Source organism: Pongo pygmaeus, chromosome 1 (assembly GCF_028885625.2).
Source record: "Pongo pygmaeus isolate AG05252 chromosome 1, NHGRI_mPonPyg2-v2.0_pri, whole genome shotgun sequence".
Classification (NCBI taxonomy): Eukaryota; Metazoa; Chordata; class Mammalia; order Primates; family Hominidae; genus Pongo; species Pongo pygmaeus.
Window position 1 is genome coordinate 4440629 of NC_072373.2, and position 251323 is coordinate 4691951.

Here is a 251323-nt window from a genome sequence, read left to right on the forward strand (position 1 = left end):
GTAGAGATGACTGAGTCTGTGTTTTATTTATTGTTCTGTTCCAAATTACCCCAAAACGTAGCAGCTTAAAACATAGTTTCTGAAGGTCAGGAAGCCGAGGACGGTTAAGGTGGGTGTTTCTGGCTCTGAGTCTCTGGTGGAGCTGCAGTCATCTGATGGCTTGACTGGGGCCTGAGGATCTGCTTCCAAGCTCACTGACATAGCAGCTGGCAGGAGGCTTTAGTTTATCACCACATGGGCCTGTCTATAAGGCTACATATGACATGGTAGCTGTTCTTCCCAGAGCAATTGATCCAAAACCAGAATGGGAGAGTGATCAACAAGAAAGCTGCAGTGTTTTATAACCTGGTCTCAGAAGTGACCTACCATTACTTTTGCTATATTCTGTTGATCATACTGACCAACTCTGGAGCAATATGAGGTGATACTACACAAGGGTGTGAATACAGGGATCACTGGAGCCCATCCTGGAAGCTGGCTACCACAGATGGCTATATAAAACTCTGTCAACTCCACTGAGGTGGTAGCCAGAGTGAAGAATGGCTTATGTGTTCCGGACCCCTGCTGGTTTCCTCTCTGCTCCACCATGAGAAATATTTGAGAGGTCATTCTCAGCTCCCTTCACCCTGCTCCCCATGCCCCATCCTCTGTTAGATCAGTTGTTATTGGTTGACTACACTTACTGCAAGATTTGGATATACAGTCCAGTGCTAGAAGATGGGCATATGAATTCTCCAGTAGATCTTGAAACTGTTTATTTTCCACTTCAAAATGACCAGGTCCCTGAGAAGGTAGCCTAGTTAGACAATTCAGGGGACAATGGTGCTCTTTGTCTTAGATGTCCTTAGTTATGAAGTTATGCATAATTGGAATTGATATACTTGACTTTTGAAGCCATTGGTAATTGTACCAGGTTGTTCAAATGAAAGTGAAATGTGATTGGCTAGGTTTTTGATAATGCTTTGCTAGTCTATATCTGGAGGTTATATTTCAGGCAAGGCAAATAACTTTCCCTAGATAGGTGGTAAGGGTTCAACATAGCTCACTTCTCAATTCTGTGCCTCCCTTGTCTCCAAGAACATGATCCCCTATTGGTGAGAAGATGGAGGTCATCCTTGTTGAAACTTGGGCAGTCAGCTTCCCTAGTGCCTTTTCCATTCTTAATGGGTACAACATAACCTGGGGCCCACAACAACATGGCACCCAGGCATCTAGTCTACCATGGCATCTGTTCTATCTACCATGATCGGACCAGACATGAACTTGTTTTGCTAGTTTGTTATCTAAATGAGGATATCTACTTAGAAATTCCATAGAATAGGTAGACCACTGAATATTGTTGTTGATGTGAACTGTTTCTCGTCCTCTTTTCTCACTGGGATGGAAAAGAACAGATTTGCAGAGTCAATAGTTGCATGCTGTATACCCAAGGTCTGATGAATCTGCCCTAGCAGTGACACCATATCTGGCACACCAGCTGCAACTGGTGCTACTACCTGGTTGAGTCTGTGGGAGTCAATAGTCATTCTCCAGGATCCATCTGTTTTCTGCAGACTGGCGATTAAACAAAGATACAACAGGGACCACCAACCCTGCATCTTTTAGGTCTTTAATGATGGTAACAATATCTGCCTCTCCCTGCAACCCCCCCAGAATAACAGTTTTCTCACTTTGCCGGGATTCGTGTAGGGTCCAGTTTCAGAGGTTTCTGTTTGGCCTTTCCCACTCTGATTGCTCCTGCTTCACAAACCAAGGGCCTGGATGTGGGTGTTACTCCCATGGCCGAGTATATAATATAATTCTAAGGATGTACTTTGGAGACTGGGAAAGGCCCCTGGGTGGGTGGAGCCACTGTGGCTCTCATAGGCCCTCACTCTAAAGGGGAGGCTTGATGACACTTTGGGTCTCTGGGTATTAATGTCAACTGAGACCTGTGTGTAATAGTCCTCAAAATGTCTGCTTATTCCTCTTTCCCCAGGAAAGTCACCTGAGTAAGCAGCCACAGGTCTCTGGGGGAATTGTCACAGTATATATAATACTTGCCACAGTGTTGCAGGATCCTTCTTCCTGGGAACCTGGCCGCCTCTGCAGTCAATGGGTTCTGGGTCTGAAAGTGTACTCTGGGTCTCGGGACTGAGCAAGGGACCATGACTTTTTATTGGGGCAATGTCCCTCAGCCTCTTCTTTCATTCTTGTTTGTTACTATTGTAGATATTAACCAACAGCCTTGTAGGCGGGGGGCACCTGTTGCCCTGTGAGGCCGAGGCTTCTGCAGCATCTTGTAGCACAGCAGAAGGGCTAACCCTTGATAGGGAGCAGTGGGCCATCTCTGCATGCCCAGAGGTGGGTGGGAGGGGTGGAGGTTGTAGAGCTCAACACCTTCAGAGGCGTCCATCCAGATTTTCCTGTCCTAGTGTTTAGGATCAAAAGTTTTCTCTACCAGGGCCTCAACCGCCCAGTAACAGACCTAAAGTAGCTGTGTGCAAACATTTCTGGAGCCCTGTGACTCCCAGGTCTTCAGCTTAGTGTTCAATTGTGTCTGCCTTTTTACTATTGGTGACGATGACCTCTTTATAAGGGACACTGCTTTTTATTCTTATCCCCAGTAGCTGCTATGGCTCTCGGTCTCCACTTTCTGGAGTCATTAGTCATTAGTATGACTCAATCACTGTCTTTGTGATCCCCATGTTTTTCAAATCCCTTTACCATTGCACCTGCCATAGCTTTCCCCTCCACCAGGACGTTTTCTCAGGTCACTATCAATGAAAACATTAAAAATTGAACCACCACCTAGAGCCAAGGACTACCACTGACCACATATCCCTTAGGATGGCTTCCTCTCTGCCTTCTGGGTGCTGGGTGAGCCAGTCCCAAATTACCATCTGACTGCCTGATTTCTCAGACCGCTCACTTATGACTTGTGCTAATCCAGGTCCTCTGAGAAACAGTTACTAATGTGGGATTCAATGTGCAAGGATTTCATTAAGGGAAATACTTGTGTGAAAGGAAATAGGGAGCTGTGGAAGTTGACTTCCCAGACAGAGAGAGCGCGCGGGAGAGAGATGGTGCAGATTGAGATTGGATAGAGTTGCCTAAACTGCTGTGCAATCTAAGGAAGGTTTGGTAACGCCTTCGGGAGTCCTTGAGCCGGGCTGATAAGAGTCCTATGTCTACCAGCACTGGGTCTTCCTTAGTTTCCTCACTGTACTCCGTCACAGGTGGGGAGCAGCCTGAGGGGCCGTGGGCTTGGTGCAAATGTGGTGATGAGTTTCAGAGGGCAGCAGCTGATGCTCTGGGTCAATTACACTCCTGCAGTGGGAGACTTGAGGGACAATCTCATGGCCTCCAGGGACCACTGATTTTCCTGCGAGCCTGCCTACCACTGTGAGAGGAGGGAAGCCAGAGCTCGTGAGTAATGAACTTTCACGAAATATTCAATTCTTAGTTTTCAGCACAAGTTCTAATTCTCTCTTGCTGACTCGAGGATTTTGATCCAGCGATTACCTCTTTCCTCCTGTATCATCAGCTTCTCCTAGCTACTTGATTATTTCCACCCATATTCAGTAACATCTTCCTGACCTCCTTGTGTGCAGGTGCCTGCCATTTCTTTGCTCCTTATCAAAAAAAAAAAAAAAAAAAAAAAAGTGAGGTGGGGGAACTTCTTGAAAGAGTTGTCTGTACTTGCCTCCACTTCTTCATTTCCCAGCTCTTTGCTCACAGTAAGAGCAGCTTTACTTTTTATGATTAATTAAAACATTTAAGTACAACGTGGTGGGAAGTAGGAAGAAAGCAAATAGCATCTAAAATTACATCATTTTGTTAGGGGGAGGGGAAGCACAGGGAGAGATTTGTTAAAGCAGCGGTCCCCAACCTTTTTGGCACCAGTGACTGGTTTTGTGGAAGACAAGTTTTCCATGGACGGGGCGTGGGGAAGGTGGGGAGCGGGAATGGTTTCAGGATGAAACTGTTCCTTCACAGATCATCAGGCATCAGATTCTCATGTGGAGTTTGGAACCTCCATCCCTTGCACGTGCCGTTCACAATAGGGTTCACACTCCTACGAGAATCTAATGCCACTGATCCGACAGGAGTTGGAGCTCAGGTGGTAATGCTCTGGTGGGGGTTGGGGACCCCTGTGTTAAAGGATACAAATTACAGCTACATAAAAGGAAGAAGTTCTCTTATTCTATAGCACTGTAGGATGACCATTAGTTAATAATGATACAGAGTTTCAAATAGGTAGAAGGAGGATATTGAACGTTCCCAACACAAAGAAAGGACAAACGTTTGAGATAATGGATGTGCGAATTACCTGATCTGGTCCCTATACTTTGTATGTATAAAACCAGCACTATGTACCCCATAAATATGGACAATTATTATGTCAATTAAAAAATATTTTCCTCAAACAATTACATCATTTGAAGTTTGGTGACTTCATTTGTCTTTATGTGCATACATATTGGTTTACATAGAAATAACATTTTCCAGGCTGCTTGTCTATTGTTCCCCTTCACCCCAGTTTGGAGGGCCTTGTTTCTCTCTCTGTCTCTTGATACAGCCCCACGCCCCCTGTCGTGTACACACACGTGCATGCCTGCACACACAATGTAAACAAAGTCGTATGTATACTGCTGAAATGGGGAAGGTTCCCTTATCCCCCTCACAGGGCATGCGATGGGCGTGTGGCTTGCTTCTTTGGTTCTCTGCTGCTCACACCTCTGGGGGAGCATGCAGACGGGCAGGTTGTGGGGCTCCGACCCCCGGCAGTGTCTAAGGGCGAATGTTTACAGCCGAAGCCCCAGTGGGTGTGTGTTACAGGGTGTTCGTTCAGTTTAGCTGTCCATGATCAGCTCAATGAGGCCCCTGCCTTATTGCAAGGACAGAAGCTTTCTGTATCCTGGGTTTCTTGCCTTGGTGTACCTGAAGAATCAGATCACACGTGGGCTTGATTGAAGAATGAATGTAAGGTTTTATTGAGTGGAAATAGCTCTCAGCAGATGGGGGAGCCAGAAGGGAGATGTTTTCCCCTGGAGTCGGGCACTTGGCAGCCAGGCTGTCCTCCCACCGTCCCCGCCAAACTCCCAAACTCCACGTGGTTCCGCTGGTCAGTGGCCTGCCGGCTGTGCTCTCCAGCCCATGTGCTTCTCTCGATGTCCAGCCGCCTGTGTGTTCTTTCGCTGATGTGTGTTCCTCTCGACGTCCAGCTGCTTGTTGTCTCTGCCCACTAGGGTCTTGGGGTTTTTACAGGCACAGGATGGGGTCGTGGCAGGCCAGGGTGTTCTTGGGAAATGCAACACTTGGGTGTGAAGGCAGGAGTGCCTATCCTCACCTAGGTCCGTGGGCACAGGCCAGGCCCGAGGGTGGATCCCTAGCCAGGGACCCGCCTTTCTCTACCCAGCACTTCTCTGCCCCGCTTCCATATCAATGCCATGCTTTCCTCCATGTTCTCAATCACACAACATTTATTTTGTTTGCATAAAAATAGGCTCAGACTATAATGCTTCCCTGTATCTTGCTTTTCTCATTTAACAAAACCTTGTTAAAAACCTTCTAAGTCACTTAGCACAGACTATGTGGTCAACGTACAACCAAACATTTATTCAACCACTCCCTGTTCACCTGTTGGTAGGTGTTAATTCTCTTTCTAGAGTTTTGCCACAGTAACTAATGATGCCATCTCTCTATATATCTGTATCTATCTATATGTATAGCATCTCTATCTATTCATCCATCCATCTACACCCACACATATACACATATCCTGATATATTGGTCCTCCCCATCCCACTGTGTGGAACGATTCCTAACAGTGGGGTTGCTGGGTCCAAGAGAGTCTGTATTTTTAATTTTAACAGATTTTGCCAGATTGCTTAAAAAAAACTACAGCGATTTACATTTCCTTCAGAACTGCAAGATAATTTCCTTCCCATCCCTGACCCCCATTCCTTCTCAAGTATTATCACCCTTTGGAGTTTTTGCCATCAGGTGAAAAATGCTGCCACACCGTGACTTTGGTTTGTATCTTTCCGACTGCCAGCCAAGGTGGAGCTTCCTTAGCGGATAATTACCTGATTTTGAAGCCAGTCTGCCTGAGTTTGAATTCCAGTTTCATCACTTACCAATGATATGAGCTTAGTAGATTTATTTACCCTCTATGTGCCAGTTTCCTCATCATCTCTATAATGGGATAATAATAGTTCTTGTTTCATAGGGTTATTGAGGAGGTTTGGTTATTAGAAAAGTTGCTGGCATATAATAAACACTAAAAAAATAGTTGTTTTAAATATGTTTATTGGCTGTTTGGATATGCTGTTTTGTGAGATGACTGCAACTTTGCTCATTTTCTATTGGGTAGTTTGTCTTTTCTCCCCCTATCTAGTTTCAGATCTTGTTTCACCTCTTTCATTAAATATTTTAAAGTTTTCTTCATATAGGTCATGTTCTTCTCATATTAAATTTATATAATTTGTCACTGCAATGAATAATTTCTATTGCTAACAGATTGTAACTGTTATAGAGAAAGTATTGATTTGTAAATATTTGTCTAGTATAGAGCCATCAAATTCTCTTATTCTGGTAAAACTTGTTGTGAATTTTGGACTTTCTTAGCACATAATATTATTTAAAGAGAGGATTTTGTCTCTTTTTTCCCAGCATTTGTACTGTTTATTTTATTTTTCTCCTGTGATGTCAGAACTTTCAAAACAGCGATGAACAGCAGGTATCTCTGTCATATTCTTGATTTTGGTAAAATGAGAAATTCTTTGTGGACAACAGCTTTGATCAATGCCCGTGGAATTTCATCTTGCTTGTGATCTTCCATTCTTGATTGCCTGCACTGTGGATTTCAGACTTGTTTAGCCAGCCTCCACAATCACACAATCCAATTCTTTTAAAACAAATCTCTTTAGAGGAGAGTAAGCGCACGCACGCGCACACAACACACACATGCACCCACGCACACTCACCCACCCACCCCTCCCTCTGGTTCTGCTTCTCTGGTTGAACCCGGACTGATACATCCAAATACTAATTATTTAGAAGGCTGTGGTAATATTTGGACAAATTAAGAAGCTTATTTTGAGCATCAAAGTCAAAATTTAAAACTTAGAATTAAAATTTAGGGGCAGCTCCAAATTTTACAGGCTCATGCCTGTAATCTCATGAAAGGCTGGAGGATCACTTGAGCCCAGGAGTTCAAGACCAGCCTGGGCAACACAGCAAGACCCTGTCTCAAATAAAATAAAATAAAATGAAATAAAATTTAGAACATCAGCTGCTCATTTTTAATATATTTTACATTTCATCTGTGAATTTACCAGTAGAAAAAATCTGTTTAGGGCAGGTTATTTAAATCCACACACCTTTATTAAATCCTTTATATATAAATTAACTACAGTCATATAAGGTTTCATGTGAAAAGTTTCATGCAAAATGATACTTGACACATAGATATATTTTCAAAAATTCACTTTCATTCTTACCAAGGATTGTAACAGTCAAATTTAGTTCATTTTTTCATGCCATGTGGGAGTCACAGAGTACCTTTAAAATGAAAGCAAACACATAAAGGATTAATTTAATAACAATATATATGAAAACATTTCTATTTTGGAGATAGTTCAAGAATATTTTTCAGATCTTGAATTTGGTGATGCCTACTATGAGCTTATATTTAGTATTTCTTGGTCAAACACACACTCTCAATATAACGATATAACACACTGTTTCTCTATAAGCATATATCCGTAATAAACAAAATTTCAGTTTTCCTAATTCTTCTTATGCTTTCTTTGAGGTTTGTGAAGTGGTTCATAAATATATCGTCTGTAAATCCTCATGTACCGGAAGTAGCTCAAAACAAGAATAGTGAAGAAGAGCAGCATCAGGACGAAGAGGAAAGAAGCTACCAGGTAGACACTTGGACTGAAATCAGAAAAAAAAAAAAAAAGGCATTAGAAGTCATTGTTCACACTTTGGCTGTTAATTTATTTAAACAATTTTTGAATAGCTAGCTACTATGCCATTGACTGAGAGCAAAGGTGAATAAGACACATTGTCTACCCTCACAATGTTTACCTTTTAGTGTCTGAGGCTGACCAGGGAGAAAAATAGACAAGGTGATCAATGCAATGATGCAATGGGAGGAGGAAATGAAGTTGGTTTTTTTTTTTTTTGAGATGGAGTCTCGCTCTGTCACCCAGCCTGGAGTGCAATGGCTCACTGGAAGCCCTGGCTCCTGGGTTCAAACCATTCTCCTGCTTCAGCCTCCCAAGCAGCTGGGATTACAGGAGGGCACCACCACACCCAGCTAATTTTTGTATTTTTAGTAGAGACGGGGTTTCACCATGTTGGCCAGACTGGTCTCGAACTCCTGACCTCAAGTGATTTGCCTGCCTTGGCCTCCCAAAGTGCCAAAAGGGGTTACAGACATGAGCCACTGCGCCTGGCTGAAAATGAAGTTTTGTGGGAGCCGCACATCATGGAAGGCCTTCCAGTGGAGGGGATATCTGAACTGAGCCTGGGCAGGAGTTAGCTTGCTATGAGTATGACTGGGAGTAGGAGTTAGCTAGATAAAAATGCCTAAGAGTGGAGGAATAGACCAAGGTGGGAACAGTGTTTCAGACAAAGGGAGAAGGGTATGAGAAGGCATGGAAACACGGTAACACCTCAGGACCACTCCTAGACATTCTGGAACTGCAGCTCCTTCAGTATGACAGCACCTCAGGTGCCAGGGGGAGTGGCTGGAGATGAGGATTGACAGGTGGGCAGGGCCAGATGAGAAAAACTGCTTAAGTCAAACTAGAGAGTGGATTTTAGCCTAAGGCAGGAGAGAGCTTCAGAGGGATGATATAGGATTGACATTTTACAGGGATGATTCTGGAGTGTGAAGAATGGATGAAAACAAAGCATGAGTGTGAAGGTAGAAAAAGCAGTTATGAAGTATTTGAATAATCCAGGTAAGCTATAATGAGAGTCTTAACATAATTAATGGCCGAAGAAATGGAGAGAAGTGGATATATCTAATATACACTTAGAAGTTAGATTAGATCAGTCTTGGTGATTATTAAGATGTGGGGTTTGAGAAATATGAAGGAATAAAGGTTATCTTCCTTCCATATGGCTATATGTAATTGCCCTAATGGATCAGTTTTAAGGTAGATTAAATAATGGGATAGGGGAGCGTGTGATAAGATCATGAGTTCACTTTTGGACATGTCTAGTTTGACTAGTCTTTGAGACATCTAAGAGAAGAAGTTAAGTAGACCGTAGGATGTATGGCTCTGGACTGTTCTAGAGATATTATTTGGGAGTCATGTGTATATAGATGCTAACTCAAGTCATGATTGTGGATGAGCTTGCCAGAGTGAGAAGCTCAGGACAGGATTGAGCCTCATGGGAGGCCAACATTTAAAGGCTGCTAAAGGAGGGTGAGGATTTCTTTACTAGGGAGAGAGAGGCAGTGGCTACAGAAGTTTGGGAAAACCCACAGTGTGATACAACAGCCAAAGGTAGAGTCAACACTGAAGAAAGATCTAATAAGATGAGGACTGAAAAATATCTGTTAGCTCCATGAAGGCCAAAGCTATTGTAATGAGAACTAATCGGCAGAGTGAAGAGATAGAAACCTGACTGGATGGATTGGAGAAAGAGGGCTGGACACAGGGAAATGGAGACTGTGAGTGTAGACAATACTTTTGAGAAGTTGTGTCCTGCAATGGAGAAACTTGAGGGTTACTAAAAACCTATTAGAAGGATCTAGTTGAGAGGGAAAGTTGAATATACAGAAGAGAGAAGGAATAATTGACTTGAAAGTTTCCTCAGTAAGTGGAGAGGAACAGAGAGTGTGCAAAGCATAGGTGGAAGAATTATATTTAAAAAGGAGGAATAATATTTCCTTTGTTGTAACAGGATGGAAAGAGGAGAGGTTGGTTATAGAAGTTACTAGGTTTTTATGTTTGCAATCTGGAATAGAGGGTGTTCCTGTCTGATGGTTTCTAATTTCTTTGTGAGGGTGGAAACAAGCTCATCTGATGATGATTAAGGAAAGCAGGTTTGAGGAGGAAACTAATTAGATACAATCTGAAATCGCTGTTATAGAGAATGCTGCTCAGGTGTAGTCACAGAAAAAGTAGGTAGTTGGGGATTTGCCAGAGGGAGGAACAAATCCCAGAGGGGTGAGGGTGTACTGGTAAGTGTTGTTGAAATAATAGACTTTGAAATGTAAGGAAATGCAAAGTAAAAAAAGAGAGATTGAAAGTAGAGGTGGAGGTTCCAGTAAGGGTGAAGGGGGGTTGCGGTGGGTGTCGTGGAATTAACAAGCTGGAAGGACAGGAGGTCGTGATCAGAGAATGGGATGTCTGGATTGATGCTTTAGGAAGCAGAGAAGTTACAAGTAATGACTGTGGAAGGTGTAACCATGGGAGTGGACGGCTGAAGTACAGTAGAGGGAGGTCACCAAGGATGTGGTAAGGCCACGATTTTGGATGCTGGATGTGAACACTGATGGTGGGGCTTGACGTGGAGAGGAAAACAGTGTGACGGGGCCAAAGTTGAGAATGAATGCAGCAGACTGTGGGGAAGACATGGTGATGAGGACAGACAGCTGGGGCTGCAGCAGACGCCATGAGCCTCAAAGGATCGGGTATGTTTTGTGTTGATTTTTTTGGGTTTGTTACAAGAACGAGGATAAATAATATCTGGAATTGGTAATAGGGCCCCCTGAGGTACATGGGAGGTGAAAGAAAAGAGCACCACTTGAGCGGCCAGAAGGTGGAACAGTGTCCTCGGGGGAGAGCCTGGTTTCCCCGAAGGAGAGAGAGGGAGGGCTCAGAAGATGGTTGAAGATCTGGGTGAGTCTGCTGGTTAAAGGATGGCAATTCCAGAGAGCAGAATGGAGACACTGGGAAAGTGGTGGGGTTGAGTGCTGGGCTAGGAGCAAGGAAGTGCCGAGCTCTCTGCCTTCTACAAACTCATCTCCAGTCGCTGCTCAAGAAAAGGGCTCCATTATTAAGAAAATATCAACCACTAGCCAGCCCTTGTCTGCCTCTGCTACCCTTCAGGGCTCAGGTGTTAACGGAGGCTAACCTACAGTCACTAACCAAATAGACTATCCTGTATGCTGTGCTCATATGCCCTGGCTGCTGGACTGTAGCTGCTGGCAGGTGAGAGCGGGGCAGGTGGGTGAGATCCTCCTCCTTTGCTCTTTCTCCCGGCTAACTCACTTGACTCCTTCTTTGGTTGGTGGGTACTTGGGTGGGTATATACCTTAATATTCACCTAAATCAAACATACCAACCCAATGACCTTACTATTCACCTAAATCAAACATACCAACCCCATGAGGAAGAAAAGTCACTAGGAAAAGTTTGTGTATTTTTCCCAAAGTTATGTAGAAACAACTCTTGACTTCATTTGCAGATTATTCACACTATTAACATTACATTAATACAAAAACTCCAGGAGTCAGTCATATTTACAGTAGGGCCATGAGTAACTTAATTGTTTTTTTATGCCCTTATTTAACATTCCCCTCCCCCCCACCAAAAAAAAAACAAACCATAAAACAAAACCCAAACAGCCAAATTCCAAACACCAGGCCCAAAACGGAGTAGCAAAGTCATTTGGGGTCCTAACTTTAGTATTAGGACTTTTCATTCTGCCCTCCAAGGGAACTGGAGCTGAGTCCAGGGAAATCCCTTTACTGTTTCCTAAATGCATCAGAATGAGGGTCTGTGGTTGAAAGCTGACCCAGGCTTAGAGCAGAGGGCACAGCCACTGTCACCTCCCAATGCCTACCACTGCATTCTGGCATCTGCCAAGTAGGAGGAGCTGAGACATGTTTGATAGGAAGACAGTGGCTGTTGAGTGGGATGGCACGAAAAGGGACCTTTGCTGCAGTAACAGTTCTCAGGAATTCCTTCCTGCTGTGCCCCTGTATACACACTATACACACATAACAATTTTTAGGATGTCATATAGGGGGCAGAAGTACCAGGGCTTCAGGGAAACAGCAAGTTTCTATCATTTGGGAAGACAGATTTCATAGATAACCCCCCAAAAATCTAAATATAGACTTATTAAAACCATTGACTTTGCAGTGAACACTTCATACAAGTTTTTTTTTTTGTTTTTTTTTTTTAAGGATTCGTTTGCATTATATACTGTATAATAATACTTTTCATAATAAGATTTAAGCTGGGGACCCTGAAAAGTGAGTGCACAGGCAGCTTCTGGGAGACACGGGGGAGAGGTGCTTTTCCTTCTTAGCTGCCACCTGTGTCTTAGAAATTCCCTAATTAAAGTCCAGTTAGGCCCTGCTCCTTACCTGGGAATCAGTCCAAATGTCTCTATTGCAAACATAGCTGTTAGGTTACAGAAACTGCAAAGCAGAAAAATAATATTAAAGATTAAATTAAGTACAATATATTTTAAAACGCTCTCCATGTCCCTATGGTAACAATCAAACCGTATATAATCCTAGTTAAGGTGTCATTTTCTTGACAAAGGACCGAATGGATACATTTATAGAACAGCTGTGATTATTTTTCCGTATGTACATCTCAGGCTTCTCTGAGATTCCTCAAGAGCTCTCCATCCTAACAGCCTGACATAATTTTGATAGTGGTTCCCAAGGCAAAAGTAATAATGATATTAATAATAAGTATTGGCAGAAATAAAAAAAGCTAACTTTTATGAGCATTAATACTTACTTAAAATGAATACTGGCAGGCGCAGTGGCTCACATCTGTAATCCCAGCCTTTGGGAGGCCAAGGCGGGCAGATCACCTGAGGTCAGGAGTTTGAAACTGACCTGGCCAACATGGTGAAACCCCTTCTCTACTAAAAATGCAAAAATTAGCCAAGCATGGTGGTGGGCACCTGTAGTCACACCTACTTGGAAGGCTGAGGCAGGAGAATCTCTTGAACCTGGGAGGCGGAGGTTGCAGTGAGCTGAGATTGCGCCACTGCACTCCAGCCTAGGTGACAGAGTGAGAGACTCCATCTCAAAAAAAAAAAAAAAAAAGAAAATGAATACTAATTGAGCATTGCTATGTACTAGGCAGCATGCCAAATGCTTACATGCATTATCTTAGTTGATCTTCACAGGAACCCTTCCTTTCAGATGAGGAGACTCAGATGAGGAAGCTCAGATAGGTTAAGCAACTTGAGAAAGTTTACACAGCTGTCAGTAGCAGAGCTGGGATTTGAATTCAGGTTTTTCTGACCCTGCTGCCCATCACGTTCACCTGATGTAGGCTAACTCCTTCAGGAAGCTGAGTATTAGGGGCTCAATATATAAAACTATTATCATTTCTAATATTACGGAATGTCTCTCATTATTAAGTATATTGCTTGGAATGAGGCAGGATATAGCTAAGCAAACATTTATGACATGATTTCACCTACCTACATGTGGGAGAACACAGAAGAAAGGAACTTATTTTTATTGAGTATTTGTTATGTGCTTGGCAAAGTTAGAGATTTTTACCCAGATGCTTCATTTACTCCTCAGAATACTGTAAGACAGGTATTATCGACCCATTCCACAGATACAGAACGGCTCAAAAAGAGTAAGCAATTTTCTTTAGACTGAATAGCTAGTAGTGGCAAAACTGGGGTTCAAACCAAAGTAGACTCTACCATTATATCAACTTGTGGAACTGGCATGGAAATACAACCCACAAACAACAATACAAGATACTGTGTTATAAAATCTACGCTGGGCAAGGTGGCTCGCACCTGTAATCCCATCACTTTGGGAGGCCAAGGCGGGAGGATTGCCTGAGCTCAGGAGTTGGAGACCAGCCTGGGCAACATGGTGAAACCCCATCTCTACTAAAATACAAAAAATTAGCCAGGTGTGGGGGTCTGCGCCTATAATCCCAGCTACTCAGGAGGTTGAGGCAGGAGAATTGCTTGAACTGGGAGGCGTAGGTTGCAGTGAGCAGAGATCGCACCACTGCACTCCAGCCTGGGCAACAGAGTGAGACTCCGTCTCAAAAAAAAAAAAAAAAAAGTGAGTGATGTAGACACCTGTCACAGGAATTTTCACAGCACGGCAAAGAGGCTTGTGTTGAGTCCTAAAGGTTGGAGTTTAAATAAGGATGACAGGCTAGGGCATTCCAGGTATAGGGAGAGATGAGCAAAGGTTTGGAAATGGGAATGAATTTGTGAGGTTTAAGGGATAATGAGGAAATATCTTGGTGCATGTAGAGGAAAGTAGTGGGGGTTGTGTGTGTGTGCGTGTGTGTGTGCATGTGTGTGCTCATGCCTGCACATGGGCCCTCCAGAGGGCTTTAATGAAAGGCTTAGGAATTTTGACTTTACCCTTTTTGTATAAAGGAGTCATGACTGGTCTTGAATTCAATTCAATAGCAGTTTGTAAAGTGATTTGGAATAGATTAGATGTAAGTGGGCCATATGGAAAAACTATACATAGTAGTAAACAACCCAGCTGTGTGACAATGAGGTCTAGACTTGGGTAGAGGCAATTGTGATTGAAAAGAGGGCCAAGTTGACCTTTGATAGAATGAAATTGTGATGGAATCAGCATGGAGTAAGTGCAATTGGAACTTTATGGTTTAAAAGTTGTTAGATGTAGTGTTGTCAAATGGATTGAGTTGGTTGATAGCATAGTTTAGGTATTCTGTATCCTTACTGATTTTCTCTCTACTTGTCCTATCAATTTCTGAGAAAGGACTGTTGAAGTCTCCAACTGTAATTAGGGGTTTGTCTGTTTCTCTGTTTAGTTCTATCCGTTTTTGTTTCATGTATTTTGAAGCTGTTTTAAAGGTAAATCCACATTTAGGATTATTACACCTTCTTTATCATTATGTAATGTGTCTCTTTATAGGCTTCCTTGTTCTGAATTCCTCTTTATCTGCTATTGATATGGCCAATCTGACTTTCTTTTGACTACTATTAGCATGGTTTATCTTTTTTTATCCTTTTACTTTTAATCAATCTGTGTCTTCATATTTAATATGGGTTACTGGTAGACAGTCTGTAGTTAGATCTTATATTTTTATCCAATATGACAATCTCTGTTCTTTAATTGGGATATTTAGACCATTTGTATTTAATGTAATTGTTGATAGAGTTAAATCTACAGTCTTGCTATTTGCTATCATTTTGTTGTTCCTTTCTCCTTTTCTTCTGTCCTTTTTTTGTATTAATAAAGTATTTTTTAAATGATTCCACATTATCTCCCCTATTGGCTTTTATAGGTTTGTATCTTTTTAAATGTGGTTTGTATACAATATCAATCATTAATTTATCACATTTTTCTGGCAAATAATATACATTTAATGGTATACTATTTGTATATATACCGTTCTTAAGTATAATAATTTTAAAACACTATGCTTCTAATCCTTACTCCCATCCTTTATGCCATTGTTTTCATCCATTTTACTTTTATTACATGTTATAAACCCCACAGTATTTTCTTTTTTCTTTTTCTTTTTTTTTTTTTTCTGAGTTGGAGTCTCACTCTATTGCCCAGGCTGGAGTGCAATGGCATGATCTCAGCTCACTGCAACCTCCGCCTCCCAGGTTCAAGTGATTCTCCTGTCTCAGCCTCCCAAGTAGCTGGCATTATAGGCACGCATCACCATGCCCAGCTAATTTTTTTAGTAGAGAAGGGGTTTCACTATGTTGGCCAGGATGGTCTCAAACTCCTGACCTCATGATCTGCCCACTTCAGCCTCCCAAAGTGCTGGGATTACAGGCGTGAGCCACCACACCCGGCCACAGTATTTTCTTTATTTTTGCTTTTTGTTTGTTTTTTAACCTTTTGAGACAGGTTCTCACTCTGTCACCCAGGCTAGAGTGCAGTGGCACCATCACAGCTCACTGCAGTTTCAACTTCCCAGGCTCAACCAATCCTCCCACCTCAGCCTCATTTGGGTGAATACCAATGAGTACCACTGCTGGGTTGTACAGTAAGAGTATGTTTCGTTTTGTAAGAAACTGTCAAACAACTGTCTTCCCAAGTGGCCGCACCATTTGGATTTCTATCAGCAATGAATAAGAGTTCCTGATGTTCCATATCCTTGTCAGATTTGATATTGTCAGTGTTCTGGATTTTGACCATTCTAGTAAGTGTGTAGTAGTATCTTACTGTTTTAATTTGCATTTTCTAATGACATATGATGTTGAACATGTTTTTCGTATGCTTTTTTCTCATCCATTTATCTTCTCGGGAAAGGTGTCCGTTCAGATCTTTTGCCCATTTTTAAATCTGATTATTTTCTTATTGTTGAGTTCTAAGTGTTCTTTATATATTCTGGATAACAATCATTTATTGGATCTATCTTTTGTAAATATTTTCTCCCAGTGTGTGGCTTCTCTTCTCATTCTCTGGACATTGTCTTTCACAGAGCAGAAGTTTTTAATTTTAATGAAGTCCAACTTTTCAATGATTTATTTCATGGATCATACCACCGGTGTTTATCCAAAAAGTCATAGCCATATGTAAGGTTAATTAGGTTTTTTCCTATGTTAATTATCTTCTACGAGTTTTATAGTTTTGCATTTTACATTTAGGTCTATGATTTCTATATTCTCTTTTTTTTATTTTAGAGATGGGATCTTGCTATGTTGAGCTCGAAGTGCTGGGCTCAAATGATCCTCCCCATCAGCCTCCTGAGTAGCTGGTACTACAGGCATGCAACACCATGCCCAGCTATATTACTTTTACTGAGGTGTTTACGTTGCAAGCATAAACCAGTTCTTATCATGCTTCATCTCAACAAACACATTGTTTCTAGACAGATTTAGATCCTACCAAGTTCTAGAGAGCAATATGAAAGTCAAACTCAGGAGAGGAAGGGTTACACAGAAAAATAACTGCAGAATTTTGCTAACTTATATAAGCAATACCCTAAGAATATGTATAGAAAAAATGAATTCTGAGAATGTTAGACCAAGGAAGTGTAAGCATAACTCTAGGTCATATTCAATTATTGACATGAATGCATTAAATGAAGTTGAGATGCAAGAAATCCTTTATCATAATGTATAGAAATAAATCTAAAGACTTAGAGAAAGGGGAATACTGGAGTTAATTGATCAGATGTGAACCACTCATTCTCCCTGAGATAGGACCCATAAGATACTCCATTCACCATGGCATTGAGAACTACATCAGTGACAGAAACACCACAGCTGTTGATCCCAGAACACTTCCCAGTAAACTTCCTGCATGCTAACCTTCATCTCAAAGTTTCCTTTCCAGGGAACCTGCAACACCTAGAATAACTCAATTTAAGTTATTTGGTTGAACTGTTCAGAAGACTGATGAGTTTTGGGGACTGATAGAATATTATGAGATTAATCAATAGTTGCTATCTCCCCCTGCAATGTAGTCTCATCAAAGAAGCAAATCCATACCGCCCCCAGCATCTGATAAGCAGCCATTCATTAGCAAATTATTCCCTCCTCCCCATACCACTAACATGTAAACCTTTAACAAACTGCTATTCCAACCTGAATGAGTTTTGAATTCCAGACACTTAAATATATTACGCTGTACAGAAAACAGCACAACTCAAAAGGTACACATGATGTGGGAGGTTTCACCACCATCCCTCAACACTCTGATATCTGCAGAGCAAAGAACATGAGCTTTGCTATCAGACTGACTGAGGCTCAAGTCTTGTTTCACTACATTCTCTGTGGCCCTGGGCAAGAAACTCAACAGGCAGAAAGGATCAGAGGCCGTTTGCTTTCACCTGGGGAATACTGTAGTGCACCTCCCTTCTTGCTTCAGGACCACATCCACTCTATGATCCTGCTGTCATGGAGTTTGTTTTAATCATCATCTCATAGAACATCATGCTGGTCCACTATATTGATGATACATGACCTGGAGGGCAGGAGGTAGCCAATACTGCAGATATATTAGTAAGATAAAGGAGACAAGTCCAAGCGTCGTGGCTCACACCTGTAATCCCAGCAGTTTGGGAGGGTGAGGCAGGTGGATTGCTTGAGGTCAGGAGTTTGAGGCCAGCCTGGCCAACATGGCAAAATCCCGTCTCTACTAAAAATACAAAAATTAGCCAGGCATGGTGGTACACGCCTGTAATCCCAGCAACTCAGGAGGCTGAGGCACAAGAATTGCTTGAGCTTGGGAGGCAGGGGTTGCATTGAGCTGAGATCACGCCACTGTACTCCAGCCTGGACCACAGACCAAGACTCTATCTCAAAAACAAAAGATAAAGGCGACAAGTCCAAGCCTGCTGGCTCACACCTGTAATCCCCACACTTTGGGAGGATTGATTGAGGCAAGGAGTTCAAGACCAGGCTGGGCAACATAGCAAGACCTTGTCCCTACCAAAAAAAAAAAGAAAAGAAAAAAGGTAAGAGAGACAAGTCCCATAAACAAGTCCCATGAGTTGTGGGGTACATGATATACTGTTGAGAGTAAAAGACAAGTTCCTGCTTTTTATACTTCCTTCCACAAGAAAGGGATATGCCTTTTCATGACACACTTTGGATTTTGGAAACATGTACCACAAATAATTTGGATGTGCTTCTCCAAATATGCAGAGGGACCTCAAAGTCAGCCAGAATGAAGTCCAGGGTGAAGAACCCATCTAGATGGTCCAGGTGATGCAAACAGGGCTGAGATCTGGCTCTTATGGCCTAACAGATCTAAAGGTGCTTGATATGTCTGTGGCAGATGAGGAAGCTCTGTGACTGGAAATTCTGATGGGGAATATCAGCAGATGCCTCTACAGTTTTGAAGCAAATGCAAGTACTCTTGGGCAAGTAACAGTTCTCTTGAGAAACAGCTCATGGCTTAGGTATTGGCAGAAATTGAACTTCTGACCCCCAAACACCAAGTAACCATGAAACCTGGGTTGCCTTTTATAACTGAGTGTTAGTCTTATCTCTAACACCAGGAAGTTGGAAGTGCTCAAATGAACTCTGTCATGAAGTGTAAGTACAGAACTGGTCTTGGGATGCCGAAATGCACAAATAAGCACGTGAATAGCTGACTCAGCTCCCGTTTGCCTAGATGTGGGGAGTTCCTCACTGACTAAAAAGAAAAAAACATGAGAAAGATTTATAGATTGCTCTGAATCCAGATGTGGACAGCTGTGGCACTACAGCTCCATGCAGATGTAGTCTTGAGGAACAGTGGAGAAGAAAAGGCCTCCGAGCATAAAAATCTTCAAGTACAATAATTTTCCCACTTTTCCTAATAGGAGAGATGGCCTGAGGCATAATCACGGGCAGGGGTAAATATGTGGCGACATGGCCAGGACTTGGAAAAAACAAGAGTTGATGAGAAGAAATATTAGGGAAAAGCATGTAGATGAAATTCTTAGAATGAGACTAGTATATCTGAAATTTGGGGTTTTATGTGAATGTTTATCAAAACACTTTCACTAGAGATGAAGCTCTTACTTTATCACCTGAGCACCATAGGGTTAGCCTCTTTCCCCAGCTACTCGAATGCTTGCTCAATGGGCTCATCAACAATGGGGCTGTGGTGCCTAGGATGGCCTATAAGCATGGATTTCCCTTACCAAGGATGACCTGGATACCACCACTACAAAATACCATACACTAGTCCCCTTTATCCACAGAGAATAGTTCCAAGACCCCCACTATATGCCTGAAACCATGGATAGTACCAGACCCTACATATAACGATGTTTTTCCTATACATACAAACCTATGATAACATTGAATTTGTAAATGAGGCACAGTAAGAGCTGAACAATAACTAGTAATAAAATAGAACAAGTATAACAACATGACAGCATCACTACTTTTGCACTTTGTGGCCATTACAAAGTACAGTAAGGGTTACGGGAACACAACAGTATTGCTTTAACGCTACAATGGATCTGATAGCCAGGATGGCTATGAAGTGACTATCAGGCAGGTTATGCACATAGCACTGATACACCAGACAAAGAGATCATTCACATCCCAGGCTGGACGAGGTGGGACAGTGCTACATTTCATCATGTTGCTCAGAATGGCATGCAATTTAAAATCTATGAATTGTTTACTTCTGGAATTTTCCATCTCATATTTTTGGACCACTGTTGATTTTAAGTAAGTGAAATCATAGAAAGCGAAACTGTGGATAAGGAGAAATAGCATGCAGGTATACCTTGTTTTATTGAGTTTCACTTTATTGTGCTTCGCAGATACTAAGAATGGCACCAATAGGCTTGCTCAACACAGGATTAACACAAACCTTCGATTTTTATAAACATCATGTGCTTGCTTTGTGTCTGTCACATTTTGGTAATTCTCACAGTATTTCAATTTTTTTTTTCTTAACAGGGTCTTGCTCTGTCGTCCAGGCTAGAGTGCAGTGGCACAGTCACAGCTCACTGCAGCCTTGACCTTCTGGGCTCAAGTGATCCTCCCTCTCAGCCTTCTGAGTAGCTAGGACTACCGACACATGCCACCATGCCCGGATAATATTTTTTTAAAAATTGTTGTAGTGATGGGATCTCACTATGTTGCCCAGGCGGGTCTTGAACTCCTGGCCTCAAGCTATCCTCTCACTTTGGCCTCCCAAAGTGCCAGCCTTTTTCATTATTATTATATCTGTTATAAGATCTGTGGTCAGTGATCTCTGATGTTACTATTGAAAGTGTCCTGGTGCACCATGAACTGCGACCATATAAGATAGTGGACTTAATCAATGTTATGTATGCTCTGACTGCTCACTGACCTCCATCCCCCATCTCTCCCCTCAGCCTCCCTACTTCCTGAGACACAGCAATATTGAAATTAGGCCAATTAATAACCTTAAAATAGCCTCTACGTGTTCAAGTAATGGAAGAGGCACATGTCTCTCACTCTAAATCAAAAGCTAGAAATGATTAAGCTTAGTGAGGAAGGCATGTTGAAACATGAGACAGGCTGAAAGCTAGGCTTGCACCAACAGTTAGCCACATTGTGAATGCAAAGTTTTTGAAGGAAAATTAAACGTGCTACTCTAGTGAACACATGAATGGTAACAAAGTGAAACAGACTTATTACTGATTAGAGAAAGTTTGAATGGTCCGGACAGATAATCAAACCACCCACAACATTGCTTAAACCAAAGCCTAATTTAGAGCAAGGTCCCAGCTCTCTTCAATTCTAGGAAGGCTGAGGGAGGTGAAGAAGCTGCAGAAGGAAGGTTTGAAGCTAGGAGAGGTTGGTTTATGAGGTTTAAGGAAAGAAGCCATCTGCATAACATAAAATTACAAGGCGAAGCAGCAAGTGCTGATGGAGAAGCTGCAGCCACTGATCCAGAAGATCTAGCTAAGATGATTGATGAAGGTGGCAATGCTATACAACAGATTTTCAGTGTGGATGAATCAGCCTTCTGTTGGAAGAAGATGCCATCTAGGACTTTTTTTGTTTTTTGTTTTTTGTTTCTGAGACGGAATTTTGCTCTTGTTGCCCAGACTGGAGTGCAATGGTGTGATCTTGGCTCACTGCAACCTCCACCTCCTGGGTTCAAGCGAGTCTCTTGCTTCAGCCTCCCAGGTAGCTGGGATTACAGGTGCCTGCCACCACACCTGGCTAGTCTTGTACTTTTAGTAGAGATAGGGTTTCACAATGTTGGTCACGCTGGTCTCAAACTCCTGACCTCAGGCGACCACCCACCTTGGCCTCCCAAAGTGCTGGGATTACAGGCATGAGTTGCCATGCCCAGCCTCACCTAGAACTTTCATAGCTAGAGAAGAGAAATCAGTACCTGGCTTCAAAGCTTCAAAGGATAGGCTGACTTTCTTGTTAGAGGCTAATGTAGCTGATGATTTTAAGTTAAAGGCAGCAATCATTTACCATTCCAAAAATTCTAGGGCCCTTCAGAATTATGGTAAGTCTACTCTGCCTGTGCTCTATAAGTGGAATAACAAAGCTTGGATGACAGCATATCTGTTTACAGAATGCTTTACTCACTATTTTAAACCCACTGTTGAGACCTACTTCTCAGAAAAAAAAAAGATTCCTTTCAAAATATTACTACTTGGCCGGGCATGGTGGCTCACACCTGTAATCCCAGCACTTTGGGAGGCCGAGGCAAGAGGATTGCTTGAAGCCAGGAGTTTGAAACCAGATTGAGCAACAGAACCAGACCCTCTCTCTTATTTTAAAAAGTAAAATAAATAAATAAATAAAAGAATAAAAATAGGCCAGGCGCAGTGGCTCACGCCTGTAATCCCAGCACTTTGGAAGGCCAAGGTGGGCGGATCACGAGGTCAAGAGATCGAGACCATCCTGGCCAACATGGTGAAACCCCGTCTCTACTAAAAATACAAAAATTAGCCGGGCATGATGGAACATGCCTGTAGTCCCAGCTACTCGGGAGGCTGAGGCAGGAGAATTGCTTGAACCCTGGAGGTGGAGGCTGCAGTGAGCCAAGATCGCGCCACTGCACTCCAGCCTGGAGACAGAGCGAGACTCCGTCTCAAAAAATATATATAATAATAATAAAAATAAAAAAAGTAAAAAAATAAACCCCCCAAAAAACAAAGTATTACTACTCATTGACAATGCACCTGGTCACCCAAGAGCTCAGATGGAGGTGTTCAAGGAGATCAATGTTGTTTTCATGCCTGTCATGCCTACTAACACAATATTCATTCTTCAGCCCATGATCAGTGAGTAAGTTTGACTTCCAAGTCTTACTATTTAAGAATTACATCTCATAAGGCTATAGCTGCCATGGATAGTAAATCCTTTGATGTATCTGGACAAAATAAATTGAAAACCTGGAAAGTATTCACCATTCTAGATGCCATTAAGAACACTCATGATCATGGGAGAAGGTAAAATATCAACATTAGCAGGAGTTTGGAAGAAGTTGATTCTAACCCTCATGAATGGCTTTGAGGGATTCAAGACTTCAGTGGAGGAAATCACTGCAGATGTGGCAGAAATAGCAAGAGAAGTAGAATTAGAAGTGGAGCCTGAAGATGGAACTGAATTGCCGCAATGTCATGATAAAACTTGAATGGATGATAGCACTTTGCTTCTCATAAATGAGCAAAGAAAGTGTTTTTTTTTTTTTTTTTTTTTTTGAGATGGAGTCTCGCTCTGTCACTCAGGCTGGAGTGCCGTGGTGCGATCTTGGCTCACTGCAACCTCTGCCTCCCAGGTGCAAGCAATTCTCCTGCCTCAGCCTCCCAAGTAGCTGGGACTACAGGCGCCCACCATCACGCCCGGCTAACTTTTTGTATTTTTAGCAGAGATGGGGTTTCTCCATGTTGGCCAGGCTGGTCTTGAACTCCTGACCACAAGTGATCCACCCGCCTGTGCCTCCCAAAGTGCTAGGATTACAGGCATGAGCCACCACGCCCAGCGTTGCTTTCTTGAGATGAGATCTAATCCTGGTGAAGTTGCTGTAAATACTGTTGAAATAACACAGTGTTTATCATATTACATAAATGTAGTTGATAAAGCAGTGGTAAACTTTGAGAGGATTGACTCCAATTTTGAAAGTTCTACTGTGGGTAAAATGCTGCCAAACAGCATTGCATGCTACATTGAAATCTTTCATGAAAGGAATAGTTTCAGCAAGCTTCACTGTTGTCTTATTTTAAGAAACTGCCGGCCAGGCGCGGTGGCTTACGCCTGTAATCCCAGTACTTTGGGAGGCCGAGGCAGGCGGATCATGAGGTCAGGAGATCGAGACCATCCTGGCTAACAAGGTGAAACTCCGTCTCTACTAAAAATACAAAAAAAAAAAAAAAAAAGAAAAAAAAAAAATTAGCTGGGCGTGGTGGCAGACGCCTGTAGTTCCAGCTACTCGGGAGGCTGAGGCAGGAGAATGGTGTGAACCCAGGAGGCGGAGCTTGCAGTGAGCCGAGATTGCGCCACTGCACTCCAGCCTGGGCGACAGAGCGAGACTCTGTCTCAAAAAAAAAAAAAAAGAAACTGCCACAGCCACCCCAGCCATCAGCAACCACCACCCCAGTTAGTCAGCATCCATCAACACTGAGGCAAGACCCTCCATCAACAAAAAGATTATGACTTGCTAAAAGTGCAGATGATTGTTGGCATTTTTTAGCAATAAAGTATTTTTTAAATTAAGCTAGTTATATATTTTTTAGACAATGTGCAATGCTGTTGCACACTTAATAGGCTACAGTATAGTGTAAACATAAGTTTTGTATGCATTGGGAAACCAAAAAATTCACATGACTCGCTTTACTGCAGGGCTCTGGAACTAAACCTACAGTATCTCTGGGGTGTGCCTGTATTTGGTAGTGGCAGCAACCAACCAAAGCCTTCTCTGTGTATATGAATCCAGAGGCATCAGACAGCCATCTGGTGACAGGTTGATTACGTCAGGGAGGGGACAGTGATTTATTCTTTCTGTGACATGTTTGGGATTTGAATTTGCCTTTTCTTCAAAGCCTCTGCCTGCAACACCACACATGGATATAACGAGTGTCATATGTATTTTCATGTTATCCCCACAAGATTGCTTCTAGCCAAGGAACTCATTTTATAGCAAAAGAAGGTAACGAGGTGGTGGCTCACACCTGTAATCCTTAGCACTTTGGGAGGCCAAGGTGGGCAGATCACCTGAGGTCAGGAGTTCGAGACCAGCCTGGCCAACATGGCAAAACCCCATCTATACTAAAAATACAAAAATTAGCCAGGTGTGGTGGCGGGTGCCTGTAGTCTCAGCTACTTGGGAGGCTGAGGCATGAGAATCGCTTGAACCCAGGAGGTGGAGGTTGCAGTGAACTGAAATCATGCCACTGCACTGTACTTCAGCCTGGGTGACAGAGCAAGACTCAGTCTCAAAAAAAAAAAATAAATAAATAAAATAAAAGTAAGACAAATGGCTGATATACATGTAATTCACTGGCCTCATAGAATAGTAGCATGGACTTTTAAGGCTGCTATTTATTATGAGGGTAATCATAATTACTGGCTGCCTAGGACACTTTTGGTATATGCCTGCTGCTTGGGTGTAAATGTTAATAAAGCTTTATTTTACTCGCAGAAGTGCTCTGGTGTGGATGATTATATTATAAAGCTGTAAAGCTAGCAGGAAAGGTTATCTGTGAGGTTGGGGAATTCTCTTTGGATGAAGTAAATACTCTTGTTGGTGAGTAAGATTTGGAGGTGTTTCTCCCACAGCCAGAATATGGGAATCTAAGAACCGAAGTGATGGAACTGGGAGTGGAATTTCACAATTTCACTTATGGCCCCAGGAATGTACAGACAGAGATTGCTAAGAGCTCAGATTCCTTAGAAATGAAAATTGACAGCCTGGCCAACATGGCGAAACTCTGTCTCTACTAAAAACACAAAAATTAGCCGGGCGTGGTGGCACATGTCTGTAAATCCCAGCTACTCGGGAGGCTGAGGCAGGAGAATCTCTTGAAGCCGGGAGGTGGAGATTGCAGTGAGCTGAGATCACACCACTGCACTCCAGCCTGCGTGACAGAGTGAGACTCTGTCTCAAAAAAAAAAAAAAAAAAAAAAAAGAGAATTAAGGTTATTCTGCTAGGAAATAAACCTGAAATGCTGGCTAAAGACGTAGTGAACACAGGTTAGAAAATGGAGAAAACAAAAAATACTAACTGTAGCTTCATGACCACATATAGATACTAGGAATATAGTATCTGTACTTATTTTCCACCTAGCTGTCATCTATTTGAACTGATCTTTCTTTCTCCCATTTCCCTACTCTTTTATGTAAGGTGTGTTGGTAGTGGTAAACTCTGCCACCATAAACGCCACAGGGTACAGAATAGGAAGGCAGGACCATGACAGAATTAGAGGAGGCCTGGGTATCATTCAGACTTTGGACTTGGAGATAGATGCGATAAACTGTGAGACTTCAGTTTGTTTTCTTTTGGGGGCTAATAAGTACATTTGTGATTATTTACGGTTAATGACACTGTGGTAGGTGGAGGTATTTGGAAGTTGAACTTTTTGGAGAAGTAAATGATGATGTGGACTGTAGTGGACATTTGTTCTTTCAGTTGACTAATTTTCTTTTCGTGAATGTAGTCTCTTGTTTAATCTGTGTATTGAGTTTTTAGTTAAGCTGATTATATTTTTCGTTTTTAGAAATTTTCTCTGTTTCTTTCCAGGTCTTCTGGTCAGCTTGGATAGTTTCTTGTTCTTTCATCATACTTTCAGAGCTCTCTTATAAATAAATTTCAGCATTTAAGCTAAGATATTTTGTATTCTGTATCTAATAAACCCAATATTGGAAGCCTTTATAGGTTGGTTTTGTGGATTGTTGTTTCTCTTCACCCTTGTTCATGGTTTCTTCTTTTCTTATGTTTTGTTGGTTGGCGCTTTTCCTTTGGGAATTTTCTGAGGCTTGAGCTTAAAGCACAATCCTCCAGAGGGGATATACATTTGCTTCTGCTGAGCATATTGGAGGCACTCATAAGCTGGGGCCACTTTAAATTTTTGGCTAGATTATTATTCTTTCTGGACAGTCAGCTAATATGAAATCCAGGCTTAAATCTATTGAGTGTAGATGTGTAGTTAAAACTCTTAGGGAATATATATATATATTTTAATCTGGAGTCAAGATTGATTCAGGCATGTATCCTTGACATCTTCCCTAAGGATTTGCCCTTCAAAGCCTTAGGTTCTCTGATCTAATCTCTATCTCTGCTAGGGCCTCACATTTGTCCTCCTTTCTCCTACATGTTGCCTTGTGATCCAGGTCACCAGGGATACGCAGATAACCCTAGGGGGATAGAGTGTCTTTAGAGAACTCCAATAGGATCTAATGAATTTGCACTTTTTCGGAATTCCTGGTCTATAAATAATTCCCTTAGTTTCCCATCAGTGTGGCCATGCATTTAAAAGGTGTATGTGTGTTAAATGTACTGCACAGGAAAGGTTTTCCCTGAACACTAAATCTGTCATATTGTAAGAAATAGAATGCTATTTATATTTTTTAGTTTCTAGCCTGAATTGTAGCCTATAAAATGATGTTCTTTCACTTGTTAAAATTTTATTTTTGGTTCACCATAAGATTATTGTAACTTACAGTGTTTCCCTAGGCACTGGAAGAGAATGTGTGTGCTCTGTAGGTATTGTAAGATACAGCAGATTCTCCCCAATACCCACTCAGTGTGCTTCTATTCTGAAGTGAATGAGAGATGGGAAACTGCAATCTTCCTTTTTCATAGTTGTTCTTAGTTCTCCTGAGCCTTTCACATGTGCACATCTTACGCAACAAATATAATTCTAGTGTTAAAAGAGAAACAGCACCCATTTTTTCTACCACATGGCTTAAAATGTGGATCAAGTATTTGAACTGGGACAAAATGAAAGAAACAGCGATCTGTTGAAATGTTGGTGGAACTACTGGCTCTACTGGACTCACTGAGAGATGTTATTTCAATTTCTAGCATGACACCTTTTATGAGAAATCAAAAGGAATTTTGGCCACATACAATATTATCCTTACAAACTGACTTTAGGTCCTAATTCCTAGATAAGCCAAGACTCCACTTTACTTATCTCTTGACTTAGGTTAATTAATAATTTTATTCACATTCTCCACTTGCTTATCTATTTTATGACTACTTGATCTATCAGATTCTGAGAAAGATTTATTAAAGTCTCCTAATAAAATTGTGTTTTTGTCATATTCTTACCCTGTTTCTAATAGTTTTAGTCTCATGTGTTGTCTGGCTTTTTGTTGGGTGCATAAAATTCATGAATATTTTATCTTCCTTATGGATTATACCTCATATCACTATAAAATATCATTTTTTTAGTCCCATTTAATGTCTCCTATTGTCAGTGCACCTGTAGGCATCCTCTTACCTTCAGACTTTCTAGATGAGAATTAGGCATAATACTTCTTCCCCCATCCCCAAACCAGGAGGCCCATGTTAGTTTCCCTGAGAGGTTTTCTGAAGCCCCCTCTTACTCGTGGGGAAGGATTCTTGTCCCCATGGCATTCGGAAAAGTCTCTTGGAAGAAATCCTCTCCATTAGCCTTTCTTATGAACTCCCAGCCTTCTTTCAAAGCTGTCTTTGAATAGCTTAGAGGCTAATAGTGGAAATAACCAGTTTTGAAACACCCTCTTTTCAAATCCTGCATTGATAATCACGATTTTAGAACATGTTTGGGACCTCTCTGTTAGTGACAGTCACCTTTAAATATCCTGTTTTACCGCGTTTTTAAAAATTAACTTTCCATTTTTGTCTTTATTTTTCTTTGATTTGAAGAACTCACTGCTCTGTCCCTTCCTCATCACCCTGAATTCCTTAACAGCAGGTGTCCCCCAAAGCCCTTCCATTCTCTATTTATAATCAGTCAGCTAACATATGTATGCTCCTGGAATCCCCATAGAAGGTACCCACATTCGTATTGTTAACTTTTTATCATCAGCTCTTCCTTTCCACTCCAGGCCCAGATTAGAATTCTTAACAGTTTATAGGACATCTTCGCTTAGATATCTCATTGTCCCCTCAAATTCAAAGTCAGAACTCTTATCTCAATACCTCACCCACAGAAAAACCACCCCATTACCTATTGTGGTCAAAGGAAATACCATTATTTTAATCACCTGGCCTAGAAAACATGAAACTATATCGATTCCTTCTTTACTTGCCACATTAGATCAATATAATCTCTCATCATTAGACTCTTTTTTCCCTTCTTTCCATTCTTACTGCCACTAGGCCTTCCTTTGACCTCTTTCCTTGTTAACATCACTCTTCTCCATTATCCATGTAGAGTTTATTTTTATTTTATTTTTTTTGAGACGGAGTTTCGCTCTTGTTGCCCAGCCTGGAGTGCAATGGCACAATCTCAGCTCATCGCAACCTCTGGCTCCCGGGCTCAAGCAATTCTCCTGCCTCAGCCTTCCGAGTAGCTGGGATTACAGGCATGCACCACCACACCCGGCTATTTTTGTATTTTAGTAGAGACAGGGTTTCTCCATGTTGGTCAAGCTGGTCTCGAACTCCCAACCTCAGGTGATCCTCCCGCCTTGGCCTCTCAAAGTGCTGGGATTACAGACGTGAGCCACCATGCCTGGCCTATTTTTCTTCTGTACCATTCTTTATGCTGTTCTCAGGCTAATTTCCCTAGAACTATGCTTTCATCACACTGCTTTCCTAGTGAAGACACTAATGAAGATCTCTAGGACATAGGCTGAAATTTACTTAAACATTATGAATTGCTGTAAGTTTGTCTCCCTCCTTTGTTTTCTACCTTCCTCATTCAGGGCACTTTCTGCCTTCCTTTGCAACTCCACAAGCCATAGACAATATGCTAACCTTTTGCTAACATTTAGCTCCATTCCGTTATTAGTGTGATTTCTTTCACTGGAAGTGTCTGTCCCTGTCTTCTAGCAATGTAAATTCTACTGATGTTCTGTGTTCTCCAGAAAGTTTTCTTTTACTGCTCAAAGTAGCATTAATCTTTCCCATCTGTGAATTACTATTGTGCCTGTCAATAATGCAAATAATTATATTTGAAAACTATCTCCTGTATTTTGCTCTGATTTAACTTTTCTTGGCTTTTATGTGCATCCCTCCCCCCCACTCCTCCTTCTCCAGGCAGCTTAATTGTAAATACCTTGAAGGATGAGACTGTGCTTATATTTGGATCTTTTATGGCAGCTGAACCCAGGAAAGTCCTCAGAATGTAACTGTAAATTGATTAATTTACTTAACACTTAACATAAAATCTTCTACCCATATAGAATGTTTCATGTGATTGCTACAAAATGAAAAAGCAAATATGTAAATAACAAGAATAACAATGATTGAATGTATAGGATGCATCAAATTAAAAAAATAAAGATTTCATTTTGAAGAACTAATGCTAACACTATTACAGTAACATATATATTCACCTATAGTTTGGATCCAGGATCTTCACACGAAATACATACATTCCAGAATGGCCCATGGGCCAAAATATATGGTTACCATTAGAACTGTTGATAATCTCGTATGGTTGATTTAAGTCTCCTGGTTTTCCAATAGCATAAGAAAAACAGTGTTTATAGTTCTGAACAAGAAACAAAGACAAAAATTTTAAGGTCATTTTATGACTTTGATAAGCAAAATTATAGTCTCATTTATCTTGAAAAATTATTTAGAGATGTAATGGTTATTCCCTTCTATTTTACCACTGCAGTGCTCTATATAGCACTTTAAGGGCGATACTGGGTTAAACTTTGATAAAAAGTGAAGCTTAGTGAAAGCAAATGTTGTATTTATAAACAATTAAATTAGAGTGTTGAGAATATGTAAGCATATTATTTTCCTAAATCAACAAAATACAAAATGTTCCAAAGATGCTTAACTGGGGACAGAAACAGTTTTGATCATAAGGTACAGACACAACAGTCAAGATGGTACATCCTTGGGTTTTTATCTTCCCCCAGGATCTTCATTTAGCCCCATTACCATTACCTTGTCTTTTTGTGGGTCTCAAGATACAAACTATCTCTTGCCTGCCTTTTTAAAAACACAGATGATACAAGCCTGTATTTTTAAAAGTTACTCTGTTAAAACAAATACAATGAAAGAAAATGATTATTAAAACTTGCAGATACCTGATCCTACTATTACATGGCATTGGTTCTGGGTCCTTTTAGATCCTGCATGTTTTCACACCCTACTTAAAGGACTCTTTCCTTCTCATTTGAAGGAAACAGGAAGCCTTGTAAGGCAATTACTTTGGATGTGTCTGAGCTTTTGTCTGTCAACATCCTTCAAGGTTCCTATGGTTTGAATGCATCCCTCAAAGTTCATGTGTTGGTAACTTGGTCCCAAAAGTTGAGATGGGAAGTGAGGTCTAATTGGTCCCACCAGGGGTTTGGATCACAGGGGCACTACCTTCATCAATGAGATAATGCTGTTATCATGGAGTGGGTTCCTTATAAAAGGATGAGTTCAGCCCCCCTTGCCTGCCCTCTCACTTGCCCTCATCCTCTCTCTCCTTTTGCCTTCTGCCATCTGATGATGCCGCAGGAAGGCCCTCGCCAGATGCCAGCTCCTTGATCTTGGACTTCCCACCCTCCAGAATCATGAACCAATAAATTCCTGTTTATTATAGATTACCCAGCCTCTGGCATTCTGTTATAGCAGCACAAAATGTACTCAGACAATGGTATTTTCCTTTTTTCTACGTATTTTGAAATATTCCTCCTTCATGAACAACTTCCCAGTCAATAGAGCTTTGCAATCAATCAGCTCTTGCACAGTCTCAAAGAGACCTCCTCATGGCAACTCTATGGACAAAAATGTTATCATGATTAGACGGCAATAATGATAAGCTCTAGAGGGAAGCTTATTGCTTACTGCTGTATCCTCAGTCTGGCACACAGTAGTCAAGATACATTTGTTGAATTAATGTGTGTTTTGTTTTGTTTTGTTTTTAGGGATGGAGTCTCGCTCTGGCACTCCGGCTGGAGTTCAGTGGCATGATCACAGCTCACTGAAGCTTCGATCTCCCAGGCTCAAGCAATCTTCCTGCCTCAGCCTCCCTAGAAGCTGGGACTACAGGCATGTGCCACCATGCCTGGCTAATTTTTTACTTTTTTTTTTTTTTTTTTTTTTAGGAGATGGGGGTCTCACTATGTTCCCCAGATTTCTCTCAAACTTCTGGACTTCAGCAGTCCTCCCACCTCAGCCTCCCAAAGTGCTGGGATTACAGGTATGAGCCACCACACTTGGCCTGAAATTCTTGAAAACTGTTTTATTCAGATGCGAGGTACAGTTCTGATTATGCCTGCCGTTACTTACCTGGATATCATGAAATGTGAGGATACAGACATATCCTACATACTATTACTTCCATTCCAACAATCAATTACAGTCATGTACTGCATAGCAATGTTTTGGTCATCACTGACAGAACACATATACAATAGTGGTCCTGTAAGATTACAATGGAGCTGAAAAATTCCCATTGCACAAATACTTACCATTTCCTTACGTTATTCACTATAGTAACATGCTGTGCGTGTTTGTGACCTGGGAGCAATAGGCTCTATCATATCGCCTAGTTATCTAGTAGGCTACACCGCCTATGTTTGTGTAAGTACACTCTATGATGTTTGCATAATGACAAAATTGCCTAACAAAGCATTTCTCAGAACATATTCCCATTGTTAAGTGATGTATGACTGTATTCTTCATTTATTCTAGGAGATGAAATAGTCATCAAGGTCTGCAGCTAATTTAACAGTATAACTTTAAAGAATTCCAGTAGCACCTGTTCCTGAGAGCAATGCTTGTGGATATTTGTCTTTTGTTTTTTTTTTTGGTCTGCCCAGAGTCCATTGTCATTTTTAATAGAATGCTGATCCCTCTTGGATATCATCAGAGTGGGGGTAATTCCAAGTCCCCACCTTTCATTCCAGAAGCTGACAGGCACAGATTCTTTTGCTCCCAACCGCAGGACATAGCTGGGGTGGTGGCAGGGCAGCTCTACCAATCTCCCAGGAATATGAATTAACAATGAGGGCTGCAACAATGAGAGGAATGTTTAGAGGTTGTTCATCAGAGTGCCAGTGCCCCAGCCAGGTTGAAGGACAATTGTTTGGAGTAATAAAATTTTAGGCTAAAATGTGTTCCAGATAAAAATGTAGCATGTTACATAACTGAGTTCAGAGTAATACGTGTAGGCCATCAAGACGAGGAAGAGTTTTACATGCATATATTACATGGTAAAAATGAAAATTAAAAAATTAATTTTAAAAATAAGAAAAAAGATTAGGAGGAAAAGGTTGCTTACCATTTATATTCTGGTAACCACAAGTATGAGTGGAGCTTTTCAAAAACCCAGTCTGACTAAATGGAGCAGAAGGCCCACTTGATACTGAGCTGTGTGTACGCCCCTGGCTGGTTGCCTTGGCTGTGGGTTCCCTCCTCATGTTAATGATGCTGTGATGTGAAAGCGCAGAGGAAGTAAATAGTAACCAGGGACAGAGAACACATGTGTTCCCGCTCGACTTTGACAGACCTCTGGGAAAAGTCTGGAAGATATTTGTATAAAAAGCAAAGGAGGAGATCACAAGATGGACAGAGTTTTGTTGTGCGTAGAGTTGTGTGGACCTGTACTGTCAAGGAATTTTCGGAGAAAACAGGCTTGTCATAGATCCTTTGGCTTCAGTTAGAGTCACTGTAAAGAATCTAAATGTGTTGTGTGCCCATGTTGCCATACCTGCCCTGTCCGTGGCAGTCTTTCCAGGAAGGAAACCCCAAGGAGGCAGGGGAGAGACGCAACAGCTTGACTCACGTGCAGGGTGGTGCCAGCTGCAGAAGCTCTAGGAGCACAGCTTGAGCGACGTGTGCTGAGCTGGGGAGGCTTTCACTGTGTGTTAGTTTGTTTTCTGTTGCTTGTAACAGAACACCTGAAGTGGAGTAATTTATAAGGAAAAGGAATTCATTCCTTTCCAAGGAGGCTGAGAAGTCCAAGGTTGAAGGGTTGCATCTGGTGAGGGCCATCTTCCTGGTGGGGACTCTGCAGAGTCCCAAAGTGTCACAGGACATCACATGGCAAGGGGGCAGAGCACGATAGCTCAGGTCTCTCTTCCTGTTGTGATAAAGCTGCTGGTCCCACTCCCATGAAACCCACGAATCCATTATCCTGTTAATCCATTAATCTATGATAGATTAATCCACGTATGGGGGCTCTGTCTTCATGATCCAATCACCTGTTAAAGGCTCCCCCTCTCAATGCTGCCGTATTGGAGTTGGAATTTTAACATGAGTTTTGGAAGGGACAGAAATTCAAAACATACTACCAGAACTGACTAATCATCCAGGGAAGGATTTTTGAAGGATTCTTGTATACAGGCCACTGCATCCTTAGTTTGATAAAAGGCCAGGTTCACGAGTAGGAACTTAGGAACAGAAGCCTCAATGGACACAGATCAGGACTAGTTATTTTAAGGGGAGGGATAACGGCTGAATATTGCCTTCTCACTGAAAATTCCTCTATTTCCCTTCTTAGCAGGTCATTTTATTTTATGTAGGTGAATTATTCTATAATTACATTTTAATCATAAGTGGCATCCCTAAAACTCTTGATTATATTTAATTTAAAAATATTACTATACGTCTTGATGAACTCTGACGTTGTTTTTCAAAAAATCTGTTTCTTCCAGCATTTCTTGCCGTTGTCTACCTTTCTGCCGTTGTAGTCTGTAGCACTTTTATAAAACAATATGTTGGGTTAATGAAAAATAAGTAAAAGACTCATTTTTTGGAGGTATCCCCACTTGAAAATACAAAATATCTTATATTTTTTGGTGAAGGGTTCTTCCAGGTCAAAAATAAACTGTGAAACTTGTCCTACCAAGTTACTTAATGCATGGGTCCATGAACTTAATTGGAAAAGTATGTGGTATATTCTAAATATGTTCGGAAGCTGTGCATATATCATACAACAAGGTATTGCTAGTAAAGACTTAATAGCCTTGTATCATTATGTATTTTTGTATATAGACATGCATGAATATTTATATTGTTTCCTATTTTGTTATTTCCTAATGTGAGTGATGATACCTGCTGACTCTTGCTCCTTTTTCTGTGTCACTGCCAGAAAGGTATCACTGCCTGATATTCCCTGTTATATTATTAAAACTCCCCCCTCTCCCGCCATTACTGTTTCTTCCCCCATCTTTTTTCATGCGAAAGCCCACTTGATCAAATCACCCAGTCTCTTAGAAAACAAATCTCCTGGCCGGGCGTGGTGGTGCGCCTGTAATCCAGCTACTTGGGAGGCTGAGGCAGAAGAATTGCTTGAACCCGGGAGGTGGAGGTTGCAGTGAGCTGAGATTGCACCACTGCACTCCAGCCTGGGCAACAAGAGTGAAACTTCATCTCTAAATAAATAAATAAACAAATAAATAAATAAATCTCCCCTACCCTCATGCATTGTACTCAATTTTTAGCCAAAGACTTTCCAGTCTAGTATTTTCAGCCACATCGAGAAACTCAAATCCGATTCTGTATCGTGTGGATGTAGACAAGCACTCAGCACCCATATTCTCCCTTTCCTTCTCAACCTCCAACCTTACCAGGAGAACCTGTGAAAATGCCACTCTTGCTTATGAGTCCTTCAGTGTTTTCCCTAAGAATTTACAGTCCCCAGAGCTACTTCCCTGATTTTTTTTAAATGTAGGTGTCATTGAGCCTTCTAGAATGAGAAGGACTATGTAGCAATCAGTGTAGCTCCAAGAACTGGAAGGCTTTCTATTTCATTTCAGGTATATGTTTCAGGAAGAAAGCCCTGTTGAGTTAAGATACAACGTAATAATGACACCCTTCAGTAAAAGTAGCCTTACTCACGAGGACATAACTAGTCTTTGCAGGTACCTGCTTTCTATTGTATTCAGACTTCAGACTGAATTCACCCTTTCAGTGGTGAGCTTTAAGTTTTTCATGCAGTAGAATGGAACACGCAGGGCCTGGCGTGGGCACTCCGGAGTCTTTCTAGACTGTACGCTACTATTTCAATTGTTCTGAAATGCAGTCCCCAGATCAGCATATCAGTATCATCGAGGTGCAAATTTTTGGGCCCCATCCAAGACCTGCTGAATTAGAAACTCTGGGAGTGGGACCCAGCCATCTATTTCAACAAGGTCTCTTGGAGATTCTGATGTATGCTAATGTTTGAGAACCATTGTACCATATCATACCGATTGAGGCAAGCTTCATGATCGTTAATTACCCAGTGAGCTCACTGCTTCTTTGGAGTATGTTATTTCGGCAGAATCTTAGAATATTTAGGTGCCTTTTGTAAGATTTGGGGATATCATCCTCACCTATCATTTATACCTATCCCTAACTCCAGACCCTTGGATGTCCTTCAATGAAAAATCAGGAGGGTAAGTTTCGTTTTAACTGATTTAATTACCAGTTTAATTCCTTATGATTTCTATTTTTTAATTTGTTTTTTTTTTTCTTTTTTGAGACAAGGTGTCACTGTGTCACCCTGGCTGGAATGCAGAGGTGTGATCATGGCTCACTGCAACCTCAGCTATCGGGGCTCAAGTGATCCCCCCACCTCAGCTTCCTGAGTAGCTGGGACTACAGGCATGCACCACCAGGCCCAGCTGATTTTTTTTTTTAAATTTTTGTAGAGATGGGGTCTTACCATGTTGCCCAGGCTGGTCTTGAACTCCTGGGCTCAAGTGATCCATGCGCCTCGGCCTCAGAAAGTGTTAGGATTATAGATGTGAGCCACCATGCCTGGCCCCCTTATGATTTTTAAATAGTAGAAAAGTACTCCTTATAATAGGTATATGATCTATAATTAATTAATTTGGTCCACAAATATTTAATGAGCACCTATAATGCATTAGATGCAGTGAACAAAACAAAATTTCCCTCATGGAGCTTACATTCTAGTAAGGGAGCTAGAAAATAAATAAGATTTTGAAAGTAGGCTATGTAATGTGTCATAGTTATAAATGCTAATGATATTAAATAAAATAGGGGAGGGAGGCTGGGTGCGGTGACTCACACCTGTAATCCCAGCACTTTGGGAGGCTGAAGCAGGTGGATCACTTGAGATCAGGAGTCAAAACAAGCCTGGCCAACGTGGTGAAACGCCGTCTCTACTAAAAACACAAAAATTAGCTAGGCGTGGTGGCACATGCCTGTAGTCCCAGCTACTCAGGAGGCTGAGGCAGGAGAATCACTTGAACCTGGGAGGTGGAGGTTGCAGTGAGCTGAGACTGTGCCACTGCTCTCAGCTTAGCAGCCTAGGCAACAGAGAGAGACTCTGTCTCAAAAAAAAAAAAAAGGAAAGAAAATAGGGAGAAATATGCGCTTTCATGAAAGTGATAGTTAAGTTTTTCCATACGGTGGCCAGGGAAATCTTCACTGACAACTTGATTTTTCAGTAAAGACCTGAGGAAGTAAGGGAGCTAGGTAGTCTTTAAAAAGACTCACTCTTGATGCTTTCACATGTTTAACAGATATTTAATAATCTGCAAACACATATTTACAGCAGTGAAAATTAAAATAGTAACACAGAACCAACAAAAGATCAAACAAATTAGGATGAAGCATTTTAAAAATACCATGATACAATTTAATATAAAAATAGGATTTGATCTGCCAAAACAAATTTAATCCAAAATGTTTCCATCAAGTTTTTGTTAATAGCAAAATGCCAGATTAGTTATTCCAAATAAACAATTTGGAAGGTAATGTTTCTCTTACCTCAGGTCCCCAGACTTCTTCTAGTGGGAGGTGCTTGTTAAGTTCAATCATTGACTTCCATGTCTGTGCTTCATGTAAACAACCACTCTGTCAAAAGATTGCATATATATGTGGGTAGGTAGAAGTTTTCATATCAGCTTATTCCTAAGTATTTAATGTTTTGTTGCTATTGAAAATTTTGTATTTTTAAAACTTTCATTATTTAAATGTTGGCTGCTATACAGAGGAATAATTGACAGTTGATTTTTGTATATTGATCTTGTGTTGAGAGAATTTTTTTTTGAGACAGAGTCTCACTCTGTTGTACAGGCTGCAGTGCAGGGAAGATCATAGCTCACTGCAGCCTCGAGCTCCTGGGCTCAAGTGATCCTCCTGCCTCAGCCTCTCGAGTACCTACGACTACAAGTGTGTGCCAGCATGCCTGGCTAACTTTTAGTTTTTTAATTTTTGTAGAGATGGAGCCTCGCTTTGTTGCCAAGGCTGGCCTCGAACTCTTGGCCTCAAGCCATCTTCCTGCCTCAGCCTCCCAAAGTGTTGGGATTACAGGCATGTGCTTGGCTGAGAGAATTTCTAAACTCACTTATTAATTCTAATTGTTTCACATGAACAGTTGTGTCATCTGCGAATATGACAGTGTTATGTTTTTGTTTCCCATCCTTATACCTTTTATTTGTTTTTATTATTTTTTTCTTATTACAAAGATCTTCAGGAATAGTGTTGCATAGAAATAGTGACAACACCAGAGGTCAGGAGTTTGAGACCAGCCTGGCCAACACAGTGAAACCCTGTCTCTGCTAAAAATATAAAAATTAGCTGGGTGTGGTGGCATGCGCCTGTAACCCTGGCTACTCGGGAGGCTGAGGCAGGAGAATCGCTTGATCCTGGGAGGCAGAGGTTGCAGTGAGCCAAGATCACGCCACTGCACTCCAGCCTGGGCGACAGAGTAAGACTCTGTCTCTAAAAAAAAAAAAAAAAAAAAAAAAAAAAAGAAGTGATAAGGGCCACCCTTGTTTTGTTCCTGATTTCAAAGTGAAAGTTTTCAAATTTTTACCATTAAATATAATGTTTGCTATAATTTTTTGTATCTACATTTCATTAGGTGAAGGATGTTTCTATCTATTCATAATTTTCTAAGATTTATTTATTTATTTGTTTGTTTAGAGACGGAATCTTGCTCTGTTGCCCAGGCTGGAGTGCAGTGGTACAATCTCGGCTGATTGCAACCTCCACTTCCCGGGTTCAAGCGATTCTCCTGCCTCAGCCTCCCGAGTAGCTAGGACTACAGGTGTGTGCTACCACACCCGGCTAATTTTTGTATTTTTAGTAGAGACGGGGTTTCACCATGTTGGCCAGGCTGGTCTTGGAGCTGACCTCAAGTGATCACCTGCCTCAGCCTCCCAAAGTGCTGTAAGTTTTTTCTGAAAGTGATCAGCTCCAAGATAGGAATTGAGCAACTCAGATACAGGCATTGATAAAGCAGAAAGATGGGTGTTTAAAGTTGCCCTAACAGCAAGCAGAAATAATACTGGGAAAAATGAGATACAGAGAAATCGATATTGGCAAGATGGTGCTGGAGAATTGAACTATGGAGCTCATGCTGGATAGGAAGGGAAGGGAGGAAACATGAGAGAGAGAGAGAAGGAGAAAGCAGAGGGTTCAGTACAGCAGATGGCCAGGTTGTGTGAGACAAAGTAGGAGACTGGAGTAGTGTGAATAACAGTGAGAGAGCTAAAGGATTGGGGGCTGAGGTCAGAGGGTAAACTGAACTGAAATGCAATTTTTTTTTTTTTTTTTTTTTTGAGATAGGATCTTGCCCTGTCACCCAGGATGGAATGCAGTGGCATGATCACAGCTGACTGCAGCCTTGACCTCCTGGGCTCAAGCAATCCTTCCGCCTCAGCCTCCTGAGTAGCTGGGACTAGAGGTGTGCATCACCACACCTGGCTAGTTGAAAAATTTTTGTGTGTGGAGAAGGGGTTCCACTTTGTTGCCCGGGCTGGTCTCAAACTCCTAGGCTCAAGCGATCATCCCGCTTCAACTTCCCAAAGTGCTGGGATTATAGGTGTCAGCCACCATGCCCCATCCTTAAATGTAGTTTTAATGGGGGCTGCTATATTAGTTATTAGTCAAGATAGTCTCTATGTGCTGCAATAATAAACCCCAACTCTCAGGGGATTTACAGAATACAAATTTAATTCTTTTTTAAAAAAATCATTTTTTTTTAGACGGAGTCTCACTCTGTCACCCAGGCTGGAGTGCAGTGGCGTGATCTCAGCTCACTGCAACCTCCGCCTCCTGGGTTCAAGCGATTCTCCTGTCTCAGCCTCCTGAGTAGCTGGGATTACAGGTGTGTGCCACCATGCCTGGCTAATTTTTGTATTTTTAGTAGAGACGGGGTTTCACCATGTTGGTCAGGCTGATCTCGAACTCCTGACCTTGTGATCGGCCTGCCTTGGCCTCCCAAAGTGCTGGGATTATAGGCGTGAGCCACCACGCCCGGCCAACAAGTTTAATTCTTGATCACATATAGCCAAGTGCAGATGTCCCTGGTTAGATGGTTCTGACGGTGCCTCTCCTCAAAGCTGTGAATTAGGAACCAAGGCTTTTAAAAATGTCTAGTGGCTCCTTGCATTCCAGCTCTCATCTACTGCAGCCTTACTTGTTGCTATGAATACACTGATATGAGGTATGATGGAAAGCATGAAGGTTCACGTGATTCCTTCTTAAGCACTTCATCTGGAAGTGACACCTGTGACTTCTGCTCATATTCCAGCCATAACAACCAGTCATATGGCCCCACCTAGATGCAAATGCATCTCGGAAATGTAGTCCCTGTTTAGAAACTTTCCCAGCAATACCCCCATAGGATGGATGGCAGAATTCAGGAGTCCACGGTGATTGTTTTCGGGGCAGGAGAAAAGTGATCCAGTTCTGAGTATATGGTACCAGTAAGTAGGGATGGCACAGATGTCGAATGAATGGCAGGAGCCTCAAATAAATGGAGTTTTACTTAGACTGAAGAGAGAATGACCTGGAAATGATACTGTATCTCTTTGTGGCCTTTTGGCTAAGATCAAGTGCAGGAATGATACTACGGATGAGGGAGAACATCAACCCCAAATCTCACCCTTAAGTATATGGGGTGAGAGAAAGAGTACTCTTGGTTCGATAGAACTGGAGGGAAAGGGTTATCCTCTGAAGCACTTTTATTGAAGAAGGATCTAGAGCATTTAACCTTGAGGCATAATGGAAAGGTTTGAGAAGGAAGAGAGTGATGGGAGTCTGGACCAAGGGAGAAGATGGATACAATAGTATAGGGATGAGACTGTGCAAAGGAAGCAGACCAGGAGAAGTTACATGTTAGGTGCTGAACAAGCATAGGTGGAATGTGTGGTGGATGGATGTATTTGGTTACATAATTGAAAGACAATTGCCAGGCACGGTGGCTCACGCCTGTAACCCCAGTACTTTGGGAGGCCGAGGCGGGTGGATCAATTGAGGTCAAGAGTTCGAAACCAGCCTGGGCAACATAGTAGAACCCTATCTCCACTAAAAATACAAAAATTAGCCAAGCGTAGTGGCATGTGCCTGTAGTCCCAGCTACTCAGGAGGCTGAGGCAGGAGAATTGCTTGAGCCCAGGAGGCGGGGGTTGCAGTGAGCTGAGATTGCACCACTGCACTCCAGCCTGGGCAACAGAGCGAGACTCTTAAAAAAAAAAAGCAAAAGAAAGAATTTTTGCAATACTCTGGGGGGTGGCAGGTGGAACTCAGTTCTCTTGGCTGCCATCTAGATGGGTTATACTTCTGGATAATTAAGGTGTCTGGTAGATAAGAACATTACTTTGGAAAGAGCCATCCCGGGTTTTTTTTTTTTTTTTTTTTTTTTTGGCGAGTGAAATCTGTGGGGATTAGAAATCAGTGCTGGTAACTTCTAGAGAGGATCCATCATGACAGGAGGCCCTCAGGGCAGAAAGGCCCACACAGGGAGGGGAAATGTGTTGATTGGGAGTGGTAAGACCACTCTGCTGCAGCCTGCAAAGTGAAAGGATAGAATAAGGGAGATTCACCAAGGAGGCCAAGAGCAACCAGTCCTGGAGGGTGGAAGGAAACTGGGAGAGTGTAGGGACATTGAAGCCAAAGTCAGCGGGGTCAAATGATGCGGAGAAGTCAAGTGAGACGCAGCCCAGAGTGTCTGTTTGACTTAGTGCAAAAGTGATAAATGTCCTAAAGCCAAAGGCAGACCCATAAATAATCAAACACTGAATACAGTTTGGAGAGAAAAGAAGACTCATAGAGTTGCATCATCCTACTATAAATGTTATTTTATTTTTTTCTGACCCCTTTATGTCTGTCTTATGTGACAACAACTTCTATTTTTCATAAATGAATTTTAGTAGCCATATAATTTAATCTAGAGGTGATTTTTTTCCTACCCACTGCTGCCTTATTCTATTTTCCTTAGATCGCTTATTTATAAATTTAAAACAGACATTGTCTAGTTGGCATGCTAAATTCTGGTTAAATCCAAAGATGCCATACCTGTGCCATAGTATTATTAAAGCTATAGTCATCCCTGCCGTGTATTTCCCACGCTATGAAATTTGCTTCAATGTCTTTAACATAGCCATTATCATCAAATCTGAAAGAAACAACAAACAGAAAGATACTAGTTTAATATAAAATAGAGGGGTTAAGCGTTCCAGCTTCTGAGTCAGAAGTGCTTAGGTTTAAATCCTGTCTTTATCACTTCATAAAGTGATAAAGTAATTCTGGGGGAGTTACTTAAACTCTTGAAGCCTTGATTTTTTTTTTTTCTGTAAAATAATAACAGTACCTATTGTTTAGGTGTCTTTTGACAGCTGGATGAAATAAACAGATGTTTTTTTCATTCAGCTCTCAAAATAAAACCTGCTAGTAATGAAGGAGAAATGTTTTACTTTTTGACCATGTGGAACTCTAAGTTCTCTTCACTGGACAGGGTCCATGTGTTGATCAGGCGAGGGTAGCTTAGGCACTGCTGTCATGGGTGTTAGCAGGGAGAAAGACGGAAGGATGTGATGGATGGAGAAAGGGCAGAGCAAGGGCATAGAGGATGCCCTGTTGTCTTTTAGCTCATATATTCATTGGCTGCCTATTATGTACTAGATGTACTAGACAATGAAACCATAGAATTACCATGATGAGAGCGGAGATGCTGCAGATCCCCCTCGGAGGAACCAGCTGGAAGGTGTGGCTGAGTCTGGAAGGATCAGTGGTGTCGGTAAGTCGAGGTGGGGCTGAGAAGCAGACGTAGCCTGTACGCTCCCTGGATCTATAGTCATGCCTAGCCCATGCTCAGAGAATGGAAGACGACTTCTACCAACAGCAGACACCAGCAAGGGGAGTCCAAGATGGACCGGCTACCCCTGCCTTGATGCTACAGCTGGAGACACAGGTCCCACTGGGCTTATTTACTGCAAACTCAGTGAGTGTTCAAAAGAGCTGTAGTGCTTCATATTAATATTTTTCTCCCTGCTACCAAGTGAACATAGAGGCTTGAGATCAGAGCTAAAAGTTCAATTCTTGATAAAGTCGTGCCTTTGCACACCAGAACTTGTGACCATAAGAATGGTTACATGTTTTCCTTCTCCGTCAGTTACTCCCATATTTCTGAATGAAATTGTCCCCCATGCCTGTTGGGTAGAATTTCACTTAGGACCTTAGTGTCAGGCACTTGCTTCGAGGCTGCTGGCTCTGGGACTGTCGCCCCACCTTCTCCTTCTGATAGAACTTCTTGCTGCACTCACTGCTCTGTGTCTATCATACAAAATAAGAGGTCCTTGACAGTGTCTCCTGACTCACTGCCCCATCTCTGCTTCACCTCGCATTGGTATCTGGCCTTCTAGGTCTGCTACAACTTGCTAACACCCAACCCTTGTTATTAAAAGCATTTATTGTTCCATTCTCACAAACTGGGGACAAAAATGTTAAATGTCCAAAAGTGGTACCTGAGAAGTTATTTTCTTTCCATCCTATTTAGTTTTGGGAAGTCATAAAGAGATGAACTCAGAAGGTTAGCTCTCAAACAGGCATGGCTAGCTAGGGATTGGGAGATTGGTGTTTGGCTTCTTTTCTGCCGGGGAGGAAGGCCACAGAGAATTCAAAAACTACTGAGAGCTCTGGACCCTTTCGCAACAGACAAATGCACACATGTGCAGGCATACACGTATTTTTGTATAGTTTCAGAGATTTGGGTCAGGCTTTAGCAAAGCTCTAATTCTAGGAGCTTTGGAAAGAACAGAATGTTTGCATCTTCCAAAAGTAATCAGACTATTGAATTATTACCATTTATTGGTATTTTAGAGATGGGGTCTTGCTCTGTTGCAGAGGCTGGAGTGCAGTGGCACAATCATAGCTCACTATAACCTCTAATTCTTGGGCTCAAGGGATCCTCCTAACTTTAGGACTGCAGGTATGTGCCACCACACCCAGTAAATTTTAAAATCTTTTGTAGAGATGGGGAGTCTCACTATGTTGTCCAGGCTCATCTTGAACACCTGGCCTCAAACCATCCTCCCGCCTCTGATTCCCAAAGCACTGGGATTACAGGTGTGAGCCACCATGCCTGGCCAGATTCTTACATTATTAAGAACTAGTTGCAAGCCATATGTTTTATTAAAAAAAAAAATCTTAATTGAACTGAGCTGGCTCTTTTGCAAGAGCAATATGCTACAGTGCCATCTAGTGGCAATAAGTGTAAATTACATGACCCATAATTTCTGGGTTTGTAAAGATCCTTTACAATGATGTTTAATTTATATCATTGAATATATTTGAAAAAATACTTGTCTATATAAGCATGGCTTATTTTCATGAATGTTCTTTAATGTAGGGTATAATACTAATTAAGCCTAAGAAATGCAGAAAGGTTACTAGTTGGCAGCTCTTCCTTGCAATTTGTAACCTCTCCACAATGGTAGTTCCATTTTGGGAATTGGGAAAGAGACCTCTCTGTGGACCTGCAAACCTATTAGACAAAGCCTTGTGGCTATCCCATTGTATTAACCATGACTTTAACTTTCTGTATTCTGATGCCATAACTTCTGGGGACTTGCTGACTCTAGGGTGTCTGCGGAAGGTTAGCCAATTCTTAGAGATAGTAATCAACTCTTCCAGGAGCCCCTGCCTATGAAAGGGGGTTCTTTATTAGTAGCCCTGGGCTACTATCCTCCTACCCTCATCACCTCAGAGGCAGACACCCTACAACCAGGGATAGTCCCTAGTCCCCAGAGCCCCATTGAAATTATTCAAAGTAGCCAATTTCAAATGTGTTTACCCTGCCTCTCCTATTCCTTCCCACAGAAACTGCAATAAGGCTCTGCCCACACTTCCCCCTCACTCCCCCTGCCTCCTGACTGACCCTGATGTTTCCATGTGTGGCCCCGTGGGGCGTGCCTTGCCCCCAGTTTCTAGGGATCTGTATGTGTAATGCACTTCCTTCCTGATGGTCATTTCCACGTCTGTATATCTTACCATACCTGACTAAAGCGAATCCTCAGGACCCTTAAAACACCCAGAATATCTGTTCCTGAACTCCCTGCAGGGCAACAAAGAAATCCTGCCCCATTGTTTCCTCTAGGGTTGCTTCTGTGGCACTAAATTCTAGTTTGGGATTGGAGAGTGATAGACTCATCATCAAATGCTAGTAAGCGTGAGACAAGTCCTGGGACTCTGAATCCAGCTGTGATGACTTCGGTTCCCAGCTAGGTCACACTCCCAGGACTGGCTTCCTTCTTATGAGTGTTGGACAGTCAATCTATTGTCCTTTTATCGGTCAAACTCTGCCGAGCCTTGTACCTGAGCCACTCCCTATAACGTTAAGGCATTTATTGTAATCCAGAGACCTAGACTATGGGCTAATTTCCCAGTGGCCACCCCTGCCGCTGATTCTCAAAGCTTGATTGATTCAAGTCTGCCAGAGTCTCAAAGTGAGCAGCTAAATTCACCTCTGATGAATACCTGATCGGATACCTGGTTTTCAACTATGTATACTATAATTCAGTGGAACTGGACAATGGACCTTACCCATCTGTCCCTCTGTTGGCGTCTAGTATTCAGTTCATTATCTTAGGAGAACTGGAAGTAAAAGGTTTTATCAAGTGATTCCTAGTAGCAGACAGATAAGTTATTTCTAGAAACAAGTGCTGCCACAAAAATCCCAAATAGTGCTGTTCCGGTAGACTACTCTCCCACCTCACCCTCTCCCATCCCCCACTTGTCCTCTCATCTGCCCCTTGACCTCATAGAGATTTCCAGTTCCCCAATTCCTCCTTCCTTCCCCTTCCCCTTCTTCTCCTTCCCCTTCTCCCCTTCTCCTCCTTCTCTCTCCTTCCTTCCTTCCTCCCTTCCTTCCTTCCGTTTCGCTGTGTTGCCCAGGATAGGGTGCAGTGGTGCGATCTTGGCACACTGCAACCTCTGCCTCCTGGGTTCAAGCGATTCTCCTGCTTCAGGCTCCCGAGTAGCTGGGATTACAGGCGCCCACCACCACGCCCGGCTAATTTCTGTGTTTTTAGTAGAGACGGGGTTTCACCATGTTGGCCAGGCTGGTTTTGAACTCCTGACCTCAAGTGATCCGCCCACCTTGGCCTCCCGAAGTGCTGGGATTACAGGTGGAGCCACCGCACCCGGCCCTCCCTGCTTTCTCACACAGCATTTCTCTCCTGCATTCTCTTCGTTCCCTACTCAGCCCAGTCTCATGGCTAATCATCTGACCCCCAGTTATATTTATCCTATTTTTTGCTGGTGAGAAATCTGTCAGTCTAGGTGACATTCCATTGTAGGTAATCTTATTTATATGACAGCGTATGTGGTTTTCCCTTTTTCTTTGCTGCTTTATGGCTTCATTGTGAGGTATCTGAGACTTCATGCCAATCCTCAACCTTATGACTTGGGCCTTAAATTCTGAAAAGTTTTCATATTTTATTTCTTTTCATTGAATGTTGCCTCTCTTTTCAACGCATTTTCTGTAATTTCCCCTTCTGGAAAAAATTATTAAGCACATGTTGAAATTTGTCATTCTGCTGAAATTGTTTCTTATCCTCTTTTTTATTTCTTTATCTGTTTACCTATTTGTATTGCATCCTGGTTAATTTCCACATCTCTCTTTTTTCAGTAATTCTCTCTTCACCTATATCTAATCTGGTTTGTAATTATGTCTAAAATTTTGAATTTAATGACTACATTTTCACATCTAGAATTTCAAATTTTTAAAAATATGCCTACTTTCTTTTCATAGTCATATTATTTCCTTATGATTTCTATTTTATTTTTCCTCTTTATTCATTTTGAACACATTTTCTATATTATTCAGATTGTTCTGTTATTTTTAAGCATTTGTTTTGTGTGCTCATTTTTCAACTTATTTTATCTGCTGACTCGCCCTCATGGGGGTCCATTTCCTTAAATGTTTGTAAATTTAGATGATTGATTCTTTGATGGTGGTGACTTTTCCAGTGAGAATCCTCTGTCTTTGGATTTGCTTTTCCAGTTACCTTTGTTTCAAGGGGTTTGCTTACGGGTTTCAAGGCTACTTGATAGTTTTTAGCTTCATTTTTCATATGACACTTTCTGTGACTAAACTCTATGCCTATTAGGTGTAAGTTCAGATCCATAGGAGGCCTGAGGTGAACATTTTGGTGGACATCTCCCATTCTTATAGGAGGTATGTTTTTGCCTACAAATTCATGTAGGTTACAACCTTCCTCGTGACTGACCTGGGCATTAAGCAGAGTTTTCTAGTCTCTCTCTCTCACTCTTTTTTTTTTTTTTTTTTTTGGACTAGGTAGCTCTTAATATATCCTGAATTTGTGAAAGAGCCTCTTGGCCTCACAGGGGCTTGAAAACCCAGCTTCCAATTTCTAGTTCCATTATCCTGGGCCAGTACCCCTGCACAGCATAGGTAGGCTGAAGAGCGTTGCTCTTTCAGTTCTCTCTTCGCTTCTGAGAGTGCGCCTTCTTTCTTTCAAGCTTAGTTATGTACAAAGTATTTTTGTTATGTTTTATCCAGGATGACGTGTCTATCACGGGTAGGGAGTGACTCAACTTAGCTCAGTCTGCTATATTACTATAATCAGAATGACTCATTTCTAACCTTCCTTTCTTTATCCTCAAACTGTAAACATGCTCATCTGTCTTCCTCTTCAATAAAATCCAGGTCATATTTTGTGTTTTTCTCTATAGGTAAATTCCTGTCTCTTTCTTCTATTTTCCAGCCCAAAGCTGAAAAAGCGTAGACTACATTTTGCCTCTATTTGTAAACTCCTCATTGATTTTGCAAACGCCCTGCAGTCTGGCTTCTCTTCTCACCATTGTGCAGAAACTACTCTTACTTGAGGAACAGTAAGGAAGCCACTTGCTGCATCTGAGTGAGTGCGGTGAAGTTTAATGGGAGAAAGGTAACAGAGGCAGAAAATCAAATAGAACCTTGGAAGTCATTGTAAGGGCTTGGCTTTTACTCCATGATAAGGATTTCGAGCTTCGGAGCAATGTGCTTTGACTTTGTTTTCAAGGTTTTACTCTTGCTGCTATATGGAGGCAAGAGTGGAAGCACAGAGAGCAACAAAAAGCCTATTGTAATAATCCGGGTCAGTGATGATGGCTTGGGTCAGTGTAACAGCAGGCATTGACAAATAGATAGACCCAATAGGCTTTGTTAATGGATTTGATGTAGGGTATATGAGAGAGGGAGGAGTCAGGGAGATTCCAAAGTTTTGGCCAGATCAACGAGAAGGATGGAGTTGCTATCACTTAAAATGGGGAAGGCTACTGGTGGAGCAGGTTTTGAGGGGACGATCAGGAGTTCAGTTTTGGACAGGTTACGTTTGATATATCTATTGATATCTAAGTGCAAAAGTGATATATGTATTTAGCATCTCAGTGGATGTGTGAGTCTGGGGTTCAGGAACTGTACCTGATTACATTTTATACACCACCTTGCAGTTAGATTTGAGACATGGCAATAGGTTCTGGATAATGGGATGTGGGTGGAAACCACCTCTAGTTCTGAGCCTTTAAAACATCCCATACAATCCTCCAGTCTTTTTCCCAGACATGGCGGCAAACTAGGAGAGACCATGTCCAGATGATGTAGTTCTATATATCAGACTATGACATGGAGAGTTAGGCACTGGGATTTTAGGGTTTATTTGTTACTGCAGCATAGCCTAAGCATACTTGACAGATACAAGGGGAGATGGTCAGGCTGTAGATGCAGTGTTGGGATATATCAATATATTGAGACATCTTGGCCCGTGTGACTGGATGATGACATTCGAAGAGAAAGTTGAGATGGGGAAAAGAAAAGAAATCCCTGAGCTTCCGGGCATTCCAACACTAAGAGGTCAGGGAGAGAGAGAGCCGGGTGTCAAGCTTCTGAGCAGGAACCTTTGTAGTGTGAGCGACAAAAGAGAGAATTAAATATGGGTGATGTTGAAAAAAGCCAAAATATTTTTGTTTAGAAGTGTGTCCAGTGCCACACCGTGGAAAAGGGAGGCAAGCACAAGACTGGGCCCAATGTCCATGGTCTCTGTGGGTGCAAGACAGGTGAGGTGGCTGGATTCTTATACACAGACACCAAGAAGAACAAACGCATCATCTACAGAAGGAGCAATTGGAGAATCCCAAGAAGTACATCCCTGGAACAAAAATGATCTCCACTGGTGTTAAAAGGAAGGCAGAAAGAATTGGTCACTGCCTTATCTACTTAGAAACCAGAATTGTCTCATGATTTTATGTGTATTGTGGTGTAATTGATCTAATATACCAGAGTTCAGGTCATGTATGACTGGCAGAATATTTTTGTTGGACAGCCCTGATAAGTAAGACTGGCTTCTGGTTAAATGAATATGATCAGTTTTTTTGAATTTTGACAGTAATTCGGACTCGGTAAATGCTATCCCTGTTTCCCCTTCTAAAGATATGATTGGACTTGATGAGTAACGTTCAACTTTTCACAAAGACGAGAGTGCCATCCCCAAACCTATTGGAGGCTGGTTTTTAATTTAGATGTGTATAACTAGTTATATGAATATATTTTAATACTGGAAAAATTCTTGCATTGTCTCAGAACTGAGCAAGACTCACCTGTTTTTTAAATTTGTGTTCATTTGCCTGTGAAAGGGCAAGGGCTGAAGATAAGCACGCAATGTTTATGTTTTTGGTCTTAACTCTGCACATCTAATTAGAATTCCTTGTATCTAAAATGCTGCCTTTTACTTATTGAAGGGCATTTTAATGGTTTATGTGTAATATCAAATAAAAACACTTCTCACACTTATAGATGACACTTGTCACCTTTTAAAAGTCAGTGTGACAAGAAATAGTAGCAAGTTAAACTTTACTTTCAGACTCTTGACTAAGTCGGACTAAGTTTTAACTTAGGATTGTCATTAAACAGCTATTCAAAAACACAAAACTGTAGAATTACTGTGTATGTGTGATTGGCAATGGTGCTTTGCCAACTTGTTAAAAGGATTAAAGTAGAGGAGCTATATACAAAATTATAAATTATAGGTGATCCTAAGACTTAAGAAAATTAAAAACAAAATCCCAGATCATGAAAAAAAAAAAAAAAAAAAGAAATCAGGGAGGAACTAAGTAATTAAGGGGGTGCTACCAGCAAGGAAGCAGGAAAAATGGGAGAATGAGCTCTCCTGGAAGCCAAATGAAGAACATATTTCAAGTAGGAGTAAATGATTAACCGTGTCAATTCTTGTTAATGAGATCAGGGAAGGTGGGACCTGAGCATTGACCATCCATTTAGCCAAATGGAGGACACTGATCATGTTGGCTGCCAGTGCCAATAGAGTGGTGGGTACAAAAACCAGGCTGAGGGCGATTTGGGAGAGAATGGGAGAAGAGTTGATGAGAGTGACCATAGAAGCTGAAGGGCTAGTAGGGTCAAGAGAGGGTTTTTTTGTGATTGTGTTTGTTGATTTTGTTTTGCTTTGTTTTTTGGTGGGAGAAAGACCTGTATATTTGTAGGATGAGTCAGTAGAGAGGGAAAAGTTGATGATGCAGGAGAAAGAGGAGGACAATTTCAGGAGCAATGTTCTTGATTAGGAAAACTGGTGGGGATCTAGCTTACAAATGGAGGGACAGGCCTTAGACAGATACACAGACGGTTCATCTATAGTGACAGGAAGGCAGACAGAGTTCCTGGTACAGTTGCTTGAGGATGGACAGATATGGTGGTAGAAGTTTGTGGAGGATCCCTTCTAACTAATGTCACCTTTGAGTCATTCATGTTCCTCATTCTCTTTCCCTTACCACTCACATCTATCAATTATCTAGCCCTGCCTATTACAATCACTCATTTTCTTTTTTTTTTTTTTAATTTTACTTTAGGTTCTGGGATACATGTACTGAACGTGCACGTTTGTTACATAGGTATACATGTGCCATGGTGGTTTGCTGCACCCATCAAGCCATCATCTAGGTTTTAAGCCCCGCATGCATTAGGTATTTGTCCTAATCCTCTCCCTCCCCTTTCCCCCCACCCCCCGACAGGCCCCAGTGTGTATAATCACTAATTTTCTTATACAGGATTCTTTTTCTTTATCCTTGTTGCTATTTCAGTCATCTGTTTTTCTCTTCCTAGTGATGCAGGTGAACCCCACACTTGGGGCTCAGCTTGGGAGGTTTTTTGGCTTCACTCAGGAAAGAGTTCAAGATTGAGCTGACAGTGAAAGAAAGCAAGTTTATTAGAGTGAAGCGTACAGCAGAATGGCTGCTCTGTAGATGGGGCAGGGCTATCCCATAGGCAGAGTAGCACTCATGGATTGCTGGCTAGCTATATTTATACCTATTCATAAATATATGCTAAATAAGGGGAGGGCTATTCAAGAATTTTCTAGAAGGGGGGAAGGGACTTTCTGGAACCATATAAGAAAACTTCTGACTTATTGCCATGGCATTTGTACTGTCATGGTGCCGGTGGGAATGTCTTATGCAAATGTATTATAATTCCAAGTGCTAGCTGGTTTTGGCCAGTTTCTTGGCTACATCCTGTTTTGATTGGCAGGGTTGTGCAAACAAGTCCTGCTGATCTCCTACCTCACCAGGACTACCAATACAGTTGACTAGCTGGTCTCCCTACTTAGATTTGTTTCTCTGAAATTCATCCTCTACCCCTCTCCCAGAGAGAACTAGCTAAAGCAAATTTTTTTTTCTTTTTTGAGACCGAGTCTGGCTCTGTCGCCCAGGCTGGAGTGCAGTGGCGCCATCTCGGCTCACTGCAAGCTCCGCCTCCCGGGTTCACGCCATTCTCCTGCCTCAGCCTCCCCAGTAGCTGGGACTACAGGTGCCCGCCACCACACCTGGCTAATTTTTTGTATTTTTAGTAGAGACTGTGTTAGCCAGGATGGTCTTGATCTCCTGACCTCGTGATCTGCCCGCCTCGGCCTCCCAAAGTGCTGGGATTACAGGCGTGAGCCACCGTGCCCAGCCTAAAGCAAATATTTGATCATGCCACTCTACTGTAAGACTTGATAGAAGGCTTTCCGTGGTGTGGAATCCACCTAGGTAGCTTCCCGGCCTCTTCTCCTGAGACTTCATGACTAATTTTTGCCTCAACAATATCACACCATTTGAACTATAAATTTTCTTCCTCCAACTGTGTGTTTTACTTGAAAGACTTACCCAGCAGAATTCAACATTACTCTCCCCACTTCTCTCCTTCCCTCCTCTGCCTCTAGCAAAATACTCATTATCCATAAGACTCAGTGACTCAGCTCAAATGCAGGTCTTCTGGAACATTTCCCAGAGCCTCGCTCTCTTTATAGCTGGTTTGGAATCTTTTGAGTTTCAATACTATCCACCCACACTGCTCCATTCTGTCATTACACTCAGCATATCTGTGCATATGTTTATCTGCTCTATCAGACTCTTCTGCTTTTGAGGGTAGAAATCCTGTCACTTATCTTTCCATTTCCAGTGCCTAGCACCGTTCTTGGTGTAAAGTAGGTGTTTAGCAATGATGAACTGAAGAGTGCACTTCTCTGAGAGAGATTAAGATTTTTTAACCTTGGCAGGTTAAGCATTACATAAACAAACACGAAAACACAAACACACTAGGCCTCTGGTAGGGAAAGCAGTGCTTCAGGTGCCCAGGAAAATCAGTGACATGATTGGGTGTCTAGAAGAAGATCAAAACTAAGAAAGCAAGCAGATTAGCCGGATAGCATGGAGAGCTCTGAGAGACGGACTGCTGGAGTATGATTTAAGTGGAAAGGGCACATGGTAGAGTCTTAGAAGTGCCATGGGTGAGGGTTAGGGGCCAGACCATGCTGGCAGAGGCCTGCAGGATCCCAGTGGGAAAAGTTCTGGTAGCAAAACTAAACTGGAGCGTCTGATTCATTACTTCTATACCTACCCACCCTGAGAGATCTCAGAAGCTGTCTGCAACCTAGGAGGTCCCCAAAAGCTGAAAGCCTTGACTAAGAACATTCTGTTGATGTTTTAGACATAGGAATTTTACTTCCAGCAATCTACCCTAACAGCATACCTGGACTCGTGACCAAACATGTACATGAATGGATATTCACTATTATTTATTTACAATAGCAAAAAATTTAGAAGTGTGAGTCGTTTACCTCATATTTTTTGTATATTTTAAATTTTGTAACAAGCTGTATAACTTTTATAATAATAAGCCAAGAATAAAAGAATAAAGTCAGAGATGAAAGCAAACAAATACAAAATCACTTGGAAAAGTCTTCCTAATAGCATTTCATTCATATTTTTATTATGAAATATTATTCGTTTTTGTTTTTTGAGACAAGGTCTCACTCTGCTGCCCAGGCTGGAGTGCAATGGTGCAATCTTGGCTCACTGCATCCTCTACCTCCTGGGCTCAAGTGATCCTCCCCTCTCAGCTTCCTGAGTAGCTGGGACCACAGGCACACACCACCACACCTGGCTAATTATTTTAATTTTTGTAGCAACAGGGTCTTGCTATGTTGCCTATGCTGATCTCGATCTCCTGGGCTCAGGCCATCCTCTGCCTCAGCCTCCCAAAGCACTGGGATTACAGGTGTGAGCCACCATACCTGGCTGAAATATTGTCTATAAGAATTGATTTAGGGATAATATTTTTGAAATGCCCTCAGTATACTTGTCGGCAATCTAGTTTCTTTCCTTATAAGCTTTCATTTATTATTGGCTTGTGGAAACAGAAGTTATATCACCTGGGGAAGGTAGTTCCTACCAAATAGGCAGGGGTGCTGGTAGGAGCCTGGGGAGAGATTCAGAGGGGATAAAGCAAGGGCTTCCCTGAGAGGCAGGCTCTCAGCTCTCTTACCCATTGAAATTTCAGCTGCCAAACAGTAATGTCCCTCAACATGCAGGGACCATCACGGCCCAGCTTTGTATAACTAGTACTGAAAACTAAGTCTCGCATATATTGAGTAGAGTCAAAAATACGTGTTGTTAGATGCATGATCAATTAGTCTTGTTTTCATACTTTGAGTTTGAAACTTTCAATATAAGTTAAAATGTTGATGAGAATATACTTACAGTTGAACCACAGGTTGAAACTTTTCTGTGAAGTCAAGCCTCAGAGGGCAGCCATATTCTCCCCAAATATACCTTACTCTCTAGAAAAGGAAAAATATTTTAGTGATTTTATATATTTGGTCCATTGGCAAAATTTTATAGTTTTCTTACCAAGTTTTTAGATGGTCGATGCCTCAGATATGACCTGTAAAAAAGATATTCCTCATTATTTCTCTTTCCTCTTTTCAAACTTAAAAACTAAACCCATGACTTTGTTTAGGTAAGGAGGTATCACAAAGGTCAAACAGATAAATATAATTATGAAATATTGAGTGCTTACTATGTTTCAGGCACTTTCTACATGTATATCCACACATATTAACATGTTCTTACAACAACTAAGGTGTGAATTACTGTCCTCTCTTTGTAGATCTGGTACTATTCTCAGAAATTGTGTGAAACTCGTTCAAGGCTACAGACCTTGCTTTACTACTGAGCAGGATGTGTGACAATAAAGCCCATGTTTGTTGTGCTATTCCAATGCAGTTCTTCCCAGAATATTAAGAGATGAAAGAATAAGATACTTCAGAATCAGTAACAATAGATGTGTATTTTAAAACTTTAGATGTTTCCTAATTTAGATTTCTCACGAGAGTGGAATGCTTCACGTTCATGAACTCAAGGACTTATTCCTTCAAAATCACCTCCCCCACATTCCCTGTCTTCTCAGTCCTCACACTTGAATCACTGTTTCCAGCCACATGTTCCATATATGTTACCACGTTGCAGGGGACAGACTCAGGAAACCCCCATCATAGTGACAGAGTCTATTTCATATTCTTGCCTTTCAGGCGCAGCTGCCACCTAGACACTAAAAGGTGGTATCCTCATCAACTATTAAACATTTTCTTCTCATCCTTGTATTTCACCAACAGCTTTCACTAAGCATTGCAACCTGGAGCATCTAGGCTGGGCCACTCTCCACCCTGTCTTAATTAATGAAATCACTTAAAGAATATGCCTACTGGTTAAACATTCTTTCATTTATTTTAATTAATAAATTAGACTACTTATTATTTTAAATAATAATTTCTAATTAGAATTAGAAAATTTTACAGCTTTTCAAAGATGCTTGTAAATATTTCAGAGGCTATGGACTTCTATATTTTGAGTCTAATAAATATTTAACATTTTAAAATGAAGATCTTTATCTTACAAAGGTAAAAGTCAAATTTTACTTAGTTATATCTTTAATACATCACATTATTAAAAATAAATATGCATACAATTAAATATAAAATCTAGAAAAAATTCAGTTAGTAGAATATTTGATGTCAGGACTTTCCGGGTAAATATATTACTTCTAACTAGCTGAACTACAGTCTTGTAGAATTTAAGCCACCATGCCCGGCTAGTTTTTTGTATTTTTAGTAGAAATGGGGTTTCGTCACGTTGGCCAGGCTGGTCTTGAACTCTTGGCCTCAGGTGATCCACCTGCCTCAGCCTCCCAAAGTGCTGAGATTATAGGCGTGAGCCACCACACCTGGCTTCAGTCATGTAGAACTTGAGAAAAATTATGTAAGGAAAAAAAATTCTTGTATGTCTTCCTTAAATTACAGGGAGCAATATGAGATTTGAGACTACATATATGTAAATGAGGCTTGCTTTGCTTATCCAATTAAATTGAAGGGGGAAGACTGACTCTTGTATGTTTCAGGAAAATTAATTATACCATCTACACATTATGCTTAATGCTAAAACCGACTGCACAGTGTCAAGCCCAACACATGGATGCTAATAATAATCCACTGAATAAGTACTGATTGTAAAGTACCGGTACTACGTTAATATAAAACTCAGTGGTTATGTTAAAAAATTTCTTACTTTTCAATCACGTATGAAAAATCATGGTGATGACATCCTCTTTTACTAAATCTACAAAAGACAAAACATAATGAAGTTGTAATATCATTTCTTAAATATTTGTACAAACATTTAATCATTTAACTCAGTGATTCTCAAACTGGAGAGTGTCAGAGAATCATCATTTACTGAATTAGAATCTCTGGTTAGTGTGTAGCCTTAGCATTTCTGTTTTTAAAACATCAGTTTCATAAATGTTTCAGGAGATACCAGAATTTGAAATCTACTTATTTATCTCTTATATTTGATACATGCTTATTAAAAATTTATAGCAGATGCAGGGCTTGGGGAGAGGTTGCTCAAAAGACAGACAATTTCAATTAGATAGGAGGAGTAAGTTCCAGAGGTCTATTGTACAACATGGTGACTTTAGTTCATGATATATTGTATTCTTGAAAAACGCAAAGAGAGTACATGTGAAGTGTTTTCTTACCACCAAAATGATAACTATGTGAGGTAAGACATATGTTAACTAGCTAGATTCAGTCATTCCACAATATATTTTAAAACATCATGTGGTACACACTAAATACATACAATTTTATCTGTCAAATCAGAACAAAAACCAAAAACTCCCCAACACAGAAAGAAACAAGAGTTAGCAAGGAAGCAGAGAAATTGGGACCCATATATATTGCTGGTGATAATGTAAAACAGTGCAGCTGCTATGGAAAACAGCTTGGAGGTTCCCTAACAAGTTAAACATAGGATTACCGTACAACCTAGCAATTCTACTCCTAGGTAGATACCCACAATAATTCAAAACAGGTGTTCAAACAAACACTTGGACACAAATATTCATAGCTGCACTATTCACAAAAGCCAGAAGGTAGAAACATCCCAAATATCCATGAACTGCTGGATGGATAAACAAAATGTGGTATATCCATTCAATGGAATATTACTCAGCCGTAAAAGAGAAGGAAGCACTAATACATGCCTGTTGAACCTCAAAAGCAGACTAAGTGAATGCAGCTGGACACAAAAGGTCATATGTTGTAGGATTCCATTATGTGAAATATTCAGAGCAGGCAAATCCATAGAGATTATGGTTTTGAGACAGCAGATTATGGTTGCCAGGGGCTGGGGGAAAGGGAGAATGGGAAATGACTGCTAACTGGGTAAAGAGTTTCCTTTTGGGGTGACAAAAATATTGTGGAACTAGATAGTGGTGCTAGCTGTACAACATCGTGAAGGTACTTAATTCCATTGAATTGTATACTTTAGAATGGTAAATTTATATTATGTGAATTTCATCACACTTTTTAAAAAGCTGCCATGGTAAAACACACATGCACACACAAAAATAAAAACTCATAGAAAATTTATCAAAATGAAAACAAATTTCTTTGGACTGTTTTATTAGATGTAAAGTTCTTTTAAACACAAGATTTCTAGTTGCTACTATTGTGCAGGTAAGGAGTTATTTTAAGGATTAACATAATTTCTAGTTAGGGTTCATCAGACAGAAGGCTATAATGATCGTTGTAATTATAGGAGTTTTTAGTTAGGTAAATTATTCATCTGACCATTTTAGGTGGCTGCTTCCAGTGGAACTTAGAACCCTTGTCACCACCATTTTTAGATAGATATTGGAAGTCTAGACCATCCCTCACCCTGAACACAAATTGGACCCCAAGAGTTGACAACTCTCCTTCATTGACAAGTCCCTGGCTCTCCAAAAGTATCTTGGACCCCATGCTATTCCAGGTCTCCCTTGATGACTGTAAAATCCATAGGCCCACTGTAACCTGAACCCAAGATATTAGAGTTTTTAGGGTTCCAGGGAAGTGGGTCATTGACTAAGAGGCCCAGAGTAAGGTCCTAAAATCCGTGTTTTCAAAACATGTTCTCCAAGTGATTCTGATGAGTAACTGAGCTTGATAGTTATTATTTGGACTCTTCTAGAAACAGACTGCTTCAAGCTGCTTTCCATCTCACTTTAGAAGGAAATCGGGCCTGAGAAGGAATTCTGCATGCAGTGGTACTGGGAATTGATTTTGGTAACATGTTTACACCAGTTATTCTCAAACGTTAGTGCTCTTTGTAATCTCTTGGAAATTTTGTTAAAATGCAGATTTTGATTCAGCAGGTGTGGGATGAGGCCTGAGAATCTACATTTCTAACAAGTTCTCAGGTGATGCCAGTGTTGGTCCATAGGCCATACTCTAAGGTGCAAAGATGTAAATCATCCATGAAATAGGATGATACTGGCTATATAAATCAACTAGCCTTTTTGCATTTCCTGGGAAAGGAATTATGGGTGCAAAGATGTTAGGAAATGCAAATTTAGGAAATGTTGAATGAGATGCAAATGCTTAATTATCAATCCAGCAACTGATTATTACAACTCAGTAATAATTAAAAGATTATTAGAATGACAGAGGAGTAGACATTTGTTTTGGATGTGAGCAAGTAATTTCATAAATACTCAGATAAGAGTCAATGTTCCCCCACTCTCACTCCCACTCCTAACTGAAGGAAAGGCATCACAATAAATTTCTGTCTGTGTTATACATTTAGCCTCAGCTAAACAGATTTGTGTATGCTGCCTTTGATTTTCTCCCATGTAGAAGAAAAAGAGCTATGGTGAATGGAAGACACAGAGTCCAACGTGCTTCACCATGAGCCATAGTAGAACCGACAAAATTCACACGTTGGGATTCTCTGGGGCAATCACTGTGGTTCTGCTAGGCTTGTTCTAAGAAATTTCCCATAGAAAATGGTGCAGAAAACTGAGGCTTCTCTGATATGGGTGTAAGCAGTTCTCTGATGGAAATGAAATTATAACTGGTTTGAGAAGGACGGAAAACAGGTAAGTGTTTCTCCCTCCTGTTTTTCTGGGAATGAGCCGTAGACTGAAGAGTTGAGAGAGGCAACTGTGAAGGATAGAAACTGGCTTATTAAAAGGGAAGGTAGAGAAAAAATGCTAGTAATAGAGAAAGAGGCTAATTCTTTTTATTTTTAGTATGATTCAAATGTAGTATTTAACTTGGCAAAAGTTTAAACCAATTGAATCTAGGCATGAACGTCAATTCAGTTTTGGATTTCATTGTGGATGTGTCAGTCATTAGGCTATTATCACTAGTAGTTATCACTTAGTTTACCATTTGTTTTAAAACTTAAAGAGTAACACAGGTCAAATGGAAATATACTTACCCTTTAATTGCAATGAATTTTTTATCATCACAGCCAACAGCTATTTGGAACACCTAAAATGAAGTAACTTAGGTAGTGAGTTCAGCAGTTCTGATTCATATGATCTAAAATATTACAGCTAAAACCAATTGCATTTTAGATTTAAAATAATAACTTGTAAAATGTAGGGGTCTCTTATACTACTGCTCTGCACTGTTTTCTTCCTCTTTCCTTGATCACTTTTTTTTTTCTTTCCTTCCTTTTGTCTTTACTGCTCATGAGGCCCAAAAGTTGGGTCTCTCCTTTCTTACATTTGTGTCTCAGGGAATTGATCCAAATTCATCTTTTTGTTTGTTTGTTTGTTTTTTGTTTTTTTTTTGAGATGAAGTCTTGTTCTGTTGCTCAGGCTGGAGTGCGGTGGTGCGATCTCAACTCACTGCAACCTACGCCACCCGAGTTCAAGCGATTTTTCTGCCTCAGCCTCCCAAGTAGCTGGGATTATAGGCATGCATCACCACGCCCAGCTAATTTTGTATTTTTAGTAGAGACAGGGTTTCACCATGTTGGTCAGGCTGGTCTCAAATTCCTGACCTCCTGTGATCCACCTGCCTCTGCCTCCCAAAGTGCTGGGATTACAGGTGGGAGCCACCACACCTGGCTCAAACTCATCTTTTACCTGTTTCTCTACAACCATGACTGTCAAATCTCTACTTCCAGTTTGCACCTCTGACTCAGCTGGCAGGTTTCTATAATCTGTCCAGCTACTAATCTGACTTGCTGTTTTCGCTTTTGTAGACCAGTAATTTCTCAGGGTACTGAGCATCATGTGAAATAGCATCTTACTGTTGTTATTCCTCCTTTAAGCAGCAATACTCTATTCAAAGGAGCACTGGCCACAGGCTAATTATTAACTATTAAACCACTGTCCTCATTTTATGGTATTTATTCTAAACATTACTCATAATTGCTTTTTTAAAGAAATGCACATACGTGCTTTGTTTGAAAACAAATGACCTGTGGATCCTATAGCTTTGTTAACACAGCACATGCTTCTCTGTAAGTCAACTTTGGGATACAGTGGAGAAAGGCAAGTGTAAAATCAAACAATGGCATCATATAGACAAGCTGTTCCATGATGCCTTGTTTCATGGGCTGGAAATGCCCAAGAAGGGCATTTGATATGGAAAAGGCTAACTCTCAACCAAATAAAATCCCATTAGAATCTGATGCAATAAGTATATTGCATCTATCCCCAAATGCACCTCTACCGTTAGTAGCAATTTTTACTTTCTCTTTTTCACAGATTCAATACTTTTGCAGTAAGAACGGGGTAGAATGAACATTACACACAAAAAATAGAATTTCATGGAACTTTGCTAAGAAGATAGGTTATATCTGGTAGCTGGAATGCGTTATATCTAAAGATCAGACTATTGGCTTCATTAAATCTCAGTTATTAGGAAAATGAACTGTTGCAAAATATCTTACCCTGCTTGTAATGCTTAGATACATGTTGCTTAAAAATAATAAACAGGGTTCCATGGAACTAAAATACAATTAATTACTATACAGATATTAAAGGAAGGCTTACAGAGATAGTGAAAGTTAAACATAAAGTGGATGAATGCTTTAGCTTTATTTATAAGAACTGTCAATTTTCCAGGCAGAGAGTCATGGCTGCTTGTAACCAGGGTCCTGGTTCTCCCTCCGCTGGGATACCCACTTCCATTTCCACCTGGGTTCCAAGACCCCTGCCCTTCCAGCAGCTGTCTCAGCAGGGTCTACACACTTGCGTTCTACCTTACGCGTGTTGTTGGATGTTGCACATTTCCACAAAGCAAATCTGGAAAAACGCTAATACTCCCTACCCTATAAGAAGGACTTGGGGGTCAGGAAGGTCGAGATAGAAGAACGATGTCCAGCCAAGTTTGGTGGCCTTAAAGAGTTGACCCTGCTAAACCAAGACCTTTTAGTCTTCACTTCAAAGGCATGCTTCACAGTGGGAGTTCATATTTTATTATTTTTTTATGGTCCATATTTTATTATGGTCCATATCTGGACCACTTGATTTCATGCACAGGGCCTGATTTGTTCTCCCAACCACTCTACCCACAGTCCTCACCAGCCACCATCATTAAATCTTTGCTTTCCTGATCAGAATCATTGGCCTGCCCTTTATCTTTACTAAATTATCTATATAAGGGTTGACAAAGTTCTCAAATCTATTATAGTCAGGACCCACCATCACTTAATGATCTCATTTGCAATGTTTCTTCTCTTCCTTGTCCTAGTTGAAAAAAATCACCCCAAGCCTCAGGATCAACAACCATGGCTAGGATTAAAAATGTGAGTTAACCTGTAGGTGGATATTGAAAGGAGTTGCAGGTATAGTGTGGGGAGCACAAATAATCCTGTTTCCTAGAGTACCCACTGCTGCAGGGCTGACATATTCCCCAGAACTGGACACCTAATTAGAGAGATTCTGACATATGGCCTAAATGACAACATTTCTCCTCAGTGCAGAGACGGAGCCGGACAGCTCCTGCCTTAACCAAGAGTCAGACACAGCATATTTCTTCTAACCAGACAGATTAACTGACCTGAGACAGGGATTCTAAAGGCCCTCAACACAAATGCTGTTAGATAATGCACTGCACAAAGCTGTAGTCACCCCTCCCAGGGAAAATTCATCTTGGAAGGATTTACTAAGGCCCTCTGGGGGCTGGCCTACATTTCTGCATTTCCAGTTCTTGGTTAAAAAGTGAGATGCAGCCTTGTTGGAGATGCCAGTTCTATTTGCTGCTCTGCTGCAGGCTCTGAACACTAAACGACAAAGACAACAGGCTCCTATTCAAATAGTGCAGTCCATGTCCCTTCGGTCCAGCAGGTTTAGCAAGGGCCTAACTTCACCCAGTGGGATAAGTCTGTAGGCCATGGTTCTGTGTATACACAGAGCTGGGTCCTATGTCTCTACAATATTTATCTGGGAGGCTGATGGCTTGCTAAGCCATGAGTGTGCATGGGAGCACAAGGAAGGGACCTTGTGGTTGAAGGCGTACTTCGCAGTTGTGTACATGTTTTGATTTCCTTGGCTGAGTAGACGACCTGCCTCTACAAGGCCACATTTCCTGTTGTCTGAAAAAGCTACTGCATCTTTCCTCATTCTATTTCAGTGGGTAGGTCAGGACAAACTACCTGCAGTGGGCACAGAGGATGGCTAGATTTGTCCTGTCCTTGTCTGCAGGGCACCAAAGAGAAAACAGAAGGAAGAAACCAGTATATTAGATAATTACTATGTAATAGGCATTGTTTTGGGTACTTTACATGAATAATCTCATTTAATACTCTCAACAACCCCATAAGATAGATGGTACATTTTCCCTTTTACAAATGAGGCAGCTGAGGCTCAGAGTAAGTAGCCTACCCAAGCCAGTGGATGGTAGAGTGTGGATCTGAACTCAGGTTAGATGAACCTGATGTTGTAATGCCTTGGCTGTGCAGGATAGAATGAATAGGGATCCCTAAAAAATTCTATAGATTAGAGAGGGCTGGAGGAAACCACGCTGCTTCGGGAAGGCATCCATAAAGGAAGAGGGTAAAAGCAGTTAAAGATAGAAACTGCAGACCTAGGCTAGGGCAGGACCTTGCTAGGTTGTGGTTTCTTACTTCGTACATGGATTAAGCTGGCATGTGGTAGGCAGACAGAGGAGTCGTTGGTGTGCACCTGCAGGCAATTTCCTGGGGAAGCAGTGTGTGTCCGCAGTGCTCAAGGATGGATCACGTCTGCCTCAGTTCAAGGCTCCCTCTAAAATGTATGGAAACTTGCCCTGGTAGGAACGCAGGTTCCTCATGCTTGGGTTCTGAGTGGGAGGGGCCGGGTCCTATTTCGCTTTGTATTCCCCATATATAACACAATGCCTGGTATATAGTAGGTGCTCCATATATATTTACTGAATGTTAGGCTGAGAAGTAATACAGAGAGGAGACAAGAGTGAAATATAGACTCAAAGGAGGCGGGGTTGTTAAGAATTTATGTTGAATTTCACCATAATATGATATAATAATATATAATATAGTAATAATAATGTTCAGTTACCTGAACACCCTGATACGATTTCATCCCTCCGTGCCTTTTCCTGGAATGTTTTTGCACCTGCCTGCTGAACTTCTACTCATTCATCACTGGTCATTTTGTGTATCCCTTTCTTTTCACCTTTCCCCTCCCAGTCTCAGTAAACTTCCTTAGTTTACTTTCCTCTGGGCTGTTTGAGAACTGTGTATACCATTTTCCATAATCAAATGTTGCAAAATTAAGCTAGTTTATGTTTACCTCTAGGGAAGGTACTCTGTCTTTTTATTGTTGCAACTCCCATTACCGAGCACATAGACTGACACACAGAAACAGAGTAGGCATACAATAAACTTTTTAAAATGAATAAATGATTTTTTCTTTTTTTATTAAATTATGAATAAATGATTTTTTTGAAGAAATAAGTGCAGAATAAATATGGAACTTGCTAAGTAACAGGAGGGTGGTACTGTATGGAGGTATTGTATGCATTATTTGGTTGACCACCTATACATTCTTGAAGTAAAATATTTGGGTCTTCAACCCATGTTGCTTACCTTTTGGGCCATTGGACATGTTTTTGAATATTCACTAGGTCGAAATTGAACCACCACAAGCCCCGTGTGGTTGTCCCTAGGAGAAACAATCCGTACAGGTCATTGTATCATGTGAGAGACAGGTATGACACTGTCTTTCTGTAGAGCAAGTGCAAAGTCCCATGTGCACGGTGTGATTGACCTCCCACGCGAATTTCTAGAGGCCTGGAGGATGGTGCTGCTGGTAACAGCTCTCTGCTTCTGCTAAGACAGCTCTGCATGCTGGTCCTATTGTAAAGTTGCTCCCACCTCATCGTATCCTGTGTTTTGGCCACCATAGGGTTAATGCGATGGGAAACAGAAATGAGCATCCTACCAGCATTTCAACCACCCTATTTCATTAACACAGTCCCTGGGCAATGGGGCTCTGCTGCTGACATCTCGACCTGCCTGAAGGTGGCAGCCACTGTGTGGGTTCCTCCTCTGGCTCCTACCCGTTTTCCCCTCGTATTGATAGCACCTTTGGAGCAATAAAGAGTGAGTTGTAAAATTAGTTTTCTGAGCCACATTCAACTGTGTAATATGATCTGACTGGGATTGAAAGCTAGGTCAGATAGAATGCCTTTCTCCACTATGAAGTGCACAAGAATCATTTTGTGTTCAGGCAAAACGTGAGGGCTAAAAATTAACAGAAGAAGAAAACGTGAAAGTTTGATTTATACCTACACCTGCTAAGGTTTTTCTTGTCAAAAAAAAAAATGAGGACAAACAAACATAAAAAGTATCCTTGGCAATTTTACATGTATTCTATAGCAATGTAAATCTTAGTAAATATCCACAAAACCAAAAATATCCAAAGGAACCTAGACCATTAGGAGCATAAAGAGATAAGTTGGTGGGTGAAAGGGAAAGGAAGGAATTCAGCCTCTCCTGGCTATGGAGTCGAAAGCAGCATTTCTCCCTACTCTTCCTGATCAGTCTCTGTCACTGATTTTTATATATATATATATAAAATTCTGTTTGCTTCATAGCACTTACCAGTATTTGAAATTACTTATTTGATGATTGGCTGTTTTCTCACTGGAGAATGGGTTCCATGACACTAGAACTTCATCTTTCTCATTTACCCTGTATTTTAAATACCTAGAAAGTGCTTGGCATAGAGCAGGTAGTCAAACTCACTTGGAGTAGCACCAGACTAAAGAAAAATGCATTCTTCCTGTGGGCGCGGTGGCTCATGCCTGGAATCCCAGCACTCTGGGGAGCCGAGGTGGGCAGATCACCTGAGGTCGGGAGTTCAAGACCAGCCTGACCAACATGGAGAAACTATGTCTCTACTGAAAATACAAAATTAGCCGGGTGTGGTGGCGCATGCCTGTAATCCCAGCTACTTGGGAGGCTGAGGCAGGAGAATCACTTGAACCTGTGAGGTGGAGGTTGCAGTGAGCTGAGATCATGCCATTACACTCCAGCCTGGGTGACAGAGTGAGACTCCATCTCAAAAAAAAAAAAAAAAAAAAAAGGAGAAAAAAGAAAAATTGATTTTTCCTAGGGAAAATATGCTATTTTTCCAAGAAAATACTTCCAGGCTGTAATGATAGCCATAGGAATGCCTTTACACAGAATTCCATGTTGGTTGTCTTCCTCCAGGTAGCCTAGCTGCTACCTTACTCAAGGAGTCAAAGACAGCATTTTATCTGGCTCTATGCATAAAGAGTTTCTGTGATATCAGAGTTCTTGTTTATGCTAATGATGGTATGTAGAAACTTTGAGATGGGAACTAGTGATAAAACATGCTTGAAAATTATTCAACTAACAAATAGCCCTTTTTTTGCATCTTCATTTGGATGAATGAGAAATTCAGATAGGTCATGTTTCTTATTAAACTACAAGGAGTATTTTACATTTTATACAGTTAAATATTAATTTTACAGCTATCCAGACATTGAAAGGAATCTGAAATTTGAATATTTAAAAGAATATGAGGCCATTTAAATAAAAGAACACCCACAAATCAATAACCTGAGTAGCATATTTGATACTGAGAAAGTTCTTTTAAAAGTTATACTTACTGCGTCTCAAAGTAATCAGATATTCTCTCATAATCTACAGTCTGATAAAATGTTAGTGTCTGAAAAAAGAAAATTTAAAATTTATATAAAGCAGGGAAATTGGGGGTGGTGATCCCACTTTAGTAGCATATGGCTTTCCACATCTAGGCACATAAAATGCCTTCATTAGGGTATGTAATGATGTTGATCACTTGTAAGTAATCAACAAGATTGACTGGTGGATAGACAGGTGCATAGATATGTAATAAAGCAAGTATGCAAATATAATAAAATATTAATGTACATAGTGGGTATAGATATAGAGCTGTTAAATGTAAAATTCTTTCAACTTTTCTGTATGTTTGACATTTTCCATAATAAAATGTTGCAAAATTATAATATAAATTGAATTCATAGCCTCACCAAGAATCTCACATAAAAGTAATTCTACCTGATAGAAATGTTTATATGTGCTTTTCAGGAGGTATATACTAAAATATTCATTGTAACATTATTCAGAATAGCCCCCAAATAGAAACAGACCAATGTTCATCAACAGTAAAATGCCTAAGGATATCTTGTAGTACATTCATACAGAATGACACAATAGATCAGTGAGTATGAATGAATGACAGCTACAGAAAACAACATGGACTTTCATAAGCATCATATTCAAAGACAAAAGCAAGATAAAAATACAATATATGTAGATATTTATGGATGGATGTGTGTATATAATATATATGCAATGATTCCCTTCATATGAAGTTCAAAAATAGACAAAGCTTAGCTATATTATTTAGTGATGCATATGTAGGTTGTGAAACCTACATGCATTAAGAAAAGTGAGGAAATTATTATTATTTTTTGAGATGGAGTTTCACTCTTGTTGCCCAGGCTGGAGTGCAATGGTGCAATCTCGGCCCACTACAACCTCCACCTCCCAGGTTCAAGTGATTCTCCTGTCTCAGCCTCCCGAGTAGCTGGGATTACAGGTACCTGCCACCACATCCAGCCAATTTTTGTATTTTTAGTAGAGACGGTGTTTCACCACGTTGGTCAGGCTGGTCTTGAACTCCTGACCTCAGGCGATCCGCCCGCTTCGGCCTCCCAAAGTGCTGGGATTCAGGCGTGAGCCACTATGCCTGGCCGAAAAGTAAGGAAATTATTACCACAAAAGTCAGACTAATGTTTGACTTGGAAAAGGAGACAATTCTGATCAGGGAAAACACAGGAGGGCTTTGGGTACTTCTGATATTATATTTTTTTGACTTGAATGGTGATTACATGGGTGTTTGGTTTACAATAATTTGCTAAATTATGCATAAATGTTTTATTTACTTTTGTATGTGGGTGTTATATTCATTTTTAAAAAACAAATGATTGGCTATGATGCTTATCATCATACTAGCCAATAATTAGTCTGTGAAGTTACAGTGACCCAGCCTGCATTATATAAGCAAGGTGCTTTCGTAATATACTATTGTACTTCATTGAGCCTCAATTGCTATAGGATGTAAGACTCATCCTGATTTCAGAGATGTTAAATGTTAAGAAAAAAGTGCCCTATCGAAGAGATCACTTGAGGTTAGGAGTTCAAGACCAGCTTGGCCAACAAGGTGAAACCCTGTCTCTACAAAAAAAAAAAAAATTCAAAAATTAGCCAGGCATGGTGGCATGCACCTGTAAGCCCAATTACTTGGGAGGCTGAGACACAAGAATTGCTTGAACCCGGGGAGCAGAGGTTGCAGTGAACCAACATTGTGCCACTGCACTCCAGCCTGGATGACAGAGTGAGACCCTGTCTCAAAAAAAGAAAGTGCCTTTGAATTGATAAAATATGGTAGTTGTAGTGATGGTAGCAGTAGGAGTAGTGGTAGTGTTTGTAGTAATGCATACATACAGTACTTACTATGTGCCAGGTGCGTTCCTAAGCCCTTAATGTGTACTAACTCATTTAATCCTCATAAGAACCTTATGTGTCAAGTTGAAAGAAGAAAAAAATTAGAATAAAAGAACCTTATGAGGTAGTTACTTTCATTACTATTATTATCCCCAATTTACTGATGAGAGAATTACAGAGATTTAAAAACTTGTTCAGTGTCATTTGGTAGTAAATGATAGAGCCAGTATTTAATTAGAAATGCAAATTTTGTATTTTTGCAAAATGCAATGTTTCACTGCCATTGGTCATTTGTATATTTTTTATGAATAACTAGTAGTTTGAAGGTCTGAGTTGCAAATACACAAATATACCGTAGACCCTTGAACAACACAGGTTTGAACTGTGCAAGTACACTTATACATGGGATTTTTTTTTCAGTTAGTATACTGGAAAGTGTTTTGGAGATTTGTGGCAATTTGAAAAAACTTACAGTTGAACCATGTAGCCTAAAATACTGAAAAAATTAAGAAAAAGGTATTTCATGAGTACATAAAATATATGTGGATACTAGTCTATTTTATCATTTGCTCCCATAAAATATATACAGATCTACTGTAAAGTTAAAAGTTATCAAAACTTACACAAACATTTACAGACCACACATGGTGCCATTTGCAGTTGAGAGAAATATAAACAAATGTAAAGGTGCAGTAATAAACCATAACTGCATGAAATTAACTACAGTACACGCTGTACTATGTGATCATTTCACAGCCACCTCCAATTGCTATTGCTGTGAGCTCAAGTGTTGTGAGTATCTGCTTAAGACGCTGTGTGACACTAGTCACCCTGTGGGCAGTTCGTCCTTCCAGTAAATTGCATATCACAGCAAAAACTGATCTCTCGTGGTTCTTGCATATTTTTATCATGTTTAGTGCAATACTGTAAACCTTGAATAACACCATGGGCCCATACAAAGTGCCACTAGTGATGCTGTGGAAGGTGCTTCCAAGCAAAGAAAAGTCATGACATTACAAGAAAATGTTGAACGAGAGAGAAAATTGAAAAACAGAACAAAACAAAAAAAGAGAAATGAAAAAAAAATGTTGAATTGATTGATATGTATCTGTGTGTGTGTATATATATATGTATATGCACCTATATATATAACCTGTATACATATATATGTACCTGTATAGATATGTACCCATATATCTATATATCTGAATATATATATGTGTGTATATATATATATACCTGTATATATAGAGAGAGAGAAGAGAGAGAGAGAGAGACTGAGAGAGAGAGAGAAAGCTGTATATATATAGCTGTAGACTGAGGTCTACAGCTAGGTTGCCCATCATTTCAGATGATTTATCTTGTAAACAGATAATGTAAACTTACGGTATTGATAAATACAGTACAGTATCGTAAATGCATTTTCTCTTCCTTATGATTTTCTTAATTGCATTTCTTTTCTCTAGCTTACTTTATTGTAAGAATACAGCTTATAATACATATGAAATATATGTTAATAGGCTGTTTAGGTTAGGCTTCCAGTGAACAGTAGGCTGTTAGTAGTTAAGCATTTGGGGAGTCAAAAGTTATACCACGGCCGGGTGTGGTGACTCACACCTGTAATCCCAGCACTTTGGGAGGCTGAGGCAGGTGGATCACAAGGTCAGGAATTTGAGACCAGCCTGGCCAACATGGTGAAACCCTGTATCTACTGAAAATACAAAAATTAGCTGGGCGTGGTGGTGCACACCCATAGTCTCAGCTACTAGGGAGGCTGAGGCAGGAAGATCAATTGAACCCAGGAGGTGGAGGTTGCGGTAAGCCAAGATCACACCGCTGCACTCCAGCCTGGGCAAGAAGAGTGAAACTCCGTCTTAAAACAAACAAACAAAAAAACCAGTAAAAGTTATACCAGATTTTCAACTGGGCAGGGGTTGGTGCCCCAATCCCCACATTGTTCAAGAATCAACTGTATATTATAATCAAATTCTTGGAAAGAAAACCAAGAGTTAAATATATCCTTTTATTTTGGTACATTATCAATCCAGTCCTATTTTATGTATCATACTTTATTTTTTCCCTGTATCATCTTCCCCAATAGTAGGCAGCAATATATCATATATCAAACAACTATGTTTGTATCCTTGAAAATATACCTTTGGTATCTTTGTATCCTTGAAATATGTATAATGCCTTTTTGTTTGTTATTTATGTGTATGTTTTGTAATATTCATAAATGTTATTACACTGATAGTGCTATGGTCTGAATGTGTTCCTCTAAAACTTCGGTGTTAAAACCTAATCACCAATATGATAGTATTGGAGGTGGAGCCCTTTCGGAGGTGATTAGGTCATGAGGGCAGAGCCTCCTGAATGGGATTAGTACTCTTATAAAAGAGGCCTCTGAGAGTGGCCTTGCCCCTTCTGCCATGTGAGGACACAGTGAAAAGACGCTGTCTGTGAGGAACGGTCCCTCACCGGAGACCAAGTCTGCTGGCATCTTGATCTTGGGCTTCCCAGACTCCAGAACTATGAGAAAGTAAATTTCTGTTGTTATAAGCCACCTGGTTTGAGTTATTTTTGTTATGTAGCCCAAATGGACTAAGATAGATTTCAAATAGTTTCTTATAATTTTCATTCAACTCTGTGTTTGACGATCTATCCATGAAACTGCGTGTAAATCTAAATCCATGTTGTTTCCAAATCTGTTGATGCCAGATTATATGATTATTTAAAATAAGTAATTATATATAATATTATAGATTGATAAAATAAGTATCAAATGAAAGTGGAGTTACTGTTTCCCTGAGAACTAAGTTGATTTTTTTGGAAAATTTTGATAAAGCAAGTCACTGAAGAAATTGCTGAATTAGTAGGTATGAGCAAGGTAATACTAAAAAACTGAAAAAAAATATAAAATTCTAGAGTTTCAGTTGCTTTTCCAGTGCCTTCAAGTATTTTTTTTCTTTATCTTAAAGAAACTGAAATAGGAACTCAGAAATGATGCATTATGAGCAAGGTTATACAAGAAAGGAGATGAGGAACTATAATAAATGGGCCTATTTTAAAGAAAAGGCTTTGGTCCTTATATGAAAAGTACATTCATTTATTTAAGTTAAAGTAAAATGTTTCACATATATTTAAGTTAAAGTAAAATGTTTCACATATATTGGTTTCACTTTTTATGATTCTCTGCTTTCACTGACTTTGGAATTAACTGAGCACTTCCATTCCATTGTATCAGATAGCAGGCTCACTATTATATGTGCTTAAGGAAGCTGAGCCTAGAAATGGAAGGTGGGGAACAGAAACTGCCACTTGAGTTACACAGTTTTCAAGAAGAAATTGAAGTTAACATGTAAAATGCTCACATTATGATATTAATTTGAAATGCACTATACAAAATAATATACACAGTATATTTATACCTATTGTTATAAGTAAAATGTTTATTCAGAAACAGAATGCTTGTTTCTCAGTACTGCAAGGAAAAATTAGCATTCAGATAAAAAGTTTTCTCAGCAAGGCAATTGTACTTTCTGCAGAAAAGATGCTCCTCACAGATGGAACAATGGCGAGAGCACCCTTTCTGCAGAAAGTAAAATTGCCTTGCTGAGAAAAGTTTTTATCTGAATGCTAATTTTTCCTTGCAGTACCGAGAAACAAGCATTCTGCTTCTGGATAAACATTTTACTTATAACAAAATGGTGACCCATACAGGGATACACTTTCCTCTGGGGGCAGTCTCTAGTCCTCTCTGATGAGGAGGTGCCCCACTGCCTCACTGCGGTGGCCTCAGGGGTAAGGAATTGAGACCCACTCAGTGTGATTAATAAATCTGGACTCTCAGCAATACGGAAAGAAACTGGCTGGCAACCTGGAGTAAAGGATCCTCACATACCACGTGGACCAGGTAACCTCATGCACGAGCCAAGGAAGCAAACACCGGAGGAGCCAGTAAAGTGTTTCCTTGGTGGTCAGGACTAAGGAAGGAAGGCCGCGGGGCGGTAAAACATTCCTTGGACAGGATATACCAAGGAAAGAGACACCGCAGAGGCAGTAGAGCATCCCTTAATCAAGACTAAGGAAAGGAAAGCCATGGGAAGTGGTGAAGTATTTCTCAGTCAGGGTGTCTTAGAGGTTAAAAAGAGGTGAAAAATCCCCATTAGGGAGAGACTGAACCTCACACAAACCTCCAGCAACAGGAAAAATATTCAAAACTTCCCTTTCCTCTCTTCTCGGCGGAAGAAAGAGGCTAAGCTCCACTCCCACCAGCCGCTCCCTAGGGGAAAGGGAAGGAGAGGGGAGAATAGCAGCGTAGGCGGCTGGCAGAGGCAAGGGAAAGACCAGCAGAGGGGAAAGAGAAACTAGGAGAGAAAGTCAGAGAGAAAGAGCAACAGCAGCAAGCGCAGCTCCACATTGTTGTAGATCACTAGCACCTGGCAGAGCGGCAGTGGCTAGGACGCTCTCCTTGCACCCAGCCATGCAGCTAGAGCCATCCAGGCCACCAGCTGTCGAGCCCCAAACCTTCTGTGCTGCTCAGGTACGTCCTGCCACCATCGGAGGACAGCTGGCCATGGACGCCTGCAAGTTAGAGCTGAGCAGGAAAGTGTGAGTGTGCCGGGGCCAGGATACCATGCCGTGCAGCCCGGCAGCCAAGAGGTAGGTTCCTCTCCCCAGCTTGGCTCTGCATGGAAGAAGAGGTCAAGGACTGGTGCCAGGGGGAAAGCAGAGGAGGTGAAAGAGCATGATCGTACAACTTGCAGCAGGCATCTGCCAAGCCTCTGGGCCAGCGACAGCCCGGGGCCTGGGCTGTGGCCATGAGGATCCCACCCAGCCCAAGAAACTAAGTGTAAGAGAGGAAGGGAGAAAGTAAAAAGGAAAATCAGGAAGAAACAGGAGAGACAGATGGTGGCACATGCTCTGGGGCAGGGCCCATGCCATTGCCCGGCCCTGCCAGCTGTAAGAGTGGGAGAACTCAGGAGGGAGACAGCGCAAATGAGAGAGAGAGATAGAGGGAGAGAATAAATGAGAGAGAGACTGAAAGAGACAGAGATCAGAGAAAGACACAGAAGGTAAGACTAGGAAGAAAAAGTGTAAAAAGAAGTCAGAAAGTTAAGGCATGTCAAAGATTGTCTGTGAAAGTCATAAAAAAAGTTATAAAAGGGAATTTATGCAAGAAATATTGTATAATTTAAAAGTAATTAGGCCTCCTGAATATAAAACTATTAAAGTTTGTCAAGTTTCTTAGAAACTTAACAGGATGCAGTGAAGTCAGACACTTCCCAGAGCTGACCCATCAGTCCGCCCTTATTCATCCCTAAGCGAATGTATAATAGTATTATAGAGGACCTTTACTGAACACTCTGCCAAATAATTAGAGCAGTATTTGTGCTCTAGTTCAATTGGCTATCCATTTTACCCTAGCATTTCATCAACCAGAAAAACTTTTTCTTTTAAAAACTCAAGCAAAACAGCTAAGCCAAACATGTTAAAAAAGTTTGAAGAGAAAAAAACTATAAAATCAAGAGGAAGGAATTGTAAAAGTAGAGTTTCCTCTTCAAAGTTTCCCTTCTTGTTAAAGAATAAATCATAAGTGTTAGAAATAATAGTTTCTTTTAAAGACTAACTTCCTTCAAGCCTTCAAGCCTCCTTACTTTGTGCTAATAACTCTTTGCTAAGCCCTATCCTATGTAGCTGTTAGACATGCTCACAGGCATGTAGTACATCCTGTGTCCTTGTACTTTAACCAAGATATCTGTGCTGGACATGCTCACAGGCATGTTCCAGCTCACAGCCTATGCCCCTTTATTATTTAGGAATGTTATTATTTTTCTAAGTCTTTTTGTAAGCAACCTCCTTTTTTCCTTTGTTCCCTATTGCCTTTACCTATTTAGGAAAGTTTTAAATTATTAGCCTGTCAGGTTCAACTTAGATTGTGAGGTCTAGCTTCAGCCAATGGAGACAAGACACAGTAGCAAGGACAAGCCCTGTAAAGGATAAAAATTGCTTCCCTCCTTTATTCAGGTGCACTCTTGCCATTGTTCCATCTGTGAGGAGCACCCTTTCTGCAGAAAGTAAAATTGCCTTGCTAAGAAAATTTTTTTGTCTAAATGCTGATTTTTTTCCTTGTAGTACCAAAGAACAAGCATTCTCTTTCTAAGTAAACATTTTACTTATAACACCTATTATGACACTGTTTGCAAAGATGGCTGCAAGAATTTTTCTCATTCCCATATGCATGTCCCATATGCAGTGTAACTTGTTATTTCTCCATAAGAGGTAGAGTTTCTGTCACCATCCTATGAGTTAGGGATATGTGGCCAAACCTAGGCTTCTGCTCTCACCGTCTTGGAACACTGCCCTGAGACTGCCACAGAAGAAGCCAGGTCTAGTCTGGAGGATAACACTAGACCTGGCTTATCCAGCAGAGACAAGTGTTCCAGCTGAGGCCCCTTAGATTAATGAGGCCATCTTAGGTCATGTAGTTGCAGATGAATTAGCAGATGCCCACACCACATCCATGAACCTAGATGAAACCAGCAGAACTGCCCGGCTACTCACAGCCCAAACTATTGACGGAGAGAATTGTTTTTTTTTTTTTGTTTTGTGTTGTTTTGTTTTGTTTTTTGAGAGGCAGTCTCGCTCTGTCGCCCAGGCTGGAGTGCAGTGGTGCGATCTCGGCTCACTGCAACCTCTACCTCCTGGGTTCACACCATTCTCCTGCCTCAGCTTCCCAAGTATCTGGGACTACAGGCACCTGCCATGACGCCTGGCTAATTTTTCGTATTTTTAGCAGAGACGGGGTTTCACTGTGTTAGCCAGGATGGTCTCGATCTCCTGACCTCGTGATCCACCTGCCTTGGCCTCCCAAAGTGCTGGGATTACAGGTGTGAGCCACCGCGCCTGGCCTAGAATTGGTTGTTGTTCTAAGCAATTAGGTTTTGAGTGGTTTGTTATACTACAATAGACAACAGGAGTCTACAGGAAAGCCATGCATTAAAAAAAAAAAAAAAAAAGAAGTGAACAATACGATTGACAATGAGTTTTGAAGGAATGCGTTATTAGGTGGCAAAGAGGGCTTGGATATGGAAAGCAAAAATAATGGCTTGGGAATGAATGGCTTATCATGTTATTATTTATTAAAAACTCAGACATTCCTCAACATTTTCCCAGCTGAGCCTAGAAGGGAAATCCATTTATAAAAATGTTAATATTATACTTTTATACTTATTAAAATCAAATGAAGAAATTTAAAATATTAGCTTACCAGAGTTTTGGTGCAGTATCCAAAGGCAGCTTCAAAGGAAATGTCATGACTCTCTTGTAATATTTTTGGGCCATAAGATTCCACAATAACATACAGACCAGTGTTTTCTGGATAGACAATTTGAGTCCAAACTGTCAGAGCCTCTCCCTTGTCCAAAAAGTAAAAAACACGAGCAACATTATTATGAAATGCCACGTATGGGCATTTGTCTTTTGTCTTGAAAGCTATACTTTTTGCTTCCAGATGTAAGGGATAGTCCTGTACTTGTATTGTGCCATCGTCCAAAGCATACAAGAAATATGTTTGACCAGATGTATTTAAGAAAATGAATGCTTTTGTTGTGTAATTTGTCCATAAATGCAGCTTTACTGCATCTCTAGTATTAATCTTGGAATAAAATATTACATTATTTTCCATTTTTACCAAAATATCTCCATAATAATCTGGAAAAAAGAGAAAAGTTTGTGTTAGTCTAAGTAACCATAAATCGTGCTGTTTTAGTTAAGTGTACTTTTAACGAAAATAATTTCTTTGATAATGACCGAGTATTTTCATACTTTGAGAAAGTTAGAATGTGCAGATATGAACCTATAACTTTACACTATATTGGGGACCTTCTTTGCCACTTCATTGTATTAGTTTTCTTCTTGAATACTATATCACTTAGATATATAACATCATTTTACATAAAAAAAGAGCTGGAATTCATGTATTCAGTAATAACAAGGATGAGCATGGCAGGAATAGAGCTATTAGGAATTCTGCATTGTGTTGTGGATTGAATTGTGTCCCCCCAAATTCTTGTGTTGAAGCCCTAACCTCCAATGAGACTGTATTTGGAGACAAGGCCTTTAGGAGGTAATTAAGGTAAAATGGGCTAAGAAGCAGGGAGTCCTAGTCCAACAGAACTGGCGCCCTTATAAGAAAAGGAAGAGACACCAGGGATCTCTCTGGACACACAGAGAAAAAAGGCCACATGAGGACACAGCAAGATGGCAACTGTCTACAAGCCAGGAACTGAGGCCTCATCAGAAACCAATCCTGACAGTACCTTGATCTTGGACTTCTAGCCTCTAGAAATATGAGAAAATCTAAATTTCTGTTGTTTAAGCTGCGCAGTCTGTGGGATTTTGTTATGGCAACCCTAGCAGGCTAATATAGCTGGAATGAAGACATGGAGGTGAGTGGGGGTGAGAGTGGTATAAAGCATAGCCTACCTCTGCAGGTTCACTCATAGCAGATAATCAGCTTTCTCCACTTAATATTCTGCCTAAGTCACAGTGGGTCATAGTGGGTAACTATCTTAACTTCTTTAGTTCTGTTGCTATGTCTGTAAAATGAACAGTCGGGCTAGATGATTTCATAGCTTTCTTTCAAGATATGACATTCTCTGTGTACAGCCTCTAGGAATATACTTTAATTGTCAAAAGACAACACTTGGAGGGGACTGGCTGGAACGAAGAGGGGAATTCATCGAGTCAGGGAGGTTCAGGCTGTGTTGTGTTTATGCATCTTACATTTGAAATCAGAATACGTCAGTAACATTTTTACAAATTACTATAAATTGTATTCTACTTAAACTCACCTAATCAGAAATATATGCAGTAGACCACAAGGTGGAAGGGGAGAAATGTGAATGGATGACATAATAAATAATTCTATGCTGAATGAAAAAGTAATTGCAGGATGCATGCAGTATAATGATATATAAAATTTAAAACCTCAGGAAACAAAACAATACATTGTTTTTGGATTATATATAATGTCCAGATTGCTTCATGATATGGCCTGTCTGTTCTTTGGCCAGGTTTGTCTCTTGCCATTTTTTGCCTTACACTGTGTTATCTAGTCAGACTGACCTAATTTCAGTTCCCCAAACTTGCCATGTTCTTTCCTATCTCCACATCTTTGCACATGCTGTATTCTCAGCTTGGAATGCTACCTCAATCCCCCAACCTAACCAGTGAAATCATTTTCTAATATATATACTCTCTCCCTAGTTTTCAGTTTAGAAGTCGTTTCCTCCACACCTAGTTTTCTGATCCCATACATCTGGATTGATGTTCCCAATATTTGCTTTCATAGCACCTTCTCTTTTGCTGATCACACTGCTGACTACAAACATTATAAATCATCCTTGCTTTAAATATGAAGTTAAAATGAGAATTAAGAAAGATTTAAAAGATAATGTGGCTAAAGCCACACAGAGAAAAATTCAGTCTTTTGCTTGTGTGTAGCTTTAAATGCTTAGAAAATAAGAAAGACTAAAAATAAATGAAATAACCATTTAACTTAATAAGCAGGCAAGAGATGACTAAAGTTACAAAAAGAAAGCAGAAGTGAAGAATCAATAATGACAAAAGCAGAAATTAAATTAAAAAGAAAGTAGATAAAATTAAGAATTCTTTTTAAAAGGAAAAGAAAACAAAAACAACCTAAAAAAACACAATCTCTTGCAAGCCAAACTAACAAGGGAGTTAGGCACAAGCAATATTATCAATGAGGAAGATAATTATAGGTACATAAGAAATTTAAAAGTTAAAATAGCTCACTTTTACCAATAAATTAGAAAATCTACATAAAATGAATTATTTCCTAGAAAGACACGAACTTCTGAAATTGACTCAAGAAGGGATAAAATATTAGAATAGATCAATTAGAGAAAATAAAAATAATGAAAAGATACAACATTCCTGGTTGGGAAGACAAATATTGCAAACATCTATTCAACAAATGTATTGAATGCCTACTATGGGGCTATACTGTTCTAGGTACTTGGGAGGAATATATTCATGAAAAAACAGAAAATTCCTTCTATTGTGTAGCTTACATTCCAGCAGAGAAGACTGCCAATAAACATGAAAATAAATTATTTAGTGTGTTAGGTGATTAAGGATATAGTAATCAAAAAAGTATAGCACTAGGACAAATAGATTAGTGGAACAGAATAGCCTAGAAACAATCCGGTTAATGTGAGGAATGAATACATAATACAAGTAGCATTTCAGATCAGTGGGAGAGGTTTGCTTAATAGAAGAATGGTTTAAGGCAATATCAGCTTTCAATGGGAAAAATACAATTAGATTCCTAACTCTTGCGAAATATCAAAACATAAAAATCAGAATTATAAGAATAATGAAAATATATAATATCTTTATAATTGAAATGACCTGTCATATTATGGCATATCAGAAGTTACGAATAAAAATATTCATAAATTTGACCATTTAAAAATACAAATTCTAAATACCAAACTCCCTTCAAAAAGGTACAGGAAGTTACACACTAGAGAAAATATTTGCAATACATGAGATAAAGAACATATCAGTATAGATAAACCCAATGCAAAAATGTCCAAACAGTATGAATACAAAATTCACAGAAAAGGGGAAGTTGTGGGCAAGATGGGAGAATAGGAACAGCTCCAGTCTGCAGCTCCCAGCGAGATCAACGCAGAAGGCAGGTGATTTCTGCATTTCCAACTGAGGTTTAGCTCATTGGGACTGGTTAGACAGTGGGTGCAGCCCACGGAGGACGAGCTGAAGCAGAGTGGGGCGTCGTCTCACTGGGGAAGTGCAAGGGGTCAGGGAACTCCCTCCCCTAGCCAGGGGAAGCCACGAGGGACTGTGCCATGAGGAACAGTCTGGTTCCTCCATGAGGAACCCACGGTCTTTGCAACCCACAGACCAGGAGACTCCCTCAGGTTACTACACCACCAGGGCGCTGGGTTTCAAGCACAAAACTAGGCAGCTGTTTGGGCAGACACCAAGCTAACTGCAGGAGTTTTTTGTTCTTTGTTTTTCATACCCCAGTGGTGCCTGGAACACCAGTGAGACAGAACGATTCACTCCGCTGGAAAGGGGGCTGAAGCCAGGGAGCCAAGTGGTCTAGCTCAGTGGATCCCACCCCCGTGGAGTCCAGCAAGCTAAGATCCACTGGCTTGAAATTCTCACTGCCAGCACAGCAGTCTGAAGTGACCTGGGACACCCGAACTTGGTGGGGGTAGGAGCGTCTGCCATTACTGAGGTTTGAGTAGGCGGTTTTCCCCTCACAGTGGAAATAAAGCTGCCAGGAAGTTCTAACTGGGCGGAGCCCACCACAGCTCGGCAAAGCTGCTGTAGCCAGACTGCCTCTCTAGATTCCTCCTCTCTGGGCAGAAAGAAAGGCAGCAGCCCCACTCAGGGGCTTATAAATAAAACCCCCACCTCCCTGGGACAGAGCACCTGGGGAAAGGGGCGACCATGGGCGCAGCTTCAGCAGACTTAAACGTTCCTGTGAGCCAGCTCTGAAGAAGCAGTGGATCTCCCAGCATAGCCCTCAAGCTCTGCTAAGGGACAGACTGCTTCCTCAAGTGGGTCCCTGGCCCCTGCGTCTCCTGACTGGAAGACACCTCCTAGCAGGGGTCGACAGACACCTCATACAGGAGAGCTCTGGCTGGCATCTGGCGGGTGCCCCTCTGGGACAAAGCTTCCAGAGGAAGGAACAGGCAGCAATCTTTGCTGTTCTGCAGTCTCTGCTGGTGATACCCAGGCAAACAGGGTCTGGAGTGGACCTCCAGCAAACTCCAGCAGACCTGCAGGAGAGGGGCCTGACTGTTAGAAGGAAAAGTAACAAACAGAAAGGAATAGCCTCAACATCAACAAAAAGGACATCCACACAAAAACCCCATATAAAGGTCACCAACATCAAAGACCAAAGGTAGATAAATCCACAAAGATGAAGAAAAACCAGCACAAAAAGACTGAAATTCCAAAAACCAGAATGCCTCTTCCCCTCCGAAGGATCACAACTCCTCATGAGCAAGGGAACAAAACTGGACAGAGAATGAGTTTGATGAATTGACATAAGTAGGCTTCAGAGGGGAGTAATAACAAACTCCTGTGAGCTAAAGGAGCATGTTCTAACCCAATGCAAGGAAACGAAGAACCTTGAAAAAAGGTTAGATGAATTGCTAACTAGAATAACCAATGTAGAGAAGGACATAAATGACCTGATGGAGCTTCACAGCACGAGAACTTTGTGAAGCATACACAAGTGTCAATAGCCAAATCGATCAAGCAGAAGAAAGGATATCAGAGATTAAAGATCAACGTAATGAAATAAGCATAAAGAAAAGATTAGAGAAAAAAGAATGAAAATGAATGAACAAATCCTCCAAGAAATATGGAATATGTGAAAAGACCAAACCTATATTTGATTGGTGTACCTGAAAGTGATGGAGAGAATGGAACCAAGGCGGAAAACACTCTTCAGGATACTATCCAGGAGAACTTCCCCAGCCTAACAAGACAGGCCAACATTCAAATTCAGGAAATACAGAGAACACCACAAAGATACTCCTCGCGAAGAGCAACCACAAGACACACAATCATCAGATTCACCAAGGTTGAAATGAAGGAAAAAATGTTAAGGGCAGCTAGAGAGAAAGGTTGGGTTACCCACAAAAAGAAGCCCATCAGACTCACAGCAGATCTCTCTGCAGAAACCCTACAAGCCAGAAGAGAGTGGGGGACAATATTCAACATTCTTAAAGAAAAGAATTTTCAACGCAGAATTTCATATTCAGCCAAACTAAGCTTCATAAGCAAAGGAGAAATAAAATCCTTTACAGACAAGCAAATGCTGAGAGATTTTGTCACCACCAGGCCTGCCTTACAAGAACTCCTGAAGGAAGCACTAAATATGCAAAGGAAAAACCAGTACCAGCCACTGCAAAAACATGCCAAATTGTAAAGGCCATCAACACTATGAAGAAACTGCATCAAATAATGAGCAAAATAACCAGCTAGCATCATAATGAAAAGATCAAATTCACACAAAACGTATTAACCTTAAATGTAAATGGGCTAAATGCCCCAATTAAGAGACACAGAATGGCAAATTGGATCAAGAGTCAAGACCCATTGGCGTGCTGTATGCAGGACACCCATTTCACGTGCAAAGACACACATAGGCTCAAAGGGATGAAGGAATATTTACCAAGCAAATGGAAAGCAAAAAAAAAAAAAAAAAAAAAAAAAAAAAAAAAAAAAAAGCAGGGGTTGCAATCCTAGTCTCTGATAAAACAGACTTTAAACCAGCAAAGATCAAAAAAGACAAAGAAGGGCATTACATAATGGTAAAGGAATCAATGCAACAAGAAGAGCTAACTATCCTAAATATATATGCACCCAATAAAGGAGCACCCAGATTCACAAAGCAAGTTCTTAGAGACCTACAAAGAGACTTAGACTCCCACACAATAATAGTGGGAGACTTAAACACCCCACTGTCAATATCAGACAGATCGACGAGAGAGAAAATTAACAAGGATATCCAGGACTTGAACTCAGCTCTGGACCAAGCGGACCTAATAGACATCTACAGAACTCTCCACCCCAAATTGACAGAATATACATTCTTCTCAGCACCACATCACACTTATTTTAAAATCGACCACATAATTAATTAGAAGTAAAACACTCCTTAGCAAATGCAAAAGAATGGAAATCATAACAAACAGTCTCTCGGATCACAGTGCAATCAAATTAGAACTCAGGATTAAGAAACTTACTCAAAACTACACAACTACATGGAATCTGAATAACCTGCTCCTGAATGACTACTGGGTAAATAAATTAAGGCAGAAATAAATAAGTTCTTTGAAACCAATGAGAACAAAGACACAACGTACCAGAATCTCTGGGACAGAGCTAAAGCAGTATTTAGAGGGAAATTTATAGCACTAAATCCCCACAGGAGAAAGCAGGAAAGGTCTAAAATTGACACCCTAACATCACAATTAAAAGAACTAGAGAAGCAAGAGCAAACACATTCAAAAGCTAGCAGAAGACAAGAAATAGCTAAGATTGGAGCAGAACTGAAGGAGATACAGACACGAAAAACCCTTCAAAAAATCAATGAATCCAGGAGCTGGTTTTTTGAAAAGATCAACAAAATAGACCACTAGTCAGCCTAATAAAGAAGCAAGGAGAGAAGAACCAAATAAACACAATAAAAAAAGATAAAGGGGATATCACCACTGATCCCACAGAAATACAAACTACCATCAGAGAATAAACACCTCCATGCAAACAAACTAGAAAATCTAGAAGAAATGGATAAATTCCTGGACACACACACCCTCCCAAGACGAAACCAGGAAGAAGTTGAATCCTTGAATAGACCAATAACAAGTTCTGAAACTGAGGCAGTAATGAATAGCCTACTAACCAAAAAAAGCCAAGGACCAGACAGATTCACAGCCAAATTCTACTGCAGGTACAAAGAGGAGCTGGTACCATTCCTTCTGAAACTATTCCAAACAACAGAAAAAGGGGGACTCCTCACTAATTCGTCTTATGAGGCCAGCATCATCCTGACACCAAAACCTGGCAGAGACACAACAAAAAAAGAAAATTTCAGGCCAATATCCCTGATGAACATCGTTGCAAAAATCCTCAATAAAATACTGACAAACAAAATCCAGCAGCACATCAAAAAGCTTATCCACTACGATCAAGTCGGCTTCATCTCTGGGATGCAAGGCTGGTTCAATATATGCAAATCAATAAACGTAATCCATCTCATAAACGGAACCAATGACAAAAACCACATGTTTGTCTCAATAGATGCAGAAAAGACCTTCAATAACATTCAACACCCCTTCATGCTAAAAACTCTCAATAAACTAGGTATTGATGGAATGTGTCTCAAAATAATAAAAGCTATTTATGACAAACCACAGCCAATATCATATTGAATAGGCAAAAGCTGGAAGCATTCCCTCTGAAAACCGGCACAAGACAAGGATGCCTTCTCTCACCACTCCTATTCAACATAGTATTGGAAGTTCTGGCTAGGGCAATCAGGCAAGAGAAAGAAATAAAGGGTATTCAAATAGGACGAGAGGAAGTCAAATTGCCTCTGTTTGGAGATGACATGATTGTATATTTAGAAAACCCCATTGTCTGAACCCAAAATCTCCTTAAGCTGGTAAGGAACTTCAGCAAAGTCTCAAGACACAAAATCAATGTGCAAAAATCACAAGCATTCCTATACACCAACAACAGACAGACAGCCAAATCATGAGTGAACTGCCATTCACAGTTGCTACAAAGAGAATAAAATACCTAGGAATACAACCTACAAGGGATGTGAAGGACCTTTTCAAGGAGAACTACAAACCACTGCTCAAGGAAATAAGAGAGGACACAAACAAAACGAAAAACATTCCAGGCTCATGGACAGGAAGAATCAATATTGTGAAAATGGCCATACTGCCCAAAGTAATTTATAGATTCAATGCTATCCCCATCAGACTACATTAACTTTCTTCACAGAATTAGAGAAAACTACTTTAAATTTCATATGGAACCAAAAAAGAGCCTGTATAGCCAAGACAATCCTAAATAAAAAGAACAAAGTTAGAGGCATCATGCTACCTGACTTGAAACTATACTACAAGGCTACAGTAACCAAAACAGCATGGTACTGGTACCAAAACAGATATATAGACCAATGGAACAGAACAGAGGCCTCAGAAATAACGCCACACATTTACAACCATCTGATCTTCGACAAACCTGACAAAAACAAGCAATGGGGAAAGGATTCCCTGTTTAATAAATGGTGTTGGGAAAACTGGCTAGCCATATGCAGAAAGCTGAAACTGGATCCCTTCCTTACACCTTATACAAAAATTAAGATGGATTAGAGACTTAAACTTAAGACCTAACACCACAAAAACCCTAGAAAAAAACCTAGGCAATACCATTCAGGACATAGGTAGGCATGGGCAAAGACTTCATGACTAAAACACCAAAATCAATGGCAACAATAGCCAAAATTGACAAATGGGATCTAATTAAACTAAAGAGCTTTTGCACAGCAAAAGAAACTATCATCAGAGTGAAAAAGCAACCTACTGAATGGGAGAAAATTTTTGCAGTCTATCCATCTGACAAAGGGCTAATATCCAGAATCTACAAAAACTTAAACAAATTTACAAGAAAAAATAACCCCATCAAAAAGTAGGTGAAGGATATGAACAGACACTTCTCAAAAGAAGACATTTATGCAGCCAACAAACATATGGAAAAAAGCTCATCATCACTGGTCATTAGAGAAATGCAAATCAAAACCACAATGACATACCGTCTCACGTCGGTTAGAATGGCGATCTTTAAAAAGTCAGGAAACAACAGATGCTGGAGAGGACGTGGAGAAATAGGAACGCTTTTACACTGTTGGTGGCAGTGTAAATTAGTCCACCCATTGTGGAAGACACTGTGGCAACTGCTCAAGGATCTAGAACTAGAAATACCATTTGACTAAGCAATCCCATTACTGGGTGTATACTCAAAGGATTATAAATCATTCTACTATAAAGACACATGCACACCTATGTTTATTGCAGCACTGTTCACAATAGCAAATACTTGGAACCCAAATGCCCATCAATGATAGACTGGATAAAGAAAATGTGGCACATATACACCATGGAATACTATGCAGCCACGAAAAAGGATGAATTCATGTCCTTTGCAGGGACGTGGATAAAGCTGGAAACCATCATTCTCAGCAAACTAACACTGGAACAGAAAACCAAATACCGCATGTTCTCACTCATAAGTGGGAGTTGAACAATGAGAACACATCAATACAGGGAGGGGAACATCACACACCAAGGCCTGTCAGGGGTTGGGAGGGTAGGGGAGGGATAACATTAGGAGAAATACCTAATGTAGATGACAGGTTGATGGGTGCAGTCAACCACCATGGCACATGTATACCTATGTAACAAACCTGCACGTTCTGCACATGTATCCCAGAACTTAAAGTATAATAAACAAATAAAAAAATAAAACAGAAATAAGGAAATGACAAGAAAAAAAGGAAATTCACAGAAGAATATGCCCAATAAATTTATGAAACTAGATAAAACATTTAATTATAAAAGATATGTGCAATAAAATAACATTTTTCTTCTATATAACCAGTAACTGTTAAACAGATTATATGAAAATGATACATTTTCAATACTTTTGGGGGAGTTTAGACTGTGACAAACTTTGCTGGTGGGTAAGTGAGAAGGATTTATCAACTTTTTAAATATTTGTAATCTCTGATTCAGGTTCTATATCCAGTAATTTATATTACAGAAACACTTGTATCAGTGTGTGTACATATGCATATTTTCTGCAGCATTATTTGTAACAGAAAAAGAACTGAAGGCTAATATCTATCTAAATATCTGTCTACACCCCTATTAATTAGACAGTAGTGTGCATAGACAGTGGAACAATACACAGCAGTTAAAATGGCATTCGTTTTATATCTATTATATGTATTGTTTTGAAAACATGCCCATTATATTTTGAAAATATGCCCATTATATTTAGTATTTGCTTGTTTGAAAGTCTGGACAAACTCACAGGAGCTTTTTTTTTTTTTTTTTTTTTTTTTGACAGGATCTCACTCTGTTGTCCAGGCTGGGGAGTTCAGTGAGGTGAACATGGCTCACTGCAGCCTTGACCTCCCGGGCTCAAGTGATCCTCCTGCCTCAGTCTTCTGAGTAGCTGGGACCACAGGCACGTACCACCATGCCCAGCTAATTTTTAAGTTTTTAGTAGGGATGAGGTCTCACCATGTTGCACAGGCTGGACTCGAACTCCTGGGGTCAAGTGATCCTCCCACCTTGGCCTTCCAAAGTGCTGGCATTAGAAGCGGGAGCCACCACGCCTGGCCTCACAGGAGTTTCTTAATAGTTGGTTATTTGGGAAATGAGAATGGTGAGAGATGAAGGCCTTTAACTTCATACTTCATACACTTATGAATTGTTTGAGGGTGTTATATTTCATTGTTTCTGAATGACCTTCAGTATAACATTCAAACTGGGTATCTGACCTCCTCTAAAATCTATCCCCAATGTATCATTCTAGCCTTGTCTTCTTATCATGTGGCTCATGGTTGTTTAAAAAACACATGTGATCTTGTTTCATGTGTGCTTTATAACACAAAACCTCCCTCTACAGGTTTCAGAGGGAATATGGCCCTATCAACACCTTGATATTCCACTTCTAGCCTCCAGAACTGTGAAGTAATACATTTATGTTGTTTTAAGTCATCCAGTTTGTGGTACTTTGTTATGGGAGCCCCAGGAAACGTAACACAATATCACAGCACCTCCTACACCCTACGATGTATATATAAATTGCTTAGTTAGAATCTACTGATTGACCAAAATGAAACTACCCTCTCCCCCACAAAAAGAAATTGAGTTTGCCCTTTTGCTATGTGAGATCATAGTTAACATTACTGGAATTTAAAGTCAATTCATTTGTAGGTGATAAGAAGTGCACTCTGGCTGTCAAAAACACCACACATTGGTACATTAAAAAGTGTTACATCATTATAAGGAAGATGTCTATAGTGAAATCTAGAATAATGTTAGTAGACTGAGAATGCCTTACCTATTAAAACTTCATGAATAATGCTGTTATTTGATAGCATTGATAGATTTCCATGTCCTGCAGGTGTCTGTAAAATCCCAGTAAAGGTGAAATTATGGTAACAATAGTAGATACTATGCTTGTTCCACAGCAGTAATCCTGGCAGTGCTGAAAATGTAAAATGTGGCATGATAACACTGTCAATAGGGGCATCTAATGTAAAGTCTTGGGAAACCCACTGTTTTGTATCTTCATTATATATCACTAAGAAAATCTTTTTGGTGATGGTACATACAGTGCAATAATTTAAAAACACAGCAATCTCCAGAGGGTGTCCTGTGTACTCAACCCTGTCTATAGTCAGAGTAGCAGTTACTGATAGATTTAGGATGTTTTTCAGTTCTGCGGTAGTTAGTAATCTGGTAAATTTAAGAAGAATGTATCCGAGGTAAATTTCATTTTCTGTCCAGATTGCAAAGGTGCTTCTTCTTCCTTTAGCCTGTGACAAAATGAAAAATGATGAGAAAAATCTTCGATTTTAGAGATGGGCCTAACAATTTCTCTTTTTTAAATTTAAATTTTATTTTTTATTTTTTTAAATTTTATTTCAATAGGTTTTTGGGGAACAGGTGGTGTTATATGAGTAAGTTCTTCAGTGGTGATTTCTGAGATTCTGGTGCACCCATCACCTGAGCAGTGTACACTGTACCCCATGTATAGTCTTTTATCCCTCACCCCGCTCCCATCCTGCCCCCGACCCCCGCCCAAGTCTCCAAAGTCCATTGTATCATTCTTACGCCTTTGTGTCCTCATAGCTTAGCTACCAAGGTCTAACAACTTCCATCTTCTAATTTGCTACATTTAAAATATAGAGACCAGGTGTGGTGGTTTCATGCCTATAATCCCTGCACTTTGGGAGGCTGAGGCAGGAGAATCACTTGAAGTCAGAGGTTTGAGACCAGCCTGGGCAACAAAATGAGACCCCATTTCTACAAAAGTTAAAAACTAGTTGGGGGTGGTGGCGTGTGTCTGTAGTCTCAGATGTTTGGGAAGCTGAGGTGGAAGGATCACTTGAGCCCAGGAGTTCAAGGATGCAGTGAGCCATGATCATGCCACTGCACTCCAGCCTGAGTGACAGAGCGAGACCCTGTCTCTAAATAAATAAATAAATAAAAATTAAAGGTAGTAAATACTAAGGTTTGATTTGTTTCAATATATTTTTGAATAATACTTCAGGCATAGAAATATATTAAATAGAAATTGATCATATTACATATAACCATAAAAATAAATTATCCCAATTATTTGTTTATAAATTGTTTCTATCGGTAGGACTAATAAATTTTAATTCCTTTTAAATCTTTTAAGCACATCAGCCTTCTCTTTGTGTATTTATCACTCTGGCCTGGAGTGCGCCTTTGACCTTGATGTTTACTAAGGTCAATATATAAAGTCTCTTCAAATATTAACTCATTTTTGGAATTCTAGATTCCTTGGTTACCAGATAAAGAGAAGAGAAACTTAAAACCTTAGACATGGATATAGGCTGCTAGATGGGAATGGTATTCAGAAACTGCTGGGCCTAATTTCATCAAGGAGTCCAAGGCCTCCCTTCTCCTCTGCCTCCTCTCCCCACTGTTTCTAATTTTTTGGGATTTTTACTTGAAATGTAATTTCTATGACAATCAAAAGGAATCTTTTGAAAACATCTTGTCCTCATTTTACTTAATGTACAAATATTTAGTGTATACTGAAACAGGAGGTAGGCAGATATCAAACTGGTAACCAAAGAAAGACACAATTTGGGATAAAAGGTCATTTTGCTAAATGTGGATTCACATTAAAGTATAGAACTTATGTTGCTGGAAACAATTCTTAAAGAAGAAATAGATTAGAAACAAAATGGTGAGCTATAGAAGAAACCCACAGCCATTCTCATTCTTGTCAGAGAGATGGGAAGAGGAACATGTCATAAACACGACAGATGAGAATTCCAAGGATTCCCAGCCAAGAAGTGAGTTTTCACGCTCACTCACAAACCCTTTCCCATGTAACTCCACTCAATGCTTTGGCATAATCATGCAGGTGAGGTGAGAGATCCTTTTGAAGCATTCAAGGTCTCTTCAAAATGTAAGGTATTAAGTCTTTGAAGGCAGGAAAGGGGCATCAAGCTGGACAAGTTGAGAGAAACCCATCCACACTCTGGATTCTCAGCTCCGTGACTAGGAGTGGGGTAAGGGAGTGGAGAGGAACTCTCCTTGAGCCATGCGTGGCCTCTACCCAGAGTGTAAAGCAGCCTCCCTGACAGAATTGGGACAGAGAAATAGGAGACAGAAGGAGAGGGAGAGGGAGAAGGAGAGGGGAGTGCGGAGTGGGCAGGAGGAGAAGGAGAGGAAGAGAGGAAAACGCATCAAAATTCAGAGTCAGATGACAAAGTAAAGTTAATTACCCAATGATCAAAAAGCTGGAAGCTAAGTTGTAAAGCAGAGATAGTTCTCCCAAGGATTTCGAAGGTTGGTGGCACCACTGTGAAGTATTAAGAAGTCTCTGGAATGTTGTCAGTGATAAGGTGCCCAGAATGTCTAAAGAGAAAATAACTATAATAAAAATGCTGAAGGTTCTAGTGGAAAAGATGGGCAACATAGTGAAGAGATGAGGAATTTCAGCCAAGATACAGAAATGATAAAAAAGGAACAAAATGGAAATGCTAGAAATAAAACAAAAATCAAGAATAAAGAAATAACTGGAGGAGTTTGAGACTAACCTGGCCAACATGGCAAAACCCCGTCTCTACTAAAAATACAAAAATTCGCCATTAGCCGGGCATGGTGGCACGTGCCTGTAGTCCCAGCTACTCGTGAGGCTGAGGCAGGAGAATCACTTGAATCTGGGAGGCGGAGGTTGCAGTGAGCTGAGATCACGCCACTGCACTTCTAGCCTGGGCAACAAGAGTAAAACTCTGTCTCAAAAAAAAAAAAAAGAGAGAGAGAAATAACTGGGCCTGGGCGTGGCGGCTCATGCCTGCAATCTCAGCACTTCGGGAAGCCAAGGCCTGGGCACGGGGGCTCACGCCTGTAATCTCAGCACTTCGGGAAGCCAAGGCCTGGGCACGGGGGCTCACGCCTGTAATCTCAGCACTTCGGGAAGCCAAGGCCTGGGCGTGGCACCTCATGCCTGTAATCTCAGCACTTTGGGAAGCCAAGGTGGGAGGACTGCTTGAGGCCAACAGTTTGAGGCAGCAGTGAGTTTTGATTGTGGCATTGCACTCCAGCCTGGGTGGCAGAGTGAGACCCTGTGCACTTACCAAGAAGCTGGAAAAAGCAGACGAAAAAAGCAGTGAACATACACGTGTATACAAGCTGAAATACAAAGGAAAAAACAGTGAAAAAATAATGAACAGGTCATCTGAGATCTATGAGACAATATTAAATGGTCTCATACACGTGTTTTTGGAATCCTAGTAGGCAAGGAAAAAGAGAATGAGGTTGAAGAAACATTTGAAGAGATAATAGCCATGGACATTCCAAGATTAATGAAAGACATAAACCCAGAAATCCAAGAAACTCAATTGAACCTCAAGTAGGATAAATACAAAGGAAATAACATCTAGGCACATAGTAAAACTGCTGAAAACCAGAAAGAAATTTTCCAAGAACCTGAGAGATTTCATATATATATATATATGACTATTTCAAATAAAATTATAAATACATATATATAAATAAATATATAAAAGAATAAAATACTTAGGAATAAATTTGACCAAGAAGGTAAAAAATCTGTACACTGGAAACTATAAGATATTAATGAAGGAAACTGAAGAAACACATATAAATGGAAAGATATCTCATATTCTTAAATTGGAATAATTACTATTGTTAAAATGTCCATAATAATACCACCTTCTATAGACTCTGATTAACAGAGTCAATGTAATCTCTATCAAAATTCCAAGGGCATTTTTCACAGAAATAGAAAAAACAATCCTAAAATTCATATGGAACCATGAAAGACCCTGAGGAGCCAAAGCAATCTTGAAGAAGAACAAAGTTTAAAGCATCATAGTTCCTCATTTCAAACTACATTACAAAGCTATAGCAATCAAAACAGTGTAGTACTTGCTGAAAAATAGACATATAAGCCAAGAGAACAGAGAACCCAGAAGTAAACCCATGCATATATGGCCAACTAATCTTTCTTAATAATGCAAAGAACACAATCCAGATAGAAGAGTCTCTTCAATAAGTGGTGTGGAGAAAAACAGGATATCCACATGCAAAAAAAAAAATTCTTTTATGCTGTAATTAATAAAATTGCTTTCTTACTTTCTCTTTTGTATAGCTTGTTGTTAGTGTATAGAAATGCAACTGATTTTTGTATGTTGATTTTGTAACCTGCAACTTTACTAAATTTATTTGTTCTAACAGTTTGGGGAAAAAAAGAGAAAGAAAAGGAAAAAAGAAGGTATAAAAATTGAAATTGTACTAGTTATTAAAATTAACTCAAAATGGATTAAAAACTTAATGTAATATCTGAAACTCTCAAATTCCTAGAAGAAAACACAATAAACCACCTTGACATTGGTTGATATGGTCTGGATCTGTTTCCCCTCCCAAATTTCATGTTGCATGTTATAACTTCTTCCAGTGTTTTACTTTTAGTCCACCTATCCCCTTATATTTAAAGTGAGCTTCTAAATAAAAATGTATAATTTGGTCTTTAAAAAAAAAAATCCAACCTGACAATCTCTGCCTTTTAATTAGTGGTTTTAGACCATTTAGATTTAATGTAATTATTGTTGTGTTTAGACTGAGTTATACATTTTATTTTCTGTTGTATCCTCAGGGTTTTGTTCCTCTATTTCCCTTTTCTGCCTTCTTTTGGATTTTATAATTTTTTTTCATATTTCATTTTAGTTCATTGAATTTTTTACTCTATCTTGTATAAATTTTTTTAGTGGTTGCTATCAGGGTTACAATACATCCACTTAAATTTATATATATATACTTTTTAGAGAAAGTGTCTCATTCTGTCACCCAACCTAGAGTGTCATGGTGTGATCACAGCTCACTGCAGCCTTGAACTCCTAGGCTCAAGCAACCTTCCCACTTCAGCATTCCAAGTAGCTGGGACTACAGGTGTAGGCCACCTCACCTGATTAACTTTTTAAATTTTTTATTTGTAGAGAACAGGATTTTGCTTTGTTGCCCAGGCTGGTCTCAAACTCCTGGCTTTTAGCAATCCTCCTGCCTTGGCCTCCCAAACTGCTGAGATTACAGGTGTGAACTATTCTACTCAGCCTTATCAGTGCTTTGTAGTCTTCCTTGCAGAGATCTTTCACATCCTTGGTTAAATTTATTCCCAGTTTTTTTGGTAGGTATTGTAAATAGGATTGCCTTCTTGATTTATTTTCCAGCTATTTCATTATTAGTGTATAGAAATGCTGCTGATTTTTGTATGCTGATTTTATATCCTTCAACTTACTGAATTTATCATTTCCAAGAAATTTTTTGTGGAGTCTTTAGGTTTTTCTAAATATAAGATCATATTATCTGCAAAAAGGGACAGTTTGAATTCCTCTTTTCCAATTTAAATGCCTTTTATTTCTTTCTCTTTACTGGTTGCTCTGGCTAGGACCTCCAGTACTAAGCTGAATATGAGTGGTGAGGGTGGGAATCCTTTTCTTGTTTCAGTTCTTACAGGAAAGGCTTTAAACTTTAAACTTATATACTCAGTATGATGTTTAGCTGTGGGTTTATTATATATGGCTTTTATAATTTTGAGGTGTGTTCCTTCTATGCCTAGTTTGATTTTTTTTTTTTTTTTGGGATGGAGTCTCGCTACATCACCAGGCTGGAGTCAGTGGTACAATCTTGGCTCACTATAACCTCCGCCTCCCGGGTTCAAGCAATTCTCCTGCCTCAGCCTCCCAAGTAGCTAGGACTACAGGCGTCCGCCACCACACCCAGCTGATTTTTGTATTTTTAGTAGAGATGGGGTTACACCATATTGGCCAGGCTGGTCTCGAACTCCTGACCTCATGATCTGCCCTCCTCGGCCTCCCAAAGTGCTGGGATTACAGGTGTGAGCCACTGTGCCTGGCCAGTTTGTTGAATTTTTATCATGAAGGGATGTTGAATTTATCACATGCTTTTTCTGTATCTATTGAGAGGATCATATGGTGTTTGTCCTTCATTCTGTGGATGTGATGTAACACACTTATTGATTTGTGTGTGTCAAATTATCCTTACATTGCTGGTGTAAATCCCATGGTGTGTTCTGGTTTTGATGTGCTATTTGATTCAGTTTGCTAGAATTTTTTTTGAGGGTTTTTGTGTTTTATGTGCATCAGGAATATTGGCCTGTAAGTTTTCTTTTTTTGTGTTGTGTTCTTCTCTGGTTTTGGTATCAGGGTAAGGGTGGTCTTGTAGAATGAGTTAGGGATAATTCCCTCCTCTTCAATTTTACAACTTACTAGTTAAAAAAAAAATCCCATTTAAAAATGGGCAAAGGTCATGAATAGATATTTCCCAAAAGATATACAAATGGCCAACAGCTATGTGAAAAAACAGTTAACATCACTAACCATCAGGGAAATGTAAATCAAAACCACAATGAGATATCATTTTACCCTGTTAAATGGCTATTATTGTTATTTTTTATTTTCTAAATTTTGTTTTATTTTTAGAGATGGGGTCTCACCATGTTGGCCAGGCTGGTCTCTAATGCCTAGGCTCAAGTGATCATCCCACCTTGACCTCCCGAAGTGCTGCAACCACAGGTGTGAGCCATCCTGCCCAGCCTGGCAATTGTTAAAATGACAAAAAAATAAAATAAAATAACAGATGCCGGCAAGGAGGCAGAGAAAAGGAAGCTCATATACCCTGTTGGTGGGAATGTAAATTAGTACGACCGCTATGAAAAACAGTATGGAGGTTTCTCAAAAAACTAAATATATAACTACCATACAATCCAGCATTCCCACTACTGGGTATTTATCAAAAGGAAAAGAAATCAGTATATCAAAGGGACACCTGTACTTGCAGGTTTATTGCAACAGTATTCACAATAGCAAAGACATGGAATCAACATAAGTGTACATCAATGGATGAATGGATAAAGAAAATGGGGTATATATACCCAATGGAATACCATCTGGCCATAAAAATAACAAAATCGTGTTGTTTGCAGCAATATGGATGGAACTGGAGGTCATTATTGTAAAGTGAAATAAGCCAGGCACAGAAAGACAAATACTACACGTTCTCACTCATATGTGGAAGGTAAAAACCATGATCTCATGAAAACAGAATGGAATGATAGATATTAGAGTCTGGGAAGGAGAGGGGTGCGTGGGAGGGAGTATAAAGAGAGGCTGGTTAATGGGTACAAATATACAGTTAAATAGAAGAATAAGTTCTAATGTTTTATATCTGACATACAGTTCGATAGAAGAAATAAGTTCTAGTGTTTCTAGTCTGTCTATAGTCAGACCAGGGTATCTACACTTAGCAACTATATATATATATATGTGTGTGTGTGTGTGTGTATGTGTGTGTGTGTGTGTGTGTGTGTGTATATATATATATTTTTTTTTTTTTTTGAGACGGGGTCTCCCTCTGTCGCCCAGGCTGGAGTGCAGTGGCACGATCTCGGCTCACTGCAAGCTCCACCTCCCAGGTTCACATCATTCTCCTGCCTCAGCCTCCCGAGTAGCTGGGACTACAGGCACCCACCACTGCGCCCAGCTAATTTTTTGTATTTTTAGTAGAGACGGGGTTTCACCATGGTCTCCATCTCCTGACGTTGTGATCCGCCCGCCTCGGCCTCCCAAAGTGCTGGGATTACAGGTATGAGCCACCGCACCCGGCCAGCAACAATATTTTTAACATTTCAGAGTAACTAGGAGAGAGGAAATGATACCAACACATAGACACAGTAAACACTGAAGGAGATGGATACCCCGAAGACCCTGACTTGATCATTACACTTTCTGTGCATGTAACAAAAACTCATTATTCATTTTGGGCAGCTCATATAATCTTTGTTTGGGGAAAATAATTTTTGGGTCTTTTGCCCATATCAAGGTAAAACACAGCTCTCATGACTGAACTACATAATAACATACAAGATTAATTTTATTTTTAGTTGTTGGGGGTGTATCTCTACTGTAAAGAGGTCTCTGAGAAGTTGAGTTAGAGTTGTTTACAGCCTTAGGTAAAACAACTGGGCAAAAAGCTGCATAGTAAGTCTGTTTATCACTGAGTAAATGGTATGGTAAATACATTTGTAAAATATAAATATATTTATAAAATATAAAATATCTTTTACTGACCTTGAATAAATAATTGACCCAACACCATTTTCTTGATGAAATGCCAGTAATTCCACCATCAGGAAGATTTACAGTTCCTCCCAGTCTTATAAATCCATGAAAACTGTTTATGTAAAGAACACCATTTATAAGAAAAACGGTTCCATCCCGCGATAAGATCACATCAGCCACACTCCGTCTTTCATCATTACTCAGAATGTCTGGAGGCACTTGGATTCTGGTCCAGGATTTGAATGAATCAGTTGTTTGAAAGGTCTCCATATCAGTTACCAAAACAACAGATGCAAATACACAAGCATCCCAGGATGCCATTAATTGACTACCACGTGGTGAGGAGATTGGTAAATAACCAGGAATTTCAGGTATGGTCGACAAAGGAAAAGTCAACAGAATAAGAAAATCTGCAATAAAGCAATCTTGAAAAGTAACTTGGTTTCCTCTAATCTCCTTTAGTGCATCATCTTTTGTCATTGGTACTACAATACGCCAGGTCCTAAGAAGAGAAAGAAAAAAGAGAATAAAATGATCTCTTCCTCATCTGATCCATCTTGTACAGTTTATATCTATCATCTTTAAAACATTTTTAATTTTTATCATACAAATCTGGATAAGACAAATAATATTAAAATGCAACTACTGCCACATTGTTTTTGTCATTCTTCACTCTGGTCTCAAAGGAAAACAATCTTGACTCTTGCAGCTGTTTCTGTCTCTGTATTCTCAAGTAAAGATTTTTTTTTTTTTTTTGGAGACGGAGTGTCTCTCTGTCACCCAGGCTGGAGTGCAGTGGTGCGATCTGGGCTCACTGCAAGCTCTACCTCTTGGGTTCATGCCATTCTCCTGCCTCAACCTCCCGAGTAGCTGGGATTACAGGCACCCACCACCACGCCTGGCTAATTCTTTGTATTTTTAGTAGAGATGGGGTTTCACTGTGTTAGCCAGGATGGTCTCAATCTCCTGACCTTGTGATCCGCCCGCCTCGGCCTCCCAAAGTGCTGGGATTACAGGCGTGAGCCACCGTGCCCGGCCTCAAGTAAAGATTCTTATATGCTCTTTCTTAATACATAATTTTTATACGTTATCTATTACCTTCTTTTTTCTCTTTTATTACTGCTGCTTGTGGAGCAGGGCTAACTCCTAGGCAGTGTACCCAGAGCCAGCCCTATTGCCTTCTTATATGGCAGGTGAAGATGTATCTCTCATGTACCATGCCTACTTATACATCTTCTCTCCATCTCTCAAATTAGTTATATTAACTTTTTAAATGAATAGAGTGTTTATATTGTTTAGATTTACTGTGTAAATATTGCTTACTATTGAACCAGTTCTACTATGAGTATGTTTTCTTCTCTCTACATACATACATATACATAAATTTTCCTGGAGTTAATACTTGTTTTGTTTAAAATTTTTGGTTAGTTTTCCAGTAGGTAGTTAAAATAGCATTTTATAATATTTTCCATGTGATAAATGCAGAGATAATCCAGTACTTGTTTCCTGGGGTTTCCCTTCATTACCGTCTCTCTTAGCCGCCATTTATAGGATCTCATGCTTTGATCTTTTCTGTTATGCTAAAGCACATTCTTTAGCACCTTCCTGGGAAAGGATATATAAACATACATTCTTTGAGACCCTGAATATCTGAAAAGAGCTTTATTTTACACACCTGATGAATAACAGGTTAGGGAGAGGGCATTTTCTCCAGTCCTTTGATAATCAGAATCACTAATGAGAAAGTCAGGTGATAGATTGACTTTTATTATTTAAATGGTTGTCCTTCTGTAAGTTTTTGGGATCTTTCTTTTTTCTTGCTAATCTAAAATTTGACAGGACAGAGTCTATCTTTTGAAGTGGGAACATGGAGTAATTTATAAAAGCAAACACTCTGATATATCTTAGAAGTACTGAACATTTCTGAGCAGAGTTTCTCAGCTGGACAATCCAAATGACAGCAGGCTGAAAGATATTCAGTCAGCGCTGCTTGAGTCACTCATTTTCTTAATGAATACATACTTGGGTTGGTGATGATAACACTGTGCCCACTCAGCAGGACCCAGGTGAAGGGGACCTCAAGTTAGGGCAGTTGTAGAACTGTCACCAAACCTCTTATGCCTTAAACCATGCCAAAAAGGAACTCAGTGTAATTTCCACTTTTTGCAAGCCACATTGGTTCCAAATACAATTTCTTAAATCACAATATCATTTTGCTACATTGTCCACTGGTTATATAATAACCTCACATATGCAGTCACCTTGTAACTAGATATTTATGACTGTTTTGTTTGAATGGACAATTGGTTATCTACAGGCATAAATAGGACGGGACAGGGCAAACTGCTCTTTTTCAATTTTCCTTATCAATCATTTTGTTTCAAATTTTAATTTTTAAAATTGTGACTATACACTTTTCAGAAATTTTTTGGCTTTCCACTGTATAGCATCTTAGTATATATAGTCTCTTTATTTTTGTGAAGATGCTATTCATATTAGTAAGAGTTCTCCAGAGAATAGAATAGGATATATAGAAATAGACAGAGATTTATTATGAGTGGTTGCCTTTCACATGATTATGGAAGCTGAGAAGTCCCATGATTTGCTGTCTACTAGATTGGAGGCCCAGTAAAGCCAGTGGTGTAGTTCCAGTCCAAGTCCAAAGGTGTGAGAACCAGGAGAACCAATAGAGTGAGTCTCAGTCTCAGTCCAGAGACCCCAAAACTCGGGTGCCAATGGTGTGAGTCCTGGTCCAAGTGTGAAGGCTTGAGAAGCACGAATGCCAATGACTGAGTGCAGGAGAAGATGGGATGTTGCAACTCAAGAAGACAGCGTGGATTTGCTCTTCTTCTGCCCTTTTGTCCTTTTCAAGCCCTCAATGGACTGCATGATGCCCAACCACACTGGGGAGGGTTATCTTCTTTTACTCAGTCTACCAATTCAAGTGCTAATCTCTTCCAGAAATACTCTCACAGACACACCCAGAAATAATGTTTTACCAGCTATCTGGGCATCCCCTAGCCCAGTAAAGTTGATGCATACAACTAACCATTACAAGTCCATTCCTTGTCAACTTGGCACCCATAAGCATCTCAAAGTATCTCCAAATAAAGACAATAACAAGGTCATAATTCTACCTAACATGGTACAACTATCCTGCACAACAACTGAAAATGCACTACTCTCTTCTCCAGAAGAGGAGGTTAAAGTCCTTGAGTGATGTTTGCTCTTCTCCCAATATTCTGTAACTTAAATTATATGGTAAAAAGTTAACAATACTTAAATACAAAGTTAATACATGTTATGTTACACAATAAGGGGATAAGAGAGGAAGGAAAACAAATATATTTGTTTAATATATGTATATATATGTATATGTGTGTGTATATATGTATATATGTGTGTATATATGTATATATATATGTATATATATGTGTATATATATATACACACACACAAATGTATTCTTAACAAAATAAGGAGGAAATACTCATGACAATTACATTCCTCATTTATGTAACTGGTTATGTGGTTATAGGCAGGTATTTATAGCTGACTTCCTCTGCTACCCATTCTGTATTACTTTTGCCTTCTGTAAAAACCTCAGCTGGTCTTGGTTCTTTACCGGAGGGATAGCTCATATCTCCATTCCTAAAGTGTCTGGGCCATTTGTAGTCTTGGCTGGAATGGGTTCTTATAGTTTTCCATTGGCCTTAATCACAGAGCATGGTAATACTAGGAGATGCATAAGGTATCTCCTGTATTTCAGACATAGTCTGCCTTATCTCCATTGTGGAATAGTAGTCCAATTTCCCCTCGGTAGTCTGGATAAATCACTCCAGCAAATACAGTATCTCCTGTCTTTGCCTGTTGACTCAGAGCCATGAGGAGCCCAAAGTGGTGAGGTGGTAGGCCAGCAGAGCATAAAGTCCTGGTAACAGGAGGCAAAAATTTGCTAATAGGTCTCTAGGGATAATAGTGAGTGGTGCCACTCCCATTTCCACCCCGACTCCTGGAGTTGAGAATCCTGGCAATCAGAAAAACAACACCATATATTAGGCATGATTCAGAGCATATATAGCCTTCTGGGGAACCTTGCTCAGCCGTTCAAGGTATTGCCACCTGGGGTCACTGTAACTGAGTTTTCAAAAGACCATTTCACTATTCTATCATGCCAGCTGGAGAACATGGTAAGACCAGTGAATTCCAGGAGCATGGATCCAGTGCTGTCTTCTCTTGCTTTGAAAAGAAATGCTGTGTGAAATACCATGAGAGTGGATAAGATATTCTGTAAGGCCACGGATGATAATTATGGCAGAAGGATTATGTGTAGGGAAGACAAATTCATATCCAAAGTAAGCGTCTATTCCAGTAAGAACAAAACACTGCACTTCCATGATGGAAATGGTTCAGTGTAGTCAGCCTGCCACCAGGTAGCTGGCTAATCACCACACAGAATGGTGTCATATTGGGGGTCCACTGTTCATATCTGCTGCTGGCAGACTGGGTACTCAGAGATGGCCATAGCCAGGTCAGCCTTGGAGAGTGGAAGTCCATGTTGCTGAGCCCATGAATAACCTCAATTTCTGCTACCATGGCTACTTTCTTTCATGCGTGCATTGGGTGATGACAATGGTGGCTGGAGAAACAGGCTGACTGGTATCCACAGAATGGGTCATCCTATCCATTTAATTGTTAAATCTTCATCTGCTGACATCACTCTTTAGTGATCATTCACATGGGATACAAATATCTTCACAATTTTCGCACATTCAGAAAGGTTTATCTGCATACCTCTTCCCCATATTTATTTGTCACCAATTTTCCAATCATGTTCTTTTGAAGTACCTAATCATCCAGCTAAACCATTGGCTGCAGCCCATGAATTGGTATATAATAGCATGTCTGGTCACTTCTTCTTCTTCCATCCCTTTACTTTCAGTTAACGTGTGTCCTCACGGGTGAAGTAGCAGCTTGTAATTGGGTCTTATTTTTCAGTCCAATCAGCCATTCTATGTCTTTTGAGAATTTAATCCACTTACATTCAATGTAATTCTACTTCCATTTTAAAATTGTTTTTTAGTTGTTTTATAGATCCTTTCTTCCTGTTTTACTATCTTTCTTTTGGCTAAGAGATTTTCTCTAGTAGTATGATTTTATTCCTTCCCTTTTATTTTTGTGAATCTATTACAGGTTTTTGCTTTGTGGTTACCATGATGAGGCTTACACATAACATCTTATAGTTATAATAAGTTATTTTGAGCTAATAACAACTTAGATTGAAATTTTTCTATATTTTACTCTACTCTTCGTCACAATTTACAATTTACGTCTTTTTATATTGCATATACCTTAACAAATTATTGTGGTTATTATTTTTAATAGTTTTGGCTTTTAACCTTTATACAGTAAGTGATTTACAAACCATCATTACAGTATTAGAATATTCTAAATTTGACTTATTTTTGCCACTGGTTTTATACTTTCAGATGTTTTCATATTACTCATTAGCATCCTTTTCTTTCAGCTCGATGCACTCCTTTTAGTATTTCTTGTAAGACAGGTCTAGTGGTGATAAACTCCCTCAGATTTTGTTTGCCTGTGAAAATCTTCATTTTTGAAGGATGGCCTGCCGAGCACAGTATTCTTGGTTGGCATTTTTTTTTATTTAGCACTTTGAATATGAATATATCATCCCATTCCCTTCTTGCCTGTAAGACTTCTGCTGAGAAGTCTGATGCTAGGTGTATTGGAACTCTCTTATATGTTATTTGCTTCTTTTCTCTTGCTGCTTTCAGGATCCTCTCTTTGTCTTTCATCTTTGACAATTTGATTACAATAAGTCTTGGGGTAGTCTTATTTGGATTGAATCTGACTGATGACCTTTCATCTTTATGTACCTGGATAATTATAATTTTCTGCAGGTTTCAAAAGTTTCCTATTTCTTTAAATAAACTTTCTATCCCACTATATTTCTCTACTCCCTCTTAAACCCCAATGACTTAAGCATTTGCTGTTTTGATGCTGTTCCATAAATCCCACTGGCTTTCTTCATACCTTTCATTCTTTTTTACCATCATAACTGTATATTTTCAAGTAATCTGTCTTCAGGTTCACAGATATTTTCTTCTCCTTGATCAACTGGCTGTTGATGCTCTCTATTGCATTTTTCACTTTGTTCACTTATTTTTAAGCACTTGCATTTTTGTTTGATTAAAAAAATCAATCTCTGTTAAATTTATCATTCTGATCATGTATTGTTTCCTCATTTTGTTGAACTGTTTCTCTGTATTTTCTTGAAGTGCACTGAGCTTCCTTAAAACAGTTATGTTGAATTATGTGTCAGACAGTTCATACATCTCTATCTCTTTAGGGCCAGTCACTGGCACTTTATTTTGTCCATTTGGGGACACCATATTTCCCTGATTTTTCTTGATCTTTCTGGTCATGCATTGATATCTGTGCATTGAAGTAGTAGGTATTTATTCCCATCTTCACAGTACAGTTTTGTCTGGGGAAACAATTCAACAGTAAGCCTGTCCAGAGATTCTAGGTGGGTCAGCTGGTGTGGCCCATAAACCTATGACCATGGCAGCCACTGAAACACTGGGGGGCACCTTAAGCCCAGGACCATCACAGCTGGTACAGCACCAAGCTGGAAACCCTTGGCCACAGAAGATGGTGTAGTGATGGGGTGCATCTGAAGTCCACAGCCTCTAAGATCTGCCTGCTGCTGAGGTTTCTCCAAAACCCAAGGCCTCTGTAGTCAGCTGGCAGTGATGCAGGCCAGAGATTAAGTCAACTTCCCTTAGCATTCTGCTTCAGGGGTGCCCAGAAAGGGGCTATGTTCCTGTAGCTGTCCACTTTTTGGTGCTGCTGCATAGCATGCAAAGCCATCTGTAAACCAGGCCCAAATCTTCTTTTCCTCTGTTAACTCATTGTAGGGAATGCCCCATGAGACCATAGGTGCAAATGGGGAGAAAGAAGACAGTGTAGCAGCAGTAGGAGCCATGCGAATTTGGGCCACCTCCCCTAAAATTTACTTGTCACTTGAGGGCCTGTTAGGGCCCGATCATTTATATACCACTTCAATCTGATAATGGAGTACTGTGTTGCCGTGCATGTCCAACATTATGACTCACTGGGTCAAGTAACACTCAGTTCATGACGGACAGCTAGGGTTGCATGGTAACTTGTTGGCCCATGATCAAGCATTCGGTCTCTGCTAAAACCCAATAGTAGGCCAAGAATTGTCTCCTAAAAGGAGAGTAGTTATCCAAGGATGATGAAAGGGCCTTTCTCCAAAATCCAAAAGGAGTGTGGTTCAACTTACCTATAAGGGCCTGCCAAAGGCTCTACATAGCATCCCTATCTGCCACTGACATCTGCTAGATCAAATGGCCCAAGTGGCAGAGCAGTTTGCACAGCAGCCTAGACTTATTCTAGAGCCTTCTGTTATCCTGGGTCCCACTGAAAATTCACAGCTTTTTGGCCTACCTGGGAAATGGCCCAGCGTAACAATCCCAAATAAAGAATATGTTGCTTCCAAAATCCAAAGAGGCCCATTAGGCAGTGTGCCTCTTTCTTGGTTATAGGAGGGGCCAGATGCAAACAACTTAACCTTCACCTTAGAAGGGATATCCTGATAGGCCTCACACCACTGGACTGCAAGAAATTTCACTGAGGTAGAAGGCCCCATATTTGAGCTGGATTTTTTCTTCACTCTTTAGCTTGTGAATGTCCTACCGATATATCTAGGGTCACTGCCACTTCTTGCTCACTATGTCCAATCAACATAATGTCATCAATATAATGGAGCAGTGTGATATCTTATGAAAGGGAAAGGTGACCAAGATGCCTGCAAACTAAATTATGACATAGGGCTGGAGAGTTGATATACCCTTGAGGTAGGATGTTGAAGGTGTATTGCTGGCCTTCCCCATGGAAGGTAAATTGTTTCTGTTGGGCCTCATAGACAGGGATGGAAAAAAAGGCATTTGCGAGATCAATAACTGCAAAACATGTAGCAAGGGATATGTTAATTTGCTCAAGCAGTGAAACCCATCTGGTACAGTAGCTGCAATTGGAGTTACTGCCTGGTTAAGCATATGACAACCCACTGTCCACTGATCCATCTGTCTTTTGCACCAGCCAGATAGATAAGTTGAATAGGGACGTGGAAATCATACCATCCCTGCATCTTCCAGTTCTTGATGGTGGCACTAGTCTTTGCAATACCTCCAGGAATTCAGCACGGCTTTTGATTTACTATTTTCCAAGGTAGAGGCAGTGCTAATGGCTTCCACATGGCCTTACTCACCATAATTATCCTCACTTCACAGGACAGGAACTAATATGGGGATTCTGTCAGCTGCTAAGTATTATCCCAAGTACGCATCCTAGAACTGAAGGAAGAATCACAGCATGGGTTTGGAGACCACTGGATTCACAGTGAGATAGGCCTAAGTTAAAACTCCATTGATCATCTAACCTCCAAAAGCCCGCATTCTGATAGAGGCCCACGGTGACATTTTGGATCTCCTGGAATTAGTGTCAGTTCAGAGCCAGTGGCCAGTAATCTGTGAAATGTCTGATATTTCCTTTTCCCCAATGTACAGTTACCCTGGTTAGAGGCCACGGGTCCCTTTGAGGTAGGCTAGGAAAAAGATTAACAACATAAATTTTTATGGTGTATAAAGGTCCTTCCTGAAGGGGATGCAGCCACCTCTTTATTTAAGGGCTTTTGGGTCTATAGACAGGCTCAAGTCTGCTACACACTTTTTTTGTATGTTTTTTGTGAAGTTTTCTTTTGCTCCCTGCTTTGTGCTGTTTCTTCTGACTTCCATTTTTCTGGTTATTGAGTTAGCTGTCTGACTTTCATGTTGGAGGCTTTCTGTAATTTTCTGGTGGTCCTTCACTGTACACTAATATTTAAGAGAGGAGCCATGACAAAGTATGAGTCAGCTTCATCACTGAGCATATGACACCTCTTGCTTCCATTGTGATCCACTATGTTTCTCCCCATACCTCATAATATAAGTTCTTTTAAGTAGGTCTGATCAGTGAATCCAGAGAAGAATCCTCTCTCATCTTGTCAAGAGGATATATATTTCCATATTTAGGGAGGAGGGCTGGAAAAAAGGGCTGAATGCACACTGGGGAGTTCCTACCATATTATTATTTTATTTTTATTATATATACATATTTATGTATATAAATTTAAAATAAAAAATAAAAATATATATTACTGTTATTGACCATAGTCACCCTGATGCACAATAATCTGAAAACTTATTCCTCCTGTAAATCTGAACTTTTGTACCCTTTGATTAATACTTCCTCCTTTTCACACCCTCCCCCACCTTAGCTCTGGTAACCATCATTCTACTCTCTACTTCTATGAGGTCAACTTTTTTAGCGTTTTCATATAAGTGAGATCATACAGTATCTGTCCTTCTATGCCTGGCTCATTTCACTTAGTGTAATGTCCTCCAGGTTTCCCTATGTTGTTGCAAGTGACAGAATTTCCTTCTTTTTAGAAGGCTGAATAGTATTCCACTGTGTATATATATATATATATATATCACATCTTCTTTATCCATGCATCTTCTGATGGACACATAGGTTGTTTCCATATCTCAGCTATTGTGAATCAGTGAACATGGGAATGCAGATTATCCCTTCCACATATTGATTTCGATTCCTTTGGATATACACTTAGAAGTGGGATTGCTGGATCCCACTGGTAGCTGTAGTGGATTGCTGGTAATTCTATTTTGAGTTTTTTGAGAAACTTCCATACCATTTCCCATAATGGCTATATTAAATTATATTCCCAACAACAATGTACCAGGGATACTTTTTATCCACATCTTTACCAATACTTGTTATCTTTTGTCTTTTTGATAAAAGTCACTCTAATAGGTATGAGGTGATACCTCACTGTGCTTTTAATTTGCATTTCCCTAATGATTAGAGATGCTGCACTTTTTTTCACATACCTATTGTATTGTTGTTTGGAATCTGTAGTTGGGCAGGGCTGCATGCTGGGATCTAAGGCTAGGTGAGGTCTACAGAGTGGACAGGGCCAGAGGCTATGCTCCACACATATGCATTGGCTGAGCTTATCTTTAGATCCAGGGTAGTCTTATACACCATGGTATACTATGCAGCCATAAAAAAGAATAAAATATGTCCTTTACAGCAACATAAAGGAAGCTGGATGCCATTATCTTAAGTGAAATAACTCAGAAACAGAAAATCAAATACTGCATGTTCTCACTTATAAGTAAGTGGGAGCTAAACAACGGGTACACAAGGACATAAAGATGGAAATAATAGACAGTGGGGACTCCAAAAAGGGACAGGGTGGGAGGGGAGTGAGGGTTAAAAAATTACCTATTGAGTACAATGTTCACTATTTGGGTAATGGGTACACTAGATGCCCAAATATCACCATTACTCAATATATCCGTGTAACAAACCTACACACGTACACCTTGAATCTTAAATTTAAAAACAAAAAAGCACAGCATCAAGGCGTGGTAGAGTCGCCACTCAGCTGTTGGTATTGTGTGAGGCCAGATACTCCCTCTGCAGGTAAATGCTGACCTACACTTGCCTCCTGGTACGGGGAAGGCTTCAGGAAAGCACCAGGGCTTGGTTGGAACACTGCTCTACTTCTGTGGTTGAGTAGGGCCAGATGCTCCCTCCAGAGGAAAACACGGACCTGCATCTGCCTTCTGGCCTGGGGAAGGTTTAAGGAGAACGCTGGGGCTGGATGGGGAAGCTAGCTAGCGACGTGAGGCTGACCTATGGATCATGTTTCTTGCAGAGTGATGCTGTTGGCTAGTCCCTCTGGTGTGGTGCCCCATTTGCCAGAATGCAGAGGCATCACTAATATCACGTGCTGGTTGCTGTATGCTCCAGGCCCTGTTCTTCATTTCTAACTGATCCCAGGTGGTCTAGCCCTGCTGGTATTCCCAGTGTGTCCTGTGGGGTGAGACATGACTAAGCCTCCTGTGAAGGGTCCCAGAATGGTGGGAAATTTGAATATCCAGCTCCACTATCTTTCCCCATGGGGGAAACCGTGGGCCTAAGGGAATCTGTGCGTGGCACTGTGTAGCTTGGGAGACACGTGACATGGCCAAAGAGAAACACTTCCTCTTACCCTTTGAATATGGCTTTTCTTAGTTCTGCAGTCCAACGGGGTGTTTCAGCCTCACTTCTGAGTTCTTGGATATTGGCAAAGGTATTCTTGTTTGCTGGATTTCTAGGGATGTGGGGAGTTGGGCCAGAGAACTCCGATTCTACTATCTTGCCGATGCGTTAGAATTCTCTTCTGTACTTAACAGAATTGCTGAACACCACTCAGTTACCACTTCTCCCTCTGTTTTCTATCTCTTGTTCTTGCCTCCCTTCCAATTTTTGACTTTATAGGTTTGTAACCTTAAAAATTTTTTTTTCTCCCTGTCATTTTGGTAAGATTTTGGGAGAGAATAGAGATAAATAAACGTACTTAATCTGCCATGTTTTAATTTATCTTCATTTAACTAAGTTTCAATAAGCCGTGTTCCTTTTTTTCTTTTGAAAAGATTTTTTAAAAATAAGAGATGGGGGTCTCATTATGTTGCCCAGGCTGGCCTTGAAATCCTGGGCTCAAGCAATACTCCCACCTTGGTCTCCCAAAGTGTTGGGATTACCGGCCTGAGCAACTGTGCCTATCCTCCCATGCGTTTTTACAACTAGTTTTGCCGCATATATGTCTTAACAACATAGAAGTGCAAAGAGAAATAGAAAAATCCACTATTATCTCTTGCAACTTCAACACCTCTCTATCATTAATTAACAGATCCAGCAGGCAGAAAATCAGTAAGGACATAGCTGAACTAATCAATCAACTAGATTTAATGGATACTTATAGACTACTTCATCCAACAACAGGAGAACACATATTTTTCTCAGTCCCACATAAGAATTCACCAAGATGCACCATATGCTGGGCCATAAAATGCAGCTTAACAAAATTTAAAAGAATAGAAATCCTACAAAGTATGGTCTCAAACCACAATGTAATTAAAACTAGAAGTCAAATTCACATAAAGAGCTGTATCTATTAAATAAACTGGAAAAATAATTAATAATCTTCCAAAACAAAGCACCAGGCCCAATGACTTTCTTTTTAGACTAGTTAATGCTAACACTTGAGGAACAAATAATGCTAATTCTCTAGAAACTCTTCCAATAGAAGCAGAGGGAATTTTTCCCAACTCATTCTATGAGGCCAGCCAGCGTTGCCCTAATACGAAAACCAGACAAAGACATCACAAGAAAGGAAAGCTACAGACCTTTTAAATCCAACAATGTGTAAAAAGAATTGCACACCATGACTAAATGAGATTTACTCCAGGTATGCAAGGCTGGCCCAAAATTCAAAAATCAATTAATATAATCCACCAAATTAAAAGGCTAAAGAAGAAAAATCATATAGTAGATGCAGGAAAAGCATTTGACAAAGTCAACCCACATTCATGCTAAAAATTCAAAGCAAACTAGCAACAGAGGGGACCTTCTTAAACTTGATAAAAAGAGTCTAAAGAAAGCATACAAAAACTTGACTGTGAGAAACTAGATGCTCTTCTAAGACTGGCTACACGACAAGGATGTCTCCTCTCATTATTTCTATTCAACATAGCATTGGAAATGCTAGCTAACATGAGAAAGTGAAATAAAAGGTGTTCACATTGGAATGGAATAAATAAAACTGGTTTTTATTTGCAGATGACATAAATGACTGTTTAGAAAATCTTAAAGAACAGAAATGAAGGCAAAAATAAAGATGTTCTTTGAAACCAACGAGAACAAAGACACAACATACCAGAATCTCTGGGACACATTCAAAGCAGTGTGTAGAGAGAAATTTATGGCACTAAATGCTCACCAGAGAAAGCAGGAAAGATCCAAAATTGACACCCTAACATCACAATTAAAAGAACTAGAAAAGCAAGAGCAAACACATTCAAAAGCTAGCAGAAGGCAAGAAATAACTAAAATCAGAGCAGAACTGAAGGAAATAGAGACAAAAAAAAACCCTTCAAAAAATTAATGAATCCAGGAGCTGGTTTTTTGAACGGATCAACAAAATTGATAGACCGCTAGCAAGACTAATAAAGAAAAAAAGAGAGAAGAATCAAATAGACACAATAAAAAATGATAAAGGGGATATCACCACCGATCCCACAGAAATACAAACTACCATCAGAGAATACTACAAATGCCTCTACACAAATAAACTAGAAAATCTAGAAGAAATGGATAAATTCCTTGACACATACACCCTCCCACGACTAAACCAGGAAGAAGTTGAATCTCTGAATAGACCAATAACAGGCTCTGAAATTGTGGCAATAATCAATAGCTTACCAACCAAAAAGAGTCCAGGACCAGATGGATTCACAGCCGAATTCTACCTGAGGTACAGGGAGGAACTGGTACCATTCCTTCTGAAACTATTCCAATCAATAGAAAAAGAGGGAATCCTCCCTAACTCATTTTATGAGGCCAGCATCATCCTGATACCAAAGCCGGGCAGAGGCACAACCAAAAAAGAGAATTTTAGACCAATATCCTTGATGAACATTGATGCAAAAAGCCTCAATAAAATACTGGCAAACCAAATCCAGCAGCACATCAAAAAGCTTATCCACCATGATCAAGTGGGCTTCATCCCTGGGATGCAAGGCTGGTTCAATATACGCAAATCAATAAATGTAATCCAGCATATAAACAGAACCAAAGACAAAAACCACATGATTATCTCAATAGATGCAGAAAAGGCCTTTGACAAAATTCAACAACCCTTCATGCTAAAAACTCTCAATAAATTAGGTATTGATGGGACGTATCTCCAAATAATAAGAGCTATCTATGACAAACTCACAGCCAATATCATACTGAATGGGCAAAAACTGGAAGCATTCCCTTTGAAAACTGGCACAAGACAGGGATGCCCTCTCTCACCACTCCTATTCAACATAGTGTTGGAAGTTCTGGCCAGGGCAATTAGGCAGCAGAAGGAAATAAAGGGTATTCAATTAGGAAAAAAGGAAGTCAAATTGTCCCTGTTTGCAGACGACATGATTGTATATCTAGAAAACCCCATTGTCTCAGCCCAAAATCTCCTTAAGCTGATAAGCAACTTCAGCAAAGTCTCAGGATATAAAATCAATGTACAAAAATCACAAGCATTCTTATACACCAATAACAGACAAACAGAGAGCCAAATCATGAGTGAACTCCCATTCACAATCGCTTCAAAGAGAATAAAATACTTAGGAATCCAACTTACAAGGGACGTGAAGGACCTCTTCAAGGAGAACTACAAACCACTGCTCAATGAAATAAAAGAGGACACAAACAAATGGAAGAACATTCCATGCTCATGGGTAGGAAGAATCAATATCGTGAAAATGGCCATACTGCCCAAGGTAATTTATAGATTCAATGCCATCCCCATCAAGCTACCAATGACTTTCTTCACAGAATTGGAAAAAACTACTTTAAAGTTCATATGGAACCAAAAAAGAGCCCGCAATGCCAAGTCAATCCTAAGCCAAAAGAACAAAACTAGAGGCATCACACTACCTGACTTCAAACTGTACTACAAGGCTACAGTAACCAAAACAGCATGGTACTGGTACCAAAACAGAGATATAGATCAATGGAACAGAACAGAGCCCTCAGAAATAACGCCGCATATCTACAACTATCTGATCTTTGACAAACCTGAGAAAAACAAGCAATGGGGAAAGGATTCCCTATTTAATAAATGGTGCTGGGAAAACTGGCTAGCCATATGTAGAAAGCTGAAACTGGATCCCTTCCTTACACCTTATACAAAAATTAATTCAAGATGGATTAAAGACTTAAACGTTAGACCTAAAACCATAAAAACCCTAGAAGAAAACCTAGGCATTACATTCAGGACATAGGCATGGGCAAGGACTTCATGTCTAAAACACCAAAAGCAATGGCAACAAAAGCCAAAATTGACAAATGGGATCTAATTAAACTAAAGAGCTTTTGCACAGCAAAAGAAACTACCATCAGAGTGAACAGGCAACCTACAAAATGGGAGAAAATTTTCGCAACCTGCTCATCTGATGAAGGGCTAATATCCAGAATCTACAATGAACTCAAACAAATTTACAAGAAAAAACAAACACCCCATCAAAAAGTGGGCAAAGGATATGAACAGACACTTCTCAAAAGAAGACATTTATGCTGCCAAAAGACCTATGAAAAAATGCTCATCATCACTGGCCATCAGAGAAATGCAAATCAAAACCACAAGGAGATACCATCTCACACCAGTTAGAATGGCGATCATTAAAAAGTCAGGAAACAACAGGTGCTGGAGAGGATGTGGAGAAATAGGAACACTTTTACACTGTTGGTGGGACTGTAAACTAGTTCAACCCTTGTGGAAGTCGGTGTGGCGATTCCTCAGGGATCTAGAACTAGAAATACCATTTGACCCAGCCGTCCCATTACTGGGTATATACCCAAAGGACTATAAATCATGCTGCTATAAAGACACATGCACACGTATGTTTACTGAGGCACTATTCACAATAGCAAAGACTTGGAACCAACCCAAATGTCCAACAATGATAGACTGGATTAAGAAAATGTGGCACATATACACCATGGAATACTATGCAGCCATAAAAAATGAAGAGTTCATGTCCTTTGTAGGGACATGGATGAAAGTGGAAATCATCATTCTCAGTAAACTATTGCAAGGACAAAAAACCAAACACTGCATGTTCTCACTCATAGGTGGGAACTGAACAATGAGAACACATGGACACAGGAAGGGGAACATCACACTCTGGGGACTGTTGTGGGGTGGGGGGAGGGGGGAGGGATAGCATTAGGAGATATACCTAATGCTAAATGGCGAGTTAATGGGTGCAGCACACCAGCATGGCACATGTATACGTATGTAACTAACCTGCACATTGTGCACATGTACCCTAAAACTTAAAGTATTAAAAAAAAAAAAAAAGAGCAGAAAAAAAAAAAACTCCTGGAACCAATAAAAATTATACCTGCAGGATACAAAGTCCATACAAAAGTCAATTCACATGCTTTAAAAAACTAGTTTGAGGATGGAGGCAGAACAGGATGGGTGAATAGAAGCCTCCACCAATCTTCTTCTCCATAGGAACATGAAATTTAACAACTATCTACCCAAAAAATCAACTTCATAAGAGCCAAAAATCAAGTGAGTAATCACAGTATCTGGTTTTAACATTATATCAAGGAAACAGACACTGAAGACGGTGGGAAAGAGAGTCTTGAGTTGCCAACATCCCCCCTTCCCCATCTCAGTAGTGGCTGCATAGTGCAGACAACGAATCTGTGTGCTTTGGGGAGACAGAGTACAGTGATTGTGGGACTTTCCGTCGGAATTCAGTGCTGCCCTGTCACAATGGAAAGCAACACCAGGCAGAACTCAGATGATACCCGCAGAGGGAACATTTTGACCAGCCCTAGCCAGAGGGAATTGCCCATCCTCATGGTGGGAACATGGGTTTTGGCAAGCCTTGCCATCACAGGCTAAAGTTCTCTGGAGTCCTAAATAAACTTGAAAGATAGTCTAGGCCACAAAGACTGCAACTCCTAGGCAAGACCTAGTGCTGTACTGGGCTCAGAGGCAGTGGACAGGGGTGGCATTCAACCTAGTGAGACACTACCCTGGGTAGCTAATGGAGTGCTTGTGCCACCCCTCCCCAACGCTAGGCAGCCCAGCTCACAGCTATGAAAGAGACTCCTTCCTTCTGCTTGAGGAGAGGAGAGGGAAGCGTACAAAGGGCTTCGTCTTGCAACTTGAATATCAGCTCAGCCACAGTAGAAAGCGCACTGGGCAGTCCTGAGGCCCCCATTCCAGGCCCTAGTTCCTAGATGACATTTCTAGACACACCCTGGGCCAGAAAGAAACCTGCTGCCTTGAAGAGAAGAACCCAGTCCTGGCAGGATTCATCACCAGCTCTTGGGCCCTGAATAAACAGCAGAGGTAGCTAAGCAGTACATACCATGGGCATTGGATGAGACTCTGAGATGTGACAGTTTCATGTGTGACCCAGCACATTCCCAGCTGTGGCAGCTCCAAAGAGAGACTCCTTCTGCTTGACAAAAGCAGAAGGAAGAGTAAAAGGGACTTTGTCTTGCAGCTTAGGTACCAGCTAGGCCACAGTGGAGTAGAGTATCAAGCGGCCTCTTAGGGTCCCCAGTTCCAGGCATTGGTTCTTGGACAGTATTTGCAGCATTTTTAGACTTGACTTGGGCCAGAGGAGAACCAACTGCCCTGAAAGGTGAGTCCCAAGGCTGGCAGCATTCACCACAAGCTGACTAAAAAGCCTTTGGTCCTTAAGTGAACATTAATGGTAGCCTGACAGCACTCACTGTGGGCCTGTGGTGGTGGTGGCCACAGGGAAAGACTCCGCTGTCTGTGAAAAGGAAAGAGAGGAGTGGAAAGGGCTATGTCTTGTGGTTTGAGTGCCAGTTCAGCTGCAGAAAAACAGAGCACCAGGTAGATTTCTAAGGTTTCTGACTCCAGGCTTTGGCTCCCAGATGGTACCTCTGGACCCACATGGGGCCTGGGGGAACTTGCAGCCCTTAAGGGAAAGACACAAGACTGTCTGGCTTCACCACCTGCTGGTTGTAGAGCCCTAGGGCCTTGAGTGAACATAGGTGGTAGCCATGTTACAGCAGGCCTTGGGTGAGATCCAGTGCTGTGCTAGCTTCAGGTCTGACCCAGTGCAGTCCCAGTGGTAGTGTCCACAGGGGTGCTGTGTCACCCCTCCCCCAGCTCCAGGCAGCTCAGCACTGAGAGAGAGAGAGAGATTCCGTTTGTTTGGCAGAAAGTAAGAGAAGAGAACAAGAGTGTTTGCCTGGTAATTCAGAGAATTTTTCCAGATTTTTTCCAAGACCACCAAGAGTCACAGCATTACTGGGCTTGGGGTGCCCCCTAATGCAAATACGGCTGCAGTGACCAAAATCTTAGATCACAACACCCAAGTCCCTTTGAATACCTGGAAAGCCTTCCCAAGAAGGATAGGTAAAAACAAGCTCAGACTGTGAAGTCGACAATAAATACCTAATTCCTCAATGTCTAGACACCAGTGAACAACCACAGGCATCAAGACCATCCAGTAAAACATGACTTCATCAAATGAAGTAAGTAAGGCAACAGGGACCTATCAGAGAGAGAAAGAGATATGTGGTCTTTCTAACACAGAATTCAAAATAGCTATTTTGAGGAAACTCAGAGAAATTCAAGATAACACAGAGAAGGAATTCAGGATCCTATCAGATAAATTTTAAAAAAGAGATTGAAATAATTAAAAAGAAACAGAAATTCTGGAGTTGAAAAATGCAATCGACATACTGAAGAATGCATCAGAGTCTCTTAATAGCAGAATTGATCAAGCAGAACAAAGAATTAGTAAGCTTGAAGACAGGCTATTTGAAAATACACAATCAGAGAAGACAATAGAAAAAAGAATAGAAAAGAATGAAGCATGCTTACAAGATCTAGAAAATAGCCTCAACGGGGCAAATCTAAGAGTTATGGGCCTAAAAGAGGAGGTAGAGACAGAGATGGGGTAGAAGGGTTATTCAAAGAGATAATAACAGAGAACTTCCCAAACCTCAAGAAAGACATCAATATTCGGTACAAGAAGGTTACAGAACACCAAGCAGATTTAACCCAAAGAAGACTACCTCAAGACATTTAATATCAAACTACTATAAAGGTGAAGGATAAAGAAAGGATCCTAAAAGCAGCAAGAGAAAAGAAACAACTAACATACAATGGAGGTCCGATACATCTGGCAGCAGACATTTCAGTGGAAACTTTACAGGCAAGGAGAGAGTGGCATGATATATTTAAAGTGCTGAGAGAAAAAAAAATCTTGTACCCTAGAATAGTAAATCTGGTGAAAGTATCCTTCAAACATGAAGGAGAAATAAAGATGTTCCCAGACAAACAAAAGCTGAGGGATTTCATCAACACAAGATCTGTCCTACAAGAAATGCTAAAGGGAGTTATTTAATTTAAAAGAAAAAGACATTAGTGAGCAATCAGAAATCATCTGAAGGCACAAAACTCACTGCTGACTTTAAGTACACAGAAAAACATAGGATATTAAACACTGTAATTGCTGTGTAAATTACTCACATGTTAAGTAGAAAGGCTAAAAGATGAACCAATCAAAAATAATAACTAAAACAACTTTCAAGACATGGACAGTACAATAAGATGCAAATAGGAACAAGAAGTTTAAAAGCAGGGGGACAAGGTTAAAGTGTAGAATTCTTATTAGTTTTCTTTTCAAATTTCTCATTCGTTTAGGCAATCAGTGTTGTCATCAGTTTAAAATAATGGGCTATAATTATTTGCAAGCTTCATGGTAGTCTTAAATAACATACAACAGCTACACAAAAAATAAAAAACACCAAGAAATTAAAACATACCACCTGAGAAAATCACCTTCACTGAAAGGAAGACAGAAAGGAAGAAAAGAAGGAAGAGAAGACCACACAACAACCATAAAACAAATAACAAAATCACAGGAGTACATCCTTACTTCTCAATAATAACACTGGATGTAAATGGACTAAACTCTCCAATCAAAAGACATACAGTGGCTGAACGGATTAAAAAACAAGACCCAACAATCTGTTACCTAAAAGAAATATGCTTAACCTATAAAGACATGAATAAATTGAAAATAAAAGAATGGAAAAATATATTCAATGCAAATGGAAAACACAAAATAGGAGGAGTAGCTATACTTATATCAGACAAAATATATTTCAAGACAAAAACCATAAAAAGAGACAAATAAGGTTATTACATAATGATAAAAGGGTCAATTCAGCAAGATGGCATAACTTTATTGTAAATATATATGCAACTGACACTGAAGCACCCAGATGATATATAAGGCAAATATTATTAGAGCTAAAGAGAGAGAGAGACCCCAATACAATAATAGCCAGACACTTCAACATCCCACTTTTAACATGGGACAGATTATCCAGACAGAAAATCAACAAACACTGGACTTAATCTCCACTACAGACCAAATGGACCTAAGAGATACTTACAGAGCATTTTATTCAATAGATGTAGAGTGCACATTCTTCTCCTGAACTCATGGATCATTCTCAAGGATAGACCATATATTAGACCACAAAACAAGTCTTAAAACATTAAAAAAATTCAAATATAAAGTATCTTCTCTGACCACAATGGAATAAAACTAGAAGTCAATAACAAGAGGAATTTTGATAACTATTCGAACACATCAAATTTAAACAATATGCTCCTGAATGACCAGTGGGTCAGTGAAGAAATTAAGAGGGAATTGAAGGGCAGGCAATTACAGTTCAGACAACAGGCACGGATGAAAGAAGGAATTGAAGTATTAACATAACACATACCAAAACCTAGGGAATACAGCAAAAGCAGTATTGAGAGAAGTTTATAGCTATAAGTGCCTATAACAAAAATAGTAGAAAAACATCAAATAACCTAATGATACATCTTAAAGAACTAGAAAAGCAAGAGCAAACTAAACCCAAAATTAGTAGAAGAAAAGAAATAACAAAGATCAGAGCAGAGATAAATTAAATTGAAATGAAGAAAACAATACAAAAGATCAATGAAATGAAAAATTTGTTTTTTGACACCGCATGTTCTCACTCATAGATGGGAATTGAACAATGAGAACACATGGACGCAGGAAGGGGAACATCACACTCTGGGGACTGTTGTGGGGTGGGGGGAGGGGGGAGGGATAGCATTAGGAGATATACCTAATGCTAAATGGCGAGTTAATGGGTGCAGCACACCAGCATGGCACATGTATACATATGTAACTAACCTGCACATTGTGCACATGTACCCTAAAACTTAAAGTATAATAATAATTAAAAAAAAAAAATTTGTTTTTTGAAAAGATAAATAAAATCAATAAACTAAGAAAAAAGAGAGAAGACCCAAATAAATAAAATTGGGGATGAAAAAGAAGACTACCAATGCCACAGAAATTCAAAGGATCACTAGAGGCTACTATGAGCAACTATATGCCAATAAATTGGAAATCCTAGAAGAAATGGATACATTCCTAGACACATACAACCTACCAAGATTGAACCATGAAGAAATCTAAGATTTAAACAGACCAATAACAGGTAATGAGATTGAAGCTATAATAAAAAGTCTCTCGGCAAAGAAACGCCCAGGACCTGATGGCTTCATTGCTGAATTTCAGCAAACATTTAAAGAACTAACACCAATCTGACTCAAACTATCCCCAAAAATAGAAGAGGTAGGAATACTTTGAAACTCATTCTATGAGGCCAGTATTACGTTGATACCAAATCCAGAAAAAGACATATCAAAGAAAGAAAACTACAGGTCAATATCCCTGATGAACACTAATGCAAAAATCTAAGACAAAATGGTAACAAACTGAATTCAGTGACAGATTAGAAATATCATTCATTATGACCAAGTGGGATTTATCCAAGGGATGCAAGGATGGTTCAACATATGAAAATCAACCAATGTGATACATTATATCAACAGAATGAAGTATAAAAGCCATATGATCATTTCAATTAATACTGAAAAGCATTTGATAAAATTCAACATCCCTTCATGATAAAAAAAACATTTAAAAAACTGGGTATAGAAGGAACATACTTCAACATAATAAAAGCCATATATGATAGATCCACAGTTAGTATCATACTAAATGGGGAAAAACTGAAAAGCTTTTCCTCTAAGATCGGGAACACAAGTATACCCACTTTCACCACTGTTATTCAACAGTACTGGAAGTCCTAGTTAGAGCAATTAGACAAGAGAAAGATATGAAGGGCATCTAGATTGGGATGGAAGAAATCAAATCATCCTTGCTTGCAGAAGATATAATCTTTTTTTTTTTTTTTTTTGAGACTGAGTCTCCCTCTGTTGCCCAGGCTGGAGTGCAGCGGCTCAATCTCTCCTCACTGCAACCTCCGCCTCCTGGGTTTAAGCAATTCTCCTGCCTCGGCCTCCTGAGTAGCTGGGATTACAGGCACATGCCACCACACCCGGCTATTTTTTTTTTTTTTTTTGTATTTTTAGTAGAGATGGGATTTCAGCATGTTGGTCAGGCTGGTCTCAAACTCCTGACCTCGTGATCTGCCTGCCTCGGCCTCCCAAAGTGCTGAGATTACAGGCGTGAGCCACCGTGCCTGGCTGATATAATCTTATATTTAGAAAAACATAAAGTCTCTATCAAAAAACTATTAGAACTGATATATTAATTCAGACAAGTTGTAGGATACAAAATCAACATACAAAAATCAGTAGCATTTCTATACGCCAAGAGCAAACAATCTGAAAAAGAAATAAAAAAGTAATCCTATTTACAATAGGTACAAATAAAAACTAAATACATAGGAATTAACCAAAGAATTGAAAGATCTCTACAATGAAAACTATAAAATATTGATGCAAAAAACTAAAGAGGGCACAAAAAAGGAAAACATTCCATGTTCATGGATTGGAAGATTCAATATTGTTAAAATGTCTGCACTACCCAAAGCAATCTACAGGTTCAATGCAATCCTTATCAAAATACCAAAGACATTCTTTACAGAAATAGGAAAAAAAAATCCTAAAATTTTTATGGAACCCACCAAAGACCCAGAATAGCCAAAGCTATCCTAAACAAAATGAACAAAACTGGAGGAATCACATTACCTGACTTCAAATTATACCACAGAGCTACAGTAACCAAAACAGCATGTTACTGGCATAGAAACAGACACATAGACCAATGGAAGAGAACAGAGAACCCAAAGACAAATCAATACAACTACAGTGAACTCATTTTTGAGAAAGGTAGTAAGCACATATATTGGGGAAAGGACAGTCTCTTCAAGAAATGGTGCTGGGGGCTGGGTGCGGTGGTTCACGCCTGTAATCCCAGCAATTTAGGAGGCTGAGGCGATGGGGATTGCCTGAGGTCAGGAGTTCAAGACCAGCCTGGCCAACATGGGGAAACCCCATCTCTACTAAAAAATACAAAAGTTACATGGGCGTGGTGGGCACGCGCTTGTAATCCCAGCTACTCGGAGGCTGAGGCAGGAGAATCGCTTGAACATGGGAGGTGGAGGTTGCAATGAGCCAAGATCATGCCATTGCACTCCAGCCTGGGTGACAAGAGTGAAACTCTTGTCTCAAAAAAAAAAAAAAAATGGTGCTGGGAAAACTATATATCAGTATGCAGAAGAATGAAACTAGACCCCTATCTCTTGCCATATACAAAAAACAAGTGAATTAAAGACTTAAGTCTAAGACCTCAAACTATAAAACTACTAAAAGAAAACATTTAGGAAACTCTCCAGAACATTGGAGTGGGCAAAGATTTCTTGAGCAATATCCCATAAACACAGGCAACCAAAGCAAAAATGGACAAGTAGAATCACATCAAGTTAAAAAGCTTCTGCAAAGTGAGACTCAAAAAATAAAAATAAAAAATAAAATAAAAAGCTTCTGCACAGCAAAGGAAACAATAAAAAAATTGAAGAGACAATCCACAGAATGGGGGAAAATATTTGCAAACTATCCATCTGACAAAGGATTAATAACCAGAATATATAAAGAGCTCAAACAACACTACAGGAAAAAAAATAATAATCCAAATAAAAATGGGCAAAAGATCTAAATAGACATTTCTTAGGTGAAGACATAAAAATGGTAAATAGGTATATGAAAAGGTGCTCAACATCACTGATCATTAGAGAAATGCAAATCAAAACTAGAATGAAATATCATCTCACCCCAGTTAAGATGGATTTCATCCAAAAGACAGGCAATAACAAATGCTGGAGAAAGGGAGCCCCTGTACGCTGTGGGTGGGAATGTAAACTAGTATAACCAGTATGGAGAACAGTTTGGAAGTTCCTCAAAAAGCTAAAAATAGAACTACCATATGATCCAGCAATCCCAGTGCTAGGTATACATCCAAAAGAAAGGAATTCAATATATTGAAGAGATATCTACTCCCATGTTTATTGCAGCACAATTCATAATAGTCAAGATTTAGAAACAACCTAAGTGTCCATCAACAGGTGAATGGATAAAGAAAATGTGGCACATATACACAATGGAGTACTATTTAGCCATAAAAAAGAATGAGATCCTGTCATGTGCAACAATATGGGTAGAACTGGAGGCCATTATGCTAAGTGAAATAAGCCAGGCACAAAAAGACAAACTTCACCATATTCTCACTTATTTGTGGGAGCTAAAAATTAAAACAATTGAACTCTTGGACATAGAGAGTAGAATGATGGTTGCCAGGGGCTGGAAAGAGTAGTGTGTGTGTGTGTGTGTGTGTGTGTGTGTGGTGGGGGGTTGTTGTGGGGGAGAGTAGGGATGGGTTCAAAAAATAGAATAAGTAAGATGTGGTATTTGATATCACAACTGGGTGAGTATAGTCAATAATAATTTAATTGGATGTTTAAAAATAACTAAAAGAGTATAATTAGACTGTAACACAAAGAATAAATGCTTAAGGTGATGGATACTCCACTTACCCTGATGTGATTATTATACATTGTATGCCTATATCAAAATCTCATAAACCCCCAAAATATATATACCTACTATGTACCCACAAAAATTACAAATAAAAAAAATTATAAAAACTAGTTTACCCATTACTAAACAATGTACTATTTAATTTTTCTAGTTTTGTACTTTATATAAATGGAATTATACTTTACCTTTCCTCTATGATTTGCTTTTATCATTCCATATTATGCTTGTGAGATTCATTCATACTGATTAGTGTTGGTTTGTATATTTTCACTGTTGTATAGTGTATACATTTTTAGCATGTTTACACCAGGGGTATGGATGGAGCTGGAAGCCATTATGCTCGGTAAACTAATGCAGGAACAGAAAACCAAACACTGCATGTTCTCACTTATAAGTGGGAGCTGAATGATGAGAACACATGGACACATGGTGGGGTGAGTGGGAACAACATATGCAGGGAACCTGCTGGTTGGGGGGAATGGGGAGAGGGAGAGCATCAGGAAGAACAGCTAATGGATGCTGGGTGTAACACCTGGCTGATGGGATGATCTGTGCAGCAAACCACCATGGCACATGTTACCTATGTAACACATCTGCTGTACCCCTGAACTTAAAAGTTGAAGAAAAAAATAAAGACCAGCTTGGGCAACAGGGCGAGACACTGTCTTTACAGAAAGTGGAAAAATTGGCCAGGCATGGTGACACATGCCACTTAGGAGGCTGAGATGGGAGGATTGCTAGAGCCTAGGTGTTGCGAGAAGTCAGGGACCCTGAACAGAGGGACTGGCTGAAGCCATGGCAGAAGAACATAAATTGTGAAGATTTCATGGACATTTATTAGTTCCCCAAATTAATACTTTTATAATTTCTTACACCTGTCTTTACTGCAATCTCTGAACATAAATTGTGAAGATTTAATGGACACTTATCCCTTCCCCAACCAATACCCTTGTGATTTCCTACGCCTGTCTTTATTTTAATCTCTTAATCCTGTCATCTTCGTAAGCTGAGGAGGATGTATGTCGCCTCAGGACCCTGTGATGATTGCATTAACTGCACAAATTGTTTGTAGAGCATGTGTGTTTGAACAATATGAAATCTGGGCACCTTGAAAAAAGAACAGGATAACAGCAATGTTCAGGGAACAAGAGAGATAACCTTAAACTCTGACTGCTGGTAAGCCGGGCAGAACAGAGCCATATTTCTCTTCTTTCAAAAGCGAATGGGAGAAATATCACTGAATTCTTTTTCTCAGCAAGGAACATCCCTGAGAAAGAGAATGTGTCCCTGAGGGGAGGCCTCTGAAATGGCCGCTTCAGGGGAGGCTCTCTTTTACGGTCGCAGCTGTAGGGATGAAATAAGCCCCGGTCTCCCATAGCACTCCCAGGCTTATTAGGACGAAAAATTACTGCCTAATAAATTTTGGTCAGACTGGTTGTCTGCTCTCAAACTCTGTCTCCTGATAAGATGTTATCAATGACAATGCGTGCCCAGTGGGACATGAAACTTCATTAGTATTTTTAATTTTACCCCGGTCCTGTGGTCCTGTGATCTCGCCCTGCCTCCATTTGCCGTGTGATATTTTATTACCTTGTGAAGCATGTGACCTCTGTGATCCACACCCTATTCATATACTCCCTCCCCTTCTGAAAATCACGAATAAAAACCTGCTGGTTTTGCGGCTTGGGGGGCATCACGGAACCTGCCGACATGTGATGTCTCCCCCAGATACCCAGCTTTAAAATTTCTCTCTTTTGTACTCTTTCCCTTTATTTCTCAGGCTGGCCGACACTTAGGGAAAATAGAAAAGAACCTATGTTACTATCGGGGGCAGGTTCCCCCGATACCTAGGAGTTTGAGGTTGTGGTGAGCTGTGGTCATGCCACTGCACTCCAGCCTGGGTGACAGAGTGAGACCCTGTCTAAAAAAAAAAAAAAAGAAAAAGACTAAGCCAATCTGTTGGTTGAATCACAGGTGATTTTGTTGTGGTAGCAACCGGTGAGCGCCACTGAAAAGCATTGCCTTATCCTTGCTAGCCTCCCATTGTATAGGCTGGAAAAGCCAGATATTTTTTTTCTAGTCTCTCTTGTAGCTAGAATTGGCCATATAACCCACTGTGGCCAATGAGATATACAAGGACATGTAAGAAATTATTTTCTTTTTCTTTTTTTTTTTTTCTTTTTGATACAGGGTCTCATTGTCACCCAGGTTGAAGTGTAGTGGCCCAATCATAGCTTACTGCAGCCTCAAATTCCTGGGCTTGGGCATTCTTCCTACCTCAGCCTCCCCAGTAGCTGAGACTACAGGTGTGTGCCACCATGCCTGGCTAATTTTTGTATTTTGTGCGTAGAGGCAGGGTTTCGTCATGTTTCCCATGCTGGTCTTGAACTCCTGAGCTCAGGCAACCTGCCCACCTCAGCCTCCCAATGCTGGGATTACAGGCATGTGCCACCACACTTTTCTGACAAAAGGATAGCACCATTAAGGAAAAAGTCCTCTTTGCTACGCTGGCTACCCACTCACTGTCACCTGCCTTTCTCACATTGAGTGCAGACTTGTGCTGTTAGAGCTTCAGCAGCCATCTTGTGACCAGGAGGCCACAGGTGAGGCCAACACTCTGAGGATGGTGGAGAAGAAGGTTGGAAAAAGCCTATGGCCTTAACCACTGGCCACTTCTAGGCTTCTTTTTAAGTAGCAGAAATTTTTTGTTGTTGTTGTTAAGCCATTATTAATCAAGTTTTCTGTTACTTACGGTTAAACCAATACTAATAAGTATATGTTTGGTTTCTTCATTATACATTTCTCCATGAGTGGAAATTAAAGTTTCTTTCTTCTTCTTTTTTGCAATTGCAAACAATGCTGCTATAAATATTTTTTTGCACATCTCCTGAGGTAACTGTGCATGGATTTCTCTAGGGTATACAGTGGTATTGAGCTTGTAACTATGGGGTATGTGCATCTTTAACTTTGCCTGATAATGTAAAATTCTTTCAAATTGGTTGTGCCAATTTACACTTCCATCAGCAATCCACATTAGTGTTCCATTGTTGCATATCCTCACCAATGACTTTCTAAAACTTTAATATATTTATCAATCTGGTATGTGGAAAATGGATCTCATTGGGCTATTAATATTTTTCTTTGATTACTAATGAGGCTGAACATCAGATCATGTATTCATTAATAAGCTGAATTTATCAAATGTTTACTCGTATAGTTTGAGTAACTTTTGAATTGTAGAAATCCTTCACTATCCTGAGACAATAAAGATATTCTATATTTCTAATTTTTTTCAGTTTAGCCTTTCATATGTACATATTTAATTCATCTGAGATTATTTTTATGTACAGTATGAGGTTAAAAAATTTATTTTATTTTTTATTAAGCCGAGGAAAACAAGAAGTAAAAAACATTTTGAAATAAAGCTTAATTTTGTCCCTCTTGAGATGATCATCTAATTTTACTCCTTTAAGCTATTAATGTAATAAATTACATTAAAACATTTAAAAATATGATACTCAACTTGCACTTCTGGTATAAATCAACTTGATCATATATCATATATTTTTCATATATATTACTGGATTTATTTATTTATTTATTTAGAGACAAGGTCTCACTCTATCACCTAGGCTGGAGTACAGTGGCATGATCATCGCTCACTGTGGCCTCAAATTCCGGGGCTTGAGCAATCCTCCTGCCTCAGCCTCCCAAGTAGCTAGGACTACAGGTGCATGCCACTACACGTGGCTAATTTTTAATTTTTGTATAGAGATAGGGTCTCTCTATGTTTCCCAGACTGGTCTGAAACTCCTGGCCTCAAGCAATCCTCCTGCCTTGGCCTCCCAAAGTGCTGGGATTAAAGGTGTGAGCCACTATGCCTGGCCTATTGCTAAATTTATTTGATAATATTTTATTCAGGATTTGGCATCTACATTCACGAATAAGATTAGCTTGTGATTTTCCTTTCTTATATAGCTCTTGCCTGAATTTGAGTATGCTAATAACTTCATCTCAGTGTTTAGGATTGGAATTATCTGTGCTAGTGCTCTCTTCCCCTCCCCAATGATTGTTAAATAATAATTGTTTCTTTTCAGTTAAAACATTACTCAAGTTCTATATGTATTTTTTGGGTCAATTTTGATGATTTATATTTTTCTAGAATTTTTCCTTAGGTGCTGTACAATTGGGGCCCACAGAACAATGCTGCTTGGCTCCCTGGATTCAGCCCCCTTCCTAGGGATATGTACGGACAAATTTTCCACCTTGGCAGGGGTCCTGGGTCCACAGTATGTAAAACCCCTGGGTCTCTGCATGTGCCTGAGTGGCTGCTCTGCCGAGACTCCACACAGCTCTGTGTATTGGACCGAAGGCCCTGGTGGCATGGGCTCATAAGGGCATCTCCTGATCGTGGGTTGCACAGACCCATGGGAGAAGTGTGGTATTGGCATAAGGATGAATATGTAGGGCAATGGAATAGAATTTAAAAATCCAGAAATATACTGTCACATTCACTCTTAACTGACTTTCAACAAGAGTGCCAAAACAATTAAATGGGGGAAACAACAGTCTTTTCAGCAAATTATGCTGGGACAACTAGATCTCCAGACAGAAAAGAATCCATTGGGACCCCCTACCACAAAATGAACTCACTGCAAATACAGACCAAATATAAACTCAAAGTAGACCAAGGGTTTAAATGTAAGAGCGAACACTATAATACTCATAGGAAAAAAACAGTGTGGTACTTTGTGACTTGGGATTTGGCAATGGTTTCCTTGATATGGCACCCAAAGCACACAGAACCAAAGGAAAAAAAAACAGGTAATTAGGAATTCATAAAAATGTAAAACTTCTGTGCTTTAAGGATATCATGAAGAACCTGAAAAGACAATTCACAGAATGGGAGAAAATCCTTATAAATCATATGTTTGATAAAGGACTTGTATCTAGAATATAAAGAACTCTTAGGGCTAGTCGTGGTGGCTCACAAGTAAGGTAATTATTGACCCAACTCTTGGTGAATCCGTGAGTGAGGGTGATCATAGTGATGGTGGGTTAAATCAAGAAATTAATGTGTGCCAAATTGTTAAGAAACACCTCCTACCATCACACAGTTCAAAACTCAACAATAACAAATATGGCGGCTCTCTGAGCACTTTCCTACAGCATTGTTTATTGTCATGTCATACTCTTGTCTACTTTACAAATTTTCATTTTACAATAGTTTGTATTCATCCATCCATTCATTCATTTTCTAACCTGCTTATTCCAGTTCAGGGTTGTGGTTGGCCAGAGCCCATTCTGGCAGCTCAGGGCTCAAGGCAGGAGCCTACCCTGGACAGGACGTCACCCCATCGTAGGGCACACTGACATTCACACCCACACTCATTCCAACTGAGACCATGCAGACACGCCAATGAACTTCAAGTGCACAGCTTTGGGATGTGGGAGGAAACCAGAATACCTGGAGGAAACCCACGCAGACACGGGGAGAGCATGCAAACTCCACACAGCAGTGGCCCCAACAGGGAATCAAGTTTTTTCTAATCAATGTTATAATGAACATTATTTGAGGACCTGCTGTTTGTCATTTCCTATGTTTGGAATTCTCCCCCAGTTGGCTAGGTTTTACTTCTTTTCAATAATGCAGATGTCACCTTTTTAGAAAAGTCCTCCCTGACTCCCTCTCCTCCAGGCCAGAGTTGGTGCACCCTCTTTGTGTTCCTCTGCATCCTGGCCTCACTCCTATATAGTATCTGTTTCTTGTTTGTCTTTCACACTAAATGAAAGATTATTGAAGGCAGGTACTTTATCCTTTAGTTAAAAGCACCTTGCCCTGTGTCTAGGTGCTTAATAGACTAAGAAAGTCTGTCTATACCTTGTGATAACCTACTAACTTTAACAGTAATGTATCTTGCCTCTCAGATAGAATTTGTGGTGTGTGTGTGTGTGTGTGTGCGTGTGTATGTGTGTGTATGGGCACTGGACACCACCGTGGTTGACTTTTATAAACCAGTAGGACACATTTTGAGATATTTCCAGGATTTGCCACCAACCTGAATGAGGCTCTTGGATTGAGGATTACATATGGACACAAACTGTAAAACTCTAATCCAAGAGTCTAGAATTTTCTAAGTTAGTAATTAGTTCTGATTATCAATTTTTTTGTGTTTTATAAAAGAAGGCACTTGAAAATAACATATAGACACATTTCATTAAGTTCCACTAGAATTGTAAAATCTAGTTTAAGTTTTCATATTTCTATATTTAAAATTAAAAAAATTAAATACCCCCTTTTCATTTTCTCATTTGAAGAATGAACTTTTCTCTTCAGAACTGAATGTATGACAGGCTTCTGTCCCAATGTGGCCATCTGTGTGCTGAGTACTATGGAATTCTATAAAAACAAAATAAAATTTCATTTTTTATTATTTTCATAGCTAAAGTATTTTGATGTGACATCATGATATATTGAATTTGTTATTTTGGTTAAGACATTGCTTACATTTGTAAATTTATCATGTGCTCAAGATTCAGCTTTGTTCTTTCTACCTTATAGCCTCCTCCCCATGCGAACTTTATGAATTATAAATAAGTTGTAATACAGTTTCCAACTCGTCAAAAACTCTACACACAATCAGAATCCTGAATGCACTGAAACTATGGGGATACTTAAATAAATAACCCTAGTGTTAATCTCAATGAAATACATAGTAGAGTTTCTGAAACTAATCTGTTAGAATTCTTGCTACATGAGCCTGCCTTCAAAATGACATACTCTTTCAAGGCAGGTTTCAAACAGTGTCTGGGGGCTTTAAGGAAAATGCTCTTAGAAATCAGATAGACCTGAAAAGCTCCCTTTTTCTCATGATACATAAGGAGAAGGGGAATTGAGTTGGAATTATTCCTAATAAGGTACTTTTAGAATGGAAGCAACTGTTTTACTATGGGAAATTGCTAGAATTAAAAAATCAGATGATGAGGGCTAGTCTAGAATTCTATCCTAATCCTCTAATACTGCTTTTGTTTAATTTTCTAAAAACATGGCATCCACTCACAAAGGAACCTTTAAGATTGTTATCATGAGTGTCACTAAGGAGTAATTAGGGGGACTATGGGGTTATCTGATAGTAGAACCCATTGTGGGAAGTAGGAATAATGGTCAGGGAAGGCCTTTCCTGAAGAATACTCATTTGATGATTTTTTTTTTTTTTTTTTGAGACGAGTTTTGCTGTGTTGCCCAGGCTGGAGTGCAATGGCACAATCTCGGCTCACTGCAACCTCCACCTCCTGGGTTCAAGCGATTCTCCTACCTCAGCCTCCCAAGTAGCTGAGATTATAGGCATGCACCATCATGCCCCACTAATTTTTTTTATATTTAGTAGAGACAGGGTTTCACCATGTTGGTGAGGCTGGTCTCGAACTCCTGACCTCAGGTGATCCACCCACCTCCTCCTCCCAAAGTGCTGGGATTACAGGCATAAGCCACTGCACCCAGCCCATTTGATGATTTTTATAGAGAAATATAGGTTTGCCTAATAAATAATAAATAATAGATATTTTAATTTTTTTCTGAAAATCATATTCACTATTCAGAATTTTAAATACAACTACCTTTTGTATAATTGCTGAGGAAAGAGTAAATGAAGCATTCTTAATGTAGCAAAGAGTAAGATGGAAGTAAAATATAATAAATAATACATATAAGAAGATTGTAGAAAAAAATCAAGAAAAAGTTAATATAATCATATAAACAAGCTTAAAAATATATTTTTTGATTAAGAAAGTAATTCATGGTCATTAAAGATAATTTTATAAATATGGAAAAAATTAACACATAGAAATTATCAAAAAGGCAAAAACCACATTAGTGTTTTCTTCAGATTTACCAAGTACAGGCTGCTGTTTTATATTCATGTTCAGTCTATAAACATCATTTTCAATGTCTGCATAATTTTTCACTGAGTGAACTATATCATTTGCTTAACACTCCTGTATTAGACATTTTGGTGGTTTTATTTTTTTCACTATTGGTAAATATTATTGCTAGGAACATCATCAGAGACGCAGTCTTTTCCATGGTTAGGAAGATTTCTTTTGATAAGATTCTTGGAAGTGTGACTGCTGGGTCAAAAGTTAAACACTTTAAAAACTTAGGCTGGGCGCAGTGGCTCAATGCCTGTAATCCCAGCACTTTGGGAGGCCAACGTAGGTGGATCACCTGAAGTCAAGAGTTCGAGGCCAGCCTCGCCAACATGGTGAAACTCTGTCTCTACTAAAAATACAAAAAATAGCTGGGCCTGGTAGCACGCGCCTGTAGTCCCAGCTACTTGGGAGGCTGAGGCAGGAGAATCGCTTGAACTCAGGAGGGGGAGGTTGCAGTGAGTTGATATCGTGCCACTGCACTCCAGCCTGGGCAACAGAGAGACTCCGTCTCCAAAAGAAAAAAAAAAACAAAACCCTTTTAACCTGGCACGGTGGTGTGCACCTGTAGTCCCAGCTACTCAGGAGGCTGAGGCAGGAGGATCACGTGAGCCCAGGATTTTGAGGCTACAGTGAGCTATAATCACACTACTGCACTCCAGCCTGGGTAAAAGAGTGAGACCCCATCTCTAAAAACAAACAAACAAACAAACAAAACTCTCTTGATACATATTGCCAAAATAATTTCTAAAAGAATTATACCAATTTATGTTCTTACTAGTGATCTATGACAGAGCAAGTTTCATTATATTACTGCTAATGTTTGCATTATTATTATTATTATTATTATTATTATTATTTGAGACAAGGTCTTACTCTGTCACCCAGGCTGGAGCTCAGTGGCTCAATCACAGCTCACTGCAACCTCTGCCTTTCAGGCTCAAGCAATCGCTCGACCTCAGCCTCCCAAATAGCTGTGACAACAAGCGTGTGCCACCACGCCCAGCTAATTTTGGTATTTTTTTGTACAGATGGGGTTTTGCTATGTTGCCCAGACTGGTCTTGAACTCCTGGGCTCAAGCAATCCTCCTGCCTCAGCCTTCCAAAGTGCTGGGATTATAGGTGTGAGACACCATGCCTGGTATTATTATTTTTAATAGCATTATTATTATTATATTATTATTTTTTAATAGTATTTTAAAATATACTAAATAGTATTTTAAAATATTATAATAGTATTTTAAAATATATAATATTTTAAAATATTATATATAATCAATATATAATATAATATTGATATAATTTTTCTAGTTATATCAACATATGGCTGTACATGTTGTGAAATTTAATAAACATAGTTCTGTTGATCTTACCTGATCTTTTAGCAGCATTTGATACATTGGATGAATCTTCCCATTTGAAACACTCTTACTTGGCTTCCATGTTATCACTCCCTCTTGCTCTATTAATGGTTCCCAGGGTCTGGCCTTAGGACCCCCTCTCTTCTCAGAGTATAGTCTCTTCCTACGTGATCTCATTTCACTCACATAGCTTCAAGTACCATCCAATTCCTGTACAACTCATCAAATTGTAAGCCAGATCCCAAATTTTATATCTAGTTCTAGATCTGAGGATCTAATTAGATTATTAATCGTGACTTCCAGTTGTCTCAGAAGCACTTCAAACCAATATGTTCAAAACTACACTGCGGCCTTGAGGCTTTGCCTCTCAAACCTGCATTTATAAATATTTGTTGAACAAATAATGAAGAAAATCTTACCATCCAGAGAAGAGTATGTATCTTTCATGAGACAGCTGTGATAAGAGAATTCTAGTCAGAAGGAACAACAGTTACAAAGTCCCTGAGGTGGGAGAGGAGTTACTATGCTTGAGGAATTGACAGGAAAATAATGGCTCGTGTATAGTAGAAGGGGGAGACCAGTAAGTGGATAAGGTCAGAGAAGAGATAGGCAAGCGCTACATCATACTAAGCATTGTATGCTTTGGAAAATAAGTTAGATTTTAGTCTTAGTACAATGGCCAAACATTGAAGAGATTTTAAAATAGGATTTTAAATTATTTTATTTCAAAACTGTTTGACTCACAAGAAGTTTCCATGTACCCTTTCCCCAGCTTTTCCCAATGGGAATAGTTTACATAATCCTAATGCATTGTCAAAACTAGGAAATTGATGCTGATACATTATTAACTCGGGTATAGACCTTATTCAGATTTCACCAATTTTTCCAGGCACTCTTTTTTTTTTTTTTTTTTTTTTTTTTTTTTTGAGACGGAGTCTCACTCTGTCCTCCAGGCTGGAGTGCAGTGACATGATCTCGGCTCACCGCAAGCTCCACCTCCCAGGTTCATGCCATTCTCCTGCCTCAGCCTCCCGAGTAGCTGGGACTACAGGCACCTGCCACGACGCCCGGCTAATTTTTTGTATTTTTAGTAGAGACGGGGTTTCACCATGTTAGCCAGGATGGTCTCGATCTCCTGACCTAGTGATCCACCCGCCTCGGCCTCCCAAAGTGCTGGGATTACAGGTGTCAGCCACTGCGCCCGGCCCAGGCACTCTTTTATTTATTTATTTAGCATAGTTCTGTAAAACTTTATCATATGTGCAGATTCACGTAATTACCACCACAACCGGAACACAAGAGTGAATACATCACATAGAAGAAACTCTGTCACGTTACCACTTAAGATTCACAGCTGCCCGCATATCCTAAGCCCTGAAAAGCACTTAACTGTTTTCTATTACTACAATTTGTCACCTCTAAAATGTTCTATAAATGGAATCATACAGTATTCAACACTTTGAAAGTGGCTATTTAACTCAGCATCCATCCAAGTTGTTGGGTGTTATCAATAGTTAATTCCTGAAATGTTAAGAGCTAAACGATAAAACTCTTAGAAGAAAACATAGGGAAGAATATTCATGACATTGGATTTGGCAGTGATCTCTTGGATATGATACCAAAAGCCCGGGTAACAAAAAGAAAAATAGCTTTCATTAAAATAAAAAACTTCTGTGCCTCAAAAGTCCCTATGAAAAGAATAAAAAGATAATCCACAGGATAGAAGAAAATAGTTTCAAATCACATATCTCATAAAACATTAATACCAGAACATATAGAAAACTTAAATCTTGAGCAATAAAAAATAACACCAAACAACCTAATTAAAAAATGAGCCTGGGAGCACAGGGATCAGTCTGCTCCACCCACTACAGCCAGTGGCCATACACAGCATTGGAGGACCTAAGGTTATACCCCACCCACCTGCAGCTTCCACCAGTGGAGCCTGCATGCATTTTTTATCTGGGGGCCTGGGAATCCACCTGCCCTGCCCACCACTGCCAGTGCCCATGCACACCATTGGAGGGCCTGAGGATGGTCCTGACCTGTCCACTGCCACCACCACCACCAGTGCCCCAGCATGCTGTCTGGGGACCTAGGGATAGATCCACCCTGCTCATTGCAAGTGGCACCCACATGCACCATTGGAGTCATGAGGATAGGCCAGACCTGCCTACATCCACCTTCACCAGTGCCCGCATGCATCATTCAGAAGCCGAGGGGTCAACTCACCCCAACTGCCGCTGCCAGTGTATACGCGTGTTGTCCAGGGACCTGGAGATTGATCTGCTCCACCTGCTACTACTGACACTCACATATACCCTCCAGGGGCCTGGGGATTGTTCTGCCCTGCCTGACACCACTGGCACTTATCTATGCCTTTCAGGGGCCTGAGAATAGACCTGTCCTGCCCATCACTGCCACCATGTGGATTTACTGAAGACCTTGGGACTGGCCTGCCCAACCTGCCATTGGCACTGGCACCCACATGTGTGTGCCACCTGGAGGCCTGGGGATTGGCCAATTCAGCCCACCACTGCAATTGCTGGTACTCACGTGCTGCAAGGGGGCTGAAGGGTTGGCCTGCTCCTGCTACTGCCACTGCTTATGCAATGAATGCCGCCAAGGGGCCTGTGGACCTGACACCCATCTGGCCCACTGCTGCCACTGCCAGCACTCAAGCAAGCCACCTGGAGGCCCAAGAATTGGTCTACCCAGACCTGCTACTACTAGTGCCCATGTAGGCTGCCAGGGGGTTCACGAACCTGATGTTTAGCCAGCTGTCCCTACCACTGGTGTCCATGGACCAGCCTGCCCGGTTCTCCTGTCCCCAACAAAGCCCCACCATAGCCTTCAATAACAACCACAGCCTAAGCCACTGCAAAACTCAGAGACATCATTGATGCTGATTATATAGCTGAAGAAATCATGCAGGGACTACACTACTGTGCCCATCCAGAATTAAAGCCAAAGTAACCTACCCAACCAACACTGAAGAAATATCCAAAGGAAAATGTCTTCCACTATGAAAGCCAATCTATAAAACTGAAAGAAGCAACTTTTATACCAGATGCACAGATACCAATGTATCTGTGAAAGACACAAGAAACATGAAAAAGCAAGGAAACATGACTCTTTCAAAGGAACACAATAATTCTCTGTAACAGATCCCAACAAAAAGGAAATCTAAGAAATGTCTGAAAAGGAATTGAAAATAATGATAATAAAGAAACTCAGAAAGGGAGAAGGAAAAAAAGAAACTTAGTGAGATACAAGAGAACACAAATAAATAATACAAAGAAATCAGGAAATCAATTCAAGATCTGAATAAGAGATTTAACAAAGATATTAAAGAAAAAGGTCAAACAGAAATCTTGTAACTGAAGAATTCAATGCATAAAATAAAAAATACAATTAAGAGCTTTAACAATGGACTAGATCGAGCAGAAGAAAGAATTTCTGAACTCGAAGACAGGTCTTTTGCAATAACCCAGTCAAACAAACAAAAAGAATAAGAAAGCATGAAGAAAGCCTATATGACATATGGGATACCATAAAGCAACCAGATATTTGAATTTTGAGAGCTCCAGAAGGTGGAGAGACAGGCAAACACATAGAAAACCTATTTTACAAAATAATCGCTGAAAACTTCCCAAGTCTTGCAAGATATATAGATATCCAGGTACGGGAAGCTCAAAGATCTCCAAATAGATTTAACCCAAAAAGGTTTTCTCCAAGGTACCTGAATTTCAAACTGCCAAAAGGTAAAGGCAAAAAGAGAATTCTAATATCAGCAAGAGAAAAGCATCAAGTCACATATAAGGGAATCTTCCTCATATTAACAGTGGATTTCTCAGCAGAAACCTAATAGGCCAGGAGAGAATGAGACGATACAGTCAAAGTTCTAACTGCCAGTGTGGAATACAATACCTAGCAAAGCTATCCTTCAAAAATAAAGAAATAAAGTCTTTCCCAGGTAAGCAAAACCTGGGGGAATTCATCAACAATAGATCAGCCCTACAAGAAATGCTTAAGGAAGTCCTACATCTCGAAGTGAAAGGATGGTATCTACCATAATGAAAACACATAAAAGCATAAAACTCAACGGTATATCAATAACACAAAGAAGAAAAAGAAAGGAGTCAAATGTTACCACTACAGAAAACCACCAAACTGCAATGATAAACAATAAGAGAGAATGAAGGAACAAAGGATATATAAAAGAACCAGAAAAAAATGAACAGAATGACAGGAATAGTCCTCACCTATAAATAATAACCTTGAATGTAATGTAAATGAATTAAATTTTCCATTTAAATGATATTGACTGGCTGAATGGATTAAAAAAACACAATCCAACTATATATTGCCTATAAGAAACTCACTTCACTTGTAAAGATACATGAAGATTCATAGTGAAGGCATATAAAAAGTTATTCCACACAAATGGAGTCAAAGTGAGCAGGAGTAGCTATTCTTATGGTAGGTAAAACAGACTTTAAGTCAAAAACCATAAAAAGAGACAAAGAAAGTCATTAGATAATAATAAATAAATCAGTTCAGCAAGAGGATATAGCATTATTTAGAAATGTTATATGCATTCAGCCAGGCACGGTGGCTCATGCCTGTAATCCCAGCACTTTGGGAGGCTGAGGTGGGCGGATCACCTGAGGTCAGGAGTTCGAGACCAGCCTGACCAACATGGTGAAACCCTGTCTCTACTAAACATACAAAATTAGCCAGGCGTGCTGGTGGGCACCTATAATCCCAGCTACTCAGGAGGCTGAGACAGGAGAATTGCTTGAACCTGGGAGGCGGAGGTTGCAGTGAGCCAAGATGGTGCTATTGCACTCTAGCCTGGGCAACATGAATGAAATCCGGTCTCAAAAGAAAAAAAAAAAGAAAGAAATGTTACATGCACTCAATACACCCAGATATATAAAGCAAATATAATTACATCTAAAGGGAGAAATAGACTTCCATAAAAATAATAGTTGGGGAGTTCAACACCCCACTCTCAGCATTGGACAGAACTCTAGATAGAAAATCAACAAAGAAACATTGGATTCAAAGTGCACTTCAGACTAAATGGACCTAACAGACATTTACAAAACATTTTGCATGAAAAGTGCAGAATACACATTCTTTTAATTAACATGTGAAATGTTCTCCAGAATTGGCCATATATTAGGACACAAAACAAATCTCAAACATTTTTTAAAAAATTGAATTCATATCAAGTGTCTTCTCTGACCACAGTGGAATAAAATTGGATGTCAAAAACAAGAGGAATATTTGAAACTATAAAAATACATGGATGAAAGTGGACATTCTGGGGAAGAAAAGAATGCATGGAAATTAAACAACATGCTCCTAAATGACCATTGGGTCAGGAAAGAAATTAAGAATATATTAAAAAATTATTTGACACAAATGAAGATAGAAACACAACATACCAAAACCTATGGGATGCTGCAAAAGCACTGCTAAGAGGGAAGTTTATAGCAATAAACACCTAGGTCATAAAAGTAAAAGGATCTCAAATACACAACCTAATGCACCTCAAGGAACCAGAAAAGCAAGAACAAATCAAACCCAAAATTAGTAGAAAGAAAGAATAAAGATCAGAGCAGAACTAAATGAAATAGAGACTAAAAAACATACAAAGAATCAACAAAACAAAAAGTTGATTTTTAAAAAAGACAAACAAAATGAATAAACTGCTACTTAGAGTGACCAAGAAAAAAAGAGAGAAGACTCGATAAAATCAGAAACAAAAAGGACACATTACAACTGATGTGGATCCACAAACCTTCAAAGGATCCTTAAGGACTATTTATGAACCACTATATGCTAACAAATTGTGAAATTTAAAGGAAATGAATAAATTCCTAGACACATAAAATCTACCATGATTATACCAGGAAGAAATAGAAAACCTGAATAGACCAATAATTAGTAACAGGATTGAATCTCCAATAAAATGTCTCCCAAAAAAGAAAAGCCCAGGACCAGATGGCTTTACTGCTGAATTTTACCAAACTTATAAAGAATAACTAATATTGGTTCTCTGCAAACTATTCCAAAAATTTGAAGGGGAGGAAATTCTCCCTAACTCATTTTAAAAGGCAAGCGTTACCCTGACACCAAAACCAGACAAGGACACAACAACAACAAGAAATGACAGGCCAATATCCCTGATGACAGAGATGAAAAAATTCAAAACAAAATACTAGCAAAATGAATCCAACAAGACATCAAAAAGATACTTCGCCATGATCAGGTGAGATTTATCCCAGGGATACAAGGGTCGTTCAACATATGCAAATCAATAAATATGATATATCACATCAACAGAATGAAGAACAAAAACCATATGATTGTCTTAATAGATGCAGAAAAAGCATTTGATAAGATTCAACATCTCTTCATGATAAAAAAAAAACTTGACAAATTAGGCATAGAAGGAACATACCTCAACATAATAAAAGCCATATATCACAGACCCACAACTAACATCATACTGAATGGGGAAAAGTTGAAAGCTTCTCCCTCTAAGAACCGGATCAAAACAAGGATGCCCACTTTTGCCACTCTTATTCAACATAATATTGGAAGTCCTAGCCGAGCAATAGACAAAAGAAAAAAAAAAAGGATCAAGGTTGGAAAATAAATTGTTCTTCTTTGCAGATGACACAATGACACAATTTTTTTTTGGCGGGGGAAGGGGTACAGAATCTCACTCAGATCATGGCTCACTGCAGCCTCAAACTCCTGGGCTCAAGTGATCCTCCTGGCTTAGCCTCCCAAGTAGCTGGCACTACAGGCACGTGCTACTACGCCTGGCTAATTTCTGTTTTTTAGAGATAGGGTCTCACTATGTTGCCCACACTTGTCTTGAGCTCCTCTCAAGCAATCCCCACCACCTTGACCTCCCAAAGTGCTGGGATTACAGGTATGAGCCACCACACCAAGCCAACACAATCTTATATATAGAAAAACCTAGATTCCACCAAAAAAAAGTGTAGAACTAGTAAATGAATTCAGTAGTTGCACAATACAAAATCAACATAGAAAAAACAGTAGTGTTTCTGGCCAGGCGCGGTGGCTCACGCCTGTATTCCCAGCACCCTGGGAGGCCGAGGTGGGCGGATCATGAGGTCAGGGTATTGAGACCATCCTGGCTAACACGGTGAAATCCCATCTCTACTAAAAATACAAAAAAATTAGCTGGACGTGGTGGCGGGTGCCTATAGTCCCAGCTAATCGAGAGGCTGAGGCAGGAGAATGGTGTGAACCTGGGAGGCGGAGCTTGCAGTGAGCCAAGATTACGCCACTGCACTCAAACCTGGGTGACACAGTGAGACTCCGTCTCAAAAAAAAAAAAAAAGAAAAGAAAAAACAGTAGTAGTGTTTCTTTTTTTTTATTTATTTTTTATTTTTATTACTATACTTTAAGTTTTAGGGTACATGTGCACAATGTGCAGGTTTGTTACATATGTATACATGTGCCATGCTGGTGTGCTGCACCCATTAACTCGCCATTTAGCATTAGGTATATCTCCTAATGCTATCTCTCCCCCCTCCCCCCACCCCACAACAGTCCCCAGAGTGTGATGTTCCCCTTCCTGTGTCCATGTGTTCTCACTGTTCAATTCCCATCTATGAGTGAGAACATGCAGTGTTTGGTTTTTTGTCCTTGCGATAGTTTACTGAGAATGATGATTTCCAATTTCATCCATGTCCCTACAAAGGACGTAAACTCATCATTTTTTATGGCTGCATAGTATTCCATGGTGTATATGTGCCACATTTTCTTAATCCAGTCTATCGTTGTTGGACATTTGGGTTGGTTCCAAGTCTTTGCTATTGTGAATAGTGCCGCAATAAACATACGTGTGCATGTGTCTTTATAGCAGCATGATTTATAGTCCTTTGGGTATATACCCAGTAATGGGACGGCTGGGTCAAATGGTATTTCTAGTTCTAGATCCCTGAGGAATCGCCACACTGACTTCCACAATGGTTGAACTAGTTTACAGTCCCACCAACAGTGTAAAAGTGTTCCTATTTCTCCACATCCTCTCCAGCACCTGTCGTTTCCTGACTTTTTAACGATCGCCATTCTAACTGGTGTGAGATGGTATCTCCTTGTGGTTTTGATTTGCATTTCTCTGATGGCCAGTGATGATGAGCATTTTTTCATGTGTCTTTTGGCTGCATAAATGTCTTCTTTTGAGAAGTGTCTGTTCATATCCTTTGCCCACTTTTTGATGGGGTTGTTTGTTTCTTTCTTGGAAATTTGTTGGAGTTCATTGTAGATTCTGGATATTAGCCCTTTGTCAGATGAGTAGGTTGCAACAATTTTCTCCCATTTTGTAGGTTACCTGTTCACTCTGATGGTAGTTTCTTTTGCTGTGAAAAAGCTCTTTAGTTTAATGAGATCCCATTTGTCAATTTTGGCTTTTGTTGCCATTGCTTTTGGTGTTTTAGACATGAAGTCCTTGCCCATGCCTATGTCCTGAATGGTAATGCCTAGGTTTTCTTCTAGGGCTTTTATGGTTTTAGGTCTAACATATAAGTCTTTAATCCATCTTGAATTAATTTTTGTATAAGGTGTAAGGAAGGGATCCAGTTTCAGCTTTCTACATATGGCTTGCCAGTTTTCCCAGCACCATTTATTAAATAGGGAATCCTTTCCCCATTGCTTATTTTTCTCAGGTTTGTCAAAGATCAGATAGTTGTAGATATGCAGCATTATTTCTGAGGGCTCTGTTCGGTTCCATTGATCTACATCTCTGTTTTGGTACCAGTACCATGCTGTTTTGGTTACTGTAGCCTTGCAGTACAGTTTGAAGTCAGGTAGCATGATGCTTCCAGCTTTGTTCTTTTGGCTTAGGATTGACTTGGCGATGCGGACTCTTTTTTGGTTCCGTATGAACTTTAAAGTAGTTTTTTCCAATTCTGTGAAGAAAGTCATTGGTAGCTTGATGGGGATGGCATTGAATCTATAAATTACCTTGGGTAGTATGGCCATTTTCATGATATTGATTCTTCCTACCCATGAGCATGGAATGTTCTTCCATTTGTTTGTATCCTCTTTTATTTCACTGAGCAGTGGTTTATAGTTCTCCTTGAAGAGGTCCTTCACGTCTCTTGTAAGTTGGATTCCTAAGTATTTTATTCTCTTTGAAGCAATTGTGAATGGGAGTTCACTCATGATTTGGCTCTCTGTTTGTCTGTTATTGGTATATAAGAATGCTTGTGATTTTTGTACATTGATTTTATACCCTGAGACTTTGCTGAAGTTGCTTATCAGCTTAAGGAGATTTTGGGCTGAGACGATGGGGTTTTCTAGGTATACAATCATGTCGTCTGCAAACAGGGACAATTTGATTTCCTCTTTTCCTAATTGAATACCCTTTATTTCCTTCGCCTGCCTAATTGCCCTGGCCAGAACTTCCAACACTATGTTGAATAGGAGTGGTGAGAGAGGGCATCCCTGTCTTGTGCCAGTTTTCAAAGGGAATGCTTCCAGTTTTTGTCCATTCAATATGATATTGGCTGTGGGTTTGTCATAGATAGCTCTTATTATTTGGAGATACGTCCCATTAATACCTAATTTATTGAGAGTTTTTAGCATGAAGGGTTGTTGAATTTTGTCAAAGGCCTTTTCTGCATCTATTGAGATAATCATGTGGTTTTTGTCTTTGGTTCTGTTTATATGCTGGATTACATTTATTGATTTGCGTATACTGAACCAGCCTTGCATCCCAGGGATGAAGCCCACTTGATCATGGTGGATAAGCTTTTTGATGTGCTGCTGGATTCGGTTTGCCAGTATTTTATTGAGGCTTTTTGCATCAATGTTCATCAAGGATATTGGTCTAAAATTCTCTTTTTTGGTTGTGTCTCTGCCCGGCTTTGGTATCAGGATGATGCTGGCCTCATAAAATGAGTTAGGGAGGATTCCCTCTTTTTCTGTTGATTGGAATAGTTTCAGAAGGAATGGTACCAGTTTCTCCTTGTACCTCTGGTAGAATTCGGCTGTGAATCCATTTGGTCCTGGACTCTTTTTGGTTGGTAAGCTATTGATTATTGCCACAATTTCAGAGCCTGTTATTGGTCTATTCAGAGATTCAACTTCTTCCTGGTTTCATCTTGGGAGAGTGTATGTGTCGAGGAATTTATCCATTTCTTCTAGATTTTCTAGTTTATTTGCGTAGAGGTGTTTGTAGTATTCTCTGATGGTAGTTTGTATTTCTATGGGATCGGTGGTGATATCCCCTTTATCATTTTTTATTGCATCTATTTGATTCTTCTCTCTCTTTTTCTTTATTAGTCTTGCTAGCGGTCTATCGATTTTGTTGATCTTTTCAAAAAACCAGCTCCTGGATTCATTAATTTTTTGAAGGGTTTTTTTGGTCTCTATTTCCTTCAGTTCTGCTCTGATTTTAGTTATTTCTTGCCTTCTGCTAGCTTTTGAATGTGTTTGCTCTTGCTTTTCTAGTTCTTTTAATTGTGACGTTAGGGTGTCGATTTTGGATCTTTCCTGCTTTCTCTTGTGGGCATTTAGTGCTATAAATTTCCCTCTACACACTGCTTTGAATGTGTCCCAGAGATTCTGGTATGTTGTGTCTTTGTTCTCGTTGGTTTTAAAGAACATCTTTATTTCTGCCTTCATTTCGTTATGTACCCAGTAGTCATTCAGGAGCAGGTTGTTCAGTTTCCATGTAGTTGAGCAGTTTTGAGTGAGTTTCTTAATCCTGAGTTCTAGTTTGATTGCACTGTCGTCTGAGAGACAGTTTGTTATAATTTCTGTTCTTTTATATTTGCTGAGGAGAGCTTTACTTCCAACTATGTGGTCAATTTTGGAATAGGTGTGGTGTGCTGCTGAAAAAAATGTATATTCTGTTGATTTGGGGTGGAGAGTTCTGTAGATGTCTATTAGGTCTGCTTGGTGCAGAGCTGAGTTCAATTCCTGGGTATCCTTGTTAACTTTCTGTCTCGTTGATCTGTCTAATGTTGACAGTGGGGTGTTAAAGTCTCCCAGTATTATTGTGTGGGAGTCTAAGTCTCTTTGTAGGTCACTCAGGACTTGCTTTATGAATCTGGGTGCTCCTGTATTGGGTGTATATATATTTAGGATAGTTAGCTCTTCTTGTTGAATTGATCCCTTTACCATTATGTAATGGCCTTCTTTGTCTCTTTTGATCTTTGTTGGTTTAAAGTCTGTTTTATCAGAGACTAGGATTGCAACCCCTGCCTTTTTTTGTTTTCCATTTGCTTGGCAGATCTTCCTCCATCCTTTTATTTTGAGCCTATGTGTGTCTCTGCACGTGGGATGGGTATCCTGAATACAGCACACTGATGGGTCTTGAGTCTTTATCCAATTTGCCAGTCTGTGTCTTTTAATTGGAGCATTCAGTCCATTTACATTTAAAGTTAATATTGTTATGTGTGAATTTGATCCTGTCATTATGATGTTAGCTGGTTATTTTGCTCGTTAGTTGATGCAGTTTCTTCCTAGTCTCGATGGTCTTTACATTTTAGCATGATTTTGCAGCGGCTGGTACCGGTTGTGCCTTTCCATGTTTAGTGCTTCCTTCAGGAGCTCTTTTAGGGCAGGCCTGGTGGTGACAAAATCTCTCAGCATTTGCTTGTCTGTAAAGGATTTTATTTCTCCTTCACTTATGAAGCTTAGTTTGGCTGGATATGAAATTCTGGGTTGAAAATTCTTTTCTTTAAGAATGTTGAATATTGGCCCCCACTCTCTTCTGGCTTGTAGAGTTTCTGCTGAGAGATCCGCTGTTAGTCTGATGGGCTTCCCTTTGTGGGTAACCCGACCTTTCTCTCTGGCTGCCCTGAACATTTTTTCCTTCATTTCAACTTTGGTGAATCTCACAATTATGTGTCTTGGAGCTGCTCTTCTCGAGGAATATCTTTGTGGTGTTCTCTGTATTTCCTGAATCTGAATGTTGGCCTGCCTTGCTAGATTGGGGAAGTTCTCCTGGATAATATCCTGCAGAGTGTTTTCCAACTTGGTTCCATTTTCCCCGTTATTTTCAGGTACACCAATCAGACACAGATTTGGTCTTTTCACATAGTCCCATATTTCTTGGAGGCTTTGTTCATTTCTTTTTATTCTTTTTTTCTCTAAACTTCCCTTCTCGCTTCATTTCATTTATTTCATCTTCCATCACTGATACCCTTTCTTCCAGTTGGTCGCATCGGCTCCTGAGGCTTCTGCATTCTTCACGTAGTTCTCGAGCCTTGGCTTTCAGCTCCATCAGCTCCTTTAAGCACTTCTCTGTATTGGTTATTCTAGTTATACATTTGTCTAAAGTTTTTTCAAAGTTTTCAACTTCTTTGCCTTTGGTTTGAATTTCCTCCTGTAGCTCGGAGTGGTTTGATCGTCTGAAGCCTTCTTCTCTCAACCCGTCAAAGTCATCCTCCCTCCAGCTTTGTTCTGTTGCTGGTGGGGAACTGTGTTCCTTTGGAGGAGGATAGGCGCTCTGCTTTTTAGAGTTTCGTTTTTCTGCTCTGTTTTTTCTCCATCTTTGTGGTTTTAACTAGTTTTGGTCTTTGATGATGGTGTTGTACAGATGGGTTTTTGGTGTGGATGCCCTTTCTGTTTGTTAGTTTTCCTTCTAACTGACAGAACCTCAGCTGCAGGTCTGTAGGAGTTTGCTATAGGTCCACTCCAGACCCTGTTTGCCTGGGTATCAGCAGCGGTGTCTGCAGAACCGTGGGTTTTCGTGATCTGCAAATGCTGCTGTCTGATTGTTCCTCTGGAATTTTTGTCTCAGAGGAGTACCCGGCCGTGTGAGGTGTCAGTCTGCCCCTACTGGGGGGTGCCTCCCAGTTAGGCTGCTCGGGGGTCAGGGGTCAGGGACCCACTTGAGGAGGCAGTCTGCCTGTTCTCAGATCTCCAGCTGTGTGCTGGGAGAACCACTGCTCTCCTCAAAGCTGTCAGACAGGGACATTTAAGTCTGCAGAGGTTACTGCTGTCTTTTTGTTTATCTGTGCCCTGCCCCCAGAGGTGGAGCCTACAGAGGCAGGCAGGCCTCCTTGAGCTGTGGTGGGCTCCACCCAGTTCGAGCTTCCCGGCTGCTTTGTTTACCTAAGCGAGCCTGGGCAATGGCGGGCGCCCCTCCCCCAGCCTCGCTGCCGCCTTGCAGTTTGATCTCAGACTGCTATGCTAGCAATCAGCGAGACTCCGTGGGCGTAGGACCCTCCGAGTCAGGTGTGGGATATAATCTCCTGGTGCGCCGTTTCCTAAGCCCGTCGGAAAAGCGCAGTATTGGGGTGGGAGTGGCCCGATTTTCCAGGTGCCGTCTGTCACCCCTTTCCTTGACCAGGAAAGGGAATTCCCTGACCCCTTGCGCTTCCCGAGTGAGGCAATGCCTCGCCCTGCTTCGGCTGGCGCATGGTGCGCTGCATCCACTGTCCTGCGCCCACAGTCTGGCACTCCCTAGTGAGATGAACCTGGTACCTCAGATGGAAATGCAGAAATCACCTGTCTTCTGCGTGGCTCACACTGGGAGCTGTAGACTGGAGCTGTTCCTATTCGGCCATCTTGGCTCCTCCCCACCAGTAGTGTTTCTTACACCAATAACAAACTCGTTGAAAAACAAATCAAGAAAGCAATTCCATTCACAATAGTTACAAAAAAATTACCTACAAATAAATTTCAGGAAGTAAAAGACCTCTACAAAGAAAAGTATAAAACACTGAGGAAAAAAATTGAAGATAACATAAACAAATGGAAAGACATTCCATATTGCAGTATCAGACCAATATTGTTAAAATGACCATACTACCCAGAGCAATGTACAAATTCAATGCAATCTCTATCAAAATATCAAGGACATTCTTTACAGAAATAGAAAAAAAAAATCCTAAAATTCATATGGAACCACAAAAGATCCCAAGTAGCCAAAACAATAATGAGCAAAAAGAACAAAGCTAGGGGCATACACAACCTGACTTCAAGTATAGTACAAAGCTATAGTAACAAAAACAGCATGGTATTGTTATAAAAACATAGAATGATAGAATAGAGAATCCAGAAATAAATCCACATATTTACAGCCAACTAATTTTTGACAAAGGCACCAAGAACACACATTTGGGAAAGGATGCCCTCTTCAATAAATTGTGCTGGGAAAACAGGATATCCGTATGCAGAAGGATGAAATTAAACCTTTATCTCTCACTATATCTATATCAACTCAAAATGAATTAAAGACTTAAAGGTAAGACATGAAACTATAAAACTACTAGACGAAGACAGAGGAAATGCTTTAGGACATTGGTCTGGGCAAACATTTTACAGCTAAGACTTCAAAAGCATATGCAACAAACACAAAAATAGACAAATGGGACTTTATTAAATTAAAAACCTTCTACACAGCAAAGGAAACAATCAATGAAGTCAAGAGACAGTCTGTAGAATGGGGGAAAATACTTGCAAACTATTCATCTGATAGGTAACCCTCATATGCTGTTGGTAGGAATGTAAATCGGTACAACTCCTATGGAAAACAGTATGGAAATTTTTCAAAACACTAAACATGAAACTACCATGCAATCCAGCAATCCCACTACTAGGTATTTATCCAAAGGAAATGAAATCAGGATATCAAAGGGATACCTGAACCCCCATGTTTATTGTAGCATTATTCACAATAGCCAAATATGGAAACAACCTAAATATTCAGTAATGGAAGAATGGGTAAAGAAAATGCAGTCTATATATATGACATAATAGTATTCAGCTATAAAAAAAAAAGAATGAAAACCTGTTATTTGCAGCAATATGCATGGAACTGGAGGCCATTATTTTGAGTGAAATAAACCAGGCACAGAAAGAGAAATATCATATGTTCTCATATGTGGGAGCTAAAAAAGTGGACTTCATGGAGGTAGAGAGTTGAAAAGCGGTCACCAGATGCTGGGAAGGCTGGTGGGGGTGGTGGTGAAGAGAGGCTGGTTAATGGATATAAACCCACAGTTAGAAAGAAAGAATAAGCTCTAGTGTTTGGTAGCATAGTAGGGTGAAGATTAATCATTTATTGTATATTTGAAAATAGCTAAAAAAGTTGATTTTTAACATTCTCAGCACAAAAAAAAAGAGAAATGTTTGAGGTGATGGATATCCCAATTACCCTGATTTGATCACTACACATTGTATATGGGTACCAAAATATCACATATACCCCCAAAATAATCTATATATAATCTAATAAGATTATTAACAAGATTATCAAAAATCTTGTTACTCATTAAAAACAAACTAAAACTCCCTCCTCCAAAGACAAAACAAAACAAGTGTTAGTGAGGCTGTAGAGGAGTTGGAACCTTTGTGTAGTTAATGGGAATGTATATACCCAAAAGTTTTTAAAGCAGGGATATGAGCAGATATTTGTGCACCCATGTTCATAGCAGCATTGTTCACAAAAGCCAAAAGGTGGAAGCAACCCATGTGTCCAGTGATGGATGAATGGACACACAGAATGTGGTATATTTTTTATATATATATATATGATGGAATATTATTCAGCCTTAAAAAGGAAAGAAATTCTGAAACATGCTAAAACATGGGTGAACCTTGAAGACATTATGCTAAGTGAACTAAGTTACAAAAGGTCAAAAATATTGTATGATTCCATTTACATAAATTATCTACAAGCCAGTATGAAACCCTGATCTTAAACTTCTAGCCTCTAGAACTGACAGGAGATAAATTTCTGGGTTTTTTTGTTTTGTTTTGTTTTTGTTTTTTGAGATGGCGTCTCGCTCTGTCGCCCAGGCTGGAGTGCAGCAGCGTGATCTCGGTTTACTGCAACCTCCGCCTCCAGGGTTCAAGCGATTCTCCTGCTTCAGCCTCCTGAGTAGCTGGGACTACAGGTGCGTGCCACCATGCCCGGCTAATTTTTTGTATTTTTAGTAGAGATGGGGTTTCACTGTGTTAGCCAGGATGGTCTCCATCTCCTGACCTCATGATCCACCCACCTCGGCCTCCCAAAATGCTGGGATTACAGGCATGTGCCACCACACCCAGCCAAATTTCTGTTTTTTAAGCCACCTGGTCTATGGTGTGTTGTTAGGATCACTTGAGCTGACTAATAACATGTATGCTGGAAACATACATGTTAAGCAAACGGATGGCAGATGGTGGGAGTCTAGTTTCTTATTCTTAAGGTAGGAGATTACAGCTAAGCAAGGAAGGAGTCCAGAATGATTAATGTGGTCATAGATTAGGGTTGAAGCCATCTGTATAAACTCACATTTAGCTTAATATAAATACAGATAGTTAAATATGGAAAAATTTATAGATATGTGTGTATATATGCTTGGATTAGTACACACATATATGTTTCCTTGCTTTGACAGCTGAGAGAGGAAAACAACCAAACATTAAAAAGCACACCTAGTACCCCGATCTTGATGTCTAATACCTTTCTCTAATAAAAGAACCAAAACGGTCCAGAGCTCTTAGGAGAAATGCCTGATTCTAGGACTGGAAATGTAAGATGGTCCACGTGCTATGATGCAGGAATTATACAGGATTAGCTTGGAGCATCTTATAGTGCCAGTAAGTAAGAGAGCGTTAACAACAAAGAAAACAACAAAACAACCAAACAACAAAACCCCACGATGATGAGAGAATGTCAAAGGGATGCAGGAGCTGACTGAAAGAGCTCCCAATAAATAAAGTAGTATTGGATTGTAACCCAAAACATAAAATAAATATTCATGAGTCCATAGTGATATAAATAAATGATTGAATAAGTAAATAAATAAATCAGGGATAAGACAAGTCTGCCATAAAATAAGAATTCCAAAAATATTTATGTAGATACTCCTTTCCTTAAGAAGGTAAACTATAACTGTACTGAGTGACTTACTTCCAAGGCGAACAACATGGACAGGGAGAAGAAAGAGGAACTTTACAGTAGAGGATCACGATCACAAGCCAGGTGATGAACGGAAACATCAGCAGCGACACATCATATGATTGTGTGTCATGGGAATGCCACTTCTGTGGTCTTCCTGCCTGAAACCCCTCACTCCAATCTGATTATGAGAACAATCTCGGATGAATCCCAATGGACTGACATTTTACAAAATATCTGACCAGCAATCCTCAACATTTCCAAGGGAATCAAAAGCCATGAAAGTCTAGAAACTGTCACAATTAAGAACGTAAAGAGACAAGACAACTAAATATAATTTGCTATTCCTGGTGGGATTCTGGAATACAAAATGAACATTAGCTGAGGAAATGTGAATAAAATATGGACTTCTGTTAATAATAATGTATCAATATTGGTTCAGTAATTATGACAAATATACAGGAGGAAGATATTTATAATAGAGAAAACTAGGTGTGGGATAAATAGGAACTCCTTGTACTATCTTTGTAATAATTCTGTAAAACTAAAACTGTTCTAAAAGAAAAAGTGTTTTTGAAAAGTGAATGAATGCAAGGTGAGGACATAGAAACCTTATATCTAAAAAACTCTTTCAAAATGCTTAGATATGAAATAAAAGGAACATGGTATTGCCATCAGTATTTCAAGTGCAGATAAATAGCTGGATATTTGTGTGCTCTTTTATTTGTTAAACATGGTGAATAGAGGAATATTTAACTGTCCCACATTGGTTTTACATTCTACTATGGTTACCTTGTTAAATCAAAAATAAGCATGCTTATACACAGAGTCAAAAATAAAACTTTAGAAAAAAAGGAAAAAAATAAGCATGAAATATTTCCAGGTCATAGAAAACTATAAAAGTGAAACACAAAATGTGTTAAATAACCAAATAAAATGTCTGAAAATAACTGATATGAGGAACTCAGTGAGTGGGTTTAATACCATATTAGAAATAATTTTCCAGGTGCAGTGGCTCCCACCTGTAATCTCAGTGCTTTGGGAGGCTGAGGTGGGTGGATCGCTTGAGCCCAGAGGTTTGAGACTAGCCTGGGAAACATGGCAAGACCTGGTCTCCACAAAAAATACAAAAATTAGCCAAGTGTGGTGGTGTGTGTCTGTGGCCCCAGCTACATGGGAGGATCACTTGAGCCCAGGAGGCTGAGGCTGCAGTGAGCCATGATTGTGCCACTGCACTGCAGCCTGGGTGACCGAGTGAGACCTCATCTCAAAAGAAACAAAAATTTTAAAAAGAAATTATTTTAGCAACCTAGAAGTTGGTCAGAAGAAATATCTGAGCCAAACATGGCACAGAGAGATAAAAAGAGGGAATATATTGATAAGAGGGTAAACGTGATGGCAGATGAATCAGATGGGTCTAATACATGTTGAAATGGAATTTCAGGAGATAGAATAAGAACATGTTTATTTGGAATCCCAGAGGAAAGGGAGAAAAATGATGAGGCACAGACAATATTTGAAAAGACATGGCTAATAATTTTCAGAAGATTGCGGAAACCCCAAGCCACAGACTCATAAAGTCAAATAATTCCAAGTGGAGTAAATTTTTTTTAATTCACATTTAGATACATCATAGTAAAACTGCAGAAAACAAAAGACAAAAAGAAAAATCTCAAAAGCAGCCAGCGGAGAAAAGATGGATTACTTACTTATTCAACACCTCTTGTAACCTGTAGTACCCTACTTTTTAATCTAGCCAATTCTGGCAACACACTTCACACATTTATAACCTGATAGAATCTCACATCAACTCTAGCATCATCAACTCAAGCATAATTTTCCCTTCTCTGTCAAGGCCTGTCTATCCCTGCATCTTGGCTGCCCGTGAAAACCAATTCTGCACTTAGATATGCACAACCAGGACAGGAAGTACCAGGAGTTAACAAGCCAGGGGGAAACCTCTGACCAATGGGGGATGGGAACCTTTCTCTCCTCTGTGAGGCAACTCTGAGGCATTTTCTGTTCTTCTGCTGGACAATTTTAAAACCTATTCCACATGGCTTCTTGGAGGAGCTCAGCAAGATTGTGCTCTAGTGGTCCACGGCAGTGATAGCCTAAAAACTGTATCTCCCTCCTTTCCTGGCACACTTTTCCTGGTCCTCCACTCTTATTTCCTGGCATTACCTCCAAAAATGAACTACAAGCACACTTCTGGGGAGCCCAGGTTAAGACACTTTTGAAGGAGTGAACAGGCAGAAAGATGGTTTCCTAACAGTCACAGTGGAAGTAAGAAGCAGGTGAAACAGTATCTTTAAAACACTGAGACAGAAAAACTGCTAACTGGCAACTGAAGAGAGTTGCCAGTTAAAAAGAATATACAACAGGCAGAACAAATATAAAGCAAATCTAAGAATATATTGTGTCTCTATTAGATGAAAACGAACTTAATGCTCTAATTAAAGACATATAATGCCAGTCAAGATAAAAAACAGAAACAAAAACTCAACTTTATAGTGTTTATAAGACACATAGTAAAAATGTAAGTCTGGTTTGAGTTGGTGTTTGAAAAAAACTGTAAGGATACAGGAAGCTTAAAGTAAAAGCAGGAAAAATGTACAGCCACATACAAATATTCATCCCCCCAAATATGGTTTAGCTATATCAGAAAAACACATTGTAAAACAAAGCATTTCTAAAGATAAAGGTGGTCATCAGTTCATTTCATCATTGTGGATGATTGATCAAAACTGTAGTTTCAAAATAATCCCCTCAAAGTGCTCATGTGAAAAAAAAAAAAAAAATGCCCTGATTTGGTTATGGAAGATATCTTGAAGGCAGTGACACCTAATTAGAGACCTAAAACATGAGTAGAAGTTACCGAGATGAAGAAAATCGATGGGCGGTTGATGTGCAGGGAACAACATCAGCCAAGACACAGATGCATAGAACAGCAGGTGTGAGTGAGGAGATAGCAGAGTCCAGTGGCCGGAGGCAAGACGTGTAGAGAGCTGAGGCCAGAGAAGAGGGCAGAGGCAGATAAGGTTTTGTATTTCACATTAAGAGCCTAAGAGTTAAGAGTCTATGCTGTTTCTAATGGAGAGCCAGAGAAAGGATTTAATAAAATTATATCATCATGGATAAATGTGCAGATGAAAAGAAAGTATTAAGTATGAATGCACTAAATAACATTAAAATGTGCATATTTACTTAAAATGATTAGAAATTAAGTCAATATCATACTTAAAGTGTTTAATTACCATTAATTTATTTTATTTCCTCTAAAGTTGATTACCAGATGAAACAATTGGCGGTGTATCCTTCTAATTTATCAATCCTTCCCTTGTGAATTTGATTACCATAGATAGGATAACATGCTATTTAAAAATCAGACAGCTCTTGACTCATTAAAATGTAAGCAGTCCCATGAGAAATTAACAGTTAGCTAATTCCTCATTTTAGATTTTTCTTTAATACATTTCAATTGTAACAGAAGACAAAATTTAAATCTTGAAAGAAGTAAATTTCTAACAAAAAAAGAAAGGATTTATTAATTCACTGTGTTGGACCTTTAGAAAATTCATTTATCTTCAAGTGATAAAGGATTCAATAAGTGATTAGACAGATTTTTAAAGAAGGTTTTGATATGCATGCTCAAGGAACATCTCTAAAGCACCTTAATGGTCAGCCCCTTCATGAATGATGAGGTTAATAGAAAATATGCCCTATACACCAATAACAGAAAAGCAGAGAGCCTAATCATGAGTGAACTCCCATTCATAATTGCTACAAAGAGAATAAAATATCTAGGAATACAACTTACAAGGGACGTGAGGGACCTCTTCAAGGAGAACTACAAACCCCTGCTCAAGGAAATAAGAGAGGACACAAACAAATGGAAAAAAATTCCATGCTCATGGATAGGAAGAATCAATGTTGTGAAAATGGCCATACTGCTGGAAGTAATGTATAGATTCAATGCTATTCCCATCAAGCTACCACTGACTTTCTTCACAGAACTAGAAAAAACTACTTTAAATTTCATATGGAACCAAAACAGAGCCTGAATAGCCAAGACGATCCTAAGCAAAAAGAACAAAGCTAGAGGCATCACGCTACCTGACTTCAAACTATACTACAAGGCTACAGTAACCAAAACAGCATGGTACTGGTAACAAAACAGATATATAGACCAATGGAATAGAACAGAGGCCTCAGAAATAACGCCACACATTTACAACCATCTGATCTTCGACAAACCTGACAAAAACAAGCAATGGGGAAAGGATTCCCTATTTAATAAATGATGCTGGGAAAACTGGCTAACCTTATTCAGAAAACAGAAACTGGACCCCTTCCTTAAACCTCACATAAAAATTAACTTAAGATGGATTAAAGACTTAAATGTAAAACCTAAAACCATAAAAACCCTAGAAGAAAACCTAGGCAATACCATTCAGGATATAGGCATGGGCAAAGACTTCATGACTAAAACACCAAAAGCAATGGCAACAAAAGCCAAAATTGACAAATGGGATCTAATTAAGCTAAAGAGCTTCTGCACAGCAAAAGAAACTATCATCAGAGTGAAAAGGCAAACTACAGAATGGGAGAAAATTTTTGCAATCTATCCATCTGACAAAAGTCTAATATCCAGAATCTACAAGGGACTTAAACAAATTTACAATTAAAAAAACAACTCCATCAAAAAGTGGGCAAAGGATATAAACAGGCACTTCTCAAAAGAAGACATTTATGCAGCCAGCAAACATATGAAAAAAAGCTCATCATCACTGGTCATTAGAGAAATGCAAATCAAAACCATAATGAGATACCATCTCACACCCAGTTAGAATGGCTATCATTAAAAAGTCTGGAAACAACAGATGCTGGTGAGGATGCAGAGAAATAGGAATGTTTTTACACTGTTGGTGGGAGTGTAAATTAGTTCAACCATTGTGGAAGACAGTGTGGCGATTCCTCAAGGATCTAGAACCAGAAATACCATTTGACTCAGCAATCCCATTACTGGGCATATACCCAAAGGATTATAAATCATTCTAATATAAAGACACATGCACACGTATGTTTATTGCAGCACTATTCACAATAGCAAAGACTTGGAACCAACTCAAATGCCCATCAATGATAGACTGGATAAAGAAAATGTGGCACATATATACCATGGAATACTATGCAGTCATAAAAAAGGATGAGTTCATGTCCTTTGCAGGTACATGGACGAAACTGGAAACCATCATCTTCAGCAAACTAACACAGGAACAGAAAACCAAACACCACATGTTCTTACTCATAAGTGGGAGTTGAACAATGAGAACACATGAACACAGGGAGGGGAACATCACACACCAGGGCCTGTCGAGGGGTGGGGCGAAAGGGGAGGGAGAGCATTTGGCCAAATACCTAATGCATACGGGGCTTAAAACCTAGATGATGGGTTGATAGGTGCAGCAAACTACCATGGCACATGTATACCTATGTAACAAACCTGCACGTTCTGTACATATATCCCTGAACTTAGAGTAAAATAAATAAATAAACAAATAAAAGAACAAAGGAAATATGAAGAATGTTCAATTTGAGTTCTAAAGAAAGGTTTATTATTGTAGAGATCGAGCGTAAGTTCAAAACCACTATAATGGCTAAACTAAAAGGGATCATGCAAATGTATTTAGTTAGGTGTGGGCAGCTTAAAATCCTGTCTATTGATTATCAATTATTCACAGTCCCTACAAAAGAAAGGCAGCATTCTGTTCTTACTATGACGATACTAATGTTTCCACCTACTATTGAAGGTTCTTCTGCATTCCCGAGCAACTCATCAGGATCTGCACTTTCTGGATCATATGCCCACACAGTGATAAGCTAGAAAATAAAATTTGTTTGCATTTCTTTACATTTTGTACAAATTTCTTTTTTAGTTGTGGCAAAACATAACCATAAACACGTTTTTATTTTTTTATTTTTTTGAGATGGAGTCTTGCTCTGTCGCCCAGGCTGGAGTGCAGTGGTGCAATCTCAGCTCACTGCAACCTCTGCCTCCTGGGTTCAAGCCATTCTTCTGACTCAGCCTCCCGAGTAGCTGGGATTACAGGTGCCCACCACCATGCCTGGCTAATTTTTTTATTTTTAGTAGAGACGGGGTTTCACCATGTTGGCCAGGTTGGTCTCAAACTCCTGACCTCAGGTGATCCGCCTGCCTCAGCCTCCCAAAGTGCTGGGATTACAGGCGTGAGCCACCACGCCCAGCCCATCTTTCTTTATAGCCATAAATAGACATGGCAACCTCACCCCCACTCACATACTTTTTATAAAAATGAAATCACGCTATACATGTTACTTGTAACTTAACATTTGTCACTTGATGCAAGGCCAGTTCAATAGATACAGAACTAATTGTTTTCTTTCTTATTTTTTCTTGAATATTCATATACTTAAAAATTATATTAAAAATATAGCAAAAGCTGTCTCTCCCACTCTGTACTCCATCACTCAATTCCCATAAATCCATCTGCACCCCATAGGTAAGTATTATTCGTAAGTTCTTGCTTAGATTCCTATAAAATGTTTGTGTATAACCAATAGATATATTATTTTCATCCATTTTACAAAATGCTAGCATGCTAAACATATTTTTTCTGAATCTTCTGTTCATCATCTAAAGTTATTTTAGAGATCTTTACATATTTTCACTGATTTTTCAGTTGGATATTATTCTAAATTATGGAGGAACTACAATTTATTTAACCAGTAACCTACTGATAAACGTTTGTTTCTCCCTTGCCATTATAATCAATCAATGCTACAATGAGCAACTTTGTACAACTTTGAGCATACTGGTAGGGCACATTCCTAAAAGTGTAATTGTTAAGTCATGGGGTAAATACATTGTAATTTTCATAGATACTGATAAATTGCTCTCTGCAGCAGTTGCACCAATATGCCCTCTCAGTGGTGATGTATGAGAGTTCTTCTTTCCTCATGTTTTTTCCCAACGTCAGGTTTTGTCATACATTTGATTGTTGCCAGTCTGATGGGTGAAAAATGGTACTGTGGTATCATTTTTTAAAAATTATATTTATTTTTATTTGAGATGGAGTTTTGCTCTGTTGCCCAGGCTGGAGTGCAATGGTGCAATCTCACCTCACTGCAACCTCCACCTCCTGGGTTCAAGCGATTTTCCTGCCTCAGCTTCCCGAGTAGCTGGGATTACAGGTGCCCACCACCACGCCTGGCTATTTTTTGTATTTTTAGTAGATACAGGGTTTCGCCATGTTGGCCAGGCTGGTCTCGATCTCCTGACCTCAGGTGATCTGCCTGCCTTGGCCTCCCAAAGTGCTGGGATTACAGGCATGAGCCACCATATCCAGCCTGGTACTGTGGTATAGTTTAAATCTGCATTTCTCTTATTTTGAGAAAGTTTGAGCATCTTTCCATATGTTCAAGTTCCACTTGTATTTCATTTGCTCATTTTTTTTTCTGTTGGATTGTTTCTCTTTTAATGGTTTATTTGAAATTTTTTTACGTATTAAGAAGACATTGATTTGTTTACTTGAATCAGTTGTATTTTTCTACGTGTATTCCATTTTCTTTTGAGTTTATGATAATTTTTGGCCATGTTATCTGTCATTTACTTATCTTCTAGTTTTATGGAGTAAAAATTATCATATAGCTTGGTTTGTTTTCTGGATTTTGTGATATAGTTAGAAAGGTCTCCAATTACCAGGTTGTAAGAGAATTCTTCCATGTTTTCTTTAATTGTTATCGGATTTATTGTATTTACATATTCAATGTAAAATTATTTTGAATTTATTTTGGTGTACTATGTAAGGTATGACTCCAATCTTTGCTTTTTATTAAGTAAGTGTGACTACCCACTTATCTAAATATCGTTTATTGACTAGTCCATCTTCTCCCCAGGGATTGGAGATGCTACCTTCATTGCTTAGTAAAGACCTAACTGTATTTTGGTTATTTCTGGATTCTTATGCTTTTCTATTGATCTTGACTGCCTTTTCAAGAGTTAGTATCTCACACTTTAAATATGAAGGCTTCACAGTGTATTTCAATGCCTGCCATGACCAGTACCCTATCCCTGTTCTTATTCAGTGTTTTTCTGAACACTGTTTTTGTTTAATCCATAGGAATTCTGGAAACATCTTGTCTAGTTCTGAAAAAGTATTTTTTTCATTAAGATGGCATTGCATTCATAAATTCAGGAAAATCCATATCTTTATGTTGTAGAGCACATTTATTAAGGAAATAGTATGCCTTTCCTTCAGGAGAGTTCTAAAGTTTTGTCATATAGGTATCATGCATATTATTAAGTAAAATTCCCATGTGAGACATTGACAAGTGGAGAGAATTATCTTTGCTTTGGTACTCTTTCAGTACCAAATTTCAGATTCAAATCAGATACACCAGCTCACACATTAGTCAAAAGGTCAACTGGTTTCACCTCATCCCAGCCAAGTCTATCCATCCATCATTGGCCAGTTTGCTCTTCTGTCCTGCCTCCAACCTTAGCAATTGGTCCTAAGCGTGAAAACACTCTCTGGCTTTTGTTCACCTAGCAAGGACTCATTCTTCTGGAATGTAACACCTTTAGATTTCATTTTACTCACAGCTCTTTGATTCTTTAAAAGATTTTAAAATTTTATCATGTGATTTCTTTTTAAAGCAGGAGTGAAGGTGTTTTGTGTCCTTTACTATCTGCCTGGAGGTCTTAATTATTTAGATTAAACGATTGGTTTCTTTTTTGACCCATGGATACAGAATGTTTAAATTCCCCAACATGGGGATTTTCTAGGTAATTTTGTTACTGATCCTTTTTTTTGTTTTGTTTTTGTTACTGATTTCACACGCCTGAATGTAAATCAAAACTCAGCAAGGTCATGTCATGGAAATAGGTTTTGCAATCACTTCCGCCTGGGCGCTATGTGTTTGACTGCTTGCAAAGTTGTATTTGTATTTATTTCTTGGCTGTAGGTTCCTGAATCTCTTGGGCTGTTAAATTAGGATGTGCATCTGAAATCTGGGTAATCCCTTATCTGTTTACAGCCCCAAAAAGAGGTGTATCATTTCTTTGCAATTATCCTAAGCCAGTCAGTAGAGCTTTACCAGTCCCCATTTTACAGACATTTATACATTTTAAAGATTTTATTATTATTATTATTTTTTTAGATGGACTCTCACTCTGTCACCAGGCAAGAGTGCAGTGGCGCAATCTCGGCTCACTGCAACCTCTGACTCCCTGGTTCAAGTGATTCTCCAGCCTCAGCCTCCCGAGTAGCTGGGATTACAGGCACGCGCCACCATGCTGAGATAATTTTTGTATTTTTAGTAGAGACTGGGTTTCACTGTGTTGGGAGGATGGTCTCAATCTCCTGACCTCATGATCTGCCTGCCTCGGCCTCCCAAAGTCCTGGGATTTGTACAGGCGTGAGCCACCGCTCCTGGCCAAGACATTTTCTAAATCCTAACTTCATATAGGGAGGTTAGTTTCAGCTCCCTTTACTCCCCACAGGCTGAAACTTTCATTCCCTATTCCCATAAAATCATTAAAACATCACCCCTTTTCCACTATTTTTAACTATAAAATAAAACAAAAAAGGAATAATATTCATTTGTATGTTTAGTTGTATATTTTCTAGAAAGCTCACATTCTGTTCTAATTCAATCTTGCAACTCTGGCTTTGAGTTCCTTAATTATTTCTGACCATCAGGAAATTCCTTTTCTTGCTTTTAAATTCCATATGCACACCCGCACCTATATTTTCTATAGGCATTTCTATGTGTTTTGAGTGAGAAGGAGGTTATTCTGCATTATTTGAGTCTGTAATATATATTCTACTTCTGTAAATTCTCCTATATTTTCTATGTATCTTAAAATTCCTTAATTACTGATAATATTATTTCTTGCTTTTGAGCATTGTTATAGTTGTAGCCCCAAAAAATAATTCAGTAATATCAGTGGGATTTGGAGTAGGAGTAATTATGGGCACATGAGCTAACTCAATCATCTTGATCCACTACACACAGTTTATCTTTTTTTACTACTTCTTTTTTTCTGGTAAGTTGCTGCTTTTAGAGACTTACAATATCTATATAGAGGTGTAATTTCCAAATATTACAACCTTATTTCAATTTTCAACATTTTGAATATATTTTTCCATCATACTTCTAATCATCCTCTATTCCAGAATTTTAAAACTTTTTGATCTTAGGATCTCCTTCATACTTTTTTTTTTATTATTATACTTTAAGTTTTAGGGTACATATGCACAATATGCAGGTTTGTTACATATGTATACATGTGCCATGTTGGTGTGCTGCACCCATTAACTCGCCATTTAGCATTAGGTATATCTCCTAATGCTATCCCTCCCCCCTCCTCCCACCCCACAACAGTCCCCAGAGTGTGATGTTCCCCTTCCTGTGTCCATGTGTTCTCATTGTTCAATTCCCATCTATGAGTGAGAACATGCAGTGTTTGGTTTTTTGTCCTTGCAATAGTTTGCTGAGAATGATGGTTTCCAGTTTCATCCATGTCCCTACAAAGGACATGAACTCTTCATTTTTCATGGCTGCATAGTATTCAATGGTGTATATGTGCCACATTTTCTTAATCCAGTCTATTGTTGTTGGACATTTGGGTTGGTTCCAAGTCTTTGCTATTGTGAATAGTGCTGCAATAAACATACGTGTGCATGTGTCTTTATAGCAGCATGATTTATAATCCTTTGGGTGTATACCCAGTAATGGGATGGCTGGGTCAAATGGTATTTCTAGTTCTAGATCCCTGAGGAATCGCCACACTGACTTCCACAATGGTTGAACTAGCTTACAGTCCCACCAACACTGTAAAAGTGTTCCTATTTCTCCACATCCTCTCCAGCACCTGTTGTTTCCTGACTTTTTAATGATCGCCATTCTAACTGGTGTGAGATGGCATCTCATTGTGGTTTTGATTTGCATTTCTCTGATGGCCAGTGATGATGAGCATTTTTTCATGTGTCTTTTGGCAGCATAAATGTCTTCTTTTGAGAAGTGTCTGTTCATATCCTTCGCCCACTTTTTGATGGGGTTGTTTGTTTTTTTCTTGGAAATTTGTTGGAGTTCATTGTAGATTCTGGATATTAGCCCTTTGTCAGATGAGCAGGTTGCAAAAATTTTCTCCCATTTTGTATGTTGCCTGTTCACTCTGATGGTAGTTTCTTTTGCTGTGCAGAAGCTCTTTAGTTTAATGAGATCCCATTTGTCAATTTTGGCTTTTGTTGCCATTGCTTTTGGTGTTTTAGACATGAAGTCCTTGCCCGTGCCTATGTCCTGAATGGTATTGCCTAGGTTTTCTTCTAGGGTTTTTATGGTTTTAGGTCTAACATGTAAGTCTTTAATCCATCTTGAATTAATTTTTGTATAAGGTGTAAGGAAGGGATCCAGTTTCAGCTTTCTACATATGGCTAGCCAGTTTTCCCAGCACCATTTATTAAATAGGGAATCCTTTCCCCATTGCTTTTGTCAGGTTTGTCAAAGATCAGATGGTTGTAGATATGTGGCATTATTTCTGAGGGCTCTGTTCTGTTCCATTGATCTACATCTCTGTTTTGGTACCAGTACCATGCGGTTTTGTTACTGTAGCCTTGTAGTATATATAGTTTGAAGTCAGGTAGCGTGATGCCTCCAGCTTTGTTCTTTTGGCTTAGGATTGACTTGGCGATGTGGGCTCTTTTTTGGTTCCATATGAACTTGAAAGTAGTTTTTTCCAATTCTGTGAAAAAAGTCATTGGTAGCTTGATGGGGATGGCATTGAATCTATAAATTACCTTGGGCAGTATGGCCATTTTCACGATATTGATTCTTCCTATCCATGAGCATGGAATGTTCTTCCATTTGTTTGTATCCTCTTTTATTTCATTGAGCAGTGGTTTGTAGTTCTCCTTGAAGAGGTCCTTCACATCCCTTGTAAGTTGGATTCCTAGGTATTTTATTCTCTTTCAAGCAATTCTGAATGGGAGTTCACTCATGATTTGGCTCTCTGTTTGTCTGTTATTGGTGTATAAGAATGCTTGTGATTTTTGTACATTGATTTTGTATCCTGAGACTTTGCTGAAGTTGCTTATCAGCTTAAGGAGATTTTGGGCTGAGACGATGGGGTTTTCTAGATATACAATCATGTCATCTGCAAACAGGGACAATCTGACTTCCTCTTCTCCTAATTGAATACCCTTTATTTCCTTCTCCTGCCTAATTGCCCTGGCCAGAACTTCCAACACTATGTTGAATAAGAGTGGTGAGAGAGGGCATCCCTGCCTTGTGCCAGTTTTCAAAGGGAACGCTTCCAGTTTTTGTCCATTCAATATGATATTGGCTGTGGGTTTGTCATAGATAGCTCTTATTATTTTGAGATATGTCCCATCAATACCTAATTTATTGAGAGTTTTTAGCATGAAGCGTTGTTGAATTTTGTCAAAGGCCTTTTCTGCATCTATTGAGATAATCATGTGGTTTTTGTCTTTGGTTCTGTTTATATGCTGGATAACATTTATTGATTTGCGTATGTTGAACCAGCCTTGCATCCCAGGGATGAAGCCCACTTGATCATGGTGGATAAGCTTTTTGATGTGCTGCTGGATTTGGTTTGCCAGTATTTTATTGAGGATTTTTGCATCAATGTTCATCAAGGATATTGGTCTAAAATTCTCTTTTTTGGTTGTGTCTCTGCCCGGCTTTGGTATCAGGATGATGCTGGCCTCATAAAATGAATTAGGGAGGATTCCCTCTTTTTCTATTGATTGGAATAGTTTCAGAAGGAATGGTACCAGTTCCTCCTTGTACCTCAGGTAGAATTCGGCTTTGAATCCATCTGGTCCTGGACTTTTTTTCGTTGGTAAGCTATTGATTATTGCCACAATTTCAGAGCCTGTTATTGGTCTATTCAGAGATTCAACTTCTTCCTGGTTTCGTCTTGGGAGGGTGTATGTGTCCAGGAATTTATCCATTTCTTCTAGATTTTCTAGTTTATTTGTGTAGAGGTGTTTGTAGTATTCTCTGATGGTAGTTTGTATTTCTGTGGGATCGGTGGTGATATCCCCTTTATCATTTTTTATTGCATCTATTTGATTCTTCTCTCTCTTTTTCTTTATTAGTCTTGCTAGCGGTCTATCGATTTTGTTGATCTTTTCAAAAAACCAGCTCCTGGATTCATTAATTTTTTGAAGGGTTTTTTTTTGTCTCTATTTCCTTCAGTTCTGCTCTGATTTTAGTTATTTCTTGCCTTCTGCTAGCTTTTGAATGTTTGCTCTTGCTTTTCTAGTTCTTTTAATTGTGACGTTAGGGTGTCGATTTTGGATCTTTCCTGCTTTCTCTTGTGGGCATTTAGTGCTATAAATTTCCCTCTACACACTGCTTTGAATGTGTCCCAGAGATTCTGGTATGTTGTGTCTTTGTTCTCGTTGGTTTCAAAGAACATCTTTATTTCTGCCTTCATTTCGTTATGTACCCAGTGGTCATTCAGGAGCAGGTTGTTCAGTTTCCATGTAGTTGAGCGGTTTTGAGTGAGTTTCTTAGTCCTGAGTTCTAGTTTGATTGCACTATGGTCTGAGAGACAGTTTGTTATAATTTCTGTTCTTTTACATTTGCTGAAGAGAGCTTTACTTCCAACTATGTGGTCAGTATTGGAATAGGTGTGGTGTGGTGCTGAAAAAAATGTATATTCTGTTGATTTGGGGTGGAGAGTTCCGTAGATGTCTATTAGGTCCGCTTGCTGCAGAGCTGAGTTCAATTCCTGGGTATCCTTGTTAACTTTCTGTCTCGTTGATCTGTCTAATGTTGACAGTAGGACCCCCTTCATACTTTTAAAAATTATTAAGAATCCTACAAGGCTTTTGTTTTATGTGGTTTAGATCCACCTGTATTTACTATGTAACAAATTAAAATTGAGAACATTTAAAGATTATTTATTTTTTTCAAAATTATGGTAAATCTATTATATGTTAATTAACATATTTTTATGAAAAATAACTATTTTTCAAAAGAAAAATACCAGTAAGAATGGATGCTCAATATTTTAAAAACTATCTTTAATGTTTGTATTAATAAAAGACAGCTAGATAATCATCTCTGCTCCTTCAGCCAAGTTGTTGGTGAATATTATCTCAGTAGAAGTAAAAGGGGGGAAAATCCATCCTTATGCAGATAGGTGGTTGGAAAAGGGTGAACCTCATGGACCTCCTGAATGGGTCTTATAGAAAGATATACTCTAAGCAAATATCATTGCAAAATTCGTTTGAAAAATTCCTCATCTGGTAAATATGGAAGATAAGAGAGAAACAGTAGAGTAGTGATATATGAAGGCTATACAAAATTTAAAAAATATTTTACCTGGGTAAAGTTGTTAAGGAAATGTCTGTTTGGAAAAAGAGGAAACATATTTTAGTAAATAGCCTGTTAAACGTTAGTTTGAATATTCTACTTTCAAGATACATGTTTCTAAACCTTTGCATATTGTCTTTATATTTCATTATGGTATATAAAATTAAAGGCTAAATGTAAAAACAAAAAATCACATATATCTATTTATTTATCAATATCGCTATTGATTCTTATTTGTCATCACAGAAGGCTGAGTGGCTTAAATCTGCATGCTTCCTTAATACTGCAAGTTCACAGAATCAAAACTTCCTGATTAATCTTCTTTAAAATGTTGATATTGTCATTCTGCATAAAAATCCCTACAGTCTTTACATGTTATAATTTATGTCAAACAGAAATTTGTCTTTTAGCATGACAAATCCTTCCCTCACCAGCCCTGAAAGGAATAACAGGCCGGGCCTGGTGGCTCACATCTGTAATCCCAGTACTTTGGGAGCCCAAGACGGGAGGACTGCTTGAGCCCAGGAGTTTGAGACCAGCCTGGGACACATAGTGAGACTGTGTCTCTATTTTTAATTATAAAATAAAAAAGGACTAATATTCATTTGTATGTTTAGTTGTATGTTTTCTAGAAAGTTTTTTTCACTGTAAAGTTACCTGCATATTTTTAGCATATATCATCTCTAAAAGTCAGTGCCTCATGACTATGTCCTTCGATTTGCTGATTACTGCAGTGTCTAGTACATTATCATGCACGAAACAAAATGAAAATGTTTTGGGAATCAGTAAATGAGTATGCAGTGAGTTTCTGAGACCATATAATGAATATTCTATTTCATGTGTTCAATCTGATATGTTAGAAAGCTGCTGAAAATAGCTACTATATATCTTCATAGGTAAACTATGCCCAGAGTTCAACACAGTCCAAGGTTGATTAAAAAGACCCCGGCTCCAGGGCTGATACCTTCTGCCTTGTGTTATGCTTACTTGTCAGAGGCACAGGAAAGAAGAACTGAGTCACCGAGTGAGTTACCAGCATACCCGGAAGGAAAATTTTAAGGCAAAAGGCAATACTTGTAGATAATAAAAGAAAGGCTTTGGTATTAATACAGTAATCTTGTAGAGGAGGAATCAGTATCAGCTGACATTAAAGTGACAGTCTTGATTTCCATGGAAAGACAATATTAGCAGCATTCTGCTGGGTCTTTATCAGTTTTCTTGTCTTTCTTGAGTTAGTGCACAGGCTGAAGTGTAGAGTTGAGAATAAGACTGAAGAGAAAACCCTGGATTGAATTGACATTTAAGGTAAGGACAGATGACAGAAAGCCAAAGGAAAAGACTGGGAAAAAACCATTATGGAAACAGAACATAGTGGTATTAGAGAGTGAAGGAATGAAAGAGTTTCAAAAAGAAAGTGATTCTCAGAATTAAATGTGGTATAGAAATTAAGGATTACAGTAAGAGGATCAAAAAAATCCCATCGAATTTGGCAATTACCTTCAGTGACTTTGCCACAGCAGTTTCAGAAGATAGACAGATAGTAGTGGGATACAGTGATGAAACAGAAAAATGTCACAGTGAACTTGGGAAGACTAGTTTCAGCACAACTCCATGGATCCTTTTCCCTTTGTATTCTCTATTCTAACTCTTGAGAGACAGAGAAAGAAGAAAGCACGAGAGTTTGGATGCTAACATGATACTTGTTCATGAATTCTTTCTAGTGTCAGAACTCTGGTTTGGGGGCGGAGTCAATAGGTGTTGAGAGCCTGGGGAAAGAGGCAGTGCTTAGAAGGGTCTTGTACTCTACAGTATTTATCTTGAAATTCTTAACAAATTTATCTTTGAAATTGTGTTTTGTAAGCGAAGTGTGATGAGACAATGAAGCATGCACTGGGGACAAGGGGTTTTGGCTCCCGTACAGTCCCACCTCCTGCTGCCTCTCTGCCTCCCTGGGATGGATTATTTACCCCTGATTCCCCTCCATGCTCTGGCACCTTGGGTCCTGACCAGCCTTCCCCTCCTTAGCCCCTGTCCCACAAGCTGCTTCTGTCTTTGACCTGGGTGAGGGCCTAGGCTCAGGTGTTGGGGGATTGTCGGGGTAGGGCAACTGCATGCTGCAGTGTCCTGGTGTAAGGCACGGCAGCGGCTGTCCCATGCTGACTGGCAGCACCATGGCGTGATGATGGTGATGATGGTGTGGCTTACTCATCTTGGCAGGAGTAAACCTCTTGCCTCCCCCTAATCCAGGTATGTAGCATGGCCCAGTGTAGAGGCTGCAATACCCCTGGGGGTTGCCCATCTGCCATGGGTTGAGGTATGAGGCCCAAGAAGGGAAGCTACATGGCTTGACTACCTCAGACCCCTCCACTGGCTGGGCATGATGTGTAGGTCTATTGAGAAGGGAAATCTGGCGGCTGGTGGGCTGTGCACATGCTGAACCACCCACCAGGTGACGACGAGGGTCTGCACATGGCCCACGAGTATTCCACATGTTGAACCACCCACCAGGTGATGACGAGGGTCTGGACCTGGCCCACGAGTATTCCACATGCTGAATTACCCATAGGTGACTATGAGGGTCTGTATGTGGCCCAGGAGTATTCCACATGCTGAACCACCCGCCAGGTGACTATGAGGGTCTACACCTGGCCCACGAATACTCCACATGCTGAACCACCCACCAGGTGACTACGAGGGTCTGTACCTGGCCCACGAGTATTCCACATGCTGAACCACCCACTAGGTGACTACGAGGGTCTACACCTGGCCCACGAGTATTCCTTGTCTAAGGGAGCATGACGTTAAATTGCAAATAAAAAACACCATGACAGGTAATGAGAGTGACTATAGGAGAAAAAAGCTTTATATTTGATACCTTTAACAGTATTTTCCCCCTGCTTTTTGAGCAAGAGACCCCCACACTTTTCATTTTACACCAGGCCCCAAAAATTTATGTAGCCAATTTTGGATGTAATGATGCAGAAATGGCAGAAGAGTATAGTAATTGCCTCTAGGTAAAAGGATTTTAGGGATTACAAAATTTAGACACAGGCCTGGTGTGGTGCCTCCCAGTGCTTTCGGAGGCCAAGGCAGGAGGATTGCTTGAGGCCAACAGCTGGAGACTAGCTTGGGCAACAAAGTGAAACCCTGTCTGAACAAGGAAAAAAAAAAAAAAAAAAAGATGGAGCACAGTGGTGTGTGCCTGTAGCCCCAGGTATTCAGGAGGTAGAGGTGGGAGGAGTGCCTGAGCCCAAGAGTTTGAGGTTACATGAGCTATGATTGCACTACTGCACTCCAGCCTGGGTGACAGGACAAGATCCTACCTCAAAAAAAAAAAAAAAAAATTTAGACGCGGATAATGAGATAATTAGTGAACTGAATGAAACATTTAAAAAATAACCAAGAATGAATCACAATGAGACAGAAAGATGGAAAAAGTTGACAAGATTTTAAGAGTCAGGAAGGACAGAATTAAAAGGTGATATACATTTCTCTTAAGAAAATCTAGAAAGAAAAAAAAAGAATGAGGGAGAACGAATATTTAAAAAGATAGGCCAGGCACAGCCACTCATGCCTGTAATCCCAGCACTTTGTGAGGCTGAGGTGGGTGGATCACCAAGGTCAGGAGTTCGAGACTAGCTTGGCCAAGATGATAAAACCCCATCTCTACTAAAAAAAATACAAAAATTAGCCAGGTGTGGTGGCGGGCGCCTGTAATTCCAGCTACTAGGGAGGCTGAGGCAGGAGAATCACTTGAACCCATGAGGCAGAAGTTGCAGTGAGCTGTGATCATGCCACCTTTCTCCAGCCTGGGCAAAAGAGCGAGACTCTGTCTCAAAAAAAAAAAAAAAAAAAAAAAAAGAAAAAGAAAAAAGACAATGTGAATTTTCCAGAATTGATGAAAGACACCAATATTCAGATTCAGGAACTGCAATACATCTCAAAAGAAATATACAATAGTAAAACACCAAAGATAAGGCAAGATCTTAAAACAACCACAGAGAAAATATAGATTACCTAAAATGGAAAAACCATTTGAAAGACAGCCGACTTACCAACTGAAGTCGAAGCTAGATACAAGAAAAAATAATTTTAAAGCATTGAGAGAAAATAGCAAGCAACCTATAATCATATTCCCAGAGAAATGATTTTTCCAGAGTGAGGATAAAATAAAGATATTTTCAAAGGCACGAATACTGAGAAATTTAATCACTAAGAAATCTTCCCTAAAGGAATCCTTAAAGGATATACTTCAGGAAGAGAAAGTAATATGAGAAAACATGTCTGAGAATATAAACATTGTTGAGCAAAGAAATGATAGGTCTGTGGATAAATCCAAATAAATATTGACTGAAAAATGTCCAATATGAAGGATAAACAAACAACTAGAAAGCACCAAAATGATGGTAAGGAGTAAGCCATAAACCGGGAAGGGAATATTTGGAGGTAAAATTCCTACTAATTCTAAAGTTCGCAACACCAATTACAATTGCACCAAAAACATAAAATACTTTAAAATAAATTTAACAGAAGATGCATAAGACCGCTCATCTGAAGCCTACATGGTTGCATCACTTTGCATTCCCACCAGTAATGAAAGACAGTTGTTACTGGTTCATGTCCTCACCAGAAGTGGGTGTCATCAGTGTTTTTCTTCTTCAATATTGTGTTGGCTATTTGGAGTCTTTTTCTTCTCCATATACACTCTAGGATGTGTTTATTGATATTTATAAAATAACTTGCTGGGATTTTTATTGGGATTGCATTGAATGTATAAATTAAGTTGGAAAGAGTTGGAGTGGGGTGGGTACTTCTACTATCACTTGTCAAGATTTAAAAAATACAGTTATAGTAATAAGGATAATGTAGTTTTGTTCAAGTATGGACAAATAGATCAGCTGAGCAGAATAGCCAGCCCAGAAAAACACCTATGCATATATGGAAAATTGATATATGAAAGAGAAGATATTCTGGATAAATAGATTATGCATTAAATGAGTATGAGAAAATTAATTATTCATGTAGAAAAAATAAAGTGAGTTCCTATTCTAAGCTTGTATAAAAACTGATTCCAGGTGGATTAAAGACCTAATTTTAGAAGAAAAAAACATATAAAAATTTTAGAAAACTATATAGGAGAAATCCTTATGATCTTGTAAGTAGGAAGATTTCTTAAATAGATTTTAAAAGGCATAAACCCGCAAAGGAAAGGATTAATAAATTTATCCACAATACTAAAGACCTCTCTGATCAATAGGAGGCATGGAAAGTAAAAATCTGCATAAACTGAGACAGAATACTTTCAATACACATATATAAGTGATAATGGAGTAGCAATTAAGACATATAATGAAATACTGTAAATTATTATGAAAATAAAAATAACTCAAAAGTGGATCAAAATACTTATTGAATAGAAAAAAGAAGAAAAATTCCTGCTGAACAGATAAAAAATACTCAACGCATCAGTAATCAGTAAAATGGAAATAAAAATACAATGACATAATTTCGTACCTAGTAGAGTGGAAAAATTAAAAAGTCAGACAATTTTAAGTGTTGGTGAGGATACAGCAAAATGGAAACTTTCATATACTACTAGTGTGGATATAAAATTGGACAATCTTTCAAAAGTTACTTAGGCATCACCCAGTAAAGTTGAACAAATGCACATCGTACTTTTAGGCAATTGTACTTTTAGGTCTCTACCTTACAGAAACTTTCATTTATATGCATTAAATCAGTACTACTTCCCCAACTATAATGCACATGTAAATTACTATAGAATCTTCTTAAAGTGCATATTATTATCCCATAGGTCTGGAATGAGGCCTGACATTCTTCACTTCTAATAAATTTCCGGGTGATGTCAGTGCTGCTGATCCTCAGATTACATTTTGAGTAGCAAGATACTATGAGGTATGTTCAGGATCATTCACAGCATCATTTGTAGTTGCAAATAAATGCATCAGCAGAATGAACAGAGTCACACAATGAAATGCCATAGAGCAGTCACAATGAAAGAACTAAAGAGTCTTATTTAAATATGGGTAAGTCTCAAAAACATAATATTTAGAGAAACAAGCAACTCATGGAAGAATACTTGTCATGATTCAATTTAAATACTGTTCAAGAACTGACAAAACTAAACAATTTATTACAATCAAATATAGTCGCTAAACTAAAAGAAAAAAGCAAGGAATCATTCATTACATGATATTTAGGATAAAATAACAAAAAGACAGAAAACAATATCCAGGATAGTGTCTAACTCTTGCAGGGTGAATAGAATGTGATTGGTAGGGCATAAAGAGGTGTGATGTTCTATTTCTTGATTTGGGTAATGCATATGTGGGTATTGATTTCATTACTATCCTTTTTATTCTTTATGTAATCTTTCTAGCCATTAATTATTATTATTTTGTTTTTCTTTTTTTTTTCTTTTTTTTTCTTTTTTTAATTTATGAAGTATTTATTGATCATTCTTGGGTGTTTCTCGGAGAGGGGGATATGGGAGGGTCATAGGATAATAGTGGAGAGAAGGTCAGGAGATAAACACATGAATAAAGGTCTCTGGTTTTCCTAGGCAGAGGACCCTGCGGCCTTCTGCAGTGTTTCTGCCCCTGGGTACTTGAGATTAGGGAGTGGTGATGACTCTTAAAGAGCATGCTGCCTTCAAGCATCTGTTTAACAAAGCACATCTTGCACCGCCCTTAATCCATTTAACCCTGAGTTGACACAGCACATGTTTCAGAGAGCATGGGGCTGGGGGAAAGGCCATAGATCAACAGCATCCCAAGGCAGAAGAATTTCTCCTAGTCAGAACAAAATGGAGTCTCCTATGCCCACCTCTTTCTACACAGACACAGCAACAATCTGATCTCTCCTTCCTTTCCCCACACTTCCCCCCCTTCTCTTCAACAAAACCGCCATCGTCCTCATGGCCCGCTCCCGATGGTCGCTGTCTCTTCGGAGCTGTTGGGTACACCTCCCAGACAGGGCGGCCGGGCAGAGGCGCTCCTCACCTCCCAGACAGGGCAGCCGGACAGAGGCGCTCCTCACCTCCCAGGCAGGGCGGCCGGGCAGAGGCGCTCCTCACTTCCCAGACAGGGCGGCCGGGCAGAGGCGCTCCTCACTTCCCAGACAGGGCGGCCGGGCAGAGGCGCTCCTCACTTCCCAGATGGGGCCGCCCAGGCAGAGGCGCTCCTCACTTCCTCCCATACCGGGTGGCAGCCGGGCAGAGGCGCTCCTCACCTCCCAGACGGGGCGGCCGCTCCTCACCTCCCAGACGGGGCGGCCGGGCAGAGGCGCTCCTCACTTCCCAGACCGGGCGGCCGAGCAGAGGCGCTCCTCACTTCCCAGAGGGGGCGGCCGGGCAGAGGCGCTCCTCACTTCCCAGACCGGGCGGCCGGGCAGAGGCGCTCCTCACTTCCCAGACGGGGTGGCCGGGCAGAGACGCTCCTCACTTCCTCCCAGACGGGGTGGCGGCCAGGCAGAGGCGCTCCTCACCTCCCAGACAGGGCGGCCGGGCAGAGGCGCTCCTCACTTCCCAGACTGGGCGGCCGGGCAGAGGCGCTCCTCACCTCCTAGACGGGGTGGCCAGGCAGAGGCGCTCCTCACTTCCCAGACGGTGTGGCGGCTGGGCAGAGGCGCTCCTCCCTTCCCAGATGGGGCAGCCAGGCAGAGGCGCTCCTCACTTCCTCCCAGACGGGGTGGCGGCCAGGCAGAGGCGCTCCTCACTTCCCAGAGGGGGCGGCCGGGCAGAGGTGCTCCTCACTTCCTCCCAGATGGGGTGGCGGCCGGGCAGAGGCACTCCTCACCTCCCAGACGGGGCAGCCGGGCAGAGGTGCTCCTCACTTCCTCTCAGACGGGGTGACGGCCGGGCAAAGGCACTCCTCACCTCCCAGACGGGGCGGCCGGGCAGAGGCGCTCCTCACCTCCCAGACGGAGTGGCCAGGCAGAGGCGCTCCTCACTTCCCATATGGGGTGGCGGCCGGGCAGAGGCGCTCCTCACTTCCCAGATGGGGCAGCCGGGCAGAGGCGCTTCTCACTTCCTCCCAGACGGGGTGGCGGCCAGGCAGAGGCGCTCCTCACCTCCCAGACGGGGCGGCCGGGCAGAGGTGCTCCTCATCTCCCAGACGGGGCGGCCGGGCAGAGGTGCTCCTCATCTCCCAGACGGGGCAGCCGGGCAGAGGTGCTCCTCACTTCCTCCCAGACGGGGTGACGGCCGGGCAGAGGCGCTCCTCACCTCCCAGACGGAGTGGTCAGGCAGAGGCGCTCCTCACTTCCCATATGGGGTGGCGGCCGGGCAGAGGCGCTCCTCACTTCCCAGATGGGGCAGCCGGGCAGAGGCGCTCCTCACTTCCTCCCAGACGGGGTGGCGGCCAGGCAGAGGCACTCCTCACCTCCCAGACGGGGCGGCCGGGCAGAGGTGCTCCTCATCTCCCAGATGGGGCAGCCGGGCATAGGTGCTCCTCACTTCCTCCCAGACGGGGTGGCAGCCGGGCAGAGGCGCTCCTCACTTCCCAGACGGGGCGGCCGGGCAGAGGCGCTCCTCACTTCCCATACGGGGTGGCGGCCGGGCAGAGGCGCTCCTCACTTCCTCCCAGACGGGGTGGTGGCCAGGCAGAGGCGCTCCTCACTTCCCAGACGGGGTGGCCGGGCAGAGGCGCTCCTCACTTCCCAGACAGGGTGGCCGGGCAGAGGCACTCCTCACCTCCCAGATGGGGCGGCCGGGCAGAGGCGCTCCTCACTTCCCATACGGGGTGGCAGCCAGGCAGAGGCGCTCCTCACTTCCCAGATGGGGCAGCCGGGCAGAGGCGCTCCTCACTTCCTCCCAGACGGGGTGGCGGCCGGGCAGAGGCGCTCCTCACTTCCCAGACGGGGCGGCCGGGCAGAGGTGCTCCTCACTTCCTCCCAGACGGGGTGGCGGCCGGGCAGAGGCGCTCCTCACCTCCCAGAGTGGGCGGCCAGGCAGAGGCGCTCCTCACTTCCCAGAGTGGGCGGCCTGGCAGAGGCACTCCTCACTTCCCATACGGGGTGGCAGCCGGGTAGAGGCGCTCCTCACTTCCCAGATGGGGCAGCTGGGCAGAGGTGCTCCTCACTTCCTCCCAGACGGGATGGCGACCAGGCAGAGGCGCTCCTCACCTCCCAGACGGGGCGGCGGCCAGGCAGAGGCGCTCCTCACCTCCCAGACGGGGCGGCCGGGCAGAGGCACTCCTCACCTCCCAGACGGGGCGGCTGGGCAGAGGCGCTCCTCACCTCCCAGAAGGGGCGGCTGGGCAGAGGCGCTCCTCACTTCCCATATGGGGTGGCAGCCGGGCAGAGGCGCTCCTCACTTCCCAGACGGGGTGGCGGCCAGGCAGAGGCGCTCCTCACTTCCCAGATGGGGCAACCGGGCAGAGGCGCTCCTCACTTCCTCCCAGACGGGGTGGCAGCCGGGCAGAGGCGCTCCTCACATCCCAGACGATGGGCGGCCGGGCAGAGGCGCTCCTCACTTCCCAGATAGGGCGGCCGGGCAGAGGGGCTCCTCACATCCCAGACGATGGGCGGCCAGGCAGAGATGCTCCTCACTTCCTAGACGGGGTGGCGGCGGGGCAGAGGCTGTAATCTTAGCACTTTAAGAGGCCAAGGCAGGAGGCTGGTAGGTGGAGGTTGCAGCGAGCCGAGATCACACCACTGCACTCCAGCCTGAGCACCATTGAGCATTGAGTTAGCGAGACTCCGTCTGCAATCCCAGCACCTCGGGAGGCCGAGGCAGGCAGATCACTCGAGGCCAGGAGCTGGAGACCAGCCCGGTCAACACGGTGAAACCCCGTCTCCACCAAAAATACAAAAACCATTCAGGCGTGGCAGCGCGCGCCTGCAATCCCAGGCACTCGGCAGGCCGAGGCAGGAGAGTCACAGGAGCCCGAGGCAGGGAGGTTGCAGCGAGCCGAGATCATGGCAGTACAGTCCAGCTTCGATAACAGCGGGAGACCGAAAAAAGAAGGAGAGGGAGACCGAAGAAAGGGGAGGGAGACGGAGAGGGAGAGGGAGAGGGAGAGGGAGAGGGAGAGGGAGAGGGAGAGGGAGAGGGAGAGGGAGAGGCTATTTTTATTTTTTCTAGAGATGGGGTCTCACTCTGTCATGGAGGCTGGAGTGCAGTGGCGCAATCATAGCTCACAGTAGCTTTAAACTCTTGGGCTCAAGCGAACCTCCTACCTCAGCCTCACAAGTAGTTGGAACTACAGATGCAAGTCATCATGCCTGACAACTTTTTAATGTTTTTTTGTAGAGACAAGTCTTGCTATGTTTCCCAGGATGGTCTTGAACTCCTAGGCTCAAGTGATCCTCCCACCTCAGCCTCCTAAGTCGTTGGGACTACAGATGCAAGTCACTATGCCTGGCAAATTTTTAATATTTTTTGTAGAGACAAGTCTTGCTATTTTCCCAGGCTGGTCTTGAACTCTTGGGCTCAAGCAATCCTCTCACCTTGGCCTCCCAAAACATTGAGATTACAAGCATGAGCCACCATGCTAGGCCTCGTTATTATTCTTTAATTGATATTTTTACATGTGACAGACTGAAAATTCTTACAATATATATTACAGAAAAACTCTTAGCCCCTAGGGAGTTCTCTCTTTTGGACTAACCTGCCCCCTGGATAGGTGCTTTTCCTTCTATTCTTACTTACATGGAGAAAACATGTCTAGATCAGGGTAGCCTGGAGGCCCACCTCTTTTAGCCCTAACTCTTAGGCCTTAATGTGTGTAAATGAAATTGGTAATCCATTCAGTGCTTCTTGGCAGATGTCCTAGTTTGGGCTGCTATAACAAAAATACCATAGACTGGGTGGCTTTAACAACAAACCTTTATTTCTCATAGTTCTGGAGGCTGCAAAGTCCAAAGATCAAGGTGCTATCTTCTCGCTGGGTCCTCAACATGGTGGAAGGGAAAAAGGAACTCTTTGGGCTCTCTTTTGTAAGAGCACTAATCCCATTCATAAGGACTGTACCATCATGATCTAACCACTTCCCAAAGGCGTGACCTTCAGATACCATCACATCGGGGATTAGGTTTCAGCATAAAAATTTGGGGGTAAATGGGGTGGGACACAAACATACAGTCTTATTGCAACAGGTTATCTTCTCTGATGGTTCCCAAGAGCTCTACTTGGGAGAATAGAAAGTAGCCCATTTGTCCAAAGGGGCAGGTCCTTTTTTACAATTCAACTCTACCAGGAATATTTTATTTATTTATTTATTTATTTATTTATTTATTTATTTTGAGATGGAGTTTTGCTCTTGTTGCCAAGGCTGAAATGCAGTGGTGCAATCTCAGCTCACTGCAACCTCCGCCTCCCAGGTTCAAGTGATTCTCCTCCCTCAGCCTCCCGAGTAGCTGGGATTACAGGCACCCGCCACCATGTCTGGCTAATTTTTTTTGTATTTTTAATATAGATGTGATTTCACCATGTTGGCCAGGCTGGTCTTGAACTCCTGACTTCAGGTCCACCCACCCTGGCCTCCCAAAATGCTGGGATTACAGGTGTGAGCCACTGTGCCCAGCCTATTATTTTATTTTATGAGACAGAGTCTCATTCTGTCACCATGCTGGAGTACAGTGGCGTAATCATAGCTCACTGTAAACTTGACACAGTAACCTCAAATTTCTGGGGTCAAGTGATTCTCCTAACTCAGCCTCCTGCGTAGCTGGGACTACAGGCATAAGCCACTGTGCCTGGCCTCTACCAGGACTTGTTATCCCCAAACTTGCCCTTGTCCATTTCTCAACTGGTTCAGAACCCATAGAGGAAAAGCTGGTGACTGGGATTTCTGAAACTGCCAACAAGGACAGAAGCATGCCGGTTTCATGAGTAGCAGAGACTCAATCTTCCCTGCTTCTCAATAAGACTCTGGGAAAGTGGCAGTGAGTGAGAGAGGACTGGGTTAATGTGTACTCCCGGTGGGGCTTGCTGAAACCTCAGTATTATTAGGCCTTACAATCTAGCTCAGGATGTCCAATCCAAAAATTCCACATAAACTGCAGAACCATCTGACTTTAAGGGACTACGTGGACCAGGACAATAAAACTGTCAGCAACAACCGTGCTTTACTGAAGACATGAGTATTCTGACTGGTTCAGACTGGATCGTGTATCTGCCAATCCTCAACTAATAACTGTAACCAAGGAAACGTGGGTTTGTAGTTAGACCATATACGTCACATGAAATTAACAATATTACTACAGAATACGGAGGAATAGTTTCCCCAAGGGAATAAACGTGAAGTGGATAAAAAGAAATAAGTATTTTCCAGGCATCTTGAGGTCAGGATCCACATACTATAGTTCCTTATATCCTACACAGTGCCTGGGATGTTGCCATGACTATGATGCTAAAGCATATTCTGAATCACTGATACTTTTTTAACTTATTGAATGATTTTTATGCAGTTAATTATGTAGTTATGTACCACTTTTTCCCTTCTTATATTCAGCTACCTTCATTTTGTCATGAGTTTGAAAAGCTATCCAATACAAAGAAGGTATTTTTGAAATGCATATAATAGGAGAGCCCTGTGGATTGAAAAACCAAGGTCAAATCTCAATGCTATCTTTTAGTAGCTTTGCAGTTTTTCCAAATTGTTTAACCCATCCATGCTTATGTTTCCACATCTATAAAGACTTACATTTGTGTGGTTATTATAAAAATTAAGAAAGAATTTATATTAAAGCACAAACGTAGACACAGCGTGTGCTCAAACAGTGGTTGCTCTTACTTTTACTGTTTGTTCTTCAGTATTTCTTTGGCAGTATATTTGAGAATAGCTTTGTTGGTGAATGAAAGTTGTATGGAAACCATAATACAGATAATCTATTTGTGGCTAATTAAAAGTTGAAACTAAATACTCTTTAAAAGCATAATTACCTATTCAGTACTGCATTACTTACCTAACTCTATAGTACCACAGAAAGCAAGTATGAGAACTTTCCACAAATAAATAGCGTTCTTCTTCATCCTAAAAGAAAATGCAAAAGAAATTGTGATATATTAACATTAAATCGAATGCAAATATGGATATAGGCATAAAAGTCACAGAGGAAGTAAGTTACTTATCTAAGATCAGAGGAAGAAGAATAAATTTCAGAATAGAATTTAAGTATATATTTAAATATTTATATATTGCCATCTTTATCATTTTTATTACATTTGTCTTCCTCACTGAAATACAACTCAAATAATTTTCTCATTCAGTGGGGTAATTTTGCACCCCAGGGACTTTTGGCAATGCCTAGAGATGCTTTTGGTTGTTACAACTGAGTGCTTTTCAAAAGTCAGATGTGCCCTGGCGCAGTGGCTCACACCTGTAATCCCAGCACTTTGGGAGGCCGAGGCGGGTGGATCACCTGAGGTGAGAAGTTCGAGACCAGCCTGACCAACATGGTGAAACCCCATCTCTGCTCAAAATACATTAGCTGGGCGTGGTGGAGCATGCCTGTAATCCCAGCTACTTGGGAGGCTGAGGCAGAAGAATCACTTGAACCTACGAGGCGGAGGATGCGGTGAGCCTAGATTGCACCATTGCACTCCAGCCTAGGCAATAAGAGCGAAATTCCATCTCAAGGGAAAAAAAACAAAAAACAAAAAACAAAATGAAAAGGAGTCCCTTACTTCCTCATAAATCGTTTTTTTTTTTTTCTTGAGACGAAGTTTGGCTCTTGTCCTCCAGGCTGGAGTACAATGGTGCGATCTTGGCTCACTGCAACCTCCGCCTCCCAGGCTCGAGTGATTCTCCTGCCTCAGCCTCCTGAGTAGCTGGGATTACAGGTGCCTGCCACCATGCCCGGCTAATTTTTGTATTTTTAGCAGAGACGGGGTTTCCCTATGTTGGCCAGGTTGGTCTTGAACTTCTGACCTCAGGTGATCTGCCCGCCTCCCAAAGTGCCGGGATTACAGGTGTGAGCCACCGCGCCCGGCATGAATTGTGTTCTTGAAACTGGCAAATACTCATAGACTCAAAGAGACAAATTCAAATATGTTTCACATCATAAGGATTGAAAAATGAATAAATATTCATCTGGCCTCTCCCACATCGCTCTACTTGTGCCTTGACAATAAAGCTTTTTAATTAAAGAGAAGTCACAAGCCTCAAAGTAAAGGCAGGACTGGTGACATGGTATCTGTAGAACTGCAGCTTCAGGCACACTTGTGTGGGAACATCAGCTGTGCGGTATGTAGCCAGTATTTTGTTACTAATTACTAAAATGCCAGTGTCTTAAAACGCTTTACTTTGGGTGTTTTTGGTAAACTAGAGAGGTTCAACCTCATTCTAATTCATTTGCATTCTCATGTTTTCTTCAGTTGAAGAAAATGCAGTGGAGTAAAAATAAATCTGCTAGAAATTAGTCTTAATCCTAGCGTTGTCACAGGAGTGTATGACAGGAGACCCACTCATCTGAGAGTCCTGTTATCATTAAGGTGGTGGCTATGAACTTCAACATACTTAGTAATAAAAAGACTGAGATAAAAATTGTATATAATTTTATAATTTAGAATTTAACATGAGATATATCTAAAAATTGACATACAATAACTTTAAAATAGGGCTTGTTTATAGTTAACAATTAATACTATTTAAAACAGGTTAAATTAGATTGAAAAGCTCAAAAGAAAGGCAAAATAAAATGTAACAGGATAACAGGATGATTATTCAAGATTTAATAACATATCATTAAAATCAACTTACTGGGCCGGTAACAATTGGTTTTATAGCATGAACACCAGGTGAGGAACAACGCAATACTGTCGTGGGTGAGCTAGTGTTTAAAAAGATGAGAAAGAATAATTATAGCTGCATATGATATTAATAAAATTCCCTTACTATTTTTTAAGCCTAAAAACTTCAATTGTATGCTGATAAGAGATATTTTTAAATATTTGCAATATTTTACTTCTATACTATATTCGACCTGATTTTGTCTTGCTTTTCACATCTACTTAATGAAAGAAAATTTATATTAAATCACAGCCTTGAATCCGAATGTTCACATTATATGAATGAATTAAAAAAATACACATACATTGATATTCATGGCATAAATCTTACCTTTTATTTAGCACAAAACAAGTTTCTGGCACACTCCACTCAGTAAATAATGTTCCTTCATACTCTAACTTAATCTAAAAAAGAAAACAAGAGTTCGAACAAAAAATATGATTCAAAATTTTCACCTCAGGGTTCAGTTGTAGGATTCAATTTTCTGGGTCCTAATTATTTAAAGAAAGAATAACTAAAATTCAATTCCCTTTAAATTGTACAAACTAATGTGACAAAGAAAAGGTAACTTAACCCATCTGGGACACTGAAGCAGTCATTCCAAAAAACTGTAAACTTTTAATTTTATTTACTTCAGCAATAATCCATTGGCCGGGTGCAGTGGCTCATACCTATAATCCTAGCACTTCGGGAGGCCGAGGCAGGTGGATCACCTGAGGTCAGGAGTTTGAGACCAGCCTGGCCAACATGGTGAAACCCTGTCTCTACTAAAAATACAAAAATTAGCTGGGCATGGTGGCACGCGCCTGTAATCCCTGCTACTCAGGAGGCTGAAGCAGGAGAATCACTTGAACCTGGGAGGCAGTGGTTGCAGTGAGCCGACATCACGTCATTGTACTCCAGCCTGGGAGACAAGAGTGAAACTCCGTCTCAAAAAAAAGAAAAGAAAAGAAATAATCTATTAAGTATCTAAGAAGGGACTGACACTCTGCTAGGTTCTGGGGATTAAAAAAAAAGACGAATGAGAAATGATCCTTCGCTTAAAAACAAGTCACTTTTAATTCTGAGATCCTATTATTTACACATTACTGACTATTAACATAACTTTCATCTTTTTCTTATTTATAAAGCTACTTTTTTCCCTGCCTCTCTATTCTTTCATTTAGAAATTCTTTCCCCTCCTGAAGTATACCAATTCACTTTCTAACATTGTCAGTCTTAGTTTCAGCACTGATCCTCTTCTTCAGCCAGAGTTGGAACTCAATTTTACCTTCTAATATTTGTGACACAAAATTATACACACATACATAATATATGAAGAGTGCTTTGGTGTCTTAACTCGGAAAATGGAGATTATAACAGGTGGTAAACCGTTTCATAGATTTGATATTATAAGATAGTGTATAAAAAGAATAAAGAGAAAAATTCATGAGAAGATACAACATAACTTTAAAATATAATAAGCAAAATTTGATAGAACCGCTAGAAGAAATTTCAAAAGCCATAAATATAGTGGTAGAAAAAAAAATACATTTTTTTCAAACTAAATAAACTTGGGGAGGGGAGGGAAAGGTAGTCAAAGACTTAAAAAATATAATTAGTAAGTTTATGATATATATGTTAAAACTATATACATTCTTAAAGTTTTTTCTTTTTACTTTTCTTTAATAGAGACAGGATCTCACTATGTTGACCAGGCTTGTCTCAAACTCGTGGCCTCAAGCAGTCCTCCTACCTCAGCCTCCCAAAGTGCTGGGATTACAGGCATAAGCCACTGTACCCAGCCCCTAAAATTAAGCAATATAAAATATATACATCATTTGCAAGCTCACATAGAACAATTACCAAAACTGACCACATTTACAAGGAAAGTTGTAACCAATCTTGAAGAATTACTATCACATATACAATGCCCTTCGATATTAGTGAAATAAAATTAGAATTTCTCATAAAGTTAGCCAGAAAAAAATCCTAAGATATTTGGAGTCTTTAAAAAAACAAACAAACAAAAAAACTGTACTTCTAAATGATTCATAAGCAAAAGTCATAAAGTATAAAATGTTTATGAATAAACAGTAAAAGCATTTAATATTATAAAAATTTGTGGTATGGCCGGGCGTGGTGGCTCACTCCTGTAATCCCAGCACTTTGGGAGGCTGAGGCAGGCGGATCACGAGGTCAGGAGATCGAGACCATCCTGGCCAACATGGTGAAACCCCATCTCTACTAAAAATATAAAAATTAGCTGGGCGTGGTGGTGCGCACCTGTAATCCCAGCTACTCAGGAGGCTGAGGCAGGAGAATCGCTTCAACCAGGGAATCGGAGGTTGCAGTAAGCTGAGATCGCGCCACTGCACTCCAGTCTGGCGACAGAGCGAGACTCCATCTCAAAAAAAAAAAAAATTGTGGCCAGGTGCGGTGGCTCACGCCTGTAATCCCAGCAGTTTGGGAGGCCAAGGCAGGTTGATCACTTGAGGCCAGGAGTTCGAGACCAGCCTGGCCAACATGGTGAAACCCTGTCTCTACTAAAAATAAGAAAATTGGCCAGGCATGGTGGCACATGCCTGTAATCTCAGCTACTCAGGAGGCTGAGGCAGGGGAATCACTTGAACCCAGGAGGAGGAGGTTGCAGTGAGCCGAGATCATACCACTGCACTCCAGCCTGGGCAACAGAGTGAGACAAAAAAAAAAAAGTCTTTAGATAAAATAATTTGAAAGTGAATAAACTCTGTTTTCAGTGTAAGATGATAATAAAAGGACAATAGAGAAAATCCCCCCAAATAAAAGGAAGGATATAAGAAAGAGAAAAAATAGAAATTTATAAAACAAATGAAAGGGCATTGGGAAGGGGCTTTGGGGATGTAGTTTCTAAAATCTATTTAAATTTCCTAATAAACACAGAAAGAACAATTAGGATAGTCCCCAAAAACACTGGACAACAATCAACAATAAAACTCACTTAAGCCCAGGAGTTCAAGACCAGCCTGGGCAACATAGGGAGAACCCTCTCTATAAAAACTTTAAAAATTAGCTGGGTGTGGTGGCACACACCTGTAGTCCCAGCTACTTGGGAGGCTGAGGTGGGAGGATCGCTTGAGTCCAGGAGTTAAAGGCTGCAGTGAGCTGTGACTGCATCACTTCACTCTAGCCTGGATGACAAAGCAAGACCAAGACCCTGACTCCAAAAAAAAAAAAAAAGAAGAAGAAGAAGAAAAAAAGGGAATTAAAACATGATTAAGTGATTTAAGAGTAAGCAACAAATATGAAAGATAGGCACAGAAAATCCAATATACATATATCCAGAGATCCTGAAGAAGAAAACCAAAATGTTTGGAACAGAGCAATAACAGTAAATATAATCAAAGAACAATAATCTTCTTATAGTAATATTCTATAATTAAAGAATAATACATGAAATTGAAAAATTGGAATGAACATAGAATAAGATCATTGAAAACAGAATAAAATCATTGACTAAAAAATATGGGAGAGAATGAAAAAGGAAAGTAGAATAAGATCATTGCCTGGTTGTTAAGCAGTAAGCTGAGTGCAGTGGCTCACACCTATAATCCCAGCACTTTGGAAGCTGAGGTGGGCAGAACATGAGATCACGAGTTCGAGACCACCCTGGCCAACATGGTAAAAACCCCGTCTCTACTAAAAATACAAAAAAATTAGCCAGGCTTGGTGATGGGCGCCTGTAATCCCAGCTACTCAGGAGGCTCAGGCAAGAGAACTGCTTGAACCTGGGAGTCGGAGGTTGCAGTGAGCCGAGATCACGCCATTGCACTGCAGTCTGGGCGACAGGGCGGGACTCCATCTCAAAAACAAAAAAAAGCAAAAAAAAGAAAGAAACCAGGCAGCAAAAGAGTAAATAAAAGAGCAGGGCACCAAAGATGTTTGAAAGGTATAAGCACAAAGGTAACCACTAAAACAAAAATACAAACCTTTCTAAATATAGAAAGATAATTTTTTAAAAGAAAAGAATCCAGCAGAGAAAGAAACAGTAAATATAACACACCTAAGATAAACTAATATGAGAATTGAGACCAAAGATATGTTATATAATTAAATGTGAATGGGCTTAACTCACACAGCAAGACCCAATACATGCTGTTCAAAAGAAATACCAGAAGAAAAAAGTGACCCAGAAAGACTAAAGTAACGAGAGAAGACCTCGGTGACTTTGGGTTTGCCAACAACTTCTTAGATACATCACAAAAAGCACAAATCAAAAAAAAAGGTTGATAAATTGGACTTCATTAAAATTAAAAACTTCTGCTCTGTAAAAGACATTGTTAAGAGAATGAAAGACAAGCAACAGACTGGGAGAAAATATTTGCAAAGTTACTCATATCTGATAAAAGATTGGTATCAGAATACACAAAAAAACTCTTAAAATTCAACAATAAGGAAACGAAAACCCATCTTTAAAAATGGGCAAAAGATCTGAACAGGCACCTCACCAAAGATAATATACAGGTGACAAAGATATGAAAAGACTCTCCACATCGTATGTCATTAGGGAACTGCAAATTAAAGCAATGAGATACCACAACACACCTACTGGAATCGCAAAAATCCAAAACACTAACAACGCCAAATGCTGGTGAAGATGTGGAGCAACAGCACTGTCATTCATTGCTGGTGACAATGTAAAACGGTACAGCCATCTTGGAGGACAGTTTGGCAATTTCTTACAAAACTAAACATACTCCTACCATATATCTAGCAATTGCACTTTTGGTATTTACCCAAATGAGGTCCACACGAAAACCTGCTCATGAATGTTTGCAGCAGCTTTACCTATAATTGCCCAAACTGGGAAGCAACTGGGATATCTTTCACTAGGTGAATGGATAAACTATGGTACATCCAGACAATAGAGTATTACTCAATGCTAAAATGAAATGAGCTATCAAGCCATGAAAAGGCATGGAGGAAACTTAAATGTGTATTGTTAAGTGAAAGAAGCCAATCTGAAAAGGCTACATACTGTTTGATTCCCACTAAATGACATTCTGGAAAAGGCAAAACTACGGAGACAGTTAAAAGATCAGTGTTGTAAGGGCTGGGGAGAGGGAGGATTGAAAAGGCAGAGCAGAGAGAATTTTTAGGGCAGTGAAACTATTCTGTGTGATACTATAATGGTAGAAACATGTCATTAAACATTTGTCCATGCTCACAGAATGTACAACACAAAGAGCGAACACTAATGTAAATTACAGAATCTAGTTAATAATGATGTATCAATATCGGCTCATCAATTGTAAGAAATGTAGCACACTAATGCAAGATGTTAGTAATGGGGCAAACTGGGGAGGTTTTATGGGATCTTTCTATACTGTTTGCCCATTTTTCTATGAACCTAAAACTGCTCTAAAAATAAAGTCTATTAACTCTTAAAAAAATTTTTTTACAAGCCGTGGGCAAAGGTATACCAGGAAAATGGTCCTGTCAAAAAAAAAATCAATATAAAAGCAGGAATTGTGACTCTGATATTAGATAAGGTAGAATTCAAACCAAAACGTATTCAAGATGCAGAACAATGAGAACTCTCCTCTGCTGCTGGTGGGAATGCAAATGGTACACCTACTTCAGACAACAGTTGTGGGCCAGGTACAGTGGCTCATGCCTGTAATCCCAGCATTTTCAGAGGCCGAGATGGGAGGACTGCTTGAGCTCAGGAGTTTGAGACCAGCCAGGGCAACATCGTAAGACCCTGTCTCTACTAAAAATAAAATAAAATTAGCTGGGTGTGGTGGTACACGCCTGCAGTCCCAGCTACTCAGGAGGCTGAGGCGGAAGGATCACTTGAGTCCAGGAGTTTGAGGTTGCAGTGAGCCATGATCGTGCCACACACACCACCCTAGGCAACAGAGTAACAGTCTGCCTCAGAAAAGAAAAGAAAAAGAAGAAAACTGTTTGTAGTTTCTTATTTGCTGTAAACATATCATTGCCTTCTAACACAGTAATCCCATTCCTAGGTATTTAACCAAAATAAAAATATATGTCCCTACATATGTACATGAAGGTCCACAGCAGTTTCATCTGAAATAGCTCTAAGTTGGAAATAACCCAAATGGCCATCAACAAGAGAATGGACAAATGGTGGCATAAGAATGCAAAGGAATGCTCAGCAATGAAAAGGAATGAAGTTCTCATACATGCAACATTATGGACGAATCTGAAACCACTAGGCCAAGCGAAAGAAAACTGACCCCAAAAGGCTATATACGGTATGGTTTCATTTCTATGACTATCTAGAAAATGCAAAACTATAAGATCAGGAAATAGACTCGTGGCTGCCAATGGCTGAGATGAGGAAGGTAAAGCATAACTGCAAAGGGAAGGATGAAACTTTTTGGGGTGAGGTAAATGTTGTATATCTTCATTATTACGGTGATAACGCAACTGTATGCATTGCCAAAGGTCATCAAACTATATGCTTAAAAGGAGTAAATTTCATTGTATGTAATTACCTCAATTAATTTGCCTTTTACAAAAGGAACTAACGAAATATATAATCATAATGTATAAACCTTATCTGGATCTTGATTTACATAAACAAACAGAAAATGACATTTATATGACAATTGGTCATTTGAATACTGACTAGATATTTGATAACATTAAGGAGTGATTATTAATTTTTAGGTGTGCTAATTAGTATTGCGGTTATGGTTTTTTAAACAACTTTGAGATATAATTCATTCATTTAAAGTGTACAATTCAATGGTTTTTAGTATCTTCATATAGTTCTGCAACTATTACTGTAATCAATTTTAGAACATATTCAACACTCCACAAAAAAAACTGCCACACTCCTCGAAGGTTACCACCCCAGCCCCATCTCCCAGCCCTAGGCAGGCACTAACTTACTTTCTGTCTCTATACATTTGCCTACTCTGGACATTTCATGCGAATGAAATCATACAACATGTGGTCCTTTGTGAAAGGTTTCTTGCACTTAACATAATGTTTTCAAGGCTTTTCTATATTGTAGCACATAAAAGTACTTCATTCATTTTTATTGACAAGTAATCTTCCATTATATAAACATACTACATTTTATTTATCCTTTCATTAGTTGATGAACATTTGCATTGTTTGCACTTGGGGGCTATTATGAATAATGCTTCTGTGAACATTCATGTACTAGTTTTTGTGTGGATATTATATTTTCATTTCTCTTGGATGTAAAACTGGAAGTGCAATCTGCAGAACATATTGGTAACACTATGTTTAACTGTTTGAAGAGCTACCAGGCTGTTTTCTAAAGTGCCTGCACCATTTGACATTTGACAGCAATATAAGAGTTCCCATTTCTCTACATCCCCACGAACACTTGTTATTATCTGTCTTTTTGATTATAGACATCTGAGCGGGTGTGAAGTAGTATCTTATTATGGTTTTGATTTCCATTTCCCTGATGGGGATGTGCTTATTGGCCATTTGGATATCTTCTTTGGAGAAATGACAATTCAGATCCTTTGCCCATTTAAGAAACTGGGTTGTATTTTTATTACCAAATTATATCAATAGTAGTTATTTATATATCTAAAAACAAGTCCATAATAAGATATATGACTCACAGAATTTCTCTCCTATCCTGTGAATTGTCTTCACTTTCTTGATGATGTCCTTAGAAGCACAAAAGACTTTAATTTTGATGATGTCCAATTTATCTATTTTTTCTTTTGTTGCTTGTGCTTTTGAGCAACCATTGCCTAATCCAAGGTCACGGATTTTCCCTTATGTTTTCTTCTATAAGTTTTACAGTTTTAGCTCTTATATTTAGGTCTTTGATCCATTCAGAGTTATAATTTTGGATGTGGTCTGAGGTTGGGGTCCACATTCATTTTTTTCATGTAGATATCTAGTTGTTTCAGTACCATTCTTTTTCCATTAAATTCTCTTGGCATCATTATCAAAAATCAACTGACTGTAAATATGAAGTTTTATTTCTGAACTCTCAATTTCTATCTCATTGATGTATATTCCTATCCTATATCAGTACCACACTGTCTCAATTACTGCAGCTTTGTAGTAAGCTTAGTATTCAGATGACCAATTGTTGTATAAATGTCCAGAACTGTGAGTCCTTCCACTTTTTCTGTTTCAAGACTGTTTTGTCTATTCTGGTACTCTTGAATTTCCATTTACAATTTACTATGAATTGCCATAAGAAATTGTTAAAATAATTTATTAGTTCTAATAGTTTTTTGTTAGATTCCTTGGGCTTTCTATATAAAGGATCATGTCATCTGCAAATAGAAATAGTTTATCTTTCCCTTTCCAAAGTGGATGTCTTTTAGTTTATTTTCTTGCATTATTGCCCTGGCTGTGGTCATTTTTTAAATGAGTCTTATCATTTAAAGGTACACACTGAAATATGTATGGATGAAAGGATATGTCTGGCATAGTTTCAAAATAATTCAGGAGGGAAGAAAGTGGGTGATAAAGTCAATGAAACAAGAATGGCCATGAGCTGTAATACTGGAGCTGAGTAATGGATATATAAGGACTTAATCTCCATACTTTTATGTATGTCTAAATTATACTAATTTCTATATTTTATGTATATTTAAATGTTTTACTAATAAAAGTTTCAAAGATGTAAGTTCAAAACAGAGAACAAATTCTGTGAAATTACCAAGCTTACATATAAACCTCCCCAATGATTAACTTAAATGTAGTCAAGTCCCTGCAGAAAGTTCCCACTATGCTTACCAACTTCATGTTTAAGTGACTTGGTATTATTTAAACAGAAAACAGATACACTGTTTCAATTTACATAGAGTGGAGAAGGATTTTTTTAGACATGCTTTTCATCAAGAAGAGTCATGGAAAATCTCTGGTCTTCTGTACATTCAATATTTCCTTTCTCTCTCTCTCTTTTAGAGACAGGGTCTCATTGTGTCACTCAGGCTGGAGTGCAGTGGCATGATCATAGTTCACTGCAGCCTCTCCCCGCCAGGCTCAAGCAATTCTCCCACCTCAGCCGCCCAAGTAGCTGGGACTATAGGCATGCACCACCATGCCCTGCTATTTTATTATTATTTGTAGAGACGGGGCCTCGCCATGTTGCCCAGGCTAGTCTCAAACTCCTGGGCTCAAGCGATCCACCTGCCTTGGCCTCCCAAAGTGCTGGGATTACAGGCATGAGCCACAATATCAGGCCCCTTCCTTTCTCTTAATATCACTTTCAAGGAAGCTGCAGTATCATTGGTTTTGTAATATTACTCAATTGCCCTTTATCTACCTTTCTTGCTGATAATCAAACTCTAGGGTCCAATTTGCATTTCTAAAATGACATAACTGTTTTGGCGGTCATTTATGAATTAAAGATGGACCATTTCTGCCACCTACATAAAAATAATAAAGGAAAATCGAGATTAAAAAGGTGATTCTTAAAAAGACCAATAAGGCCGGGCACAGTGGCTCATGCCCGTAATCCCAGCACTTTCGGAGGCTGAGGCGGGCGGATCACGAGGTCAGGAGATCGAGACCATCCTGGCTAACATGGTAAAACCCCGTCTTTACTAAAAATACAAAAAATTAGCGGGGTGTGGTGGTACACACCTGTAGTCCCAGCTTCTCGGGAGGCTGAGGCAGAAGAATCGCTTGAACCTGGGAGGCAGAGGTTGCAGTGAGCCGAGATAGCACACTGCACTGCAGCCTGGGTGACAGAGTGAGACTTTGTCTCAAAGAAAAAAGAAAAAAAAAAAAACAATAAAATGGTCCAATACATGGCAAAACTGTCCAGGAAAGGAAGATAAAGTGCCCAGATAAATTCTATTAGAGACATAAAATAGCTAAAAATAGAGATTGAAATGGTAAGCAAAGATTATAAAGAAATGAATAGCAATAAATTTGAAAACAAAATTGTAAAAGAAAATATATATTACATAGATTCCTCTTGCCTGGTTTTGAATATTATAAAGTTTATACAGAATGTGTTCTTTTCTGTATGGCTACTTTCACACACTATAGTGAGATTCATCCATATTGTTTTGTGTTGACATGTAGACACAATGCACTTATTTTCATTGCCGTATAGTATTCCATTATGTGAATACACAGAAATGCATTTATCCCTCTATACTACTGATTGACATGCTACTGGGTTGTTTCTAGTTTGGAGTTCTTAGGAATAATGCTGTCGTAACCATTCCTACATAGGTCTTCTGGTGCTGGATGTATACCTAGGAGTCAAACTAGTGTGTCACAGGATACGTTTATATTCAACACTATTGGATAATAGCAAACAGGTTTTCAAAGTGGTTATACCAACCTGCATTCCTTCTAGTAGTGTATTAGAGTTCCTATTGCTTTATATTCTTACCACCCCTTGTTATCTTCAGTCTTTTTAATTTTAGGCATTCTGATTGGTTTGTAATTACATCTCCCTGTAATTTTAATTCATACTACACTAATTTTTCATAAGTTTACTGGTCATTTGTACATCCTTTTTTGTGAAATAACCCCTTAGGTCTTTTCCTCCTTTCTTTTTTATACTTTAGAAAAATTTCAACAACATTGAAGTGATGTGCTTCTTAAAGATTTGGTAGAATTCCCATACGAAACCATCTGGGCCTGGTTCAAATTATAAATATTTATTTATCTATAAAGGGAGCACAACACTGATAGAAAACACAACAGAAATTGTTGACTTACTTAGTAAAAATTAACTAAAGACTCCTGATTCTAATTTACGGGTGATACCACACAGTGCTAGGAATTGATTTTTGTGTATTGTATTCTCAGCCATGATCATTCATTTCTACATAACTCTAGGCTATCCCTAGATTGCAGGAGCTGGAAACCAGGAACCCTCAAGGGGTCTGAATGATATTTACATTCTGAAAATCAGATGTGGACTGGAACTTGTAAAAAAGAGGAAGCCATTCTTCTTCCTCAAGCAGTGGTACCAAAAGTCCAGGCTTCAAAGATAGGTGGTTTTGGGGAAGGCCTCTATCCTATCTTTCCATTGAGCACCATCCCCCACTAGGTACCGGGAGAAACTTATGACATGGGCATCAATTTTCTCCAGGTCCTGATCTCTGGTGGCAACTGCAGCTTTTTGACTATTGATAAACCTAAAAATTAGTGGGGGTTTCCAAGACCCTGGCTTTCCTAGCCCTCCCAACAGTTTGGTGAGCACCTAATTTCCTGTGGCAAATAAATTTCTGCTTGAAATATCTAGAGTGGTTATGGCTGTCCTCTGACCCCTGACTGCTACACGCTCCCTTAAAGGCAAGGATAATATGACAAGTATTTAACAAGTTGTACAGTACAGACACTGACAGTTCCAAGTGAATACCAGGCAGCATGCTATCCAAGTGTGTACCAGCTGGATTCTGCCTGCCTTAGAGGGCATCTGGAAATACGGAAGAGTGTCTCAGGTTACAGAATCCCTGAGGATTGTCACTGCCACTTAATGTTTGGGAACCAGGGAAGCAAGACGTTCTGCAAAGCAAAGGATAGTTCCATACAATGAAAACTTTTCCTGCTCAAAATTTCAGTGGCATCCCCACTGAGATACACTGTTGTGGAGCAAACTCATGTATGAATATCGATAGAAGAATCTTATATAAAATATTAACAATAGTCCCTGAGAGCATATTGAAATACCACACTGGTACTGTGTGGGGTTTTTCCAAAATCCAAGGATGATACAATATAAGTGAATATATTAACACGATTCACTATGATAACAAGTCTGAGAAAACTCATAAAACTTTTTTCTGTAGACTGTGAAAAGGCATTTCACAATTCACTATAAATATCACTTATAGTGACTATTTTTACCATATTCAATAAATTAGGAACCAATGAATATTTAGTTAATTTAATGAAATGTATCTCTCTCTGCCCAAAAGGGAGCATCTGTTTAACTGGGAGATGTTAGAAGAAATCTACTAAAGTTAGGAAGAAGATAATGAGATCAACTCTGGAGGGCTACATCATTCTTCATGAATTGGAAGATTCAATATCATAATGATACCAGTTACTATCATAACAATGTCAGTTCTCCCCAAGTGCAATCCCAATTAAAATCTCAGCAGATTTTTGTTTGTGAAAATTAACATCCTTATTCTAAAATTTATATAAAAACGCAAATAGCCAAAGTAGTCTTGTGGAAGAACAAACTGGATGTTCACAGGACCAGATACAAAGACTCATTAGAAAGCTAGAGCAGTTGAGAGAATGTAGAATTGGCACCAAATAAGAGAGTTCACAAATCAACTCATCTACATACGGAACAAAGAAGGTGACATGAGAAATGTAATAGCAGAACAGTGAGTTGTTTAATAGATTCTGGTTCACTATGTGAACAAAGTAATGTGAATGCCTAGTGTGCTATATACAAGGTAGACTCTAGATGGATTTATGACCTATATTTTAAAGGTAAAAATATAAGAAATATAAAATAAAATTATAAAAAAATTTCAGTTCAGGGTAAGCAAAGATTTTTATTAAATAAGAGCTCTGGATGGGCGCAGTGGCTCAGGCCTGTAATCCCAGCACTTTGGGAGGCCGAGGCGGGTGAATCACGAGGTCAGGAGTTCGAGACCAGCCTGGCCAATATGGTGAAATCCCGTCTCTACTAAAAATACAAAAATTAGCTGGGCATGGTAGTGCACGCCTGTAGTCCCAGCTACTCAGGAGGCTGAGGCAGAAGAATCGCTTGAACCTGGGAGGCGGAGGTTGCAGTGAGCCAAGATTGTGCCACTGCACTCCAGCCTGGGTGACAGAGTGAGACTCCGTCTGGAAAAAAAAAAAAAAAAAAAGAGCCCCCAAAAGTTTAAATCATAAGGCAAATGAAGGGAGAGATTTGGCTCATCAAAATTCAGCTTTTCTTTTTTTTCAGTGAAGTATCCATAAACAAAGTTAACAGAAACTTGAGATAACTGAATCTTTGAAACCAACATTTAATTAATTTTTACAATGCAATGTAGATAGCACTGTGTTAATGAATAAGAAAAAGGCAGAAAATTAAATGAAAAATAGGCAAAGGGTATGAACAGGTAATAGAAGAAGCCTGCATAATATGCGAAGAGATGCTCAAAATCACTAGTCATCAAAGAAACTGAAAATAACAACAGCAATAGCTATCACTGGATAATAATGAGATTGGTAAAAAATAGGAAATTTAATAACATCAAATTTTGGTGAAGATGTACATTGAGTGAGAATATAAATTGTAACTGCCATTCTGGAAACAATCTTGCGGAACTTCGTTAAATTAAGTGTATTTCCCATGGCCAGGCAACTCTATTTGGCTACATATTGCAGGAGAATGATTGCATAGATACACAGATACATAAAAGGACTTGTAGAGGACACTCATTCCAGTATTGTTTGTGATGGTAGGAAGCTATATGTCCAGCAATAGGGGTATATAAAATATAATTGATTTACACTAGTAATTAGGCAGATAAGAAGAAATGAAGTAGAAAGTGTTGAATAAGAAAAGTAATATAGAGAATGAGGTCTATAGTTTGGGTGACCATACATCCTGATTTGTCTAGACAGTTCTAATTTATACCTGTTGTATAATTATTAACAGCACGCCCATTCTCATGACTTTAGGCAATATACTGAATGGTTATCCTACCTATATAATAACATCACATTGTGAATAGTAAATCACGAAAACACTCAAAACAACACTATTTTCGCTACATGCAAATTTAAGGACATGGATTAAGGAGGGGATCTATGTTAGGGTAATACACGGGATGAAAGAAATGAAACAGAAGAGTGACAATGACTGTAAAACTCAATATGATTAACTCTGCTCTCTGCTCTAAAGTTCAAAAAATTTAATATTTAACTATAGTTTATTAAAAATTCAACACTTACAGTACTTCTGGTACTAAAAATGCGATAGTTTGGGCTGTTAGTGGAATACCTGTGGAGGAAGAGGCCAAGTATGAATATTAAAACTAATTTATTCTTCAAATATGAGGATTCTCTAAATGGTCAGGGCATAGCTGGGTAGCCAGGAGCTTCACCTTTCTGCCTCATTCCCTTCCTTGATAGCAACTCAGGGCTAAAATTGGGGCTATCAGTGACCTCTACCCACATCTCTAGATGTGTTAGGGTTTGCTCAGTATCTAAAGACAATAAAATAAGATGAGAAGTTAATACTCTTTGCCTGTTTTTTTTTGGTAGGATGAAAACTGGCTCTAACTCCTTCACTTATAAAGAGTTAAAATAAGAATAATAAAGATTGGAGTTTTAAAAACGCAGTATTTCTCTTTTTTTTTTTTTTTTGAGACACGGTCTTGCTCTGGAGTACAGTGCAGTGATCTTGGCTTACTGCAGCCTTGACCTCCCAGGCTCAAGTGATCCTCTTGCCTCAGCCTCCCGAATAGCTGGGACTACAGGCACATGCCACCACGCCCAGCTAATTTTTGTATTTTTTAGTAGAGACAGGGTTTTGCCATGTTGCCACAATGGAGGGTTCTTAATTCCTGTCTATCTGATTCATCTAACACAGCACTGTCCAATATAATACAAGCCACCTCCTATTAATTAAAAATGTTCAAGTAGCTACCTTAAAAGCACAAGAAGAAATGGGTGAAATTAATTTTAATAATTAATTTTTAGCTTTTAATTAAAACTAAACTTAAACTTAAAATTAATTGTTAATTTTAAGTTTTATTCAACATGTAATCAGTATAAAATAATTATTAGTGAGATATTTTACATTCTTTTTTCAGACTAAGTCTTTGAAATCTGGTGTGTACATTACACTTACAACACATCTCAATTTGGGCTATATTTCAAGTACTCAAAAGGCACATGTAGCTGGTGACTATCATAAATCATCACCCTACAACTCCTTCGCCTTCCATTTGCTTCAAGAATCTATTCCATGTCTACAATGCATACCTAATTGCAATTGAAATTGCTCCATCCCTAAAGTTTTAAATCAGAGGCCTTTTTTCTGTATGTAGAGGAAGAGTTGCTAGGATATCATTATGCAATTCCCTTATCAGAATTATGCAAGCCTTAATAGCACTCTGAATTATTTTTAACAGAAATCAGTCACCTTTAAAATGTAACACATTTTCTGTATATACAGATCGAATTTAAAAAGTTCATGTATTTTACATATGCCTATAAATAAAAATGAAATCTATTGTCATCAAAGGCTTTTTTTGAAGTGTGAACCACCTCACACTTCTTATGAATCTAAGATCCCTTTCATTACAGAGAGAAAAATAAAAGTGGCGAATTTTGTACTTTAATTTACAATGTTAAATTATGTAATTTAATAAGATCTGGTAGTGAAAGGATGAAATGACCTTTCCTGGCAGGACTTTTCTCCTCACCTGCTCCCTCAACAGCTTCTCACTCCTACTGGGGCTGAGGACAGGCTAGGGAGAGAACAGTAGCTCAAAGAGTCATGTTTAATTTATTAATTTAGTCCCAGATAACAATGATAATGCCTTTTCATCCTTGCTTTATTAATTATGTCTAATATTTAATGTATTCTTGTTGGAAACGGATCTAAGAGGCCCATAGGTGTGTGGGGTGTGCAGATGGACATGTGCTATTTTTTAATGAAAAGGGCACTATCATCTCACTCTTGGACCACAATGATCCTCTCCTCCGGCAAAAGAAGGCTGCACAAGGTGACAGGAATGTAAGAATTCACAGGGCCCGGGGTGCGATGGCTTATGGCTCAGAGCTCATGGTCTGTAATTACAGCACTTTGGGAGGCCCAGGCAGGAGGACCACTTAAGGCCAGGAGTTCGAGACCAGCCTGGGCAATATTGTGAGACCCTGTCTCTACCAATTTTTTTTTTTTTAAATTTAGCCAAGCGTGGTGGCGCGTGCCTGTTGTCTCAGCTATTTAGGAGGCGGAGGTGCGAGGAGCGCTTGGGCCCAGGAGTTTCAGGCTTCAGGGAGCTATGATGGCGCCACCGCACTGCAGCCTGGGCAACGGAGCAAGAGGCCGTTTCTAAAACAAACAGACAACCCCCGCTCTAAAAAAACAAAAAAGTAAGATTTCATTGGGGCTCAGATGTTCTGAGGACAGCAGCAGGAAGGTACCGCGACCTTACTGCAGGAACTGGTTCAGGGTAGCAAAGTGCTAACTGCGTCCCGTCTCGCTCATGGAAAACTCTCGGGTGGGACCGGCGGGACACTGCTGCTGGTGTTGGGGAGCCGGGAGACGAGGCGGTGGTCGGCCAGGGCGAGCGGTCCCGGGGCGCATGGGGTGGAGAGCAGGGCCCTCCCGCCTGCCCCGCCGGGGGTAATCCCCGCCTAGTCGGTCCCCTGCGACTGGCGTCTCTCTACCTCCAAACGGCCGACCCACAGCAGCTCAGCCACAACAGCAGCACGGCCACTTCCCGGGCTGACATGGCGCCTGCTCCGCCTCCGCCCAACCGCCTCGGCCGCTCCCGTCCAGGGCTCGCGCATTCCCGGGGAACGTCGGCCCGGCGGGCGGCTGCAGGCGCCTGGGTCCCGGCGCCTCTGGACAGGGCGGGCCGGGCCTGAGGACCAGCGAGGGAGAAGTGTGCGCGTGCGCGCCGCTACCTGGGCTCCCTAGAGGCCTGAATGTAGCCGGAGTGCGAACCTGCACACCAGATTTTAGGAAAGGCAGAACCAGGCTTTCCAGCAGTGAGATAGCAAAAACACTTCGAAAAATCCGAGTTGCCAATTAAAAAAAAAAAAGAAAGAAAGAAGGAAGAAAGGAAGGAAAAAGAAAAATCCAATTTGCCAGAAAGAACGTGAAACTTTTAAGGTAGTGTGTCTTTTAGCCCAAATCTTCATGTGACTGGTATAGACACTGCAATAACAAATACATATCTGGCAATGCTTTCCAGGGAGCAGGCACGCCATAAGTGATTTTTGTTGTTTTGTTTTTGAGACAGAGTCACACTCTGTCCCCCAGGCTGGAGTGCAGTGGCGAGATCTGGCTCGGCTCACTGCACCCTCCACCTCCCGCGTTCAAGCGATTCTTCTGCTTCAGCCTCCAGAGTAGCTGGGATTACAGGCGTGCGCCACAAGACCCTGCTAATTTTTGTATTTTGAGTAGAGACGGGGTTTCACCATGTTGCCCAGGCTGGTCTCGAACTCCTGGCCTCAAGTGATCCACCCGCCTCAGCCTCCCAAAGTGCTGGGATTACAGGCGTGAGCCACCACACCTGGCCAGGCACAGCATAAGTGATTTTTATTTTATTGCAGGAGACTGGAGTTTTATTATTACTCAAATCAGTCTCCCCAAGCAATTGGGGAGCAGAGTTTTTAAGGATAACTTGGTGGGCTGGCGGAAGCCAGTGAGCCAGGAGTGCTGATTGGTCAGGGATGAAATCATAGGGAGTAGAAGCTGTCTTCTTGTGCTGAGTCACTTCTTGGGTGGGGCCACAAGATCAGATGAGCCAGTTTACTGATCTGGGTGGTGCCAGCTGATCCATCAAGTGCAGGGTCTGCAAAATCTCTCAAGCACTGATCTTAGGCGCGGTTTAGGGCGAGTCAGAATCTTGTATCCTCCAGCTGGATGACTCCTAAACCTGATTTCAAATCTTGTGGTTAATGTTAGTCCTACAAAGGCAATCTAGTCTCCAGGCAAGGAGGAGGTCTGCTTTGGGAAAGGGCTGTTACCGTCTTTATGTAAACTATAAACTAAGTTTTCTCCCAAAGTTAGTTCAGCCTATGCCCAGGAATGCACAAGGACAGCTTTGAGGTTAGAAGCAAGATGCAGTCCGTTAAGTTAGATCTCTTTCACTGTCTCAATTGTAATTTTGCAAAGATGGTTTCAATCCTTCCCTTTGGGTAGGCTATGAAGATGGGAAAAGGCCATTGATCGCTCTGGCTTCTTCCTGCTGACAGGGGACGTAATGGGAATGGGAGCGAACCCCAAGGTGAGAAGAGTGGAATCGCTTTGCAACTGTCTGAGCGACTCATGCAGGCCTGGTTGAGTTTCCAAGGCTTGCATGGCAAACACATTAGTACTCTCATCTCTAGTTTTACTACAGTGTTTAAGTGAACAGCCTGCTATAAGGTAAATAATGAGTCCTAGGATGAGGAGTACAATTCCCAATTTTAAAAGCAAAGATTTGAAAGCATTAGTCTGGGGACTTCTAACCCACAAATAATTTAGTGCGTAGTCTAAACTGCAAAAAAAAACCTCAAGACCAGCTAACAACAGTATACTATAGTTCTTCTTTTGAAGCATAATTTTTCTCTCTCCAGTCCCCATTTTTATTCAAAACAAACCATGATAGAACAGATTTGTTTACAAAATAAACTTTAGTCTTACTGTACTTGGCCTGGTTATTTGCATAAAGTGCAGCAAGAATAATTATTTTTCACTTAGGCTTTTTTCATTGGCTCTGATAGAACTCTGTTCCATGAAGAATCTCAGCTAAGACTTTTTAAAAGCCAAGCCCAGGCTGGGCGCGGTGGCTCATGCCTGTAATCCCAGCACTTTGGGAGACTGAAGTGGGTGGATCACGAGGTCAGGAGATCAAGACTGTCCTGGCCAACAAGGTGAAACCCCATCTTTACTAAAAATACAAAAATTAGCTGGGCATGGTGACGCATGCCTGTAATCCCAGCTACTCAGGAGGCTGAGGCAGGAGAATTGCTTGAACCTGGGAGGCGGAGGTTGCAGTGAGCCGAGATTGAGCCACTGAACTCCAGCCTGGCGACAGAACTAGACTCTGTCTCAAAAAAAAAGAAAAAAAAAAAAAAAAAGCTGAGCCCAGTCTCAAATACCTATGAGTTGGTATTTGAAAATTCCTTTCCTCTTGAAGTCCCAAGATAACTTGGAGTTCCTGGGCCTGTTAAAAAGTGACATTCTTTACTTACCACAGGTCAGGAACCTTGTACAGGGACTCTGTGTGGACAAGGTATGAGGCCAGATTCCCCAATGGGCTTTAATTGGCTCTATAAGTCAACTTTGATTCTTTAAAGGAAGCATGCCATTCCAGTCAAAGCCTTGGTAAAATAACCAATTTCTCCAATTGTGTTCTGTTACAAAAGAAAACAGATTCTTACTGCACTTATGCAATTAACTCTACTGCCATAAATTGAGAATATTCACAAATAGTTTTCAAATTCTGGAGAAATCAGGTAGAGAGGAACAAATATGCTCTAAATTTTGTTCACAGGAGTATATTTTACTCACTTGTTAGAAGTTGCAAATAGCTCTAAAGAAAGAAGTTCTCTCAACTCTGAAAACAAAAGGTTTAGTAATGTTTAACACATTAGCTCTCCATGAGAGTCCTATAAGTTTGGTTTTTTTCCTCCATTCCAATAGCACAATTTTTAAAGTTATCTGAGACCTGCACTCAGAGTCCTATATCTGACATATAAACTGCCTTTTGAAAAAGACCAAAGCAAGACAAAATGTCTGTGGATGGCAAAAGCCTACACCCACTATTAAAGCCACAATTGACTAGGAATTTTGGTTACTTCTGTGGCATACAACAATTTTACATAACCATTATAATTATTAATAATGTACACTAAATTATAACATTATAGAAATTTCCCATAATTTTGGAACACATACCAATAACATATTTATACAAATACAGTCCCAAAGAAAACCAAACACCATTCCCTCTTCTATTTGAAAGGTTTTTTCTATTCTAATGTCAGTCTCCCAGAGTTATTAATCAGAAACCTGCATTTAAGAGCACCTGTTAAATTTTCTAGCCGATTATAAAATCATCTTTTAAAGAGGACCAAAGTGAGACAACAGTTGTCTGTGGATGACAAAAATATTTTAGGGCAGCCACTGTTAAAGGCACAATTGACAAAGACATTTACCTCTGTGGCACACAGTCATTTAACATAATAATTATAATTATTACTGATAACATATCCTAAGTCATATTAGAATTATAGCAGTTTTACATAATTTTGGAACATATACCAATAACACATTTACACAAACATAGACCAAAGAAAGCTGAACACCTTTTTATATTTGACAATGCTTCCTGTATGATTTTTGTACCAAATAAGCCAAATGTCGTTTTTGGACTTTAGAGGACTTAATATCTAAAATATTAAGTTAGAAAGAGACATAATTTATAATTTGATTTTGGAAAGTCTGTCAAATATCAAAGGTTTAAAACACTGGATATCACAAAATAGAATCCCAGGTCACCATAAGTCATTCATTTGGCCAAAATGATGACTCCAAAACAATTTAAAGAAAAAGAAAAACCTTTACTGTGATAGAGATGACTTACCTTTCCAAAGAAGATCCAATGAAGATAGCATGAGGCCAACTGAATCTGTCTCTTCTCTCTCTCCTCCTTTTTTTTCCCCTGCCATTTATCCAAAGGAGAAAACAAAACCCTTTCATTATCTTTTAACGTTACATAAAAATCATCTTCAAAAGAGAAAACCAAATTTCATGTGCATCTTTAATGTTAAAGCTAGTTTTTTAAATAAAGTTTTATATATCTATCCAGTTTTAATTACTTTGACCATAAGGTAAGATTTTCATAAACTTTATAGAATGCTTTACAATTTTCCATCAAACAGCAGATCAGTTTTCTAAGAAAACCCTGTTATTTGGACACAGGGGCCCAGACTCTGGCCCCACATCGGTATGATTTTAATGTTTTAACCTACAGAAAAAAGCTAAATAATTTATTTCAGCTCTTAGCCAACTGGTTTATACCCACAGAATTTTTTTTTAGATTCACCCTTTACAAACCTTTTTCACTTTGCTTAAACCTTCCATTTTGTTCCGTTACTGTGTTAGGGTAAGACAATCTTTAAAACCCTCTGAACTACACAAAATTACATTCCCTTTAACAAAAGCCATATTCCTATGCCTTCTTACAATCTTTTACCAAAAAACACCTTCCTCACACACCTTGTATGTAAAACTGTTTCTCCAGTAATCTCAATTTCATGTCACAGTGTTAACTCTTAGCAACTTTCATTTTAGTGAAAAACCTGATAAGTAAGTGAGTTAATACTAGGGGTGGAGCCTAGGACACCAGACAGAAGTGAAGATAAGGCCTGACTGTTTTCAGCATAACTAGGGGCATGGCTGTCCATGTGTCCCCAAGCCTTATCTATAACCTAATGCTCCAAAGTAGGTAAATCAAACGATTTTCAAAAGTCAAAGGAACAGTCTGACTTTAATGCATTTAGCAAATCTGATATCTGATCTTAATTTAGACCAAATGTCTATATTTTCATGACATTTTATTTTACCAATAATCTTTAAAACTGTCTTTATTTCCAAAAGATTACTAAAGTCATGTGAATAAAAAGGCAATAAAATTTCTGTTTTTCTGACAAACTATGTGATGTAAGCGCTCATTTTTCTAAGGCAATTAATCAGAGCTCTTTTATATATAAACCTCACACACCAGACAGAAGATTCAGCACTTGTGAGATTTTTCATTTGCAGTTTCTTAATTGGATTACTGGCTTCAGGGTGGAGCCCCTGGAGGAACAGGGCCAGGAAAGCTTGTGTTTCTAGGGCCAAATAAGCAGCTGAAGGCAAAGACGGATTCTTAAAATTAAGGGTGCTGTTTTACACTGGATCTTGGATCCTGGATCCCAAGAGGAGGGAAATACTTTGAGAGAAGACAGTGCAGTGCTTTTACCAACTGTGCATTTCATTGCAAGGCAACCCAAAGCCAATCAGTCCATTTGTAATTACAGCATTCCCCATGGGAGTCTCATCTCTCTGTTGGGGGGCGGGGGGATGTTTCCATATCTTCCAGGTGGTCAAAGCATGCTGATCCAAGTGTGCAAAGAGTCAAGTGTGCCTCCATAACTACTATCAGCCAACCCCTGAAGTGTATTTCCTACCTAGTTGTTACACACCAAAGCTCTCTCAGAATGAGAAGTAATTTCTGATACCCCTAAAACTCAAAACCATCAGATAACACAATGCAAAACAGAATAGAGCCTTGGATTTTGAGAGGGATCTACCTGCTTTTAATTCTTGGGGTTTCATGAGGAAAACAGAGCTTTTTTCCAAACGGGGTCTGTGGTGCCTCCTGTTTTTCCCAAGGAGTCCTAGGCTACCAGAAGCTATCTCAGGGCCTCTCATGTGTACGTTAAGATAGGCAAAACAAAAAAGTGGAGGAAAATAATTAAGTTGACTGAGAAGGAAAAAAAGACCTTTTTCCAGAAAAATGAACTTTTTCCAGAAAAACAAGATCCAAGAAGAGAGAAACATAAAGGCCTTTTAAATATACCTATAGCTTGTTTATCCACTTTTAATTAAGCTGACTTTTAACCATAGCGCTCTTTAAAAAAAAAAAAAAACCCTTAAAAATTTTATTACAACTTTAGCCACGCCAAATGGCCAATATTTTTGGCTTTTGAATTCTACCACAGGTAACTTCCCACCTGAAATTAAGTTTTAACTAAGGTTATAACCATGGACACACAGGTGTCTCAAAGAGATGGTAAGCAGTTTTTTTTTCTACAAGATTTAGAATCTCCTCCGGGATAGTTTAGAGAAAGGAAAATTCAAGACAGGAAATCAGAAGCTATTCATGGGGGCGGGGGGAGGCGGGAACCTCAATAAATGGCAAAGTTACATAAGTAAAAAACCAGAAGGGAATCATTCCGGAAGCCAGGAATAGAACCCAGACCCCCACTGTCAAGAGGCAAAGCCTTAGCTACTGAGTTATACAGTATTGAGCATTTTCTATTGTTCTTCCCAGAAGGAGCCTACAGAAGCCAGTTTCAAGCTTGCAAAGGCTTTTAACTGCTCAAGAAAATTCTTAGGGCTAACCTAAAAATCCCCAAATTCCTGTCCTCTAGATGGCGGAAACCAAGAGAAAGTATCTCTACATGGTCACAAAGTTAAGCTCTTCAGGACACAAAACAAGACAGAGAAATTTCATACAGTATTGGCTTCAGGGACCTGTAGCAAAGTTTGTAACTGACCAGCCTGCCAAGCCGGCTTGAAAAGCAGGCTTATAGGGGTCCTAAACCCACGTTCTATCCTGTGACACCCATCTCTCCACTACAGAACACAGAAAGACAAATTCTTAGCACAAAACTACACCAGATTTGCTACAGCCTAAGACTAGTCTCACAAATCCTTTTTTCTATTCATCAAACCCTTGCAGAGAAGGCAAACAGTTTACTATTTACTGAGAAAGAGAGAGAGAGACCACAAACCGGTGCGGTAAGAATTTTATACCCTTTTTGCCGGCATACCAGATTTCCGGGTTCCCTCTCTCTGCAGTTTCTAGAAGAATGGAGTGGCTTTTGATGACCCTGCTTGCTTGTGCTATAGCTGTGGGGTTCAAGCCACTTTACAAGAGAAAATCACCCTTTACTGTTTTATGGAAACATAGACAAGATTCTTAATTTGCAATGGGGTAATTCACAATGGGGTCTCTGGGCAAGACAAAGAGCAGATAGTCACCCCGAGACAGGCCTGTTGAGCCTTCTCTAGGGCTCATCAAATGTGACCAGACAAATAAGGAGGGTTCTGAGTTAGGTCTGCTGGACTTCCATCAGCAACCTCTTCTGAGATCCCTCCCACATATACAAACACACACAAAGATGAGAGGACAGAAGGCCTTCCCAATCAGATCCCTAACCAAGAACTGCAGAAGTATCCCTTCCAAACTATCCTCCTATTCTCCTGAGAAACCTCCTTGAAATCTTCCTGATTGAGGAGAAGTCTCCCAAACCTAGACTCTTCCTACTAGTTAGAAAGAGCCAAATGAGACCCCCCAGGAGCCGAACAGACACCCTGCAATGGGGCTACGGACACCTCACCATAGGGCTACAGAACCAGTTGGGAGAAAGGAGGCGTTGGCAGCACCTAGGATACTCACCAATCCAGACACCCCGCCCTGCAATGGGGCTACAGACAGACACCCTGTGATAGGGTTACAGTTAAGGGACGTCTCCCCAGGGCTATTTCTCCATTGCAATGAAATCCATGCACACTGGGTTGGCAGCACCCTGCCAGTAGAGAGAGTACCAGAGTCAGCCCCCAGTCCAAGAGAACTGGGTGGCCGCTTGGGCAGGCTTCTGGATCCATCGCTGGAGGGGGGCCACTGAACTACGAGCAGGTAGCCGCAAAGGCAATCCCAGACAAGCCCCCAAATTGGTAACCGCCCAAGGGGTTCACCTTGTCCACTGCCTAGACAGACCCAATTCATCAAGACAGGCAAATGGCAATAGAGAAAGAGTAATTCATGTAGAGCTGGCTGTGCAGGAAACCAGAGTTTTATTATTACTCAAATCAGTCTCCCATAAATGATTTTAAAAAATTGAATGGAAATGACTAGTAACGTGTGCTTATTCAGTATCTATTATCTGCCCAGCACTACCTCGGGCATTTGACTAGAAAGAAATAGATGGCATTCTTGTTTCCAAAATGTTTGTGATCTTGTAATAAGGCCAAGATAGACAACAATTATCACATAGTATTATAATTGTTTACTAATCAATAGACCAAATAATTTGAATCCTTGAGGGCTGAATTGTATCTTTATTTCTCCCATGTTATCAGTGCCCAGGACACTTAGTTAGTTAATAGCAGGTTCTCAGTGTTCCTGACTTAACTCGTTGACTAGAAATAAAATACTAAAGTGCGCTCTAGGGACCATTAGTGAACATACAGTATGTACAGGCGATTTGGGAGACGGTACATATAATGTGATTCCATTCCCACTTTTTTTCGAAGCACCTTTTATCAGAATTAAACATCATAGTTAATTTGTGTTGGAGTCGAAAGGGCATTAGATGAACAGTAGGTATACACCAGAATCTAGTTACAACTTTAACAGACAGTGGAATCTACAGGAAGGACATGGGCTCTGGACTCAGATGATCGACGTACCAATTCAAGCCTCACTAGGGCAAGTTACCCAGCTTTTAAATCCTGTAAAATAAGGATAATAGAGGATCACCTACCTTATATGGTTGTGGGGATTAAAAAAAAAGAAGTGCATGACGGCATCTGCATATATATACTATATGCGACATGGGTAATACACTCCTCCTCTCTGAGCCTTTGTTACTACTGTGTAAAATGAGGGTTAGGACTTTACTTAATCTATTGATTTCAGGTCTCATGTCCTTTATCTTATTGACTTACTTTTGAATTTTGTCTTTTTTGATCCCTGTCCCCATCTCTGTTACTTCCAGACTCTTAATTTCCAATTCTACACTTACACGTTCCGATTTTATGCTGTTTGTACTGCGAAATTCCACAGTTTGTATTTTGTACACATTCATTCCTTAATAAAGACAAATCCAGACAAACCTGCAGATGGCAGACACAGTGGCCCCAGAATACACCGCCGCAGCCCAGAGCGTTGCATGCTGGGAGTTGTAGTCCGACGCTCCACACGCGCTTCCGCGCCTCTCCAGTTTGAAAGCGAGAGGTAGAGCGGGTAGGCGGGGTGCTGAAGGAGAAGCGCTCTCGAAGCCCCGCCCCTGACCTTTTCCGCTCGCGAGGTTCGCACAGGCGTGGCGCGCCAGGCCGCGGAAGGGGCGTGGCCTCGGTCCGGGGTGGCGGCCGTTGCCGCCACCAGGGCCTCTTCCTGCGGGCGGTGCTGCCGAGGCCGGCCTGCGCGGGGCAGTCATGGTACCCCCTTGAGCGGGCTGTGGCGGAGAGCGGGGCGGGGACTGGCTGGAGGGTGGCGGCCCGGCGGGGCGGGGGCGGGGCCGGCCTCTGGCTCCTTCTTCCTCTGCATGTGGCTGGCGGCCGCAGAGCAGTTCAGTTCGCTCACTCCTCGCCGGCCGCCTCTCCTTCGGGCTCTCCTCGCGTCACTGGAGCCATGGCGTTCGCCGAGACCTACCCGGCGGCATCCTCCCTGCCCAACGGCGATTGCGGCCGCGCCAGGGCGCGGCCCGGAGGAAACCGGGTGACGGTGGTGCTCGGTGCGCAGTGGGGCGACGAAGGCAAAGGGAAGGTGGTGGATCTGCTGGCGCAGGACGCCGACATCGTGTGCCGCTGCCAGGTGAGGCGACGGGCCTCTCATGGGAAGCCGGGCCCGGGAGCTCGGGCTGCCTGGCTTCTGGTGCCCAGGAACTCGGACCCAGAACCCGGATCCACTGGCCAAAATGAGGTGTCACCTTGAGGCTCTCTCCTCCTGTCCTGAGCTGCGGCTACGTGGAGAAATGGAGGGAGGTCGGGGACCCCTGACCTGGAGCGTCGGGTGAAACTTGGGGTGGCCCTGGAGGAAAAGGTGGGCTGGCGGGGAGCCGTTGAGAGATGCGCGATGCCTGGGAGTTGCAGTTTTGCGTCTGGGGAGTGGTGCTCAGCCCCGGGCCTGAGGCCAGGGTGGAGGTGGGATGCGGTCCGAGTTTGAGGAGCTACCGCCCGAGGCCTGCTCCCAACTCTTCCGACTGCGGGCGGAGACCCGGCGCGACGGCAGAACCCCCCCATCACCGCCCCCCCACCCCGCCCAGGGCGGCGGAATGGGAGTGGATTGTTTCCAAACGTCCTGAAATCAGACTCACCGATCCCCCGTCTGCAGGACCGTGGCTTGCAGCGCTTTGCTTCCTCTGGTCCACTTTGTTGACATCCAAACCCACCCACCTCTGGGCTTTGGACTGTTGTTTCAGGGCCCTGAGTTTCTTGTTTTTGTTTTTGTTTTTACTGTGTGCTCCATACATTAAAGTTAAGGAGAAATTACTTTTACTAGTTGGTCCCAGAGGAAGGAATCCCTTCTCTGTTCAGAAAAAGTGAGGGAAGTAAATACATGGATGTCAAATTGAGTATTTAGAAATAAGTATTTGCATTGTTCAGGTGACATCGAAAGTGAACTTTCGGAAAACGAGGTGGTAATGTACTTCTAACGGGAGACACGTGGTTTTCAGTGTAAGCTTTCTTCCTATTTGTCGTTGCCTTTGTAAAGCCTCTCAGATAACTCTCTCCAGTTTCAAAATTCTAAGTAGATGAGCAATAACCACGTTCAAAACAAAGCCCTAATGTAATATTTGAAGTTAACTGCTATCTGTTTAGGTTGCAAGAATATTTGTTTTTGAACATACATGGCATGATATAATGGTGCCATGCTGTACATGTTCTAGTAAGTTATAGGCCCCCTTGAATACCGTTTTGAGCATGCAGAAACAATGAAATCACAGGTATATTAAAAAGCTAAATGCAAATACTGCAAATATTCTCTGATTTACCTTGTTTCGTTTTGTTTTGTTTTCATTTAGAAATCCACCCTGCCCATTCTGAAATAGCTGTTGCACTAATTGCCTCTTAGGAAACCGTCACTACCACCTCTCCCTCCTTCCCTTCCACCCTATTATTTCTCCACCCCTCTGGCAACACACTTTGTACCTTAGCAATCTGCAGGGTGTTGCCATTAAATTCCTGCCCCGCACTTTCTTAGGAAATACTCCAGAAATCCAGCCTTTACCTACCTTTTGTCTTACATTCAGATCTGGTCATGCTGTGGGGAACACGTATCCGAATACCGAACTTTCTTGCTGTCTGGAAGGGGAGAGAGGCTGAGGCCCGTGTGTCTCCTTCACTGACATCTTGACATCTCGTTAATATGGAAATAGCTCAGGTTGAGCTACACTATGGGTTGTAAGAAGTTTTGGAGAACACAACCATTATGGTATTTATTCTAAAGGATCCTCAATTTTACTATTCTATGGAGAAATATTAGAAGTAGTTTGTAGCTTGGAAAAGGTGTTACTAATGTTACCGAGAAAGTAGTCTTGAAGTCATAAACCAACCTGATTTGATGCCCTTGGAAAGGCTAGAGAAGTGATTGAGAAGGAACTAAGTTTGGCTTTAAAATGTTAGCTGAAGATGGTGGAGAAACAAATGAGGGGCCTTGTTAGGCAGACTTCCCTCACCTGTGTATTTTTCACTTAACTACCTTCCTTATAGAACCATTATGTTCTTCTAGTGCCTTTTAAGAGTGTATCATTAGGATTCTTTATTAGTCTTGTTAGCAAAAAATAAATGAGTAATGAATAAGATTTCAGCATTATCTCTTTTGTGATTTACCTTGGTAACTTTGTATTATTTGGTTAGCCCTAGTAACCTGGCATCTGCTTAATGAAATTTCCCTAGGTTATAAAATTGGAATGTTGAAGTTCTTACTGAGTGTGTATAGAGAGCTGGAAAAAATCAACAGTAAGACGTTGTGAGCTTGGATTGCCTTGTTTGATGTCTCAAGTTTTGTGTGTTAGTGAAAATATGTCCTTTGTTAGAGTTTAATATATTCTGCCATATTGATGTCATGAGTTCAAATTTTATTCAGCACTGTTTCTCCAGAAGTGATGTACACATAATGTATCCATATTTCACCAGTAGAATCATAAGGACTTTCTCCCAACATAAAATACAGTTTTAAAAAGAAAAACTGGCATTGCATTTAATGATAAATTTTAATATATAAAATGCCTTTTTGGAAACAATAGATGCAAACCTAGTGGCATTTTCACTTTTACAGCGCTTAAGGCTTGTGGTGTTCAGATTCAGGATTTATGGGGAGTTATTTATAACTTGGTAGGTTCCCCAGATCCATAAATATGTAGGACTTGCATCAAAGGGCAACCACTACTGATGCCTTAATTTTAAATCAGTATTTATTTTAAGAAGAAGAGAGAAGAATTAAATAGAGGCCCAACCCTGGGTACAGGTCATTCATCTAGTAAACATTGAGTATCTGCAGGGGATCACTTAGCCTGGGAGTCAAAAATCTGAAAAAGGCAGGGATTGTGCCCACAAGGAGCTCACAATCTGGGAGACAACTGCTGTGTAAGCAAAAGTGTTGAGAAGGTCGGGATGGAGAAAGGTACTAGTCTAATAAGTTTCTCAAGGGGTTAAAGTATGGGACCAAGAAAGTCCCTTTCTGGCATCACAAAAGGAAGCCTAATACTGTTTTTTCTCCAATTCTCTCAAAGTAAAATACTGTGCTTTGTTTTCTTTATTTTGCTGAGTAGAAGCTACAGAAACTTCTTAACTATAGTAGTTTATACCAGGCTTTAAGCAAAGGCTTATTTATTGTTCTTGAGGAAAGTAACTTTGGTGGTCTTGGTTATAATGACACACATGAAGTTTTCTGTGATCAGGAAAGGCTATAGCAGTATTCCTTGTGTTTTCTCTCCAAGGCTTTAAAGTCAATAAAAAGAGAAAATACTAAAGTTAGTTATAAGGGAAAGCACACCCCATCACTTGATATATGTTTATAAAAGCTTGCTATACAAATAAACATACTGAAAAAATATTACTATTTTCTAGCTAGATACAAGTATCTGCTCAAGATCTGAAACTACTATTAGTCAGTGTTAAAGAAGCATAAAAGACATACCAGCAGCAAACTGAAACTTTCTCCTTGAAATAGAAAAGGTGAAAGATAATTTAAAAGAAAATAACGTTAGTATTATTTAATGCCTTGACCTTGTACAGCTAAAATGATCTGCCAGATTACTTCCCATAATTTTAAGGATAGTAGGTAATTAGCATTTAAGGTAAGCCATTCTTCCAGGTTTATAACAATTGCTATTTCCATTTTCTGATTCTTTTTATATCATTTATAGCATTTCCCTAGTATATAAGTATTTACCAACATCTGTTATACTATACTTGGTTAAATCTTGTTCTGTTTGGTTACTGTGCTTTCTCTACTAGAATGTAAATTTTCTCAAAAGGGAGACTTCTTCCTTTTTTTATTCTGTAGCACCTAATACTATGTGAAGCAGAAGGGAAATACTCAACCAATGTATTCTGGGTGGCAAGATCACCCCTGGAAATTTATTTGAAATAAGTAATAGTAACCCTTTCTTGTAATTGTTTTAACATCTCTCTGGACAATTTAATTGACTAGTGGCATACATTTAAGGTGGAATTCCTAGCATTCCTTGGATTAACATTTGTTATTTAGTTTTTCAGCTGGAATTTTTTACATTGTGCCATTCAAAGTCTTTGTTTATATTAAAATGTTATCTCTTGTTTTTAGGAGAAAATAGGTAACTGATATTTATATCTTTTTCATGTATCTCCTCAACATATTTCGATTGAATGCCATGTAGGGTTCTAGTAACTAGTTTTTCCCCGCTGAGGACAGTAAATCTCAATGTTTGGTCAATGAGGATGTCCTATTGCAGTTAGTAAACATAGTATCCTGTCAGCTCTACTTTTGAGGCATGAGTTTTTAAATGTGTATGAGACCATCTCAGTGATGTCTGATCAAAATTATTCTGTTTCTTTAACTTTGGTGGGAATGGATGGGTTTGTTGGATATTTACAAGTATCTCTAAGAAAAACTGTTGCCTAGAGCAAATCTAGAATGAACCAATAAATTGATATTTACTTAATAGCTTTCTTGCTGTAACTGGATACGAATCCAGCTATCTTATCTCTCAGGGACTGTGTCAGATGTTGACACCAAAGATTAGTGTGGATGAGCTACATATTGATAAATTAAAATTGGTGACTATTGTAATACTTTTATCAACAGAAACATCAACATTCAGTATTGCCTGCTGAAAGCAATGAAAAGAACAATAAATGAAGGGGAGTTCCTGTGGCTACTCTGGCTCTGAGATGGGATAGTTCTTTACATTGAACCAAAATTGATATTTGATTCATATAATAAAATTCTTTTTTAAAAAGAGGCTCCATAAAATTTCTAAAAATGAGATTTTTGTCTCTATTAAGTTTTAACATCTTTTTTAAAGGAACGGTTTTATTAGTGAGAAAACTTTGACTTGAAATCTGTAGTTTAATTTCAGTGTGTTTTTAAGAAAACATTTTCATGAATGTAATTAGGTGAATTTTTATCAAACATTTACAAAGAGCTGTGTGATATCATTGGTTTATACATTTTTGGTTGGATGTCTTGTGCTCTCATCTATGACCCTGGTTTGGTGAGTGTGAGAGAATATTAGAATTTGGTACCCAGAGTCTAAAGCTTCTTAATTAGGAACCTAAGATTCTCTCAGGCAAGGCCCCTTTCCACTTTCATTGTGAGAAATTATTTCATAATAGTAATGTTAGGTCTAAAATATAAGGTATCTGAGGTTTTCATCATTTGTGACATTTATGTGTGTATGAAACTGGAAGGTAACTATAATCATGCAAAGTAAAGTGGATACCTTTAAACCTTTAATGGATAACTGAGCTGGGATATCTTTGCTAGAAAGAAATTCAGATACCCTGTATATTTTTTTCTCTTGCTGTCTAGTGTGTCTGGTTACTGCTGCATAGTTAAATTTGATCAACTTGCTGGTAGTAACTTAACCTGCTCTACTTTGGAATCATAAGCTAATTGCAGTAATGTGAATGCTTTCATGAAAGAACAATCATCATTTATAACTACTTTATTGCTGTGGATTGATAAGTGCTTTAGTTTTGGTGAATGGTAACATGTTTCATCTGGAAAGGAGGAGACACAGATCTTACAATCTTTACCCTGAAAGCAGCATAGATAATAAGCATTGACTCCAAAGATTTTTAGGCTCTTAAGAAGCTTGAAGATTAGACAAAAAAAATAGCAACCCTTTTTTGGTTGCTGAAATAGTTCAGGAGCATGGGATCTGAGACATTGCTGCTCTCACTGTAATCCATAGTGGTCACTGACTTCCTGATGTTCATTTTGAGCTCTGTGATTACAGTATGTTGTTCATGTATTCAAAGCAAAAGGACAAAGATAAGACACAGAGGCCTAACTAGCCTGAAAAATGCCTCTGGGTTTTGTGCATGAAATTGTTAGCCCTTGACGCTTGGGCCTGTATTCTGGAAAAGAGACCATTGTTTCAGGTTTACAGCACTGAGGATCATTCACTGCCTTCATCTCTCTACCACAGCAGGAATGCACTTGGGGGAGCGAAGGAAGGAGTGATTTGGGGAAGGAGAAGGCCCAGTAGCAAAACCAAGTTAAGAATCAAGAGTCACTTTTGTAGACTAATATCATTTAATTCCTTTCCAAACTTTTTTTTTTTTAACCTCCTCTGGACCTTTGGAGCTTCTTAGCTAGAAGCTTACACATATTAGCATTTCCTGATCCAAAATTTTATTCTATAATTGGATTTGACAGCCTCTGGTTCTGAGGAGTCATGGAAAGAAAATTCAAAACACTTGTCTTCCGACTTCCTTAAACTTAACATCAAATTAGGAAGAAAAGGAATGCATGAAAAAACTGAGAACAGTTACAGAATAACTAAATACTATTATGTCATTCCTCTATCCTGCAGTAATGCTTTAAACTATTGTCCTTAACAGCATAAAATGTTATTCATATCTAGCAATTAATCATTTTAATATTCTATTTCGCCAGTACAAGATGTAAATTCAGCAAGGTGTGTATATACTATGTTATAATAAGTTTTTTTTGTGAATCATTTGTGTTCTTTGTTTGCAAGCAATGGAAAGAGACTATCTCAAGCAAAATGGGGATTTGTTTAAAGGAAGAGCAAGATGGTGGCCTGAGATGAAGGCTGCTCCTGGAATCTCAGCAGCAAGAACTGGCAGCCTTTTTCTTTAGGACGCTTCCTGTAGGTGACAGGCATCTCAGACTGCTATTGCTTTCCTTCTCAGTACTCAAATTCAGATTCTCAAGGGAGAGGAGCTGACTGGCTCAGGTTAGAACATGTTTCCCTGCCTGGATCAATTCACTGTGGCTGGGAGGATGATTCCTATGATTTGCAAAGTAAGGGAAAAGGAGGGGGACTGAGCATACAAAAGCTGTAACTAACCTGGAGTTAATTTTATATAGGAAAATAAGGTATGAGGAAGCATTTGTTCTGGATTGTTCTTATTTATAAATTGTTTTCCAAAAGTCTAGTATGCTATTGACCTGTAGTGCTTTTCTGGAAGAAAAAATAGAGTTAAATTGGTTTTTTATTATTTTAACCTTAATTAAAATAATGTATTGATTGTAAAAACTAAAAGCATACATCAGAAACTTTGCTTTTCAGCTTTGAGAACATAAAATTTTAGTCCTGCTTTTTGTTTCTATCATGATGTTCCAGTTTATTTCATAGCTCTGTGATGAGATACATTTTTTCCTGGTAATTAAGAAGCTTATTTAATATTTTCTTTGTATTTCATCTTAATGTAAGAATAACAGTCAAAATTGGTAAAATATATACTATATTAGGGGATGTTTTGTGACTGCAATTGAATTTTCTTTCATATATTGTTCACCTTAATAAAAATTAACATGCATTTATTCTTGGTATTTAATATAAGAAGAACATCATATAAGGCATTATAAGCTTATGCTTTTCTTCAAAGAAACCTGCCATGTAGCTACTTGTGGACTCAAGCATGTTTTTCGTTTCTTGGGGTTTTGGTGGGGGGTGTATTTCAGAATTAAAATGGCTTAAAAATTGGCCTCAACATGAAAACCTGCCATGCAGTGTTGTGGCACTGATGGAAGTGTGAATGTGAAGGCGGTGTCAGCACGTGGCTGGAGAGCTGCTCCGCCACTCTGCCACTCCACCTCCCTGCCACGTGGCTTGTGAGGAGCCACTAAACCTTTCCGTGCCTAGGCCTCCCCATCTGTGGAATGGAGTCAGTACCACCTACTTCATAGGGGTGTTGTGAGGACTGAAAAGAACAATGTCAAATGATTTTAATATTCAGATGCAAGGATGATGTCAGTGAAATCTGTACTGTATAAAGGCTACACAAAAATGGACAGACATTTGGTTAACTGTGCCAGATACCAAAAATGTATGTTCAGAAAAGCATTTTACCAACTCAGAAATATGACTTATTTCTAGGAAAAAAAAAGTTCAAAAAATTATATCTGAGATTTATTACTAAATGTTTTCCCTGTTGGATATAATTGATCCAGAAACAACGTTGAGATTCCACAGCACTTTTGTTTATATAATTATTAATTGAACATATTCTATTTCTTTGTTAAGTAATATAGAATATAAAGCTATGATAATGAAAAGTATTTGTTAAATGCTACAAGAGTGACCGGGATCATAAGTGTTATGGGAGTTTGGCAAAGAAGCAGGAGGTAGTTAGTGTAACTGTTAATGTGATTATAAGACTAATACATTTGTGGGAGATAACTTACCAAGTTTGGTTTGTGGAAAATTTGGATTGAGAAGGAAATTGTATGTTTCCGTTAGAAGTAGAACAACAACAACAAAATATCTCCCATCATTTGTTTGGTACTATCTGGCCTCCCCAGTGCTACTTGGGAGAATCATGAAACATAATGAATCAAACACATCCTTGCTGTTGCTCATCCTGGCACATACTACACAAAGTTGCCCATGGGCCCATGTAGGAGCAGCTCCATCTGCCCTTATAATATGTAGGTGGGAGACTGAGGGGGTGCTCGTATTTGAAACTGTTTTTGGTTATGGTACTCATATTTGAAATTCTTTGTTTTGCTGTCTGCTAATACGTGACCTGTCCTTGAACCAGTATGATCTCTGTTTGAGAACAATTGTCTGAGCTCCCAAGGTGAATTTTGCATATTTACATAATCTGAATATTTTAGGTTAGCATCCAAATAGGCACTTCAAATTTCTTTATCTGTTGCATTTTATAAAATACAGTATACTAAAACTTGTCTCATATATAGATTACCTCATCAAGAAACTCCTTATGAGCAGCTCCTTCTCAGTTCACCTCAAGGCTCTTCTGCGTAGTGTGCGTTTCAAGATTAAAAGTTATGCCCCAACTGTCCCACAGAGCACTAGTGACCAAATATAAATAACCACTTAGATATTTTCCCCTAAATCCCACGTAGGATAATCTCGGGTGTTTCTGGGTATATTTAACCATATTTCCATACTGAAACAATTTAAATGATATTTAAACCATATAATAATCAATGTAATACTGGTTATTGAAAAATGTTGATATTTTTCAATAACTAATATTTGAATGAGCAAACTTTATATCACCGTGTGACTTTAAGTCTTTTACTGCTGAACTTTTCAGCCTGAGCTACCTATAAACTTGGACAAACTTAGGGAGTAAAGCCAATTTTTCCCCCTAAAGTCATCCATCACAACCATCTGCCTAAAAAATTGTGTGTGTGTGTGTGTGTGTAGGGCAACCATCATCTCTTTATTACGATTAATTCCATCATTACTGTCTGTCTTGGTAAAATATTAGCTAAGAGAGTAAGCTTTTGTTACACAATAAGAACATTGTCATTCACTACCAGTAATAATTGTCAAATAATAATTCATCAAATGATTATATTGGTATATCTATAAAAGTAATTTTGTGTAAATTAGGAGACCTACTTTAAGGGTCTACTCCAAAAATTAGAGTAGTTTATTTTTAACCTTGAGCAAATGATGAATTTTTTTAAACTTTTTTTTTTTTTTTTTTTTTTTTTGAGACAGAATCTTGTTCTGTCGCCCAGGCTGGAGTGCAGTGGCGCGATCTCGGCTCACTGCAAGCTCCGCCTCCTGGGTTCACGCCATTCTCCTGCCTCAGCCTCCCGAGTAGCTGGGACTACAGGCGAGCGCCACCACGCCTGGCTAATTTTTTGTATTTTTAGTAGAGACGGGGTTTCATCATGTTAGCCAGGATGGTCTCAGTCTCCTGACCTTGTGATCTACCTGCCTCGGCCTCCCAAAGTGCTGGGATGACAGGCATGAGCCACCGCGCCCAGCCTAAAAACTGGTTTTAAAAAAATAAACTGGTTGTAGCTGGGCAGGGTGGCATGCACATGCGGTCTCAGGGACTCAGGAGGCTGAGACAGGAGGATCGCTTGAGCCCAGGAATTCAAGGCCTGCTTGGGCTATAGTGAGACCCCCATCTCTAAAAAATAACCTGGTTTGGCTTTGATAATAATACCTTATTTGTTGTCTCAAAATTACCAAATACTTTATAACAATTTAGTAAAAATTTATTAAACTTAGTAATTTGTAACAAGAGGAACTGAAATACAGGTAAGAATTATCCTGTGAGTTATTTTTAAAAGACTAAGTTGGCCGGGCGGGTGGTTCACGCCTGTCATCCCAGCACTTTGGGAGGCTGAGGCGGGCGGATCACAAGGCCAGGAGATCGAGACCATCCTGGCTAACATGGTGAAACCCCGTCTCTACTAAAAATACAAAAAATTAGCCGTGCGTGGTGGCGGGCGCCTGTAGTCCCAGCTGCTCGGGGGGCTGAGGCAGGAGAATGGCATGAACCCGGGAGGCGGAGTTTGCAGTGAGCCGAGTTCGCGCCACTGCACTCCAGCCTGGGCAACAGAGCAAGACTCTGTCTAAAAAAAAAAAAAAAGACTAAGTTAAGATAAATAATGTTCTTTTGGTGTATAATATATGTCCTAGGATTCTATCAGAATTGATGATAAAATTACACAAGTGTGAAGTAATAATATATACCAGGAAGTTTATTGCAAGGTTGTTTATAATAGCAAAAGATTGGAAACAATCTGAGTGCCTCTCATTATGGGACCAGTATAATAAGTTATGATATATGTATACGTATACAAAAGGATAAAATACAACTATTAAAAGAATGAGATGATTCTGTTTGCAAGGTTGTGGAAGTACGCAAGCTGCCCACATGTATATAGTTTGCTACCATTGTATATGTAAAATAAAACAGTATATATGTTTTATATGCATAAATCACCTCAGTAAGGACACCAAAAACTTGTGCTAACTGGTTGTCTTACAGCAAGGGTATGAGAAAGCCTTCACATTTTACTGTGCGTATTTCTGTGCCATTTGATGTCTGTATCATATGCAGGAATTTCCTATTAAAAAATAAATAGTAAAAAATAATGCCTGTGTTCCCTTTTTGGTATCACTTGAAGGTGTTGCCCATCATCCCTGTTTCCATCTGCCTGTGGCTTTCCAAAGTGTGTCTTACAGATTTTAGCCCAACACTGCCAAGTTTTTTTTTTAAATATATGCCATATATTAGTCTTCAAAGAGTTCTTTGCTTTATACAGTGCAAAACACCATGTAAGTAGGTATTTGCTTTTTGAAGATTTTTAGCAGGGCCTATTTTTCTAGCATTTTTGTGACCTCATAATTGGTGATGATTTGGTAAAAGTTGTAACATTCAATTTGTTAAAAATAACCTTGTGAATCGGGCAGAATGGGGCAAGATGGTCAGACGGAACCCTTTACCAATTGTTCTCCCACAGAAACACCAGATTTAATAACTATCCACACAAAAAAGCACCTTCATAAAAACCAAATATCAAGTGAGCAATCACAGTACCTGGTTTTAACTTCCTATCACTGAAAGAGACATGGAAGAGGGTAGGAAAGACAGTCTTGAATTGCTGATACCACCCCTTCCCCACCCCCAGCAACCATGGGGTGCTGAGAGAGAATCTGTGTGCTTAGAGGCAGGAGAATGCAGTGATCGTAGGAACTCAGTACTGCCCTTGTCACAATAGAAAGCAACACTGGGCAGAACTCAGCCAGTGCCCACAGAGGGAGCATTTAGATCAGCCCTAGCCAGAGGGGAATTGCCCATCCTAGCGTTGAGAACCTGAGTTCCGGCAAGCCTAGCCAGCACGGGCTAAAGTGCTCTGGGGTCCTAAATAAATTTGGAAGATAGTCTGGGCCACAAAGACTACAGTTCTTGGGCAAGTCCTGGTGTTGTGCTGGACTTGGAGCCAGTGGACTTGGGGGGCATGTGACCTAGTGAGACATCAGCCAAGGGAGCCAAGGGAGTGCTTGTGCTCCTCTTCCCCCAACCGCAGGCAGCACAGCATGCAGCTCCAGGAGAGGCTCCTTCCCTCCACTTGAGGAGAGGAGAGGGAAGAGTCAGGAGGATTTGGTCTTGCAGTCTGGATGCCAGCCACAGTAGGGACAGGGCACTGGGTGGAGTCCTGAGTTCCCCATCACGGGCCCTAGTTCCAGGACAAATTTCTAGACATACCCTGGGCCAGAAGGGAAGTTGCTACATTGAAGGGAAGGACCCAGTTCTGGCAGGATTCATTACCTACTAGCTAAAAAGCCCATGAGCCTTGAATAATTAGCAGCGTTACCCAGGCAGATAAGGAAAATGTGGCACATAAACAAAGTGGAGTACTATTCAGCCAAGAAAAGAATGAAATCCTGTCATTTGCAACAACGTGGTTGGAACTGGAGGTCATTATGTTACGTGAAGTAAGCCAAGCACAGAAAGACAAACTTCACATGTTCTCACTTATTTGTGGGAGCTAAAAATTAAAACAATGGAACTCATGGAGATAGAGAGTAGAAGGATGGTTACCAAAGGCTGGGAAAGGTAGTGGTAAGAGTGGGATGTGGGGTGGGGAGATGGTTAATGGGTATATAAATATAGTTAGATAAAAATCTAGTATTTGACAGCACAACAGGGGACTGCGTCAACAGTAATTTATTATACGTTTTTAACTCAGAGTATAATTAGATTGTAACACACTGAAAGGATAAATGCTTGAGGTGATGAATACCATATTTACCTGGATATAATTATTACTTATATGCTTGTATCAAAATATCTCATGCACCACATAAATATATGTAGTACTACGTAGCAACAAAAATTAAAAATGAAAAAAAAAATAGCCTCGTGATCAGCCTAGTCATTCTCAGGCAATATAGTTTTGATTGGTATTTTTTAATGTTATAGAAGGATGTTGTTAAAGTTTTTATTTGTTGCATATACATCCCGAGTATACTTTTAAAAGTGTGTTAATATTTTATAGAAGTTTAAACATATATGTAATCAGCTGACATAAGTGTGAAAACTTATGTTTTCTTCCATGTTTTTTAAACTTATAAATTAGAAAAGTTATCTGGTTACTTAATATTTAGTCTCCTTTGTACCTAATTTTTGTAATTTGACTTTTTCCATTTTGTTATTTCTGCATAAGCTTCATAGAATGGAAATTTCATCATGGGTTTATAGTATGATTCTCAGTGTTAGCAGTTCCTTGACCAAGGATATTACTTTATCCGGAGATGAGCAGGTTCTAGGGATCTGTCACTAACCAAACCTACAAGACTAGTTTATAAATTAGAGGCCAAGGATAACCAATATTTGGGAGAGATTCTTGTTAAGTCCATGTAAGAATACAAATTTCAGGTCACAGAGTTGCTTGACACACTCTTAGGACGATGGGAATTATATGAATATTTACATCAAGTTAGGGTAACTGGATAGATTACTCTTTTCTATCTTAAGAGATTTTTTTTGTGTGTGTAAATGGAATATCATGGTTAGATTGCCATAATCCTCCATAGCCAAAGACAGACTAATTGCTCTATGTATTTTTTTCACTTTTTTTCCCTCTTTTAAGAAGGAATATGATTTTCTGTCTTTCAGAAACCTGAATTCCCCAATTTCCATATTCTTTCAGGATAATCACTCAAGTGTACTACAGTGGGGAAAGGAGACAGCCAAACTATTTTAAAGCCTTTTACAAATCGGTAGAGGTGGCAAATATTTGGGCTGTCTTTAGTTGACCTTTTGGCAGGAAGTCATTAATTCACTTTGGAGGGAGATAGGTTATTTGTCATATTTATCATCAGGCTCAATTTTCCCCTATCTTATATTTTAGGGAGGAAATAATGCTGGCCATACAGTTGTTGTGGATTCTGTGGAATATGATTTTCATCTCTTACCCAGTGGAATAATTAATCCAAATGTCACTGCATTCATTGGTAAGTATATAAACTGAACTGCATGGAGATTCCCCCCCACCAGTTGATAATGGCATTTATTTTTTATCGTCAAAATTGATTTCATCTCTCACTGACCAGATGGTTCATTGATCTCTTATTAATTTTGACCTTGATACCTTCTGGAATATACATGACTTTGGCTATTTGTCACTGTAAGGTCTTTTAACAGTAATACTTTTTGGAATGATTACTTTGCATTCATCTTTGCTCACTGACAATCTTAATTCTGTAAAGAAGTGTTAGGTCATTCAATCAGTTTTCCAAATACTTTTTTTCCCCAAATACTTTCAACCATGACTCATAGTAAGAAATACGAGAGGTTCATGAATTTATTTTGAACCCTTACAACAAATGATGCAATCTGATCTTTTCTACTCTCCTTTTAATTTTTAAAAATCCTTATCACAACCTACTAACTTGATTTGTGACCACTAGTAGGGTGTGATTCCCCAACTTGAAAGATACTGATTTAGCGTGTACTGTGACCATGTTCCGTTTGCTTAAAATTACATAATTAGTTTCCTTCAAAAACATATTTCACTTTGTTTCCAAGAAATTTTCAACTTTATTGAGTATAATTCTAGCGTTTTATGTTCACTATATTATGTTCCATTATGTATTTAAATTATACTCCTATGTAAAACTTGGAATCGTTTCTGTGGTAACACCCTGGTAAATCAGAATGTCCTTTAAGTTACATATGTCTGAGTTATAATTATAGATGTTTACGGTTGGGATTTGTTGGTTTTCCTTTAGGAAATGGTGTGGTAATTCATCTACCTGGATTGTTTGAAGAAGCAGAGAAAAATGTTCAAAAAGGAAAAGGTATGAAAGAATGAGTCTACTTGGTAACCAGTTGTTCTTTGTAAAGTTTTATTAGGATCTTATGCCAGACAAACAACATGTCTGTCTTATACTTTAAAATTTCGGGCTACTATAGACAAATTTTTAATGTCAGTTTTTAAGTTTTATTCATTATAAATAGTGTTTTAAACAGAAGACCAACATCTTATGTCATTGTATTAAGTCCTGATTTTTTTACACATTGGTCATCTGCAAACTTTATCTTAAGGTAGCTAGAATTACAATATGTGGGTGGCAAAACTAGGAAATTCCTGAGTTTGCACACTGTCAGTCTTGTTTTCTAGAGGATCTGGAGCTCTCCTTTCGTTGCTACAACTCAGGGATAAAAGGGAATTTTTTTTTTCCCCATGCTACACAGATGTAAGGGGAATTGTTTAGGTCCCTCCTTCTAAATGAAGTAAATGCTGCTTTTATACAGTATATCCATGCCCACCTTCTTAAAATAAATAGTCCTGGATTCTTGCCTTTCCTGATCTCTTGGGTTTTCAGAGACGTGTTTACATTAACCTTGGCCATCTCATTAGGGTGTGAGGGGAATTTGATAATGCAAATCCAGGTTAAACATCTGTAATACGAAAATCTGAAATCCAAAATGCTCCCAAAATCTGAAACTTTTTGAACACAGACATGACACCACAAGTGGAAAGTTCCATACCCGACCTCATGCAACGAGTCACAGTCCAAACATAGGCACACAGTTTATTCAGTGTTTCCAGGGGAAAAAGGCCTTCTCCCCTTTCAGCTTTCATATATCTTTTCCATGCACGCCCAGATTTCCCCACACAAGCGTGCCCACAGAGGGCAATAAAGTGGCATGTGTACTAGCTGGATGTGCCAACTGTGGTAATAAATGAAATATAGAATACAGATGGAGACTGGAAGCCTGCTTTGTTGTTGCTGCTGTTTGCCAGCTGATACAGATACTCTGGTGCTGCTGCTGTACTGCTTAGTTACCCTGAACACATTTTTTCCACTGTATTGGTGGTATGTCATATTTTTTACTGTTAAGTACTTGTGTGTGAATAAGTGTAAGGAAATGATTACTTATCAGTAGCATATAAATTCAGAGTCAAGAATGTTGGTGTTGGTAAACAACCACAGATGGAGGAGGAAGAGGAGGATGGAGGAGGAAGAGAAGGATGGAGGTAGAGGAAGAGGAGGAAGGAGGAGGAAGAGGAGGATGGAGGTAGAGGAGGCGGAGGAGGATGGAGGAAGAGAAGGAGGAGGAGGAGGAAACAAGCTTCGTTTCATGCACAAAATTATTTAAAATATTGTATAAAATTGCCTCAATTGATGTGTATAAGGTGTATATGAAACATAAATGAATTTCATGTATATATTTGAGCCCCACCCCCCAGAGATCTCATTATTTATATGCAGATATTCCAAAGTCCAAAAAAAATCTGAAATCTGAAATATTCTGGTATTTGGAATAAAGGAGACTCAACCTGTAATACATAATTGAGGAAAATCATTAGTATAGTTAGTTTCCCCTTGAATTAGCTCACATTTAAAACACTCAATCACTGTTATAGTATGTTCAGGTTTTTTATTTTTATTTATTTATTTTTTTTTTGGAGACGGAGTCTCTCTCTGTCACCCAGGCTACAGTGCAGTGCAGTGGCATGATCTCAGCTCACTGCAACTTCTGCTTCCTGGGTCCAAGTGATTCTCCTGCCTCAGCTTTCCGAGTAGCTGGGACTATAGGCACGTGCCACCATGCCCAGCTAATTTTTTGTATTTTTAGTAGAGAAGGGGTTTCACCATGTTAGCCAGGATGGTCTCGAACTGACTTCATGATCCGCCTGCCTCGGCCTCTCAAAGTGCTGGGATTACAGTTGTGAGCCACCGCGCCCCACCCTGTTCAGGTTTAAAAGTAGCAATCTGTCCTCAAGTGTTCTTAACCACTAAATGTGATTTTACAGAACCCTGTCTTTGCTACCATCTCTTTTCTCCTTTCTGCATTTTTACCTGTGACCTAGTCTGTGATTTTTATATTGATGCTGCTCTCTGCTCTCATCTCCTTTAATAAGTTTGTCCTACTCCCTTTTTCCTTCTAGCCTATCGAACCCTGCTCTTTATCTACTGTACTGAATTTCTTGGTCCTATTTTCTTTATTATATCTCCTAAACTAACTTTAGAATACATGTTTGTATGTCAAAACAACCGTAGAGGGGGAGGCTTAATATTCCAGGTTTACCTTTTAGCACATTACCGAGGAGGTTCTCCTCCTTAATCTATAAGGAATATATTTTAAAAATAAATCTGCAGGTAAAAACAAATTTTTCGTTGTTAAAGATTAGTTTTGAAATGTTTGCAGCTTAGCAATTTGTCTTTAATATTGTCTTTAAAGAAAAATGTCGATTTGGATTCATTTGTTCATTCAAGCGTCTTTTTTTTTGGAGACACAGTCTTGCTCTGTCGTCTATGCTGGAGTGCAGTGGCGTGAACACAGTAGTGAGCCCCTAACTCCTGGGCTCAAGCAGTCCTCCTGCTTTGGCCTCCCAAGTAGCTGGGACCGTAGGCACATGCCACCATGCCTGGCTAGGTTTTTTAATTTTTGTTTTTTTTCTTTGTAGAGATGGGGTCTTTCTGTGTCAGCCAGGCTGGTCTCCAACTCCAGGCCTCAAGCAGTCCTCCTGTCCTGGCCACCCAAAGTGCTAGGATGATAGGCCACTGCTCTCAGCCAAAAATAACTTGTAAAACCACTTACTGGATAACAGGCCCTGTGCTATGAAAGCTCACAGCCCCTCCTCTAGGTCTCCCACAGTTAAATGGGGAGACAGATATATCTCACAATTTACTGTAGTAAGTATAGTAATTGACAGTAGTACTTTAGAAGAATTAGTGAAAAAGTTTATTTTCTTTACTTTTTTTTTTTTTTTTTAAAAGATGGAGTCTTGCTCTGTTGCCAGGCTGGAGTGCAGTGGCACAGTCTCGGCTCACTGCAGTCTCTGTCTCCCGGGTTCAAGTGATTCTCCTGCCTCAGCCTCCCGAGTAGCTGAGATTACAGGCGCCCGCCACCACGTACCCAGCTAATTTTTGTATTTTTAGTAGAGACGGGGTTTCACCATGTTGGTCAGGATGGTCTCGATCTCCTGACCTCAGGTGATCCGCCCGTCTTGGCCTCCCAAAGTGCTGGGATTACAGGCGTAAGCTACCGCACCCAGCCCATATTTGTTATAACTATCTTTTGGGAAAGGATGCCATTCCTAAAATTAACTCCCTTCTGTCAAATTTCTCCCTGCTAGGTACCTAACCTCCCCTAGCAAATTTCTCCCTGCCAGGTACCTAACCTCCCCAGCGTGATGTTTTTCTACCATTTGCCTTTTGGATTGCTAGAAGTATTGTATGTGGATGTGACTGGTTTGAATTTGGAGCTTTTAGAGCAAGACATTTGGAAAGATAGCGTGTGAGTGAATTTATGTATGGAATGAATGACGTGAGAAAACTCCTGTTAGACATGATGTTTCCTATACAGAGGAAAAGACACAAACTTGATTGCTTCAGTAAAAAACACTTTTAGAGATTGTATTTCCTTTTTTGTGAGACAGCATCTCACTCCACCATCTACACTGGAGTGTAGTGACACAGTCTTGGCTCACTGCAACCTCTGCCTCCTGGGTTCAAGTGATTCTCGTGCCACAGCTACCTGAGTAGCTGGGATTAGATGCACCCACCACCACGCCCAGCTAATTTCATATTTTTAGTAGAGACAGGGTTTTACCATGTTTCCCAGGCTGGTCTCGAACCCCTGGCCTCAAGTGATCCACCTGCCTTGGCCTCTCACAGTGTTGGGATTACAGGCGTTAGCCACCACGCCTGCCCTAGACATATTTCTAAAGAAATTAAGATCTTAGGCTGAGGCGAGCGGATCATGAGGTCAGGAGATCGAGACCATCCTGGCTAACATGGTGAAACCCAGTCTCTACTAAAAATACAAAAAAAAAATTAGCCAGGTGTGGTGGCGGGTGCCTGTAGTCCCAACTACTTGGGAGGCTGAGGCAGGAGAATGGCAGTGAACCTGGGAGGTGGAGCTTGCAGTGAGCCGAGATCACACCACTGCACTCCAGCCTGGGTGACAGAGCGAGACTGTCTCAAAAAAAAAAAAGATATTAAGATTTTAAAACTGCTATACAAAATATTCAATTAAATATATCTTTTTCCCCTTTCTCTCTAGGACTAGAAGGCTGGGAAAAAAGGCTTATTATATCTGACAGAGCTCATATTGGTAAGGTGGATATATTGCATTTATTTTTAACTATCTTTTTATTAGAAATTTATCATATGAAAGTAGTAACTAATTTTGTCTTTTATTTTTATTTAGCGTAAATAGGATGGATTGTAGTAATTGAGTTCTAAATACAAAAAAGACTCATTAATTTTTTTTCTTTTTTAGCGAAGTCTAGGCTGAAATTTACCTGTTTGAAAAAAAGGTTAGCTAAGCAAATTTATAATACAAGCAGTATTTCATAAGACATCTCTAATTCTATTTAAAAATAAGCCACATCAAAATGCAAAGAACATTTATTTGTACACGTAATATTCTTTTAAAAATAAGTGTACCGTTTTGCAGATAGAGTGACTCTTTGTGCCTAAAATGTAATAGTTATTGCTTTTTAAGTGATTCAGATTTTGTTCAGACTAACCTAAATTTCAACCACTACCAATAAATTTGGGATTTTCTTCTCTGTTATTTTTCTCTTTCAGAACCAATGGAATTGTTAATTAGCAGTGACATGATTTAAGAGACAATAACCAGAAAAGAAATAAGTAAAAACCACGTAGGAAACTTCTCTGTGATTGATCTGCACTCTTAAATTGTATTTAAATATGCATGTGTCCTGTGGCAGTAGCTGCTCTAGCTTTAATACTGGCCTCTATTTAAAAGGCAGCCTCATCAAGATACTTACAGTATTTCTCAGCCAAGCACAGAAATCAAATAACGGTCCCTCCGGATAACAGCCACAGACTTGAATCCTATGTATAATCTTAGTAACCCAATAAAATAACTTATTTGAAGTAAACTCTATTGGATTAACATACAGTTTTTATATGAAACTGGCCGCTTCATTACATTGTTTGCCACAGGCTTCTTAATCTGTAAAGTCTGAAAAGAACAATTTTTTGTTTTTACTGAAAAACAGGTTTATGTTAATATTTGTTGTGCTCTATGTTGTCTACTAGTAGACTGGTTATCCTTGAATACAAAGACTTTGATAGCTGTTTGTTAGTGTAACTGGATAAAATGTGGAATACTTCTGTATTTAACATAAAGTAAGCTTGTGAGTAGTTTATATTTCACCTGATTATACTTACTATCAGTAAAACTTTTATTTAAAAGACACCTTTTTTATTTCCAGAATAATTAATGGCATAGATGCATAACTAAGACAGAAAACAAAGGAAACAAAGAAGCTTTGCAGTCCCAAATGATAACATGCAATTTGGATAAGGACAAAAGGGTTTTGTTTTGGTTTTCAGAAGAAGGAGGTTGTCATTTTTCTTGCCCATTTTAAGCTTCTGATTTTAAAAATATTTATATTTTGTTTGTTGGCTTATCTTAGAACTTGAATTTTAAACTTATATATCACTATTGTTCTATAATATAGGAAGCAATAGAGTGTTACTAATATTCTTTTTTTTAGACAGAGTCTCACTTTGTCACCCAGGCTGGAGTGCAGTGGGGTGATCTCAGCTCACTGCAACTTCTGCCTCCCGGGTTCAAGTGATTCTTCTGCCTCAGCCTCTTGAGTAGCTGGGATTACAGGTGTGCCACCATGCCCAGCTAATTTTTGTATTTTTAGTGGAGACAGGGTTTCACCTGTTGGTCAGGCTGGTCTTGAACTCCTGACCTCCGGTGACCTGCCCACCTTGGCCGCCCAAAGTGCTGGGATTACAGGCGTGAGCCACTGCATCCGGCTCTACTAATATTCTTTCTTACTGGCAGTCTCCTAGGTATATAAGGAAAAATATGTTTTTGTGAAGTACTTTTGTAGCATTTTTGTTTGCTTACACTTACTACTCATTAGCTTTATTTATTCTGTTACCAATAGGCATCTTTATCTTCTTTACCTTCATGATTTTATGTGTAGCTTTTTGGTATCCATTGTTCCTGTTGTGGATAAAGCAAGGTGCCGCATTAGATGATAAAAACCACTGCTTATCTTCAGAACTTTCCAATCGCTTTTTGTTATGTTGTCTGCTCTGTGAAATTCAGTATCTTAATCAGCATACCACAATTTAGGATTGCAAAACAGAATAATCCCTAACACCTACCGTTTGAATAACGTATAGCATCAGTGTATATAATTAGATAATTGGGCTATGTGCAGATATAAATATATGCTGATGATATCAGCCTGTTGGAAAAAGCATAGTGTTAAGAGACATATCCCTGTTCCTGTCTGGATTCTCCATCTTCCTTCTTCATTGCAATTGCCTTGGGTCTGTCACTTAACAGTTCCATCCTTGGTACAACATAGAGGTTAAGCAAGTTACTTAGTTACTTTAGACCACCAAAACAAAACAACAAAGTAGTAATGGGAAGGGTTCAAAAGGCCTAGAGTAAAAGGAAAGTAATGTGGTTTAACCATAATAAATGTAAATGAATATTATTATTTTATTTATAATTACATTTCTTTAATTATTTTTTCCCATAAATGTATGTCCTTAAAGGAAAGTATTTCTGACAGAGGACTGAGCCTGTAGAAGATAAGCTCAGACTAAAATTTAGGTGTTAGTAGTAATATGTGTAATAATGGATGTGTTGTGCTTTAAAATGTATATTACTAAAAGCCTATAAGGTTCACTTCCTAGGGTCCTTAAAAAGTCTTATAAGAAACATATTTTTTATTTTATTTTATTTTGTTTTATTATTTTTTTGAGACAGGGTCTCATTCTGTCACCCAGGCGGGAGTGCAGTGGCATGATCTTGGTTCACTACAACCTCCACCTCCTGGGTTCAAGCGATTCTCGTGCCTCAGCCTCCTGAGTAGCTGGGATTACAGGCATGTCCCACCATGTCCGGCTTATTTTTTTGTGTTTTTAGTAGAGACAGGGTTTTACCATGTTGGCCAGGCTGGTCTTGAACTCCTGACCTCAAATGATCCACCTGACTTGGCCTCCCAATTACAGGTGTGAGCCGCTGCCCGGCCAGAAACATGTATTTTAGTACAGTCAATTCTATAATAGTGAAAAGGAGTAAATAGTATCATTAAAAAATCAAATAACTAATCGGAAAATTGAGAATCGTTGCTGTGAAACCACTTCGATCTTTGCTTTAGAGACTCTCCCTGTCACCATGGCACTGAACGGACAGTTCTGTAAGCTCCATTGTAATTTAAGGCATTAGAATTCTCATTTCAGAACTAAATACAGGATCTGGCATATAGATGCTTCAGAATGTTCATTTATTTCCAAGGATTTTAAAAATTTTCCATAATATGAGATTCTGTATAAAAGTGTGCTGGGTGATATGGAGCGTAGTACAATGGAAAAAACTATAGGCTTTGAAATGGAGGGATCTGGGTCCAAATCTTGATTATGGATCCTCTGGCAAGTGATTTCCTTTCTGGTCATTAGTTCCCCAATCAGTAAAACATCTTACACAGGTTGTGTCCACAAAGGAAAGAATTTTATGTATTTTATTCATATATGTATACACACCCAACAGCTAACTTAAGTGCTGTACTTGGTCAAGATGTACTGTTTTTACCCTGACAAATACTGCTCTGTAGTTTTCTTTAGTTTTGTTGTCTGTTCTTCAGTTTTAGTGCCTTCTATTATTCTGAAAGAGTTATGTGTGAGGTTGGTAATATTTCTTCTTTAAATGTTTTATAGAAAATCTTTGTGAGGAAGTTTTTATGAATTCCATGAAGGTTATGAATTTTATTTCTTTAATAGATATCAGGATATTCAGATTTTTCTGTTTCTTGTGCCAGTTTTAGATATTTATGTTTTTTAAAGAAATGTGTTCATCTAACTTCTGAAATTATTGGTAACTTTTTTAGTCTTCAGTAATGTCCCTCTTTTATTCCTGGTATCCATTTTATTGATTTTGTGGGTTTTTGATTTTTTTTCCCAAAAAATAACCATTTTCTCTATTTTCTGTTTCACTGGGTTCAGCTCTTTCTCTTCTTTCTACTTTCTTTGGTTTAAATTTGCTCGTTTTTGTAGTTCTTTAGAAACTTGGATCATGAACTCTCGACCAACTGACCTCCCTCCCTCCCTCCCTCTCTCTCTCCCCCTCCCTCCCTCTCTCCCTCCCTCTCTCCCTCCCTCCCTTCCTTTCTTCCTTCTTTGCTTCCTCTTTCTTTTCTAATGTAAGCATTTAAAATTACATGTGTTCCTCTAACACATGTAATTATGTTAGCTATATTCCACAAATATTATTTTTACAATCATTTCCATGCAGTTCAAAATATCATAATTTCTATTTTAACCTATAAGTTGAGTATGATGTTAATGTTTCCAAATATTGGAAGATTTTCATGATTTCTCTCTATTATTTATTTATAGTTTAATTTTATTGTGAACAGAGAATATGTATGATCCTAATCTTAGTTTGTTGAGACTTCTTTTATGGCTCAGGATGTGGTCTGTTTTGGATAATGTCTTCCTGCACTTAGAAAGAATATGTGCTCTGCTCTTGTTGAGTGGCGTGTTCTTTAAATGCCAATTAAATCAAATTGTTTGATAGTGTTGTTTAAATCCTATATCCCAACTGATTTTCTATGTGTATATTCTATCAGTTACTCAGAGGAGTGCTGAACCTCCAACAGTAATTGTGGATTTGTCTATTTCTTTTTTCAAGTCAGTCAGTTTTTCCTTCATGCACATTGAAGCTCTGTTAGGTACATGTATGTTTACAGTTCTGATTTTGATGCATTGAACCTTTCCTCATTATGAAATATCCTCTTTGGTATTAACAACCATAGCTTTTTATGATCAACAGATTTCCCTGGTGCTGTTAGTAGGAAAGTTTTGATGCTGTATGTACTAATTAGTTACATTTCAGAAGCTAAATTTGTATTATGTGATTTAAAAGTATCTAATAAGCTATTATTGTTAATACCACAATATCCTCTTTATGGTAATATTCCTTATTCTGATATTTACTTTGATATTAATATAGCCACTAGAGTTGCCTTAAGATGACTGTTTGCATGGCGTATCGCTTTCCATCCTCTGATAATCCTTGCATATCTGTGTCTTTAGATCTATAATGTATTACTTATAGACAAAATGTAGTTGGGTCTTGCATTTTATTCATTGTGAAAATTTTATCCTTTAATTGGAATGTTTAGACTAGTTACTTTTACTATAGTTAATTATCACTATGGTTGGATTTATGTCTGCTCTTTGTTTTCTTTTTATTTGTTCTTTTCCTGCTTTCTTTTCTATTGAACATTTTTAATATTATCTCCACTGTTAACTTACTAGCTATACCTCTTGTTTTATGAATCTATGAATTTTGGTAGTTGCTCTAGGGGCTATAATATGCATCTTTTATGTTACTTGAGTTACCTTCAAGTATTTCACTTAGAAGGTTTAAACAGTTGATTTTTTTAAGGAAACTTAAAAATTATTAAGTTGCCGGCCAGTTCTTTACATTAGCATACTACTGCAAGGACCTATTGCATTAACCTTTTGCCCTGTTCACTGAATCTCATAACTCAGTTTGTACTATAAGAGATGCTTATTCAGGGAAAATGGCCTGAGAAGTGGTTGAGACACTTAAAATTTAAATGTGAAATCCGGATTTGTTAGGTGTCTGTTCTTTTATTTAATATCTATGTATTAAATGCCTACTGTGTCAGGTATGGTGCTGAGCACTAAGGATTCAGCAGCAGAAAAAACCAAAAGCATCCCTTAATGGAGCATATCATGTATTAGTGAAAACAAATCATATCAATAGAAATATGTAATCGATGTAGCATGGCGTATAGTGCTCAGTTCTGAGGAGAAATAGTAACTCAGAGAAAGGAGCTAGGCAATGGCAGGCAGTTTGGAGGAGGAGGTAGGGGCCTACAATTGTATATAATGTGGCCAGGGAGGTTTCACTGAAAAGTGACAGTTGAGTAAAGACCTCAGGGAGATGTGAGAAAGCAAGCAAAGTGGCTGTCACATGTACCAAGTCTCCCACCAACCATAGTGTAACATTAATCATATTAATAAAACTTAACTATAATAGTAAATTAAAAATTTTAAAATCCTGTTAATAAACTTAACTAAAGGTGCACAGTTATGATGGTTTTTTTGTTTGCAATATCTAGGCTGTAGAAAGTGAAACAGATATTCTAAGGCTGTTCTTTCAAAACAGTAATAGTGGAGGCATTAATGCTCTATGCCATGATGAAGTCTTATGAAAGTAATTATTCTGATTACAGTAATTGCTTCCTGGGGCCTAGAAAAACCAAGGAAAGCATTAGTTCTATGACAAGGTACTAAATTAATTTCTGAAAAATATGGTTCACCTGCTTTCCATCATCCATTTATTTGTGGGTTGTCAGTTGCTTTTTAAATTTATTTGAGCATAGAAAACAAAACATTTACATTCAACTGTCTTTTTATTCAAAAGAAATGAGAATGGCGTACTCTAAGATCTCAATCTTGTCATAACTGATTTGTAAAATCAGGGTTTAAACAGACCTTACGAACTATTCTGGCCTCTCAAGTAACTGAGAAAGACTATTGCTTGGGCAATGAAATGGGAACATGATGATAAACTAACCCTTATAGCTCAAAATTATTGTTTACATAAAGAGTATTTTATTCTTTTTCATTGCTGTATAGTATCCCTTTATATGACCATTTCACACTTTTAAAAATCCATTCATTCTACCATTGATGAAAATTTGAGTTGTTTCCAATACTGAGATATTACAAATACTGTTACCCTGAGCATTCTTGTAGATAGATATCTTTTGGTGTGTAGTATACTGATATGGCTTTAAAGATGTTACTTTTATCTAACTGTGTGGTACTAAGACAGATATTGCTTACTAGATACTTTTAAATCACACATATTTAGCTTCTGAAATATAACTAATTAGTATGTACAGCATCAAAACTTTTCTACTAACACACCAGGGAAACCTGTTGATCATAAAAAGCTATGGTTGTTAACCTTGCCAAGCAAAGGGGGAGGACTGCCGTGATAGTTTTCGTAGTGTCTCAAAAGGAGGGAATTAGAGAAGAGTACATACATGGTTTTAGGGGCAGGGTTAATCAGAGGATGGGTTTAGATTGGGTTATCAGACTTTTCTAGCTTCACTATCTATAACTTCAATATCAGTCTTCTAATACTTCTAAATAGTTCTTTTACAGATGCTACCACTAATCCCAAGAACCTCATATCAGTCTTTCTGTTAAACATCTACACATTTCAACTTAATTATTTGGAAACAGTGCCATCATTAGCAAAAAGAAGCTATGGTTAAATATGCTAAAAATCAGTAAATTGTACATCTTAAATGGATGAATTTTGTGGTGTATAAATTATATTCCCATAAAGCTGTTTAAAAACAAAACAGAAAACAAGAAGCCTTGGTTAGAAGTTCAGAGACCAAAATTCTAGTTCTGCCTCTTCTATAAACCATCTATTTATTGAGTCAGTAGATATTTGAGGACATGTTTGCACCGGAAATCAACTAGTAGGCTGAACTGACATGATCCTAATACTCTCAGAGCATTGGCAGGGGGGAGAGGGAGCACAAGTTATGTGTAGGTGTAGAAAGAGGCAGTATTTCATGCAGAAGTACATGCCTTGTAGCTGAGGGCTGCAAAGAATGCCAGTGTGGCCAGAGGGCAGTGAGGGTGGCAGAGCATGGTATAAGATGAAAGTGTAGACTGTGCAAGGAGGCCAGATAATAAAAAGAATTTTGTCTGTTTTTTAGAGCAGTGGAAAGCCGTGGAGTTTTCAGGGCAGGGGAGGTGTGAATGCCGTACTTGTGTCCTGGAAAGATGGCTTGGGCTGCCTGACAGCATTTGGATTAGAGATGTCTAAGAATGGAAAGAGACACACACATTAGGAGACTGCAGTTTTGGTGAGAGGTGATGGAAGCTCGAGACTAGTGAGGAAAAGGGAGGTGTCAACATGAGCCCTAGATTCTTGGAGTCCAGAACTTGAAGAAAAAAGAGTATTTTTGTAAATTGACCTTTGTTAAATTTTAGGGCAAGATGTTTCAAAATTACCCTCTTAATGACTTATTTTTTAAAATAGTATAGACTGCAATAAATAAGAGTGAAAGATCAGACATTTTCATATTAATGTACTAGTTGGTGTTATAAACTTCTACCATTATCGCTTTTAAAAATGTGTTTATTATACTGAAATGAGGCTGAAGGGATTTATAACTTCACTAATTTGAAATGCAGTGGATTTTGCTTTTGTGTATTATCTTTGTTTCAACAACTGTGGTTTTATTTCCCCTCAGTATTTGATTTTCATCAAGCAGCTGATGGTATCCAGGAACAACAGAGACAAGAACAAGCAGGAAAAAAGTATGTGTGGGTTTTTTTTGTTTTTTTTTTGGTACAGTTTAAGCATATGCAGACCCTTATATTTTAGTTCTAGACCAGAAGTTTAAGAAAAATAAGCATTGGAATATCCTGTTTTAGAGAAAATCAGTAGGATTATGGACATATACTTAGCAAGAAATAACATAAACAGAAAATAGTCATATGTAACTTTATTCACTGTAATGATCTGACCATAAGACCTACATCTTTCGTGTCTAACTTAAAGCTTGTTTGGATTTGTTTTTAAGTTTGGGTACAACAAAAAAGGGCATTGGCCCAGTTTATTCATCCAAAGCTGCTCGGAGTGGACTCAGGATGTGCGACCTTGTTTCTGACTTTGATGGCTTCTCTGAGAGGTAACTAACTTGTGTTTCAAAATGGAAGGAATGAATGCATTTTTTTTTTTTTTTTTTTAAACCTAGGGTTCAAAATGATACAGTCGGTATTCTAGTTAAATAGTGGTGGTTGGCTTTTTTAAGGTTTGAAATATTAAAGTTATTTTTATTACATTCTAATTCATTCTTGGTTACAGATTAACTTCATGAAAAATAACATGACGGTGATTTAATAGAATGTCCTAAGAAGACAAAGCCAGAGTTATATTTAAGAATTGAAATATGGAATGGTTTCCTGAGAAATAGAATGATTCCAGGGGCTGTGGCAGTCCTTGGGTGGTTGCATTCTAAGGTCTTGATCCTTGCATTTTCAGGCCTGGAGACTCCTTATGTCCTCCCACCCAGAAATCATTAGCTCTCAGATACTGGTGAATTATTGTATACCAAGCTCAACTTGAAAAACACAGATGCTACCTTAACACATGCTTTCTGTAGCCAGATCTCCTTGGAAAACCTAGTAGTCATCAAAAAGCTACTCAGTGACTCCATGATAGGGAGTTAGTTGTGTATAATAACAAGTGGCATCAAGGCTATAATGACATTGTATCCCCTTCAATCAACCACTTAACATTTGTCTGCACTGGCAGTGCACCTTTACTGAAGACTATTAGATTGCTAATGGCTGCGTCTCCCTCTTTTACAAGTGTCATGTAAACTGCCCCCTTTTGTTTTTGTACAGTGTAATACAGTTAATTCAGATTTAAGTCTTTTGTGTTTACAGATTTTAGTCATTCCATTTCTCTTCCCTACCTACACACGTATCACCTTAATTATATTGTTGCTATGCCTAAACTTGAGTAAAAAAATAATTTGAATGTCTGTCTTATTCATATGGCTGATCTCCTTTATTAAATTTTATTTCTCAGAAGGTAACTTCAGTTTCAGGATTAATTTGCTGTTAAGATCATTTACCATCTGCAGAAACCATTTGAATCAAATGATATTATTTGAAATATTTTTTACAGAGTGGTAATGTCTTGATTTATCTGTGTTTCTCAGGTTTAAAGTTCTAGCTAACCAATACAAATCTATATACCCCACTTTGGAAATAGACATTGAAGGGGAATTACAAAAACTCAAGGTAATGCTTTCTGACCTCTTTAATGTTCTTTTTAATACTTGTTTGCCAAATTGGCATCTAGATCTTTTCATTCATGCAGGCTTTGGGTAAGAACTGGCAAAGGAAATTGTTTGTCTTGGACATGGTATGTTTGAGTGACTTTACATGATATGGCTTAGAAAAAATATTGAGTAGGGAGCAGGAAGAGTACCTGAAGTAAAGGAGACAGAGTCCAGATCATACGTCTCATGTACAGTGACAGGGAGTTTAGATCTTATCCTGGAGATAATGAAAATCTACTAGGAAATTTTGAACAGAAAGGAGACTAGATTTGCATTATGTAAAAATCACTTCTAACAATTGGAGGACAGATCAGCAAAGGGCTGAGTGAGAACTTTTCAGGCTAACCAACCCATTTAGGAAGGATAACCCCATAGGGCCAGATTCTTTAGCACTGTACTCTTAAGAGACAAATAAGGTAATTGACCAAAGATTAGTCTTTTCTTGGCAACTATTAGGTGTCAGTGGTGCTTACATTGTTCAGTAGTTGAAATTCCTGTCCTCTTCATTCTTTCACCTTTTTGATGAACTTCAAACTGCTTCCTGTGAATCTGATTATTACTTCTTCTCATCTACAGATAAGTATCAATATCAGTTCCAGAACTGAGTAGGAATCTACAAACCTCATATGCCATTCTAGAAAAAATGCAGACCTTAGGTCTGCCCGTCCACTAAGTTCTAAAAATATATGACCTACAAGGAACATTCTAAATGTTAGGTATTTGTATTTCAGTGCACTCATTGTTGTGTAGAATAGACTGCCATTTTCTTTTTATTCAGTTATGCAATAAATATTTTATTTTATTTTATTTTTTGAGACAGGGTCTTGCTTTGTCACCCAGGCTGGAGTACAGTGGCATGAACACAGCTCACTGCAGCCTTGACCTTCTAGGATCAAGGGATCCTCCCCTCTCAGCCTCCCGAGTAGCTGGGACTATGGGCACACCACCACACCCTGCTAGGTTTTTTTTTGGTAGAGATGGTTTTTCACCATGTTGCCCAGGCTGGTCTTCAACACCTGAGCTAAAGCAGTCTGCCTGCCTTGGCCTCCCAAAGTGCTGGGGTTACAGGCATGAGCTACCATACCCAGTCTGTTATGCAACAAATATTTTAACTTTTTGACTAGCAACTTGGAAATATTTACTTGCCAAACTATGAGTATGGCTTTTCAATTCCATTTTACATGTGTTCCATGTGAATGTAAAGTAGGTGAAGAATAATAAATAGAATTGGGTAAGAAGATTCTTATAGGTAATGTATGTTGAACCAGAATTTTAAGGAACAAGGAATGTGATGACTAGTGGGGTCATTTCAGGCATAAAATAGGACTAAAACAGGAATAAGTCAGAAATTGACGACTAGAGCCAAGGAGTGATCATACATTTATCAATGGGTATTAACACACTCAGGTGGGTTCATGAGTAGATTCTGGAATTTCCATAATAGTCTACATATTTAAACATAGTTGAACCTAGGTTTCATGCAGTTATGCTATAGGCCTTAGGGGAAGCTCTTGGTTATTTTACATTTTTAATTGAGTTCTGAAGTTAAGCAGTAGTACTAACAATTAACTGTTTTGAGAAATTTTTATAATGCCCATGTGTTACATAGTATTGGACATTATCTGCTAGTAATAGTGTAGAGATAGACATGTTACAGTAATAGGATAAAATTTAAAAGAATAACAGTAATCAATCACTAATAGTTGCATGCTTGGCAATGTAACTTGTGGCCCTCACCACATTTTGAGAATCACTGATGCAAGTTTCAAAATTCATGTTTGGCCAAACACAGTGGCTTACACCTGTAATTCAGGACTTTAGAGGCTGAGGTGGGAGGGTCACTTGAGAACAGCCTGGGCAGCCTGGGCAACTTCACCTCCACCAAAAAAAAAAGAAAAAAAATGTAGGTGGTCGTGGTGGTGGTGCAGCTACCCAGGAGGCTGTGGTGGGAGGATCGCTTGAGCCTAGGAGGTCGAGGCTGCAAGTGAGCCATGTTCCCACCACTGTACTTCAGCCTGGGTGACAGAGCAAGGCTCTGTCTCAAAAAATGAAATAAAATAAAAAACTTACGGTTTTGTGGATTATATTATAAATGCAGCTTTTCAAATACCTCACAAAATTTAAAAGCACAATGTAATATAGTCATTTATTTTTATTTTCCCGAAAGCTGGTTTATGAAGTATGACTACTTTGCTGGGAGGGTTTTATTTGCAGTGAGGTTAATATAGAACCTTTGAATTTCACTGTATCTCTGGTTTTTGTTGAGCTAATGCCTCTTTTCTGTTCCTGGAAAATCAGCATGAGAGATGAGAGCTAATCCAAATGTTACAATAGAGTGAGCACCGTCACCAGCCCTTTTCTACTTTGCATTTGTCAGTTTTCATGTCATAAAGTCAGGTAATTTATTCTTGTTCTGGTTATGTTAAACGTTTATTAGTATACATGGAAATTGGTTTTTGTCTTTGTGTATAGGGTTATATGGAAAGGATTAAACCAATGGTGAGAGATGGAGTTTATTTTCTATATGAGGCCCTACATGGACCACCAAAGAAAATCTTGGTAGAAGGTGCAAATGCAGCACTATTAGATATTGATTTTGGTAAGTGAGATATGATTTATAGTTAAGGGAGCTTAACTGAGCCCTAAGTAGTTAAAATATAAATAATTAATGTTAGCATTAAGGAGTTTTAAAACAATGTTTTTAGCTTGTGTATTCAGGAATGATGAAATCTGTCATCTTGTGGCACTCTTTTTAAAGGAATATTGCAGAACACACAATACATGTGTTACGTTCCCTATTTTATTAGAAAAATAAAATCATCATTTGAGTTCAGTAGGTCTGAGGTTCTGTAAATTGTGGTTTTCATTGGTTTATGGTTCAGTTTCAAACCCTGGAACTATAAGATAAGATAAATGCTATGGAAGAATCTGCATCTTTAATTCAACCTTTTAAAAATGTGTACATTATTATTAAGCAAGATTTATAAAAGCTTATTTACATAAATTAACTCCCTGGGCATGAGACTCTGAATTCAGAGCATTTCCTTCATCTTCAAAAGGTTAATTAATGCTTAACTTCTTTCTTCAAACTACTGCCTCATTAGTTTGTTGACCGTTTCATTTAAACATGATTTCTCATGATTAGTCTGATTGTTCTCAGCTTTTACTGACATTTCATTGGCTTTTGACTCCAAGTAAACTATTGAAGAAAGTGTATTTCTGTATAGTAGATATGTATTTTTGATACCATAATATGTCTAGCCAGTCTGGAAAGAAAACAGAGTGTCTACTTGGTAGAGTGAATAGTTAAATATAAAGGAGATCTTTTGGGGGTGAGAAAGTATGCCACTCTTTAATTAGCTCTTATAATTGGAGGGTTATTCCCTGAGTAGAGATTAAAAGCTGGGGAAATGTTGAATACTACAAAATTCTTGTGTTGCCATCACTCCAGGTTGCTACAACACTTTAAATATTCGTGTGAGGGAGTCATATTTGTTTTACACTAACAGGAAACTATGAAAACAAGTAGATGAGTTTCAGCATTAAATTTCTTCATAATCCATTAAGTGAGTAGCTACTATAAAGAGCTGAGTCAGTAACTGTACATGCATTCAAGGAGCCTCTCTGTATAAGCACTTCCGTTAAAGCTCTAACCTCGTTTTCATGTCATTACAGCTAAAATGAATAAAAAGCAAAACACTGAGTCTTTGAGAGGGCAGTTACATTTGAGATCTGTTAGATACCTACAATATACTCAAATGGAGAATTGTAACGGTAATTCTGTTTTAAAATGTGTTATTTATGTGTCTACTATATTTTAATGTCTGTTTCTGTTTTTAGGGACTTACCCTTTTGTAACCTCTTCAAATTGTACTGTTGGAGGTGTTTGTACTGGTTTGGGTATGCCACCTCAAAATGTTGGAGAAGTGTATGGAGTTGTGAAAGCTTATACAACTAGAGTTGGTATTGGTGCCTTTCCTACAGAGCAAGACAATGTAAGCCTATTCTAAGTAAATAATCAAAATGTATTAAAAATTCATTCTTCTTTTTTTTCTTAATGAATTATTGTCTCCTGTGCCCTTCACTTAATTTGCACGATTGGTCAGAACATTTTCTTAAATACATAATTTTGGCTGGACGTGGTGGCCCCTGTCTGTAATCCCAGCGCTTTGGGAGGCAGAGGCAGGCAGATCACTTGAGCCCAGGAGTTCAAGATTAGCCGGGGAAACATGGTGAAACCCTGTCACTACAAAAAATACAAACATTAGCTGGGTGTGGTGGCATGCACCTGTAGTCCCAGCTACTGGGGAAGCTGAGTAGGGGATCACTTGAGCCCAGGAAGTAGAGGTTGCAGTGAGCTGAGATGGCATCATGGCACTCCAGCCAGCACAACAGAGCGAGACTGTCTCAAAAGATAAAATAAAGTCAACAAAAATAAACAAAAACTATGTATTTATAATGATGCCAGAATATAAGAGATAATGAAATGATAGCTTTAGGCAGAAAGGGGCAAATCAAGGACTTCGGTAGATCATAGGAAAAACAAATTGTAGGGAGTGACCTTAGCTTAGGTATTTGAGCATGTTTTCGATCTTAGTTTTCTTCAGAAGGGCATTATGATATCAGTGACTTATTAGATATATTTGCCTTATGGTTTTCAGGAAAAGCATCAAACTACAGCTCTTGGAAGAACTGGCTGGATTTGTCTATTTAATAAATACTGTTTTTTTCTTAATCTGTCAATCTAAATTTTAGGAAGTTATCTGTATAACATTGTAAAAAATATTGACTAAAAAAATGATAATAAATGAAGCATTCCAAATAATGCCTCCCTCAGATAAAATTCATCATGTCTGTGGAATTCTATCTTCAATTTAGTTATTACCTGAAAGATGTTTATCTCAAAGAGGCTTTGCTATGATCTCTGCTATATATTATTCCACCAGATGTATAGCACTGCTATTCTAATCCTAAAGTTCAATTTTCTGTTCTGTAGGAAATTGGAGAATTATTACAAACAAGGGGTAGAGAGTTTGGTGTAACTACTGGAAGGAAAAGAAGATGTGGCTGGTTGGACCTCGTTTTGCTCAAATATGCTCATATGATCAATGGATTTACTGCGTGAGTATTCTTCAGAAACATTTATTTCAGGAAATCATAGATGATTAATGGCCATAGGTTTAATTTTGTGGAGTACCTTAATAGGAAAATTTCACTCTTTAGACTCCATATTGAAATTGTAGTGCCAGGCAGAAGTAGACCAAGATATAGGGGGAAGGGTACACAAGGAGAGAGACCCCAAGTTATCCTCCTAGACATCCAAGGTTGTTGAAAAGAATCATGATACTCTTACATGTATGTAAGTATAGAGGCAGGCAGAATAGGGTATGTAGGCAGATATGTGGATAGATAGACAGGTGGTAGCACAGACACCATGAGCACGTACAGAGGGGAGGCGATGTACCTAGTGATTGGCACGTGGGCTTAATGTCTGAGTTCCTGGATTCAGATCTCAGATCTGTGCATTATGCTTGTGTAGCTGAGCAAGTTAATCATCCTCTGCCTCTGTTTTATCCTCTCTAAAATCTATATAACAGCATTACCTACTTCATAGGGGTATTTTAAAAATTAGGTGAGAAACATAGTGAGAGCCTATAGCACACTGCCTGGCTAACTGAAAATGCTCAGGGAAAGTTAAGTTGTTATTAATACATATACATGAATAGGTAAATAAATGTATTCATATCTGTATTAGACTGAACTTCCAGTAAATAACAATAAAGTTAAAAATACAATTTTTGGACGAGAATCCCAAATTTAGTTTGTTATCTAATTTCTGCAGATTTTCTCTTTAAAACCTGTTTTCCAGTCAGTTTGTCGGGAAATTTTGATGTATCATGAAGAGGTCCTTGATGTGGTTTTTCTCACTGTTTGACAAATTCTGACCAGAAGGGTAGAGGTGATGGTAACCAGAGTGAAGAACTGAGGGATGCTGGCATGTGTGTAAATGTACATGTATCTTAATCATCCATGTAGTGTAGTGAGTTCTGCTGTGTTCCACGGCCACAGTGCAACCTTAACTCCAGGCAGCCCTCCCACAAATACATGTTGTTTCTTCATCAATCATAAGAAAGCTGATCTGGGCATGGTGGCTCATGCATATAATCCCAGCACTTTGGGAGGCCGAGAGGCAGGAGGATCGCTTGAGGCTGGGAGTTCGAGACCAGCCTGCGCAACCTGGTGAGACCCTGTCTCTACAAAAAATAAAACAATTAGCTGGGCCTGGTGGCACACACCTGTAGTCCCAGGTACTCAGGAGGCTGAGGTGCAAGGATCGCTTGAGCCTGGGAGGTTGAGGCTGCAGTGAACCGTGTTTGTGCCACTACACGCCAGCCTGGGTGACAAAGCGAGACCCAGTCTCAAAACAATCAAAAAAGAAAGCTAAGCAAAATTCATCAGTGAAAATCTGTTACAATTACTAGCAAAGTAACTCAGTGTATATTGTCCTCTAGTGTCTTATGTGTGGCACGCTTTAAAATATAATCCTAACCAGTTTTCAGAATTGCTTTAGAACTTTAAGCTTTGCATGAATTTTTCTTTACTCCTGCATTAATCAAATTAGATATTAGAGCCTTTAAGAGTTTGCTCTTTTAACATTGCCTTTTCTTCCAAAATTAGGTTGGCACTTACCAAGTTGGATATTTTGGACATGTTTACGGAAATCAAAGTTGGAGTTGCTTACAAGTTAGATGGTGAAATCATACCTCATATCCCAGGTATTTTCTTTTAGGCAATATCTAAAGGATATTATAAGGTGAATGTATTAGAGCAGTTTCATAAAGGTCTTCCATATAATTTGTGATAGATAGCGATAGGCTTGATATGCCCTTTATGATTAGTGCAAATTTGCTCACTTATTATTAGTTATTTGGTTCATAGCTAATACTTATTTAGGTGTTGGGTCACAACAAGCATGTGCTCAAACTCAAAAGAAAACACATGGACCTCTGAGCCCAGCCCTACTGCTCTTGAGTCTCATCTTCCCTCCTTTGAAAGTAATTTCCTTGGAGGTGTTTCTCCCTTCCTTGGGAAAGTATGCCACTGTTTAGAGTGAATAAGAAGAGGGGTAAGAAGAGCCCTTGTCTTGTTAAGCTGGCTCTCAGTACATTAGCCCTCCCTATCCTTCAGGCCCCATGAATGACTTTCTCTGCCCTTTATTCTATAGTAGTCATTTGATAAGGATTAGGAATATGCCAAATGAAGGAATATTGACTAGCTTAATAAAACTTGATGACTACCTTATGACTACTGTTTCTTAGGAATTAAGGATAGCTCTAAGTTCTTAGAAATTAAATGCATATTATCTTTCCTTGTCTTACATGTATGTAAGTATAGAGGGAGTCTAGATGTCTTATAAAAAAGTATGTACTGCCATTGTAGGACAATATTCACTTGGAAAACTGGCTGTTGCGGTATATGTTATGTCCTGGTTCTTAATTCTATTTACAAAGCTATTTCAAGAGTTATAACTTCAAACACCAAAGAGAATAGTCTAACCAAGTGTAATGACATGTGGCAAGGTCTACCGTCTATGGTAATGTTCTCTAGAACATTACAGCAAATTCTTTTAATTAAAATATTAAAAACTAACAAAACATAAAACTTGTCCATTTCATGTGTTTAATTTTAAAGCCGTTTTTGGTCAAGATCCCCCGGAAACACTCTCGAGATGGAGATTTGTATCCAAGAAGTGTAGCAGAGAATGCTTCCAGCAGTAGCACTTATGAAGGAAGCAGAGGGACTAGTTGAAATACAGTGCAGCCAATCCCATTGGGAGCCACAGAGCTAGGGTGGCCCTTTAGAGTTATACTAAATTGAGGCAAGTAGCCAGAGCTTTGTGCCTCTCAACAACTAGCTACGAAATAAGAGCTGTTCCTCAAGTGAGGTAGCTCCCTTTGGCCAAGAGCAGTTCCTGGAGAGAGACTGAGCTATGAATCAGCAACATGCAGTACTCCCCACCAGCAGCAGAGAGTGCTTAAAGAGGGTAAAATAAGTTGACAACCTTCTGGGAATAGCTCCTGTGGGATTCTGGTTGTTGTCTTTCCTAGGGAAACTTATAAGAGGAAGGTTAGTGGTGTAAATTAGCCCCTACTGTGGCTATCACAGCAGGAAAGTAGAAGCAAAAGTCCCATTAAGCTTTAAGCTAAGGCTCCCCCTATCATGTTGGATTTCATGTGCCAAAGCCAGCAGGCAAGGAATGGAGTCACTGGATGAGGTAAATGATTCTGATCAGCATCTGCAATATGCTTTTAAACCCACTGGTGAATTTTTATTTGTAGAATTTCCATTTAGCTCTCTTCTCTACTTCCTATTTCTCTACTGAGATTCCCTGTCTGTTCACTCAATAACAATGAAATTTACTTAATTTATATTAGCTACTTTTTTTCTGTTAGTCTAACATTTAGACCATCTCGGGTTTCTCTTGATTATTCTTTTCCTTGGTTGTGGATCACTGTTTCTATGCCTAATGACTACCAGTTGATAGTCATTGGTTGACTGTTAGACATTGTGGATGATATATTAAAGAGACTCAGATTCTGTTATCTTCCTCTGAATAGTGTTGATCCTTGTTTTAGGGGACGATTGAATTATTCACTGATCATCTTGAACTTGTATAGTTTGGTTTTATGCTTTGTGTGTAGTTACGTGGAAAACCCAAGATGTTTTTCAAACTTTAAGCTGGTATGAGTCAGTCTCCAAATTTTGTCTCTTCTATAGATCTTGGCAGAGCTTGGTTTTTGGCTTCATTATGGGAGGTTTGTAATAGGTTTCACTCAAGGGCGTGGCTTTTATTCTTAAAGAGCAGCCTTTCTGGTGGCTCTGCTGGATGCCAGGAGAGTTAAGGTATAATAATGAGATCTCTTCAATCCAGCAGTGCTGGAGCACCAGTGTACCCTGTCCCTTCCTTTTCAGCAGCACTACTGACTTCTAGAGTCTTTGTTCCACCCCCAACTGTATAGCGGCTGAGGTCTGGTAAGCCTCTGATGGTCCTGCTCTTTACCTGTGGTGTCCTCCTGTAGCCATGGGACTCTCACATGGACTTCTGGGGGGCCCTTCTCTCTACAGCTCCTCTCTGATGCCTGACCCTGCTGATTCTAGCTGCTTCAGCTTTCCTGAAGTCAGCTATCTACCTCCCCAGGTCAGTGGAGCTGCCATTCTCTGCTGACACCAGTGTTCTGAACTGTGGTCAGGAAATGGTCCCTAGGCAGAAAGTTGGGTGGCTTCTGGACTTGCTTATGAGTTTTCTCTCCCAGGAGCCATGGCTTTGTGCCTGCCTGTCGTCCACTGCCTAGAAAGAGTTGTCATTTTGAGAGCTGGTCGGGAACTGTGTATTTTATGATGACTAGAAATGGAAGCCCCACTGATTCTCTTAATTCCTCCTACCATCTACAACAGCAGTTCTGGCGTACCTACTTAGTATGGTTCATTACTTTTTCTAAGCTTCCAAGAGCATTCCTAGCAGTATGTTTTCATCATCTCTGTGTCATGCATCATGAGAGGATAGTCCCATACCCATATACTCTTACTCAACTTCGTTCTACCACCTGCTGCCCCCCTTGACCCAGCATCCTCAGGATCCAGTTCCATATACACTCTCTTGGTACCTACTGGCAAATGTTGGCTTGTTCCTGCAGATCTTTTAGAATACACTACCTTTCCTTCCTTAGTAGGCTCAGTGCTTCCTTAGCCAGGTTACACTGGGACCTGAGCCTAGTTATTTACTGGCCAGGAGGGGGAAGGTGAAGGTGGATGTGAGATGGGCACATGCTGCCTTGCAAGACAGAGGCCTCTGCATCATCTTCAAGCAACAGGATGCCACAGCCTTTCATAGGAAGTCATGGAACATTTTGCAGACCCAGAGAGTTTGGAAAATCTAGGGATTCAGGAGTTTCAAGTGTGTCAACTCAGATGTCCCATTCAGAGTCTCAGGGCCCCACTTTTTCCCAAACAAAGCTCTGACTTTGCTATAGCAAACTTGCTGGATTGCAGAATTCAGCTTTTTCTGGAGCTTTGCAGTCTATATGATTGAATTCTTATCTTAATCGTTGTCTTTTTCTGCTCTCTGCTATGGGAGATGGAATTTTGTCTAAGCTCTGCCAGACAGGTTTCATTATCTTTCTCCAGTTCGTGAATAGCATTCATCAAGAGCCATCCAGTTCTGTTGTTCCACACGTGCTCGAATCTCAGTGCCTCAGATAGAGGCTATCCATACTCTGTGTACCCCAGTGGCAGTCCTCATTGCCAGCCAGCCAGCTAGCCAATGATCCTGCCTCTTAGTTCTCATTTTAGAGCTATCTTCCTCTGACCATTCCTGGTGCCAGCTATCTTAGATTGAGTTCCCTAGGAAACAGACTCCAATGTAGAGATTTGCACATAGGCGGATTTGCTCATAAGTGCACTGAGCAACAACATCTGTGAGGGAGTGGGAGAAGCAGGATTAGGCAGAGGGAAAAATTGCACTGCAATATAGTTGCAAAAAAGCCTTCGCTGATCCCGTAGGGAGCTCTGGAGCTAACATAGCCCTTAAAAGTTGTCCCAAATTAAGGTTAAGTGCCCAGGTTGTTTCTATTCCTACATTGACAAGTCAATGGCTATGGGCTGCTGTGGGGCAGCAGCTCCCTTCGGTGGAGGGCGAGTCCTGCAGAGGCTCTGAACTGTGAGTGGTTCAGCAGGCAGAACTCCCACAGCTCTCAGTCTTGAGAGAAATCTGGGCAGAGTACCATAGCATCCACTGTATTGACTCAAGTCAAAGAAACTCTTCTTTAGTACATTTTCAGTTTCCATTAAGGGATACAGAGAAAATAGGTAGAATAATGAAGAAAATTTCAAGTAGAACCACAGATTTCTCAGAAGACAGCAGGTATGCAGACCTTCTTTTTGTGAAGTTGCTGTCATGCAGATCTACAATCCCTAATCAATAGAATGGAAATTCAATAAGCTTTAAAACTGGAAAGTTTTAAGTTTGGCACCCAGATTCATTTGGCAGCAAAACCAGTCTTGAACTAATGTTAGTATTACATAATCTTTATCCTCTTATAGCGAATGATCATATGTGTTGCTGCAGAAATATGTTTGATTATAGAATACTACCCCAGATGGTATTTGCACTGTTTTACCTTTCTACTACCTGAAGAATTCTGAATCCCAAAACATATGTGGCTCCAAAGATTTTGAAAAGAGATTTTGAACCTACAATATATCAAAAAGTTGTTTGACAGTAAGTAGTGTGTGCCATGAACAAATGTCCTCTTTAACTTTTAGCAAACCAAGAAGTCTTAAATAAAGTTGAAGTTCAATATAAGACTCTCCCAGGATGGAACACAGACATATCAAATGCAAGGGCGTTTAAAGAACTACCTGTTAATGCACAAAACTATGTTCGATTTATTGAAGATGAGCTTCAAATTCCAGGTAAACATAAACACTTTGTGAATAACTTTCTTTTCTCTCTCGCTCTCTTTTTTTTTTTTTTTTTTTTTTTGAGACGGAGTCTCGCTCTGTCCCAGGCTGGAGTGCAGTGGCGGGATCTCGGCTCACTGCAACCTCTGCCTCCTGGGTTCAAGCTGTTCTCCTACCTCAGCCTCCCGAGTAGCTGGGATTGTAGGTGCGTGCCACCACACCTGGCTAATTTTTGTATTTTTAGTAAGAGACAGGGTTTCACTATGTTGGCCAGGCTGGTCTCTCCTGACCTCTTGGTCTGCCCACTTCAGCCTCCCAAAGTGCTGGGATTACAGGCATGAGCCAGCATGCCCAGCCAACTGTCTTTTCTTTTAACTTGCCTGTGTGCCTTTGAAATAGAATAAAGGAAAGATCATTGTTACTTTACAGAGTGCACATGATTTGCATAAATGCCCAGGAAGATACAAAGTAATAATTTTATTCCTTAAAGTAAATACAATGCTCATCTTTAAATAGAGGATAATATATTACTTTTCACCCTTTCTGACCCTGTCTTTAATTCTTAGTCTGTTTTTTTTCATCCTGTGACATTGTCTCATTCGTTTCTCCCTCTTAATAACAAATCCTCATGTATCTCTACCACCACCAAAAATGGTGTGTGTTTTTGGGGAGTTAAAAATGGTTTATGGTTTGTTTGGGTTAAATTACCCTTGAGATTTGGAGTTTCCTGAATATACATTGGGAAATAATTGGTATAGAAAATGGGAAATCTCACTAGAAAAAATGTAAGAAAATAATTTTTAAAAATAGTTAAAGACTGTTTATTAAAGAACAAATATAAGATGGCGAGGGAGTTAGGCATAACAATGTTATGGCTGTATGTAAGTTATGTGACGTCATTCTTTTAACAGATGGCTTTTTCCTTGTATCCTTTTGTTGGCATTGATGGATATTTGAAAGATAAGAAAAAGTGAAGTGTGTGGGATGTGTCCTCCATATAAAATCTGTTTTGCCTTGTGGTTCGTTTCCAGCATGATTCTTGTTTTCCAAATTACTAGCTGCCCCTCCCAGCTTGATGTCAAATTTAGTAAGCATATTTGCTTACTGCTCTTAGTCAGCATTTTCTTGAAATATAAACAGCAGTGAGTCTAACAAAAATCTGTAAAATACCACGAAGGTCGATCCTAACAGTACCTTATGGAAGCTGGCAATTCTGCAAATAATCTGAAACCATGTGGTGCAGATGATTCGATTTACATAGACTCCTGTAGTGGGCAGTTTCTGAGGCTGTGCAAGTTAAAATCATATTCTCATCTAGATGTTTAAGATGCTTATCTTGGCCAGTTATCAGGAACTTGATCATCAACTTTCTGTAGGTCTCTGCTGGTGTTGGTCAATATTTTACTATCCTAAGTCATTAGAAATTAGGAAACTGAAAATATTGCACAGTTAAAAAGGGAACAGTAAGGCATGCTATCCTGTGCTGGGTCTTGTTTGTACATCCTGTTTAGAAATAGGCACAGTCTGCTAACAGAATAGAGAACAGAGAAAATGCACATAGGGAAAAGTTATGGTGATACTGAGAAAAGTGGGGGACTACCTGTTTTTTAATCCCAAAGAGTGAACATTAGAGATGAATCGATGCAATTCCTTTTCTCTTTGTATTCTTCTAGTTAAATGGATTGGTGTTGGTAAATCCAGAGAGTCTATGATTCAACTCTTTTAATGATTGCCAGTAATGCAAGAAACACTCCTTGAGAGGGAGGGGAAAAGACTTTCTTAAATATTTCATTTATGACCTGCAAATTCAAGAATAAAGACATTGAAGTAAGTTTGAAGCCCTACAGTTGTTTCCAGTCTTTTCAGATGGATGCCTACTGTGGAGATTAACTTTGGCATATTCCAGTGTCAGCTTTCTTTAGCTGGAATTGCCAAATCATTTGTTGCTCCTGCTGCTCTCATGGTGCCACGTTTTTTTTTTCAATGTTTAGTAATAGTATAATCCATGTTGTTTGATATCAAAAGTAGAATTACTTTTAATGTAATTTTTCTTCATTATTGTCATTGCGTGTTCTTAAGTTTTACCCCTATTAGATGGTAAGAACAATTAATGCAGTTTTGCACAAATATTTTTACATTCTGATCATTCAGTTCTGTCATCGTAATCTTTGTTGTTAGAAACAAATGATGAAAACATAGGGGTTCTGTAAACTTTTGTAATGCTATGAATTCTGTTTAAATTTTGGGCTGTTTCTTTTCTGCTGAGACCATGCAAAATTGAGCTTTGGTGGGGTTGGGAGGGGGTTATGTATTCATGGGACCTTTAATTTGTACAGAACACAGAACTTATTTCTGTCAGTTATTTAATACATTGAACATTTATTGAAATGTTCAAAGAGAAAAGATGTTTCCCAAAACAACAATCTTTATGTTAAAAATAATTAGTCATTAAAAGATCTGTTGTAATATATGGTGGATATTTTTCTTTAATTTCAAACATTACCTCTGAAATGTATATCTTTTCTTTTTTATCTTACCATTAGTTTTAAATCTAGTGAATTGGTTTTCAACTGCCGATATGCCTACAAAATCATCTGTAAGTGTCAAAATGAACCCAAGTTGTTAGCCATAATTTTGATTATGCCTTTATTTCTCCTTTCTTGTGTTATTTTGACAATTAGGCATAACATTGTTTTGTAGATTATCTTTTAATGAACTATTTTAAATGTTAAATTAGGTGCCACTTAAATTTATTTTATTACACCATGAATAGCTGATTAAAAGAACCAAATATTTCTAGTATGCTTTGTGTATTGTGTTTTTGTTCTACTAAGAGAGATTAGTAATACTAGTATATAGGAAGGAGCTTTATCTCTGTAGTGTAATACTTAGTTCAAGAAAAATTCTAAAATAGGAGCAGTATCGTTAGACTCAATAAGTATAAAGAACAATACAGATTATCCTACGAGCCAATTACTGATCAATAATGACTTATATGTAAAAATAATTTATAATGAATATATAATTTCTGTTTAATAGAGAATGAATGGGCTTATAAAGTCTGCATTCTTATCTTGGTTGCAAGTATTGCACTGTTAAAAATGTATTTTTAGTAATGGTTCAGAGACAGATACAAAGAACTCATTCTCCTTTTCAAGTATATGTGTTAGACTCTTCCTAGGTATTGGGTATGCAGTGGTGACAGGAGCACAGTCTTCCTGAAACTTACTATAGTGGGCGACAGCATGGTAACCAAATAGAGACTTATAAACAGTAGTTACATGCTGCAGTGGAAAAGTACAAGGTCTGATGAATGAGAATCTAGTCTTAATTTAGCAGGGGTTGGAGAAGGCCATTAATGGAAATAATGTCTAAACAGACCAAGCAGATGAGTACAGAGCAGACAGAGGGACATGTACTGTACAAAGGCCCAGAGGCTGGAAAGAATTTGGAAAGTTGGAGCAACTAAACAAAATGAGTGAGGGGCTGATGAGATTGATTAGCTTAGCAGTAAATTCAAGGAGTAAAATCATGGGCGGGTTTTTTGTGTTTTCTTCTTTTTTTTTTTTTTTTTTTGAGGCAGAGTCTCGCTCTGTCACCCAGGCTGGAGTGCAGTGGCGTGATCTCAGCTCACTGCAACCTCCGCCTCCCGGTTCAATCGATTCTCCTGCCTCAGACTCCTGAGTAGTTGGGATTGCAGGCACCTGCCACCATGCCTTTATTTTATAGGCATGAGCCACCATACCTGGCCAAATCCATGTTTTACATGAAAGAAGAAGACTATAATACAATACAAGACATACAGTAGTTCCCCCCTTATCCATGAGAGATACGTTCAAAGACCCCCAGTGGATGCCTAAAACTGTGGGTAGTAGTACCAAATCATATATATACTGTTTTTTCCAATACATACCTGTGATAAAGTGTAATTTATAAATGAGGCATAATAAGAGATAAATAACAAAATAGAACAATTATAACAATATACTGTAAAAATTATGTGAATGTGCTCTCTCTCTCAAAATATTCTCTATTGTACTGTATTTACCCTTCTTGTGATCATGGGAGATGCTACAATGCCTCTGCGATGAGATGCAGTGAGGTGATGTAGGCATTGTGATGTAGCGATGGGCCACTGTTGACCGTCTGTGTAATGGCTTGGTGTCACTCATTTCAAGGGATTCCTTGCTGAAGTCTTTGCATGGGCTCAATGCTTTCTGGAGTGACACATTGCCATTAATATTCAGATGTTTTCTGTTGGTATCTTCCACCCATAAATGGAATGCCTTTTCCATCTTAACTAAGCACTTATCATGTACTGTGGCCACAGTTTTTGCAGTTTGAGGTGTGACAGCAAAACTAGCATGAATTTCTTCTTCCTCCTTCAAAATTTCACAGATTTGTTCTTACTGTAAATCTTAGCAACATCAGCATATGATTTGTTTTTATTTCCTTCAATAGAACTTTCACCTTTTCACTTGAAATGAGTACTTTACAGCTTCCCTTTGGCATACCTGAATTGCCAGCATCACTACTCTTGTGCTTTGGGGCCACTATTAAGTAAAATAAGGGTTCCTTGAACACAAGCACTGAGATGCCAGGCAGTCGATCTGATAACCACTGGATCTGATAACCGAGACAGCTACTAAGTGACTAACAGGCAGGTACTGCAGACAGTGTGGAGACACAGGACAAAGGGATGATTGACATTCTGGGCAGGACAGAGAAGGATGGCCTGATGTCTCATTATGGTACTGAGAGCTGCTTGGAATTTGAAACTCATAAATTATTTCTGGAATTTTCAATGTAATATTTTTGGGGCAGGTTTGGCCTCCAGTAACTAAAACCAATGAAAATGAAACCACAGATATGGGGAGACTACTGTGTTATGCTTAAGAAGGCCCTAATGCGAGCACAGGAAAATTGCTAAAACTGTATACTCTAAATTTCAAAACTCAGTAGATGGAAACTGCATGGCAGAACAAGACACTGAAATGGGAAGAGGGCCTATTTAGTACATATTTTTAATATACTAATTAATGAATATAGTTGAATAGGGATGCAAGAATATCTGAGGCATTTTTGAGAAAGTAAACATGTTGAGAGAGGAGTCTTTGTTCCGCCAGATGTTAGAACATTACACAGCTACTGTAATAAAAATATATAGCATTGGTATGAGAAAGAACAAATACATAAGAGAAATGGAATAGACATTCCAGAAATAGATGCAAGCAAGCATATTTGGGAACTTAACACAGGCTTATCTAATCTTAGGGAAAGCTGCCTTCATAAAAACAGCAAACTCAGGAACCTAAGGAAAAAATGTTCAGATTGAACTGAGTTTATATATATATATATATATAAATACTATATATATATAGTATTATGAACAGTTTTTTTTAAAGCCTGAGAAAACAAACTTGGGAAAAAATGTTTCAACGTATATCCCTAATGTACAAAGAGCGAATAAAGTGCCAAGTAATAGAAAAATGGACAAAAAATTAATAGATATCAAGCAGTCCACAGAAAAATATCAGTGGCCCAAAACATGGAAAGTATCCACCTCCACCTTTCGCTATAGATAAAAAAATATAACTTAACAATGAGAAACCACTTCTCATCTCGGATTGGTAAATATGAAAAGATCAGTGCTATCAAGAATGAGGAGAAATAGATACTTTCATAAACTGCTGGTTACAGTGTGAATTACTACAATCTGTAGGGGAAGCCATTTGGCAATATCTGTTAAAATTTGTATTTGCAAATCTTTTGACCCACCAGCAATCACATTACAAAAAGAAAAAAGAAGGCCAGGCACGGTTGCTCACACCTGTAATCCCAGCACTTGGGGAGGCTGAGACAGATGGGTGGATCACCTGAGGTCAGGAGTTCGATACCAGCCTGGCCAACATGGTGAAACCCCATCTCTACTAAAAATACAAAAATTAGCTGGGTGTGGTGGCAGGCACCTGTAATCCCAGCTATTTGGGAGGCTGAGGCAGGAGAATCACTTGAACCTGGGGGCAGAGGTTGCAGTGAGCTGAGATCGTGCCACCGTACTTCAGCCTGGGTGACAGAGTGAGACTATCTCAGAAAAAAAAAATACATTTTTAAAAAAGAAAAAGGCAGCCCTATTTCATATGTAATTGAAAACAATGTGAAGGTCTGTTAATAGCATAAGATGGTATTCTATGAAATAGAAGAGAGGAGGGAATAAAATATAAAACTGTGTCTATTTGTTGGTCTAAACCAAGGACAAAATATGCAAGGGTGTATATCAAATGGTTAACATTGGTCACTAGGAGAGAACTTTGAAGTTTTCTTTAAATATTTTTGTATTGTTTGTATTTTTAAGAGCATATAGTGTTTTAAAATTATTTTTAAGAAATGAGTTACAGGCCGGGCGCGGTGGCTCATGCCTGTAATCCCAGCACTTTGGGAGGCCGAGGCAGGTGGATCACAAAGTCAGGAGATGGAGACCATCCTGTCTAAAACGGTGAAACTCCTGTCTCTATTAAAAATACAAAAAATTAGCCAGGCGTGGTGGCAGGCGCCTGTAGCCCCAGCTACTTGGGGCGGGGCTGACGCAGGAGAATGGCTTGAACCCAGGAGGCGGAGCTTGCAGTGAGCCGAGATTGCGCCACTGCACTCCAGCCTGGGCGACAGAGTGAGACTCCATCTCAAAAAAAAAAAAAAAGAAAGAAAGAAATGAGTTATAGCAGTTATTGAGAATAAATTGCTGTTTCAAATGTACCTGAGAACTGAGTACATTCAGTGATTAATAGTTTTAGGAATCCACAGTGTAAATCATGGTCAGTATACTTTTGGGGAAGGATAATTAAGATGTTGACATTTGACATTTTATAGGCCTGGTCTTTAGAAACCATATGAACATCCACACTGACACAAATACCGATATTATAAATGAAAGAATATGCTATCATTAGATACCAGAGTCATATACTGTACAAGCTAAAAGATTGCCTGTTTGGAAAATGCTTCCAGAATTTAGGGAAAGAAGAGATTATTGGCTTTGTAACTTGTTGCCCACTGCTTTTTTCTCTTAAGGTTGAAAAGTAATTTTGCTTGGAAACACCAACAACCATTAGTCTAGATGTTTTTGTAGAATAGCATCCATCTTTCTAGAATCTACCTGAGAAGAAAAGATCTGGGTGACCTTTATACTCAGCATCCATCAGTCTTCTTTCACCTTTCTTAGACATTTTTCTGGCTTTGTCATTTTATTTTTTATCAAAGTGATAACATGCATATAATTTTTATTTAAACAACTTTATTGAAGTATGATTTATACACTATAACATTTGCCTATTTTAAGGGTACAATTCAATGATATAGTGAATTTACAGAATTATGCAACTGTCACTACTGTGCAATTTTAGAACATTTCCATCACACCCTAAAGATTCCTCCTGCCCATTTGTAGTCACTCCCATTCCCACACCCAACCTCACAAGGCTACTTTTTGTCTCAATAGAGTTGCCTTTCTTGGACATTTCACATAAATGAAATCACAATATTTAATCTTTTTGCATCTGGCTGGTTTTTTTAATATCTTTTGAGACAATACCATGTGCTTCATTCCTTTTTAATGCTGAATAATATTCTATTATATGGATATACCACATTTTCTTCATTCATCTGTTCATAGACACTTGAGTTATTTTCAGGTTTTTTTTTAATATTATGACAGTACTGCTGTGAGCATTTGCATTTAAGTCTTTGTGTGGACATAGGTATTTGTTTCTCTTGGGTAGATATCTAGGAATGGAATCTCTGGGTCAGATCATACATTTATGTTTAGTGTTTAAAAGAAATTTCCAAAGTGACTACATCACTTTACATTCCCACCAACAATGTATAAGCATTTCCATTTCTTCACATCCTCATCAATACTTGTTATTGTGTATCTTTTGATTATAACCTTTCTAGTGGGTATGAACCGTTGGTTTCTTGTTTTAATTTGTGTTTCACTAATATGACTAATGATGTTTGAGCATTTTTTATGTCTATTTATATATCCTTGGTGATGTTTATTCAAATATTTTGCCCATTTTTAAATTGGTTGTTTTTAATTATATAAGAAGTCATTATACATTCTGGATACAGATTCTGTATTAGACATAATTTACAAATTTTTTTTCTAGTCTGTGGCTTGCCATTTCATTGTCTTGGTGATGTTTTTTGAAGTGCAAAAGTTTTAAATTTCGGTCAAATCCAATTTATCAGTTTTTCCTTACTTAGGTTGTTTTTGGTGTCACATTTAAGGAATCTGCCTAATCCAGGGTCATTAAAAGTTTTATTTGATGTTTTTTAAAAAATCTATAGTCTAAACTTTCACATGTGAAAGACCATTTCGCAAAATCGTCTGTGATCCATGTTGAGTTAATTTTCATGTGATGCGAGGTAAAAGCCTTAGTGTATCTCCTTGTGTGTAGATATTTACTTGTCCTCGCACCATTAGTTGAAAATACTATTCTTTTCCCATTGAAATGCCTTTGCCCCTCTGTTCTTATACCAGCACCACAGTGTTTTGATACTGTGGCTTTATAGCATGTTTTGAAATTGAGGAGTACAAGCCCTCCAGCTTTGTTCTTTTCAAGATTGATTTTGCTATTCTGGGTCTTTTGCATTTTATATAAATTTTGGGGCTGGCATGAGAAAAATGGCAGAGTTTCAGCTCCAAACACCCATTTCTCCACAGAATCATCAAAAAACAAATAGGAACCGTCAGAATGAACTTTGTCAGAACTCTGGAAAACACAGGTTTATATCAGTCAGGTAAACAACAAATCAAGAAAAAGGCAAATTAAAAATGGTAGGAAAGCTGTGTGGTGTTTTTACTTGTCCTTGCCCATCCCCTTTCCAGGTCAATGGCAATCTTGAAGAAAGCCACCTGCATTGCCAGTGTGGGACCCTGGTCTCTGGTTCTAAAGGGAGCAGAGCAGACCTTATTTGCAAATTATTGTGTTTTTTCTATTTTAACCTCTCTGTGGCTACCTGAAGGGCTGACACATAGTGCCCATCTGTGTTTTATCTAACTCACAATTCACCTAGGATGGAAAAGTGGTGAGCATTGCTTGGAAACATTATAAGGAGAACAAAAAAACCACAACTGCTTGGAGCAAAAGATGATATACAGTTGAGGCATATAATACACAATCTAAAGCCTGGGAGGAAGAACAGAGGAGAGTTTATTTGAGAAATTAGGTTATTCAAAAGTGTATATTAGGGAATATAGAAAGCCATATACATGCCCAGGGCAGGACACATGCCCAGAAAAGACCTGAGAAGATCCTAAGCTCTCACCTTCAGCTGATCTCTAGGTTTAGTGTGAGAAGAGAAGGCTGAGGCAGAATTGGAATCCCTGAGCCCAGAGCTTGTGTGTGTGTGTGTAATCCTAGTATTTAAGGAAATCTTTGTCAAAGCAGTAGCTGAACACAAACTAAAGGAACAGAGACTTCAGTAACTAATACAATAAGGAGTACAGTTTTTGCAAAAACAAAAAAAAAGGTTGGAAAAATCAGTAACACAATCTTAGACTTCAACAATCGACAGCATACCCTAGGGAAAAGAAAAACTGATTTACAGAGTTTCCACATTATAATATTCAAATGTCCATTTTCAATAACAGCAACAAACTACAAAGAAACAGGAAAGTGTGGTCTACTTACAGGAAAAAAAAGAAAAAGACTAAAGCCATCCCTGAGAAAGATGATACATCAGACTTACTAGACAAGGACTTTAAATCAACTGTCTCAAATATGCTCAAAGAACTAAAGGAAACCAGGAAAATGATGTATGAACAAAAGAATATCCAAGAAGAGAAATGATAAAAGGGAACCAAATAGAAATTCTGGAGCTGAAAATTATGGTGACTAAAATGAAAAAATTTACTAGAGGAATTCAGAAGATTTGAGCAGGCAGAAGTAAGAATCAGTGAACTTGAAGATAGGACAACTGAAATTATTCAGTCTGAGGAGCAGAAAGGAAATTGAAGAAAAGTGAACAAAGCCTAAGGGACCCTACCATCAAGTGGAGCAACATGCATTACAGGAATCCCAGAAAGAGGCAGAAAGAATATTTGAAGAAATAATTCATCAGAAACTTCCAAAATTTGATGAAAGGCATGAATCTACAAATCCAAGAAGCTCAATGCATTCAAAGTAGAATAAACACAAAAGAGATCTACACTGAGACACATAATCAAACTGTCAAAAGACAAAGATGGAGCATCTTGAAAGCATCACGAGAGAAGTGATTCATCATGTACAAAGGACCCTCAGTAAGATTAAAAGCTGATTTCTGACAAAAATCATAGAGGCCAGAAAAAAAAATGGGATAACATTTACTTAAAGTACTAAAATAGAAAAACGAAGAATATTTGGCAAAATTATCCTTCAAGTATGAAGGAGAAATTAAGACATAAGTAGATAAACAAAAATGGAGGAAGAATATTACCCATAGGCCGTTCCCATCAAGAAGTGCTACATGTCCAGGTGCAGTGGCTCACACCTGTAATTCCAACACTTTGGGAGGCCAAGGTGTACGGATCACTTGAAGCCAGGAGTTTGAGACCAGCCTGGCCAACATGGTGAAACTCCGTCTCTACCAAAAATACAAAAAAAATTAGTCAGGCATGGTGGTGGGTGCTTGTAATCCCAGCTACTAGGGTGGCTGAGGCAGGAGAATCACTTGAACCCGGGAGGCAGAGGTTGCAGTGAGCTGAGATTGCGCCACTGCACTCCAGCCTGGGTGACAAAGCAAGACTGTCTCAAAAAAAAAAAAAAAAAAAAAAAAAGGCTACAGGGAAAGAGCTACAGGGAGTCTCCCAGTTTGAAATGAAAGGTAACTAGCCAGTTACTTCAAGCTGAATGAAGAAATAAAGATCTCCAGTAAAGCTAAAAAGGTAAAAGCCAGTATTAATGTATTTCTGTTTTGCAACTCCACTTTTTATTTTCTACATGATTTAATAGACAAATGCATTAAAAAAATT

At 39.7% G+C, this 251323-nt stretch overlaps 2 protein-coding genes across 8 annotated transcripts; one reads left to right on the forward strand and one right to left on the reverse strand.

Annotated features, from left to right (window-relative positions):
* Positions 1-6284: 6284 nt before the first annotated feature.
* Positions 6285-190906, reverse strand: CATSPERE (catsper channel auxiliary subunit epsilon). Of its 7 annotated transcripts, XM_054478821.2 has the most exons (23): positions 190685-190843; positions 174695-174768; positions 174335-174404; positions 172539-172606; positions 159618-159642; positions 151023-151100; positions 125323-125429; positions 94366-94858; positions 86052-86529; positions 74599-75041; positions 65447-65505; positions 63396-63471; positions 58791-58843; positions 55593-55643; positions 53880-53913; positions 53730-53809; positions 41718-41817; positions 37179-37265; positions 29843-30000; positions 12332-12385; positions 7849-7929; positions 7488-7548; positions 6285-6841 (listed from the first exon to the last, which is right to left on the reverse strand). In XM_054478821.2, exons 1-22 carry the CDS (start codon positions 190805-190807, stop codon positions 7509-7511), a joined length of 2832 nt encoding a protein of 943 aa, XP_054334796.1. In that variant the 5' UTR covers positions 190808-190843; the 3' UTR covers positions 6285-6841; positions 7488-7508. The 7 variants fall into 7 exon arrangements, 6 of the variants coding, with proteins under 6 accessions (XP_054334796.1, XP_054334787.1, XP_054334781.1 ...); XM_054478812.1 differs by lacking the exon at positions 6285-6841 and adding an exon at positions 188237-188285 and having other exon boundaries at positions 7350-7929; positions 190685-190906; XM_054478806.2 differs by lacking the exon at positions 6285-6841 and having other exon boundaries at positions 7350-7929; positions 190685-190861.
* Positions 190907-199857: 8951 nt separating this feature from the next.
* ADSS2 (adenylosuccinate synthase 2) lies at positions 199858-243111 on the forward strand. Its single transcript, XM_054478849.2, has 13 exons — positions 199858-200319; positions 213820-213922; positions 214700-214768; positions 218988-219038; positions 227248-227314; positions 227581-227688; positions 228727-228808; positions 231322-231448; positions 232690-232844; positions 233846-233970; positions 235528-235625; positions 240172-240321; positions 241983-243111. Exons 1-13 carry the CDS (start codon positions 200137-200139, stop codon positions 242033-242035), a joined length of 1371 nt encoding a protein of 456 aa, XP_054334824.1. The 5' UTR covers positions 199858-200136; the 3' UTR covers positions 242036-243111.
* Positions 243112-251323: the final 8212 nt, after the last annotated feature.

Excerpts from the sequence above, each read along its gene's own strand:
- CATSPERE (XM_054478806.2), bottom strand. The coding sequence starts at position 190,807 with ATGCGCGAGCCCTGGACGGGAGCGGCCGAGGCGGTTGGGCGGAGGCGG. Across the intron at positions 174,769-190,684 it reads TGTGGGTCGGCCGTTTGGAG|ATTAAGTTAGAGTATGAAGG; the intron begins GTAGAGAGACGC and ends TTTCTTTTTTAG. Across the intron at positions 75,042-86,051 it reads TATTCATGAAGTTTTAATAG|ATTATTATGGAGATATTTTG; the intron begins GTAAGGCATTCT and ends TCTTTTTTCCAG.
- ADSS2 (XM_054478849.2), top strand. The coding sequence starts at position 200,137 with ATGGCGTTCGCCGAGACCTACCCGGCGGCATCCTCCCTGCCCAACGGC. Across the intron at positions 231,449-232,689 it reads ACTATTAGATATTGATTTTG|GGACTTACCCTTTTGTAACC; the intron begins GTAAGTGAGATA and ends TTCTGTTTTTAG. Across the intron at positions 240,322-241,982 it reads AGATGAGCTTCAAATTCCAG|TTAAATGGATTGGTGTTGGT; the intron begins GTAAACATAAAC and ends GTATTCTTCTAG.